This window comes from Stegodyphus dumicola, chromosome 3 (genome assembly GCF_044657685.1).
Source record: "Stegodyphus dumicola isolate Sdum_Otavi_A_Nest chromosome 3, ASM4465768v1".
Classification (NCBI taxonomy): Eukaryota; Metazoa; Arthropoda; class Arachnida; order Araneae; family Eresidae; genus Stegodyphus; species Stegodyphus dumicola.
The window spans coordinates 53,466,432-53,701,790 of record NC_140770.1 but is presented as its reverse complement, the minus strand read 5'-3'; the positions used below and the strand labels follow the sequence as shown (position 1 = coordinate 53,701,790).

Here is a 235,359-nt window from a genome sequence, read left to right as displayed (position 1 = left end):
ACTTTATTTCAACTAATTTTAACATTTTTAATTCAATCCTTAAATAAGTTATTTTAATACAAATTAAAAATAAACAATTCAGGAAAGCTTTCCAAGCGGGACAAAACTTCAAAATAAATAATTTCAACCTGGTTTCTTTGTCTTAGTTATTAAATTTTTCTTCCGCGTACGTTTATACGTAAATAAACTTCTTTATTTCTTACTACAGTTGGACACTTGATGGTGCTTCGATTCTGAGAAAGTTTGTGGTCTTAGAGAGAAATTACCAGAAATTATCTTCATCACGAACTGCAGAAGCTTCTTGGTCATACTTTTTTTTTCTTATTAATTTTCAACTGTGGAAAACAGCAGTCAGTATATAAAAGATTCCAAAACAAAGCAATTATTCTTAATTAATTATTTTTTGTGACTTATCTCACTTGTGTGATAATAACATCAGAACAAGCCCACGACGTTCATCGTGGCAAGGACAGCAAGTTTGGCCCCGTCGTTGTCTAGAGCCTTCAGGGCCCTACAGGTGATATTATGACTTAGCTTAGTTCCAGCCCCAAGATGAGATCAATAATTTGATACTCAGCATGCCTAGGCGTTGTACGGACTGTATTGCATCGTCTGGGAGGCATACAATGTATTAACAATCATACCAACCATGTAATAGTGGTTTTTTGTAAATAGGTTTTTTTTGTAATTTTCTCCAGGGAGAAAAAATCGCTAATTGTTTTTAATAATATCAAACATATAGCATCTTTTTTTGCTCTTTACCTTTTGTTTAATAAATAAGCTTTACCAGGGTTCGTACACATTTCCTTACATGAAAATGAAGGACTTTTAAGGACCATCAAAGAAAAAATTAAGGACCTATCAGCAAACGAAAAAATGAATAGAATAAAGCAATTATCCATACAACCGACTTCATGCTTGTAATTTCATTTTAAGACTTCACGCTTCACGCTTTCGTCACAATCTGCCTAAATTGATGGATAACACCTGTTTCGAAAATCTTTTTTTTTTTTTTTTTTTTTTTTTTTTTTATCGTTTGCAACGCAAATCCGCCAACAGATTGGTTAAGAGCCGTGTAATTTTAATTTCATATTCATGAGAAATCGTAATTCACACTTAGAATGACAATCATTAGAAATGATAAGAAATGTCAAATGAACAAAATTAAGGACCGTTTATTCATTTTGGCCAAAATTAAGGACTTTTAAGGACCAAAAATCATTTTTGAAAAAATTAAGGATTTTTAAGGACCAAAAATCATTTTTGAAAAAATTAAGGGTTTTTAAGGACCGTACGAACCCTGTTTACAAATAAGTCAAATTCGTTTTGCTTCTACTCTTCCTTTGCCTGATTTTGCATTATCCTTAATTTATGGACATGAGTGTATTTAGTTCTCCCCATACCGCAAAGACACTATACATTTAAAAACATCCATGCCTTCTGCGGGATTCGAACCCGAGCCCTTTGGTATCGCAGTAGGCTCCTCTAACCACTATACCGTATGGGCAGCTAAATAAGATTCATATATATAATATACGTATAATATTTTAAAATGAGATTTAAATCACACTGCAAAATAATTAACTTCTTTTATAGAATTTGTGGTGCATCATTTATGCTCGTGTTTAATGGTAATAAAAAATAAGAGGTACAAATAAATGGAAACTTTTTTTTTACAATAACAGCTTTTATTGTTATTGTAAAAAATAACAATAAAAGTTGTTATATCATATAAAAGTAGTTATCAACAATAACTGTTATTGTTGATGCTGATGCTCACTCGTCTGACATATAGGCAGCCCAAGCCCATGAATTTCTCGTGACAATGAGATTACGCCTGTAGTTGGCAACAGTCTTGAGCACCTTACAGGTGATAGTGTGATTTTAGCTCAGTTCCGCTCCCAATTTTGATAGACAGCCCCCCGTGCGGGGGGGTATCGAGGATCTCCTACCGCTGTCCCCTAAGAGGACATTCGGCTCCCCGCATTAGAGTGCCCCTATGCTGTACAGACACTATACATTTACAAACATCCGCGCCTTCTCCGAGATTCGAACCCGGGCCCTTCGGCATGGCAATCAGCGATGGTAACCACTATACCGGTTCGCTGGCTTGCAACAAACACGTAACTGAAATGTTTCAACCGAGCGCACAATATTACTTCCGAGCTACATGTGACCACGTGGGCCTGCAATTTGAGACCACCGACCTATTCCATCAAATTTAACAAAGCTACTTTAAATTGTAGAAGAATTATTTTAACTTAACAGTGGCAGCTTAAATCACATCACTAACACCTTAAATTTATTTCTTCGTTTCCGCATGAGGTCTAGCTGAATATTAAATGTTTTCAGTGTTCTTTAAGTAATTTTATGTCATGCTTTAACTGATTCGTGGTTTGATATATTCTTTTTTTTACAGGCACGTGGACTTAATTTAAAATAATTAATCAAATGCTTGTTTCGGCTTTAAAAAATATCTTGTGTGACTTCCACATGACTTCCTTGTGCGGCTTATTTAAGTAATTTTTTTAGGAAAAAAATAAACTTATACTAAATATTGTTAGAGATTTATTGTTACACGAACAGCATACATAAACTGTAACATATATAGTAGTAACAAAATACAGTATCACATTTTTTTAAACAAAATTATCCCAATATTATTTTCGAGCGATATGCTGTTGGAAAATGGATCAGTTACAGATAAAATGGTAAGAAATTTAGAACCGAAACCACACAGACATGAAAGCAATAAAATTTTTTAAAAATGAAATTTAAAATAATTTTTTTTGTTAATTTGACATTACAAAAACATGAATATTTTCGCCATTTAAAACATTTCTGTAACTGAAAGTATATAACTACGACCAACGATTGCGAAAGTAAAGGCCGGATACACTTTTTAAGTTTAGTAAGAGGTGGAGATATATATATATGAAATAATAAGAGCACAAGGAAAAGGGGGAGCAGTGTCGATGCGTGCTTAGATCCATATTGAAGAAGAATTTTGATTGCGTAGTATGCTAATAATGTTAACTTGGTAATATCTGAAGAACTTGGCAGTCGAGGCAGTTTCAATTCCATTTTTATTTGCAACTGATATCTGTGGCCACAATCACTTGGCACTCTGGTCGTGCCTTTCCACAGAAGATTTACATTTTTGATATTGTTGAGATAGAAAGCAAGCCAGCGAAATTACATCTTAGCACAGTAGACAGCAAAGCTGAAGTGCGTAGTTATGCAAGATGGAAGCACGCGAAGAGAAAAATTTTGGTTTGCAATTTGGTGATTGGTCAAGAGGCATCTGCATTAAGGGTTACCTAAGATCGCATGATTAATTTGAATGACGCAGTTTAGACTTAAGCGCTATTTTTAGGACAGATAGATGAAGTTCCCAAATTAAATAGAAAATAAGAGAGGTTATAGTGAATTAAATTTAGAAGTTTGCTTTCAGATTTTTTATCTTACATATATACGTATCTAATTAGCAATTCTAATTAGCAATCATCTCCCTTAAACTCAACTTACTTAAACACATTTTACTAAAAAGTTAACTGAATGTCATGATTCTTGAGAAAAAGACGAAACACTTTCGCATTTATTAATTATTGTTAACTGATTAGAAGTTAGTTTGTTCCCCTTGAAAAGTCAACTAATTTCCGATCAGTGACGATTATTGCTGGGTTTCTTGATAGCATTTTCACTTTTAATTATACCTTTTTAATGTTTCTATGTTAGTTAAATTTATTCAAGATTCGGTTTTTAAATATGCTAATGAGTTACTTAATTTCAATAGAATTCTAACTACTTTTGTCAAAGGATCCTAACTACTTTTGTATACTAAATAATCTATTAGAAAATAAATTATTATTTCATTACTTTGCAGCCTTAGCATAACTATTAGGCAATTTAAAAAAACTTTTTTTACTTCTAAAATATTTACTCTTTCTACTAAAAAAAACCTTACTTTTACTACTGAAAAACCTTACTATTAAAAAACTTTACTTTTTTATTACTAAAAATTGCTTTTATTTAATTAAATTACAAAGAAATTTTTTTACTACTACTCAATTTGCCAATAATATCTAAATATATATAAAAAAAATTCATAAGCTTAACGTAAAAAAAGAGTGCTTTACTCTGTCCATACATACAGACATCAAGCAAAAAAAAACCGTCCAAATTGATTCGGGAACATTCAAAATGTATATTTTCTTTGAAAAGCCATACCCGAAATTTTTCGCAAATACAGTACTTTATTTACTTTGTACAAGGAAGTAAAAAAAATAATGCGTGATTATAACTTTAAATGTAGAAATTGATACATTACATTATTTTCAAAATTTGACTTTTTATGTACATTCATGATAATATTCATATCATATTAACTTTTATTTTGAAACTTTAAAGTTACGCGGGAAACCTGTTAAAAAACTCTCGCTTAAAAGACGAGTGATTCTTATTAGTTTAATCAGAAACTGCAAAGAATAATAACAATTAACTGAGCATTTTATAATGTTTGCCTTGATAAACCATTTGAATCTTTCGCATGCAGTTAGTTGGAAGAGCATACACCCATTGAAAATTTGGCGATCGCTAAAAGCTCTTAAAATCGCCAAGCGCGAGAAAAAGTAATTTGTCCAGGAAACATCAACGTCGACTCTCATCTGTTCTTTGAAAGTTAGAAGAGAGCTAGCTCCCTCTCGCGAGCGTTGACAGCGCTGCCGCCCGTTCCCTTATATGGCGGCCAGACGATTTTAGCAACAACGACTCAACTGTGCTTCTTGGGATGTAAAATGACGACAACATCTCTTTCAACTTTTTTTAATTCTCCTCGACCTGAAATCATCTCCACCTGAAACATATCGTCTGCCTGGGTTGTTCGAGAACCTGTCGACATGTGATCTTTTCATAAACAGAACGTTGATCCCGGTGAAATGATATTCTGAACAATGATTAAATATCTTGGATAACTACTAATCTTCCTGTTAAGTCACGGTTAGTGTTCGAAAAAAGACTGCGTAGGTGATAACTGAAAATTTTGTGATTGCATCGAATATCACGCGAATATTTCAAACAGTAGCTAGCAGACGACAGTGATGAGGAACATGTGACAGCGGAAAAGAATTTATTTTGTGATAACCGGAAGTGCTGCAATTCTATTAGAGATGTGTTAAGTGGGATATTATTTTATGAGACTGCCTTGAGTAAGTTTTGTTTTTGAAACTTTAGTATACAGCAAATGTTTACGTTGAATTGTGCAAGGAAGATTTAACTGCAAAATCGTTTTGAGCAAAATATTTAAGGGTCAATATATTTAATTTTTTTTTTGTTTAGTTTGGTGAGATTAAGATAATTGTAAAGAATTTATCTGTTTCTGTTTCAATAGAAATCTGATAATCTATTTGCTATAGCTATAATAATTTAATATTGTTTTAGTTTGTTTTTAGTATTTTAAATATAGTTAATACTATTATTATTATTATATTTAGAATATTGTAATTATTTTTAGAGGAGTAAACTAAATATTTATCAGTTAATACCTCCTGTGTATTCACAGTAAATTTGAAGAGAATTAAGTTTAAGTTTTTAATTGTATTTCATCTGCCATTAATATTCCATATAGTGTGGTAAATTTTAATAATAATTTTCTCTCATCTAAAAACTTTCGAAAGTGACGGTTGAATTTATATGCAGTTTAATTAATCTGAATTAATATGCAATTTATTTAATTTCATGAATAAGGTTTTTTAATTTATTCATAATCGTAAAAGTACTGCTCAGAGTCTCAAGTCAAGAAAATTTAAGATAATTATTTTGTTAACATAAAGAAATTTAAGCAATTGCTAAAATTACAAATACATATCGGCTGACATATTTTCTTCAAAATGTAATGAAAGGTGTAGGAATTGTTATCACATATTTTTGTGCAAAATCCTGTTGATTCATTGAACAAACTAGGTGCATCAGTTTCTATTTAGTATGCTCACTAATCATGTGAGCTGCCATTATGTAGTGACCTCTGTGACTTTCTATCATAGTGCCTTAGTGGATTTAACTCGCAGCCGTTCCGTCCATGCCGTAGAGCACGATCCATGTTGTCCTGATCCAACTAAACTCTCAGCTTCGGAATGCAAAGCTGTCCATTATGGATTGTGCTCTCCACTTTTGAAACTGCCCTCTTTCTCCATTCCTCCAGCTGTAACGTCGACCCCATCATCTCCAGCCACTCCTAAGGGTAGCAGCTCTTCCCCTTTGGTATCTTCAACCCCAAGCTCTCCTGTTACGCCTAAAGGAACAGCACCCACTATCGCTGAACTCTTAGGTGCTGCTGCACTTTCAAATAGAAACACTCCAACAACGGTTTCTTCACCTATTTTACTTAGGTCAACCTCACCAGTGGTATCCAGCCCTGCTGTTTGTTCGCCAAATCCGGCAGGTACGCAGAGCAAGATGACATCGCCTACTGCTGTAGTGCCAACCACTAATGCTGTAGGATCTTCTCAGATGGAAATGTTAGATCCAGTGACTCTGTTAGCATCAGATCTTGAAGATCAGCTTGAAGCACTTGTAAACACATTTGTTGCCCAAGACAAAGTAAGACTAGCGGCTCGAAAGAAAGCAGAAACTTCACCTGGGGGAGGTAAAACTTCTCCTTCGACAAATAAAACGATATCACCTATTAAGAAATATGATAAGAAAATCAAGGAAGATAGGTCTTCCGATGACGAATCAGCATCTTCTCTTTCTAGCGAAACTTCTCAGTCTTCTAAATCTGATGGTCATTCGAAGAGAACAACAGGAAATAAAACTATAAAAAACTCTAAAGTTGCTTCAGATGCAGGAATAAATGATATTAAAAGATTTTCCTCAACTGATGTTCATTCTGATAGAAATTTTCATCCCTTCGAAGGCAGTGAGCTTAAGCAAGCTAATATGTTCGTTGCGCAATTTGAAGACATGTATGAAAGGGCATCCTCGCCGTCTCTCAAAACATCAGTTCTACCATCTTTGAAACCATCAGCTGAGTATCAACAAACAGGTGTTAAAGCACAGATTACAAAATTTGCATCGAAAGAAAAAGATACTTTTCAAAACTCTCCAACAAATTCTCTTGAACGACGCCAATCTCCAAAATTCAAATATGATGCTCAAGAACAGTTCACTCAACCTGGGGTCTCAAGAAGCGGTCCTCTTACATTAGATGCCTTACAAGAACTTTTGCTGACATCATCTGGTACTGATACTTCTGTGCAACCTATACAAACTACTATCTTTCAGAGTACAAGGGTTCCTACTACGCCTTATACTGGCCCAACTCCTGTGGTGCACAGTTCTGCTAAAATTTACAATGAGCGAAATGAAAATTATCCCTCATGCTATATTAACGAAGCTTGCAAAGAATTTGACCATGATGTGTCTCGGATTGCTAAAGCAAGTGCTAGTCAAAGTAATAATTATATTCCCCATGTTTCTGCTAAATCTGGGCAAGAACATGTTCAGTCTGCTGTGGATTATGCCAAAACAAGATTTCAGAATGTTCAGCAGGGACATAGCAAAGATGATACCAAGGCCAAAGTAATAAAGAATGGACATCTAGTCAGTGACGCCAAATTTAAGTGGGAGAATCACCCCCAGCAAAATTGGAATGATCATCAACTAGTCACAGAAGTGGATAGTTCCCTTCCAGAACCTTTGAGGGAGGCATTACAAAGAGGCAGTCATAAGAGGACCTTGTCCATGGAAGGTCTCTTGGATGTTCCAAGTCCTTCCATTCCCCATCCTAAACTTACGTCTGCTCAAAAGCAACATATTAAAGAGCGGTCCCTCTCACCAACTGACCGCCATTCCCATGTGCCTATTCGTCCATTTTTGACAAAAGGATCTGTAGCTGAAAGAGTTTTACTGTTTGAGTGCTGCCCAGATAGGGCTCTTGAGAGAACATCATCTGGAAATAAATCGAAACCCAATCTTATTAGCACCTGGAGACCGGGAAGTAGTGATGTTCAGAATAAAACACAGGTGAGTAACATTTACAATTATTTTTTGTTCCATGCCATTTAATGTCATGTTTATTTTTTGGATTTTATAATAGTTGATAAAATATTTCACTGATTTTTATTTACAAAAATAAAATTATAGCTTACTATATGATTTTTCGATACAAAAATTTATTTACTGCCCAATTAAGCTAGTATACTGAGAAAAAATTACTACGTGATTGGAACTACGATATTTGAAATACATCGCCAATATATCAATAATACCATATCAAGAAATCAATGTCATGTATTTTAAATATGCTATAAATCCTTTATAATAATTATTTATCAGTTATCTTTAGTAGATTTAGAGGCCTATTAACATTCAGCCTTTACAGAGGGATTTAAAATGTATAATATTTATTTTGTCTCATGTTATTGTTGAAATCTGAACGGTTTGCGGATAATTTACAATTAATTTCTAGCCTGTTGTTAGTCGGCTAAATTAAAATGAAATGTATGTTTGCTTGGCTAATTTCATATAATATCGTGTAATATTGTTTTATTAAGAAAACCAAAATCTCGATTGTTACTGAGACTTGTACCTAGAATCTTTTTCCTGCAGGTTGACGTTATCGTTAGCTGTTCGTAAGTTCTACTAAATATTGTAATTTGGACTTTAAGGACCTTTTCCCTTGACTTCAGATTAACCAGATGCGAAGTTCAGTCGTGTTTTAGGTATCCTTTTGAAATTATTTAGTGTTACGTTGGAAATCGTATCTGTAAGATATCGTTGAAGATCATATCTTCTCTCATATATATGTAAAGTTTTTGTTCTTAATTGTAGACGGAATGAGACGGAATAAACGCTGTGTAAGTAATTAAAGCAGAATTAAAGTTGGATTTTATAATAGTTGATAAAATATTCCTCTTATTTTTATTTACAAAAATAAAATTATACATAATTATATGACTTTTCGATACAAAAAATTATTTACTGATAAAAATATTTTTTACAGTGTTGCCATTTTTCGCTTTGTTTGGAGTATATTAATCAAAAATTTGTTAACGTTTTGCAAGATATGAGATAGATAATAAAACAAATCGCCAAATTTTAGCTTCCAGATTCGAGTGGAGGATTACGTTATTCAAAATCTGATGTTTCTAGGTACCGTTGTCTTTTCACAGTACGAGAAACATACATACATTCATGCAAATTCTTCATTATTTAATTTTTTTAGTATAATGCAGAAGTGTAATATTTGGTGGCAACAAGTTGAAGATTGAAACGCCGTTTTATATAACGGACGACTCAAAATGCCAGTTTGAAATTAATAGCCCTTCTGAGCAAATTGCCCCTTCGGGTTAATTATCAATTTTTTAATTTTTTTATAATTAATGGGAATTTAATTAGCTGATCGTTTTCCGGTGTATATTTGGCTATCGGAACCCCTCGATCATCATTGACCTCCTTGAAAATTTCATCGAAACCCAAATGGTAAATACCGACCCATTTGAGAGCACTTGGTTTAATCTTTAACTTGTGTAAGTTCTAAAATTTATTTAAATTTCCAATTTTATTTAGACCGCGGTAAGTGCAATCAGCTGAGCAAATCGTGCTGAAAGCGCTGCATATCCTTTAGCATTCCAAAAAAAAAAAAAAATTACGAATGTCATAAATAAGCATATGCAGTGGAATAATCTTGAGAAAATAAATAACGTACGAAAATACTTTTGTATATTCCGAGGGCAAATCAATTTTTAGTAAACTAAACTTCAATGTAAACCGTTTTATTTTATTTTTAGCCCATAGGGCGTTAGACCAGAAGGGCTATTAATTTCATTTTGGAATTTTGCGTTGGTTCACTATGAACGGCGTTTCATTTTTCAGATTGTTTGCACCAAATATTACAGCCATATTTAAAGAAATTAAATAATGAAGAATCTGCATGAAGTATGTATGTTTCTCGCACTGTGAAGAAAACAACGGAACCTAGTGACATCAAATTTTGAATAACGTAGTCTTCCACTCGAATATGGGCACCTGGAAGCCCAAATTTGTAATTTGTTTTATTATCTATTTCATATTTTGTAAATTTTAAAACAAATTTTTGATTAACAAACTGAACGATTTCAAAGCGAGCAATAGCAGAAATACACGTGAAAAAAAATAATTTTTATCTTCAGCGCATGAGACAGTGTATCGGAAATTCCAAAGATATGCTCTTTTAATATTATTTTTGGATATTGCTGTTGAATTGAATTTTATTATTTAAGTGCGATGAGCATGATATTTAATAAATAAAGTTAACACTCAAAACTTTAAAAAAAATCGCCCCTTCGGAGCATAATATAAAATCTAAATGTTTTCAGATTCTTTAGTTTTATAGTATTTATTTATTATTTTTTTACGTAAATCTCTGTCATTTTCATTAATTCAAAACGCTGTGGGTGATCTTGTTCTTCATTGTTGTGCGTCAGCCTTCCATGGCCCTGTAACAGGAAAGGAAATTATTTTGTAACACAGTAATTCAATACCGTAACACAGTAGTCGCAGAAGCGTAATTCATCGAGGTAGACTGGGAAGTTTCCTTTTATGCGGATGAAATGGAGTATTAGTTTCCAAGTTGAGAACGTGATTATATTGTAAAGTATGTTTTTCAGAGTATCACTGTGTGTTTGGAAGGAAGGGTATCAAATGTTTGATATGCCGCTTTAATATTTATGGGTACGTTGTCGTCACACCCAAAATGCTTCTTATTTGTCTTGCAATAGAAGATTTGTATATTTATTTTGATTTTTTTAATGGCCGGAGGCTTTATTATAAATGGCCGGAACTGGTGGCCAATTCATTATGAAAGCAGCTAGGCGGCCACCGTTTTCTCTCATGAAGGAACGGACATTTACAACGATGCCTTCTCCGGGATTCGAATCCGGGCCCATTGCTACGGCTGTCAGGGTCAATACCACTTTATCGGTTGGGCAGAAAATTTAATTAGATTTATTCTGCATAATATAAACAAACTATTAACCATTTCCTTTCATTTATATACAAAAATCTGGTAAATACATTTTCCATACTCTGTTGGAAATTTTCGTTCATTTATTATTCGCTAATTAATGTACGATAATTATTCAACCTTTATTCAGTTTATTTTTCACCTTCTGTAGTTTTGGTTTTTGGATCAAATGAAAAACACTGAAAAGGCACAATATTTAAAAATTGAAATTAAAAAGAAATTAATTAAACGTTGAAGAATATAACAAATAATTTGAATAAATAAAATTTTAAATCGCTAAAACATTTTAATTATTACACTAAAATTTCAGATAATAAAATTAGGTATTTTTGTTTTAATAATTTAATTAATATATTTAATAATTTTAACTTTTTAGCAATATAAATAAGTAAACAAAAACTTATAGTCACCTATTCTTTTGAATAATTTAATTACGCATACTCAGGAAAATGTGTGATGAAGATTTATGAATTGAACACGATGCTTTCATATTATGCATTTTAAAGGAAAACTAATAATCATTTAAAAACTGAAAAGTGATTTTAATATTATCTAAATGCTACTGCTTTTTTCAAAAAAAAAAAATCACTAAATTTTGTTGAATCATATTAAATCTTTTTTGAAAAATTTTGTATACATCCGTACAACGGTTTATTTTGCATTTTAGTGAATACGAACTAATGTATAGAAAACATGCGTGTTTAGTATATCATTATTTAATGTGTTGTATATTTCTTTACTATTTTGATTGTATTAAAAGTATGCTATTAGTCTCGAAACGCGATTTTACGTTGTTTCACTCTTTCATTCGACGCTGTTGCCATTTGCGCAAAATGTAATGTTACGAATTTAGTACCTATGTGAATAATTTTAGTGAAATTGTAGTATTTTTTTGCATAATGTAATACGAAAATCTAGCGAAGCGTTGCTTTGCCATAAAAGTAAAGGATACAGGAACAAATGCTGTCGGGCTAAATTTGCGAAATATCGCCAAGCTGGCAATTTTGTCGCCCTCGCCAAACTTGGCGACATTTTGGTCCGCCCTTTGTATAACTGTAATGGGTATTGTAAATGACTAACTGTAATTAATCTATACATGCAACTGTAACCGTATCCGGCCATTCTTAACTTTAACCATATATGGCTTCCAGTAATTTCGAGAAATGGAATGTACTAGAGATATCTAGGCGAACGGGTGAAAACTATATAAGACCGAAGACAGACTCTGGAGTATAGAGATATCCACGACAGCATCGCCTTTTAAGGTGCATCGCTATGCATTGCATTGTGTTTAAAGCTCTCAGTAGTCTGAAGTGTGACTACTGACTATACTATGTGATACCGTGAAGAGCTGTACGAGTAGTTCTGTGGGAAGCTCCAGAACTCTGAAATGCTTCTTTTGTTGAAATAAATTTTATCAAGCTATCATAGGTCCTGTGTGCATTCAATCTATTACGAACGTAACAATAGCTATCTTGCAGATTTAATCTGTATGCTGTTCATGAACTAAGTATGCTATTTAAAAGCAATACATGCAGTTCTTAAGATTAGCTTTTTACTTTTGAATCTGGTTAAATAAAAATGCATTAAATTCATGATATAGTTAATTAAAAATATTAAATATTTTCATACAATTGCATCAATATATTTTTACTTCTAAAATATACAGAAGGTATGTAGCATTCCTATGTTAGCCTTAATCTATATTCATCTAATATCCTACAAAATGCTTGGCTAAACCTGGGCCATTTGATAATCTCCAGTGATAAGCCATATTAAACTTTTGGACGAATGTTATCTAAATTTTTTAGGATATTTTTGTTGCATTTATTTTCACATTATTATTATTTTTTAACGATTCCTGATTTATATATGTCGCAATATGTTTGGAAACTTTAGAGATCGACAGTCCTTGAATTATTTTTCAAATCACAAGGAACATTTATAAAAAATTATTTTTAAACGAATGTACTTAACAGATAATTACAGATTAGTTTAGTCAATAAATTGTGCATATAATAGTCCAAAATGATTGGCAATGTTATTTTAAGGAGAGAGTTCTGTAGATATGTTGTCAACATATTTTAGTTTATGATTTTTATGCTTTTCTGCACTTTTGCGAAAGTTGTTGTATTTTTCATTTTCCATTTCGAAATCAGATGATACTTTGTGGTGCACGAGGATTTCTTTTTCTTTAAATAAAAAAAGAAAAAGAAATCAGATGAGTAAATATTCCCTTTAGAAGAAGGCAATGAAAGAATTAGAGGGTATAGTAGATAAACTTCGGGCATTTTTTTGACTCAGTAATAAATAACAGAAAATAATATATATAAATTAAGAGTAATGTAAAATAAATAAGGTGAGAAATAAGATGAAATGAAAAAATAAGCAAATAAATGAGATCTAAACCTTGCGACTGAGTATAAAGATAAGTTTCGAAAACTTGTTTCGTAAAAAATTTTGAATCGTCTGTTTATGTACTGTATAGTGTCTACTATTTAAATTACAATCAGGTATGATGTTTCGTTACGTTACATTACTGTCCCAGTTGCATAATTTTATGTTACACTATTGTACCAGTATGCATGATGTTTCGTTGTTACATTACTGTACCAGGTATGCGTGAGGGTATATTTACATTATTGTACCAGTATGCATGATGTTTCGTTATGTTACATTACTGTACCAGGTATGCATGATGTTACGTAACATTAATATACCGGTATTATAATGTATTTCTCCTGCCATCTTAGCATGCCTTCGTGGTATAGTGGTCAGCACACCCGGCACGTATTCGAGAGGTCCGTGGTTCTAGGGCATTGCTCATTTTTCATCTCTCCTGCTTTCAAAAAATATCTACTTGATGTCTCTACAGTGGCGCCCGAACTAAAAAAGGTGGCGGATAATGATTCTTCACCACCAGGATTTGGTGATTGGTCTCCTAATCTCCAGTCGCCCTTTAAAAGGAGGGAATATATGAGGTATTTCTCCCGCCTTCTTAGCATGCCTTCGTGGTGTAGGGGTCAGCACACTCGGCGCGTATTCGAGAGGTCTGTGGTTCGAGTTCCGCCGGCGTTGTTCATTTTTGATCTTTCCTGCTTTCAAAAAATACCTAATGTCTCTACAGTATGCGTAATGTTTACATTACAGTACCAGGTGTACATGATGTTATGTTACATTACTGCACCTATATGCATGACATTTCATTATATTACATTACTGTTCCAGGAATGCATGATGCTATGTTACATTACTGTACCAGTATGCATGATGTTACGTTATTTTTACGTAACTGCCCCAGGTACGCATGATGTTATCTTACATTACTGTATACAGGATGTTTGTTATGTAGAGACATTAGGAATTTTAAGGAAGAAGGCAAGATGAAAAATGAGCAAACGCCTTCGCCGGGAATCGAAACACGAACCTCTCGAATACCGTCCCAGCGTGCAGACCACTACACCACGAAGGTTCGCCAAGAAGGTGGGAGAAATACCTTATAACTGTACCAAAGCATCTAACAGCCATTCGGCTTACAAAGTGATGCCATTCCATGACACATATCTTGAACTTGCACGCTGCCTGGCCAGCAGCCAGCTCTTGAGTGTTACCGTTAGAGTACCATATGGCGTTTAATTTATCTCTCAATCTATAACTGTAATTGCTTAGAAAACTGAACGATTAAAAAATAATCAACATACAGAGGCTGTTCGCACATTTTTTAGACATTTTGGTAAGCGGTAATAAAAATTCATTTGCTGCAAAAGAAGTAATTGTAATTGTACTATGTTTTTAAAAGTCAAAATTATCGTCTGTGGCTTGAAAGTTTTGTTTTTATTCAAAATGGCAAATTTAACAAAGCAGTGTTTCGAAGGCTACATTTACGCTCTTTCCGAAGAGAAATATGCATACTCCGTTATCCAAAAACGATGTGAGAGTCATGGTTTTGTGATGTCTAAAGCGTCGATAGGTAATATCATCAACAAGAAAGGAAAAAAACGTCAAATTGGAGCCTCAAGTGGGACAAAAATTCCAAACAAGTATCCAAGGAAAAAACGGCTATTGCAAAGGTACGTTGTTTAATGCTAAAAGAAAATCCCCTTAGTCAAAGGACAGTTGCAGAATCATTAAAATGCTCGGTGTCCACTGTAAACAAAATGATAAACGTTGATTTAAATCTTAAGAAAGCGAAAAAACGCAATGTGCATCGTCTTCTTCCAAAGCATATCGCTCAACGCAGGATACGCTGCAGAATTCTATATGAGGAACACTTATCCAAAGAAAAATGGAAAACAGTCTCAATAGATGAAGCATGGATGTATTTAAATGATTGTAACAAAAAAGAACCATTTATTATCATAAAAGGGGAGAAAAAAAATTAAGTACATGGTTCAAAGAATCGAAAGAACGTTTTTCTAAGGGATTCATGATTGTTGCTGGTTTTTCTTATAATGACAACTTAAAAATAAAGAGAGTGCAAAAAAATGTCATGATTAACTCCAAATACTATCAGGAACATATTTTCTCGCCAATTTTTCTGAATGAAATACCATCGCTTTACCCGCGGTGTCATCAATCTCTGAGACTCCATCAGGACAAAGCTAGCAGTCACACATCAAAATCCACTGTAAATTTCTTAAAAGAAATGGAACAAAAACTGGTATCGAGGCCATACCCTTCACTAATATCCCTACTAAATCTTCCGATGTGTCACCTATGGATTTTTGTGCTTTCGGACTTTTAAAAACAGCATTATCCAAACGTTGACCCCAAACCCTAACAGGACTCTGGAAAGCTGTTCGGGAGGAATGGGAGAGAATACCTCTTCTGCCCCTTCAAAAGGAATTATTATCCTGGAAATTGCGGTGTCGAAAGATAGTTCAGAATAAGGGATGTCAAATAGAACATTTAAAACACAAGAATTTTATGTAATTTAGTTTTGTGAATACAATATACATCGTCTAAAAAATGTGTGAACAGCCTCTGTATTTAATAATTTAGACCTTAATTAACTTTTTAATAATAATTAAATTGATGCTATTTATAACGCATATGTAAACTATTTAGTTTGAATTACTTAATAGTAGTTTTGGTGAACTAGCTCTGATGAGTATGTGTAGTGTTATTTGAATTAATGAAAGAGTTATCAAATATACATAACTCATTGCGGCCGAGCAACAAAACAGCAGAACTGGTAATTCGACCTTGAACGTAATCCCCCGCGAGCGAACGAGCTATGTAGTAATTTCTGTGGTTTTTCTTATTTGTAACACGAATACGAGCTAATTGCTGTTAAAAAGTTCTCCATAAAGGCATCCTTCCCCTGAGGAAATCTGTGTAACGTGTATACGAGCCAGTTTCCCTTAGAAAGTCCTCCACGAAAGGCATCCCTCCCCTTAGGCAGATAGCCGTAGTGTGCTTTGCCGTATTCTCAATACACACATACACACCCCTCAGGAAATTTGCTTGCTTTACTGTAATCTAAATTATCCCATCCAATTGAGTATTTTACGGATCTCTACAGCAAAAAACATTCTGGCGACCCACCTAATAGCACATTTTATAATATTTAATAATCATAAAGTACTTAATTATTTTAGAACTTTTATGCATTTTGAGATCATTTTGATTAACTTAAAAAAAATTTTGAATTTTTTAATGAAATTTTGAATGAAAGTGATGTAAAGAATTTAACAAGAAGCAAAAATCTAAATGTTTTTTAAAAATACTCGTATTTGGAATTAACGAAAATGTTCCGTAATTCGTGAATGGCACTAATATGGTGATAACAACCGTAGTAAATTAAAGCTGTGAAGTGTTCTGTGCTATGCGAGAAAACATGCAATAATTTTTAAAAGATGATTTTTAGGGAACTTTAACATGCTTAAAATGCTGACTTTTGAAGATGCAATATCATGAAACGTTGATAAGCGATTGTCTTTGTTATTGTCTAGTTTTGAAGGAAGTGAACGAGAAAAGCTGGCTCGACACTTTACGACTTGTTCCTTTAAATTTCTTGCTTGCGTAACATTATTTGGCAGATGAAGAAAGAAATGTGGTGTTACCTTGCTTTTGCACTGGTATCTCTCTAATGATAAAATTCATTTTCACACCAACTTATTTAAAAGAAATTTCAGTACATTTATTATTAAATCTGAATTTTATTAATTGATTCGTTATCAGTTTTAAAACTGAAACTAGAATATATAAAGCATTTAAATTATTAACCCATACAAAGTGTGCTAAGAATATTTTTGTAATTGAAAGGAATGGAATGCCTTCGTGGAGGATTTTTCTGAGGGAAACTGGCTCGTAGTCACGTTACACACGGCCAAAGCAATGAAAATTACCATATAGCCAGCCAGCCATTTACCAAGGTTTGAATAAAGGAAAATTACCAAAGTTCAGAGGCCTAAACCTTCGCAACTGGTGTGCCAACTAAACCAAATTTTTTTTTAACGATTACAGTAATGCCTGTATAATAATAATAATAACATGAGAGCTTAAAATTCAAACAGATTTTCATCAGTGTTTCCTCCTAATAACGATATTAAAATAGCTTCTTCTGCAGTGCTTGTGCTAGTAAATAAGTAACATCAAATTCAGAGTACTGATATAAGTCCAATCAGAAAAAACCGTTTTCTGCGAAATGCACTGCCGTTTTGAACGTAATTACCAAAGGCGTTGTGTAAATACTTTAGTCGTTTTCACAAATAAGGCATTCATTTAAATATGTTCGTTACTGTTACTTACTAAATTTTTATTTTATATGATATGAAAAGAATTAAAGTACCTTGGATTTGAACTGATTTTAACCTTTTATTGCCAGATTTTTAACACTACAGTAGTACTAACCAATAAAATTATTGCCAGATTTATTGACATGCGAGGCTGTTTACCTAAGGTGATGTATGTGTCGATGTTATTGTTATTTTTCTCACTTGAACGGTAGCATCAGAACCGGTAGCATCAGAACAAGTGCACAAACTTCAAGGAGAGCAAGACTACGTCTGTCGTTTGGCAAGAGCCGTAAGTGCCATACAAGAGACAGTACGATTTCGCTCAGTGCTCCCCCCCAGTTTTGATGGAGAGCACCCCTGGGGGACGGATCTGATGGTTTCCCACCCTTCTTCCCCTACCAACAACCTCTCGAGAGGACTTTCGGCTCGCCGAAAATTTAGAGTGCCTCCATGCCGAAAAGACACTATACATTTAGAAAAATCAGTTCCTTTCTGGGATTCGAAACCAGGCGCTTCAATACCGTCATTTAGTCCGTAACCAGTATACCATCTGGGCGGCTGCATGGAGGATGTTCTAGGGAAAACTAGTTCTCATTTACGTTGCCTTTGGGAAAACCACGAAAACATCGGTATAACCAAGCATTTTGCCAGTATGTCGAAACAGAATCGGATTGCTGGTTCTTGATGGATTTAACTACTTGGCCTCTAATGGGCTTGAATAAGTTGCAGATGAAAATTTCTGACGTCTGAGACTTATAAATAAAAGCTGACAAAACCCAGCTGAACAACAAATCTCCCACATGCATTCCTGCTTACTTAGTAGACTTACCGTTATAAGAAGGTTACGTTAAGGCGTTTTTAGAGAAGCTAATTTAGGAAGATGAAAAATTATAGTTACCGAAAAAAAAAAAAGTCTTTAAATCTTTACTAAATTTATACTCAAAGAAAAGCATTTAAACTCCTGCACAGCCATCCCATTTTTCTTTCGAAAATCGGAACTCGGAACAAAATTACTTTCGTAATATTTATCACCTTAGGAAATTTTCGGAATAGGTTGAAGAGACATGATATCATGTGACGGAATGAAAGACGAAATATTTTATTTTTCTGTTTTGAATCTGAGCTGCTAAATTAGAAAGTATCTCATAAATATTTTTTGCAGACAAAGAATGAATCTTGAACTTCATAGATCCAAATCTGAATTCTAAAAGGTTATTGAATCTCACAGGTCTTTCACTTAAAAATAATGGGAAAAAGAAGAAAGAAAAAAAAGCTTTTACATTGGCATCGAAAGTTTTTAATTAACGCCAAATTTAAATTCTGCTTTAAATGAAAAAAAATTAAGCATTTAGTTTGAAAAATATCGAAGTGTAATCTGAACATTTCAGATCTTAAGTTTGGCATTAATTAAAAATTTTCGATACCAATGCAAAAGGTTTTTTTTTTCTTTCTTCTTTTTCCCATGATTTTTAAGTGAACGAACCCTTTTAGGATTCATATTGCAATTTAACATATCAAAGTGATTACGATTAAAATTTTAAAATGTGAAGAAAATGTTTCAAATATATGTTTAGTTTTGCTTGCGTGTTCTGCCTGCTGATAGTACTCACGTGACTATCAGCAGGCAGAACACGCTTTGACTAAAAGAATTTCAAACACTTATATAAATACACACGAGTTAATTTGCATTGTGGCAGGAAAACGGAAAGAGAGAAGTGACAGTATAGATTCGTAACATAAAATAACCGGTTAATTAAGATGGCATAAACAACGTAACGTAAATGAAAAAGAATTTATATAAAACAAGTTATCTACTAAAAAAAATACTATACTAACAGACTAATAGCAAAAAAAACGAATTTCTTGTAATATTACTTCGTCATAAAGTTGTAAAATTTAAAAATAAGAAACAAAAAAGTAATCAGCAAAAAATATTTAAAAATAAATTAAATAAATAAAAAAAATAATAAAAAACTGTCGGTTCAATAAATAAGAGCTAGAAATAATAGAGAAAGAATGTAAATAATGTAAACAATTACTATGCTTAATTAATTATGTAGCGTATTTTTAATTCATGTAATTAAAAGAGAATATAAAATAAAAGTAATAAATCGTTATTTAAAAAAAAAAAAAAAAGAAAAATAAAACTAAAAGAAATCTTTTTAGTATCAAAACGTTTTTCGTGTTAATTATGAAATGTTTTTGTGGTTTTCGTAGTTTTCCCCGTTTGTAACATAAAAATTAAAAGTCATTTTCCTTAGAAAGTTCTCCATGAAGGCTTTCCTCCACTTTGGGAAATAGCCCTTATGTGCTTTACCATATTTAAACAACCAGCTTATTTACCTGTTGGGCTATGAATATGATTATAGATAAGAGTAGGTGATTTTATTTTGATATTTTTATATATTCCTGGAAAACAACCCTCATTTTTCTTGAATCATTGTTTATTCCAATACTCTTTTTACAATTACAAGCAAGTGAGAATTTAAGAGTGGTTATTCTTTGCATAAAAGTACCATTGAGAAAAATTCCCTATTTCATTATTTGAACTAAGTAATGTAACGCTGTAAATGGAAATAATTATTTTTGCTGTAATTGTTAGAATTCTCCGTCTGGATTATGTATAGCCTCATGAATGATTATGAGTGTTTAACAGATCAGGGAATGTGCCCATCATTGGGCATAGACCTTAAGTAGCAGTGGTTCTCGAATCGTCTCAGTCTCTCGAAAAATCTTTCGTAACAACGAATTATATGTTCTCTCCTTCCGCGAAAATACTATTATCACTACCATTCATGTTTTATCCGAATATCAACAGAGAATTATTCCTTGACTATAAAAAACTCCAAGTTTTCTTTAATGTCTGAGGGCGAGCGAATTTTCTAAGACTTCTGCCAGTACGATTCGTAATTTATTGAAACTTAAAATATATATAAGGTAAGTATATAAAAAAATAGATTAGGTGTTTTCCTAATAATGTGTATTTCGCATACAAGTTAACATAGGTATGTGATAAATGGTATTTCGAATTTTATTGAATGAGGAATTTGTCGTCATTCCCGGCCTTCCTTTCGGTTGCCCTTCCGTGAAGAAAATAATCTCTAGCAAACCTTCTGACGCAGAGGCTAAAAGAAATTTAGTTAAATGGAAGAACAGAGATGAAACACCAGACATGCAACGGCACATGAACAGAAATAAAAAATAGGATTGAAGAAATAGAAAACAAATTACCTGTCATTAAATGCGAGATTTTGGTCATGTTCAACTAAAGGACGAGTTACAACATATTGCTGTGACTAATACGACATACGAAAACCGTTAGCGTTCAAAACAGTCTGAAGTCTTCTCCGGGTATGGATAAACAAAGGTCTTGTACGCTTTGCAAGGGAATCTTGTACCATTCTTCCTGTGAAACGTTGGCAAGTTCCGTTAATGATGATGGCGATGGATAGCGCTCACGCAGATTTCTGTAAAATATAACCCCACACCAAACAATAATATCTGGTGACTGTAAGTGGCCATAGTAGATGTGAAAGTTCACCTTTATGCTTAGACAACTAGTTCTGAATGATGTGAGCTGAGTGAACAGGACCTCTATCGTCTTGGAGTACGGTATCACCATATGTATGGAGAGTGGCATTGGGGCCATATGTCTTGGAGTATGGCATTGGGGTAAAAATTTGTACCATGAGAATGGTTACGGAAGCACCCACCATACGAGCCTCAACAATTTTCCCACGTTCGAATTCATTTAGCTCCGACTTGATGCACTCGCAACTGCGCAGAAAACTGTATCGGTAACGAGTAACACGTGCAACAAATTGAAGATGTTGTACAGGTGGCGTTAGTAAACAAGTACATCAGTGCCACCAACAGCTTATATGAAAAAAGAACTTCTAATATTAAAATACTAGATAAGACAAGCGATTGGAAACTTTCCATGACGGGTTCGAGTCCCGCTAGAATTGTCTAGTCACATATACTTGTACAAAATTGTTTCTTTATTTTTATGCTCTTCACTATGCGTAATATAATTTGTCTCAAGAAAGTATCTCAAGGAAAATCTAATTTTTCAAAGTTATGCCATGGATATGACATTGCTTTAATCTATGACATCAGATGGCGCCACATGAACGTCACTCCAAAGATATGCCATTACTATTGCTTTAATCTATGACATCAGATGGCGCCACATGAACGTCACTCCAAAGATATGCCATTACTGAAGATTCTACCCAAGTCAACAAATGGCGCCACAAAGGCGTCGTACTTCTTTCTCTTATGAGATTCGCACCCAGTGCTTTAAGACTTTCCGCTTGTTCGGATTTTTTTTTTTTCCTCATCTTTATGCTATTAGGAACTTAAGAATTATAGACTGGTAAAGGCATCAACAGGCCGCATGCCTTTTACACGATCTGTGACATGAAAATGCAATAGACACTAAAATCTTCCTTTCAGTTTATTTATTTCTCTTTTTTATCCTAAAAACAATAAAATTACTTATAATAGTTCTTTCTGAAGTGCGTCTTTTCAAACTTAAATTCTTGCCAGATGAATCATCAATAACGCAAAAGATGCATGTGGTACTTCCGAAGCGAAAGTAGAATCTTTTATCCAATTATAATTAAATTGGAACTTTAACGAAACCAATCGTAGCAGTGATTGAATGTCTTTCCACTGACAGTTAAAGAAACTCCGTTCTTAACCTGCCTGTTTTCTGCTAGCATATTAAATCCAACTCCTCTTTTTCTGACTCTTCATTTTATTGCTGTTAATGTATAAGAAATAACGCATATAATTTTTCATAAACGGGCGTGCATCAATTTAACTACGTATATGTTTTTACCAATAACTCTATGCAAATATAAAGAAAGATACGTCACAAACGGCTTTGTATTAGCATCTATCTTAATGCACCAGCGTCCTTCTTGATGTCACTACAGCTTCAGATGCAGATGATGATTTTGCTGCTGGAGCCGGTGACTCTTTCTTCAGTAAGTTCTCGTGTACTGCTTAAAGGAATGTTTTCATTTTTAGCGTAATATAACTTTTGGTCTGGCTGAGTTTTCATGCCCTTGTCTTAGTGGTCATTTCATACAGTTCTTTATCTTAGGGGTAATTCTCGTTAGCAGTAAAAAGGTCTCTGAAGCAAAGACTAGTACAAAAGGTATCCATATATAATATTTTTTCATTCTTTCTGCGTGCCTTCGTGGTGAAAACGGTAGCACACTCGGAGCGTATTCGAATATCCATGTTCGAGTCCCGGCGAGGGCATTTCTCACATTTCCTGTTTTAAAGAATAACCTAATGTCTCTACAACCGTGCCTGTTACGTCAGTTAATTCTTAATGCTGGCGAACTATAAGTTTACTAGGGAAAGGCAAAATTAGAAGAGGCTGTTTTAAGTTTGAGATTTTGCAAGCGAATATATCACTCTTATTCACCCTAGAGTGTGTTGGTAACGGATTATACTGTTGATTATTAATGACGTCAGCATTTATGGAATGGATGTAAATGTGGCGCCATCTGTACTATTACCCAGACTCTTCATGCATACTCATAAGTAAAAGGTCAAATATCAACGATAGTTGTACAACCGTGAGAAGCTTTTTTATTGGTGTTAGAGCAATGAGTAATTGCGTATTAAATTTTAGTGAAAATAAAACATGGTATGTTATGTGATAAACTTCGTCGCCAGTTAATAATTGCGTATTAAATTTCAGTGGCATAAAACATGGTACGTCGTATAACAAACTTAGATGTAAGAGGAATACTTTTCTTACTAATAATGAGATTAAGAGGTTTAGAGAAATACTTCTTCTGGCCCATAATAATAGTAGCACTAGATGAATTTTATTTATCCCATAATAACAGTAGCAAACGAAAATTTATAGAAAGAGGGTGCTACGTTTATTATCAAAAAGCTGGATTAAATTAAACAATAAATTAAAAATATTACATCTTATTTTTATTTTGAGCGTACATTTAGTTTCTGGATTTTTCACTAATTTAGTTATTGCATTTTAAATATATAGTATTTTAAATATATATTTTAAATATACGTATTATTCCTAGGCTTTGCTTTCCTCTGTATGCGTGAGCTTAAAATTGTTCATTTAGCCATCTTTCTTCATTGCTTTCAACATTAACTTGTTCAAGTGACAGAAACGTATTATACAGGATTTCGGGTTGGTTTGGTTTAGTTTATTATGGCAAAGCACACTACCTCAGCTATCTGCCTAAGGGTGGGGATGCCTTCGTGGAGGACTTTCTAAGGGAACTAGCTGGTATCTCCTGTTTGCAAAATAGCCTAATAACTCTACAAACTCAATGAGCATTTTCGTGTTTTTACGTAATTATCCATGTAAGATGAATACCGGACATTTTCTCTCAGAAAATCCTCCACGAAGACATCCATTCTCTTTAGGCAAGTAGCTGTAATCGAATAATCGCATGTCATGCCCTAATCGATTAATGGAATTAATAAACAATTGACTCTAAAATATGAATACATCATACTCAAATACATTATTTCTCTTTTAATCTGTGTTTTAATCTTTTGTTCTCGAATACATTAGTTCCCTTTCAATCTGTTTTTTAATCTTTTAACAGTATATCTGTGTTGGGTGTGTTGCGTTAACCATGAGGCTGATGTTTTCCGGCCAGGAGGGTTTCAGCACACTCGTATGCTACATCACATTATATTACATGAATAAGCAGATCTCTACCACTAATCACATGAGAGAACTTTCGGCTCGCCGTCTGTTTAGAGTGCCTCTATTTCGCAAAGATTTACAAACATTCATACCTTCTCCAGGATTCGGACCCGGACTCTTCGGTATGGTAGTCCAATGCTGTGACTGTTTTTCGTCGGAGCTTATTTATAGTAAAAATTTTTCAAAGCGTAAAAATAAATCTAAAAGTATTGCAGTAAAATTTTATCAAAAGTCTGTATAATGTATTAGGATTAGAATGATATACATGTACAATACGTAAAAAATTACTTGCGCACTTTTATAAAAAAAAAAAAAAAAAAAAAAAAAAAAAAAAAAAAAAAAAGGTAGCTTACAGATAACTTTTTTAACTGTTGCAGTGTTGCTAAAGAATACTGTTGCAAATAAAAGGGGGAAAAAAGTACATTAACTGTATTTCGGCTGTTATATTAAAAATTCATGAATGCATTAAAGTTTGTATTAAACTTGCAGATAAATTGCTATAGAGCTTCAGCATTCTAAAATGATGGATGTAGTTCAAGATCTTCTTAAACTTTCCAACTGAGCAACGTTCTCACCCATCACTCAAACAGATAAAATCTTTTTACGTGTGAATGAACGGAGAAGCTAAATCTTATTTTAACTACTTGAGATTAAAATCTAGATGAAGCGTTTAAATATTTCATATTCTGTGATTAAGAACTGGTTCTGGAAGCGCCTTATATAAAAAAAAAATCTGAAAAAGTTTGCATGTTGCAGAAATTGTCCATGGATCATAAAGTATGTAGTGGTCCATAAAAAAAAAAAGGAACGGAAGCATGTTTAATAGTACATTGTCAAAAATCCCTAGAAAAAGAAACATTTTTAGCCGAAAGGCCGTTAGTCCAGAAGAATTATTAATTATTAATTTGCCGTTTTGCGTTGGTTTACTATAAAAGTCTGAATCACATTTTAAATTGTTGCCACCAAATATTGGAGCCCTGTATTATATTTAAAGAAATTAAATAATGAAGAATCTGCATAAATGTATGTATGTTTTCCACATTGGTGTAAAACAATGGCACCTAGAGCCATCGAGGTTTGATTAACGTACGCCTCCACCCGAAAATGGGCATCTCGAAGCCCAAATTTGGAGTCTGGAATTTGTTTTATTATCGGTTTCATATTTTGTAAAACTTTAACGAATTTTTGATTGACAAACTCAACGATTTAAAAACGAGCAATGGCTACGGGAGGAGAAAACTTTTTTTATCTCCAGCGTGCGGAACTGTGTATAAGAAATTCTAAAGATATGCTCATTTTAAAATTATTTTGCTGTTAAACTGAATTTTAAGGTTTAAGTGCAAAGAGCATGATATTTAATAAATAAAGGTAACACATAAAACGTTAAATAGAACGCCCCTTTGGTCGTAATTTGAAATCTGAAACCATTTAGAATTTTTTTTCTATTTCATATTTTGTAAAGCATTTATGAGTTTTTAAATAAGAAACTCAACGATTTCAAAGCGAGCAATGGCAACACTATAGGAAAAAAATTATCTCTCCAGTGCGCGAGACTGTGTATCGGAAATTCTAAAGATATGCTCTTTTAAATATTTTGCCATGTAGCTGTTGAATTGAATTTTATGGCTTAAGTGCGAAGAACGTAATATTTAATAAATAAAGGTAACACACAAAACGTTGAAAACGCTCGTTTGGGGGTAATGTAAAATGTGAGAGCTTTCAGAATTTTTTTTACTTACTTTATTATAATCCCATTGCTCAAAAACCGAGTTAAAGGGGCAAAGATTCTACCATAAGCATACGGAAAATCGTCTTCAAGAGCTGTCAGAGAATGAATTGCAGGATTACTTCCAACAAGATCGTGAATATTGGGAAAATATTTAATTGTGGAGAGGAACTGGACTGATGTTAATCTTGCAGAAACTATTTTATTGTTGTGTGTTTATTTAAAATAAACAAACTTCATGGACTTCTTTGAAGCTGTATTGTGATGTGCAATAGAGAAAATTTGAATATTAAGTTTATAAGAAGGTTAAGCTTATACTTTTGTAATAAGTCTTCAGTGTTTCGCTTCATTTTCACTTATCATTCGACATTCTTTACAATCAAAATTACAGATTCATTAGAGAAGAACGCTTTAATGCAGCGGTTCTCAAGCTTTTGACTGACGCGTAACATCTAAACAAGAATTGAAAACTTTTAGTATCACCACTACAAAGTATTACTACTACCACCACCACTCTTGAACAAAACTCAGATCGCATAAATTTACGAATGTTAGAGAAAAAACTCAATTAAGATGTCGGGATTTTAATTTTTGAATTTAATAGTTAAAAATACTTTGCTTCTTTGCGTACCAACTATTTTTCTCTTGCTTACCACCAGTGGTACATGTACCACCGGTTGAGAACCCCTGCTTTAAGGACTTGGGATTATTCAGTTATGGCAAAGCACACAAGGGCTATCTGCCTAAAGGGAGAGAGAGATGCCTTCGTGGAGGACTTTCTCTAAGGGAAACTGGCTCGTATACACGTTACACATGGAGAAAACCACGAAAGCGCCCATGCAGCCAGCTCGTTCGCGGGATTCGAACCTCGGACCGAACTACCAGTGTTCAGCGTTTTTACCGCTCGGCCGCTGGAGGGCCCTGCTTTAAGAAAAATCTTTAGAAATATTCATACTTCGATTCAGACAGAAAAGTGTCATTTGTTGTTTGCAAACTGTGCATTATTTTGAATCTATTCATGAGATCTATTCAAAATTTACAGATACAGATATGCTAATTATAATCCTGACATATAATAAAAGAAAGAGTCTGCGTGTCTTTTCGTCTGTGCTGCGCGTAAGCTAATAGACCCAAAGCTACAAAATTTGGTACATAAGTGCATCTAGACAGGTGCCAGTGCATCTCGAAGCGATTTTTTCAAAATTCGAATGAGATTTTTTTAGTTTATGTTTTTTGTTGAAATCCCATCAAATCGATAATCTTTCATTACATCAGCAACAATGGCTGCGTGCCATTGCTGCTGTTGCCATTTTTGCTGATATCAGCACTGTTGCCACTCGGAAAAATAAGGGCGATAATTCTGCGCAGTTTTTAAACTTAATGTTACTTTTGGATACTGGATGTTTATCGAGAGGTACTCGGATACGACGTTTGGGAAGTTTGTCGAGAGGACTTTGTTTTCCTGTACATTTAAAAGCCAGACGAAGGCTGGCCACATAGCGGCTAGTTTTAAAATATTGCAGAATGCCACCCAGATGCTATAGTGGTTAGGGAAGCCTAATGCGGTACGGGTTCGAATCCCGGAGAAGGCATGGATGTTTGTAAATATGAGTGTCTTTGCGGCATGGGGACACTCTGGTGATCCAAAAGTCCTCTCGTGTGGTTTGGTGATAGGGAAGAGAGGTGGAAGACTCTTGGACAACCTCCCCCCCCCGGGTTGCTCTCCCTCAATGGGGTGGAAGTCGAACCTCTTTGAGGCTCTGGCAACCATTCTTCCATGACAATACAACAGCAACGAATATTACACAATTTCGTCAACGGTAGTAAAAGGGCTGTTTTTAAATCTTTTCTTAAAAGATTGAAATGAAAATGCAAGAAGAAATGGGGGCAAAAATTAGATGCATCCAAATTTATGCCTTTGATCCCAGCTATTCTTCATTCCTCTCATTCCGTTTTATGGAACGTGCGAGTAAAGAAATCTAATGGAACCCAGACCTGTTTTCATGATGAGAAATCAGATTTGTCGTGAGGTATCTGTAAGCTGGAAAGGTGTATGCAGTTAAAATTCGTTGGAGTTTTTTGATGTGTTATATGATGGAAAAGCTGAATAATTGCTAGGGCTGTGAGTATTTGCTATCGACGTTTTTTTCTCATTAACACATTGGCTCAATGGCCAATCGGTAGACTTCTATGGTAAAAGCATTCAAAAACTGGCGACTCGTTTTGACAAATTCTATAATCTGGAAAACAACTTTCATGGAGATATAACATTACTATGTATCCAAATTTCATTTATATTAAAATAATTTCCTTCATTTCTATTTTTATTTACAAGATCTTTGAATTTTAAATGGGAGAATAAGGAAGCACCTAAATTTTAGAATTTTAATGAAATCTTTTTATACATAAAACACGTTACATTAAAAAAAATTTAATTGAAAATTGAAAATATTTGAAACATACTTTGTATAGTAAATTTCGTCATGTGTCCTGAGATTTTGAAATTCTGCTAAGAACTATCATTCACAGGAGGAAAAAATCAAAAAAGAAAATTGATAGTAGTGTACTAGAATATTCGCAGGAAAGTTTGTTTTGTATTGGAATGTCTAGGAAAGTTTGTTTTTTATTACTGTAGGAAAATTTTAAAGGATTTAGTACATATTTATGTCACACCTGAAGGAATCTTAGCAAGTTTTTCTCACGGTTTATTCGTTCCGGTGTACGATCAAAGATAATATAAACTAGTTATGTTTGATACTTAAAATAACTGGCTGGCTTTCACGTACGAAAATTATGGATGTTGCGTGGAAAGTAGAAGAATTTTAAAAGGATTAATATTGATAAATCAGGAGTTCCAGTGAAATTCAGTATTTAATTTCCACAGCTTTCCTGATTTTCCATGAAAAATATAATGAACAAATATGAAATTAAGTATAATGCATGATTTTTCTCATTTACCGCATTATATCATGCAATAGCTGAGAACATTATAAAAAATTATCAAAATTATTGCTGTGAAGTAAATGAAAACAAAAGTATTTTTGAGATATTTATAAGATATATGTAAGCAAAATAATCATTGAATAAAGTTGGTAGAGTTTTAAAAGAAATCTGAAAGCTTTCAGATATTTCTTACGTGTACGCAAGGTTCGTTTTTTTAACGTTTTGTATTACCTTTATTTATTAAGTATCATGTTCATCGCACTTAAACCAAAACATTCTACAGCAGTATCACAAAATCTTTAAAAAGAGCATATCTTTAGAATTTCCGATACCCAGTCTCGCGCGGAGATAAAAAATTCTTTCCTTTCCGTACCATTCCAGCAAGCAGTGTTGCCATTGCTCGTTTTGATATCGTTGAGTTTGTTAATGAAGAATTTATTAAAGTTTTACAAAATATGAAATTGATAATAAAACAAATTCCAAGTTCCAGATGCCCATATTCGAGTGGAGACGTACGTTATTCAAAATTTGATGTGTATGGGTACCGTTGTGTTTTCACACTGCGAGAAACATACATGCATTCATGCAGGTTCTTCATTATTTAATTTCTTTAAATATAATGAATAGCTCCAATATTTGGTGGCAGCAATATGAAAAGAGAAACGCTGTTTTATAGTGGACGACGCAAAATGCCAAAACGAAATTAATAGACTTCTGTTCAGATTTCCCCTTTAGGCTATAAAAAATATCAAATTCTATGTTGGGGGAGGGAAGTTGCATTTCATAAAAGAAATTTGTAATAATATATAATTCATAGTAGGTATTCCTTCTGTGGTGTTCCAAAATAAAACTGAGGAGTTAAGAATTACAGTGACTTGAAAAAATATTTAAGTTATATAATTATGTATTACAATATGCAACCATACAGTGCTGCGACATTTTGACTGCAGTATTCATCTACAGCAAGGCTTCTTAAATTTTTTTTCAGTCGCGGCCCCAGGACCCCATAATATTTACGAAAATTTTGTGGGACCCCACAAGCATTGCGCAAATTCTACACACGCGTGAGTGAAAGTGTCGATTATTTTATATACTATTGCAGTTTTATGTCATTAACGTTAATTTCTAATTTTAAGGCATAGAACAATGTGAAAATTTTAAATAAGTAACAGACGAAATGACAGCGTCACGTGCAAAGCAAGGGAAATGAACGTTTATATTTTAAAAAGAATGGGTCAAAACGTTTTCGTATTTTCTTTGTCTGTATTGGCTTATCTTTATCTGTTTTCAGATTGTGTAAAAATATTTGGTAATTGTAAAATTATTGTAATAAGTTAAAGAAATAGCAAAACTGGTAAAATTTTTGGCGACCTTCTGCTGCAGGTTCCACGACCCCCAGTTTAAGAAACCCTGATCTACAGTATTCAACTGCCTGCCAATTTTCATTTACTGGTTACTATTTAAAAGATATATTTTTTTAACTTTGATTTAAAATATTTAGATATATTTTTTAACCTCCTGACTCTTTTAAAAGAGTTTATATTTTTCCCTGACCATTTTTCATTTCATCCACTTTCCTGACTTCTCAGGATTTTTCAGGTGAGATGGAAACTGTGAAAATATCCGAAATCGCCACTCAAAAATTATTTTTCATGTTTGTTGTGATTAAAGTAATGTTTTATACGATTAATTATTGTAAGGCAAATGTTTAGCTTGGTGTCCTTTAAAACTTCTGGCTATTTATGTTTATCAGGGTCATTCCTTTGATTGCACGGCCCGCTAGTGGCCGAGTAGAAAAGTCGCTGAACACTGGTAGTTCGGTGCGAAATTCGAATTCGGCAACGAGCTGGCTGCATGGACTTTTTCGTGGGGTTTTCCATGTGTAATGTGTATACTAGCTAGTTTTCCTTAGAAAGCCCTCCACGAAAGGATTCCTTCCTTTAGGCAGATAACCCACGATTGCTTTGCCATAATCAAATAAACCAAACCTCTGACTGCAAATTTTAAAGTTACATAAATAACGTTGAGCAATGTTTTTAATTTATGACTTTACTGCCTTCAAAATAATGTAATTTATTTGAAATTGGCATTGCATTTTAAATTGAGTTCAGCTTTTTAAAGAACATACTTACACGAGATTGACGAAATTTTGCACTAAAGGCCCCCGCCAGCCATATAAATGAAATTTTCGTACGTTTCGCAGATTCGTAGTTTTACAAAGATTTAAAAATGTGTTATTTTAAAAGTGGTGGCGAAACGATGTGGATGAACACACATCAAAAGCAGCAAAGCTTGTAACACATTCCCTGAGACCTGAAATTTATCACGAAATACGTGCATTCTAAATATAAAAACGAACTTTATTTAACTTTTTAGTATCTGTCTTTATAAGACATTTTTCTTCTCGATGTGATATGCCATACCAGCTTCTATTTCTTATATGGCTATAAAATCAATCAAAGCAAGTATGAAATCCAAGTACTACTCTTAAAGTTACAACGCATTATGGGCAAAATTATGTAAGCTTCAAATGCCCATTATCATGCGTCTAGTGTGAAGGAACTATGATAAATGTGCTTTTAAAAGCACTTGCAAATAATAGTGATCTTGAACACCCTCATGCGCACTGTCAACACGAGAAGCCGAAACAGTGATGATTTCTTCCTTAGTAGGCGTGCGCGACGGAGCGCGTAAACAGCACCATGAAAGGTGCAACGACTCGTTTTCAAGAGTCATAACCTAATGAACACGACGTTTATAGTAAAAACCAATGTACAGACGCAAAACGCCGCTTCGCAACAATGAAACTAGAGAGAGGTTGAAACCTGAACCTGCACGATACGTCGAACAGACCTTGGCGTGCGCCTTTCTTTTTCGTCAGTGCTCCTTTTCAAGAACAACAATGTGTCCGCCCACTAGAGCCGTTCCATTGACTTACATTTCAAACGAGCGTTTAAAGGGCGTTTCGAGTGAGAAAGAGAGGGTGCACGCGTGGGTGCCCCAGGTCACTGCCCCTTTTCGGACGCCTCTCACATCAGGTCACGTGACCTCACGCGACCCCCTTCTCTACAACGCGAGAATCATCACTTCTTCTTCCACAATGGTCGGCGCCTTGGTTGGTTGTGATCCTAAATTAGACGATGTCATCTCGCCAGACTTCATTAATGAGCTCTGAACACGGAAAGACTTCCATTCTGTCTGTTCTTCCCCTTCTTCTTTCTTAATAAAGAGCAGTTATTCATCAGAGGCTGCATTGGGGGTTGAACTCCACTCAGTAACCCTTTGCCTCTCCTCTTGACATTTAGACCGAATGAACTTGGCACGCTTCGTTAACGTGCGGGATGTTTAAAAATGGTTATGAGCCATGAAGCCCGGCGGGGATTTTGAGATCGAAAGAACTTCATAAATTTCGCTTGTCTTATTGAAAAAAATTCTAATTAAAAAAAACCTGAAAGGTTTCAGATTTTAAATCATGTCCAGAGGGGCGTTTTTTGAACATTTTGTGTGTTAACTTTATTAAATATCATGTTCTACGTACTCAAACCATCAAATTCAATTTAACAGCAATATCCCAAAATGATTTTAAAATGAGCATATCCTTAGAATTTCCGATACAGAATCTCGCGCGCTGGAGATAAAAATGTTCCCCCCCCCCCGTTCAGTGTTGCCATTGCTCGCTATGAAATCGTTCAGTTTGTTAATCAAAAATTCGCTGAAGTGTTACAAAATCTGAAATCGATAATAAAACAAATTTCAAATTCAGATTAGGGCTTCCACGTGCTCATATCCTATGGAAGTTTAAGTTATTCAAATTTTGATGGCTCTAGGTACCATTGTTTTATAACAATCAGGGCTTAAATTGCGCGGGAGTTAAGTTCCGGCACTTCTCAGTTTGTGAGATAAATCATATAATTCTAGCCGGAGCGAGGAGACTTAAATAAGAAAGCATTCTTCACTTCTTCAATCTTCTAACTAAGAAAGTACACTTCTTATGTATAATTACGGAACAACAATTTTAGCAGAAATTTGATCTCAAAAATTTTATTTTTAGCAACAATAAAATTACATTAAAAATTGCTTATTAAATTTTAATTTACCTCTTTACATTTTACTTCATTTTAATGTTAATTATTTAATTATTTTAATAAATAATAATTACTAATTAATTGATCAATGATTAGATAATAATTCATAAATATTAATTGTCAATATTAAATAATTATTTTTAAATTTGATAATAACTAACTGTTTAATTTTTAAATTATTAATGATTTTAATATTCATTTTATTTATATATTTACTTTTGTTCCTCTTTCCTGACGGTCTTCCATAGGATTCCGGCACTTCTAATTTTAGAAATGAAGCCCTGATCACAATCCGAGAAACATACATACATTCGTACAGATTCTCATTATTTAATTTTTTTAAATATAATACAGGTCGATAATAATTGGTGGCATCAATTTGAAACGTCGTTTATAGTTTTAAACGCAAAATGCCAAAACGAAATTAATAGTCCTTCACGGGAAATTGCCCCTTTGGATTAATAATAAGTTTCAATTTACTTATCCGTTTTCTAGTAGTTTATCTATTTAAGAATCTAAAATTAGATCAAATACTCGCGCAAAAATTTCAAAACAGTTCAAATACCCAAGCAAGAAATTCTTCTTCTCTCTCTTGTCTTTCTACCAAAGGAAAGGGCGATCCTCGCACAGGAAGTCGACCAAAGAAATTTTCCTATATGTTTAAAATTAGCTCAGATATGCATTGCATGTAATAATGTATCTGTGAAAGAATTTGAAATGAACTCAAGCAAGCGAGAATTTAAAATTAGTTCAAATACCCGTGTGAAGATTTTGAAATCAGTTCAGGAGCCCATGCAAAAATTTGAAATTTTCTCCAGAGGTAGCTCAATCACGATTCTTGTTATTAAGTTTGTAGAGTCATTAGGATTTTTATGAAAGCAGGAGACGTGAAAAATGAGCAGTACCCTCGCAGTGACTCGAACTGCGGACCTCACGACTACGGCCCGAGCGTGCTGACCACTACACTACGAAGGCATGCTAAGAAGGCGGGAGAAATACATTTACATTTTACATTATAAGATCAGATGAATTAATTATATTATTCTTACTTATGTTCTATAGTTGAAAAATTACAGAAATCTCAATCTGTAAATCGTTTTATAAATTAAATTTATTGGGGGAAAAAAGAAGATATTGTTAAATTTCTGAGTTTTCGATCATTATGTGAACTATAATTTATTTGACCTTGAAAGTTGAAAAATAATATTAAATCTAACCTTTCTCTTTGTATTTATATTATGAAAAAAAATTTCTATTTATATATGGCTTCTGTATTAGCTGTCATTTTTACTCATGAAAACATTACACCAGAACAATTTGGCTCAATAAGAACTTAAAAATCTAAAAATTAAACTTAAATTAAAATTAAAGGAATAAATTATCTCTACTCACCAGCAGATTATCTGCTGTCTTTTATTTTTCCGCACAATATTTTGGAAAAATGCTGAAATTCTTTAAACAATATTATTATTATTATTATTAAACTTCGTATTCCAAAACTGATTTTTTGTGAAGTATCTATCTTTACGTCCAAAATAAAAAATTCCAGGGAAAAAAAAAAACCATGTATTAATTTTTTTGTTAATAATTTTGCAAAATAACCATTAGTTCTACTTAAGTTTCATTTTAGTTGTCAAATTTGAGAACAACTAAAACAAGCATCAAAACTTTGTACGTTTAAATATAAGTGAAATTTTTACTTTACAAATATATTATATATTTGTAATGATAAAAATATATTTATTAAAAATATATTTATTCTAGATTTATAAAAATAAATATTACTAAAATATATTATATATTTGTCATTAGGTTATGTCTATGTAGGAACCTAAAAAATGAGCAGCGATCTCCCGATCTGCCCAATTCACGTCGCACGTGTTTTCAGTTATACCACAAAGGCAGCAGGAAAGGAGGGAGAAAGAAACCTTATATACTCCCCCTTTTAAAGGGCAAGTGGGATAGGGATAGGGAAACCCAATCGCCAAATTCTGGTGGTGACAAATTAATGTCCATTATCGTTTAGTTCTGGCATCCCTTGTAGACTCATTTCCAATTTTTTCGAAGTCAGGGAACTAAAGAAATCCACAATGCCTTCCCCGGGATTCGAACTACGGATGTCCCGAATTACGCGTGTTTTACCACTTACACTACGAAGGCATGCAGAAAAGAGGGAGAAAATTTGTTACGTAATATATATGTTTCTTTTTCTCGTTCTCTCTCATACGCGATAAAAATAAAATGAAATAAATAAAAGGAGAGGGATAAAAAGGGAAAAAAGTGCAATATGAGAACTTTAGACTATGGTCTGTCGTTTCGCAGCTGAAAAGTAAAAATAAATAAATTAATATATAAATAAAAAATATTTCCGCCTAAAGGGACGTTTACTTAACGTTTTGTGGGTTACTTTTATTTATTAAATATCATGTTCTTCACACTTAAACCATAAAATTCAATCTAACAGCAATTTTAAAATAATTTTAAAATAAGCATATCTTTAGAATTTCCGATATACAGTCTAGAGCAGGGATGTCAAACTCATAGGTACACTTGGGCCAAACAAACAAGGTTTAACTTTAGGCGGGCCGCAAAAAAAAAAAATCAATATTCATAGAAATGTAGATTTATTTCGAATAATACAATAATAAACATATATATATATATTTATATAGAAAAGAACAAGAAAAATTGAATGTTTACGTCCTGATACTTGACATCTCTTCTCTGCTATTATCTTTCCTATTTTGGGAGAAATTTTGTTTGCAGTGATAACTTTCAACGCTGACCCAAGGTGAGCATCATTAATACTGTTTCTAATAGGAGACTTATTACCTTTCATGACTGAAAATAACTGCTTGCACCGATAAGTGTTACCAAACATGGAAATAATTTCATATGCGAATTTTCGAGTATTTTCAAACCTGGCTGGTAAATATTTGTAAAATTCAGGTACAAGTGCATGCACCAATATATCGTACAAAACTATGATTGAAAAACTGAGACCATGAGTTCGGTTACATTCGGCTATCGGGGGATGCGTACAAGTTCTGAGTGCACGTGTCCCCCAAAAGCCGAAGGTAGCTGAACGCAAGCTACTCACACACATTTGTAATTTAAGTAGTGTGTGTGTGTCAACTCGCTGTGAGTAATCTAACAACACTGAATAAATTATCGTTAATTACTTAGCAGTAAACATTTCATTTTTTTCTTCGTCGATATGTTATTTTATTATCATATATTATTATTTGCCGATATATTGGCCGGGCCGCAACAAGTTTGACATCCTTGGTCTAGAGCTTTGGAGATGAAAATGTTTTTTTTTTTTTTTTTTTTTCGTACGGTGTTGCCATTGCTCGCTTTGAAATCGTTGAGTTAGGTAATCAAAAATTCGTTAAAGTGTTACAAAATATGAAACCGATAATAAACCAAATTCCAATTTCCAGTTTAGGCTTCAAATGCTCATATTTGTTAGAGGATTACGTTATTCAAAATTTGATGGCTCTATGTACCGTTGTTTTATCACAATACGAGAAACATACATGCATTCATGAAGATTCTTCATTATTTAATTTCTTTAAATATAATAGAGAACTCTAATATTTGGTAGCAAAGATTTGAAAAGTGAACCGACGCAAAATGCCAAAACAAAATTAATAGCCCATGAAAATATATCATGCGATATCATATATCATTCTGACCTTATGCCCACCAGCGGCCGAGCGGTAAAGTCGCTGAACACTGGTAGTTCGGTCCGAGGTTCGAATCCCGCGAACGGGCTGGCTGCATGGGTGTTTTCGTGGTTTTCCCCATGTGTAACGTGTATACGAGCCAGTTTCCCTTAGAAAGTCCTCCACGAAAGGCATCCCTCCCCTTTGGCAGATAGCCCTAGTGTGCTTTGCCGTAATTAAATACACCACACCACACCATTCTGACCTTACTGCACATATTTCAATTTTGCAATCGAAAAGTTAGTCCCCCAAAAATAAAAGGTATAAGAACGTAAAGCTTATATTGAAAATGAACTGTTCTAAATGCATATCACTCGAGAAGGTTATGATATATCACTCACTCAAAGCAATATCACTCGGGAAGAGGAGAAAAAAACCTGTGTGATTATTTCATTGTGGAACGTAAATTAATACTGGGTTACTTGAGCGCGAAGCTTGCAACTGTTATTTCCCCAAATGGTAATAATTTTTATTTCCTCCAAGAAATCAAATGCAGTTACTTAAAATAATAAACATCCCCTCAGGGTATCTAAAAAGAAATCTCGAAATATTAAAATATAATCAGTCATAATGTAAATAAATACATCTGAAGTATCTTGAAACAAGAGAAATAGAGATTGTAAAATTTATATAAAAAATATCGTATTAATAAAAGGGTGATCCAAATGGAGAAAAGCATCTTTGCGGATTTATTACATTTAAATGCTGCTCTTTATTAAAAGTAGTTTCTCAAAGTGTGATCAATTATTGTCAACTTATTATACTCGAAGGCAGTCTTTTATGGAAAGTTACAGTGCAAATGTTTGGTTTAATTTATCTGATTATGGCAAAGCACTGAAGGGTTCTGAGGGTATGGATGCCTTCGTAGAGGACTTTCGAAATAAAACTGGCTTATATACAGTTGCAGTTACACCGCCAGAGATAGCTATATTGCCATACTGTGTGTAGCCATCGCGGACAGTCAGGGTAGGTTAACAGATAAGATGGCATTTGTTCATTAACAACAGAATTTTTACAGTGGCAACAGTGCCTTCATGAACATTATATAAATGTTTTTTAATGTTAAATGAATTATTGTCTAACATTAAAATACATGATATATACAGTGAATAATTATATAATAAACGATATATAAGCATATATAATATGTATGCATCTAGTTCATAGTTCTTACAGTTCGTAGTTCATAGTAATGTTTCATAATAAATATCTCATTGGGTCATATCCACGTTACACATGGGAAAAGCCACGAAACGCCCATGCAGCCAACCCCTTCGTAGGATTCGAACCTCGGAACGAACTACCAGTGTTCAGCTATTTTACCGCTCGATCGCTGGTGGCCCACTCTGCAAAGGAAAAGAATTAATTATTTGCCATTTTATTGCCGTTTATGATATCCATTTATAAAAAAAAAATTAAGAAAAAATTGACTGAAAGAACTGAGAACTGAAAGAGAACTTGAAAACTGAGAGAAAATTATTTACTAGTTCATTGCTCTTGAGAGCAATCTATTGTTAAAAAAAAAAATCACTGAGCAAAAAGAAGAGAATTTTTTGCCAATCTGTAGCACTTGAGAAGAATTATTGGGCAAAGGGCATTGCTTGATAATTTTAACAAATTGTTGTGTGCAAACGCCAATCATCTGTTAAACCATAGTTAAATTTATACCATTTATCTATCATTCAATTTAATATGTTATGAAATTAATCTTAAAATTTAAAAGGGGTGAATATCCTTGGAAATTTTATTAGAGGAAAAATTGACCATGCAGTCGGAAATTAACTTTTAAAATGTTAACAGGATAATATGAATTTATATATTTGGTAATAATTTCACTTTCGTTTTTCTCCGTATACCAAATAATATATCGCTGATCTTTAACCATGTGAAAACTCCAATTTTTTTGCGTTTTAAATTCATTATTTAACAAATTAGTTCTTCAATTCTGACCGTCATTTTGTTGTTGATCTTTTTTACTTCCTTGTACGAAGTAAAAAGGAAGTATTGTAATCGCGAAAAGTTTCAGGCAGCATATTTCAACGAAAATATCCAATTTGACCTCTATCGAATGCAATTTAACGATGTTTTTGCGTGGTATATGTACGTAAGGACAGAATAAAATACTCTTTTCCTTCAAAAAAATTACAAAACTGCTTTAAAATTAATTCTGAAGATAATTTTTCGTGGCGTCTGTACGAACGTATGTACGTACGTATCTCGCATAACTCAAAAACGAGTAGCCTCAGAACGTTGAAATTTTGTATATAGGACTGCTATAACATGTAGATGTGCACCTCGTATTTTGGTTGCAATCGGCCGCACCAAACGTATACAGATATATTTATATATATATCTACTCTATTACCCGGCTCAGTGATCTCAGTTTCTTTACTCTTATATGTTTGTAAATTGTACATTTTTTTTCTTTAAAAATGATTGAATTATGTTGTTTTTATCTTCCGGTTAAGGATTTTATGCCTTTAGTAAATCTGTGTGCAATATTTTTAGAATTATCAGCAATTTTAAAGTTGTTTAATTGCCGCTAAGCCTGTTTTTAATGGCGGCCATTGATGTTTACATTTGAAATAGGAGACTGGTGGATTTGTTGCCAATCTAGAGAAACTGAGCTTCGCAACAACAAAGGTAACGCATTCATTTATTATTGCCAATTAAATCATGCTTAATTCTTTCTGGAATTTTTTCGAGGAAATAAGCGTTTGAAATTTACTTCGTAATTTTTAATATAGATATTTTGAGTTTTTATGTATTTTTGCCTTCTGGCGAAGTAAGAACTGAATTAATTGAATGAGAAATACTCAATCGTCTGTGAAAAACTGTTTCTTTTTTGTTTTATTTGCTTAATTTCTTTTATACATAGTTCTAGCTTTATTATAGTATTTGAACAGAACATGTGGCAACGATTAGATAATTCTTTAAATGATATACATTTTGTGCATTCTGAGTTATAATATGAATAAAATATAATACTGTTAAGTAAACCTAGCGCCAGAGTGTCGCTATGGTTATATAGCGAATGAATTTTAAAGAATGCATTTATTCTATTGTGGTTTATGCGCTTTCGGCGAAGTAGGTTTAATTCAATCTAATAAGTTTAAATAAAATGCAAGAAAAAATGCGTATAATTTAATATTCCGTATAAGGAAGTCATGTGGTGTACACATCAGATTTTTTATCATATAATTGTAAAACCTGGATAATATATTATATGAATTACGGAAAGGTGACTTTTCGGAGAGTAATTATATTTTTACTCAATTCTTAGAAATAAAGCCAGGGAACCGTTTTTTTATTTACGCTGCATTAAACTTTTAAGCTTTAGAAATTTGCATGCATTCTTTTGTTTCCTAAGTTTTCTCTTTAACGAAAATAATAAAAAGGTAAGAGTTAATTAAATTAAACTTTTTAAGTCAGAAAATGAAATTTGCTTCGGTAAATTATCATTTAATTACCCATTTAATTACTTTAGTTCCGGAAACAGTTTTTTATGTATTTTTCATTAAGTGATATATTTTTTATTTTATGAGATTTATTCCGAATTTTTGTAAATCTTTTATAGAAAGCTCCTTAAAAGAATTTTAATTTGAGGATATTTTTTGTACTCTGTCACCTATTAATTGAGAGAAAATAATTATATCCTTCTTAATATTTCGTAGTCTTTTGTAGTGCACAGAGTGTTTATTTTGAAACTGACACTACTCAGAGCCATGTGTAACTCGATCTATGAGCTGGAATGCCACCAAATTTTAGAAGGCTAATGTTGACATGGGAAAAACGATCCCATGAAAATAAAAATCTGATGTGTACACCACATGACTTCCTTGTATTGGAATATTAAATTATACGCATTTTTTCTTGCATTTTATTTAAACTTATTGGATTGAATTAAATCTACTTCACCGACAGCGCATAAACCACAATAGAATAAAGGCATTCTTTAAAATTCACTCTAATATTTGTTTACCATAGCGACACTCTGGCGCTAAATTCACTTAACAGTATTAATAATTATATAACAGTTAACTTATATAATAATTATATAACGGAAACTAACTGTTATATATTCCAATAATTATATAACAGTTAACTTATATATTTCGTTCATATTATAACTCATAATGCACAAAATTTATATCATTTAAAGAATAGAATTATCTAATCGTTGCCACATGTTCTATTCAAATACTATAATAAAGCTAGAACGATGTATAAAAGAAATTAAGCAAACAAAACAAAAAAGAAACAGTTTTTCACAGACGATTGAGTATTTCTCATTGAATTAATTCAGTTCTCACTTCGCGAGAAGGCAAAAACACATAAAAACTCAAAATATCTATATTAAAAATTACGAAGTAAATCTGAAACACTTATTTCCTCGAAAAAATTCCAGAAAGAATTAAGCATGATTTAATTGGCAACAATAAATGAATGCGTTATCTTTGTTCTTGCGAAGCTAAGTTTCTCTAGATTGGCAACAAATCCACTAGTCTCCTGTTTCAAAAGTAAACATCAACGGCCGCCATTAAAAAAAGGCTTAGCGATACGTAGACAACTTTAAAATTGTTGATAATTCTAAAAATATTGCACACAGATTTACTAAAGGCATAAAAACCTTAACCGGAAGATAAAAACAACGTAATACAATCATTTTTAAAGCAAAAAATGTACAATTTACAAACATATAAGAGTAAAGAAACTGAGCTCACTGAACCGAGTAACAGAGTGGATATATATATAAATATATTTATATACGTTTGGCGCTGCCGATTGCAACCAAAATACGAGGTTCACATCTACATGTTATAGCAGTCCTATAGACAAAATTTCAACGCTCTGAGGCTACTCGTTTTTGAGTTATGCTAGATACGTACGTACGTACGCACGTACGTACATACGTTCGTACAGACACCACGAAAAATTCTCTTAATTTAAAAATTAATTTTAAAGCAGTTTTATAATTTTTTTGAAGGAAAAGAGTATTTTATTCTGTCCTTACGTACAGATATCACGCAAAAACGTCGTTAAATTGCATTCGATAGCGGTCAGAATGGATATTTTCATTGAATTATGCTGCTTGAAACTTTTCGCGATTACAATACTTCCTTTTTACGTACAAGGAAGTAAAAATTAGTTCCAAAAGTTGTCGAGATCTTGTTATCGTTATATTACCGCGCACTGTTACTACGAGTGCGGCCACCTACAGGTGCCCGTTTTACGCAAAAATTCACGGATAAAAAATTCAAAACGTTGTGAAATATTTTCTGGGTTGTTAAGACTTAAATTTTAATATTTCTATCTGAATGTTATTAGTCACATATCTTACGGAAACATCATTTTATACATTGAATTTATAGCTGGTTTAAGATGTAGAATTTTGTAGCTCTTATGCAATATTTTCCATCGCCTTTTACTAAACAAAGACCAAAGACGGTACTGCAACGGAAGTTCGCTTCGATAGTGCAGTCATTTGCTTTTCCAAGAGATATTTGTAATCAGAAAATTGTTAGCGGGTAATGCATAAAGACATTTATTCTTTCAAAATTGCTATTTAATATTTGGTGCAAGTTACCAAAATGAGATGCAAAATTTCATAAAAGCGAATCAAAAGCCAGCATGATGTTTAATTATATTTTATTGACCGGTGCTTTAATGTATATAAGAAAAGTAATTTACAGTGGCCAGTTAAAAGAATCACTTAAAATTTGAACATGTGCAGAGCCAGGGCAGTGTCACAGCTTCCTTTAGCCACTGGTGCAGAACATACCAGTTATCTCAATTGGATATGCCTTATTGATAGAACTGTTTATTTAGAAGTTCTGCTAAACCTTCCAGTTTGGTAAAATAAAAAACTTCGAATGAGAGATAATAACAGTAAAATCATAATTTTTGCAATATTACTTCTGTATATATGATGTTAAAATATAATTTACGAATAGAGAAATCAGTGTCATAAATTTTTATATGTGTTATACTTACTTAGAATAAGTAATGATTATGTAAAAACTTTTGTTTGTGATACTAGGAGAGAACAAAAACCTGCCTTGAAGAATCATAATTATGTAGAGTCTAAAACAGAAAAACTTTGGGACTGAAACGCTGAAAAATTCAATAGATCTTTAAAACTAAATTTAAAAAAAATAATAATCTTATATCCAAAAATTATATTTTACAATTACTTTATAAGGTAATTCTCCCACTTTCCTAGCGTGCCTTCGTGGTGTAGTGGTTCTGCACGCTGGGCCGGTATTCCAGAGGTCCGCGGTTCGATTCCCGACGAAGGCGGTTGCTAATTTTTCATCTTACCTGCTTCCAAAAAATAATGTCTCTGCAGTGGCGCCCGAACTAAAAGGGTGGTGGATGATGATTTCTCCCCACCCAGGATTTGGCGATTGGGTCCCCTAAAAACTCCAGTCGCCCTTTAAAAAGGGGAGAACTAAAAGGGTATAGTGGTTCTGCACTCTGGGACGGTATTCCAGAGGTCTGTCGTTCCATTCCCGGCAAAGGCGAATACTCATTTTTCATCTCTCCGCCATTCAAAAAATACCTAATGTCTCTACAGTGGCGCCCGAACTAAAAGGGTGTTGGAAGATGATTCTCCTCACCCAGATTTAGCGATTAGGTCTCTTAAAAACCTCAGTCCCCCTTTAAAAGGGGGAGTATATAAAGTATTTCTGCCACTTTTCTAGCTTGTCTTCGTAGTGTAGTGGTTGTGCACGCTGGGCCGGTTTTCCTGAGGTCCACGGTTCGATTCCCGGCGAAGGCGGTTGCTAATTTTTCATCTTTCCTGCTTCGAAAAAATACTTAATGTCTCTACAACTTAATTAACTATGTTGGCCAAAATTGTATGATTTACATTTCTTTTCGTTTGCTTTAACGCTTCTCTAAAGTGTCTTCTTGGTCGCTAAGCCGTTTTCCACCTTGAAAGGGGGGAGGGAGAATATGCAAGAAAAATTTTTAAAAATATAATTTAAATTAACTAATGCTTTGTTTTAATTTGGTATTTCCCTCTTTATTCTAAAAACAGAAATCTTTTTCTGCACTGCGTCATTTCCAGACTAATGCATCTCCTCTGGCTCTTACATAACGCTGTTGATGTAAATGGAACTAAAACTGAAACAGCCGATAATAATTTTATAGCAGTATTATTTATCCAATGAAACGCATTGAGAACCGAAATTAACTCATTCTGAATTAATATTTCACCCTGGGCACAACTTTCTTGCTTTCCACTCTTTGGCCTAGCTGGACTGCTGCTTTCTGATACTATCTTTTTACTGAAAAGCTGTCAAAAATGCAAACGTTTTTAAATGTGTACCAAGATGTTTGTGGCCGCAACATGTTTTTACTTCCTTGTACGAAGTAAAAAGGAAGTATTGTAATCGCGGAAAGTTTCAGTTAGCATATTTCAACGAAAATATCCATTTTGACCGCTATCCAATGCAATTTAACGATGTTTTTGCGTGATTTCTGTACGTAAGGACAGAATAAAAGACTCGTTTCCTCCAAAAAAATTACAAAACTGCTTTAAAATGAATTCTGAAGAGAATTTTTCGTGGCGTACGTTCGTACGCACGTACGTATCTCGCATAACTCAAAAACGAGTAGCCTCAGAACATTGAAATTTTATATATAGGACTGCTATAACATGTAGATGTGCACCTCGTATTTTGGTTGCAATCGGCCGCGCCAAACGTTTATAAATGTATTTATATATATATCCACTCTGTTACCCGGCTCAGCGATCTCAGTTTTTTTACTCTTATATGTTTATAAATTGTACATTTTTTGCTTTAAAAATGATTGAATTATGTTGTTTTTATCTTACGGTTAAGGTTTTTATGCTTTTAGTAAATCTGTATGCAATATTTTTAGAATTATCAACAATTTTGTTAAACAAGTTGTTTAAGTGCCGCTAAGCCTTCTTTTTATGGCGGCCATTGATTGTTTACATTTGAAACAGCAGATTAGTGGATTTGATGCCAGTCTAGAGAAACTTAGCTTCGCAACAACAAAGATAATGCCTTCATTTATTATTGCCAATTAAATCATGCTTAATTCTTTCTGGAATTTTTTCGACAAAATAAGTGTTTAAGATTTACTTCGTAATTTTTAATACAGATATTTTGAGTTTTTATGTATTTTTGCCTTCTCGCGAAGTTAGAACTGAATTAATTGAATGAGAAATACTCAATCGTCTGTGAAAAACTGTTTCTTTTTTGTTTTCTTTGCTTAATTTCTTTTATACATCATTCTAGCTTTATTGTAGTATTTGAATAGAACATGTGGCAACGATTAGATAATTCTATTCTTTAAATGATATAAATTTTGTGCATTATGAGTTATAATATGAACGAAATATAATACTGTTAAGTGAATCTAGCGCCAGAGTGTCGCTATGGTAAAAAAATACTAGAGTGAATTTTAAAGAATGCATTTATTCTATTGTGGTTTATGCGCTGTCGGCGAAGTAGGTTTAATTCAATCTAATAAGTTTAAATGAAATGCAAGAAAAATGCGTATAATTTAATATTCCGTACAAGGAAGTCATGTGGTGTACACATCAGATTTTTTTTAAAATAAAGATGAATATTTAATCTGCCTCGGCTGCTCAGTTTGCTCTTCATTATGGATTAACATGCAGTGCAATCAGTATTTCAACAACAACATTACTTCTAAGTTTTTGCTTCATTCATACATATATTCATTTTTAAAAAATGTGACGTGTGTAAGATTTATTTGAGATGCACAGAACATATTTTTTTAAAATTAGCCTTTGTGTGTGACTAAATTTTACTTAATTTTATATACAACAATTCTTTCTCTTTCTTAAATTTAAATCATTTTGCGGTACTTTTGTGTTAGAAAAACATGTACCAAAATATTTTGAAACATATTTCTGGTAATTCAGGTTCGTAATGCGGTATAATAGCAAAAGATTAATTTTGTTGCAGTAATTTTAACTGTGCAGAGATATATTTAAACTGTGTACTTACAAGTATGCATTGCATATTCGATACTGTAAAAATAAAAAGTGTCAAAATTTTTTCTGTGCTGTATTTTTGCTATGATAATAAATAGGCGTCGGTTGAAATTTTGAATAGAAATTATCAATTTTTATATTTTAATGCGTTTCAGTGCTAGATACATTCTGTAGGAGTAAGCAATATAGAAAATATTAAAAAGGTAGAATAAATGTGCGGAGATTAATATTTCTGCTACAGTTTCAGGTTGTTATTTCGTTACATTTAACCTCTAGCGATAAGAATTTCATTTTCAAATTCCAAATTAGAAACAAATTTTAATCACTGCTGTAATATTTATCTTTCCGACGTTTCTTTTAAATTTCATATTATTTTAATTGGAAAACGAGAAATGATAAGTGTGCAAATTGTTTTTTTTTTTTTTAATTAACGTACTTGAACAGTTTATCACTTTCAAAATACTAAATTTAAAAAACAGTTGCTTTCCATAAAATATGATTAAAAGTAAAATTATTGTTCTTTTAAGGACTTTATTTGCATCTTTCTTATTATTTCTCCATTGCAGAAATGCAGATGTGACCTAGTTTTACTGCTAAGGAGGATTTGGGCGATAGTTTCGAAAACATTAATGCTTTTATCAACTTATTTTCTGTTTTTCAATGCTTAATTTAATATTTGACGTTAAATACTTAATATTTAATACTTTCGTAGAGATAAAATTTATTTGATTTGTTTTCCCCCAAAAAAAGCGCTGATGTATAAAAACTTGTACGTTTTATGATCACGAATTCACGATTCTATTTTATTCACGAGTTGAGAGAGCATCAAATTAGTCAAGAATATACTAGTATAATCAAGAGTCAATATACCATTTTCACATAAAGACTCAACATGAAAATAAGAACTTCCAGTTGAAACACAGAAATATTTAATGAAGAGCGTATGTACATTATTTACATTATTCAAAACACAAAATTTGCATATAATATAAATTTCCCCATCATAGGGCCAAGATTAGGTTAACAAGAACAATTATTATAATTGTTGATTACCGCTATGCGGCCAAGAACAGATCATTTCAAGCGTCGAACTCAAGCTTAACTAAAAGAGTTATTACATTCTTTCTCTGCCGCCAGTCACGTGACCTAGGTGGTTCTATCGGAGAGAAAAAGAAATAATTTCAACACTTATGCTTGTTTATTCAAGATTTACTTTTTTAGATTTTTTTAAAATTTTATATTTTATCTTTTTTATATCAGAGTAATTTGGATAAATATTTGAATTCCAGCTCGGAATACTTTTCCAAATCCTGTAAATAAACCTAGGACAGCAAAGACGAATAAACTGCAGTGTTAAAACGAAAAATAAGATCTGTTTTTACACTTCAGTTTTATCATCAGAATCATAAAGAATTAATTTTTTATTGTAATGTTTTGAAGATTTTGGAATAAATATAGTGTAGTGCTTTCGAGGTGGCTCAGAACTGCATTAAAGATTAATGATTTCAGTTTGAAAAAAAAAAATTAATGTGTGATATGCGATTTTGTAAGAAAATAATGATGTGGTATGGATTTGTAAAGTATTAACATAATCTAATAAGTTAGCTATTACGTGTTAATAATCATATTTCGAGAAACTTGAATTTCAATTTTACAAGATGGCAGCATGTGCATTTTCTCCAAAAATTCATCAATTTTATTTAAAAAAATCTTTTGCATTGCAGTTATAGAATATTTAAAATTTTACAAGATGGCAGCATGTGCATTTTCTCCAAAAATTCATAAATTTTATTAAAAAAATCTTTTGCATTGCAGTTATAGAATATTTAAAATATTAGCATCGCTTTCTACTTTAAGAATTCAGCGATTCTCCTTTAAGTTTATTCGGTGAAAATTTCATTTTATTTTATGGTATTGCGTCTATATATTTGCTAAATAATGCATGGAATTGATGTGAAAATATAACGTGCCATGTTTTCATCTTGATCACTAAAAGTCCGTATGAATGTTCAATTTTCTTAGTAAAATAGGTGTCTTTTTTCTTTCTTTTTTTAGCCCAAATATACGTTACCCCAGAAGGGATATTATTCTCGAAACGGCATTTTGCGTTGAATCATTACAAAGGACAGAATCACTTTTCAAATTGTTCTCGCCAAATATTGCCGCCCGGTATTTAAAGAAACTAAAGAATGAAGAATCTGCATGAATGTATGTATGTTTCTCGCACTGTGAAAAAACAATGGTACCTAAAGGCATTATGTTTTGAATAACATAGTCATCTACTCGAGCATGGCTTCTTGGAAGGCCAGATTTGGAATTTGGAAATTTTTTTATAATCTATTTCATTTTTTTGTAAAACTTTAACGAATTTTTTATTAAAAACTCAACCATTTCAGAGCGAGTGCTGGCAACACTGTAGCGAACAGATTTTTTATCTTTCGAACGCGAGTCTGTCTATCGGAAATTCTAAAGATATGCTGTTTTTAAATATTTTTAGTTCAAATGCTGTGTGGGGGGGAATTATTATTAAAGTTCTTTGTGTTAACTTTAAGTAAATAAAATTTTAATCTAATTAATATCACATTCTTCGCACTTACGTCACATAAAATTCAGTTCAGCGATAAAATCACAAAGTACTTAAAAACAACATGTCTTTAGATTGGAATGGATTATTTAATTATGGCAAAGCGCACGAGGGCTGTCTGCCTAAGGAGAAGGATGCCTTCGTGGAGGACTTTCTAAGGGAAACTGGCTCGTATACACGTTACACATGGGGAAAACCACGAAAACGCCCATGCAGCCAGCCCGTTCGCGTGATTCGAACCTCGGACCGCACTACCAGTGTTCAGCGTCTTTACCGCTCGGCCGCTGGTGGGCCCAACATGTCCTTAGAATTTCCCGGTGTACAGTCACGCACGCTAGAGATTAAAATGCTTTATTCCGTACAGTGTTTCTACTGCTCGCTTTGATACCTTGAGTTTGTTAATCAAAAAGTCATAAAAGTTTTACAAAATATGAAATATAAAATTTGAAATTCAAAATTCGGTATTCTAGGTACACATGATCGGGAGAGGACTACGTTATGCAAAATTTGATGGCTCTGTGTACCGTAATCTTTTCACAATGCGGGGTATATACATGGTTACATACAAATTCTTCATTTTTAATTTCATTGAATATAATGCAGGGCGATAATAGTTGGTCGCAACAATTTGAAAAATGATAGAGCCGTTTGTAGTGGACGATGCGAAATCCTCTTTCGAGATAAGCTCGTTCAGGCTGACGGCCTCTAGTGCTAATAATAAAATTATCTGTTTAATCTCTTAATTATCTCTTTATCAGTATAATAAATTTTAAAAAATGATTATTTTTAGCGAAATTCTAAAAGTCATTTAATATTTGTACTATGAAAAAGATAAAAGAAATAATTATATAGTGAGTTTAATCAGCTGTCTTATTTATCTGAATAAAAACGCATTTGTATTTAAAATTCTGAATAATCATCTGTCCCGTCATTATTCGGACTCCTAAATACGAAACAAGGAATCGTATTTTTATGGTTTTGCTGTAATTTATCTTGCATTTGTGACCTGGTTTTTTGGTTACATGTAGGACACGAAGGGAATCTCGAACACTTTCGTCGTTCATTTCTTGGATTACTGCCAAATCATGCATTTTGCAATCGAATCCTTCAATATTAGTTACAGTTATTTCGTAAAAAATATTTTTCTTGAGGATGATTCGCGCAAGTATGTTGAAAGTAATTAAGAAAATTTACTTTCGGGTTGTATTACCCTTTTCTGTAAAGAAGAGAAATGTTTGGCAGGTGTGATAATTCGAGATTTGTAGCGCGGAAAATATTTTTATTTCTATCTTTAATTCCGAAATGGTCATTAATGGTCATTATCATGATAACCATAATGTTATCATTAATGTTAACGGATCGCTTTGAAATCGTTCAGTTTCTTAATAAAAAGTTCGTTGAAGTTTTGCAAAATATGAAACAGATAATAAAACAAATTCCAAATTCCAAATTTGGACTTCCAGCTTCGAGTAAGGGACTACGTTATTCAAAATTGGATGGCTCTAGGTACCTTTGTTTTTACACAATGCGAGAAACATACATACATTCATGCAGTTTCTTCATTATTTAATTTCTTTAAATATAATGCAAAACTCTAATACAACAACAATTTGAAAAGTGGTTCGGACTTTTATAGTGAACCAACGCAATATGCCAAAACGAAATTAATATCCCTTTTGGGTTAACGTCACTTGGGTAATAAATCAAAAAAAGGGGGGAGTTGAAAACATAGTGCATGTTATATATTAACATATTTGACACTGTCGTGCTGTTTTGGCTTCTTTAAGAATTTCAAAATGAATTTCGTTATTTTCTGGATTATCGGTAATTACTCTTTAGAAACTAATTATAGCTGATAATGTTTTTTATTAAATTTTATTAAATGTACAGAATTCTCTGTATTTTTTTTCAAACAAAGTTAGAGTTCAAGGTAAGCAGACGATTCTTGTAAAACAAGGATGCGAATGTATCTATTATTTTGAGGATGAGCATAGAATTATCTGATTCTTAGATACTGAAGGCGAATCATATATTTTGATTAAAAACAACTTACTTTAAGTACGAATTATATGCTCATTAATATTTATTGAAGTTTTAATGTAAGCAAGATGGTAAATAAAAGGAGTAAGTAGAAGTGCAATGGAATTTCAGTGCATTGGAAATCCAGTAGACTGGAACGGTCGAAAATCCAATCGAATTTTTCTCATCGTCATGTTCTTATAATGAAAAATCATTTTATACTTACGAGCACAGAATGAACTGCTTGGAAGTCAAACATTCTTTTATTATTAATGTTAATTTTGCACCAGTGCGTTCCTTATTTCCAGAAGTGCTAGGAATCAAGCGGAAATGAGAGAATTCAACATTTCCTTGTTTAAAATCTACAAAAACGTATTAATCCTTTGTAATAGGCAAAGAAGTTGGACATGAAGCTACTTTTTCCCTTTGCGTACCGTTCGGAACAGGGCAATGATTTCTCCGTTACGTAACGATAAGGGGTATTTATAAAACTGGAAAAAAGGAAGTTCTGCGAAGTGAAGGATTAGCCAATATGTGTTCCTTTCTCTCAGTTCTAACTTTCCTTTAAGTGCGTTGCCATTATGTGTTTCAAATGTAGATTGGTTGGTTTGTTTCTTCTCGTCGGTTTACATGGTATATTTAGAGGACAAGGTAAGATTGCAATCATATATATATTTAAGATCAAACTACCTTTGTTTGAGAATGTATTGATGTAGTAAAAATATTTAATTTTAGCGAAGTTATTGAATATTAATTTTGCAAATGAACGTTTCTTGAACTGCAAGTACTAAACAATCCGTTCAGCCAAATCTGCATTAAGTTACAGAGACTGAAAAATTAATAAATAATGCTGTAATGAAAGCTGAAGAGTATGTTAACAAATTAGTTTTGTAGTATCGAAAATCTGGCCACATACATTTTTTCGGGGGGGGGGGCTTAGTGAAATATTTTTTTAGCTTTATTGTTTGATATAGGTAAATAAAATCATTCAATTAAAAAAATTACATTAAATCAGTGTTTTATTTATTTAAAGGTTAAATAAACTTCTGTAAGTCTTTCTCCATATTAAATCTCTTAAATCTCTAATGTCTTGTTGGTTTAAGATTTATTATATTTATGTTTTAAATGCTTATCATTTTTAACTTTAATAAATGTTATGATATTAACATAACATTTATTAATGTAATTATTAATTTGAAACGACAAAATATAAATAATTTTTAATAGTATAAGTTACAAGGTTCTTACATTAAATTAACCAGTTATTAAGATTTGGAGTTCTACTTTAACTTCTTCTTTCCGCATTTCTCATTAGATTACAAATTACTTGGTTATGTAGTTAAGCTTAGATTTTTGGATCTTATGACAAAGAGAGTTCATGGTACTTAGCATAGAGCGTGCTTAGATTCTACCAGCTCTAGGTAATATACATTAATCATTTGTTAGATAATTCTAACCATCTCGGCTTTGCGTTTACTCTCCTAAGATGCTTGAATCTGACGCGCCGGTAATTTATTGAGCCAGCTTATAGCTTAGTATTTAACTGTGTATCCTTAATTACTGAACAGTGTGTGGTGATGCAAATAAATCATTTATAGCCCAGCTACGCCGTTTTTAACCCAGAAGGGCTATTAGTCTCAAAACGTCATTTTGTGATATAATCACTCTGTATTATATTTAAATAAATTAAATAATGAAGAATATGCATGAATTTATGTATCTTTCTCGCACTGTGAGACACATCAAATTTTGAATAACGTAATCCTCCACCCAAACGTGGGCCTCTGGACGCCCGAATTTTTGAATTTCGAATTTGTTTTATTAACTATTTCATATTTTGTAATACTTGAGCGAATTTTTCATTAACAAATTCAACGATTTGAAAGCGAGAGTAGTGGCAACATTGTACGGAAAAAAACATTTTTATCTTTTTTTTATTTAGAAACTGCATGTCGGAAAGTCTAAAGATATGCTTTTTTAAATATTTCGTGGTATTGCTGTTAAATTGAATTTTCTGTGGTTTGAATGCGAAGAACATGATATTTAAAAAAATAAAAATAACACACAAAACGTTAAAAAAAAGAAAAACGCTTCTTTGGGCATAATATAAAATCTTTCAATTTTTAAACCAAAGGAGCAGTTTGCCCAGAAAGACAATTAATTTCGTTGTGGTATTTTGCGTTGAAATGTCGGTTCACTTTTCAAGTTGTTGCCAGCAAATATTACAGCCCTGTATTACATTAAAAAAAAATTAAATAATGAAGAATCTGCATAAATGCATGTATGTTTCTCGCATAGTTATAAAACAACGGTAACTAGAGCCATCCAATTTTCCACCCGAATATGGGTATCTGGAAGCCCAAATTTGGAATTTAGAATCTGTTTTATCTTCAGCGCGATAAACTGTCTGTCGGAAATTCTAAAGATATGCTGTTTTTAAATATTTCGTGATATTGCTATTGAATTGAATTTTTTGTTGCCTAAGTGTGAAGAACATGATATTTATAAATAAAGGTAAGACACAAAACGTTAAAAAAACGCTGCATTGGGCGTAATATAAAATATGGAAGCTTTGAGATTTCATTTTTGTTTGTTAAAAGTTCTGTTTAAATGAAAAGGTTGTTTTAAAACCTTATGAAGGCCTTAGTCGTGCAATCTGAAATACAGCGATATCTCGCTAGATGGGTTCTATGTTTATTTTTTAATGCTTTATTTCTTTATCATTATTTATTAATTATATCATTTTAATTGGTAGAAAATATTTTTATTTCATTTACATATCAAATGCAATTGTTCATCAAAGCATTTTCTCGTTCATTTCGAGGCAAATGGGTTAGGTGCCAGTTGAGGAAACAAGGTAGATTAGGCATTGAAATGCCTTTTGATTTGCAGTAAAAACCTATTATTATAAATGAATTAACGATATGACTCATAAAAATGCAAATCACTGTTTACTACAGAATAAATAACCATTCAAAGCCATTTACACGTTTACAAGATTTTAAAAATTTATTAAAGTGCTTTTATTGGAAATTTTAAATAACTGGCAGGCTAATAAATGTGCTGTAAAATAATACAACAAAAGACAAAATGGTGAAAAAAAAACAAAATTCTGATTGTTGTTAAAATATTAATGAGCCTCTTAAAGCATTTCCCGGGCAATTTAGCCTGAATACTTCTGTCGTTAAGAGAAAAGAAAACTTTTGCTTGGGTGAGTTATAATTATCACATTCCTTCGTGAGCATTTTGGTTATATAGCGTAATCACGTACTGGTTTTCTAAAAGCAAGTAATTTACAATTATTGGGCATCTGATTTCGTATAATACAAAAGGAACCATTATCACTAATGATAATTACTGTTTATAAAAGGATAATCGATTTGTATGCAAAGAAAGACCAAACATTTCCCTTTTAATGTCATGGAACATTCAGTGTTCATTGCCAAATACCTGTGCATCACAGAATGCATCACAGAAATTCTAATACTGGGTTTTATATCGAATAATAATATTCTGATGAAGCAAGTATGAAATCTAAATGGATTCAAGGATTTTTATTACTTTTCATGTAAAATATTCGATTAACTTTCGTAGCATTCAAAAATTTTTATTTATTATTTATTTATTTATTGAAAAGAGTATTGTTCCAAAATGATACTACCATTTCAGTAAAATATCAGCATTGGGACGTTTTACTGTTATTCATCACACTATATATTAGGAGTCGAGAAATGAAGGAAATGTGAGTTATTTTGGAAAAACTTGATTGCGCCATTTCCTTTTCTAAGTTAAATTTGAATTTGATTCAGAATGGTACATGGAAAATGAACAATGACGCAGTTCTGAAGAATTTATGATGAACATAGTCGAGAATTGTCGATTTGAGGCATTTGGTAGTTCATTAATCATTTGTATTTTATCGATTCTAGTCCTTTAAAATTGAAGAAAGAATGTGACAAGCAATTAATGTATGGGTATATTATCTCCGAGTGAGCAACTCGGAAAGAAAAATTAATAATTTTGTGAATATGATCCAGATATTGTAAAATTTCGTAGAACGTATTTTAATTTTATATTTCCTTTATTAGCCCAAAGGGCTTTAGCCCAGAAGGAATATTAATTTCGTTATGGCATTTTACATGGAAAACTTTAAAAGGCTGTATCACTTTCAAATTGTTGTCAACAAATGTTATCGCCCTGTATTATGTTTAAAGAAATTAAATGTTAAATAATGAATAATCTGCATGAATATATGCTTGTGTCTTGCATTGTGATAAAACAACGGTACCTAGAGCCATCAAGTTTTAAAAACGTGATCCTCCACCCGAATATGGGCATCTGGAAGGCCAAATTTGGCATTTATTTTATTATCTGTTTCATATTTCGTAAACCTTTAACGAATTTTTTGATTAACAAACACAACGATCTCAAAACAAGCAATGGCAGTACGGGGGGGGGGGGAACTTTTTTTTATCTACAGCGCGCGAGACTGTGTATCGGTAGCTCTAAAGATATGCTCTTTTTAAATTATTTTGTGATATTGCTGTTGGATTGAATTTTATGGTTTAAGTCCGAAGAATATGATATTTAATAAATAAAGGAAACGCACAAAACGTTAGAAAAAGCCCCTTTGGGCGTAATGTAAAATCTGAAAGATTTTAGATTTTTTTTAATTGATTTATTTTATTTTGATTAATTTATTATTATTATTATTATTAATTTTCAAATGTAAGCAGGTTTTGAGAAAGAAAAAGTCTCAGACTCTGATTGTATAGTAGCTCGCTTTTAATGAATGTGATGGCAGCGCTTTATGTATTATACAGCTTCTTTTAATGTTTGGTACAAATTGCTTAATTTAACTTTTAAATAACCTCGTTGAAAAATAATAGAAGTGTTTCTTGTTTCCCATTCTAGTTTTGCTTTCGTCGTAATTTTTTTTTTTTATTGTGGTTCGTGTTCTTTGTTTACTTTTTCATATTACACGTATAAAAAAAAATATAAAGAAGCTGCTCAGACGGTATAGCGCTTAGGGGAGCCTATTACGGTACCAAAGGGCCCGGGTTGAAATCCCGGAGAAGGCATGGATGTTTGTAAATGTATAGTGTCTGTGCGGCATGGGAAGACTGTAAATATATGGGCCAGCCGAACGTCCTCTCTTGTGGTTTGGTGGAAAAGGAGAGGAGTGGGAAACCCTCGGACCTTTCCCCGGGATGCTTTCCCTCATAAAAAGGGGTGGAAGTCCAACCTCTTTGAGGCTCTGACAACCATTCTTCCATGCAGTTCATGGGCAAGACAACAAAAACAATTTATAAAGAAATATAAATAATATTAAATGATTTTACTCATCTTCCCTTTATGTTAATTTTATATGATTTCTTCCTTACTAAATACTACGGCTTTATATCAATAAACCATAATTTATCAGTCTTACTAATAAATATTTTGTAATCAATTGGATCTTGATTATGCCGATCAACAGTTGGTGCATATTCGGCTGTCGACCCCTAGGCTACCCCTTGGTCATCACTGACCACCCTTTCAAATTTTATCTTCTTCAGGGGGTCAGTAGCGACCGCGTTGAGAATCTTTGAGAGCATGCACCATTAGTTCCGGCTTACCCAGGGTAAGACGTTGGGATTTTCCAATGCCACGTGATGTAGACGTGGCCAAATCTTTTTTCTTGGTGGACAGGCTAACCAGCGACCGAGCGATAAAGTCGCTGAACACTGGTAGTTCGGTCCGAGGTTCCAATCCCGCGAATGGGCTGGCTGCATGGGCGTTTTCGTAGTTTTCCCCATGTGTAACGTGTATACGAGCTAGTTTTCCTTAGAAAGTCCTCCACGAAGGCATCCCTCCCCTTATGCAGATAGATCTAGTGTGCTTTGTCATAATTAGATAAACCAAACCAAATTAATCGTGGTGGACAGACTATGCTGGCCAACTGAAACAAGGAGGTTAGAATAGAATTTTCTATTCTTTCCATTTGATCAAGGAGGTTAGAATTTTCTATTCTAACCTCCTTGATCTGAAAGGCCATTCGAGTGTTTTGTAGTAGGAGAAAGAGGTGCTGAAGACCCTCGGATTCGTTTCCTAATGAGATATCCATCAAAATTTACATGGAACTTCTTTTTTCTCACGCGTATAATTACTGTCTGTCTACGAGAAGAACAGCTCCCGACTCAGTGTCTGGCGGGTGGCGGTCACTATAGCAACAAGGCTAGTATATTTCAAATAGGGCCGATCCAAAAGTTGCTTTATTGTTGTTTTGTTTTTGGCCACTGTTGGCTGAGGGGAAAAGAGTTATCATTCAAGACACCCGTAAGGAAAATAGGTCAAGGCTCGTTTCTGTGGCAACAGACAGCTGCAGACTAACTGGTGAGAGCTTTTCTTATGATTGGTAGACTGTAGTTCATTCTCTGTGATGCACCATTGACAACATTCTTGCCGAGGTGACCCGAGGTATTGGCTATTTCCAACGAATGTATGAACTTGCAAGTTTTCTGCCACTTGAAACAACAGTAACATATAACGCACTTTTATTGTTTTCTCTCAAGAATGTGTGTACTGTTTGTTCATGGTACTGAATTAAATAGTTGTTATTTCCAGTATTTTACCTGCTAAACATTCATCTATTTTTCTGTTGTTTTATTACTAATGTATGAGTTTTAAAAAAACATTCATATTTCAAGTCACAAATTTACGTGGAGAATATTTTGCCATAACATAATAGTTTTTTTATCTACGAGGAGTACGTTCATAAGCAGAGGCAGCTGCTTTTATTTCTCTGAGGAAAGATAACCTTTCTTATATTAATAATCTTCTACGTCTAACATTTGATAGAAATTATTTCCTTTCCTGTTTCCCCAAGAAAGCAGGTGAATGCCCTGACTCATGTATTTTTATTTAAATGGTTGCGCCGGATAGCCTGGAATGTTTTCTATTATAATCTATAATGAATTTTTGCTTTTTTTTAAATATCAAACAATGGAGGCGATTTTAATAAATCCAAGTAAATGCGAGGGTATAATACTTTGGAAAATATCGTATTGCCGCATGAGTAAACATAACAATAAAGTACTTTTATCTTTAGAGGGTTTTCTTCCAGAATCACACATTTACGAAATGCGTGACGAAATAGCGCCGAGGTCCAAAATTTAGCTTCCCTAAAGCATTTCTTTTTTTTATATATATATATACCTTTGAAAGCTGTTATTTCTCTTATATTTTAGAAAAACTGCTATAATGCACAAACATTAAATGTTAATATTACTCTTAAGTTTACTTATTGCGTTACTTAGAAGAATGGGAAAAAACTATTATTTATTAAGCTAATAGATAAATATTTCCAAGTCTTAAAGAATTTTCCGAAACATGCCGAATAAATCGTCGGTAACAATGCCTTTTATTAGCATTTATGAACGAATATGCTGGAAGGTCCGACGATTCAGGGGAAAAAACTTTCGCCTCGTAATGAATTAAATTTACATGAAAAATTTACATGTCTTATGTTCTCTTATTAGTAATGTATGAGTCAGTCATTAAAAAATTATATTTAGGAACTAGATAGTTTCATTTTATGATATGTGGACCCATTTATATTTGATTCTTCCATATCGAACTTAACAAAACATTTTACTTTTGAAAATCAATTCTAAGTTAACATTTCTTCCTTAAAACTTAGTTATACCTGGATATTTTTGTTCAAACCGGGGCAATTTTAAAATAATACTTACAGTAAAGAATGAAACCGGCAAGGATAAGTACAAATGACTAAAAATTTTAATAAGAAGTAGTTAATAAAAAACAGAGTGGTATAAAAGAAATTTAAACTGATTGAACAAATTTTATTATTAGGAAGTTATTAGTACTTATCGCTAGTGGAAACTTTCTTTGAACAAATTTTATTGTTGAAAAATTATTAGTATTTATGACTAGTGTGAACTTTATAAAAATTCTTCGTTATTATTAACGGTATCGAAAAATTTACTGTTAATTTTACGATTTTGTAAAGCTTTTACATTTAATTCAGCTTTACAACATCTTTCTTCAGATCATATGACATATATTCATTATTAATAATACTCTCCCAATTGGTATCGATGTTCCTGGCATACTAAGAATGTATTCTGTGGCATCGAAAAATTCACTGCTATTTTAATTTGCTGTTAATTTTGCGATTTTTTTAAAGCTTTCACAGTTAATTCAGCATCACAGCCTCTTTTTTAGATCACATGGCATTTATTCATTATTGATAATACTCTTTAAGGTATCCGACCTCGTTCGGGTACCATGTTTTTAAAAATGGTTTTTATTTTAACTATAAACATATTAATTTGAAGATGAGCATATTAGTTGATGAAAACAGCTTAAAATGTAAGGCTGAGTAGTTTTAATTTTGAAAAATAATGGAAAAAAGGATAATTTTTCCTTAAATTTTGCCTTTACGGCAACAACCACGGTGAAAGATTTATGCATAAATATGCAGTTTTTTTTTAATTTGTATTTATATTTACACTTGTTTTTTATGCAATGAAGCAAAATAATTAAGAAATATTCATATATTCTTGAGATATGTCAAAATGTATAGTAGTATTTACTGTATATTTTCCTATTATTGCATTCAAAATCTAAAAATAAAAAGTAACAATTCAACTTCTAATTAATATTTCTAAAATCTTCCGCTTCAGAGCATGCATCAGGTTATATGAAATATGTATAGAAAGCATTATTTAATTTTATCGATAAAATTTTGAGTTATGGCTGTTACTATTGGCAATATTTACAGAAAAAACATTTTTCAGAAAACAAGTTTAAAGTTTTCATAAAACAATTTCTTAGTGAAAGAAGCATCTATGATAATTAAAATTCGCCTGCTTTGTAACTGACACCTTATTTTTTCTTCACACACTTTGCACTTTTTCTTTCGAACAAAGCGTAAATTTTTATTTGGGTTTTTGTAAAACTTGTAGAATGCCGCCAAGAGTCATGATTTTGCACTTTATCAAGTTCTCGAATTCCCTGCTTAGTGTAAAATTCAGGATACATACCTAACCTTGAAAATGCTTCACGAAAACCTATAAATCCATCATTAAATAGCATTAAATAACACAACACTTACATTTGCTCCAAACATTAATGTTCGCAAGTTTATGAATGTTTCTTTCGGAACAATTTGCAATAAAATGCCATTAAAACGTTCCCTGATATTTTGAGTTTTCCTATGTATGCACTTTTTAATAACTCTTGTTTATGTAATCAACTCCATATATACAGGTTTAATCAACCCGGTCAAAGCGGGACATTTGGTGAGCCTAGTTGTACAATATATTTCAACGTAATCATTGCGCTATAGATCTGTTTCTTCAGAAGATCGATCTAATATTGATAACACTAAATAATGCTATTATTTGGAACCTTGAGAGTCATTGCATTTCAATCTCCATCTTAATTCTGGTGATAGCACCAGCTGGTATCTGATTTCTCTTGAAAATAAAGCCTTGATTTTTAGAAGAATAGTAGCTGGAGAAGAATGCAAGGATCAATATGACGTCAGCATCAGAGGTGCTTAAAATATCTGAATAAATGAGAAAGGGCGAAATTCGTAAATGTTAGATGCATTATAGATTCATTGCCTGAGAGAAAACGTCGAACGTTTGGATGTGAATATTTTGGAAAAAGTGTATGGAATCTTTGAAGAATATAAGAAGCGAGTATTTTAAATATAAAAGAGTTGCTTGATTTTCATTTCATTTTTTACAGACTTTTACTGCCCCCCCTTTTTTTTAATTCTTTCATGAATTTGTTTTTGCAGCAGTATCTGGTATCTAAACAAAAGCAGTGCGAACTAGAAAACTGAACGAATTTTTACCCCAAAATAAATTCAAATTAGATAGCATTATACTTTTTTTTATGCATGTGTATAGGTCAGCATTATAAACACAGTATATGATGCATTTTACATGGATGGAGTTTAAATTGAGTTATTTATATCATACTTCTAAACGTTAGGCATAATCAAAATGCCTTCGAAAAATATGACTTCATGTGTGCTGTCGAAAGAAAAAAAAAATAGATACTGCTGCAGTTTAGAAATGATCAAGCTCCATATTTTCATGCTTAGCGTTTTGTTTCTTTTGTGCTTTAAGCTGTTTGTTATGTTATTAAAAAAACTGACAAAAAGTTCGTTATTTATGAAGATACTTCATAGAAAACGTTTAAGGGAAATTATCTGGCATTCGTGTTACAGATGAAGAATACCACAAAATTCTGGATAGGATCTGTTAGTATTAGCAAAGTTAAATGCCTATTTTCTTACTAATATATAATCCAAAGAATATGTGAATGCTGTCGATCCCTTATATATACCCTTTTCGGTATATAAGTAAAACGTACTGTGTATAATTCGTTTTGGTATATAATTCCTTAAACGCAGAAAGAGTTTAGATTTGCAAAAGATTTAATGAACGTTATAAATTGCAATGGAACAATATTGGGAAATATAATTTGATGTTTTTAACTGTATTTTTAACTGTATTTAATGAACGTTATAAATTGCAATGGAACAATATTGGGAAATATAATTTGATGTTTTTAACTGTATTTTTGTTTTAATATATGTGTTGGGTGTCCTGCATTAACCATGAGGCCGATTATTATCGGCCAGGAGGGTTGCAGCACACTTGTATATTACTATTACATTACATTATATACCCTTTTTATTATATACCGTATGGAAAAATACGGCTTACCTATGTGTCTCTTTATATATTTTAACGACCTCTTTTATGTTACCTTTAGTATGATATGTCCCCTCACAGTACTTTTGCCTGAAATGACATGCGTAGGTCTTCGGTCTACAAACTGGCGTGTTGGAATAATGGAGTGAACAAAGGTCATGTACTCATGTATGAACTGTATTTTCCGCGCAATAGTAGATATCATAACTAATGCCGTTGGAATTCGTAGCTTTTTAGAATCTTCAGTATTTGTTAAATACCCATTACCCACAGCATATCACATGCATTTGTTGTTAGTTATTTGTATAATTGCAGTTATTTGTATAATTAATTCTTGCCTTACTCCTAACAGTATTTGTTTGTATTAGAATTTAGTGTGTGGTATTTATCTTTAGAGTTGTTTTATTTGATACTTAGTTAATGTACACTGCGGGAAGAAAAAGGCGGGAAGGATAGTTCTATATCTCCCGTTCTAATCACCCGATTGAAGAAATTCAGCTTGTGTTTTTCATGTCTTGAAAGTGCGACTTAGGATATATAGGTTCTAATATAGGTATTGTGGCTCAAACTCGAAGTTTTTCTGAAATGGCATGCCAATTTTTATTTTCCATATTTCGATTCTACGACTCAAATGATGCCTAAATATTAAATTTTTTAAAATTTGGTAAGAAATTTACAGAGAAATTCAAAAACTTATCTTGGGGCATTTTTTTTTTTCACTTTGCGCCAAGAATAATTCGCTTGGCGAACTTATGGCAACCTATTTTCTTTCCCCTTTTTACATTGTGCATGAACGGGAAAAGTTACATCATTCCTACTTTCAAATAATCTTAACAAAGTGCCTAAGCCAAATTTGATGATATTATCGCTTTCAAAAAATATGCCAAATTTCAAAAAGTGCCAATATATAAATTCACATATATCTTCGGAAATTTTGAATACAAAACTCTAATTTTTGGCAGGTATGCTTAAAAATACATCTCTTTTAGGATGATGGTAAAACTTTTATAGGTTATAATCCAAAACGTTTTCGAAAAATTTATAAAAGTTATTTTAAAATAAAAATTTTGAAAATAAATCGTAAAAAAATGGGCCAGTTTTATTGAGAATGAACCTAAATTTCGAAACGTGAAAGGAAGAATTAAATAAGTTAAATAAAAAAAAGAGAGATTAATAAATATATACGAAATTCAATTAACATTGAGGAGCTGAAATTTTGAGAGCTAATTTTTTAAAAATTACTCGTGCGAGTTTTACAAAACCTGGCAGTTTGTTGTAATTTGAGTCGTAGAATCGAAATATGGAAAAAAATTTATATGAAAAGTCCGATTTTGTGTCAAAATACCTATATTAGAACAATGCAGCATATAAATCTAATACATATCCTAAGCCGTGCTTTCGAGACATGACGAACGCAAGTTGAATTTCGTCAATCGGCCCAGTAGAAAGGGAGATGTAGAACTGTCCTCCCACTTTTTTTTTTCCGCAGTGTACCACCTGTTAATGTACGTGTCTGTATTATACTTGTATGTGTTCATCCTACAATATCCATTCCTGAAACGTGTCATGTTTATGTACCATGTCATGTTTGTCTACAATCAACAAATACCATTCGTTTGTATTTCTTAGCATCTATCTCTTATTTGGCATTATATGGTTTTGAACATATCAAAATGAACTCTGGATGCGGTGCTCTTGGAGCAGCAGGAACTGTTTGTCCCATAGAGTTGTGGGCTCCAGGGCAATACCCGAATAGTCTATGTAAACCACCCGGGTTCCGGACCCGGGCGGATCTTAATCTTAGAATCATCTTAATCATCTTAATCTTAGAATGGGGCATCGTTTTTCCTGAATTGAAACCTGGGAACCTTTTTAACCACTAACAAAATTAAGCTGAGGTTATAAGGTATTTGTCCCGCCTTCTTAGCATGCCTTCGTGGTGTGGTGGTTTGCACACTGGGCGCGTATTCCAGAAGTCCGCGGTTCGATTCCCGGCAAAGGCTTTCCTCATTTTTCGGTGACCATATTTTTCTTGCTTCCAAAAAAAAAATAATAAATAAATGTCTCTACAGTGGCGCCCGAACTAAAAGGGTGGTGGGGGATGATTGTCCACACCCAGGATTTGGCGACTGGGTCCCCTAAAAACACCAATCGCCCTTTCAAAAGGGGAATATATAAGTTATTTCTCCCGCCTTCCTAGCATGCCTTCGTGGTGTGGTGGTCTGCTCGCTTGGTGCGTATTCCAGAGCTTCGCGGTTCGATTCCCGGCGAAGGAGTTGCTTATTTTTCAAATCTCCTGCTTCCAAAAAATACCTAATGTGTTTACAATACAAGGTTGCTGCCAAAGAATATTTCCTGATAAAATTAATGGCAATTTATAGGTCTTCCATTGCACCTCCAGCTCTAAGTTTTAAATATCACAAAGCGTAATTATAATTAAAATATTTTTTCAAGAATATCATTCGTTCCATATGTATGGCTTTTAGAAATAGAGCAAAAGTTAGCTGAATTTAATTGCGAGATGCGGCAATGGCTTTCATACATACGGAAAGCATGCGTAGGTTGGCTGGCTGCACGTAAAATGCGGTTCTGTTTCTGTACTAGGCTGCCGTGTCTTTCGTGGTTATCTGCTTGGATGGATTTCCCCTTTCTATTAAAACTGGTTTGTAGATTAGTGTGCCTTTGAATCACAGATTTATTTTTTCTACCCACTTGCTTGGGTTATCTAATTTAATTGCTTGTCGTTGGTACTGAAGCTTTTTAGTGAATTAATGTTTGATTTCAACGCTTTTTGAATTGCTAATGAAGTACTTTCTCTGAATTCGTTTAATTACGTTCAGGTAGCCGTGTGCGTTGTACAAATGAGAGATGCGTAACGAGGATCTGATATTTGTTAAATAGATAGATAATAAATCCGATATGTTCTTTTCATTCAAACAATGTAACAATAAATGCTGAAATTTGAATATATGAATGACGTAAAATTTACCTTCGGCACTGATATGAAAACTGAGAATTCATTCGGAAGAAAATCATATTATACTAAGTGTAACTAAAAAATTAAATTTGAGAGAAGAAGACGATGTAAATAATTCGGGAACGAAAACCATATCTCATTTTATACAACATTTACAAACATTTATATACAAACATACGACATTTATACAAACATTTCTATAACATTCAGAATCTCTCGTCTTATTCTCTAGGGTCTTCTGATTAGATAAGAAGGGGGTTTTCAATTAAATTTTGCGCAGTTCGTATCCTATCGAATTTAGTTCAAATCGATAAAATGGTTATGATATATATATATATCGATTTAATATGCTTCCTAGAACTTCTGGCAAGACAAAACGTTTTCAAGTTTCCTCATTCCATCTGGCATGTTCGTTCGGGCATAAATCTTAAGTTCAATGAAATTTCGAACTTCCCCATAATTCATTCTTAATAAGAGTCTTAAAATAAACTTCAGATATTTTTTATCTCCTTGTTTAAATGCAGTGTTAGTGCAGTGTTGGTTTAGTTTATTATGGCCAAGCACACTAAGGCTATTTGCCTAAGAGGAGGGGTGCATCCGTAGAGGACATTATAAAAGACACTGGCGCGTATACGCCAGTTTTTTCCCCCCTTCTTTTTGGACATTGCTAAAACATGAATATTTTCGTCATTTAGAACACTTCTGTGGTTAGAACTATATGACTACTTCTGTGGTTGGAAGTATATGAAGTATATGACGAACGGTTGCGAAAATAAAGGGAGGGTAAGGACGTTTAAGCTGGATAAAGGGTTTGGTGTCGCTTTTATTATTCGATTTTATTATTCGATTTTACTATTCGATTTTAATAATTCCATTTTAAATTTTTATAATTCCCTTTTAAACATGCTAATGAGTTAATTCAATTGATAGAATTCCAACTACTGTTATCAAAGGAGATAATATATCAACAATTTACTAGAAAATAAATTATTACATATTGTTAGGAAATGTACAACCGCGGTAAGATAGCTTCCCCGCAAAGCAGATTTAGGGTTGCCATAAAATGGCAAGGGATTGCAGTGTGCCATATTTGGCGAGAAATCGTCCATTTGGCGACAAAATTCGCGCTATACCATGGACGGTTGGAGAACTTTCTGGAACGAATTCTTACCGGTTTAGCCCAGAATGCTCTCGAACACAAGCCGAAAGCTATATAAACCCTGCTGGTCCGCAGTCAGTTAGTGAGTATCTCGTCAAACACTTGCGCTAAAGCTGCGAAGTAATAAAAAAATAATTATATATATATAAAGTAAACAATTTAATTAATCGTAGTAATATATATATGTCTGCTTTGCTAATTGTAATAGAAAAGGGAGGTGGCCAACTAGATGTTATAGCAGCCCCATATGCAGAATTTCAACGTTCTATGGCTAATTGTTTTTGAGTTACATACATACATACGTATATACGGACGGACGTCACGAAAAAATTCCTTTTGAATCCATTTTAAATCCTTCTCACAATCCGTTTTTAAAGAAAAGAGTCCTCTATTCTGTAGTACGCAAAAAGACGTCACGAAAAAAAAAAAAAAAAAAAAAGGCCAAATAGGTTCGAGAGCGGTCAGAATATTTCCGTTGAAATATGATACCCGAATTGTTTTGCGATTACAATATTTCCTTTACTTCGTATAAGGAAGTAAAAGTATGCGTATAACTACGAAAACTGAATGCTTACGAGAAACTGTGCTGAATTTTTAAAAACCTGCACAATATAGAACACATATTTATGTCTTTAAATGTATGAAAAATTGTAACTTCTTTGTTATTTGCAGATATTGTTTGTTGACCTCTTCGTGTATTAAATTTTATTTAACTACAATGTAACAACAAATGTGCATTTGTTTTAAAATGAAGTGCTTTTCTTATCATTAAGCTTGAATACTTTTTTATCTTTTCCTGTCAAATCCTAACGTGAGTTTAGCACATGATGGTGAGTTTCAGTGGCAGGACATAAATTTTCATACTCTCACCCTTGTCACATCCTCTCGCTAAAATGCCAAGTCAGTGAATTCTGATTCCACGCTTACTGAAGCGTTGCACTTTGCTGTGTCACTGTTAGCATGTGCGTTCTGGTTTTTATCACTTCTTTATGATTCGTTTTATTTTTGGCGTTAAGTATTTACTCTCGCTGACTGCGTAAGGAAATTTCTGTATTGCAAATAACAAAAGAGTTTTTATTGCGTATAGATGACCGTGAAAACATTAGATGTTATTGCAGATATTTCTCATATAAGCGTTGAAAATACTGATAATTTGTAACGTAATTTCTAATTAATTAAAAAAATAGTACGCAGTAAAAAAAAAGATGTCTCGTCCGTTTTTACGCATTTAAATTTATTTCCTTTATAAGCAGAAGATTCCATTTAATTTAGAAATTAACTTATTTCTATAACAAGTAGAATCTTAAGAGGTAATTTGCCAGAAGAGCTATTAAATTTCGTTTTGGTATTTTGCGTCGTCTCCTATAAAACGGCGTTCGCTTTTGAAATTACCAAATATTAGACCCTGCCTTATATTTAAAGAAATTAAATAAGGAATAATGTGCAGGAATGTATGTATGTTTCTCATATTGTTAAAAAAACAACGGTACCTTGAGACATCAAATTTTGAATAACGGAGTCCTCCACTCGATTATGGGTATCTAGAAGCCAAAATTTGGAATTTGTTTTATTATTTATTTCACATTTTGCAAAACTTAACGACTTTTTGATTAACAAACTGAACGATTTCAAAAAAAAAAAAAAAAAAAAAAAAAAAAAAAAAAAAAAAAACTCCTATCTCCAGCGCGCGAGACTGTGCTCAGAAATTCTAAAGGTATGCTCTTTTTAAATATTTTGTGATATTCTTGTTGAATTGAATTTTATGGTTTAAGTGCGAAGAACATGGTATTTAATAAATAAAGATAACGCACAAAACGTTAAAAAAAAAAGCCCTTTTGGGGTGTAATATAAAATCTGAAAGCTTTTAGATTTTTTTTAATTCTATTTAAATTCGAGTTGTTATAAAAATGAGTTAATTTAATTTGTTTATCCAGTTTTTCTTTAATGCAATAAAATAGATTTTTTCCAGTAAGTGAGAACTTATTTATTTCCCCCGATAAACAAGAACAAATTTTAAAACGTTTATAATCGCGTAGTATTTGTTTTAATTGGAGGAAAACTAAATTTGTTTTAATTCTCGTGATTTTTATTTCATTTACATTTGTTACCACTATATGTTTATTTCTTATGCGGTTTCCTTTGGAAAGTCCTGCACGGAAAGGTATCCGCCCGAAATCAAATAGCTTTTCTCCTAATTTACCATAATTAATTAACCAGTCTTTTCTTTAATGATTTTAATTGTAATATCTATAATTATAAATAATTGCGAAAATAGTAGTTAATTATTAAGAATAAAATCAAAAGATTCTGTACCGTCGTACAAAATATAGGGCATTAGGAACATTTTTTATTTGCTAATTGCAATAATACTGCAAGTGTACTAATTGGATTGATTATGAATGAGATATATTATAAATTGAGTATGTTTTAAATTATATTGATTTAATATTTTATTTAAATAAAAATAAAGATTTTAATTGTGAAGAAAATTGTTTGATATTGTTGCGTGCGTACGGGTTCGTTACGAAATGAATGCACAAGTCCGATGAAAAATGAAGAAAATTTATTATTATCACAATAAATATGATTAAATATCCTCAAATAATCGTGCAGTATCACAATATATCACAGTATTATCTTCTAACTACTCAAACGTTCAATAGAACTTAATTCAAAACAGCTAAAGAAAGCTAATCCGCGAATTCGCTACATTCAACAAGAGCAGTTTTCTAAACAACAACAAACTAAGTAACTACTACGAACTTATTTATTTATTTATTTCTGATTCACCTCAGGTATACAACTACTTTGAGTTTTGACCTGTACAATCTGTGCAGCCTATAAAGGCCATTCACGGATTTTAGTACATTAAGGTGCTACTGCACCTCGCCCGGGGGCGTGACATTAGAACAAGGTGCAATCATTCCGTGGCGAAGTCAAGCTGAATATACGAAAATTGGGAAATTAGTACTTGGAAAACAAAATCATCCAGCACTCAAGTCTTTGCATGATGCATTCGTTCAGGATAGTAGCGTAAGGTTACTGAAATATGGTGCGCAGTCCAGTAGGTAATTAGGAGTAGAACCACAGCAGTGGGCGTGGTGAGATCACAGAATACACAGTGCTTAACACATAGTAATTAATTCAGAGTCTCTAGCCTGCTTCCAGGCAAATAGCTAATTTTGGCAGTAACACAGTACTTGGTTAAATAAGGTTAGATAGAGCACAAAACACAACTTCATATGTACACTATTTACATATTTACATCACCACCGCGCATTATGGTGAATTGACCGAGATCTCTTCACCACGCTGTCCACCGTAGGGTCATAATTACCGAGTTCTCTTAGCGTGTGCACTGGAGAATTATCCATTTTTTCGAAGAAGTTGTGCGCCTCCATGAGGATTTGTTCAGGAATGGGCTTTATTTTCAAGTCTGCATGAATGATGCTATTTCGTACAAACCAGGGCGCGTTAGTGATGGCTCTCAAAATTTTGTTTGGAAGGACTTCTAGTTTTCTCCTATCCGTCTTATTGGCAATTGCCCACGCTGGGGCGGCGTGGAGCATAACTGGCCTAATCATAGTGAGATAGATCATGCGTTTAGCTTTTAAACTCAATTTCAATTTCCTACCTATAACAGTGTAAAGCGACATGAAAACTCCGTTTGCTTTATTTACTTGGTTGGTTACGTGCTCTTTGAAGGTGAGCCTATCATCTAGGGTGACTCCCAAGTACTTTGCGGACGAGCAAACTGGAATCACATCATTCTCTATCTTGATATCCGTGTTCCTACTGACATTTCTTCTGTAGCGACGGAATTGGACAATTTTACATTTCTCGGTGTTAATTTTAATTCTCCAAAGTTGACACCAAGCAGCTACTATGTTGATGTGAAACTGTAGGTTAGTAAGAGCAAGTTGGGGGCTTTTAGATTCCGATAAAATCACCGTGTCGTCTGCATATTTCAGGGTTTTAGCATTCAGTGGGTTGGGTAAATCATTAACGAAAATGTTGAATAATTTTGGGCCAATAACAGACCCTTGCGGGACGCCGCTGGCAATGATTTTCCTTCCGGAAAGGGAGTCTCCAACTCTCACCTGGAAGGTTCTTCTTTTTAGGTATGAGATGATTAACTTCACAAGGCTGACAGAAAAAAGAAAGTTATTTAGCTTGTAAATCAGTCCTTCGTGTCAGACCTTGTCGAAGGCCTTCTCAAGGTCTATGAAGCATGCTGCCACACCAGTCTTGTGGAAAAAAGCTCTCGTGATAATCTCAACGATATTTAGTACTTAATGGGTTGTACTGTGATGTTTCCGGAAACCAAATTGGGCCGGGTCTATCAGATCCAATCTTTCTAGGTGGTTTGTAATTCTGTTGTTTAAAGCTTTCTCAAATATTTTTCCGAATAGCCGGAAGAAGGCTAATAGGACAATAACTGTCTGCAAGTGAGGGGTTTTTCCCCGGCTTCAGTATAGTGATAATAATCGAGTGTTTCCACTGCGAAGGGTAATAACTCGTCCTGATGCAAGCATTAAAGATGTTTGTAAGTAGCACTATACACCTTGGAGTGAGTGCCTTCAGAGCACGATTGCTGATCCCGTCAAACCCGTGAGCTTTCTTGGTATTGTTATGTTTAATGATAGTATGGACTTCTTTCGGGGAGATGAATTTTATATAATCCGTATTATCCCTATTTTTGAGCATGTTAACGACATTTTGAACCTCCTCTTCGTGCTGAGGGTTGGTCGAGGGATTAGGCCTAAACGTCTCCTCAAGTTTCTCTGCGAACACATTGGCTATGTCTTCTTCAGAATAGTGGTTGGATCCTATGTCACTAATTGGAGCAATGTGATACGTCCTATCTTTTTTCATCGCATTCACAATTTTCCACATAGAGCTTGTATCAGTGCTAAAATGCTCTAAAAGATTATCCCAATTACTTGACCTGAATTCCATGATGCCGGCCTGAATTTTCCTGTTGAGGTAGTTTATAGTCCTTTTAAGTGAAGGGTCTTGCGTAACATTAAACCTTTTCCTAATTCTATTTCTTTCCTTTATGTCGTGAGATGTATTTTCAGGGAGTTTATTCCTTAAGGTATCTCTGCAAGCATACGAAGAACTCTTAATCGCATTTTGAATTTTGGAAGTCAGCGAATAAATTTCACTTTCAATTTCCCCGCTGTCTCTCAGATGGGGATTACAAGGCATGTTCCGTAGTTTATCTGTAAAGCTGGTCCAATTCACTTTAGTGCGTTTCCTTGGAGGGTCAGGGTAAAAGCCGTGAAAATCAAACACTACTGGATAGTGGTCTGACGACAGTTCTTTCTTGACTTCTAAGTAGGGAGTCTGACTAATATTTTTAAGTAATGCAATATCTAGTATGTCTTCGCCACTTCGACAGTAGAAAGTGTATTCACTTGGGGTGACTAGCTGTAAGTTATTTGCATAGATATAGTTTTTAAGCAGACTACCATTTCTGTTACCCATCCTGGCTCCCCAGGAGCGATCTTTTGCATTTAGATCACCCGCAAGTATGGTAGGGAAATTCGTCGACATTATGATGTCTAAGTCCTGTAAGTTGATATCCTGAGGGGGGTTGTACGCTGCTACTATAAGGTAATTCTCATTGGTCGTACTGCTAGCAAGAATTGCAGTGTATTCTAATCTCGTCGTCGTCGGGAGCTTGATAGTGTTGAATTTAATGTGATTCTTGATCATAACTGCAGTACCTCCGCGGGTAGTCCTGAGCCTATCGCTTCTAATAGCGCTATAACCGGGGATTTTGAACTTATCACAAGGCTTGAGATGAGTCTCACTTATCAACATAATGTCAATATCATGAGCCGATAAAAAGTCCATTAATTAAAGTTTCTTGTAGTAAACACCATTTGCATTGAAAAGGGATATCCTTAAGTAAGAATGCGTCGCATCGATCAGATTTGTCACGTGAGCATGATTATTAGAACTCATATTCAATATTTGAAATGTATTCGATGGCTTCCATGCCGACTTCAATTTTACCCATTAGGGACTTTGCTGACTTAAACTTCGTAAAAAGTTCCTTCACTTTGCAAAGCTGCTTTTTGAACCAATCAAATAGTTCTCTTCAGGTTTTTCGCCTTTCGCCCAACTGGGCCAAGTTTTGGCGTTTTCGTCAGTTTTTCCACCCGGCAAGGTGGGGAAGTCATCTTTATTCAAATTAAATCTAGCTTCCTGCTCTTTCGCTGAGAGTTGGGGTTCATTTCTTCGGATTTTAGGATACTTTTCACATCCCTTGTACGACGAGACATGACTTCCATGACAGAGCGCACAGCGCGCCGGTAGTTTCTCCTTGGGAGTTTTGCACGTGAACGTTTCATGCCAGCCTGCACATTTCATGCAGCGGGCTCTGTAATGGCAGTGCTCTCTTGAGTGTCCATAACGCTGGCACCTGTGACACTGCACAGGTCCAGGCTTCTTCTTGTACTGTCTGACTACGACATCAAATCCTCGAAGTTTTTCCAAATTCCAAATCTTCTTTCCATCATCATTTCGCTTGGTTTCAACTAGAAACAAGGGTAGCTTCACTATCTGACCTTCCCTATAGCTGGTCAGCTGCCTCATTTTTTCTAAGGGTATTTTTATCTCCTTCAGGTCGTTTTCAATAGCTCCTACTTTCATCGTTCTGAGTAGCTTTTTTATCATCGCTTTTAGCGGTCTATCTGAGTTAATTTTAAAAGAGTGGAAAGGGACTCCTTCACTTGCGAACATGCGTGTGATCGCTCTATAATCATCAGGGGGTTTTGCTCTAATGGTTAGGGTATCTCCTTTCATTCCAGCTTTGTAACTTTTAATTTTTAAATCTTCCTCTATTCTCTCTTTTATCTTATCCCAGTCGTCACTGAACTCGTCTAACAGGATTGGGGGAATATGGTATGCAGTTTTTCTGGGGGCAATAAATTCACCTTCGGTATCTGCACTATCCATTTTGTCGTCATTCTGTAAATCCGCAAATTTATTTTTCTGAGGTGGTTCATTTATCTCAGTCTCAGATCGCGTTCTTTTTAGGGTATTGCGAGGGGCAATAAATCCGTCCTCATCGACCACGTTTTTCTTTTTAAGCTTAGAATTTGTCCTCCTAATTTTAGGGGTTTCCTGCGCTTGCATATTTAGCTGGAGATCACTTAACTGCTCTGAAATATGCTGAATTCTCTCAGTAACCGGTCCTGATTTCAAACCTGATTTTTCTAATTGTATCTTTTCCATAATCAGATTATAAATCTCATTAAACTTTTCCTTCGGTAAGTTACGGATAACCCGTTTATCTAGATATTTCCGTAAATCATCTATCTCTATTTCTGACATGGCTAGCTCCAACCTAGCTGTTAGCTACTGGTAGCCGCAGCTTTGTATAAACTTTATACTCTGATGTAATTTAAAGCGTTTCGAAAGCGCGTCACAAGTCACAAATTTTCAGAAACGTTAACTTACTTACTTCAGTAACGAATTTCACACTTCATACAATTCACAATTCCAACTACTACTACGAACTGAGAGGTTTTCCCCCTTTTATAAGATTTTAAAATCACGCGCGAGAATTTTCTAGTACTTTCTCGAAATAAAAAGAAAGAGATATTTATTAAATGTTTAATGCACGCGCTCTTGTATTTTCAATTTTCCGGCTTAGCTTTCTTTTAATATTCGTCACGCGCTGCACTGCGCGGGAAATAAAACCATTTAATTTATAATTTAAGTAACATTAGCTTTTTAAATACCAAATTCGTAACAATATGTTTGAACCTCTCAACTTCTTTAAAGGTTATAATTTGAAAGATAAATTAAATATCTTATGTCATGTGTAATGGCAACATTTCGTAAACTGACTATTTGCCAGGCCGCGTGGAAGATAAAAATCTTCATGTTGCAATAGCATTCTTATTAGAATGTAGTAATGATAATTGTCATGATAGGGTAACGTATCGTAACGGCTAAAAAATATGAAAATACGCTTTTAAAGTAGTTTTTAATACGCTACGTTACAATCAGAAAATATATAAATGATCAGTTATAGTCTTCTGTAACATCAAAAATCAGTATAGCAGTGTTCAGTAGAATGGATTAAAATGTATTGCAAATCTGGCAGGGAAGGTGAAAATTGTGTTATTTTGATTCCCTGGATTCGTTCAAAATTGAAAATAAATAAATACATGCAGTGGTGTCAATTAAATGCGGAAAAGTGTATTTGTATTGAAACACATTCCTCTTTACCTGAGACTTAACTTAAATAGGAAAACTTGAAACGCAATTTAGAATTTCATTTTTAATATATTAATGCTTGGACAGTGAATTGATTGAACTTTAAACCTTGTGTGATTTCTTTCTGTTGTTCTCGGTAGTAACAAACGCACTTATTCCAGTCGATATATGAATATATTTCACATTTTAGTTCGGGACACATTTTGCCAGATTAATTCGATCCAATGCCGAATTCCGTGAGTTTTCTTCAGTGACTGCACAATTTACTCCGAAAGCGTAGGTTGTAAAGATGTTGGCTGCATGAATAATTTATTTCAAATTTCTCTTTAATGCGTATAATGGCTGTGTTCGTGTATATATATTATCAATTTTACATACATTACGCGCGAGTTGTAACTATTTTCTCTAAGCATGCTTTAAATGGTGTGAAAATTGCTTAGACACCGCATTTTTTATGTATTTATGTCTGAGAAAACTGGGCAGTTATTTATTTTTAACTGCGTGATAGCAGAAACACTTTTTCGAATGAATTTTCGTTTCTCTATTGGTGACTGGGAATTTCATTAACTTTGCTGATGGTTGAAGAGTAGTAGAAATTGTGGAATACTTGTTGTTTCCCCTACTGACTTCCTTATACGATATAAAGGAAGTATCCATTTTGACCATTCCCGAACCTGTCTGGACATCTGTACGTACAGACAGAATAAAGGACTCTGTACTCTAAAACGGCTTGTAAAATGTATTTAAAATGGATTTTAAAAAATCCAGTTTGTCTGTATGTATGTATGTATATTTGTGTCTCGTATAACTCAAAAACAATTAGCCATAGAACGCTGAAATTTTGTATAAGGGACTGCTATAACATCTAGTTGTGCACATCCCTTTCCTATTGCAATCGGCGGAACCAAAAGTGTATATATGTGTGTATGTAATTAAACCGAGTTTAGAAGTACTGATGTAGGAAAACTGAGACGTAGAAATACTCATGGCGACGTCAAGTTTTGAGTAACGTAGTCCTCCACTCGAATATGAGCATCTGGAAGCCCATATTTGGAATTTTTTTTATTATCTATTTCATGCTTTGTAAAACTTGAACGAATTTTTGATTAACAAATTCAACGATTTCAAATGGAGATGGCAAAACTATGCGGGGGGGGGGATTTTATTTGCAGCGCGCGAGACTGTGTATCGGAAATTCTAAAGATATGCCCTTTTTTAAATATTTTGTGATATTGCTGTTGAATTGAATTTAATGGTTTAAATGCGAAGAACATTAATTATATTTAATAAATAAAGGTAACACACAAAACGTTAGAAAAGCGCACCTTCGGACGTAATTTAAAATATGAAACGTCTCAGATTTTTTTTATGTTATTTTATTTTATTTTGCGGCAAAGCAAATGTGCAAATAGCCTCTCTAAAAGCTGGAAAAAGAGCTTTCGTGCGAAGCTAGTAAATATGGCAATAGCAAACCTCGAAATAAACGTATAGCAAACGCTATCAGACTGTAAACTATGCAAACCTGTCAACTATGACACTTTGCTTTTTCAGCACTTTTATTGTTTCTCACAAAATTAAAGACAAACAACGCCAAGACAAATGCTTTTGGAGGTAGCAGAAGACCTTGAAGTTTCAACGCCTACCAAGCACGTAGCGTCAAGGCCCCAACCACCAAAGATATGTCAAAAGCTAGGCACGCGATTCTTGAAGACGCCAAATAAACCCACGAACTTCACTGTTAATGAATGTCTTAAAACACTCGTAACGCAGGTAGGCGGTAGAGAAAGAATTGCAGGAAGAGGCTAAATTATGCTTAAGTATCTACTGTTTTTTTCTCGGTTTGGCGCATGCTTGAAATAGCATTTGCAAAATCTTAATTGTTCTTTCATGCTAAATATTTCACATATGGTGATTAAGATTTAGCAAAACTTTCTCGAATTATCACCGAGAAACCTGTTATCGATGGTGGCTGAATAACAATTATCGATGTTATCGATGGTGGCAAATAAGACCACGCTATTCCACAACTGGCACACGCTATTCAATGTACGTCAGTCCTAATCCTGAAATATTATCATTAAATACACTTAGATATTTGTGATGCCTATACGATAGCAATATATATAATTATGGGCATTCATTCGCTATGAAAAAATATTAGTTTGTTTATTTGACACAGTCCTTGAATGTACGTACCTACAATGAATGTACTACTACGTTTCTCTATATGAACTTTTTTAACTCAAAAATCTCTCGTCTGATTTATTAAATACCGTGTTCTTCGCACTTAAATCATAAAACTCTATTCAAAAGCAATAGCTCAAAATAATTTTAAAATGAGCATATCTTTAGATTCCGATACACAGTCTCGCGCGCTGGAGGTAAAAATTCTTTTTCTGTATAACGTTGCCATTTTCTCGCTTTGAAGTCCTCTTGAGTTTGTTAATCAAAAATTTGTTAAAGTTTTACAAAATATGGAAGATGTAATAAAATAAATTCCAAATTTAAAATTTAGACTTCCAGATGCCTATATTCACAGGAGGATTACGTTATTCAAAATTGGATGGCTCTGGGTATCGTTGTTTTCATCACAAAGCGAGAAACATACATACGTTTATAAGCAGATTCTTCGTTATTTAGCTTCTTTAACCCCTTCGCGCCGACTGTCACGTATACGTGCCAGCAACGAACACACTCACCTCCCGGTCGAAACGCAGGCGTGCCAGAGCATTTTCCCGTTTACTACCGACTGTCACGTATTTGTGCCAGTATCCTGGAACGTTTTAGAAACTATAATTTCTGCCACAAGATGGCACTGTATGTCCATATGGTTTCAGATACATGTACATTAGACCTTCTACTCGAAATGAGAGAAGCACGACTCACATACACGTGTTTTTGATTATATAAACAAACGGGGAACTAAATGTTTCCGAATGGCGTATGACGTCTCTTTAAATCGCACTTTATTCGCACGTGGTAGTTGTTTATTGTAAGTAGAAGATTTATATGCGCTAAAGCGTTGAGTATTTCGGTTTACAGTTCAGTTTTTAGAAAATAATTAGATCTTGTTAGACGTGAATTCTTTCTGTTTTTACCGTTGCAATGTCGAAGCGTCGAAAATGTTTAACAGAGCATGAAATAGCAGAAATGATGCAAAATATTTCAGATATTGATTCTGAAATTCTGATATTCTGATATTGATTCTGAAAGATTAACTTAAAGACGTTTTCCAAAACTTTGTTCAGAAGAGACTGATAAGAAAATGAGACGACGATGCTTCGTTTGTTCACATTCCTTGAAAAATCCTCCAAAATGGCAAATGAGTTATTACGAGTGCAAGGAATGTAACGTAGGACTGTGTGTAGATCCCTGTTTTAAAATTTTTCATACGAAAAGAGAATTTTAAGTAATATATTTAGTTTTCAGATGTATAATGTTAAAAGTCATAAAATGATGAGTAATTAAAATAAAATGTGTAAAATATGCATTTAAACAAGAAATAAGGTAATTAAAGTATATATATATATATATATATATAAATATCTATAAAGCATAAGCCGTTTAAATACTGTATAGAGCATTATTAAACAATGCGTTTATACTTCGGAAATTTCATGGATTTAGGCTTAGCAGCAAAAAAGCCCCCGGCCCTGGAGAGACGCTCGCGTAAGACACTGCCGGCCTCCGCGATAAGCGCACGTTTTCGCTACCCGGCTCGAAGGGGTTTTAACACAGGCCTCTAATATTCGGTGGCAACAATTTTAAAATTGAACCGACATTTATAGTGAACCAACGTAAAATGCCAAAACGAAATTAATACCCCTTCTGGGCTAAACGCCCTTTGGACTAAAAATTCTTCTGCTTGGAATTTTTTTTAACTGCAACCATATTTTGAAAGTATAAATTATCGCCTGCTACTTGATAGTTTTGTTTTCATATAAAATGTCGCTTTAAAAGAAGCAATAGGTGGAAGGTTATGTTTATGCTCTTCCCACAAAAAATTATTAAAAACTATCTAATTATTAAAAAACGCCATTTTTTTGGGATATTATAGCTACGATAGGTAATGATGTCAACAACAACAAAACAAAAACAAAACAAAAAAAAAAAAAAAAAGAGGGGGGCAGCTCTTTCAGAAATTAGAAGAAACCCTTAGAGACATTGACCCAATTTTCATTACAATGACTGACTTCCCATAACAGCATAACGAATATTCAATTCTTTTTTTAGTTTAATATACATTTAAGTTACATTTGTAGAGTCATTAGGTTTTTTTTCCTGAAGCAGGAAACATGAAAAATGAGCTGTACCTTCGCCGGGACTCGAACCCTACACCTTTTCTGTAATTAATAAAAGACCTTCTAAGGCCATATGTTATGTAACTGTTAATGAATCATTTATATTTAAATTATACGATTCTTTTTAATTTTTTAATATTTTAATACTTTTATAATTTTTTTAATGATAAACTTTTCATTGAGATGTTAACTAATTATTTGAATTATGTTGATTGCAGTTTTCTTGTTTTTATGCCGATTTCTATTTTAAGGATTTTAATGTAAGATATGGAACTACACAAATCATAACATCGCTTCATTTTCAAAGCATTTTTACAGCTTCTCTTGTATCACAATTTTTTTTCACATTACAGCGTTTTTTTAATAGTTTTCTTAACAAAGAAGCTTGTGAAATTAATTCCTGTGAGAAATATGACACCTGTTTAGTAAATTTCTTGCAATGTTTTGCGAAATATAAAGTATTTTCTCCCTTCTTCTAGCATGCCTTCGTTGTGTAATGGAAGCACACTCGACGCGTATTAGAGAGGCCTAAGTGCGAGTCCCAGCGAGGGCAAAGTAAAAAAAGTTCTTTTGATTTCAGTTTTAATTTTATTCAATTAAAAAAAATCTGAAAGGTTTCAGATTTTAAATTACGTCCAAAGGGTTTTTTTTTAACATTTTGTGTGTTACTTTTATTTATTAAATATCGTGTCCTTCGCACTGAAACCATAAAATTCAGTTCAGCAATATCGCAAAATAATTCTAAAATGAACACATCTTTAGAATTCCCGATACACGGTCTGGCGCGTTGGAGATAAAAATGTTTTTTCCCTCTCGTACTGTGTTGCAGTTGCTCGCTTTGAAATTGTTAAGTTTTTTAATCAAAAATTCGTTAAAAGTGTTACAAAATATGAAATCGATAATAAAGCAAATTTCAAATTCAAATTAGGGCTTCCAAATGCTTTGGAAGATTACGTCATTCAAAATTGGATGGCTCTAGGTACCACCACTGTTTTATCACAATGCGAGAAACATGCATATATTTATGCAAATTCTTCATTATTTAATTTTTTAAAATATAATACAGGGCGATAGTATTTGGTGGCAACAATTTGAAAAATGAAACAACGCTTGTAGTGAATCCACGCAAATTTCCTAGTCCTTCTGGGCAAATTGACCTTTGGACTAAAAAAAAAAAAAAAAAAAAAAAAAAAAAAAAAAAAAAAAAAAGAGAACATAATGACTCTACAGAATAAATCCATATTTCCATGCCCTTTTTATGAAGTAACAAAATTTAGTATTTGTCTAACCTTTTTACATTCTTAGCTCTCGAATTTTCCATTGTTTTTGGGTACAAAAAAAACGGGAGAGGGTGTGAGAGAGAGAGAGAGTAAATTTTAAATGTTTTCAAGAAATACGACTCTTCTGTACATAGAAACATTACTTGCTTCGAAGTTTAAAATACTCTAAAGTATGAGTTATTTCTTTGTTGACAAACACTTGAGTGATGATGCACTCTCCCTTGCTAACGTTTTTCAATCATCTTGTAAAAGAAATCGCGGCCAGTGTTGGACGCGTGCCATTTAGGGAGAGATAAAGATTGGTCTTATTTAGGACAAGCTTTCTCTTTTTGTCCCCGGCCTTAAGTATCATTGCACTTCCTATGTTCGTAATGATACTAAAGAATTTTTTCTCTGCAACATTTTTACAACTTTAGTTTTATCACGTGTATTAAATCGCTTTTGCTGTTAGATGGTAATGCGTAAAGATACTGTTAATATGTCTCTAAATGGAGAGAAAAATTAAACTAAAAACGTCATTTTTATAAATGTTTTGTCATTTTCAAATGCAGGTGATACTACATTTTGTTCTTCTTTTATTTTTGTGGTAATGCTAAATATTAGAGGAGATCACAGATCTTAGAATAAGAAGAATCAATACTTTAACTGAATTAAAAATAAAGAAATAAATAAATAAAAAAATCTGAAAGCTTTCAGATTTTATATTATGTCCAAAAGGGCGTTTTTAGTCCAAAGGGATTTGAGTCCCGAAGGTCTGTTACTTTCGTTTTGCATTTTGCGTCGGACTCCTATAAATGTCAGTTCACTTTTCAAATTGTTGCCACAAAATGTTAGAGTCCTGCATTATATTTGAAGAAATTAAATAATGAAAAATCTGCATGAATGTATGTATATTTCTCGCATTGTGATAAAACAACGAAACACAGAGTCATCCAATTTTGAATGACATAATCCTGCTGCGAATATGGGCATCTGAAATCCCAAACTTGAAATTTGGAATTTGTTTTATGATCGATTTCATATTTTGTAAAACTTTAAGAATTTTTGAGTAACAAACTCAACGATTTCAAAGCGAGCCATGGCAACACTCTACGGGGGGAAAAAAAACTTTTTCTCTTCAGCGGGTCGAACTGTGTACCGGAAATTCTAAAGATACGTTCATTTTAAATTTATTTTGCCACATTGCTATTGAACGAAATTTTATGGTTTAAGTGCAAAGAACATGATATTTAATAAAGGTAACACAGAAAACGTTAAAAAATCGCCACATTGCTATTGAACGAAATTTTATGGTTTAAGTGCAAAGAACATGATATTTAATAAAGGTAACACAGAAAACGTTAAAAAATCGCCCCTTTGGACGTAATTTAAAATCTGAAACATTTCAGATTTTTTTTAAATGTTATTTAATTTTTTTTCCTTTATTAAATATCACGTTCTCGCTATTTAAACCACAAAATTCAACTCAACAGCAATATCACAAAATATTTAAAAGAGCATATATTTAGAATTACCGATACACAAGTTCGCGCCCGGAAGATAAAAATCCTTTTTTTTTTTTTTTTTTCATACAATGTTGCCATTGCTCGCTTTGAAATCGCTGAGTTACTCATAAATGCTTTACAAAATATGAAATAGATAATAAAACAAATTCGAAATTCGGTCTTCCTCATGCCATGTTCGGGTGGAGACGTACGTTATTCAAAATTGGATTTCTCTAGGTACTGTTGTTTTATCACAATACAAGAAACATGCATACATTTATGCAGATTCTTCATTATTTAATTTCTTTAAATATAGTACAGAACCCGCACAATTCCACGAAACCCACGTAGCTAGGTTACCATTTTCACTTACTACAAAGACCTGAACGCCAAACACTAATCGATTATCACTCAGATTGGGATCACATGAGGCTTCAGAAGAAGAACTTTCGTCTGATTGGTTGTCTCTACCCGGGACTGAGGTCCAAACGAGATATTTCCGGTGAGGTTTTAAAAAATCCCGTGTAGCCGCAACATTGTTTCTGTAGCTAGGTAGGCGGGACTTCGCTTCAGGCGTGGCTCTTTTTTCTAGGAATTTTCCCGTTTAAACCAGTGCTACCAGAATCTCATTTCCCAGAAAAGTCCCGTCTAGCAGGGACTGTAGCCATGTGTGAGAACCTCTTTATATTTAAAGAAATTAAATAATGAAGAATCTGGATGAATGTATATAACTTTCTCGCATTGTCAAAAAAAAAAAAAAAAAACGACAGTTCGTAAAGCTATCAAATTTTGAATAATCCTGCATCCGAACATGGGCACCTGGACCCCCATATTTTGAATTTCGAATTTGTTTTATTGTCTACTTCATATTTTATAAAACTTTAACTAATTTTTGATTAACAAACTCAAGATTTAAAACCGACCGATGGCAACACTGTACGGGCAAAAACATTTTTTATCTCCAGTGCGCCAGACTGTCTATTGGAAATTCTAAAGATAGGCTGTTTTAAAATATTTTTAATTTTACGTGTTTACGTTAATTGATAACATATTTTTGGTTTAATCCTAGCGTACTGTACACAAAGGATTTGGAGACGCTATGATGAGCAGGAAACGAGTCATTTGGGTATTGGCGACGATTTTCAAACTCGTGCTAAGGCCGTACCCTATACTAGTATTTTACCTGTATTTTATATATTTGATTAATGAAATTTGAAAGAGTGATGGTTAGATATTGAAATTAGTAAAGCAGACAAAAATTATCTTCCTGAGGGTAGGAATGACTTCGTGGAGGACATTCTAAGGGGGCCTGGCTCAAGTTACACTCGGGAAAAACTACTAAAACCAACCATGCAGCCAGCCCATTTGCTTGGAATCGCACCCGAGTCGAGCTGTCTAGTGATCATAACCGTAGCCAGTGATCAAGAGTCATGAAAATATGGTTAGTTTCTTCTGACTTGAGCTTTTTACTTCCTTGTACGAAGTAAAAAGGAAGTATTGTAATCGCGAAAAGTTTCAGGCAGCATATTTCAACGAAAATATCCATTTTGACCGCTATCGAAAGCAATTTAACGATGTTTTTGCGTGATATCTGTACGTAAGGACAGAATAAAAGACTTGTTTCCTCCAAAAAAATTATAAAACTGCTTTAAAATGATTTCTGAAGAGAATTTTTCGTGGCGTCTGTACGAACGTATGTACGTACGTATCTCGCATAACTCAAAAACGAGTAGCCTCAGAACGTTGAAATTTTGTATATAGGACTGCTATAACATGTAGATGTGCACCTCGTATTTTGGTTGCAATCGGCCGCACCAAACGTATATAAACATATTTATATATATATCCACTCTGTTACCCGGCTCAGTGATCTGAGTTTCTTTACTCTTATATGTTTGTAAATTGTAAATTTTAGCTTTAAAAATGATTGAATTATGTTGTTCTTATCTTCCGGTTAAGGGTTTTCTGCCTTTAGTAAATCTGTGTGCAATATTTTTAGAATTATCAACAATTTTAAAGTTTAAAGTACCGCTAAGCCTTTTTTTTATGGCGGCCATTGATATTTACATTTGAAACAGGAGACTAATGGATTTGTTGCCAAAGAATTATCAACAATTTTAAAGTGCCGCTAAGCCTTTTTTTTATGGCGGCCATTGATGTTTACATTTGAAACAGGAGACTAGTGGATTTGTTGCCAATCTAGTGAAACATAGCTTCGTAACAACAAAGATAACGCATTCATTTATTATTGCCAATTAAATAATGCTTAATCCTTTCTGGAATATCTTTTTTTAAATTTATAAATATCTATATTAATTTTATAAAATTAATATTTATATAAATAATTTTTAATATAGATATTTTGAGTTTTTATATATTTTTGCCTTCTCGCGAAATGAGAACTGAATTAATTGAATGAGAAATACTCAATCGTCTGTGAAAACTATTTCTTTTTTGTTTTATTTGCTTAATTTCTTTTATACATCATTCTAGCTTTATTATAGTATTTGAATAGAACATGTGGCAACGATTAGATAATTCTATTCTTTAAATGATATAAATTTTGTGCATTATGAGTTATAATATGAAAGAAATATAATACTAAGTGAATCTAGCGCCAGAGTGTCGCTATGGTAAACAAATACTGGAGTGAATTTTAAAGAATGCATTTATTCTATTGTGGTTTATGCGCTGTCGGCGAAGTAGATTTAATTCAATCCAATAAGTTTAAATGAAATGCAAGAAAAAATGCGTATAATTTAATATTCCGTACAAGGAAGTCATGTGGTGTACACATCAGACTTTTTTTCGGAAATTTTAATTCCTAATACCACTTGTACTTTACTATATGTTTGTTGTAAACAGCTCCTTACCTGCTTTGTCATGGCGAGGGAAAGATAACTTGCTCCTGTTAGATAAAGTATTATCATCCGTAAAAACAACTGATCAAATGTTTTCTGCGTATTCTGTCCTTATAGGTAGTCCGTACGATTTACGGTGAGTCAAGCATAATTTATCTAAGAAATCAATATTGTGCTTCGAATTGTCTGTCATCAGTAGTTATTATTCATTGAATTTAGGTTTAATATAGAGATTTTGAGTATTAGAGTAATAAAAGAGTTTTTCACTTTTGCAGTTCCTCTTTGAATTATTTTTAGCTTATTTACTGTCTGGAAATGTTCACCAGCTAAAAATATATTGCTAAGGAAATATATTTGCTGATTGCGAAGATAAAGAAGTACTGATGCGAAGGATGCTAATATCTTCAGTGAGAACGTTTTTCCGCGACATCAAATACCAATTAGCGCAAGCTTCCTTCGTAATGATTACGAAATTGGTCTCCTCCTAGTTCATTAGTTAACCGCCTGGGGCAGTGCTTTCAATCGCAAGTAAAAAAAAATTCACTGAACATCATAAGTTTCATTTCTGGTTCTCGTGCCGCTCTTGCTATTCGGGTTAAGGATAAGGAGTTGGAGTAATACGCTAATTACTTTACGCAACTACTAAGCGTATTTGGATTAAAACTTGCGAAGGAATATAATTTAGGAATTTTTCCTTAGGCCTTTTTTGCAGTTTTCTGTCAAAATGGCAGTATTTTGATCCTAAAGCAAAACTGGTTGAAATTTTCTAATAGTAGCTTAAGTGTGACAGTTTTCTAGTTCTACTTTGAAATGTTGTGTTTTTATAACGGGAGTTGTTAGCTCATTCGTTAAGATTTCTGGATAAGAATTTTTATAATTTTATCAATTTTTTATAATTTATATATTGTATTTTTTAATTATATTTTATTTAATTTTTATAAGAATTTTTATCCGGTTTCAAATGATTAGACAGATATATCCTAAAAAGCAAAAATAATACCACCATTGTAATTTGCAGCCACGTTCAGCGTATTTGAGAAAATTCTAGAATATTCTCTAATTAACAAATTAAGGTTGATTTTTTTTTTTCTTTATAACTCACTTAACCGAAATTTGATGTCTCTCAGAAAGACAGAATTTTAAAATCGTCTCGTATCAACAACCAGCTATGTTATCAAGAAATTAAACATAAATATTTATAAAATAATTTAATTACCCACATTCGCTGTGTCGTAGGAATATAAATAAGGATCTTTATAAGACACAACTTTGAAATTTTCGGAATATTATTTCTAAAAAACCATTACTCATAGTTAATATGTAAATTTAGCTGCTAACTTCTGCCTTGAAAGCTTCTTAATCTGGGCTTATTGAAATAAATGCGTAGAGACGTTTTCGCTTTTGGGAGCAGGAAACGTGAAAAATAAGAAAATCAACTATACCATCGCGCCTCCCAGACGGTATGTAAGGATCTTAAGTTTTACTAACGTTTATTTTATTTTAAATCTTTACTATCACTTCTTATTTTCTACTTACGGCCAGAATTAAAAGCTTTAACTTATTTATGTAAATTTGTCTGGCGAACGCCAAGTACTTAAGTTGTGGCTTTTTGCCAAGCGAGAGAGAGGAAGGAGTTAGTAGAAGCAGGCCGCTTGCCTTAGCAGTTTTACTCGGTTGCTGGTTGCCTTCCAGGCCAGAGGTTTAATCCTCTTGATAATTTTAAACGTATTGTAGTGTTAACAGTTCTCTGTACTACATACGGCTTCCTGTTAATATACGGCCAATCTTCCACGTAGGCCCTTGTGTATTATTCAAAATTTAAGTTAGAGTTTAGTTAATATTTTTATATTCTTACGTTCAGACCACAAGTGGTTGGTCTCTGTATTCCGAAGTACGGAAATTATTGTAAAGAGTGAAAAATAAAGGGTTTCGTATACCCTTCCTGTGTATCTTGTCTACTTCCCACATTGATTGAACATAGCTTTAGTAAGCTCCCTGTTCCGAGTCAGGTTCTGGAATGTTCCCCAAACAAGTAAGGAGAAACACTGAACCTGATAGGTATAGTGGTTAGGGAAGCCTACTGCGGTACCGAAGGACCGGGGTTCGAATCACAGAGAAGGCCTGGATGTTTGTAAATGTAGACTTGCGGCGTGCGGGCAATCTAAATATGCGGTGAGCCGAACGTTTTCGCGAGAGGTTGGTGGTATAGGAAGAGGGGGGTAGAAGACCCTCGGACCCGTTTCTCTGGGGTCCTCTCCTTCAGAATCGGGGGCGGAACTGAGCGAAGTCTTACTGCCACCTTTATAATGGTGAAAACTCTTGCGAACGACAGGTGCAATCTTGCACTTCTTGCCAAGATGAATTTCGTGGGCTTGTTCTTGCGTTACTGTCAGACAAGTGAAATAAGTCGCAATACAACTATACCATCGCCCGGATTTGAACCAAGAATTTCCCATTTGTCAAATGAACGTGTTACCACTTACACCACAGCAACACGCTTGGGGAATGCAATAATTCCTTACAAACTGACTTAACATATTTCCATATCAATGTGAGAGATGAAATCAGCCATACATTTAATATACTTAGCATACATTTTTACTAAATTATTGCGTAGAATTTGTAAGTGATAGCTCATCAGTAATTTTATGAATTGTGATATTTATAGTAGGTGATCTACATAATACTTTCTTGGGAAATAGATGACGTACTTCTTTCTTAACTTTCACCCACGTTATTTTCTACCAATCTTAATTGCGTAACACCTGTTGACAGCACAGCAGTTCGCCTACGTATTAAAAAAACATGTCAGGTTTAAGAGCAGTATATGGAATGCTTGACTATTTGAGGAATTGTAAACAAAAATACCTTAAATTTTAATATTATTGCATATAATGGTTGCGTAATCTTTTTTCCAAGGCATGTAATACAGAACAATGTATCTGCTTAGTTATTTTTTGGTTTTAACCTGTGATGAGTTATAGTGATTAATCCCCATGTTTAGCGTCCCCTTGTTTCTTTGTGTTTACTTGCGTAATTAGGTAATTGTCTTGTGACTTATCTCACTTGTCTGATAGTAACATCATAACAAGCTCACGAAATTTATTGCGGCTGCGAAAGTCGTTGGCAAGAGCCTATACAGGTGAAAGTATGACTTCGCTCATTCCGCCCCCCAATTTTGATGGAGAGAACATCGGGAGGAGGAGTCCGAGGGTCTCTCGTCGCTTCTTCCCCTACCATCAACCTCTCTAGAGGACTTTCGGCTCGCCGTATATTGAAGAGTGCCCCCATGCCGCAAAGACATTTACAAACATTCATGCCTTTTCTGGGATTCGAACCAGGGCCCTTCAGTATCGAAGTAGGCTCCCCTAACCACTTTTTTTTTACTTTTACACTGCTAAGGAGGACTACTGAACAGGAACAAGCCCTTGCAGTATGATGTCCGCCCTGCAGACATTTATTAAGTCTAAATTAAAAAAAAAAAAAAAAAAAAAAAAAAAAGAGTACAGAGTCCCATCTAGATAGGGAATACAAAGGACTACCTTGAATACATATGACATTCCTGATAGTATAGGTTACAAAAAAAAATAATAAATAAAAAAAAAATACTTAGAAGTACAAAGCTGCATTGATACAAAACTGGTAAAGGTAAAACAAAAACAGTAAAATTTAAGACTAACATTGGAATTTCAAGCCTGCAGTTATACATCACACTGACTTACTATTATACACTTACTATAATTCCGCACATTACAACATATTATGCAATATATTACTATAATACTGAAAAACACACTAACATAGTAAAACTGAAACTACAAATAAAACACACTATATACACTGCTCGTATCAGAAAAGTACACACTGACATAGTAAAGCTGATACTACAAATAAAACGCAACATATACACTGCTCGTATCAGAAAAGTAGACAATTCTGTACTTGATGCTGTACTGTAACGCTAAAACTAAAGAACACTAGACAATAACCTTTGGAAACAGTCATAGTGAAATTAGGAATATAATATATTGTAGCAGAGTTAGAATACGAGTCATTTCAAAACATTAAATCCAGCAAAATATTTCAGTTCGTGGAACTTAAACATCTCGCCCGGTTTCGTTTTAACTTCGGTTAAACGCGTTGTGGATAATTTAAGATTTAAATAAATGCTGGAAGTCTTTTTTAATAATAAACGTTTTGTATGGTATTAAAATGTTTAGCATCGAGATTCTGTTTAATTTTCCATTAATTTAAATTTTTTCTTAAAGTCTTATTGTTTAGTTTTCCATTAATATTTAATTTTTTGGTTTCCCCAAAATGAGAAAGCATTTAATCCTAAACCTTATCTAAAAACGTTTTCGAAAAATTATCGCTCCACCTCTTGGAAAACTAGTTCTTAGAATTTGTTAGAAGATTAACTGTCATGAAAGAAAAAAAATAATATGTAGTAAGCTTCTTTCATAAATTATGCCCTATAATTTAATTTCCTCATTATTAGCCCTAAGGGATGGTAGTCCAGAAGGGCTATCAGTCTCGATACGGCATTTTGTGGCCTTTCGCTATAAACGGTGAATCATTTTTCAAATTGTTGCCAACAAATATTATCGCCCCATATTTATGTTTAAATAAATTAAATAATGAAGAATCTGCATGAATGTATGTATATTTCTAGCATTGTGAAAAAACGACGGTACCTAGCTAGAGCCGTCAAATTTTGAATATCTAGCACAATCAAATTTTGAATAACGTGATCCTCCATCCGAACATGGGCACTCGGAAGCCCGAATTTTGAATTTCGAAGATATTTCATTATCTATTTCATATTTTGTAAAATTTTAACCAATTTTTTAACAAACTCGGGAATTTCAAAGCAAGCAATTTAAACACTGTAAGGGGGGAAAACATTTTTATCTCCAGAAAGCGAGACTGTCTATCGGAAATTCTAAAGATAGCTTGTTTTTAAATATTTTGTAGCATTGCTCTTGAATTGAATTTTATGTCGTTTAACTGCGAAAACTGTGATAATTTATTTCTTAAAATAAATAAAGGTGACACACAAAACGTTAAAAAACGCTCATTTATGCGTAATATTAAATTTTAAAGGTTTCATATTTATATTAAGAGTAAATTTTTTAATATCATTTTTATAATATATCGTGAATTTAAATTTTAAAAAGTTTTAATGATCTTTACGTTATAAAATGTTTTATTTTGTACACAATAAAAAATAAATTATTTAACACAATTAAAAAATAAATTATTTAACCAGGATTTGATATTGCATTTTTATAAGATAATGTGCGAACCCTTTGTTAAATTTTCATAACTCACCATTGAACTGTCATGATAGCCAATTCGTATTATAAACCTACCTTTATGAAATTCAGTTTTATTTGAATTAATCTACACATTATAAAAAAGTTTTTATTTCGAAGAATTCATGTCAGTATAAGAAAGCTATTTTATATTTTTAACAACTTGTAATTTATTCTACGCTTTTTATTTATTTTTCGGCATTACTCAGTTTGAAGTATTTCTGGTTGAGTTGGTACCCATAAACCTTTCATTCTTTTCTAAATAAAAGTCAAAGTAATTGAATTGGCTGTTTACTGAAACGCTTTTAAACATTACTGCGAGAAAACTATGTATTTACTTATTTAAAGTATTTTTAAGATTGTAGAAGAGGTTTCACGTTCCAAGAAGTACTATTTTCAGAATTTTAAGAAAATAAATGTTGGTATGACTTGCCCATAAGGTGTCCTTTGTATTCTCTCGCAGAATTTGGCATGCATTTTTACTGTTCTGAGGGTGTGGCTTATATAGCAAATAAGCGTTCTTGTAGCAAATGTATTTTTAGCGAACAAAACTGACTATCGGAAATTCTAAAAATACGCTGTTTTTTAATCTAGTAACGATGCAAAACACTACGATTCATTATCATACATTTTCAGTCTGATGCGATATAGAACACACATAAAAAATTTCAATAGAAAAATAAGTTCATCCTCTCTCATAATATCAGCAACAATGGCTCGCAGTTTTTGATGATTCTCGTCTTTCTAATCAAATGGTCGTAAAAGTTCAAGTTCCATCCAATATTTCACCTATATTCAATTTCATTCGATTAAATGCGGCAAAAAAAAAAAATCGTAATTGATCAGAAATCAATAACGCTAACAAACATACACACAAACAGATATTCTTCCTTATATAGATAGATTTTGTAAAACTTACAAATTTGTGATTAACAAACTCTACCACTTGAAAGCGAGCAGTAGCAACACTTTTCGAAATAAAGCATTTTTATCTCCAATGCGTGAGACTGTTGCCACTCGGAAAAATGAATGCGAAAATTAATGTTGTTTTCGGAGTTTTTAATTAATATTTCGGCTGACTAAAGTCGTACGAAGATGGGAATAGTCCAAATGGCTTCCCATGAACTTTTGGAATCGGGAATAATGTGTTTGATGTTTGGCAATGCTATTTTTATTTCATCACAAAACTTAGAATTTTTTATTAACAAACTCTAGGATTTCAAAGCAATCAGTGGAAAGAACTTTCGAAAAAAGCAAATTTTCATCTCCAGCTTGCGAGACTGTTGCCACTCGAAAAAATGAGGGCGAAAATTATCGTTTTTCCGAGGTTTTAATTAATATCTGTGATTTTAACTATTTTTTGGGGGGTAAGGTAGACGTCGACCTTTTCCAGGACCCAGAAAAGAATTGTAGAAAGTTTGGTGAAGATAGTTATATAGTACTAACTGAGTTAGAGGACAAACAAACAAACATTCTTCTTTATATATATAGATAATCAGTGCAGGATTTCCGTATAAGTATGTGTGTGTGTATTTAATTATGGCAAAGCACACGAGGGCTATCTGCCTAAGGGGAGGGATGCCTTTCGTGGAGGTCTTTCTAAGGGAAACTGGCTCGTATACACGTTACACATGGGGAAAACCACGAAAACGCCCATGCAGCCAGCCCGTTCGCGGGATTCGAACCTCGGACCGAACTACCAGTGTTCAGCGACTTTACCGCTCGGCCGCTGGTGGGCTGATTTCCGTATAAGCTACACAATCTACAGATTAGGGCCCCCACTTTCTTGGGCCTTTCCCCAATAAATTAAAATATAGTATAGATATAGTATTAAAAATATAGTGTAACAGACTTATAAAGGGCCCCATATCTCAATTAGCTTATGCCTTATCACGTTCAAAATCTGGCTCTGCAAATAATAAACTGACTCGTTTTCTTCTATATATTTCATGGGAAAAAAATGTCATGTGTATCTAAACTACATAGGTTTCTCATATTTTCAAATAGTGATAGATAGTTTTCTGAAGAAGAGTACGTTCAATATGTTTGTTAAGCTATTCATGGATTGCAAATATCGATTAATCTTTATCGTTCGTTTAAGATTGTGCTCAATAAACCACTATATATATAAAGGCAAAATTCCAATATTTTCGCTTAAAGGATATTGGACGTTTTTGTCTTTTAGTACCATAATAAGATGGAAAACCGATGAGGAAGTGAAAAGCCACATAACGCTTTTTTATATTCTGTAATGAAATCACCTTCTTTATATTTTTTCCAAACAATCATCAGTTTTACTCATTGATTATCTCACGGTTTCTGCTTAAAAGTGTTCTGCGGAAGTATTTGATTTAATTCACATATTTTTTCGCTTCGTAGGGGCATCTAAAATAAATCAAAATAAATTTTGCTTCGAACTGCTAAAAATGCGTCATTTCACTTTTCATTTGAGCCTGTTGCCATTCGGCAAAATGTAAGATATTTAGGTTTCAGATGGAATCTGTCTGTTATAGATTAACAAACTAAGCTATTTGCAGTGCTTAAGAATTTCCTTTTCTAATATTATTTCTTTTTACTCTTGAATAAGATTGATTTAAATTATAAAAATGCACTCTATTCATAATCTATCTAATTAAAAATATTCTGTGTTTTCATAGAACTACTTTATATATTTTTATTGTTAAATTTGTATTTTGTAAAAGTTAAATGAATTTTTGATTACAAGCTCAACGATTCAATGCGAGCAATGGCAACACTGGACGAAATAGAACATTTTTATCTCCAGCGCGGGAAACTGTCGGGAATTCCTTAGAATGTTGTTTTTAAATACTTTTAGCCCAAATGCTGTCAAAACCTGTATGTGTGTGTAAATGAAAAAAAAATGCCCTTAAATATTTACCCGAGACGCATAATAGTTGGCAGTTTTAAGTTCACTTATAGTTAATACAGCTAGACAAAGTTCTTTGCCATTCTGACTGATGGTTTTGGAAAAAATCTTGCATAGAAGCAGAAAAGTTAGTTATTGAAATCTAATTTAAACATTATTCAGTTATTTTCGTTATTCTAAGAGTACCTTTTTTATGTAGGGTAAGAGATGTTTAATAAATAAAGGTAACACGAAAAGTCAATAATAAAAAGACAAAAAAAAATTGGGGGGGGAGTTCGACATTCTACTGAGAAAATTGAATTTTTATATGATAAACTGAGAAAAGACTGAAAAAGTAAGTAAAACAATAATATGCCAGCATTGAACAGTGAAAGAGGAATTCTAAACCTATGGGATTTTGCTGTTGAATTGCATAGAGCCAGACTTAGACTTGATAAGGCACTTAGCTATTTGAGATATGGGGCCTTTTATAAGTCTACTATATATTTTAATATACTATTTATACTGTATTTTATAGACTGGCTTAAACTGCTCAACTGTTACCTTTTTCTGATTGGTTTAACAATAATAGCAACTTTAAATTTTTCTGTCGCTGTAAATTGCTCAACAGTTATCTTTTTCTGATTGGGTTATATGGTATTTCTCCCGCCTTTCTAGCTTGTTTTCGGGGTGTGGTGGTCTGCCCGCTGGGCGCGTATTCCAGAGGTCCGTGGTTCGATGAAGAATGAGCAATGGTGTTGCTCATTTTTCATCACTCCTGCTTCCAAAAATTAACCTACACAGGCCTCTACAGGATTACCAATAACAGCAATTTAAAATCTTCTGTCACTCTAAACTGCTCAATTGTTTCCTTTTTCTGAATGGATTAGCAATAACAGTAGTTTTAAATTTTCTGTCGCTCTAAACTGTTCAACAGTTATCTTTTTCTGGTAAGTTACCGTGCCTTTGCTTTCTGTAACTTATTTTTGTTCTTTTCGAAGTATAAAAAATTAATTTAATGCTGTAATATGTTGTTTGAGAAGAATGTTATGTAACGTGCTCGAATTTCTAAGAATAATATAAATTTTAGAATAGTTCAAATGGATTGTTTCCAGAAGACTTTGCAGAGACATTAGGCATTTTTGAAGCATGAGTACTTGAAGAGGGAGCAGTGCCTTCACCGGGACTCGAATAGAATACGCGCTGAGTATGCTACCGTTGCACCACGAAGGCATGCAGAAAGGAGGAAGAAAATACTCCCTTTTAAAGGACAACTGGGGATTAAGGGACTCAATCGCCAAATTCTGGTGGTGAATAATCATCATCCACGACCTTTTAGTTCGGGCGTCACTGCAGAATAATTAGGATATTTTGAAGAAAGATATGTGAAAAATGTGCAATGCCCTCGATGGAACTGGAACCTTCTCAAATACGCGCTTAGTATGCTACCGTTACACCACGAAGGAATGCAGAAAGGAGGGTGAAAATACCTTATAAGTTTTAAAAAGCATTTAACTAATTCCTAATTCGCAAAGTTTTTTCCTAATTTTCCATGTGCTGTGCGTATCCATTATCCTGTCCTGATCGCCGCTGTTTAAAGAATAGCCTTCCGTCTTCCATAACTCTTGGTTCTTTGTTGTAACTGTGAGCTAAAACTCTCGTCTTCCTATTTAGAGGCCGTAACGGGGTGACAGATGCTGTTGTTCCCAGGCATATTCTACGCATACTGTGCTCACTAAACTATCGCTTATATTGCTTTTTACATCGCATTTATTCTACTTATCACCAGCGTAGCATAGGAACTCTCATAATATGAGAAATCTCATTTTTGTTCTTCCAGTTATTTTTTTCCCCTCTATTATGTCAGGCTTTTACTTTTGTTTGCAAAAAAAAGGAACTAAAAATAAAGCATTTTAAGTGAAAGTTTTCTCCCCGCGCCCACGTTTCGTTAATAACGAAGAAGAGGTGTGGTGGCATGGAGTATGATGCCACTTCCTGGGTATCTACCACGATGGGGGGGGGGGAGAAGAGAGAGAGAGAAAGCGATATTGCTTTTTTTGTTTTATTTATTTACTTTCCTCCCTGCGTGGTGCCCTCCTTACCTCTCCTCCGCAAATTCTATCATTTCCTTGCGCTTTCGCGCAAAGATTGCATAAAGTGGTGCAAGTCGAACGCCCAAAAATCATTGTCAAGAATAAGATGCAAATTGTATTATTACAACTCCCTAGTTTGATATTCGCTTGTATAAGTTGCTGGAATAGAAATACACCAATGTAAAATGTAAATTTCAGCGAAATAAACGATCTTAATAGACGTAGATTGTAAATAAAACTCATTTAAAAATCATTATTTAGTTAAGTTTATCATGAGCTAGCATCATTATCGTTATTATTATTTTAAGATTATTATCATGTTTATTATCAGAATTTTCTTTAAAAATCTACAACTATATAAAATTTATATGTGGGATGGCATCGTTCATTATAATCGGATGACGCGACAAGCTGTGAGAATAAATCTTTTACTTTTCCGATGATAGAAGTCAGACGATTCCGCCATTACGACGATGACGCGATTAAAAGATGTTTGAATGTAAAGGCGATTCCTTTTCTTCATCTGTAAATAATTTCATCTATTTCCTTCTACGTATGTAATTACTTTGTAGCAACTATTCATGTTTCATTAAATATTCAAGTTTTACATAAATCGGACTAGTTTATTAGCCCCTAGACAGCCACATAAGAAGTAAGTTTACAAACATCATATTCCTAGACAATAAGTACCGATTCTACATATATATATATATATATATATATACAGTGTCTCACAAAAGTGATGGGACACTTGTGCTTTACAAAAGGAAACTGTAGTAAAATAAATTTAAAAAGCATGTAAACATTTTTTGTGGGTGTGTTTCATACTTAAATTTAGTAACAATTATTACATAATATACATTTTCTCAAAATATTAAAATATTAATTTAATAAAAATACAATTGTTTAGAACGGAGCAAAAAATGGCTCACTTAAGTGATGGGACACCATTAGATACTACTACGTACTACAATAAAAATATTTTGGGGGGTTTTTATTTTTACTCAAAAGCAATTGGCAATAATTAATAAAATCGTCTGCAGTATTTCTCTCCAGTTTGTTTTGGAATTTTTGTGTTTTTTAGCTCTGTGCAGCCATAAATGCTAAACGAAAAGAAACTTTGCCTGAAATTCGAAAATTAGTTATTAATTTGCATATTGAACGTGGAAAATCTATTAGAGAAACTGCTGAAACAGTTAACTTCAGTCATTCAATAGTTTCCAATATCATTAAACGATATAAAAAGATTCATATGATTCAGGATAAAAGAAGACCTGGCCGACCATCAAAGCTATCCAATGGAATAAAGCGAATTATAGTTCGAAATATTAAAAAAAAATCCAAGAATGAGTGCTCCTAAGGTTGCTGTTGATTTACAAGCATTATATGGAGTAATTGTTAATCCTGAGACTATTAGAAGAGTAATTCGATTTGCTGGATATCACGGTAGAGCAACCAAGAAAAAATTCTTCGTAAGTGAAACGAATACTAGAAAACTCACACTGGCTTTCGCAAAATCCAACCTAAATAAGAATTCTGATTACTGGAATGAAGTTATATTTACTGATGAGAGTAAATTTAATATATTTGGTTCTGACGGTAGAATCTTGGTGTGGAGAAAACCCAGGGAAGAATTTCGCAAACAGAACTTGGTGCCAACAGTAAAACATGGTGGAGGAGGAGTTATGGTATGGGGGTGTATGTCGTCCGCTGGAGTTGGCAATCTTGTTTTTATTGACAGTATAATGGATCAGTACAAGTATAGTGACATTTTAAATCAAAATTTGAAATCTTCAGCATGAAAATTGAACCTTCATAACGATTTTAAATTCTACCAGGATAATGCCCCCAAGCACACTGCTTTGAAAGTTAGACTCTGACTGCTGTATAACTATCCTGAAATAATAAAAACAGCACCACAATCTCCAGACTTAAATCCCATAAAGTATATTTGTCAAGAATTGGAATCAAGAATTCGCAAACACACTTTCTTCAAAAGAACAATTAAAATCGGTGCTTCAAGAAGAATGGGGTAAAATCGCTTCAGAAATCACAAAAATATTAGTCGAATCCATCCCAAGAAGATTAAATCATGTTTTAAAAGTAAAAGGAAATCCTACAAAATGTTAAAACCTTTTAAAAAGTAAAATTTTTGGATAAATATTTGATGGAAAAGTAAGTGTCCCATCACTTATGTGAGTAATTTTTTGCTCCGTTCTAAACAATTGTATTTTTATTAAATTCATATTTTAATATTTTGAGAAAATGCATGTTATGTAATAATTGTTACTAAATTTAAGTGTGAAACACACCCACAAAAAATTTTTACATGTTTTTTTAACTTATATTACTTCACTTTCCTTTTGTAAAGCACCAGTGTCCCATCACTTTTGTGAGACACTGTATATATATATATATATATATATATATATATATATGCCTCATTTATACTAGCTGAATCAGTCTGGAATTGTAGTGTTCAAATTGTGTCGGGCCAGCGTAGTATTTTTCGTAATTGTAAGTTCAATTTATAACGCTTCTTAAATTTTAAAATGTTTTTTTATCCCAAAGGGAATAGTTGCTCAGAAGGGATATAAATTTGGTTTTGGCATTTTGCGTTGGTTAACTATAAATGGCGTTTCACTTTTAAAATTGTTGCCACCAAATATTAGAGCCCAGCATTATATTTAAAGAAATTAAATAATGAAGAATCTGCACGAATGTATGCATATTTCTCGCACTGTGAAAAAGCAACGGTACCTAGAGACATCAAATTTTGAATAATATAGTCTTCCACTCCAGTATAATCATCCGGAAGCCCAAATTTGCAATCTAGAATTTGTTTTATTATCTATTTCATATTTTATAAAGTTTGAACGAAATTTTCATTAACAAACTCACCGATTTCAAAGCGAGCAATGGCAACACTGTACCGGAAAAAAAGAATTTTTTTTTAGCGCGCGAGCCTGTCTATCAAAAATCTTAAAGATATGGTGTTTTAAAATTATTTTGTGCTATTGCTGTTGAATTAAATTTTATGGTTTAAGTGCTAAGACCATGATATTTAAAAAAACAGAGATTACACACACAATTTTAAAAAGAAAGCCCCCTTGGACGTAATATATAAAGTCTGGGAGATTTGGAGTTTTATTTTTTATATATATTATTTATATTGTTATTCGAAAATTTCGATAATTGTATTTTGAATTAATATAAAATATCTTAAAATTGAATGAACATAAATATGTATTTCGTCATTTTACTGTGGGGATAGCCGATTCTGTAATATTTTTAAAGGGCAAACTTAAGTCCATTGTTGCATTTTTATCGTTATTTTTTTTTCTGACGGTTGTTTTACATGTTAACGCCTAATGTTCTAATCTATTATACTGTCTGTTCATTGGTTTTAAATAAAAATGTGAATGAAATACTTAGAGGAAATGCACTTGCAAGTAAAATAACTATTTGATTAAAAATGAATGAATAAACTACAAGCCTCGTTTAAGTGAAGCCTCGTTTAAGTGAGCGATTAAAAAATAAGCAGTGCCAAATAGTAAAAGAAAAAAACTTGCTGTAATATTATTTTATCATAAATTGTCGCAAGGATAAATTATCCGAAGACGGAAATTAACATGCTTGTGTAATAAAGAAAAAACGTAATAATTTTTCAAGACGTAGCTGTGCATTTATTTCCCTGGATCGCTTGGGCACGAGATTTACAGTAAGTATTTCTCTCAAGTGTGCAGTATTACGGAGGGAGATCATCTTATTGAAAGTAATAAACACACGAGAAGAGGTTCTCTTTAAGGTATTTAATAACATTTATCGTTTGAGCGAAATAATTGTAGCGAATAAGAGGCAAGAATTTTCTGCGTTTTGTGCCTCAGATTATGCATCTAGTGGAATCTGTGCCCTCTTTATTTTTAAATCGTGGTTAGAGGTTTATAATCTGTTAAACATGGGGGATTATTGAGTCCTAAGTAACTGAACTGCATCGATTTTTAAATCTTAATCGATTAAAAGGCCCACTTTTTAATTTCAGTACCACAAACAAACTTGAATTCTAAGTAAATAAAATAAATGTAATTATTTCGGAAGCAATTTTTAGAAATTAATTATTACGGAATAATTAACAATTTGAAAAAATCTCCAGTTCTAAGACAGCATCGATTTTAAAGTGCTCCCTCTGATTTTAGTGATCTTTGCCTGGAGAAAAGGTGGCCGCTGGAATCGGAAGAAAAACGCCTTTTTTTTTTTTTTTTTTTTTTCTTTTTCTTTTTCCTTTGACTCTTTCTTTCTCTTTCTTATTTCAAGCTGATTTTGTGTAAAATTAATCGTAATTTCATTTCTGAGTTCTCAAAACTTATGTGAAGTATTGATAGTGTCTTGTCAATAACGACGAAGGATGAACAAATAAATTGCAACTGAAGTATAAATATAATTTCATTTCAATTTTTTTTGTAATTATTAGAAACAATGGCCATACCTGAACATTTGAAATTTTATATAATTAAAATGGTTTTGGAAATTTGCAATTTATAAAGTAAGATACCAACATTCCTGCGAAAATTATAGGGTCCCTCATGTCAGTGTTCATTATCTGCCTACTCCTCTTTTTTTTCTTTTAATTTTCTCTATCGCTATTTATGACAAGAGCCACTTTTTCTCGTACATAGTAAAAAGAGATAACAGAATGGCAACGCTCGTATCTCCATGTGGACATTTTTATCGCTTCAACCGAAAAAGAGCAAAAATGTTTTGGTTGAAAGGTGCCTCTTCCTAGTGCCGTAGAAAAAAGCCATTTTTTTCCTTTCCGAAGACTAAAATATGGAAGTGAATATTTTTTGCGAAAAATATATTTATGGTATCAGTTTTAAGAGAATATTCACAGATCTTGGATGTTTTGTTCTTTAATGCCGTTCATCTCTAAGGGGAAAAAGTTTGGTTGAATTTATAACAGGCTTTGATGTTTTATTGTTGTTTTCCGGACTTAAATGCTTAAGTATATATAATTTGACTTCTGTACGTAAAACTAGACTTTATATCCTTAATATTATTCTTAGATATGTACTTTCAATTATAACATCTCTCAAATGAAAGGAAAGATTTTGTGATATTAATTCATTATTGCATGAATAGGAAGATTCTGTGAGTATGAAATTGAAACTATTTTTTGAAAATTCTGTATGTATAAATTTTAATAAACACCCTATATAGGAAATATACGAATTAATAAAACATTCTGACTGTTTATTTCATTGTACGGAGTTAAACATAAAAATTTCATGTCTTATAAGGTATTTCTCCCGCCTTCTTAGCATGCCTTCGTGGTGTAGTGGTCAGCACACTCGGCGCGTATTCAAGAGGTCCGTGGTTCGAGTCCCGGCGAGGGCAATGCTCATTTTTCATCTCTCCTGTTGCAAAAATACCTCTTGTCTCTACAGTCTTTACTTTCAAAATTGACGAAAATATATTACATATTTAATATTTTTATGTTGTTTTGATTTTCGTTACCAATCTCGCTTGTGGGACAATTTGTCACCACAAACCCACGATATTCATCATGGATCATCACAATATTCATCATAGCAAGAAGTCAAATTTGTCAAGAGCCTTGAGCACCATATGATTGACAGTCGGACTTTAGGTCAACCCTCCCCCAATTTTGAAAGAGAGCCGCCCGGAGGGAACGTGTCCGAGGGTCTTCTACTTCTCTTTCCCCACCACCAACCTCTGGAGAGGACTATCGGTTCACCGCAGATGTAGAGTGCCCCATGCCGCACAGATACTATACATTTACAAACATTCATGCCTTCTCTGGGATTCGAACCCAATCCTTCGGTACGGCAGTAAGAGTCATTAACGACTGTCCCGATTAGGCGCAATATTTTCATGAAGTGAGAAAAATTTATTGTTTTACATAATATGGAACTAGAAATCGCGAAAACAAGCATCATTCATTTTGTTTTAATTTAGTCGGAAAATCATAAATCTCGATGTAATGTTCATTGAAAAATAGCATAAATCAGCAAGTTCTTTCCCATACGACTTCAGAAACTTTACACGTAAATGTACAGAACTTTTTTATATGCAATTTATTAAGGCATAATTATTTTGCTTGTTGGAAATTCTGTTTAATGATGATCGTATCCTGTTAAATTTTTCACCATATTTTGTGAAACTGCCTAATTAGAGATATATGTGTATATTATAGGCTTACCTGGTCACCTGGTCTCTCTTTGATCAGGACTGCCCTGCCTTGATGATGTGGAACCGGCCATTTTATCATTTTGTTCCTGATAAAATTTTAAATGTGCCGAATATACAAGAAGTAAAAATAGTGTAGCTTCGAGTATAATGGCGATTTGGCAATTAAAATAACTCTTTTGCACTCACTGTTCCCAATCTTAATTTTTAAAAAAATTTAATTTTTAAAATTTAAAAAATTAAAATTTAAAAATTAAATTAAAAAAATTTTTAAAATTTTAAATTTAAAAAAATTTAATTTTTAAAAATCTAAATTTAAAAAAAAGTCTAAATTAAAAAAAAATTATGCACTTTTAATTTTTTGTAAATGTTTTCATCCAAAATGATGACTTTCTTATACTATGGGAAAACAGTTTTGATGGAGCAGAATCTTTTGTATGGATAAACAACGGCGAATTAACATCCTCTGAAGCTGAAGCTTCAGGTGAAAAAAATAAATGAAATTGTCGCAAATAGTACAGTAGATCAACTTTTCGATGTAGTAGTGATTGCAAATTTTTTATGAGCTAATTATGAATTTGGAAAAGTAAAAGTTGCGAAGATAAAAGAATATATTTTTCCAGAAAGCGGAAAATTGCCCAATTTTGCTGAAATTTTAGAATGCATTTTCATCATGTCAGAAACATCAGCACTAGTCGGAAGAGTATTCTCAATAATGAATACATGTCATATAATCTTAAAGAAAGAGGTTGAAGAGCTCAGTCAACTGTAAAAGCTTTACGAAGTTGCAATCTTAACGTTGAACTAAACAGCAGCGAATTTTTCAATGCCATTAAAAATAACAAAGAATTTTTAAAGAAAGTTCACTCTAGTGATAAATAAGAATTACTTGTTAATAACAAGATACGTTCAGTTGATTTATTAAAAATTTCTTTTAAATCACTATTGTTTTTTGTTAACAACTTCTTTAGAATTTTTTTTAGTCGTAGGTTCTTATTCGTAGTAGATTTTATTCTCTGCCGTTAATATTTTCTCAGAATTATCCCGGTTTGAGCAAAATATAGTTTGGCAAGCCTGGGTACAATATTTCAGAAATAAAGCTTGTAATTTTGAACCCACCAATGTTGCAATGGCAAAGACCGATGAGCAAAAGCAGTTGAACTGCTTATGCTCATCAGTGCTCATCAGAATTACAGGAAACTCAATTCTGATTATGCTCATTACAGGAAACAAGATGGTTGCTTTAGTGTTTCCTTGGCCTTTCTTGTATGTAACACGGCTTTGATAAGTGTTATAACGTGGCCATTTTCTTTTCTTAAGTCCTTTATGAAGGTATCCTCCCCTTAGGCAAATAACCCTCTTGTGTTTGTCATACAATATAATAAGTATGTAGAAACATTAGGTTATTTCGAAGCTGAAAGATGGGAAAAATGAGCAACACCTTAGACGGGAATCGAACCACGGACCTCTGGAATACGCGCCCAGCATGCAGACCATCACACTACGAAGGCGTGCTAAGAAGAAGGCGGGAGAAAAACCTTACTTCTCGTTTTAAAGGGCGACTGGGGTTTTTAGGGGACTCAGTCGCCGATCCCTGGGTGTGGAGAATCATCATCCACTACCCTTTTAGTTCGGGCGCCACTGTAGAGGAATTAGGATTTTTGGAAGCAGGTGATGTGAAAGATGAGCAACGCCTTTGTCGGGAATCGAACCACGGAGCTCTGGAATATGCGCCCAACGTGCTGACCACCACACTACGAAGGCAGGCTAAGAAGGCGGGAGAAATACCTTATTAAGTAGACAAAAATTTTTTCTGAACATTATGCGGATGATTTCAGATTACTGAATAAACCAATCCCGCTGTTCGCGTGACTCAGATGGGAATGTAAACTGTCAATTTACTAGAATGATGTGGGTGAGGTGCTTCTAATCATGTATGGACCCATGGAGGTCCCTTGGAGACATCAAAGATTACTCATAATGTATCTGTAGTTTCTGAACGTCTTCCTTGAAGAAATAGTACAACAGAACTTAAAATATTTAGGATTCCACTTATCCGGAATTCCAGTTAACCAGACGCTAATTATCTGGAGCGTTTCCTCTGATGCTTATTGCTTATTGCCTTTAAGCCTCGAAAATCCTGTGAACAGAGCCATGTGGTAGAAATCTCCTCGCGAGTGTTTGAATTGGCCATCTGGCAATTCGCTGTACATTCCTGAAGAGGGAAATCATATTTTTTTTCGATCTGAAAGGAAAGAACTGTGTTTTCGCGTATAGAAAGCAAAGATTCTGAGGGAAACGAACGTCTCAAAAACTTAGATCTGATCTTTGTAGACATTACCGTGCAAACAATCCTCCGCAAAATATGTATGTAAATCATAAGCAAATTATTTAGATAGCTTAATGTAATGGTGTCATTTTTAATGAAGACATAGATGCATGACGAAGGAAGCTGTTTTATGAAGAAGTAGGCGTTTGGACATAAAATTTGTGCCCTAGGGTTGAACATTTTTTATGCACCCAATCTTTGATAAATGATTATCCGGATCGTTTGCTGTACTTTTTAAGTGAAATTAAATTGAGCTTGCTATTAATTTATTTCCCATGCTTTTAATTTTTTTCTGCCATTTAAGTAGAAATTAATTCAGGTTGGTGAGCGCGAGATTTAGGTTGGCTTGCAATTTTCGTTGAATGGTTATTCTACAACTATTAATCGCAAAGCAAATACGCCTGTTTTATAGACTTACGCTTCTTTGTTTACTTGTAAAACTTACTTTTCATTTTTTCATTGTCATTTTATTTTAGTTTAAATAGAAATGAGTTAGCTGTAATAATTTTATCAAAAAAGAGTGCATTGTTTAGTGGCAATGGAAAAGGTATCTTATTGTTATGACTTATCTCACTTGTCTGACAGTAACATCAGAGCAAGTTCATGAAATTCATCATGGCAAGGAGAGCACGATTGCTCCTGTTATTGGCAAGAGCCTTGAGCACCATACGGGTGACAGTACGACTTAGCTCAGTTCCGCCACCAATTTTGATGGAGAGCCCCCCGGGGGGGTACGCCCGTGGGTCTCCTCCTCTTCTCCTACCACCAACATCTCGAGAGGACTTCCATCTTGCTATATATTTAGAGTGCGGCCAGGCCGCAAAGACACTATACATTTATAAACACCCATTCCTTGTCCTGGATTCGAACCCCTGGCCCTTGGGTACCCCAGTAGGTTATACCGTCTGGACGGCTGAAAAAGTATTATTTTTTATTTTAAAACTGTAGTCTTAGTTTTTTTTTAAAAACTGTATAGGCGAAACAAAATATGATTAGTGGAAATATGGTATTCCCTCACTTATATAAAGCAAATATATTGTTGCGTGCGTACGGGTTCGTTATGAAAGGAATGCACAAGTCCGATGAAAAATGAACAAAAATTTATTATTATCACAACAGAAAGGCTTAAATTTTCTCAAATTATCATGCAGTATCACAATATCTCACAGTAGTTATCTTTTAACTACTCAAATGTACAATAGAACGTAATTCAAAACAGCTAAAGAACGCTAATCCGCGAATTCGCTATAATCAACAACGGCAGTTTTCTAAACAACATCAAACTAAGCAACTCCTACAAACTGAGATGTTTTCCTCCTTTTATAAGATTTTAAAATCACGCGCTAGAATTTTCCAGTACTTTCTCGAAATCAAAAAGAGATATTTATTTATTTAACGCACGCGCTCTTGTATTTTTAATTTTTCCGGCTTAGCTTTCTTTTAATATTCGTCACGCGCTGCACTGCGCGAGAAATAAAACCATTTAATTTATAATTGAACTAACATTAGCTTTTTTTAAATACCAAATTCGTAACACTGCCCCCTTCCCAAGGACTGCACGTCCCGGGCAGTACAATCCCTGGACAGGAAGCTAAACTTACAACTGTGGCATAAATGCAACTGAGGCATAAACATTACATTACAATATCAAACAATATAAACAATAAATGCAATAACTAACTTAAACAAATCAAATGCTATCAAATACTAAATACAAAACAAATACTAAATACAAATCAAATACTAAATGCAAATCAATTACTAAATACAAATCAAATACTAAATACACATTTATAAACAAAAAGGACCATGGTCTGATACTATTTACAATTATTTACATTACGTACTATGGCTATAGTAATGAGCTAACCTGTCGTAATGAACGACTTTAGGTTTAGAGTTCGAAGACTTACGAATCCGAACCACGACGTCATTCAGCCTTTTTAGGACTGTATACGGGCCATCCCAAGGTGACTGTAATTTCGGACAAAGTCCTTTCCGTCGAGTCGGATTCCACAACCACACCTTGTCTCCTTCGTGGAACTGATGTTCAGTAGCTCTTGTGTCGTAGCGGGTCTTCATCTTCTCCGTCGCCAAGTTGACTCGCTCTCGTGCAAAGTTGTGCATCACTTCAAACCGGGCCTGGAGATCTTGAATATATTCCTCAGACGATGAAGGAGCATTCGGAGGGCGGCCAAACAATAGATCACAAGGCAGACGAAGGTCACGACCGAAGAGCATCTGTGATGGAGAATAGCCGGTAGTCTCGTGGACAGCACTGCGGTAAGCCAGTAAAAAGAGTGGTAATTTCTTGTCCCAGTCCTGTTGGTTTCTGGAAACCACTAATGAGAGGTTATTAAGGATGGTTCGATTGAACCTCTCTACCATGCCGTCCGACTGGGGATGCAATGGCGTCGTTTGAGTTTTGTCAATGCCGAGTAGTTTGCATAGTTCTTTGATTGCTGCCGAGGCAAAATTCCTTCCCTGATCGGAATGTAACTGAAGAGGCACTCCGAACCTGGAAATCCAGTGCTGTATCATTACCTCAGTTACTGTGACAGCCTCTTGATCAGGAATAGGATAAGCTTCAGGCCACTTGGTGAAGTAATCAATGACAACGAGTATGTATTTGTTGCCATCAGCAGTTCGTGGCAGAGGTCCCAGGATGTCAAAGGCGATACGTTCAAAAGGCGCCCCTACGTTGTAACGTTGCAGCTTGCCTCGGCTGCGTCTCCTCGGTCCTTTCCGACCTGCACAGGCATCGCAAGATCGGCACCACTTTTGCACGTCATCCTTTGCATTATTCCAGTAAAAACGCTCACGAACTCTCTGCAAGGTCTTCATTATTCCAAAGTGACCTCCAGTAGGGGTGCTATGTAACTCTTTAAGGACATCAGGAATGCGGGATCTTGGAAGTATAAGTTGCCATCGGAACGTCTTCCCATCATCCGATTCGAATTTCCGGTATAAGACGCCGTTTCGAATGTGAAGTGAATCCCAGAGTGCCCAATATTGTTTGGTTGTAGGACTACAGATAGAAATGTCCTGCCAGGTAGGTTTTCTGTTTGATGACTCCATTAAATCAATTATGGGTTTAATGTCGCGGTCTTCCAGCTGGTCTTTCCTGACTTCATCATCACTCCACGGTTCTCGATCAGACGATGTTGATGTTGTAATTTGTCTTGCGACCGGAGTCAGCAGCTCGTATTTCGCTTCCACCCTGGAACAATATCGGCAGCTTTCTTGGCAAGGTCTTCTAGACAGGGCGTCGGCGTTTCCGTGTGATGATCCCTTACGATGACGGATAGTGATGTCATATTCTTGGAGTCTCTGTATCCACCTGGCTATTTGACCCTCAGGATTCTTGAAATTTAAAAGCCAGGTCAATGATGCATGATCGGTGCGGAGCAGGAATTTTCTGCCGTATAGATAGTGATGGAACTGTTCTACAGCTTTGACTATGGCGAGCAACTCTTTCCTGGTGACACAATAATTCCTCTCCGGTTTAGACAGGCACTTGCTCCAGTATGCCACTACACGTTCTTGGCCGTCTATTTCTTGGGACAAAACAGCACCAACACTTTCATTACTCGCGTCGGTGTCGAGAATAAATGGTCGGTCAAGCTGAGGATACGTCAGGATTGGAGCAGATGTTAAAGCCTCCTTTAAGTTGTTAAATGCATCGTCGCATTCTTTTGTCCACAAGAACTTTTGGTTGCTCTCTGTCAGCTTGTGAAGGGGTCTTGCGATGGAAGAAAAGTCCTTCACTAATCTCCTATAGTAGGTGCAAAGCCCTAGGAAGCTTCTCAGCTGATGGACATTTTCGGGACGTTTCCAGGATTTAACGGCTGATACCTTTTCAGGATCCGTGCGCACACCTTCTGCAGAGATGACATGTCCCAGGTAAGTCACTTCCTTTCGGAACAATTTGCATTTAGCGGGACTCAGCTTCAGATTGGCTTCTTTCAGTTTCTGAAGCACCTTCCTAAGATTTTCTAAATGTTCTTCAAAACTCTTTCCGACGATGATGATGTCGTCCAGGTATATGAGGCAGGCTTCGTAGGAAAGGCCTTTCAAAACAGTTTCCATAAGACGTTCGAATGTTGCCGGCGCATTACACAGTCCAAACGGCATCACCTTGAATTGCCAAAGCCCTTGTCCCGTAGTAAATGCCGTCTTTTCTCGGTCTTCAGGCTGTATTTCTACCTGCCAATACCCACTCTTTAAATCAAGTGTTGAGAACCACTTGCTGCCAGAAAGAGTGTCTAGAATGTCGTCAATTCTAGGAAGAGGGTAACTGTCTTTCTTCGTAACCTCATTCAACCGGCGATAGTCGACGCAAAATCTTGTTGAGCCGTCTTTCTTTCTGACTAGGACGATGGGAGATGCCCATGGACTTACTGAAGGCTCGATGACATCGCTTTCTTTCATATCTTTTAACAGTGTTCGCACCTCTTCCTGTTTAGCAAACGGTAGACGTCTTGGATGTTGCTTGATCGGGGGATGATCGCCGGTATCTATTCTATGTTGTGTCAAACTAGTTCGACCCACGTCAGAAGACGAGCGGGAGAAAACAACTTGAAGATCTTTAATGACGCGATCGGCAGCATTCCTCTCTTTATCGTTTAATTGCGCATTCTGCAATAACTCCGATGTAATTCTCTCTGAGGACACGGATTCTTGGATGTTACTCTTTCTTTCAACGGTGGTTACTGGAGTACATGCTGCAACCACTTCACCTTTCCTAATAATTCTCCCCTCCTCAGTTACATTGGCGACTTTCACCGGGATAACCGTTCTGGATAGGTCGACGAGTGTTGAGGCTACTAGTACTCCTTTTGGGCTATTACAGTTATTGGGATATTCTATGATGCCGTAGCGGAAATTTCTATTTTCGGCTATGGATCCAGGAAGTAAAATTTCTGTTCTTGCCGGTATTGTGATATTGTCTTGTGCTATGATTTTATGGACAGATTTAACTTCATCATTGACTCCAAATAACGCTATGTCCTCAGATGTAGAATGCAATTCGTTATTTTTAAAGTCCAAGGAAAAATTGTATTTCCTTAGAAAGTCCAATCCGAGTATGCAAGAATCAGTGATCTCTGCTACATATGCCGTGTGATGGTAAGCGGCACTTCCAAACGTGATGTTAACATTTACTTTTCCATCGATGTTGATCTTCTCACCGGACACAGTCTGTAGGGTAACGCAGGGCGGCGTCCAGATAAGTTTGCTTTCCAGTTGTTGAGCCAAATCTTTTCGGATGATGGTAACGTTGGCTCCTGTATCTATCGTCATATTGCAGGGAACTCCATTAATATGTCCTATTATGAAAAGTCCATTACTGCCGCCTCTCACTGCAGAAATCTGAAGCGCTTTGAACTGGGGCCTTTCATGATCTGGCAACTTCCGCCCCGCGAGATGGCCACTAATTAGTTTCCCTGCTGTTTGTTAGGAGCGGTCTTAGCATCCGTGCCCTGGGGTGTTCTGCAGTTTCATCGGATGTGTCCTTCAGCACCGCAGTTCCAGCACTTTACGGTAGGTTTCTTGTCACCAATATTCTGTCTCAAGGCGTTCAGTTGTCTAGTTAAATCGTCTAGACGAGCAGTGACTTGATCCCCTGGCTCCTGGACTTGAGCAGCTCTGACTGGATGGCGGTCTCGACGGGTGGCTTGCTGGGCTGCCTCAAATTTCATGGCATACACTAAAGCGCTTTTCAGATCTTTAACATCCGCCATTCGCAGTGCTTTCTGTATTTCAGGGTCCCGGATGCCATCGATGAAATATTGCAGGGACAGGATTTCCCTTGTTTCTGTCGGGCACTCCGAAAAGGCGTGATGTGACAGCCTTTCAACATCCGTGGCGAGCTCCTGAAGCGTTTCGGTGAGCTTCTGTTGACGAGATTTTAATTGGAGCCTGCTGTAGTCTTTTAAACATTTCTCGCCGAAGCGCAGCTCCAAAGCGCCGGATAGAGCTTCGAAATCTAGCCTTTGATTTTCGGGAAGCGTCTGCAGGATATCCGCTGCGTCTGCTCTCAGAGAAGCGGCGTGATGACAGGCCTTAGCTTGGGAATCCCATCCATTCGCATCCGCAACGATAGAAAATTTTGTCCTATACACCTGCCAGGAGGTCTTCCCATCATATGTAGATAGTTTCAGAACGGAACAAGCAGGCATCGATAAAAATTTGAAACCTTCAGAATTGTTTCCTACCGTCGCTATGCACTTCTTTAGGCTGTCAACTTCTTTGGCGATGGCAGCAGAAACCCTATCATCAATTTGTTGTTCGACGGCAGAAACTCTCTCTTCTATATGTTCTTTTACAGAAGAAATTCTTTCTTCTACTTGTTGTTTTACCGAAGAAACTCTTTCTTCTATTTCTCCAACTTTAGTTTCAACCGCGTCTATTCTGCCTTCCATAGCCTCAAATTTATTTTCTATTACGCAGGTAATTTCTCTTTTCATTTCGTCCTGACCTGCTTTCATCTCATTTTTAAGAGATTTCATCTCTTCCTTAACGGATTCCTGGCCCAATTTCATTTCTCCTTTAACGGATTCCTGGCCCAACTTCATTTGTTCCTGTGCCGCTTTCATTTCTTCCTTGAGGGATTCCTGGCCCAATTTCATTTCTTCTTTAAATGAGGCAAAGGCTGATATTAAATGCCTTAATTGCTCTTCCATCGCTCTTGTTATTGGCATTCAAACCCCACTCCTGACACCAAAAATTGTTGCGTGCGTACGGGTTCGTTATGAAAGGAATGCACAAGTCCGATGAAAAATGAACAAAAATTTATTATTATCACAACAGAAAGGCTTAAATTTTCTCAAATTATCATGCAGTATCACGATATCTCACAGTAGTTATCTTTTAACTACTCAAATGTACAATAGAACGTAATTCAAAACAGCTAAAGAACGCTAATCCGCGAATTCGCTATAATCAACAACGGCAGTTTTCTAAACAACATCAAACTAAGCAACTCCTACAAACTGAGATGTTTTCCTCCTTTTATAAGATTTTAAAATCACGCGCTAGAATTTTCCAGTACTTTCTCGAAATCAAAAAGAGATATTTATTTATTTAACGCACGCGCTCTTGTATTTTTAATTTTTCCGGCTTAGCTTTCTTTTAATATTCGTCACGCGCTGCACTGCGCGAGAAATAAAACCATTTAATTTATAATTGAACTAACATTAGCTTTTTTAAATACCAAATTCGTAACAATATATTTGGCTTATTTAAAAAAGAAAACTGAAGTATCAGTGTGTTCTAGGGCGTACCAGTGGCCAAACGGTAAAATCAATGGACACTGGTAGTTCGATCTGGGGTTCGATTGCAAGCGAACGGGCTGGCTGCGTGGGCACTTTCATTGTTTTCTCCGTGTGTAACGTGTATACGAGCCAGTTTCCCATAGAACGTCCTTCACGAAGGCATCCCTCCCTATATGCAGATCGCCGTCGTGTGCTTTGCCGTAATTAAGAAACCAAACCCTACCGAACCGATATGTTCTACTAGAGAGGTTTTGGCTTCCCTGTTCCGGGAACTTAAGCCCACTACAGGTCTACTCCCCCTTTGGGCACATCGTGGAGGTTCAACCTCCACTATTACCCTCCAGGAGAGCAGCGCACCACCTGGATAGAACACCAGGCAGCACCGGTCGTCTAATGCTCCTACCAGTCGCTTGGGCGAGCCCGTCGCAGCGGGACATTATCCAGCGACCCTGGGGAAGACCCCCGGGTTACTAGAACCACGCCGCGCTAGAACGTGCCAGACCCCGGGGCCGGCCAATAAGTGACCTTTCCCAGAGCCTTCAGAACCACGAAGTTCATAAATTTTATACCCCCGTGGCCGAGACTGCCTAGGTACAGATCCTAGCCAGAGTTCTCTACGTCCAGAGTTCTCTACGTCGACCCCCTGGGGGGATATGTTCTACTGTTCCGATGAGCCGTGGTCCCATTTAATTACGACTTCCAGACTGAAGGATGCGAAATGCAACAAGCAGTTTTCTTAGAAACGCGGGGACCACCAGCGGCCGAGCGGTAACGTCGCTGAACACTAGTAGTTCGGTCCGAGGTTCAAATCCCGCGAACGGGCAGGCTGCATGGGTGTTTTCGTGGTTTTCTCCGTGTGTAACGTGTATAAGAGCCAGTTTCCCTTAAAAAGTCCTCCACGAAGGCATCCTTCCCTTAAGGCAGATAGCCCTCGAGTTATTTGACGTAATCTAATAAACCTAAACTTAGAAACGCGCTGACTCAGAACCTTTTGGTTATGTAAGTATCTGATGCACAGTATTATATTCCGAGAGCCAAATTATTGCTTTTAACGAGTTTAGTCATAAGATCGACCGAGAAGGACTCGAAATACTTCTCGGCCAGTGTTAGCGATAAAGACTGGATGTCTTATTCGAATTTCCGACTGAAGACAGCAGCTAGTTACGTGACAAAAATTCTTGGAAGTGTCTCGTTTAACGCAGTGTTGCAGAAATGTGTCTTTTATTTTGATGTCAGCTGAAGATGTAGCCTATTACTCTAACCTAACCATTGGCTGCGTTTTCATTGGCTGACCTTAAAGCGTTATAGGTAATTTCGGCAGTCACAGGAATTAATTTAAAATACGAACTGAACATCATACCAAATGGATACCTAAAATATTTTTTGATTGCTTATAACATATGTTACAGCACTTTTGAATTGCTTAACAACTACCACGACTATAATAATCTGGTAGCCAATAAGGAGGGGGTGCGCTTTGACATTGCTGTTAGCGCAAAGGGTGGGGACTACGAATAAATATAAGTAATATTTTCTCGCCTTCCTTAGAATCTTCTTAGATGCCGGCTTGCTGCTCAGCATCTTGCTGGAACTCCACTTCTCTTTCCTTTAGATACTTTCTCTTCAGGTGTTTCACGAGTGAGAGCGTGTACATGTACACTACCTCGTCCTAGTTCAAAATTTTTCGTTGGAAGAGTGCGGTTTTTCACCTTACCACCCCGCTACTCTGTTATTATTAGTAGTACTTTTTACCGTCGCAGGCAGTGACTCGAGAAAATGAGTAAGTTGACAGTCAAGTGAAAACAAGAAAGAAAGAAAAAAACGTTGGCTTCGTTTCAGAGAAGTTGCGAAAGGTTGAGAGATGGTGGCTCTCAAGTTCTTTAGTTTGTATTTTATACCCAGTGTTGTGTCAATGCACCTATCTTCTGGCGCTGTGTAATAGTTATTGACTAGTCGGAGCTGTTATGCTTGGTTAAGGCAACTAACTATTAATGGTAATTATTTACAGTACCTGAACAACGTAGTATTTTATCTAGTTGTTTCTTTACATTAAAGTGTACGAATAACGTACGAAATAGTACATAAGACTTCATTCTTATGTACTATTTCGTACGTTTTTCATTAATTTCCTTTGCAATTCTCATTGCACTCCAAGTTAATTCTGCAAAGATAGTTAACCATGTCAGAAGGTTTTCTTTTTCTTTTTTTTTTTTTTTTAGTCCAAAGGGATTTGAATCCCGAAGGACTATTAGTTTCGTTTTGGCATTTTGCGTCGGACGGATAAATGTCGGTTCACTTTTCAAACTGTTGCCATAAAATGTTAGAGTCCTGCATTATATTTGAAGAAATTAAATAATGAAAAATCTGCGTAAATGTATGTATATTTCTCACATTGTCATAAAATAACGGTACATAGAGTCATCGAATTTTGAATAACGTAATCCTCCAACGAATATGAGCATGTGGAAGACCAAATTTGAAATTTGAAATTTGTTTTATGATCGATTTCCTATTTTTTTAAAACTTTGACGAATTTTTGATTAACAAACTCAAGGATTTCAAAGCGAGCAATGGCAACGTTGTGCAGAAAAAACATTTTTATCTCCAGCGCGTGAGTCTCTGTATCGGAAATTCTAAAGATATGTTCGTTTTAAAACTATTTTGCGATATTGCTGTTGCACTGGATCTTATGGTTTAAGTGCGAGGAACATGATATTTAATAAAGAAAGGTAACACACAAAATGTTAAAAAACGCCCCTTTGGACGTAATTTAAAATCTGAAACATTTCAGATTTTTTTTTTTTTTTTTTGTGATTCTTCAACATCGTTTGTGTGACATTACCTCTATATATAATAAACGAAAGATTCTGTCTGTGTGTGTGTCTTTCGTTCGTGCTGCGCGTAAGCTAATAGACCGAGAGCTACAAAATCTCACCTCGAAGCGATTATTTCAAAATTCGAATCAAATTTTTTTTTTAATTTTATCCTTTTTTTGATGAAATCGCATCATTATGAATAGCTTCATTCTTTTAGAAATGTGGTTTTTGCAACAGTTTTGCATTCAAAACTTCGTTATACTGGACTGCTGACTGTTGAAAATATCAGATAAAACATTATTAATTATACACGCAACACGCACATAGCAGTTTTCTTATTCCTGATGCGCATGTGTCTCGCGAGGCATAACAAAAGAATTTCTTCTTTTTTCTCTCTCTCTGTTTATTAGCTAATGGTAAAGAGGTTTGTATATTTTGAATTATGTCATCCACAAACGAAATCTTCATTCGTTATTGCTCTCTGATGATAGTTTCATTCTTTTAGAAATGTGGTTTTGGCAACAGTTTTTCATTTATTGCTTTGGACACTGGACTGCTGACTGTTTTCTCTTGAAAATATGATACTAATTGCTTATTTCATTGTAATTTTTTATGTTATGTCTCAATTATTAGTCCAAAGGGGTTTTGTCCCCTTTGGACTAATAATAATCTGTCTAAGAGAAGGGATGCCTTCGTGGATTACTTTCTACGGGAAACTGATACGTTACACATGGAGAAAAGCACGGAAGCACATATGCAGCTAGTCGTCCGTTTTCTAAGATTCGAACATCGGACTAACTACCAGTGTTCAGCGACTTTACCGCTCGGCAGCTGGTGAGCCTGTGAAAGGACTACATATGTTTTGAAAGAAAATTTGATTCTTCTTTTCTTAAACATATTACTAATGCATGCAGAGATGTGTTATACGTTGTTCATTATACATGATAAAACACGGCGTGTTAAATTAAATCTGTACATTACGTGGGTTTACTCATACAATAGTACATCGGTATACGTCATTAATCAGTTCCGTATCCTTGGATGTATAGCAGGCGAACGTTTCCTACAATAAATGAAAAGAAAATAATTAATCCGTTCTCATAAAAAATATCTTAATGTTTTTATTAAAACACTCTATCAATTTCACCCTCTTTACAAAGTTAGCCGATTTAATAGCGTTTTTGTTTTTTACAATCGTAGACACGATCGTACATCGTTTTCGGTATGCAGTATCTAAGTCTCAGATACGCACATACCTTCTTTATACTTTTCAACAATATCTTTTATCATCTTCATAGTGATCCTAACAATTTTCTTCGTTGCTTGACTCTTCTCATTAATGTTTTTAAAAGTCACTCTTAATGAATTTAAAAAACAATCATCTACACAAAATCATGAGGCATTCAGAGGACTATAAAGAGGCGAGCATTTTAGAGGACCAAAGCATGAAATTTTGCCAGTAATAGAAAATTAACTTCTTCCTTATTTTCGTGCATTACGAAATGATGGATGTGCGGTGTCCCAACGCTTTGGACTGAAGCGAAGATGACATTTTATGGAATAACGGAGGTTCTCCAGACACCAACTAGCATTACAACACCAATACTGATAACTTAAGTGAAACTTATTTGTTAGTGATTATGTATAATGTTATTACAATTTTTTGTCAAAATTTTCACAAAGATTATTTGAAGATTTTATGTCTGTAACAATATTACCATAAAACGAAAAATGTCTTTTTTTGTGTGCCACTGACGAAAAGACTATTTAATAAATAAAAAGGACATAATCTGGAAACATTTGATAAGTTTCTGATTTTATTATAATGTATTTTTATACCAGTAATTTATTTAGCATTAGAGTGTACAATATTGTGCAGTAGATTTCCTCGCATAATAATCGCACCAAGACCTTTCACAATGAACAATTGGCAAGAAAAGTGTGACTGTTACGCGAGCAAACACGATACATACTTTTGGTACTGTGAATTGCAATAGAAAAGGGATGTGTATAATTAGATGTTAAAGCAATTTTATAATACAAAATTTCAATGTTCTATGGCTAATCGTTTTTGAATTATGAGAGACACGTACACTGCGAAAAAAAAATGGGACAGTTCTACTGGGCCGATTGACGAAATTCAAATTGCGTTTTACATATCTCGAAAGCGCGGCTTAGGCTATCTATTAGCTTTATATATAGCTGTGTTGTAATATAGGTATTACGGCTCAGATGTTGCCTAAATATTGAATTTTGCAAAATTTGGAATGAAATTTACGGAGAAATTCAAAAATTTACCTTGGTGTATTTTTTTCAGTGCGCCAAGAATAATTCACTTGGTGAACTTCTTAATTTATGGCAACCCATTTTCCTTTCCCTTTTTACATCGTGCTTGAGAGGAAAAAAATAAAGTGCGTAAACCACGTTAGATATTACCGCATTCAACAAATATACCAAATTTCAAAACGCACCAATATATAAATTCACGTATAACTTCGGAAATTTTAAATAAAAAACTTTTAATTTTTTGCAGATATGCTTAGAAATAATGGTAAAAAAAGTTATAGATTTTAATTCAAAATGTTTCTCGAAAAATTTATAAATTTTTTTTAAAAATACAAATTTTAAAAATATATCATTGAAAATGGGTGAATTTTTTTGGAATGAACCCAAATTTCGAATTGTGAAAGAAGGAATCAGGTAAGTGTATTAAAAGAGGAGATATTAATATATACATAGCAAATCGAATTAACATTGAGGAGCTAAAGCTTTCAGAGCTAATTGTTTAAAAACTACTCGTGCTAGTTTTACAAAACGTGGCAGTTTGACATAATTCGAGTCGCAGAATCGAAATATAGAAAAAAATTGGCATGTCATTTCAGAGAAAGTCCGATTTTGTGTCAAAATACCTATATTAGAAAAATGCTATATATAAATTTAATATATATCCTAAGTCGCGCTTTGGAGACATGAAAAACGCAATTTGAATTTCGTCAATCGGCCCAGTACAACGGAAGATATAGAACTGTCTCCCCCCCCCATTGTACGTACTTATGTACGTACAGACGTCACGAAAAAAAATCTCTTTTATATCCATTTTACAATCCGTTTTGGAAAAGAGTCCTTTAGTCTGTCCGTACGGAACAGATATTACGCAAAAAAATCCGCAAAATGGATTCGGAAATGGCCAAAATAAATATTTCTGTTGAAATATAAAACCCGAAATGTTTCGCGATTGCAGTACTGTATTTTTAGGAAGTAAAAATCAATGATATCATTCCATTTAACTTTCATAATTTGTATGTATATTTAATTTACTTTATAAGCTCTCACTGGTCCAGGCAGCATCAATGCAAAAAGTGCAAAAGCATATTCATTTATTTGAATGGTGATAATTCTGCCGTGACTTTCCGTCTATGTTCTTGTTTTTTGAGTAGATTTCTAATGTATCAACAAACAAAATAATTCCCGTTAAGCCATCGCTTTTCTGGCTGGTGAGCAAACTCGTAATTCTCCTATCTTGACAATCGACTTTGTCCTCCATTTGTAAACACTGATCCACCCTCTGGGTGTGGTAAAGGAACGGACCTTGGAAGATTATTGTCTTTCTACCAGTACTTTATATAAACATAAAATGAAAACTGGAAATAGGAACGTTTATAAATTATGCTTATTTCAGGAGGTCGTTCATTTAATTGCATCCCATTAAATCTGACATTATTACTGCGAAATATGAGGAAATGGCACAAAATAAAACAGTAGGGCATGAAACATAATATTTGAGTATGAAGATAAGTATACTGCTCCCGTAAAGAAATTAAAAGCTTTGAGTAATTTTTACTTCCTTGTACGAAGTAAAGGAAGTATCGTAATCGCGAAAAATTTCGGGTACCGTATTTTAAAGAAAATACCCATTCTGACTGCTGTCGGTTCCATTTGAACGATGCTTTTGCGTTACATCAATAAAGGACTCTTTTCCCAAAATGGATTATGAAATGAATTTAAGATAGATTCAGAAGAGATTTTTTGTGACGTCTGTACGTACGTACGTACGTACGTATCTCGCATTACTCAAAAATAAGTGGCGTCAGAGCGTTGAACTTTTGCATATGGGTATGCTATAACATGTACATGTGACATTCCTGTTTTGGTTGCAATCGGCCGCACCAAAAGTATATAAATATATGTATATATACATACCCACTCTGTTATTCGGCTGGGTGAGCTGAGTTTTTACATTTACACGTTGGTAAATTGTGCATTTTTTGCTTTAAAAGTGATTTAATTATATTGTTTTTATGTTTGGGTTAAAGTTTTTATGACTTAGTTAATCTGCAAGCAGTAGTTGTAGAATTATCAACAGTTTAAAACTTGTTTAACTTCCACTAAGCCTAACCATGCCGGCGTTTATTTCCATTTGAAAGTAGTAGTTACATTTAGTAGCATAGTGAATTAAGTCAGTTTCTGCACCAACTTCAGTGTTTTTTTGCCGAGTGGGGCCAAAAGTTTCGTGCACCGAAAAATCTGTCTTTCTGCCTAATTTTAGTTGCAAAAATTGTTCTTTTAGCGGTTTTTAACTGTATTTTGTATTTCAGGTTTTTCTGTATTTTACAATTTTTAATGAAGATGTTTTGATTTTTCACGCATTTTTTTTTTTTTTTTCCTTTCCGCGAAGATAAAACTGTATTGACTGAATGAGAAATGTATCTCTAATGAAATTCAGGGAAATAAGTTTAAATGAAATGCAGCAAAAAATATGTGCATAATTTAACAGGGCGTATAAGGAAGTCATGGGCTGTGCCATTAGATTTTTCTTTTCAGCTGCATAGATATATGTTTTTGTAATATATCAAATTAACAGAAAAGCCACATCTTCACTATTTGCTGAATGTAAATATTTTTACCATTCTTTTTTTAAAAAGCTGCTATTTACATAAAAGTATGTAGAGATTATATTCCATTAAAGCAGTTCTAAAGAATTAGTTCATTGTAGCTATAAAAGACCCCTAATGTCCATTGCCATATTTTATGAACATTTTGAATAACACATTTTAAGTTATAAGAATTTGTGTCCGTTGGTTTTATTCTTAAATTCTTAGACCTGTTGCAATTGCTTAGCTTAAAAATAGTTCAGGTTTAAATGGAAATCCACATACCAAAAGTAGATTAAAGTTTCTTTTTAAACTTACGATTTTTATTTATTTATTTATTTATTTTTTGTTTTTTAAAATTATAATCCGAAAGTAGGTATTTTTTAATAGTTATATATTCAGATTAAAGTTTGATGCACGAAAAGATTAAAAAAACTTCCTTTAAAAACGCTGGCTGTGCTCGTCGCTCACAGCTTCGTAATTAATATGAAAGAACTTGCATCTTGAAGTTTTCCGAAATGCAAGGACATAATATAAAAACTCCATTCCTTGGTGAACTATAATTTGAGAAGTCATACTAGAAAGTTATGGAAAGCATTCACAAACAATTTATTTCATGTTAATTTGTAGATACATTAGGATTTTTAGGAAGCACGCAAGATGAAAAATGAGTAATCGCTTTCACCGGGAATCGAACCACGGACCTCTGAAATACCGGCTCAGTGTGCTGACCATTACACCACGAAGGCACGCTAGGAAGGCGGGAGAAATACCTTATAAATTTATTACATTAAGTGTGTTAAGGTCTCAGACTACTACTAAAGCAGGAAACATTCAAAAAATTAAAAGATAAAAATTAAAATTTTGGAAAGAGAAATTTATTTTGTATTACTCTTGAAGAATTAGATCTGACAAAACTAAAATTTCAATATAAAGGGCTATGGGGGTGGGATTTCGAAGTTACCCAAAATCTGGAGCGAGATGGCAAGGTTCTGTAAGCATATTATGCAGTCAAGGCCCAGAATCCCTGTGATTAAAGTATAGAGTTTGGTATTCTTTGATAGCATTAACTAACATCAAACATAGGTTGATCTTTACATTATGGTAACTTGGCGTTTTTTTGGCGAAAATTTGGCGACCAACTCTCCTACAGCAACCTTCTATTATTTTTTTTTTTTTTTTTTTTTTTCCCGCCGCCATTTTGTCTTCACGAAGTAAAGACATGTTTCTTTTCTTTTTATCTACTGAACACTTCTTCCAACAATCTACTAGCCGAATTACACTTATGCTAGAAATTTTATCTAACAAAACTGCTTAATCATGACAAATATTCACTGCAAAATTGGGAAAAAGTGCACAATACCATACTCCTTACGCGTTTTTCAAAATAACACATACACATAAACCATGTACACGCCGACTTATTTTTACTTAAAAAAACATCCCAGAATTGCACAAAAATGGCATCGCGCACACTCTTCACTATATCCATGTACACCGCTTTTTTCTCATAAATTAGAAAAATTTCACGAAAATACATGACAATTTTCTCAATCTTTAAACCCGGTAAAAAGAACATATATGAAATTACCTGATCGCGAAAAAGTATTTACCCTTTCCAAATATGAACATTTCCACATATAAAATAAATAAAATATCCAAAAACTTTTACCTCTAAATCATCTATTACATTATACACGTCACCAACGAATTCATACCGCAAGCATTACAAATACTTAGTATCAAATATTTAAATTATTTCCATGCACGTTTACTTCAACTGAAACGTATACCAAATTCCTACAAACATAAAATTCACAAAATAACTATCATTTAATTAAAATATAATTAAATTCAAAAACCCTACTTAAAATATAAATGAGCACATACATTAAATTAATAAAAATTACCTTACAATCCTAATTACTTTAAACTAAATCATTGCTAATAACAATTTTCCCAATAATACCAAATTCCTTTACTTCCACCTTACATTTAGAACAATGCATAAAAATAATATCCTCAAATGATTAAAAATACTAACTTACCTAATCTTCTTCAGAATCTTGATTACGTGTCCGATAAACTTTTCTTTAGTTACGGCCATGGGATCCAAAAATTCACGAACACTGTTTCACACAACACAGAATAAACCAAATACAAAATTTGCAGATTTTTTTCCCGATTTCCCCCCTTTTCCGATTCAAGAACCGTAATTCGTCCATTTATATCACATGACATATCCCATGATCTCTCATTTCCCTCACACAAAATAATGCGTAATCGGAACTGAGTACTGCTCACATTATTACCAAAGTCTCAGGTAGTAACCTTTATCGCCTCCAAAATGTCGCCAAATTACCAGTTACCATATTGTAAAGATCAACCCAAACATATATAGAGCGAATTATCGCTGCTATGTAGTCACAAGAGAGTCTTGAATATGTTTAAAACAACCTTTCTATTAAAGTCAGAGCTTGAACGTAAACAAACATATCTTGCTTACATAACCAAATCCCTAATTGTGGCGATGCAACTTATAATAGCAATCAAATTCAAATTTAAACTGGGTCTAAAAGTGAAACTTTACGCAACTGATTTAACACGAAGTTGGCTCAAAAACTAATTCGAAATTAAATCTAATTCGAATTTTGAAAAAATCGCTTCGAGGTGCACTAGATCTTGTCTAGATGCACCTATGTACCAAATTTCGTAGCCCTGGGTATGCGTAGCTTATGCCCTGCGTAGCTTATGCGCAGCACAAGCAAAAGGCACACACACACACACAGACAGACGGTCTCTCTCTTTTATTATATGTAGAGATTAGAAAATTATCATGTCATTGTAAGTTGTAGAAGTTGAGTAATTTTAAGCATGAATTTTTAATTTAGTCATTCATAAAATTAAAAGATATGTAGTAAAAAATTGTTTAATTAAATGGAGGCGTATATAGATAGGCATGATTATATTAGAAAGTTAGATTTAAGTTTTTAAAACTTAATAGAATTTTTTTTTTTTTTTTTTTTTTGAAAAGCAGAAGATAGGAAAAGTGAGCAATGCCCTCGCTGGAACTCGAACTTGTACCTAACGATACGCGTCGGATGTGCTACCCCGTTACACAACGAAGGGATGTTGTCGGAAGGGGAGGGGAGAAAATGCCTTATAAGTCTCTGCATGATAGATGCAAACTATAAATTTAATTTTTATTGTTTACTTAAAAAAAAATTATAAATTTATTATATTATAATGCGAAGCAAATGCTTGATCTTAAAATCAAAAAATGCATAAGTCCAGTTTACTGCAAAATCCAGTCCTGCAACAAACATATTGTTATATCCAGTCCTAAAACAAACATATTGTTTGAGCCATTGGAACTCATTTTAAAAAGCAGCATCAGTTCTAAATATGAGAAGTAATAAATATCTCGAAGTAAGTTCTGTAAGGAATAAAAAATATTTCACATATTTAGAAAAACAGCTGCACTTTAAAAAGCTTTGAAAAAAGACAATAACCCTTAAGAGATGCAGGAGGGTTTGATTCTAATTCAAATCGAGGCAGCTTTTCCATCTTCTACAGCCATTGTAATGTTTGCTTTGGGGTCTTAAAATAATATTTTTCTGTGGGAATCTTCTGTAAATCAGTTTAGCCATTCGCGGATTCTATAAAACATTGCTCTCTATGTGTATATGATCCTTTTTAACACAAGCGCTGCAAGAAAAGGTATTTGTAAAATTCCCAGAGTTAAATGTATCTTTCAACTGTTCTATAGTTTACAGTTTTCTTGCTATCTGAAAATCTGAGGAATACAAAGCGTTTAAACTCCACCTGCCCCTTGCATTTGACACCGTTCAAAATAAATGCCTCTTTGGAGGAACAAGCATCTCTTTGTTCATGTGTTATACAGGAAGAAGTAATTGTTCTATTTCTTCCATAACTATTTCCCGCGAAGGAATCTGGAGAAAAAAAAATTAAGTTCACTGCCTGGTAGGTTTTTGGCACTGTTGCCAAAGAAAGCATAATTCTGACAGGGTGTTCTGTTAAAGAAACAATTGAGCATTTTTTTTTTTAAATAATTCTTTGCTCAATGTCTCGTTATTATTTTATACTAGCGAGCAAGCCCAAACAGAATTTATAAGTTGTATGTACACCTGAAAAAAAATTCATAAAAACATTTCAATATGAATAAATTCATTCGTTCCAAACAATATCCCGTTCGTAAATAATTTTTTATTTCCGAACCAAAAAACAAAAGCTTTTGACACTTCAAGTTAATACGAATGACGTCATGATTTAAATTTAGTGTAATATATTTTTTTTTTCAATATCAATAAAAGAACTTTTTTTTCAATATATAAAAGAACTTTTTTTTTTCAATATCAATAAAAGAACTTTTTTTCAATATCAATAAAAGAACTATTTTTTCAATATCAATAAAAGAACATTTTTTTTTCATTATCAATAAAAAGAACTTTTTTCGATATCAATAAAAGAACTTTTTTTTTTTCAATAACAATAAAAGAACTAACGTGGCAGTAACATACCGTGCTAACTTGAAACAAAACAGTTGCCAACAGCAGCTGTTTATTTAAAGTGCTGACATTAGCGAAATATTTTCGACATACAATTACGTCACATGCAATCACGTGCTTCAACCTCAATATGACCTTATGTAATAATAATATATTTAATGTTTGAGAATGCTGTTTTTATTACATATTTTGTAAAACTTCAAAAAATTTTGTTAACAAACTCTACGATTTCAAAGCGAGCAGTGGCAATACTTTTCGAAATCTCGCGCGCTGGAGATTTTTATCTCCAGCGCGCGAGACTGCTGCCACTCGAAAAAATTAGTTTGAAAATTAGCATTCTTTTTTAAATTTCGTTTTTAATTAATATCTCGGCTGATTAAAGTCGTACGAAGATGAGAATGGTCGAAATGGCTTCCCACTAATTTTTGGAACCCGGGAGGGGGTACCTCTGTCGAAACTCAGCTCCCCTCTGTTCCAGAGGAGATAATGCCACAAACAAACAGACGCGCACAGCTTTTAATAGTGCAAATTTGCTTCAATGAAAAGTGTAATGATTATAATTTACGACTCTATTCGAATTTCCAGCACCTTGGAAGTACGTACCTTAAAGTGTTTCTTTAAATACCCTTTCCGTTACCTATTTGGGAAACTCTTTGCTGTGCACGTGGAATAATATCTCATAAAATCAGGCAAGATTTAATCACATGAAATCTCTTCATGAATTAGAAGTTGTTCAGAGTTGATTACCACTTCGGGTAGCTCATATTGTAAAAGCGTGTATTCGCAGAGAGGAGATTCTGAATTTGAACATCTGAAATCAGGTCGTTTACTGTGTGTTCTGGGTGAAAAAAAAAAGTTCTTAAAAAGCAGAGCTAATTTCAAATATGATAAAAATTGGGGGCCCATCCACTGACCGTAATTAGCCATAATGAACCCAAAAAAAAAAAAAAAAAACTGAAAAGTTTTAGATTTTAAATTACGTCCAAAGTGGCTTTTTTTTTTAAACATTTTGTACGTTACCTTTATTTATTAAATATCATGTTCTTTGCACTTAAACCATACAATTCAGTTCAAGAGAAATATCGCAAAATAATTTTAAAATGAGCGTATCTTTCCGATACACAGTCTCGCGCGCTGGAGGTAAAAATGTTTTTTCTGTACAACGTTGCCATTGCTCGCTTTGAAATCCTTGAGTTTGTTAATTAAAAATTCATTAAAATTTTACAAAATATGAAACCGATAATAAAACAAATTCCAAATTTCAAATTTGGGCTCCCAGATGCCCATATTTGATTACGGAGGAGGATTACGTCATTCAAAATTCGATGGCTCTACCATTGTTTTATCCCTATGCGAGAAGCATACATATATTTATGCAGATTATTCATTATTTAATTTTTTCAAATAATAATACAGTTCCATAATATTTGGTGGCAACAATTTGAAAAGTGAAACAACGCTTGTAGTGAATCAATGCAAAATGCCAAAACGAAATTAATAGTCCTCCTGGGCAAATTGTCCCTATCAGTAAAAGATTTAGTAAAATGAATAATGAACTCTTTTCATTTTTATTAATTAAAAGCTTATTATCATGTTGTTCAAACTATATGTAAATCCTAATTGTTATTTAAATAGTTCAAATAATAAATATAGTTTAGATTTATTAACTATTATAGTTGTAGAGACATTAGGATTTTTTTTTTTTTTTTTTTTTTTTTTTTTTTTTTTTTTTGAAGCAGGCAAGATGAAAAATGAGCAATCACCTTCGCCGGGAATCGAACCACGGACCTCTGGAATACCGGCCCAGCGTGCAGAACCACTACACCACGAAGGCACGCTGTGAAGGCGGGAGAAATACCTTATATACTCCCCCTTTTAAAGGGGTATTGAGGTTTTTAAAAGACCCAGTCGCTAAATCTGGGTGAGGAGAATCATCTTCCAACACCCTTTTAGTTCGGGCGCCACTGTAGAGACATTAGGTATTTTTTGAATGCCGGAGAGATGAAAAATGAGCATTCGCCTTCGCCGGGAATGGAACCACAGACCTCTGGAAAACGGGCCCAGCGTGCAGAACCACTACACCACGATGGCACGCTAGGGAGGCGAGTTAATAAATGTAAACTTAGCAAATAGGATGCTCCGCAAGTCAAATCTCTTAGCTAAAATATGAAAGAAAACCATAAACTCTTTTGTTTATGTCTAATTAAATTAAATAGTAAATGCCACACATGTTGAAAAAGATTCTCATTCTCTTTTACACATTTTCCACTTCTGGTACAAAAGCAAGGGCTTTGCACATATTTATAAGCCCTGTTGGGAGGGTGGGGCTTGTCTTTTGCTACTTTATCATATATTACCTGCATTATTCGAAGAGATTTTGGGTAAGTGATTGATTTAAGATCTGAAGATGCGTAATTTGAAGACACGAAGAGCCATTCTGTGGTTGACGTTATCCAATCTTTTTCTGCGGAGAATGTTCGCTCTGTTGGTAAGCCTTGCTAAATTTCATTATTCGAAAAGATGAAAATACGGCTTTCTTATTTAAAGGGAAAAGAAATAAAATAGATTTACTTTTTTTATTTAATAGAGTATTCAATATGATGTGTTTGATGGTATTTTTTTAATTCAGAAAATGGTTTTGAGATATATTTCATAGTGAAAAAAGTTTGATCGGATTTTTTTCTCTTTCTCCTCCCCCCATCGGTTTTTTTAATGTTTAAAAAAGACCATTTGCCAATTTTACGGTTGTCTTGAGTTTGTTCAACTGAAACATTTTTTCCCTTCTTTTTTGTCAAAGCGTTAGATTTATCTAAAGAAATACGTAATAACTTCTACAAACCAAAAAAAAAAAAAAAAAAAAAAAAAAAAAAAAAAAGCATGCTCTATTTCTGTTACACGTATATCTCTGTTTTATACTTCTTTGTGGATATTTTATGGCTGTTCTTAATAAAAAAATTACAATCTGGAGTCATTTTTTTTAAAATCAAAACTATAATTCGTACTTGAATTACATTAGTAAATAATAAAATAGTGTCCAAAGCAAAAAAGATTAATATCCTGTTTCTCTTACAGGCGTCTGCGTTTTATTTTTATTTGTGTGTCGCATTTACAATTATTTGTGACTGTTTCTGAAATTCATGTTTTGAAATTCATGTTTCTGAAATTCATAAAAGTCAACATGCTTTTAAATTACATTTTAAAAGGAAACTGTAAGGTGTATCCTAATTTTATAACAGCTGTTTTATGTTTACGCACCTTTCCTATCTCTTCTAGCTTCTTCTAGTGGAGGCTTTGTTGTACGCCCTGAGAAGGGGCCATCTGTGAATCTTTATTCCGAGCAATAAAGTTTAATTAACGCTGCTTGAGTGTACGTTTCTATTCTCGGAGTTAAGCAATTATTCGCTTAGGTTCCTCAACAGTTCCATAGTTTAGTAGGATAAAAGAAGGGAACACTACAAAACAAACTTAATTAAGCTATATTTGTGAAGAATATGAGATGTTTAAATGCAGATTGTATTTTACAGACTATTTAAGTCAGTTTTGACGGTTTAAAAGGGAATTTTATTTTTAAAGTATTCCTAAAACTAAATAATTTAGATGTGATCTAATTCATTGCTTTTTGAATTTCTGTAATAAAACGCCCCACCAGCAGCCAAGTGGTTAAGGCTTCTGAATACTGGTAGATCAACCTAGTTTGGGTTATAACCCTGGCAAATGGTCTAGCTACATGGCTGGTTTTTCCCATTGTGCAACGTGAATATGAGCCAGTTAACCTCACAAAGTCCTACACGAAGGCTCATCTCGTCTTGACTTTGCCATAGGTGACCTAAAATAATCTGCATTAAAAAAGTAATGAATAATAAGTAAACTTTTGATATCGTCTATAAGGTAAATCTAATTATAAGGTAAATATAATTAATTATATAAGGTAAATCTAATTAATTCTCCCGTTGTGCTGTAAATTAAATATTTATTGGCAATATTGCGCAACGGCAATATTGCATCTTTCAATTTATGTTGTAAACTAAAATATTTTGTTTTAATCAGTATAGCAAGCTTTTTCTTTTCACCTGAGAAAGACTCAAAAAGCATGAAAGACACGAAATTTAGATTTTCATCTCGATCTAAAGTATGGTTGCCACTCTTGCGCATTTGAAGCTTAGCAGAATGGTGAATTAAGTAAGTTTCTGCACCTTCAGTGTCTTTTTGCCGGATGGGACCAGAGGTCCAGTTTCGTGCACCGAGAAATCTGCCTTCTTGCCCGCTGGTCGAATTGCTTGTTTTTGCGTAGAAACTCTAATTTTAATTGTAAAAATTGTTTTTTTTAATTGTTTTATTGTGAAAAGCTTTTTAATGGTACTAAAATAATTTAAATCCCTTATTATTTTATACCAGTGTCATATTATATCTAGATGATGCGCTCCGTGTTAATTTTTTTTCCTTTAAAAGATTCGTTATTAAAGTGGTTTCTATAGGCCATGGATCCATTCTTTGTAACATTCGCAGAATTGAGTTTCCTCAGTTATCCAGATACCTTTTTTTTTTTCCCTTGAGGCTTTCTCCAATTACCGAAGCCTTGATTTTCAATCAAAGCCAAAAATAAGTTGGTGCCATATCAAAACAAAAGCACGGAACTTGCGCAAAACTGATTCCAAAATCTTAGAGGATGATCTTCGTCGTCATATCACGAGTAACGAATTCATCTTAAGAAGAAAAGCTTTGAGGTTGGAAGCAATTATAGGAAAATTCTGAGTAATTAAATTTGCAGAGAAAAATAGTAAATGGCTAAGTCCATTCTTCCAAAGTTGGATGCTTCTATATAAAATAGTAGGCTAAGTTATTTCTAGGTTAATAATACGTTATGTTCCTCTTCTTCATCATCAGCTTATGACGGACCAAGGCCGTCTCAGTGAGCTTCCTCCAACTATTTCGATTAATCGCTACGGTCTACCATCGATTAATTTTTAGTCTTAAGATCTGCCTCCACACAGTCTATCCAAATAGATTATGTTATTTCTTTGAAAGTAAATAGATTTTTGGATCTCTGTGTGTATGATGCTGTATGCTGTTGTATGTTGCCTGCATTTTATGACTTTAAATAGTCTAGAGGAGCTTTCTGCGGTACCGAAGAGCACCGGTTCGAATCCCGGAAAGGGTAAGAATCCCAGGAAAGTATATTTATAAATGTATAGTGTCTTTGCAGCATGGGGACACTCTAAATATGTGCATGTCATGGCTTTATGTAGTCCAAAGAGTAATCTGGCAGACGGTATAGTGGTTAGGGGAACCTACAGCGGTACCGAAAGACCCGGATTCGAATCCGAAAAGGGTAAGAATCCTGGAAAGGATATTTGTAAATGTATAGTGTCTTTGCGGCATGGGGGCACTCTACGTATGGTGCTCAAGCCTTTTGCCGACAACAGGCGCAGTCTTGCTGTCCTTGCCACGATTCATTTCGTGGGCTTGTTCTGATGCTACTATCAGACAAGTGAAATAAGTCACAACACAACAGCAAAACATCTTTTTGTGCTGACTTTCATATCCATTTTTTGGCCTATTTCGTTGTCTGTTATATTTTACATTATGTATTTTGTGCTGCCCTTCGATATATTACAACATTGTTTGTTCCATGCATTTTAACTGTCGAACTCTCTGTATTTTCCATTTTTTACTTCCATGTACGAAGTAAAAAGGAAGTATTGTAATCGCGAAAAGTTTCAGGCAGCATATTTCAACGAAAATATCCATTTTGACCGCTATCGAATGCAATTTAACGATGTTTTTGCGTGATATCTGTACGTAAGGACAGAATAAAATACTCTTTTCCTTCAAAAAAATTATAAAACTGCTTTAAAATGAATTCTGAAGAGAATTTTTCGTGGCGTCTGTACGAACGTATGTACGTACATGCGTACGTACGTACGTATCTCGCATAACTCAAAAACGAGTAGCCTCAGAACGTTGAAATTTATTTTGTATATAGGACTGCTATAACATGTAGGTGTGCACCTCGTATTTTGGTTGCAATCGGCCGCAAAAAACGTATATAAATATATTTATATATGTATCCACTCTGTTACCCGGCTCAGTGATCTCAGTTTCTTTACTCTTATATGTTCGTAAATTGTAAATTTTTTGCTTTAAAAATGATTGAATTATGTTGTTTTTATCTTCCGGTTAATGGTTTTATGCCTTTAGTAAATCTGTATGCAATATTTTTAGAATTATCAACAATTTTAAAATTGCTTAATTGCCGCTAACCCTCATTTGATGGCGGCCATTGTTCTTGTTTACATTTGAAACAGCTGAGTAGCGGATTTGTTGCCAATCTAGAGAAACTTAGCTTCGCAACAACAAAGATAACGCCTTCATTTATTATTTAAATCATGCTTCATCCTTTCTGGAATTTTTTCGAGGAAATAAGCGTTTAAGATTTACTTCCTAATTTTTAATACAGATATTTTGAGTTTTTACGTATTTTTGCCTTGTCGCGAAGTGAAAACGGAATTAATTGAATGAGAAATACTCAATAGTCTGTGAAAAACTGTTTCTTTTTTGTTTTGTTTGCTTAATTTCTTTTATACATCGTTCTAGCTTTATTAGTATTTGAATAGAACATGTGGCAACGATTAGATAATTCTTTAAATGATATAAATTTTGTGCATTTCGAGTTATAATATGAACGAAATATAATACCGTTAAGTGAATCTAGCCCGAGTGTCGCTATGGTAAACAAAGTGAATTTTAAAGAATGCATTTATTCTATTGTGGTTGATGCGCTGTCGGCGAAGTAGGTTTAATTCAATCTAATAAGTTTAAATGAAATGCAAGAAAAAATGCGTATAATTTAATATTCCGTACAAGGAAGTCATGTGGTGTACACATCAGATTTTTTTAACTAGTCATTATACCTGAAAAGACTGAAAGGAAATAATGGTGTAAGTCAGAGGAAATCTCTGCGTAGTTACGCAATTGATTTGAACTTTTCACCGTGAATCACTTCTGTCTTTTAATTTGCCGTTTACTCTCCCTTTTAGAGTTCGAATCTGGGGCTCTGCGGAGGTGGAATCTCCAAGAAAAGTTTCACTAAAACTGCGAGTGATGAGTTGTTGAAGTGCAAGGGTGGAAGGAAGTTGCGAAAGGGCAGTCGAAAGACGCGCTTTCTTAAATCACCGACCCTGCGTCATTAGCGATCGATGAAAACTTCATTTCGGTAAAAGATTCCAAAAGATTATTCTAGAATATCCTAGGGTTTTCTTGAGAATAAATAAATTCTAAATTACCTTGCATTTAATAAGAGGGAAGTTATCCTTATATTTTAAACTCCAAAGACCAAACTACATTATTGAACGATAGGAAAACCAACAACGATGACGAATTTCTTGTGTGAATTTTTAGCATTCTTAATTCACCTGTTCTTCTCATTTTTAATTTTACCTTCATGTAAATCTATTCATATATTAATTTAAAATAATTTTAAAGTCTCTCCTATCCATTTTTATTTATGAAAATTTTCCTTTTTTTCCCTCTCATTCTGAATCTGGCATATTTAATGTTTAAATAAATGAACATTTATTAGTTAAAAGCGGCAATTTGCTCAGAAGGGTTATTAATTTCGTTTTGGCATTTTGCGTTGGTTCAGTATAAACGACGTTTCACTTTTCGAATTGTTGCCACCAAATATTAGAGCCCTAGAAATTAAATATGAAGAATCTGCAGGAATGTATGCATGTTTCTCGCATTGTGAAAAAACAACGATACCTAGAGACATCAAATTTTTAATAACGTAGTCCTCCGCTCGAAAATTGGCATATGGAAAGCCAGATTTGGAAGTTGTTTATTATCTATTTCATATTTTGTAAAACGTTAACCAATTTTTGAATAACAAACTCAATTATTTCAAAGCGGGCAAGATCTGTAGGGGGAGGGACATTTTTATCTGTAGCGCACAAGACTGTGTGTCGGTAATTCTAAAGATATGCTCTTTTTAAATATTTTGTGATATTGCTGTAGAAATTGAATTTTATGATTTAAGTGCGAAGAATGTGATATTTAATAAATAAAGGTAAGACGTAAAACGTTAGAAAAACGCCCCTTTGGACGTAATATAAAAAGTTTTTTTTTTTAAATTACGAATTTTAGAACGATTCTAGATGACGCTCATAGCAAATGCACAAGAGAATATACAGAGAAATCGAAAAATCGCGCATATGAAACAAACTTCTTATTATACACAGAACTTCAGTTGTGATAACTATATCTCCATTTCTAAAGTGGCATTCTAGGGATATTAACAACGACTATACGTTATATGTGGTCTAAAAGTCGTAAGACGTCTGCAGAGGACTTTGTTTTTGTGTTGCTAAGCAAACATGTCATTTTACCCTAAAAGTGAAGAGTTTGTATTGCTGAATAGTATTTTATTGTTTTTTTTTTCATTGTTGAGCATACTTGAAACTGCAGTGAAAGGAATAATACACCAAAATATTATTACACAGTTTATTGTGCTTCTTCACTTTGGTGAATATGAATGTTGGGTTAGCCAAAGCGGCACCATTTGTCCTACATCCAATGAAACTGTGTGGTTCTTGGGCAGGTTTTTTTAATAGCTTTGTACAGACATTAGGTTATTTTTAAGAATACAGAAGAGATGAAAAATTAGCAATCGCCTTCGCCGGGAATCGAACCAAGGACCTCTGAATACCGGCTCAGTGCACTGACCACTACACCACGAAGGCACGCTAGGAAAGCGGGAGAAATATCTTATATACTCCAATTTTTAAAGGGCGAAAGGGGTTTTTAGGGTGGCCTATTGGTCTCGGTGGAGACTGATCCAATCGTCAAGTCTTAGGTGTGGAGAATCCTCATCCAACACCCTTAGTTCTGACGCTACTGAAGAGACATTAGGTAGTTTTGGAAGCAGGAGAAATGAAAAATATGCACTGCCTTCGCCGGGAATCGAACCACGGACCTCTGGAATACCAGCCCAGCGTGCAGAAGCACTACACCACGAACGCACGCTAGGAAAACGGGAGAAATACCTTATAGTTTATCATTTCAAAAAGATTAGGATACTCGCGTTCGCCCGATTTGTCGCTGCAGATTTTTCGTTTGGAGGGAGGTACAACTTGCACAAAATAAAATGGGACTGTTCGATATCTTCGGTTCTACTGGGCCGATTGACGAAATTTAACTTGCATTTTGCAACTTAGGATATATATTCGATTTATATATAGCATTCCTCTAACTTAGTATTCTGACATAAAATCAGGATTTTTCTGAAATGACTAACCTGACCTCGTATTTTTTTCCATTTCTGAAATAACAATAGTTTGGATTTCCGTCTTAAAGAAAAGTATATTAAAGTCGATTTCCGATTAGCTGGGAGGGTACCTAAGACGACGTCTACGGTTAAGCCAAAATCCCAGTTAATCCGACAGTAGTTAAAAAAACATAAGAAAGAAACGTAATCCAAACTGTAGTTAACAGAAAATACTGCTAGCAATTTATCTAATTTTTAAGCAAATGTTTATTTGGTAATGTAAATTAAATCAGCGTTCAAAGGAAGAACTTTAACGCAGGGGAATTTTATATATATATATATATTTTTGTTTCATGCAAGTTAAATCACTATTCCAGAAAGAACACACATCGAAGCAGAAAAAAAAATGCTTTTGCTTACATTACTATTGTTGGATTTTGACTGGAGTCAGTGAGGATCGGTTTGGTTTTGTTTTGTTTATGTGATTACGGCAAAGCCTCGAGGATTATCTGCCTTCAGGAAGAGATGCCTTCTTTGAGGACTTCCTAAGGAAAACTGGCTTGTATACACTAATATATAATATTCGAGAAACCCTCGAAAACGTCCATGCAGCCAGCCCGTTCAGGGGATTCGACCCTCGGACCGACCTGCCAGTGTTCAGCGACTTTACCTCTCAGCCGCTGAGTGAGTGAGGAATGAAGATTAATAGTTGTACATTTAATTTATTTTTGCTATTTAGCATCTTTTAATGGAAGATCTCAATACTTATATATTCCCGGTTATGTACAATTAAATTACTGCTGTTGAGGATAAAAACATTTCCTAAATACTTTGTGACACGGATCTATGATTGCTGTTATCTTGCGCATTCTCTTCTCTTTTTGCATTTCCTATGTAAATTTTGCTATATTTTGGTGGTTAGTGATAGTAATGTCTAATAATTCCATAAACAAATTTAAATGTCTTAATCCACTTTCAGTTAATTGCGAGCTGAGAATTTTAAAAACCCTTAAAACTTGAAGCTTACAAGGTGATTGCCTGATGTCTCTTTCTTTAATCGATTTTAAGATTAATTTTCCTTTTTAATTTGCATAGTTTGCCGAACTATTTCCATTTAAAATTCTTAGAAATGAAACATATTTTCAGCGCTACAGTCACCAAAAATAGTTTAGACATAGAATTTGCTGTCAAAATCTTAAAAGAGAATTTCGCAATTGCGTTGCAAATGTTGGATGATTTCCAAGAAGACGCTTCAGTGTTCCCAGCATTGTTCTGACGTCAAGACGACAAAGTCGGTCTTTTTAAAGTCGTAAATTAACAGAAAATTCCATTGAATTGCGGCCGTAAATTTGATCGGATTTCAGCCACTCTTTCTAGTCTGGCTGGACTGTTGTGTCTTGCGCCATTTTATTCCTCTCGGTCATTCAGACGTGTCTGTGAAGCAAAGAAATCCATTTATCGCACCAAATATAAACTGAATAGCACAGCGGTGGCCTGGGACTTTATTCTTTGCAGAATGTTAAATCTTTTAAATAACTGTCAGTTTCGCATTATCGAAATTAAAAAATACATTTACGAAACATTAATTAACTTTTAATTAGCATAGTTGGAATAATATAGTGTTTACCCCGTGATGCGGTTTTAGATACAGCTAACATTCAGTTACGTGCAGAATTAAATTTCTTATCAAATATTATCATCCTGATGGTTCGCTTACTTCTTAATTGTACTGTAAAATGCTGATAGGATTAAAATGTAGCGTGGGAATTAAAACATGAGCTTGTAAGGTATTTTTTCCCTTCTTCCAGCATGCCTGGGTGGTGTAACCGCAGCACACTCGGCTCGCATTCGAGGGGTCCAGGTTCGAGTCCCGGCGAGGACATTTTTCATTTTTCACTTCTCCAATGACTCTACAATGACGCCCGAACTGAAAGGGGGCGGACGATAATTCGTCACCACCAGGATTTGGAGAGTAGGTCTCCTACTCCCCAGTCGCTCTTTAAAAGGGGGAGCATATAAGGTATTTTCTCCCTCCTTCCAACATGCTTTCGTGATGTAACGGTAGCACACTTGGCGCATATTCAAGAGATCCAGTTCGAGTTCTAGCGAGGTTATTTCTCATTTTTCACGTCTCCAGCATAAAAAAAAAACCTAATGACTCAAGCTGACTACAAGCTGATAAATTGATTTGCTAATAATCGAGAAAATAGGATACTATTTGGTCTTTAGGACCACAGTAAATAATTAAAATAGTCATTTTAAATTATGTTTACTTGTCCATATTTATTAAGCTAGAAATTTTGGGGAAGTTCTAGAATTTTTGTTGAAATGTCCGTAATTAGTGTGATGTCATTTTTTAAATCTGTCGCTGACATATAAGAATAAATGTGTTTGTGGGAAGCAGCCCATCCATCTGAGCATTAGCTCTCTGGGTTACTTACTCTGTCGCAGTTATAGGTGCACTTACACAGTACACAGTAGAATAGCCATGTAATACTGAGTGAATTGGTCTTGTTAGTCGAAATATCCATTATCAAAGATGATATATTCTTCAAATCTGTTACTGATGTTATGGGGATAGGTATCCAGTATTGAGTGAGTTTATGGTCGAACTTAGATGGTTGAAATGTTCACTATTAACTTAGGTGCATTCTTTGAGTTTGCCATAAATTGCGCGTTACTATGTGACGCAGTTACATATACAGTTACATATACAGACCAGTTACATATGACGCAGTTACATATACAGACCCCGCTTAACGCGGGGGATACGTTCTATCAAAGTAGAGCGTAATGCGAAACAGCGCTAAACGAGGCTATCTTTACATGTAAATATTGGGGTTAGGGGAAGATGGCTAGGAAATTGGTTAGGTATTAAATTTAAAAAGTATGTTTTTTTAATAAAAATAAAACCAAACATTTATTTCTTAAAGCCCAAATTAATACCACATTATTATTTCTTGCAAAAATAAAAACAAAATATAAATAACAAAACGAATATTCTTAAAAAAAACAAATAAAATTCTCAGTCAGTCATATTTAGTTAGCCTTCCGCGTTTTCAGTGTTCTGCCATTTTGTGACAAAAGCATCTAATGTTGTTTGCCTTTCTCTTTTGCGTTGTTCTCTTAAAAGTTCTTCATAAACGGATAGAGCATCTCTAACACCACGCCTTACTTTTGAGCTCCTGTCAAAATTCGGATCATTTTCAATGAATTGATCCATTATTTCAGTTATGGTAGACAAACTCCTTTTTACAAACGCCATCGAAAGTTCTTTTTGCTCTTCTTCTGAATCACTGCTGTCAACATTTTTGTTTTCTTCTTGTTCAGTTAATTCCTTGAGCTCATCATTAGAAAGACTAGCCGCTGCTTCTTGAATTATTTCTTCGACATCTTCCACATTTACCCCTTCAAAATATGTCTGTACAATACCGCACCAAACAAGAAATACAAGTACACTCTTTCGGATATGTATTTGAAACCTATCGCTGCATAATATTTCGGGGAATCCCCGTATGCTGCGAGCGATTTCGTGGAATCCCCGGGTTGAAATTAAAAGAGCGCTAAACCGAAACAGCGCTAAACAAAACAGCGTTAAGCGGGGTCTTACTGTACTAGGGCACTAATTTCGATTACCAGTGTATGGAAGATATGCTGATAGTCAAGTTTTTTGCTAGATCTTCAGTTCTTTTGTGCGTTCTTTAAATTTGCCATTCTTTAAGTTGCCCGTTTCTGTGTGACATAGTTACATACAGTAGCGCGCAAATTTCAGTTACCAGTACATGGAAAATACGCTGATAATCAAAATGTTTGCGATTAGATCTTCAGTTTTTCTATAGGTGGAACATTCTGTAGAAGAACTAAAGACCGTTGAAAGAACTGGAGATTCGATTTACAGTGGGATTATCTGACCGAAATTTTGCAAATCATCATAAGCTGAAAAATATGGGTACAGCTTTTTAATTTAAGTTCCGAAGCACTTGTAAATAAGATTGATAATGAAGGAAAAATGTTTTCCTGCATACAAAAGTTAAGATCCATATTAAACTCTATGTATCCTAGGAGTTCTTCATTCACTTATTCTGTTCGCCATTTTCTTCATTATGACTTACTTACGGTAATGTATATGAAAACGTTGCTCCCGCCAAGTTTAACTTTGTCACAAATTTCTGGTAGTTGAATGTCAAAACGTAACTGAAGTCAATGTCAGTTGTGTGATGCCTATGATAAATACTGCATGAGTGTTAGTCTGTCGCGCAAATTTCCTTAAGATGTCAATATCTGTTGGGGGAAAAGAGTGTGGCAACTGATAATATGCTTCGAATTAATGCTTCTGTGACAAAGGCATGCAACATCTTGTCATGCATTTTGACAAAAGTTTTAATCGAGGAATATAATTGCATGGAAAGGTAGCTGTAATATGAATCTATTTGTGTGCGTATATATTTTTATATCTATCTTTTATATCTATATCTATCTATTTTATATCTGTATCTATATTTATGTCTACATCTATCTATCTATCTATATATATATATATATATATATATATTTCTTCGTTCTCATTTTAATATCCAAGCCTTTCCAAAAATAAATTAAAAATAAGTTTTAGTATCCAAAATGTATCGGATACATCTAACCTACCGAGTAGCATTAGCTTAGCATAATGTAAAGAATCTACTACGTAGGTAAGTTGAAAAATGAGTTTCCCCTGTCGACTGTGGTCAGAGTTGTGTATGAAATTCAAAAAATAGAATGAGACATTAAAGATATGACATACCTTAATTTTATTATTCTCGTACGAGTACGTTGAGACATTTGTCATATCGCTTGATAAGCTTCAAAAAGTCCTCCAAGACAAATTCACGCTTTGCATATAGAAGAAGCGTTGAACGGTTTGCATATGGAACGCTTTGCATATGGAAGAAGCGTTGAAAAAGCGGCCTGGCCTTCTCACATCTGGCGTTCTGCTGTTGGATGACAATGCAAAACCATATTGCAAATCTTGGTTGGGAGCGCCTACACCATCCGCCATACAGTCCTGATCTCGCACCAAGCGACTTCCATCTGTTTCCGGCTTTGAAGAAAAATCTCGGGGTAAGGCGCTTTGGAAGCAATACTGAAGTGAAACAAGCCGTTCAACGCTTCTTCAATATGCAAAGCCCTGATTTTTTCCTGGAGGGCTTTATGAAGCTTATCAAGCGATATGACAAATGTCTCAATGTACTTGGTACCTATGTGGAAAAATAAAGGTATGTCATATCTTTAATGTCTCATTCTATTTTTTGACTTTCATACACAACTCTGACCACAGTCGACAGGTGAAACTTATTTTTCAACTTACCCTCGTATAAAGGGCACTAAAATCATTGCTTAAATTGCGCCGCAGTCCACTGAGCTACGATACTTCTTTATTTTTTAAGATAAAAAGATTTATTTTTTAAGAACATAGGCACTTCTTTCTATGAAACTGAACTACAAATTCAGCAGCAAACTCTTTTGATTCTATAGTATTTCATTTCTATTTTATTTTCTATTTTCTTTCAAAAACTCGCCTATAGATGAAGATTGATATATTTAAGGACAGAAAATCCTCACTCACATGTCAAAATTTTAGCCTCCGAGAAATGCAATAAATTTACGAGAGCTTGGGGTAAATTTCTTATTGTGTGTGTGGGGGGGGCTCATCCTGCCATCTTGTCCTTTGGTTCTGTGTCGGTGGTTTTAGCGATACGTATTTTGTAATTGCAGTGAAAAGGGAATCGTTTGTGTTCCTAAATGTGCGCCAAGTGATAATGTTCCTAACGGAATGTCTCAGGGTTTAAAATGTCCCAAAGAGCTTCTGCGATATAGAATTCCGCGGGTAATTCATTTCTGGACATACCGTCGATACGTGAAACCGATAGTAACAGCGAAAGATGTGCAGAACAAGAAACCCATGTAAAGGATATAATATGGTGAAGCTGAATTGATGAATTTGGTCGAGAAGGACATTATCTTTATTATCAAATAATAATAAAATATTCTATATGCTGTATCACTTCATATGCTACATTATTAATACAATAATGTAAAATTTACTGTCTAAACATCTGGCTAATGTATAAGTCATCGCGTCTTCTTTTAAGTTTAGAAGCTCTGGTTGCTGCTGCTGTTACGCTTGGAAACCTTTGTAACATAAATAAACATTTCTGAGTACAAAGGTTCCAAATGAATGTTGCTAAGGAAATGAAAGCAGAGCTAAAATTTAACGTGAAAGTCTGTGTACGGGGAATGGGTGGAATCAGATATTTTGATCAGTGATAGCTGTGGACCGCTGAGGGCAATTTTACAGCCATCATAAAGGAAAAGAGCAGTTAAGAAAAGAGCAGTTCTAAGGAGCCATCTTCAACCTAAAAACATCCGTGGGGCTTCGAAGATGATCCATTTCACCCACCCTCCCGTTTAGTTGCATCCATTAGAAAAGAATATGCAGGTGCATATATAGTCGTGAATACTAGAGTAATATAATGCTTAGTTTCTTCCAGTGGCTGTGTTTCACATTCGATCGTAGGTTGTTTTTCGCTTGGCTTACATTTTGAAGCTTCAAAAAAAAAACGTTCTCCTGCGTTAAGGAGATACGACTGTAATCGTCTGTATACTATATGTAGTAAGAAAATGATCGCCTACCTGGCAGATAGCTTTCTGATTCGAAGTTATTGATAAGGCGTTCCTCTCAACACGCAGTGTACTTAGTAGGTAACTGAAAGACTGTCGTGGTCAGAGAGCGTTTAACTCTTCTCTTATTGTTTTCGTGCCCGCATTTCTTCGCTAAAATTTACTTTACATATTCTTGTACTATTTGTAACACTCTCTCTGTTCTGATTACTGACACTTCAACAGTTTTGCTGTTTTCTCGTTGGGATGTTGTAAAGAGAATGGTATGATATTCTACCATCCTTTGAAATAATGCATTGTCTCTATGTTCAGGAAAATCAGTGAGAACGCAGAAGATCCCACCTTGAGAAATACTCCTTAATTTTTGAGAGAAATTGTAATTATAGTCGGACCCCTGAATATGATGGAATCCGTTATTTTATTTTATTACTTAACTGTTTGTCATTAATTTACTTATTTTCATTTATGTATGTATGTTTTATTAAATTTTAATTATTAATTACTTATTATTAGTTCAAAGGGGCTTTGTCCCTGAAGTCGTTTTCGTTTTGCGATTTTGCGTTGGTTCACTATAAATGTCCGTTTTACTTTTCAAACTGTTACCACCAAATGTTAGAGTCCTACATTATATCTGAAGAAATTAAATTAAAAATAATTATATCTGCATAAATGTATGTATATTTCTCGCACTGTGATAAAACAACGGTACATAAAGCCATCGAATTTTGAATGACGTAATCCTACTTCGAATATGGGCATATGGAAGCCCAAATTTGAAATTTGGAATTTGTTTTATCATCTATTTCATATTTTTAACACTTCAACCAAGTTTTGATTATGAAACTCAACGATTTCAAAGCGAGCAATGGCAACGTTGTACAGAAAAAAACACTTTTATCTCCAGAGCGTGAGACTGTGTAACGGAAATTCTAAAGATATGCTCAATTTAAAATTATTTTGCGATACTGCTCTTGAACTGAATTTTTTGATTTAAAGGCGAAGATGATATTTAATAAATAAAGGTAACACACAGAATGTTAAAAAATACCCTTTTGGATGTAATTTAAAATCTGAAACCTTTAAGATTTTAAATTACGTCCAAAGGGGTATTTTTTAACATTTTGTGTCTTACCTTTATTTATTGAAACCTTTCAGATTTTCTTCATTTTTCATTTGTTTATTTTTTATTTTAATATCTATTTTTCTTATCTTTTCTGATGTATTGGAGTCTAGCATTTTAGATATTAAGCTCTGGATTTAATTTGGAGCGGGGCAAAATGAGTTCTTTAAATCTGAGGTATAACTATGGTAGAGATGTCAAGAGATAAAGTTTTAAAGGCGAATTTATTGGGAAAAATTGCCTCACTCATATCGACCTTAAATGCGTTTATAAGACTTGTATCAGCTTTTGTAGGCATGATCACTTAATGCCGAATCTGTTTTGCAGTAAAGCATCTCTCTTGTGAGTTGTAAACTTAAATATCTTTCGAAATTTATTAAATTCATGTTATATAAACGAGTACTTACAATAAATGGGCACGGAAGAAAATATGCTGACCCTAAAACATTTGAATTACTGTAATAAAATTAATTCAGTAAGGATGTTACTGTAAAAAGGTCATCAGCTTAACTTTCTTTTGAGGAGGCTAAAATTGATGACATAGTTTCCTGCTAAGGCAGAAGATGGCTAGTTGAATGCAACAACACTTATTGATAGTTAGTTTAGTTAATTATAGCAAAGTACAGAAAAGCTATTTGCCTAGATGTGGGAACTTCCTCAGAAAATTGACTCGTATTCATTTTATATATTGGGAGAACTTCTAAAATGCTTTTGTACACCAGTATTCGAACCCACTCGGAGATGGTTTTGAACGCACACCCTCCAAGAAGAGATACCTTGTACCTCCCTTCCTCAATGCCAAACCTAGCGCCTGACACTATCCCAAAGAATGGTAAAGTTTCAGAATATGAGTACGGTTTTATAATGAATAGGCGACGCCTCTTTGCATCATTCTAAATTCGGAAAATCGTCAAGTTGAATCATCTAAGTCAGGGATCATTGTACTATGTAAGGCGCTTTATCTCACAAACTCTTATCTTTATTTCGTTTAAAAGAAGAAATAAATTATCAGACAGGGCGAATGTAGTGATAATTGCCGCCAAGTCCCTCGATATAGCGCTGTGTGAAGATGTAATTAAGATAACTTCGCACTGTTCTAACAAAATGAAGATGAGACTCATCTTACTGAAAGAATAATTCAGCCAAGATGGCCAAGCTGCAAGCTATCTGTATTTTCACCTGTCCTAGCATAAAAACTAAAAATGATATCACAATTACAAGCACATTAAACATATATCCATTTAAAAAAATTCAAATTAGTTTTTGTAAAACTATTTGAATAGGTCATATGAATTTTCGTTTAATGATTCCGTGATCAATTGACGTTATCCTGATTGTACAATTGCGTTCTTTCAGTTTATTTGTAATATTGACGGGTGGGCAGTAATTTATTTCCGTGGGCAAAAATGTTCTGATTCGCTTCAAATTCTGATTCCTAATGTTGCGTACGTTAATGACCAATGATTCTCCATTAACCAAATAAAGATTGCTAAATTCAATTTCGTCCTTTCGTACATTAAGAAGTTTATGGAACTAATCTAATAAATGGATTTCATCTTAATTGAATTTATGTTCGACAGCAGAAAAATGCTGCTTCATTTATATCTCTTGTCAGCAAGCAATGTTCTTTGAGGAGGGGGAGAAAAAGAAAGAATTGTTTGATGTGTTACCTAATACTTTTGTTTGTGCTTGGTTAAAAAGCATTTGAGTTTATTAAAGGTGTTACTGAAGATCTTTTAGGAAAAAATATTTTCGAACCTAATATTTGGATTTAAGAACTATTTTTTGTGCCCAAACTTCTGTAACTATTTTCCCCCTTTCTCGTCCACGTTTCCGATACTAAAATGCAAAACTTGGTCTTTTTTTAAAAAAAAAACTTTTATTAAATCCATAACTGCACTAGCTAAATTCTTAACGAGTTTTCTTCGAAAAGGAGACTCCGAAATAAATTAGTAATGTGTATATAAATTTTTTTTTTAAAAATCTGAAAGCCGTTCATATTTCATATTATACCCAAAGGGATGTTTATTTCACGTTTTGTGTGTTATCTTTACTTATTAAATGTCATGTTTTTCGCACTTAAAACATAAAATTCAATTCAACAGCAATATCACAAAATAATTTAAAAAGAGCATGTCTTTAGAATTTCCGGTACACGATCCCGCGCGCTGGAAATAAAATTGCTTGCTTTTAAATCGTTGAATTTGCTAGTTAAAAATTCGTTATAGTTTTACAAACTATGAAACAGCTAATTAAATAAATTTCCAAATTCAGGATCCTAGATGCCCATATTCGAGTGGAGGACTACGTTATTCAAAATTTGATGTCTCTGGGTATCGTCGTCTTTTCACTGTCCGAGAAACATACGTACGTCCATGCAGATTCTTCATTATTTAATATCTTAAAATATCATGCGGGGCTCTAATATTTGGTAGCAACAATTTGAAAAGTGAAACGCCGTTTATAATGAACCGATGCAAAATGCCAAAACGAAATCCTTTGCTCTAAAAAGAAAAAAAAAAGTTGTTTTATGTGTTATATAGCAGTTTGCTTGTGCATGGTTAAAACGCATTTTAGCTCATTAAAGATGTTATTGAAGACCTCGGACCAAAATGCAAAAATTGGTCTTTCATTAAATTTACAACTACACTAGCTAAATTCTTGATGAGTTTTTCGAAAGGAAGCACTCTAGTGTTAACTAATATATATAAATAAATATAAAATTAATTAACAATAAATTTAACGCATAGATTTTTATACAGGTACACTCTGCTCTGAATATGAAAACTGTATCATCCATTTTTATACTGATCGAAATATAAATATTTTATTTTCGTTTCTCAGTTCTTCGTTAAATGGACTGTTATTTTACGTGTTCCGCAGTAAAACAGTGTACAGGAGTGAGAGATGCCTTCGCGGAGGACTTTCCTGGGGAACTGGCTCGTATTAATTCGTTAGACATGGGGAAAACCACGAAAGCGCCCATGCAGTCAGCCTGTTTGCAGATTTTGTACCTCGGACCGAACTACCAGTGTTCAGGGACTTTACCGCTTAGCTGTTGGTGGGCCTTGTTAAACGAATTGAACTGGGTTGTTTGAATAAAAGCAAAGCAACCGAGGGCTATCTGCGTAAAGGGAGAGGTAGTTTCACGGAGGTGTTTAAAGGCCTTCGTGAAACGCCTTAAGGGAAACTGTTCACTACTCATGTTAAAAGGAGGAGGAAAAGGACAGAAATTCCTATGCAGCTACCCGTTCTCCCGGACTTAAGCCGGATCGAAGTACTAGTATTCAGGGATTTTATATGCTGGTCCGCTGGTGGGCATTTCTTCAGTAAAATATTGTTTTATGATAGTTGTGCATAATTACATTGTTATATTACATCGCGTTCCAGAGTTGCTGCTATTTCATTTTTCTTGTTCTATCAAATAACTCATAAAATTCATTCATTCTTAAATAAATATGATATTTTTATTTTTCTCTTAAGATTAAAATGTTTTCATATTTGCCTCTTTTTTTCTTATTTATATATATTACTAGCGGAAGTACCCGATGCCAGTTAAATTAGATTGAGAGTAATGTATCTAGCAACAGAGAGAACGATACCGCTGTAATCATTCTCTAATAACGATGAAGAAGTACGATTCACATTCATACGTATTTCAGTCTGATGCGATAACATAAAAATTTCGATAGAAAAATAAACTAATTCTCTCTCATTATATCAGGAACATTGGCACGCAGCTTTTAATGATTTTCGTCATTCTAAATCAAATGGTCGTAAAAGCTCAAGTTCCGTCCAATATTTCACCTATATTCAATTTTACTCGATTAAAAAACTCGGCAAAAAATTTATCATAATTGATTAGAAATGAATAACACGAACAAAAACGCAGTCTTCTCTAACTATATAGATTTCGTAAAACTTGAAAATGTTTGATTAACAAACTCAACGATTTAAAAGCTAGCAGTAGCAACACTTTTCCAAATAAAGCATTTTTATCTCTAACGCGCGATACTGTTGCCACTCGGAAAAATGAGAGCGAAAATTAATGTTTTCGGAGCTTTTAATTAATATTTCGTCTGATTAAAGTCGTACGAAGATGGGGATGGTCGAAATAGCTTCCCACGAATTTTTGGAATCGGGAATAATGTATGTAATATTTGGCAATGCTATTTTTATTTCATTGTAAAACTTAGAAATTTTTTATTAAAAAACTCTTACGATTTGAAAGCGAGCAGTGGCAACACTTCTCGAAATAAAGCAGATTTTTATCTCCAGTCTGCGAGAGAACACTGGAGGACTTGTCTTTTTCCATCATTTTCTTTTCTTTCAATTTTTTTCTTAAATTTCAGTTTTCAAGCTGTGATGTCTCTAAGATACCTCGCTTTTCTATTTATCCTTTATTTATAAAAATGTACTGTCTTTATAAATCCAAATGGAAAGTGGTCTAGTATTAATTGGGTATTATAAATAATTACAGGAACTATTACAGGAATTATAATTACAGGAACTGTATACAGTGAAAATTTAGACAATTATTTCAATAAGAGTCTATTAAACAGAATTAGTTTAAAAATCTAAATGAGAGCATAATTCGTTAAAGAATTATTATTTTTCGACTATAATTTCCTCACCATAATCTGATATTAAAAGTAATTACTTGTAAAATTTTGGTTACAGCCGAAAACATCGCGGCAAAAACATCGTGGACGAAAACGTCGCGGAGAAAACAACACAAGGCGAAAACGTCGTGCTACAAAACATCGTGGGAGAAAACATCGCAAAGAGAAAACATCGCAGTTCTAAAACATCGTGGTACAAACTATCGTCGTCAAAAATAAAGCGGTTCAAAAACTTCGCAGTTTAAAAACATCGCCGTCGAAAATATCGTGGTAAAAAATAAAGTATCTACAAATCATCGCATGACGATAACATCGCAGACATGCTTTTTTCAGGCTTTAATAACTGTAAATGGATATTCCCATAATGATTTGTGATCGCAAGTGATGTAAGGAAGGATAATTTTTACTTTCACATTTTTTTATTAACTAATAAATTTTTGCTGAAAAAATAAGAAGGAAGCTTAAGCATAGAAAATTAAATGCAACTTAATAGATTATACTTTTTATGAAAAATTACCAGTAAAATCTTTATAAAAACTGATTTATTAATGGTCTTTGTTAGTTAACTATGTCGATTTAAAATTCTATTAAGTGCTATAAGTTGCATTAATTTTCTATGCTTAAGTTTTCTTCTTATTTTCTCAGCAAAAATTGAATATTTAATAAAAAATATGAAAGTAAAAATTATCCTTCTTTCCATCTTGCGCTCACAAATCATTATGGGAATATCCATTTACAGTTATTAAAGCCTGAAAAAAGCATGTCTGCGATGTTATCGTCATGCGATGATTTGTAGATACTTTAATTTTTACCACGATATTTTCGACGACGATGTTTTTAAACTGCGAAGTTTTTGGACCGCTTTATTTTCGACGACGATGTTTTGTACCACGATGTTTTAGAACTGCGATGTTTTCTCCTTGCAATGTTTTCTCCCACGATGTTTTGTAGCACGACGTTTTCGCCTTGCGTTGTTTTCTCTGCGACGTTCTCGTCCGCGATGTTATCGGCGGACACCAAAATTTTTAATGCTAAAATAATTTTAGCCTGTTTATATATATAGCAGATATTTTAATAGTTTTATCAAAAGCTTAGCAAGTAAATATTTGAAATTATTGCCTGTATCTTGTTTGTTTACTGTTCTCTAGAGTTGTAAATTTGCCATTTTTATACATGTTTCGAAACAAAGAAAAAGGGATCAAAAGCTATTTCTCTTGTCGATTATTTGATTGATTGGTAAGTGATTCATGTAAAAAATGCGAAAACTATCTGATTAAGGAGAGCTATCTTCGTGAAGTAATTTCTGAAGCAAACTCTTTTTACGTTACACGTCTATCCATCTAAAAAATTATAAATTTCATTTGACGATAGAGTTTCTAATATTACAATTTTCAGGAAGAATTCAGAAGTCTTGGTTCATAATTGTTTTGTAATTTTTTGTCTTCAATTTTTCTAAATGCCTTTTAATTTGCTCAGTTATTTAACGAAATTTGCCTTTTTAGCCAAAAGGGGCTTTAAACCTAAAGGGCTGTTTGTCTCAAAAAGACATTTTGCGTCGTTTCAATTTTCCGTGTTGATTCATTTTTCAAACTGTTGCCACCAAATATTATCGCCATGTATTATATTTAAAAAAACTGAATAATGAAGAATCTGCATGAATGTTTTTCGCGTTTCGAAAAAACACTGTATCTAGAGCCATCCAATTTTGAATGATGTAGTCTTCCAACCAAACATGGGCACTTGGAAGCCCGAATTTTGAATTTCGAATTTGTTTTATTATCTATTTCAGACTTTTTTAAACTTGACGAATTTTTGATTAACAAACTCAACGATTTCAAAGCTGGCAGTGGCAACACTGTACGGAAAAAAAAAAAAAAAAATGTTTATCTCCAGCGCGAGAGACTCTGTATCGGAAAATCTAAAGATATGCTTTTTAAAATATTTTTTGATATTGCTGTTGAATTAAATTTCATGTGGCTTAAGAATATTATATTTAATAAATAAAGGTAACACACAAAAGGTTAAAAAAAACCTTTTGGGCGTAATATAAAATCTAAAAGCTTTCAGATTTTCTTTTCCCTCTTTTTCGTTGTTCTTTTTTGTGTGTATTTCCGGCAATATGAATATGTAATATGATCGAAACACTGCGTCTTGGGGGGAAAAATCATCAGATCATCTATAAAAATGTATTGATGCTTTTATTTAAAAATTAAATTTATTCTAGGATCTACTTTTACTCGACTCTTGCATCGTAATAAGTGCAGTGAGAGCAGTATAGGTCTTGCAAAACAATAAAAAATCAATTAAACACACGCAACTGAATTTCTGCCAGAGATAAGAAAGCAAATGTTTCAAGTCTCAACACAATTAACTTATCAAGCACTCGTTAGGTTAATACTAACGTACGTAGTTTTAACTTGGATATCCGCCAGTAAACCTTGTCTCAGCATGTTAGAAAAAGCGCAACTCTTCGTAGCATAACTCACGGATTTAATTATTAATTAAATTAATTGAAAAATTATTTATTTTTCAAAACTTCTTAATAAAATATACTATTTAGACTTGCTCCATATGAATTCTCTAAACCAGGGCTGATAAATTAATCTTACTTCCGAATAAATGGGATTCTAGCCTTTTGCAAATGAAATAGAACCAACTGAGATACAACACGTTAATGCGAAATTATATTCTGCAAATCTGCGTTTGGCTAAGGTTTACGGTATTTATAAAAAATAGCTTATGTGCGGAAAGTATATTTACAATTTTTTAACATTTACTTTTGCTTTTTATTACTTGGTTGATTATATTTTATTATTTATAATTTTTAGCCCAAAGGAGCGTTAGCTGAGAAAGGCTAATAATTTCGTTTTGGCTTTCTGCGACGATTCACTTTCAAACTGTTGCCACCAAATATTATCGCCCTGTGTTATATTTAAAGAAACTAAATAATGAAGAATCTGCATAAATGTATATATGTTTCTCGCATTGTGGTAAAACAACGGTACCTAGAGCCAACAAATTTTGAATAACGTAATCTCCCACCGAATATGGGTATCTGGAAGCCCTAATTTGGAATTTGTTTTATTATCCGTTTCATATTTGGTAGCACTTTAACAAATTTTGATTAACAAACTTAACGATTTCAAGGCGAGCAATGATAATACTGTACGGGGGGGGGATTTTGTTATTATCTTCAGAGCGCGAGAGTGTGTATCGGAAATTCTAAAGATATGCTCATGCGATATTGCTGTTGAATTGAATTTCATAGTTTGAGTGGAAAGAGCATGATATTAATAAGGTAGCACACAAAACATTAAAAAAACGCCTTTGGGTGTAATGTAAAATCCGAGAGCTTTCAAATTTTATTTTTTATTTATTTTTATAATTTAATGTTTCGTTTGTTACCTTTATTTACTAAATATCATGTTCTTTGCACTTAAACCATAAAATCATGTTCAACAGCAATATTGCAAAATAACTTTAAAATGAGCATATCTTTAGAATTTCGGATGCACAGTCTTGTGCCCTGGAGATAATTTTTTTTTTCGTACAGTGTTGCCATTGCTCTCTTTTAAATCGTTGAGTTTGTTAATCAAAAATTCGTTAAAGTTTTACAAAATATGAAATAGATAATAAAGCAAATTCCAGATTCCGGATTTAGGCTTCCAGACGACGGTGAAACGCACGCTATCCAAAATTTGATGGCTCTAAGTAGCGTTGTTTTATCACAGTGCTATGAAACACATATACATTTATGCAGATTCTTCATTATTGAATTTCTTTGAATATAATACAGGGCTCTAATATTTGGTGTCAACAATTTCAAAAGTGAACCGACATTTCAAAGCAAAATGCCGAAACGGAATTAGTAGTTCCCCTAGACAAATTGCCCCTTTGGAACTAAAAATCCTCTCGTTTTTGAAACTTCATTTAATTCATCACTAGCTTAGCGAGCTCTTGTATTTAGCTTGCGAATCTATAAGTGATTTAATGTTCAGCCAAAAAACAAATCGTTTATTACTTATGTATGGTGCATCACAATTAATCCATCAACTTTTAATTTATGTAATAAATTTAATCCCGATAATAACAATAAAGAATTGAGAGATACAGCGAATGAAGACTTCAACCATTAAGAGCATTCATTTAAATTTAACCCATTCTGAACCAGATAACTGAACTGCATGGCCAACTGTAATGGACTTTTGATGAGGATGCGTTGCATTTTGCAGTGTGCCGCATGGACTGCTATTATTTTATTTATATGTTCTTACAGCCTGATGTGTTTTTGTGTGGCGTTCGCTTTAACTGACTGCTGCTGTGTTTTGCTTTTCTTTTATAGTTTTGGGAAGTGGTGGCGGATTCTGACAAGAACGTAAACGTGGTCAGTACCCCTTGCTCCTTTCTTTTTCTCTCTTTTCTTTGAGAATATATTCTTTTTCTTTCTTTTTTCTATTATTTCTTTCACTTTTAATGCATGGTTTGCAGTGTGATTTTTTTTTTTTTTTTTTCTGTTCTCTTTTGCCTGCTTTTTTCTCTCGCATGCTTAAATAGAGATCTTAGCAGTTTCTTATTTCACAAACGTTTAAGCATTTAAAGAGATTCGTAAAACAAACTGTAAATTGGATAATCCTTGAATTCCTTGAAATGTGCATAGAAGAATCACAATCAAAAGGTTTCGTTACATTTAGAAAACGATTGAGTGTCATATTACAGTGCTCACTATTTGCGTATTATAATTTTCGAACCACGTGGTAGTAATACGGCATTGAAATTATTTCACAGCTAAGTAATATACAAATAGAAGCATATATAAGTACTCTAATTTTAAAAACACTTAAATATTCTAATCTTTATTTTTGTATCTATCTATGACTTAAATATTTAGGTCTTTTGTGTACCTATGTACTATCGCCACCATTTTAAGTAGCCAAATTTTCATAAAGTGCCAAACTCTGGCAATCATGCGCATAACCTTTCTTCCGGCAACCACGCCCATAACAATCGTTTCAGTCAAGCAACGCCGCCATTTTTTAATGCGTTGTGTTTTTTTTTATTCCAAGTTCCAACGGGTTTTATACACAAAGCGTGATATTTTTTGCCTTAACCTTCCAGCACGCGCGTATGCGCAAAATTTACGACAAATTCATTTTTAATGCACATTTTTAGAATATAGAAGCTGAGACGCCTAAAGGTAATTTCTTTTCCTCCTTTCTAACCTTACCCACATCATGGATTGTGCCAACAGGAAGTCGTTTGACTTTTTTTTTAACTGGGCTTTTGTGCTACGTGGCAGCTTTTTCATAAAAGTTACGACACGCGTGTGGTCGTGTTTTAAAATTCGGAAAATATTTTTCTTCTCATTTATTTTGTAATTTTGTGTTATTTATTGCCGTGTATTATTTTAATTTGAATACATTTGGCTCTGTAAATTTTATATCGATTTTCATGGCAAAAAAAAATATTTGCAACCAGCTGATTTTGCTCGGATTCTTCAAGAATTATCTCATGAAGAAAAGGAAGACAAGGAAACCTTGGGATGGGAGAAGAATTGCGATTTCCATTCCTTATTTTCTTTCCATTATTTTCTTTTATTTCTATTTTTTAGAAATAAATAAAAACATTAAAGTTAGTGTTTTTTTATAACCTGTAAGAAGTAAATTTCCTTGCAGAAGTAAGTAATGCTAAACTTGCTTTTTTTCCTACCAAGGTGTTTTCCTTTTTTATTGTCTATACTTGTCTTTGATGAATATTAAAATTACTTCGATTTTAAAATATAATTATTAAACAATAAATTTTAAATTTTCTATAATGAAATACGTCATTGCATTTCCATCTCACTAACATAAGAACTTAAAAATAACTTACTTATATTTGAATGTGATATCATTTGAATTTTGCAATAATAAGATTAATATTTTATTTCTTAACAAATTTATTATCAATATTCAGTCATTTCTGTGGTTTTTCGTGCCAAAAAACGGTAAAATAACGGATGTTGTAAAAAATATGACGCGTGCGTGCTCATGTAAAATTGCCAAGCGCGTGTGCTGGAAGGGTGATTGAATTTGCGTGCAATGGAAGATACTACAGTAAAATTTTGGCACTAATACAGAATTTAGCAGAAAATTTTCTTAACCTTTTAATTTTCATGCCCGAGATTAAAAAAATTTGACAATTTGTGTACCCAAATCATCAAAATAACTTGACAGTTAAAGGGTTAAGGGAACAACGAGGAAATGCGTTTTCTAGATAGCCGCTGTTGCCGAAGGTTGCACGAAGCCGAATCTCCACAATTCTCTGGTGTTTTTTAAGTGAAAACAGATCGCTGTGTACTTCGGGAGAAGAAACAATTACAGAAAAATTCGAAGAAATGCAGGTGTTCTATTTTTAATGTATCAGATAATCCTTATTTAATAATTCAAATTTCTATTTTAAATTGCTAATAGGCAAACCTGAAAACAGTGTTTAAATGTTTAATCTTCAATCTGCTTATAGCATTCCAAATTTGCAAATAAGTACCACAGCTTACGGAGCATTAACTTTTAGGTGTCATTTGCTGATTATTTTTATGTTAACAACTTTTTGCTTTGAAATTTTGCTACAACTGACCTGCACTTGATCTAATGGCGCCCAGATCCATTAGCTGTATTTCGTTTATACAGGGTATCTCAGTACCACGCATTAAAACTTCTAGGAGAGGTAGGGTGCACCCCACGACTCGGAATCATATAGCAGCGCAGGGTTTGTACTTTTCGGGCGCGGTAGATGGCATTGCGGAACAGTTTCTTGCTGGGAATCTTCGTTTCGCACAAGGACGCAGATAGGATGAATAATTACACAAACGCAGAGTTAGCTGACATGCATTTGGTATATAGGCAAGCTGCACAGCGCTTATATGCGGAATGATATCCTATGAGGCGTACACCCAACCATAATTTATTTTCAAGGCTGCGCCGGAGGTTAGCTGTAATAGGTTCCTTTCAAAGAGCTGTCATGAATCGGGCATGATCAGCACGGACCTGGACATCGAAGAGATGGTACAGGAGACTTCAAGTTTGAGTACGCGAAGTGTAGCGCACGCATTCGGAGTTTCCCATTCCCGCATCGCTTCTCGAAGAAAACAAAATGCATGCATCCCTATCATGTGCAACGTATCCAGGCACTTCATCCAGCGATTATGCACCTCCCATATTGCTTTTGCACAACGGTATCTTGAAAAGTGTGCTACAGTTCACCTTTCGCCTGCTAATGTGTTGTTCATCGATGAGGCATCCTTCACAAGGGAAGGCATATTTAACGCACATAACGCCCATCTGTGGGCGGTAGAGAACCCTCATGCAACACGACGTCTTGCAGCGCAGAGTCGGTTTTCCGTTAATTTTGTTGGACGGCAGAGAAAAAAACCTCATCGGATTTTACCTATTGCCATTTCGTCTAATCGATTGTAACTACTTGAAGTTTCTGCAGCAAGTCATGCCACAACTTTTAGATGACGTACGCATTTCTGCTTGGATGCGACAGACAATGGGGTTTCAACATGATGGGGCTCCTGCCCATTTCAGCCATAACGTTCGTACCCACCTAGACGACGTAGATGGACAGACATCAGTAGATGGACGTGGTGGTCCAGTGCTTTGACTGTTCGATCACCGGACCTATCATGTCTTGGTTTCTTTTTATGGAGTCATATAAACACATTGGTTTATGGACACCCCCGTTGACAAGAAGTAGAAGCACGAATAGATAGTAGCACGGAGAAGATAGTAGCACGAATCGCAGTAACTGCAGTGGAAATTCGAGTTGTGTCTGGAATATTCCCAGAGTATTCGAAATTTCATGCACTGTAGATGTGAGGCGTGTATTGAAGTCGGTGGACGAAACTTCGAACACTATGTTTGACTTATGTTACTTTTGTTCATGTAAGTTTATTATTAAAACGAATATTAACTTAAACCTGGCGTCTTTTAATTTACGTTGTTTCTGTGTACACCAACGCGTCAGGAAAGCATTTCCGACGCTGCAATGATACCGAATGTCCGGGATGCGCCCTACTCGTGCTACAAATTCTAAACGTGATACTGAGACAGTCTGTATATATATGCTGGTAAAAGTCCCATTTACGGTCTTTTAATTTAAGGTCTTTCATATAATCAGGGCCAGCATAAACAGGGCTGTCGTCGAGGAAAAATAATATTTTGCTGTTTTTTTGGCCTCAGAAGTAAAAACATTAAGTAAACGGTAGAAACAGCAAAATTGCTACGTGCTTTAGTGCGATTTGGGAAAGTGTTTTATTGGGATTTGGGAAAGTGTTTTATTGGGATTTGGAAAAAGTGTTTTATTGGGATTTGGGAAAGTGTTTTATTGGGATTTGGGAAAGTGTTTTATTGCGATTTGGGAATTGCCACTAATATCCGAAAATAATCAAATTTATGAAAATTTTACTATTTGATACTAGTTTCGGTCAGTAACCATAAAAATAGATGTAAAATTAGTCAGGTTTGGGTAGTATGTTATGTCATGTACTGAAGAGAATAATTCTTAATTTCGGTACCTTACCACACTAACTTCCAAGAAATAATCTTCTGTTCGAGAATGTTTGGATTACATTAATTAATTTCTTTATTCTATACTGTCTTTTTTTATTCATTTACTTTTTCTGGAAACAGTAAACTTGCCTCAGAAGTAAAAGAATGGCAGGATTTAAAACTAAAATTTTTTTCTGATTCGTTTAAATTAAAATAAAATCCTACGATGGGTGCAAGAAAATGAAAATTTATTAAACTGCTATTATATCCTTCTGCTTTTTAAGCCATACTGCGTTAGCATAAAACTTCCAAATAAAAACAACTTAAGTCAGTTGTCTTATCATGATTGTTTTAACGATAGTGATAAGGAAACTTGTTATAACAGTTATCAACTTCAAGAGCACATCACCCAGTTAAACCTTGGAGTATGTTACCCAATTAGCGCGCGGCGTATATTAAACAACCTAATTGACCAATTGTCATATCGCTAAGAGCAGGACATCGCGTTTATGGATTGGTAATATTTTGCTAAATTACTTTGCAACTGAAAAACAACTATTAAATTTCTAGATTAAAATAGTTATGAAAGGCATGATAAAATATCTTTGTAAAAGCGTGATGCAATTTACCGAAGTTTGGAAGATTGGCAATTTATAAGTTATCTGCGCAAATGTGAAGGAAAAACCAAATGTTACAATACACTGTTGTAGCTGAAATACGGCTCCTGCCACTTCTTCCTTCTGAAGCTTGTATCATATAACGTATGCTTTTAAATACATGAACAACCCTTTATCTTTAAACCTATAAATCAAAGTGCAATAATATTTGGCATAGCTTTAAGATCCTGACCGCCACCCATCTGCCGTAAGAATGTTTACAGTCGAACAATCCTTAGAGTTATGAATCTTGTAAAGACTAAAATGGGCACACTATGTGGCAATGCTCTTTGGTTTGTAGAGCCGGGATTGCAACCACAGACCTTTCGAATACGCGCCGAGTGTGCTGACCACTACGATCCGAATTCATGCTAAGAAGGCGGGAGAAATACCCCCTTTTAAAGGGCAGCTGGTGATAAGGGGACCCAATCGCCAAATCCTGGTGGTGGAGAATCATCATCCACCACCTTTTTTTTAGTTCAGGCGTCACTGTAGAGACATTAGGTTAGTTTGAAGCAGGAGCTGTGCAAAATGAGCAGTGCCCTCGCCGAGACTAGAATCACGGACCTCTCGAATACGCGCCGAGCGTGCTGACCACTACACCACGAAGGCATGCTTCGTGAAAAAGAGAACTTCAGCGAAATCCAACTTTAATGAATGGAACAATTTTGATATTCTTTACCGAAACATGCGGGTGAAAAGCATTGATATTTATACAGATGTTTTAATTTACAGACACACCATGGAGGATCAGTTAAGGACAAAGAGAGTGTTGCCCCAACATCTCCTAGAATCAGTTCTTTGCGTAGGGCAGTGAAATCTGGTAAGCGGGACAATGCCAGCATACCACGTTTCTACTTCCCAGATGGTAAGCCCCTCACCCAGGCAGAGATTGAGGTTCACCTGAAGAAAGTGGCTGCTGTCTTCGCCGGACTAAACGATGGCAAAGCATCTCGCGAGGAATTTGGAATTATCACGAAGGTATGAGAAACCTTTTATATGTCATTAATGCCTGTAAAAGCTCCTTTAATGTGTTGTACTAGTTAAATCAAGAAAAATTTATTAAAAATGTTATCACTGAAGTTTTTAGTGATGTTTTGAAAGCCTGAAAAATGTTAATAGAGCTTTGCCTGCTTTAGAAAAAAATATGTAATTTAAAACACACATTATTGAAAAACACACAAACTGTTTATTATTTTCTAAATAGAGTTGCTAGAAAAATTTCTAATCAGCACAGCAGTGTGCTTAGTTTAGGAAAATGAGAGCAAGTATAAAAAATCTAATGCGTACACCACATGACTTCCTTGTACGCAATATTAAATTACACGTATTTTTGCCTGCATTTCATTTAAACTTATTTCCTGGAATTTCATTAGAGATATATTTCTCATTCAATTAATTCAGTTCTCACTTCGCGACAAAACAAAAGTACAAGAAACCTCAAAATATTTTTATTAAAAATTGCAAAATATAGAAAATATAAAGCATAAATATAGTTAAAACAATTTAAAGAACAACTTTTACAATTAAAATTAGAGGTTCTACTCAAACACAAGCAATTCAGACAGCGTCCAAACACAATAATACGCGCCGAGTGTGCTGACCACTACACCACAAAGGCACACTAAGAAGGCGGAAGAAATACCTTATATATTCCTCGTTTTAAAGGGCGACTGGGGATTAGGATAGCCAATCGACAAATTCTGGTGGTGGAGAATCATCACCCACCACCTTTTTTAGTTCGGATGCCACTGTAGAGACATCAGTTTTTTTTTTTTTTTTTTTTTTTTTTTTTTTTTAAGTAGGAGAGATGAAAAGTGAGCAGTGCTCTCGCCGGGATTGAAACCACGAACCTCCCGAACACGCGCCGAGTGTGCTGACCACTACACCACAAAGACATGCTAAGAAGGTGGGAGAAATACTTGATGACCTACAGTAATTGATATATCCGCACAGCCCATTAGAAATAATCAGTCACCGTAATGAGTTATTGACATGATTTAACTTAAGTACCGTCCATTCCTTCTCTGATACTGTCTGAGCACTGTCCATTCCTTCTCTAGGTTTCTGATAACTATAATCATATTAATTTAGGTTAAAATAACACGCCGAACGAATATTAATTTAGAAGTCAAACAACAAAAATCAGCGTTATATTCGCAAAATTTCACTGTCAAAATTTAAAAATATAACGCTGATTTTTGTTGTTTGACTTTTAAATTAATATAATCTTCTTTCTTATGGGCCTGATTTCTCCGAAACCTCTTTCTGGAATTTCAAAAAAATTTTGACCAAATGTATAAACCGTAAGTGAAAGTTCTACACCTGAAGTCTTAATTTCTAAAAAAGCAACTATTATGCCTCTCGCCTAAAAATTTCAGAAGTTATCTTTAATTATGTTAAAAAAAATAGTGGTTTTTGTAGCTACGAAAGTAAAATAAATAAGTAAATGAAACCTTATTTTTTTAAAGAAAATATAATTTTATGATTTTTAACGTGGGCCATTTTAAATTTAAATTATTTTTCCGATTTGAAAAAAAAAATTAGCAAAAAATACTGATTTGTTTATAATATTGCCGCGCGTCATATTACAGTATTATGTGGATGATTAGGAAAAAAAAAGTATCTTATGTAAACTATTTTAATATTTGGGATATAAAATAAAAGTTGCAAATGCGTTATGAATAAAGTAAAATAAGTGTACAAATATAACAAATAAGTATACAAAATAACTATACAAAATAAATATACAAAATAAGTATACAAAATAAATATACAAAATAAGTATACAAAATAAATATACAAAATAAGTATACAAAATAAATATACAAAATAAGTATACAAAATAAATATACGAAATAAGTATACAAAAAAAGTATACGAAATAAGTATATAAAATAAGCATACAGAATAAGTATACAAAATAAATATACAATATAAGTATACAAAATAAATATACAAAATAAGTATACAAAATAAATATACAAAATAAATATACGAAATAAATATACAAAAAAGTACACGAAATAAGCATACAAAATAAGTATACAAAATAAGTATACAAAATAAATATGCAAAAAAAGTATACAAAATAAAATATACAAAATAAGTATACAAAATAAATATACAAAATAAATATACAAAATAGGTATACAAAATAAGTATACAAAATAAATATACAGAAAAAGTAAACGAAATAAGTATATACAAAATTTCACGCTCATAAGCCAGTTGTAAAGATACTGAGCTTTAAAATGCATTATACATTTTGGGGATTTTTTAATATTTTAAAGATACCTCTCTCCTCAGCTATTTATCATTCTTTACACTTTAACAGATATATAATATAAATATTTTGTTAAATCTATATCTGTGCAGTCCAGTAGCTTAAAATTTTGTAAAGCAAATTATCTTTCATATACAAGTCTCTGTTCGAAAGATAATTAGGAAGACGTCTTCCAATCTATGTGTCTTTGGAGATCATACGAAGACGTGATTTTGTGCAAAAGTGTCACTGAACTATACAAACTACTATTACTAATCTGGCAATTAGTGTTTCTTGTGCGCAAGTGTCCTTGTACTTGTGCGCCAAGTGCCACTAAACTGTTGCGCAAGGCAGCAGAAACCTGAAAATTCTTTACCATCGAAAACTTACTTCTACAGATATAGTTTATCAAACTTGAATTTATTGTATTTATATGCTAGCTCAAGTTCTTTAATGATTCTCAGCATAAATTTCTTTCACTTCAACAACCAACGATCATTACTCATAAATGTGATACAAATATTTAATAGTCCAATATAATGTTATCGTGCAACCTCATATAGAAGCTATGAATCAGAACCTCGAATAGAAGCTATGAATATTTATCAGGATAGTATGAAGTATATTAAATGTACTTGCTGTTATCAGTTATACAGTAATTCTCATTCAGGGCATCATATTCTCTTACCTTGAGCCTCACCACCATAATGTGTGTTATAAATCTAGTTATACATTATACTTCGAGTAGTCTTCTTTTGATAATAAACATATAATGTGCATGAATTGTGGCACAGTTTTGATTAAGTTTATTTGATTATGGCAAAGCACTTGAGGGCTATCTGCCTAAGAGGACGGATGCTTCCATGGATGATTTTCTAAGGAAAACTAGCTCGTATACACGCTACACATAAAACAATCCACAAAAAACTAACCATGCAGTCAGCACATTTGCGTGGGATCAGACGTGAATCAAATTCCCAGTATGCAGCGGTCTTATCCACTCTGTCACTCAAGGGCTTGACGAGCAGTAGTGAAACCTTCAATATGCAAAGTAAGAAAATACCGAATTTTCAAGCAGTTTTTCGGAATCGAATGAACCAAGCTTAAGATAAATAAATAAACGGATAAATGATAGATATAGTTTTAGATTATAAAATTATTATTATGACTTATAAGCATAAGTATAATTTTTTTATTATGTTCAAAGGCCTGCAAAAGGCAATTTCTAGACGCAGATTTATAATCTTATAGTCTTAGATTATAATCTTACAGATTTATAATCTTAAAGTTACTTTTTACATTAGAAAAGCACAAAAAATTGGCAAAAATGTTTGGGTTTCAATTTTTTACACGTAAAAGGAGCTAAAACTGATTTCTTTTTCTTGTAAACGATCCCTAGCAATACAAGAAGTAGTATACGAATTGGAAGTTTCTTAAAAGAAAAATGCGTACAAATTCGAATTTTGGATACTTTTAACTAAAACTCTTCACTTAGTCAAGAGTGAAACCACGAAAACACCCATGCAACCAGCCCGTTCGCGGGATTCGAGCCCCGGATCGAACTACCAGTGTTCAGCGACTTTACCACACGGCCGCCACAGTTTTAAAAACATATTTTAAAGAATTAAGCCTTTAGCTTTATGCAAAAATCCTTTAACCTCATGTAAATATTTATTTTCGGTATTGATTAAACTCATTAAAAAAATGGCTCCAAAGAAAATAAGTAATATCTGTCTTTGAAGATCATTGAAAGAATTCAAAACCTTTTGCAAAACAGAATTTTAGTTTTAGAATTACGATAAAAAGTATGACACTTGAAAGAGGCGAGTGGATGCACCTAGTGTAAAACGTTTTAGCCAAGCTGTAGAATAGTGTTGTCCTTAGCATAAAAAAGTGTTTATAATTTTTTTTCCACGGAATAGCACCACAATGATATGGTTTTCAGCTTTCGATACTTCAGTTTTTAATATTCTGAACAATATATTCATGTATCTGAAATATTGCTGTATTCGTTTCAGGCCTGCGGACTTCCTTTATATTGGAAACTTCCATTGTTCCTCGCGGCCCGGGGAGACAAGAAGTCGTCTGTGGGCTGTGAGGCATTCCTCGAATACTGGAGGAGGTGAGTACCACTCTATTTTCGTTACACATCCCTCATCCGGCGATGCGTGCCAAAAGTTGTGGAGCACACGAAAACTCCCCTTGCCGGTGTCGATCGTTGAAGAGAGGTGTCCTCAAGCTATTTATACGAAGTGCCCCATATTACATTGTTTACGTCCACGTGTTTCGAAGCAAAGCTGGTGTTGCCAAGTTTTAACCACTTTTCTTTCTTCGTGTTATTTTCCAGTTTTTAAGTATCTGTAGGTAGGGTGTTGATTCTTCCCCCCCCCCAAAAAAAATCTGATATGAACACTACATGACTTCCCTATACGGCCTATTACATTATATACATTTTTGGCTGCATTTCATTTAAACTTATTTCCTCGAGTTGTTCTAAGTTAAGGGGACGGTGAACTTTAAAATAGCTAAAAATTAACCAAAATATTGAAATTGCTTTTTTTACTGCCATAATATTCCATATACAAAACTTTATCGTACGCAAAAAACCGAGTTCAAATATTCTAAGTTTTAAAGAAGTTACAAGCATTTCAAATGTATAAACAACGTAAACTTTGCCCTTTAAATTTTGGAGAAAATGTTTAAAAAATGTATTTCAACAGTTATTTATTGATGTAATAATTTATATATTTGCTCAAAAGAAGTGTTTATTTCTAAAAAAAAGGCTAGAAATGTCAGTATTGACAACTATTAATGAATTTAACTTTGGTTGTGTGAATGCTATATGCGTAGAACAGGAAGAAACAACTCGTTTTCCCTACTCGTTGCAAAAAAGCGTGATCAACGTCGCTCGAACCAAAGCAAAAGGAGGAGTTTACCTGCTTGGAAAAAACAGAAATTGTAAAAAATATTGTAAAGCATTAAAAGATAATGTAAATGTAACAAATGAAGGTAAAACATAGGATGCGAGTGAATTTTAAAAGTTTCATTTGATATAATGCATAAATTGTTTCTACCTCTAACTTCGAATCACATACCAATTTGCGATATGTTTATTTTTCTCATATTTAATATTATGTATTGAAAATAGTTAAATGATACGAAAATGTTATCTAGTGTCTACATATTCACATTTAAAGTTAATTTGCTCTTTCTCATGACCATGTATTAAAGAGTTTGAAGAAAATCTTTTAAATTCGGTTTTCTCAAAACAAAATTTTTCGCAATTCGTATCTCTTGAAAATGCTCCATGCGTCTCATTTTTAGTTAAAAATGAATGATATTTGGAAAAAACTATCTTGTTATATGTTACAGTAGATCTAAGTACGCATTTTTGGATATGAGGTTATTAAGAAGTTTAAACTTGTGATAATGTTAAACAAAGGGTGACATTTTTCCGAAAACTGGGCTTAAGTTCACAAACATCCTTTTTAAAAATTTCTAATCCGTAATATTCAATAATGGATTCACTAAAACTTTTGTCGAGTCTTTATAACTAACTTAAAGGAAAAATTAGGAAAAAATATTGAACATCGGTGCGCAAGGAGCATTTTAAATCTTTAATTAAAATAATTAATTATTTGTTTTAAAAATTTCAATTTAAAATAATTAAAATAATACGTAGGTGTATAAAATTTCTTGTTGAAAACATAAAAAACTAAATTTTAAATTCCACCGTCCCCTTAATAAACCGATCCATCAAGGCAAGTTGAAAATGATACCAAAAACTGCAAATTTTGAAACTAAATATGTCGGTCAATTTTTGTTATAGATGAGGCTATCTTCTTATAATTTTATTTTTTGATAAAGGGTATAAAACGTTCTCAAATATAAGCATTGGAATCGGGAGACCACATTAAAAGTTAGATTTCGTTATTTGTCCAAAATATTTTGTGTGATTTGAGATTGTCAAAACATCAATATTTTCATTATTTAAAACATTTCTGTAATTGATAGTATATTATTACGACAAAGGATTGCGAAAATAAAGGCCGGGTGAGGGGTGTGGGTATAAATCGTTTTTGAGTTATGCGAGGTACATAGATACGTACGTACAAACGTCACGAAAAAAATCCATTTTCTCTCTATTATACAATCCATTTTGGAATAAATTCTTTATCTGCCCATACTCGCAGACGTCACGCAAAAAATACTGAAATCAAAGTAGATTATATTATAGCACTGTTAGATGTTATAGCAATTCCATATACAAAATTTCAACGTTCTAATCGTTTTTCATTTATGCGAGATTCATTCATATATCCGTACGTACAGACGTCATGAAAAAATCTATTTTCTATCTATTTTACAATTCGTTTTGAAATAAGGAATCCTTTAGTCTTTCCGTACTTACAGACGTCACGCAAAAAAATAGTCAGAATAGATTCGAAAACGGTCAAATGGATATTTTCGTTGAACCTAATAACCGAAATTTTTTGAGATTACAATACTTCCTTTCCTTCGTACAAAGAAGTAAAAAAATGGCCTACTATGCGATAACGTCTGCATGTGATGAGTAAAATGAAAATGATGAAATTTCACTGAACATTGAGACTATTTTTTAATCCTGTATTTGACGGAAAGAAAAATTTTGTATCAGAATGATTTTTTCCCCTTAAATAAAATAATCATACGAATCCACTTGTTTGGTTCAACTAGTTCCACCAGAAATCATAATCTTTCAGGAGATTCCTAATTTAGTCATTCGTCATTTGACCGCCTCGGTAAAAATTAATAATTCTGTAAATATTTTGGAAATGAATGAGATGAAATCCCTCCCGTAAAGCCGTATATTAATCAGAAAGAGTTAGCTGAAAGGAAGAACGAAACGGTTACTAAATTTGCTTTATAACAGAATAGATTATAAAATCTAGAAAATCAGAATTTAAAATTACGATGAGAATGCTGTTGATTATGGCGGTCAAATGACGAAACGGTTACTAAATTTGCTTTATAACAGAATAGATTATAAAATCTAGAAAATCAGAATTTAAAATTACGATGAGAATGCTGTTGAGTATGAATGAGTATGAATAAGATATGATATTGTTACGTTATTTTCTTCCTTCACGTTCGTACTGGGTTCGTGTGGATTTGGGATGAATAACGACGACAGCACTTGATGGAATATCGAAACACACTTTATTTACCAATATTAATCAGGAGAGCTCCAAAGTCACGTTTTACAGTCGTCGAAGGTCTACTATACACTCGCTGGAACAATTAGCTACACAGCCCTTCAGGTTCTCCGGCTATAACGGTGGAGGCAGCTTCACTGCAAAGCAACAGAGCACAGCTCCTGACTCTTCGGTTCAGTGGTTGCCGGAGCTTAACACACTCGAACGACGATGCACTAACAGCGATGCACTAAGAGACTCTTCGATGCACTCGATGACCCACTCGGCACTCGCTGCCCGGCTGTCAATTCGATCGACTCCGCACGGACTAAATCGAGACTAACTATCTCGCCCTTACTCTCCGCGTACCAGCAGAGTTTATATAGCTTTCGGCTTGTGTTCGAGAACATTCTGGGCTAAACCGGTAAGAATTCGTTCCAGAAGGTTCTCCATCCGTCCATGGCATATCACCAATATCGTCGCCAAATAAGCGATTTTCGCCAAATGTGGCAACCCTGCCGTCCCTAGCGATTTTATGGCAACCCTAAAACTGCTTTGCGGGGAAGCTATCTTACCGCGCCTGGACATTTCGTAATAATATGAATAAAATATGATTTAGTAGTTTCTGATGAAAAAAAGGATTACAAATAGATGGATTTGAATTGCATCTGGATAATATCATTCCATAAATAACGTAAGACTTAAAAATTTATCTTAGCAACTTGAGTCGTGTATGAGTATTATTTTAGTACGAGTGTAGTAAAACTTCGACAGCCTGGCGCAGCTCTTCGCGGGGCATAATGATGTGTTTCAAACGAGTATATTTGTGGTATTCCTCCCTACTGTCTATTAACTAAGTGTTGAGGAATATAGTGAATTGCTAACCGAATTATCGCTTAAGTCCAGAAACAGAAACGTAAAACTCAAGAAGGGTTAATCACCCTTTATTGCTCAAATTAAAAGTGTATAGACGGTCCCTTTCTCACTACGTACAACAAAGCCTCCACTTGGGTTTAAACTCTAAAATACAAGAAATAAGAACTTAACTAAAGACTAGCTAAAGAGATTTAGCCGAAGCTAACATAGTACTAAGTAGATGGCCCCTAAATATCGAATTAGCTAGTGAAGCTATAAAGGGTCCTGTAGAACCAGTTTAGAAAGACGTGGCTAAAAGGCGCCCGCACGCTAGTCAGAAACTTTGATTTTCTCTCTCTCGAAGTCAGTGGAACTTTATTTAAATACTACTCCTTCTCATTTGCATTAAAAGCGATTCTAAAAACTCATTCTGGTAAGGATCTGTAAGCTGAAATTAGGAGAGATAGGAAAGAAGCTTTAACTTATGAATAACTGTTATAAACTTAGGAAAAACCTTACATATTAATTTTTCATGTAAATAAAAAGAAACCAATACTTCTAATCTTTTGAATTAATTTTCAACCGTTCATTTTAAATATTTATATTAAATAAGTTCGAGGTCAGTGGTTCTCAATTTGCCTTGTGCATCCCTTTCTCCATTGCCGGAAGATCATCCCCTCTTTCCAAAACTCGAAAAACATATTTGATAAGATTTAGATTATCTTTTTAACGTATTTTATAAATTAAACAATAAAAAATATAGTAAATGTTGATAAATATCAAAATTTGAATAAAACTAGTTTTTTTGCATTCGTAAACTAAAACTAAATACTTAACACCTAAAGAAAAGGCTGACCGCTTTCTTCCCCCCTGAAGTAATGAAAGTCTTCCCACCCTCCCGGTTGAGAATTCCTGCTGTATATGACATCAACAAAAAATGCTGTAAAATCTCGTTAATTTCATTTAAAAATATGAAGTTTTTTTTTTTTTTTTTTTTTTTTTTTCCCCAAATCAAAGAAAGAGTTCCTCGAAATACAGTTTAAGAAATTCTTTAACTTGACTAACTGAAAATTTCTCACCTTATTTGACTGATTCTCATTTTGCTATTTTTATTAAGCGTCGAAAACTCAACTATTAGATCGGCAAATTTTCAAAAGCGTTATCGGTATAAAACTGAAAACTGTCTGAAAGCAGCCTTTCTCTTCCTCAGTTAAAGTGTAATTGTTTCGTTCAAATAGTATAAAAAAAAAAAAAAAAAAAAAAAAAAAAAAAAGAGAGAGAGAGAGAGAAAGAGAGTTAAAAAGGCGTCTTGGATCGGAAATCGTAGGAGGATAAAGCGTTTAAAAGAACTTAACTTTGTGCAACGCCAACATTTCGCGACTCCACCAATATATTCTACCTCCGTCCACTTGAACTGTCCTATAACTAGTCGAATATTCAAAGTCTTGCGTGCGTATGGGTTCGTAATTGCACACAGAACCAATCACAGCTCGTTAAAGTTTATTTTCCCAAAAGAAATATTTTACAATTCTGAAACTTTCCACAGAAGCACTTGTGTAGCGCTTCTCAGTATCACGTAGCACAATCAGTAGTTGCCACTTCAAACTACTAAAGAACGTTGAACACAACGCAGTGCAAAGCGCATCTATAAGGTGAAGCACTCACGGAGATCTGAATACTCCGAAGTCAGCTCAGAACTAAAGCTGTCTCCGGTCTCATATAGTTTTTCCCCGGTCGCCGAGAAATCTCTAGTACCTTCAATTTCTCGACGTTGCTGAAATACATATACGGTTAAAGCTATGTGCAAGGTCCGGATATGGTTATAGTTACATATAGGGATTAAGTACAATATCTTTTTTTTTCTAATTTTGCCTATATTTATAGTAACGTTTATAATCTGCAAGTTATTATACATGCAATTTAAACATTTTTTATACAAAATATATGTTATTTAGGATTTTGCAAATATTCTAGAAAATGCTAATCCATTGTAAAACTCTTTCCCATACCTAAATAAATTTTTAAAAATGTCAGAAAAATAGCAGTTAAAATTTATAACGAAATAGCAAAAATAAATCATCAATCATATAGTAAAATGCATATGAAAATTAAATAATGTGCGTGTTTCAGATGTGCATTGTCAAAAAACTAGAACTAGTAAATTTGAGAACAAATACCCTCACAATGTTTGACAACCGAAGTCCTCCGGAAAATGCAGTATGAATATCCTTAGGATGTGAAATTGATGAAGTCCTTAGGATATCTGAGAATCAACATCTTCAGGACATCCTCTCATATTCCGGGACATAGCGACCTAAGACATCCTCAGGATGTTAAATTACGAGGTCCTCAGGACATCTGAGAATCAACATACTCAGGACATCCAAAGTATGTCCCGGGATATTGCGATTTAAATAGGACATCCTGAGGATGTTCTGTGCTATTGGGGGTGGGGGCTTGTTCAATTACAGTATCAGTTACAGTTATACTGAGGCCGGACCCAAGGGTCATCAGATTTTGCGACTCTTGGAGATTTCTCGCCAAATTTGGTGGTAAAAGTTAGTCGCCAAAACCATCGCCAGCTTAGCGATATCTCTCCAATTTAATGAGACTGCCATCAGAGCTTTGTCTTTTCAGATTATACATGTTAGGTTATACAAAAGGTGCTGCAATTTTACATATAATTTCACTAAAATTATTTATGTATATATACAAAATTCGTAAGAGTACAAATAGTCAAGGCCGGCATTTTTGCATTCTTACGAAACGTTATATGGTATAAGGGAAAATAAAAGCTTTGCAATTCTATTAGTAAAACTCTCAAATATATGATTCTAATACTGTCATAAATACCAAAAGTGCCATTCGCTTTTCATTTATATGAATTCCTAGTAATGGTAAAATATATAGCATGTATCTATGTGTCTTGTTCTTAAATATTTCGTACATTAACTGGAATATTTTGAATCTAAAATATTTAAATTACTGCCATGCATTTAAAAATTATTTTTAAAAAATTATCGTTTAATTTTAATTGAGGAAAGAACGAAACCTTTAAGAATTGTTGAAACTGTCTAATAATGTAATTATTTCTGTGGCAGTTGTTCATAATCGTGACAGTATATTTCTATTAAGGAAAACTAGAGTATCTTAAAATTTAATTTACATTAATGTTTATTGCATTAATACTGATTGAAATTTATTTTCATTAAAGTCTTTCGTCATGAATGAAAGATTAAGCTGACATGCACTAAATTGCTTGAGCTTTTGAAAGCAAAAATTATCTATTCTTTTTCTGTTTAATTTTTCACGTTTCTCAACCAGAAAAATTTTTCCTTCTTAACTTCTCAGTCAAACTTGCAATAAAATAATGCGTTCATTCAATCCAGATCATCGTAAGTAATAAATATTTGAATTCCATTTGAATAGTGTATATGTATGACCTAAATTAACCAGAAGGAAAAGAAAGAAAGGAAAAAAAAAAAAAAATACTGGAAAGAAAGGCTGTTCAATTAGTATTAAGTATTAAACCGACCGTAAAGAATTTTTTATTTTGGTCTAACCTCCCAGTTAATTTAGTTTAGTTTTAAACGACTAAAATAATCGAGTTCGTAGACTTAACAAACCATGAAATCGCTTTGGGCAACTTCAAATTCTTCGCATGGTGCTGAGACGTAATAAAAACTTGTTTACTCTTTTTAACACCAGAGGGCGGTTATAATTTCCACCAGAAAAGAAGAGGAAAACATTCAATTAAGAGATTTCCTGGAAAGAAATGAAAAAGAATTTTTTATATCTGTATTATGAAAGACAATTTTTTTGCGTTATATAAAGTTTTCCGTAAAAAGATATGCAACAGAAATTCTGCGTTCCACAATGTATTGTTAAGATTGCGTTTTATTTTTACAGCATCACACTATTTTCGGATAAAAGTGATTGTATCATGTTAATGGCATGTACAAAATCGAGTTTCATTACGTAGAAATTATTAAAATAATGTCCCCACCTTACCTACCCTCCAGTGGGCGAATGCTTTGCAAGTTAAGCGTTCTTCGGGAACCGACGGAAGGCATGTCGAACCGACGGAAGGCATGTCATCGCTGATGTTACCCATGGTTTGCTTAGAGGGCGACCGTATTAAAATGGCGAGAAAACAATAGCTGTGTTCCAGTTTTGAACGAGAACGTCTCGAGAGAATGAGACGAGAATCTCCTATCTTTTTTTCTGCCACCAACCTCTCAACAGGACTTTCGGCTCTGCGGTATTTTAAGTGCCACCATGCCTCACAAGACACTACACTTACGAACAGGTAATTACTCCAAATAGGCACTTACTTAACATTAAAATTACTCCAAGATTTGTTATATACTACTCCAAGACACTATGCACTAATATACATGCCCTCTCCGGGATTCGAAACCTGGGCCCAGACTATGGCGGCTGGCTTGCTGAATACTTTTCTACATAGTTGTCACTTCTGTCGATGCTTTTTTTTTTTTTTTTAAGAAAGAGGAAGTTTACAGATTGTTCGTAGGAATAGCGACCACGAAATCCAACTTTGGCTCCTCAAGAATCAATGCTTCGATCTCCAACATAATCTTCTGATTTATCACACGAGATTTTTTTCACGAAAAGCGAAGCTCCTGCACATAAAAATTATGTGACCAGAAATGACTTCGTAGGCTGTTCAAAAAAGGACTGTATATATATCAGGGATTCTCAAACATTTTTTTCATCGACCCATTCCGTGTGAATGGGTATTTTCCCTTACATTTTCCTCTGTAATATACAGTATGCAACATAATCATAATACAAATATCTGCATATAAATAACTCAAAGATAACAATTTGTTGGGAAATTTACATTCCCCTTTGCGTCTGCGCAGTGTTGAAGAGATGAAAAATTATATAATCCCGTAGAAGCGAAGAAACGTGTGAAAACTGTGTGCCATCCCGATGTGCCTATCCGGTATGTGTGTTGTCTTGGTTATTGGCTTAACCGTGATTCTGTCCAGCATGAAGCAGTGACGTATTGATACAGTATTTTTTGTATGGCATAAAACTGCTTAATTTAATTCTTAGAATCACGTTTGCTGAAAATATTCAACCTTTTTCTTGCTTTCTGTGTATTGACATTAGGTTATTTCAAAGCGGGAAACTTGAAAAATGTGCAGTACCCTCGCCGGGACTCGAACCTCGGTCCTCTCGAACACGCGCCGAGTGTGCTGGCTATTACACCACGAAGGTATGCTAAGAAGGCGGGAGAAATACCTTATATCCGTTGTAAATTATTGATTTGACTACAGCTTGCTTTTGCTAGGTAAGATAGGGAAAGCCAATCATTTTGGTTCGGTAACAATTTTCATTAAGATGTTTCTTTCAGAGAACTTGTTAGTTACAAAACTTAGCGTCTCCTTCTGTTTTCAATCTTGAACGCCCTCCTTCACTGCAGTCAATTCTTTTTACATTATAATATGTTTTTTTTAATATTATTGGTTTTTAAAATATATTAAATATTTTTAGTGTTTTCGCCTTATATTTATTTTACATAATTTCTTCCTTACTATATGTTATAACTTTATATCTAAATAATTGAGTATCAGTTTTTTTAATAAACATTTTATAATAAACGGAATTTTGAGCATGCCGAAACATTGACAGTGCATATGCTATCGTTGCCCTTCAATCGACCCCTTGATCGTCATCGACCTACTTGACAATTTAATTGACCCCCAATACTGACTCTTTGGAAGCTTAAATGATGAAGAACGATTTTGGCGAGTTTTACAAAGCATCAGTCATAAGAAATAGCGGGATGTCAGCTATGCTTATGTTATAAAATGTCGAATAACTAAGATTTAAAAAAAAAAAAAAAAAAGTTAACAAAGAAACTAAAGTATTTCCTTGGAATAAAACAGGCATTTTGACCTTCCCGAATAGGTCCTGATTGCTAACTTTTTCAATTTTTATTTAGCAACTGATTAGAAAATAAGGTATTATTAAGTAAGTAGTTTATTTCTTTCTATTTTCAGAGATTAAAACCATTCTATTAGCGTTTTCCTCAAGTGTAAGATAAATACGAGCCAGTTTCTCTTAGAAAGTTTCCCACAAAAATATACCATCCCTCAGATAGCATCGTATGCTTTGCTGTATCCAGTAACGTAATCTAAGATAGGGAAGAAAATGTGCAAGTAAATACCCTAAGTGTAGATTTCCTTATTATTAGGTTAATTGGAAGTTAACCTAATAATTCCTTATTATTAGGTTAATTGGAGTCGTTAGGTTAATTGGAAGCAGAAAAGATGAAAAATATGCAACCGCCTTCGCCGGGAATCGAACCACGGACCTCTGGAATACCGGCCCAGCGTGCTACCGTTACACCACGAAGGCACGCTAGGGAAGTGGGAGCAGTACCTTATAATAGGAATAGCGTAAGTGGGTTCATTTGAAAAAAGAGTTGTAATGCATCTCAGTTCCAAAATTTTGAATTTATAAATTAATGGTAATATGTTAATTAAGGAATAATATTTAACCTAGCTATTAAAAAGCCTCCAGATTCTTATCGACTCTAGATCAGTGGTTTTCAACCTTTTGACTAAAGCGTACCACTTAAACAAAAAATGAAAACCTCTAGTACCACCACTACAAAGTACTACTATAACCACCACCCTTAAAGAAAGCTTAGGTCACATAAATTTACCAGTGTGAAAGAAAAAACTCAATCACGATGTTGGGGTTTTAATTTTTGAATTTAATAGTTAAATTACGTCCAAATGGGCGTTTTTTTTTTTTAACATTTTGTGTGTTACCTTTATTTATTAAATATCATGTTTAACCATAAAATTCAGTTCAATAGCAACGTCACAAAATAATTTTAAAATGAGCCTATCTTTAGAATTTCCGATACACAGTTCCGCGCGCTGGAGATAAAAATGTTTTTGTTTTTCCCCGTAGAGAGTTGCCATTGCTCGCTTTGAAATCCTTGAGTTTGTTAATCAAAAATTCGTTAAAGTTTTATAAAATATGAAATCGATCAAAAAACAAATTCCAAATTTTTCAAATTTGATCTTCCACATGCCCATATTCGTAGGAGGAAAACGTCATTCAAAATTCGATGGCTCTATGCACTTTAGTTTTATCATAATGCGAAAAATATGCATACATTTATGTAGATTTTTCATTATTTAATTTCTTCAAATATAATGCAGGACTCTAACATTCGGTGGCAACAGTTTGAAAAGTGAAACGGGCATTTATAGTGATTCAACGCAAAAGCGCAAAACGAACACAATAGTGCTTCAGGGACAAAGCCCCTTTGGACTAATAATATATAAAACATAAATATGAAACGAGCACTTGAAGAATATATAAAAAAATAAACCGGAAATAAATAATAAAAAAAATGTGAGTTTTCAGATTGCACATTGCGCCCAAAGAAGTTTTTTTTAACGTTTTGTTTGTTTTCTTTATTTATTAAATATCATGTTCTTTGCACTTAAACCATAAAATTCAATTGAACAGCAATATCGCATTATAAATTTAGAACGATTATATCTTTAAAATTCCCCCGAATATCAGTCTCACGCGCTGGAGATATTTTTTTTTTTTTCGTACAGTATTGTCATTCCTCGCTTTGAATTCGTTGAGTTTCTTAATCAAAAATTCTTTAATTTCTGACAAAATATGAAATAGCTAATAAAACAAATTCCAAACTAGGGCTTCCAGATGCCCATATTCGGTGGAAGAATACGTTATTCAAAATTTTATGGCTCTAGGTACCCGTTGTTTTATTATTATGTGAGAAACATATATACATTTATGCATATTCTTCATTATTTAATTTCTTTGAATATAATACAGGGCTGTAATATTTGGTGGCAACAGTTTGAAAATGAATCAACGCAGAACGTGAATCGACGCAAAATGGCAAAACGGAATAGCCTTCGGAGCTAACGCTCCTTTGGGCTAACAATGACATTTTTCTTTGATAAAAAAGTTTCACTAGCGAACATGCATTCGTATTTAAAAAAAAATAAACATAATTTAACTTCTAAGAGAAATGGATAAGTTTGGCACCGCCGATCCATAATCCATGATTCCAGAAAATCGGCTTTGTCATTTTTTCAGCTTCTGGTTCAACTTATCAGTGCGAGGCAAATGTTTTCGCACGTGAAATTTATTTTAAGAACAAAAGCAGCTTAACTACCGAAAATTTAGATACGTCTTGATGACTAGCCATTAGCCAGATCCGACTATAAATTCACGTTAGAAGTTCAACATCAGAGGAGGAATTGGTATTGAGGAGTAAAATGAAGTTAATTCAGTTATGTTTATTTTTATAATAATTTTAATTTTTATGTTGAAGTTTAAAGCTTATTGTAATTATTTTCTCAATAAAATTTATCCTATTATTCACCAAGAAAAACTGTTCTGAAATGAAAATACCATTGACCCGAAACATCTCAAGACACTCATTTTGGATGATTTTGACCCTCAGCCAAAAAAAAAAGGGGGGGTTGCCAATGCCTGATGTACAAAAACTCTTCAGTATTACACAGACGTAGTGGCCTGACAAATTTCTAATACAGTCTTTATTATAATCAGCGAAGAAATTTCTTTGGTGAATTTAATAACCTGATTTCAAACTGGTATTATGTTTGGCTTTCAAGCATCTCTAATTTGGGAATTTACTTTACTTTAAATTATTAAATAATCGTCTTATACTGTCGTCATATAAATTAATAAACAATTTCATCGTACCTAGCATTAGAGTACTGTCCTGTAAATTTATGATTGTTAGCATTACAAACTGCTGTTATGTTAAGAAATTAAACTTAAAAAAAGAGCAATTATAGAAATGTAACTTTTTTTTTTTTTTTTTTTTTAATACATTCTGTTTTACAGTTCATAAAATTTTGAATAGCTACAGAGTGCAGCATAAAAGTAGAATCCGAAATTGAGTTTCGAAATTTAAAAAAAAAATTAACGGTAATGAAATGAATAATTAAATAAATGTCTAAAGATTTCTTTTCCTTTCAGAGTCGTGAGTACGTGCCATGACGAGGCTTCGAAATTTATTTACATATTGTCACGAGGGAAAAGAAATTACTTGTTAAGCGACGATTTTTTCCCAATGATGCAGGTAAGAATTAATATTTAAAATTATATCTTGTAATTGCTTTTAAAAGCTTTTATATTCATGTTTGTCTACACTTTTATATAATAACGAATTATTTTTAGGATGTAATTGATTCCCACCCTGGTTTAACGTTCCTGAAAGAAGCTACGGAATTCCATTCAAGATATATACACACGGTAAATTGTTTTATGTTCTTCCACTAGATGGCAGCACTATACATACTTTGAATAAAAATTTTTAGAAAGACCTTTTTACCTTTGCTATTGCTTTTTTTACTCTTGCTTTCAGTAAAATTTTTAAATCTGTGAAGTACTCAGCTCATTTCTTATTATGTTTGTAGGTTATTGCAAGGATATATTACTGTGTTAATAGGTCTTGGAGCGGGCGAATCACTGCTCCTGAGCTCAGAAAAAGTAATTTTTTACAGGTAAGCTTAACGAAAAATTCTGTCAGAAATGTTCTTTAATTATGTAATTAGAAAATTATAATTATCGAAGTTTTTTAAATAAGATAAATATGATTAGTTAGCTACAGCTTCTGATATCTGATTATTCAATGGAAAAGGGCCAGCTCCAAATATTTCGTACCGTGGGTAAAACAGCGAAAAAATAAAATAAAATTTGTCTAGCTTAAATAGGATTTTGAGATTGGTGCCACGTTCAGCGACATAAAATAATAATTACTAATTAAAATAAATATAATTACAGTGCAATAAAACGTAAAGCTATAAATAAAAATTTAATAAATTATTCAATTTATGATAATCGTTTAATAGTTTAAAAGAAATCTGATGTGTACACCACATGGTTTCCTTGTACGGAATATTAAATTATACGCATTTTTTCTTGCATTTCATCTAAACATATTGAATTAACAGTTAACGAATTTTGAATTAAATCTACATCATCGATAGCGCATAAACCACAATAGAATAAATGCGCTGTTTAAAGTTCAATATATTAATTTACCATAGCAACACTGTGGCGCTAGGTTCACTTAGCAGCGTTGCGTCTCAATCATTTTATAATTCAGAGTGCACAATTATATCATCTGAAGAATTGCCACAAGTTCTGTTCAAATAGTATAATAAATCTAAAACGATGTATAAAAGAAATTACACAAATATAAAAGAAACAGTTTTTCACAGATGATTCAACCTCGCTTACGCAATGGGCATGCGCTGCTAATTAATTCAATTCTCACTTCGCGGCAAGGCAGAAATACATAAAAATTCAAAATATTTTCTTTAAAAATTGAAAGATATAGAAAAGCATAAAACACCAAGTACTGTTAAAACAATTAAAAATTTTTAAAAGTCATTTCGTTTTTCTACAGTCCTGTCTTTTAATATAAGATATTTGAAGAGCTCTTTTACGAAAAAACCGAAAAGGAAAAGCATTATTAGTTCAAACGAGCAGTTTGCCCAGAAGGACTATTAATTTCGTTTTGGCATTTTGCGCTGATTCACTACAAACTTTGTTTCACTTTTCAAATTGTTGCCACCGAATATTATCTTCCTCTATTAGTTTTAAAGAAATTAAGTAATGAAGACTCTGCATAAATGTATGGTACGTAGAGCCATCGAATTTTGAATAACGTAATCCTGCTGCGAATATTGGCATCTGGAAGCCAAAATTGAAACTTGGAATTTGTTTTAGTATCGATTTCATATTTTGTAAAACTTTAACGGATTTTTTAATTAACGAACTCAAGGATTTCAAAGCGAATAATGGCAACGTTGTACAGAAAAAAGCATTTTTATCTCCAGCGCGCGAGAGTCTGTATCGAAAATTCTAAAGATATGCCCAATTTAAAATTATTTTGCGATATTGCTCTTAAACTAAATTTTATGGTTTAAGTTTGAAGAACGTAATATTTGTTAAATAAAGATAACACACAAAATGTTTAAAAAACACCCCTTTGGCCAAAATTTAAAATCTGAAACCTTTCAGATTTTTTTTAATGTTTGTTTTATGAAATGACTGTATGAAAGTATTACTTTATTAATGAAACAGCGTACAAATTTAAGATGGATTTATCAGTACGTCTTGACTGAGAAGGAGTTTGCAATAAAAGAAAATTAAGTCAGTATCTGCAGTAATTTCAAAAAAAAAAAAAAAAAAAAAAAAAAAAAAAAAAAAAAACTCATTTATGTCCATCCTCAATACGAAGCGGTGGATATATTACTGCATGCACTTATCTTTCGTCTGCGGTGATGAAATGCCGAGACATGCCTCTGGGAGCTAACATTCTACACATTCATTTTTCACTGATGCAGGATACCTGCTGTTTATTCTGATTTTTAAATACGTGAAAGGGTACAAAAAGTTACTTGATGATTTTCGTCAGTCAATAAAATCTTTTCAGAAAGTCTTTAGAATCTTTTGCGTTGTATTTTTCAAAATTTATTTTTGATATATTTTCAGATCGTGATTTATCATAATCCTAAAAATAAATCAACTCTTCCGCTTTCTGAATCACTTAAAAAAAAAAAAAAAAAAAGTTCTTAGTCACCGAAAAATGTTTATCTGCACTCGTAAGTGATTAAAAAAGCGCTTAAAGTTACTATTTTTATATTTCTTTCCATGTGTGCATGTATGTGTAATGCCTTAACGTAACACTGCTGATAAAAATTATGTGATAAAAATGTTTTAGTTTAAATTTGTATAAGCTAATACTGTGTAGGATCATATTAACTCAAATAAACTCTGAATATGAAATTTACACCTTAATTTTAAATATTATACTTGTGTTGAATTGTGCAAATATTTTAATGTACACTGCGCCGCCCCCGTCCCAAAATGGACAGTTCTAAATCTCCCGTTCTACTGGGCCAATGGACGAAATTCAACTTGCGTTTTTCATGTCTCGAAAGCGCGACTTTGGATATGTATTAGATTTATATATAGCACCATTCTAATATAAGTATTTTGAGACAAAATCGGACTTTTTCTGAAGTAACATACCAATTTTTTTCTATAGTTCCATTCTACGACTCAAATTACGCCAAACTACCAAGTTCTGTAAAAATCGCACGAGTAGTTTTTAAAAAATTAGCTCTGAAAATTTTAGCTCCTCAATGTTAATTGAGTTTGGTATATATTTATTAATCTGTGTTTTTTTTATGAAACTTATTTGATTCTTCCTTTCACATTTCGAAATTCAGGTTCATTCCAAATAAAATTTACCCGTTTACGTGAATTTATATATTGGCGCATTTTGAAATTTGGCATACTTGTTCAAAGCGATAAAACATCAAATGTGGTTTAGACACTTTTCTAAAACTATTTGAAAGTAAGAACAATTTGACTTTTTTCCGCTCATGCACAATGTAAAAAGGTAGGAACGAGGTACCTTTTTTTCCTCTCCGGCAAAATGGAAGGGGTTGCCATATATTAAGAAGTTCGCCAAGTGAATTATTTAGTTTGCGCCAAGGTAAAATTTTTGAATTTCTCCGTAAATTTCGCACCAAATTTTACAAAATTTACTATCTAGGCATAATTTGAGTCGTAGAATTGAAATATGAAAAAAAAATGGTATGTTATTTCAGAAAAAGTCCGATTTTGCGTCAAAATTAGAACAATGCTATATATAAATCTAATATATATCCTAAATCGCGCTTTCGGGACATGGAAAACGCAATTTGAATTCTTTTTTTTCCTCCAGCAGTGTACCTCAAAGTAAATAGTGGTTCATACATTTAATGTTAAAAGGTTGAATAAAGTAATTTTTAGAAATAGGTCGTCACTATCCTCAGTTTAGTATTTCTCCTAGATGTACAGTACAGAAGTATGATCTTGCTATGAAATATGATATTTGAATCTCTATAAATATTTTCTCTCTTAAAACTCAGCTTGGAAAGTGCTAACGCAGCCTTCTTTGCATTGTTTACTTTTATAAATATTGCATGTGGCTTTTTACATTGCATCCTCCATGCCGTTTGTGTTCAGACAAAATTTTTTATATCTCTGAGTGGCTAATAAAAGGCGAATGCAGTTTAATTACAATTTTAATCATTTATGTTGTTTACGTGGCAACGCAAAATAAAATAATTCTGCTGTGTAATTGCAGTCGTGTTATGACTGACAGAATATAATAGAGTGATAAAATAATAATAAATTATAGCCCAAAGGAGCGTTAGCCCAGAAGGGCTATTAGTTTCAAAACGGGATTTTGCTTTGAATCACTAGAAAAGTCTGAATCATTTTCCATATTGTTGCCACCAAATATGATCGCTCTGTATTATATTAAAAGAAATTAAATAATGAAAATTGGCGTGAATGTATGCATGTTTTTCATATTGTGAAAAACAACGTTACCTAAAGCCATCCAGTTATGAATAACGTAGTCCTCCACCCGAATATGGACATATGGAAGCCCGATTTTAAATTTTGAATTTGTTATATTATCGATTTCATATTTTGTAAAACTTTAACGAATTTTTCATTAAAAGGATTTCAAAGCGAACAATGGCAATGTTGTACAGAAAATACATTTTTATCTCTAGCGCGTGAGACTGTGTATCGAAAATTCTAAAGATATGCTCATTTTAAAATTGTTTTATGATATTGCTGTTGAATTGAATTTTATGGTTTAAGTCCAAAGAACATAATATTTAATAAATATAGATAACACACAAAACGTTAAGAAAAGTCCTTTTGGGCATAACGTAAAATTTGATTTTCTTAAAGTCTTCACATGCAACTGTTTAAACTGCCGTTCCACACCAAACCCCGCAAGCGCGCGAGACTGTTTATCGTAAATTCTAAATATAGGCTATTTTTAAATACTTTTAGTCCAAAGGAACATTATCCCAAATGCTCTCGAAACATGTATGTGTATATAAGTGAAAAAAACGCCCCTCTAAGCGTAATATAAAATATCTGTATATAATATCTGAATAATATATATAATGTCTGAAAAACCTTCAAATATATTTTTTAATTTTATATCCTTAATTTTTTTAATTTATTGTATATTTGTTCGGTATTTATTTTTTATGTCTGTTCACTTCTGTTATAAATTTGCAGGTATTAGCTACTCTTGAAGAGGAAGAAGATATCAATCAGATAACAGACTATTTCTCATATGAACATTTTTATGTAATCTATTGCAAGTTCTGGGAACTAGACAAGGATCATGATCTGTATATAGACCAAAACGATCTTAAGCTTCACAGCGGAGGAGGTAAGAATTTTTTTTAAAAGTATTGCAATTCAAATTTCCGTTTTTTTTTTTTTTTGGGGGGGGGACAACTATTTTTTGGAACTATTTAAAAATTTTTCATTCTAATTTCATACTTCTTTGTTGTTTTTAGCTTTGTCTGCAAGAATTATTCAGAGGATATTTTCTGGAGCTGTCACCAGGTAGAATATTGTGATTCTGTTTTTCATTTTTCCTGTTACTTTATAGTCTGATTTTTTTTAATTTTTTTTTTATTCCGTCAGAATGTGGTATCTAAGAATCTGCACTCATATTTTCCTAGAGCTAGCACTCATATTCAGTTTAGTCTTACACGAATCATCTCACATGTTTTAACTAAATACATTTTCTTGCTTTACACTACATAGAAATTTAATAAAACAGCTGCCGTAACGAACACTGTAATTTTTAAATTACTCTTTAAATTACTCTTCGAAGTTGTCAAAATCAAAAAAGGCTTAGTATTTTTATTTATTTATGTAAATAAAACACGTGATTGAATTATAAAGTACTTTCTAGAATAAAAATGTATTTAAAAAAATAATAATAACCTAAATGGTTCCAGATTTTAAGTAACGTCCAAAGGATCATTTTTTTAACATTTTGTCTGTTACTTTTATTTATTAAATATCACGTTGTTCGCACTTAAACCATAAAATTAATTTCAAGAGCAATATCGCAAAATAGTTTTTAATTGAGCATATCTTTAGAATTTCCGATACAGAGTCTCGCGCGTTGGAGATATTTTTTTTTTTTTTTTTTTCTGTACAACGTTGCCATTGCTCGCTTTGAAATCCTTAAGTTTGTTAATCAAAAATTCGCTAAAGTTTTATAAAATATGAAATCGATAAGATAATAAAACAAATTCCAAATTTCAAATTTGGGCTTCCGCATGCCCATATTCGTAGGAGGATTACGCCGTTCAAAATTCGATGGCTCTATGTACCGTTGTTTTAGAACAATGCGAGAAATATACATACATTTATGCAGATTTTTCATTATTTAATTTCTTCAAATAGAATGTAGGACTCTAACATTTGCTAGCAACAGTTTTATTCAACAGATAACATTTGCGAACATTTATAGTGAACCAACGCAAAATCGCAAAATGAAAACAATAGTCCTTCAAGAACAAAGCCCATTTGGACTAAAAATAGATCAATTTAATAGTGATCAGGTGCAATAGTTAAATCAAGTTAAGGAAGGTATGAATTTCAGTTATTAACTAATGCGTTATTAATGCGAGTATTTTATGATTTTTTTATGACAAATGCTGTATTCTGAGCAATATTGAAATTATAGTATTAAGATACATTTTTGAGATAAATAAATTTCTTCTGATTGTTTTTTGAGTTACTTTTTCTTTTCAGTTGTTTAATATATATACATGTGTGTGTGTAAAATATAAAATAGGAAAGACCAATTCGCATACAGCTATTTAAATTCTTAATTTTAATTAAGTACATCCCCTCTTCCAAGAACACGTCAAAATGTTCAACATTAACACAACCGATGAAAAGCTTATCCACTTTGGGTCCATACTCTAGCAAGAACGTGTAGTGTGTAGTGTAATGCTTGCAGTTGCTTTTGTGTTTCTCTTCTGGATGTGATGAAGATTATCAGTTCTTTCAATGTAAATCTCATTTTTTACAAAACTCCAAAGGAAGAGGGCTAGTGGGGTAAAACCAGGACCTCTTGCTAACCATAGGTCAAGTCATTTTCTGTTAATTTACCATTCTGGAAGTCGATAATTTTATCTTATTTTGCACATGAATCGTGAAGTGGAACAACGCGCCATCTTGTTGAAGGTCTTCTGTTCCATGTCTTACGTTTTCATTTGTTCGATATGTCTGAATGAAAAAGATGTATACCGATATGGCTGAAAGTAGGTAGAAAACACAATCGTCCAAATTCAAGTCTGACAGGTTATGATAAGTGCCGACAAGTGGTTACCACATTTTAGTTCTCACACTCCCTCAAAGATTTTCGGATCAATAAAACATGAAAAATCAGCCGCACCCTCACCAGAAATCAAAACATGAATCTTTCAGTTGCTAAATGGATGTTATAACAACGTGTATGGAGGAATGCCGTAATTTTTATACAAAGAAATCTAAAATAATTTCATAAAATATAAGTAATATAATCTCCAAAAAAAGTCATAGAAACTTTAGTAGTTGTAGTTCTGATACAAAAGAGATATTCTTGTGAAATTATACTGCTTGCGATTTAGTCACCAGCATTGTATGGAACCCGTTGCCATTCATGTAGAGGTTGTAGTATATATGTATTAGCAACACCTGTCTTGTCTTTTGTATGGTCTGAATGAAGCGATCTGTGGACTGAAGATCCTCAGAAGTAATTCAAATGCGAATTCTTCTTAGAAAACCAATCTTAATCACCGGAGCTCAAGTTTAAAGAATATGATGCACTTTCATCCTAGCAAAGAAATCAGATAAAAGTTGTATGATATACACTGGTGTGCAAAAATTAAGGACGAAGTCGAAAAATTAGCATATCAGCTGAACGAAGAGGCAGAGCGGACAGAAAGACCAATCAGGAGATTAAGTAAGGTGATGTACGGTAGCACATGCGCAGATATGCAGGTAGACATAATGGGGGAGTGTCTGAGTAGTGTAAAGCATGTTGTCGGTGTAAGATCAGTATTTCTGGCAAAGAGATCGCACGCCGTATAGCAGTTAAAATCACACCGAGTTGCTGCCTCAGCGAGAAATTAAGTAAGTGTTTTCACAGCACCTCGTAGCCATTTTCTGCATATCCAACATCTTCGCTGATGTTATTGTTGCTAATACTCACTCATCTACATATAGTCAGCCCAAGCCCACGAAATTCCTCGTGGCAAGCAGCGCAAGTTTACGCCTGCCGTTGGCAACAGCCTTGATGGACAGTGCGATTTAACTCCGTTCCGTTCCCAATTTTGGCGGAGAGCACCCTTGCGAGACTGTTTTCCCTACCACCAACCTCTCGAGAGGACATTCGGCTCACCGCATATTTAGAGTGCTCCAATGCTGCACGGACACTATAGATTTCCAAGCATTCATGCTTTCTCCGCTTAGGCACGGCAGTCGACGCGCTAACCACAGTACTGGCTGTGCGCGGCATAATTGCAAGCTATTGAACTAATACATGTGACCTAAGCGAGAAGCGCTTGTTTCGTTTCCATACCATACCGTATACGAAGCGATGTTGCAATTATGCACATGTCATCGCACAGTAGCTGCCGAAGTCATCGCACATGAAGCTGCCGAAGTCATCGCACATTATGCACCATGTCATCGCACAGTAGCTGCCGAAGAACTCTTAGAGAGTGAGGATATTGAACGTATGGATTGGCCGGCACGATCTTCGGATCTCATTCCGATCGAGCATGTATGGGATTTTCTAGGCAGACGCTTGGCAGCTCGTACCTTACCACCAGTAACGATTCCGGAGCTTCGATTGGCGCTGCAAGACGAATGGGCAGCAATGCCTCAACAACTCATTGACACCCTCATTCTCATGAATAATCAATCTGTTAGACGACATCTGGATGCTTTTACCCGAGGTCGAATCATTGGGAAGTTGGAGAAAGGCCGCAGTGTGACAAGTGTGGCTGCAGAGTTCGGAATTGCTCACAGCATCGTTTCACGACTTTGGAGACAATTTCAAACTACGGGAACAGCTATCCGGGGGTTTAGTAGTGGTCGTCCACGAGGAACCACACCCGCAGATGACCGGTATATTGCCTTACAGGCCAGAAGAGCAGGCGGCAGACAGCAGCAGAAATCGCTAGAGACACGACACAGGCGACTGGACGATCGATATCGCGTTTTACCGTGGCCAGAAGACTGCACGGTGGTGGTCTGTTTGCACGACGCCCTGTACGGTGTGTACCTCTAACGCCTGCCCATCGGAGAAGGCGTTCTCTGTGGTGCCAGGAACACCGGAATTGGAGAGACAATGAATGGGGACGAGTACTCTTTACAGATGAGAGCAGATTCAGTCTGAGTAGCGATTCTCATCGCATACTCATCTGGAGATAGCGGGGAAGCCGCAATCATCCCTCGAACATCATTCAAAGGGACAGGTATGGAGGTGGCGGTGTTCTCGTTTGGGGAGGCATCATGCTTGGTAGTCGTACAGACCTTCACATCTTCGACGCAGGTTCAGTCAACGGGACCCGTTATTGTAACGAGATTCTTCTTCCATATGTGCATCTTTTTAGAGGCGCTATGGGTCCGCAGTTCCTTTTCATGGACGACAATGCACCATGTCATCGCACAGTAGCTGCCGAAGAACTCTTAGAGAGTGAGGATATTGAACGTATGGATTGGCCGGCACGATCTTCGGATCTCATTCCGATCGAGCATGTATGGGATTTTCTAGGCAGACGCTTGGCAGCTCGTACCTTACCACCAGTAACGATTCCGGAGCTTCGATTGGCGCTGCAAGACGAATGGGCAGCAATGCCTCAACAACTCATTGACACCCTCATTCTCAGCATGGGCAGACGCTGTGAAACCTGCCTAGCAGTCAGGGGAGATCATATCCCCTATTAAAGACCGGATGTTTCTTGCTGGACACCCATCACAGGGATGTTTCGGCCTTCAGTCGCATTGCTCTCCGTGCTACTTTTTCAATAAAGCTTCTTTTTATTTCTCTGATTTCTCTTTTAGTAAGTGTTGCTTACATTACTCATGTCCTTACGTATTGGGGATCTTACGGTATTAAATGTGTTGATTTGGAAAGCTTTTGTACAAAGTTATATTGAAAAAACCGTCTCGTCCTTAATTTTTGCACACCAGTGTATACTAGAGCATTATCCTGAGAATGATGAATTCTCAAGATAATGCTCTGTAGTATTGTTCCATTAGCGTTTCACTCTTGTCTTGTGCAATTAAGTAAGTGTTTTCACAGCACCTCGTAGCCATTTTCTGCATATCCAACATCTTCGCTGATGTTATTGTTGCTAATACTCACTCATCTACATATAGTCAGCCCAAGCCCACGAAATTCCTCGTGGCAAGCAGCGCAAGTTTACGCCTGCCGTTGGCAACAGCCTTGATGGACAGTGCGATTTAACTCCGTTCCGTTCCCAATTTTGGCGGAGAGCACCCTTGCGAGACTGTTTTCCCTACCACCAACCTCTCGAGAGGACATTCGGCTCACCGCATATTTAGAGTGCTCCAATGCTGCACGGACACTATAGATTTCCAAGCATTCATGCTTTCTCCGCTTAGGCACGGCAGTCGACGCGCTAACCACAGTACTGGCTGTGCGCGGCATAATTGCAAGCTATTGAACTAATACATGTGACCTAAGCGAGAAGCGCTTGTTTCGTTTCCATACCATACCGTATACGAAGCGATGTTGCAATTATTAAAGTTGAATATTGATGTCCTAATATTTGTTCTAAAAAAATACAATCCTTTTCTTTCTTAACGTGAATTCAGACTGCACTGCCTAATTTGATCCAGATGGCACTGCACATTGTTTTTTTTTTTTTTTTCCCCTTAAAATGGCCAAAATAACGCTTAGATGCCGAGCTGCGAAATTTAAAACTCATTCAATTAGTTGCTTTCAACACCATGATACTTTTTAACTCGATTGACCCTCTTTTATTTAATGTTTATTTTATCTTGGTTTCTGAGCAGATAACATTATGCCGTGAGAAATTATTATTATGCTTCATGGGAAAAAATGCGGCATCGAGTTCGCATATTCCTTTAGCTCTTCTCTCAACACTTGCATGAGATACTGAAGATCAGCTTTAAAAATCCAGTTATTCATTAAATGCATTGTGTCTTTTATTTTCAATAATTGCCTTACCCAGGGGAAAAATGCAACACTCTAATTTTTATTTTGATGTGTGTGTGTGTAGGATTATGCAAGTTGTGTAATATATTTAGAAAAAAAAAAAGTTGTACAAATTTTATGGCTTTCGATCAGTGACAATATGAGGTATTTTCTCCCTCCTTTCTGCATGCTTTTGTGGTGTAGCCGGTAGCTCACTCGGCGGGTATTCGAGAGGTCCAGGTTCGAGTTCCGGCGAGGGCATTGGTGTTTTTCATGTACTCCAGTTGAAAATGTGATGAAAGGGAAAATATTATTGAGGCTGAGCTGACATTTGAGACTTTTTCAAAGATATTTTTTTCTTGCTATGTTCTGTGTTAAGATAAACATTTAGAATGAATGGCTTCAAATCACCCTCCATAAGTTATTTGTTAAACTTATGAATTTGCTGGAGTTTTAATCATAGGAGACCGTACATTAATCATATGAGCTACCACTTCGATACCTTAGTTTTGTTTTGCTATTGCAAAACATTCGATGTGGTGCAACAGTAGTAAATAGAAATTCAAGAAATGCAGATAATGTGATCGGTTTGAGACAGGAACACTAAAATACACATCATAATACGTAGTGCAATGCATCCAACATCTTGTACCAGCGACTGCACAATGCATAACTAGAAATAATCTGTAAAATATATATATTGATAAACTTCTGTATTTCATATAAATGAAGGAAATTTCTCATTAATTGGTTAAAGCAAATTTATGGATAGCCAGACTGTCTTTTGCGCTGAAGGCCACTAACATCGGACATCGTCTTGAACATTTGCAGAGATGTAACAAAGCTACGTGAGATAAAGGATGACGCAGTAAGATGTTTAGCACTCTTCTATATTGTGAGGACAATCATGATTGGTCACTGAATGAGTCTGAACGCGATGTGGCAGTCTTGCTATGGTACAGTAATTGCCCACCAGTATGTTGATCATAAGATGCACCATGATAGACTACTGTATCAACTAGCATTTTCAAAGTGTCCAGAAGATTTTTTGATAAATATGAAACAGATATTTCACCAATCAAAGAATCTGTGAGGCATGAAAAATCTTTGAGTGTATCCTTTGTGAAACCCTCGTTATAAAAAAAAGGCTTGAAATGTTTGGCATGTCACATGGTTTATAGCAAAGGCAGAGACTTCGAATACATCCTGAACCAGTGCCACAAGGTGTTTACGACTCCATTGTACCACTTAAAATGCTGAACGTCCTACTTATGACATATACTTAAACATTTTGTAGAGGATAGAATATCGCAAGAAGTGTATGTACATTTCACTTCCGAAAATTGCAGTAATATTTAGTATCGTTGCGTTTTTTCCTGACACCAGTTGTTACGTTACGTAAAGGTTTCGTGTGGATTTGGAGTGAATAATGACGACACTTGATGATGAAGTATCGAAATACACTTCATTTACCAATATGAATCAGGACAGCTACAAAATCACTTTTACAGTCGTCAAATTGTTATAAACACGCTGACACGTTCAGCGACACAGCCTTCACACACTATCAGGCAATAACGGTGGAGACAGCTTCACTGCAAAGCAACAGAGTACAGCTCCCGACTCTGCTCGGTCGTTTTTGGAACTTCACGTACTCTCAAGACTCTCCACGCTACAACTCGCGAATCATCCCTTCTGACACGCGAATCATCCCACACAGTTGTAGCGTTTTTTTCTGACACCAGTTGTTACGTTATTTTCTTCCTTCACGTTCTTACGGGGTTCGCAGATTTGGAGTGAATAACAACGAAACTTGATGAAGTATCAAACACACTTTATTTAGCCGATATTAATCAGGACAGCTTCAAAGTCACGTTTTACAGTCGTCGAAGATCTGCTATACACTCGCTGGAACAATCAGCGACACAACCTTCAGATTATCAGGCTATAACGGTGGAGACAGCTTCACTGCAAAGCACCAGAGTACAGCTCCCGACTCTGCTCGGTCGTTCTCGGAACTCCACGTACTCTCGAGACTCTTCACGCTACAACTCGCGATGCACTCGACGACACACAGAGCACGGCTCTCGAATCTTTGGTTCAGTCGTTCTCGGAGCTCAACACACTCTCTCGACGATGCACTAACCGCGATACACTAAGAGATTCTTTCGATGCACTCGACGAGCCACTCGGCACTCGCTGCCTGGCTGTCAACTCGATCGACTCCGCACGGACTGCTGTCTCGCACTCTAGATAAGGCCACACTCTGCGTGCGGACCAGCAAGGTTTATATAGCTTTCGGCTTGTGTTCGAGAACATTCTGGGCTAAACCGGTAAGAATTCGTTCCAGAAGATTCTCCATCCGTCCATGGCATATCGCCAATTTCGTCGCCAAATGTGGCAACCCTGGCTTCCCTGCTATTTTATGGTAACCCTAAAACTGCTTTGCGGGGAAGCCATCTTACCGCGTCTTTACATTTCGTAACAGTATTATTTCCGATTATTTTGTAATTGTTTCTAGGAAGAGGAAACACTTCTGTATTATCTTTGGAATACGAGTATTAGAGCTTTATGAATCATGAAAAATCTGCCGCACATTCGATCAGACCCAAAAGCAATATCGCAAATTAATTTTAAAATGAGCATATCTAGAATTTCCGATACAGAGTCTGGAGTGCTGGAGATTATTTTTTTTTTTTTTTTTTTTTTGTACGGTGTTGCTATTGCTCGCTTTGAAATCGTTTAGTTTTCTGATCAAAAATTCGTTGAAGTGTTACAAAATCTGAAATCGATAATAAAACAAATTTCAAATTCAAATTAGGGCTTCCACATGCCCATATTCTATGAAAGATTTACGTTATTCAAATTTTGTTGGCTCTGGGTACCGTTGTTTTCTCACAGTGCGAGAAACGTACATATATTCATGCAGATTCTTCATTATTTAATTTCTTTAAATATAATTCAAGGCGATAATATTTGGTGGCAACAATTTGAAAAGTGAAATAACACTTATCGTGAATCGACGCAAAATGCCTAAGCGAAATTAATAGTCCTTCTGGGCAAATTGCCTCTTTGGGGTAATAATTTAGAAATAGTGATTCCCCCCCCTTCTTTTTTTTTTTTTTTTTTTTTTTTCAAAAGGTTCTCGTGAATTAAATCATCAGTACTGTATCGGAATAACTGCGATTTATTACAACCCATTTTTCTACACTCCATTTAAAATTTTCGTCATTTTTTCTAATGTGAATTTGTTAATTCTTTTCCACATATTAGTAAAATCTTTGCTTTTTATATTCTATATAAATCTTGTTACTTAGGAACTTATGTCAGTATTTTGCATCATATAATTGATTGACGCTTTCATTGCCGGGACTCAACTGTAACGGACAAAAATCGCTAATTCACGCTCTACCATTATCATAGTAGCATTATCCTCTCGAACATTAATACCACCCTTGTTTTACTAGTTTCATTATAATTTGAACATGCGCAATTTAAAAAGAAAAAAAACAACCATTTATTATGGAACATTGAATATAACTTTTCGTAGATCTTTTCAAAATCTTTTCTTTCTTCCTTTAAAATGTTGCAATTTTACTTTCGTTTTAATTATGAATCTTCGACCAGTTATATTCTTCATATTTATATTTTGTTTGCACTTATTTTAATTCTTGATATTTACGTTTTTTTTTTAGAAAAAAAATATTTTTGGCAAATGTCTGTATTTAATTCGCAGTTCGCTTATTCTGATTTTAATTTTGATTGTCTCATATTCAATCTTTTGACTGTAGCGCTGGGGGGGGGAAGTGTGTCATTTTTAGATAATTTAATGCAAACCTTTTTTTTTAAAGAATCTGTTATTAAAAATTTATTTTAAGGAAGTGATTGAGAATAAACAATGAAAACATAACTATTATAAACTTTTAATATAATTCAATGTAATTAAGAAAATATATTCAGTTATATTCTTCAGAAAAATATATTCAGTTGTGGAGTCATTAGGTTATTTTAAAACAGGAGACATGAAATTGGACCTCTCGAATACGCCGAGTGGGCTACCGTTACGCTACGAAGGCATGCTAGAAGGAGGGAGAAAATACCTTATATATTCCCCCTTTTAATGGGTGACTGGGGATTAGGGAACCCAATCAGCAAATGCTGGTGGTGACGAATTATTGTCCACGAATTAGTTCGGGCCCCACTATGGAGTCATTAAGTTATTTTGAAGCAGGATCCATGAAACATAAGCAGTGCTGTCGCGGGGTCTCGAACCTGGTCCTCTCGAATATGCCGAGTGGGCTACCGTTACACTACGAAGGCGAGTGTGCTACCGTTACACAACGAAGGCATCCTGGAAGAAGGGCGAAAATACCTTATACAGTTCTGAAAACAGATGAGAAACACGCCAAGTGAAACATAAAATTAGTAACACAACAACCTTGAATCTCAAACGATTTCGAAGGCACACAGATCCCTCGTCATCAGGAGCAAAGAAGACTGCAAGACTGTCTATTCATTTACTGTCTATTCTGAATTTTATATTCAGTTATATCCTATATATTATCCTTCAGATTTTTTTGCTTTATAATCAGTTTTTATGAGTTGTTAAATATATATGTTTTCTTTCTTATTTTCTCAGAGGTCCTAAACAGAAAGAAGGGAAAATGAGCTATACTGAATTTGTATGGTTTCTTATATCTGAAGAAGATAAAAGGCATCCTAGGAGGTACGAATTACTTTTTAAAAGAAATTAATTAATTTTTTTCCGTTTTCCTGATTTATTTTTAATTAAATTTGATTTCAACATAAACTGTTTACGAAAAAAAAAAATTATATCAGTTAATTAATTGATGTTAACATGAAACCACGTCATGAGACTCATTCCTTCTTTTTTCGTGTTTTTGTAGTGTATAATTTATATAGTAATCATAATTTAAACACGTGCAATTTAAAACGAAAATGCTCTTATATACAGTTTTTTTAAAATAACGTTTGTTTATCTTGATTATTACTTTATTTACGTATTCCGCTCCAAGGCACTACACGATGGAGGTAGGAACGGAAGGAGGGGCCAATCCACACTAGAAGTGAAGCACTGCTTTGAAGCTTGGGTCACCAGATGGGGGCACTCCTTACTCACTTCCTTCCCCGTAAACCCTTAACGGTGTCCTTCATTCCCTTTAGCCAGTGCTTTTTCTTAATTACTTCAGTTTTCTTAACGAAGTTGTGGAGGTAATTGCATTAAGTTGCAAAGGTACTCCGGAAAATATCGCCTTGGGCCAGATGGGGTGTTCTTTGTTTACATTCAGAAGCTCGCTTGACAGGATTCTGATAGTATTTCGACACACGACAGTTCCATACAAACCGAAAATGAAATCGAAAATTTCGCATGAAAGAAACATTCATAGTGTAATGGATAATAGCAATTTGTATATTTTAGTGACATTTACGCAAAAATCACATCTTGGTTATTTTTCGATAACTAACAACAGCGATTTTGATTATGAATTTGTTTTATAAAATTCTAAGCTGTTGAACTACAAAAATATAGATTTTAAGAAAAATGTTATGCTTAAAGAATGAAAAATACCTTACGGTACATTTAAAATTGTATACGTCTTTCGATACCCTTGATTCGCTACTTTTCGCTAGAGTATTCGCTACTTTTATTTTATTTTCCAAACGCCAAAATGTTTTAAATAAAACAAATTTTTTTCACATCCATATATTATTGTTGCATATTATTGCAAAAACCATGTATCTGCCTTTGACAAAATACATAAATATTCATTAAATTATTTATAAATGTATTTGAAATGAAGAATTTATTCACTTATAAACAACTGTACTGTGAAGAAATGTATCTAAATGTATCTAATTTATAATAATTATAAATGTTATCTAAATATATAATAACCTTAACGCTTTAACTGTCAAGTTATTTTGATGATTTGGGTACACAAATTGTCAAATTTTTTTATTGGAAAAACCAAATGTAGCCGAAATAAACATCTCCCGATATATATTCGGGTATGACAATACGATGCACTCAAAAAAAAAAAAAAAAAAAAAAAAAAATTACCCCGAGAAATACTCGGGCGTGACATTTTCGAACACCAGTGCTGTCCCCGAGATAATCTCGGGCATGACAATTAAAAGGTTAATATTGAATTGTAAACATTGAAATCCTGTTGACAATTACGTTATAAAACTATTTAAGCAAGAATTGTTCGTATTGGAAAGCAATCTGTTAAAAGGTATTGTAAAGCAAATACTATGAGATGTGCACTTAAGAACGTAATAAAGAGTTTTGGATTATGTATTGTTGAAATTAAGGGTAAAAAAAATTCTGATAAATATAATTAAAAGGATTATTCCCCTTACATTTTATAATAACTCAGTTACAAGTTTTAAATAATACTTCAAAAAACTTATTTTATTTCCTTTCAGAAATGTTCAGAGAAAGTCAAGTACTATTTAAAGTATTTCGCTAATTCCTAATAATTCTCTAATTTAAAATGAACCGAATAGAGCATTAATTATAAATTGACTTTCATTTTTCGATTTAAAAGATGCCTCAGAAGCCAAAAAATCATGTCATATTTAAGAAAGTATTTTAGGAAGAAGCTCTATAAATAGAAAAGAAATAATGCTTAATTTTAATATTAATAATACAATAAACTTTGATCTTAATGTTTGTACCTTAACCGAATAAAATCGAATTACCTTAATTTTTTTTTCTAATGTAATTAACGAAAACTTGTGAAAATATTTCATTCATAATACTGAGAAAACTGTCCTGTGAAAAGTATAACATTTAATTCCGTTCAGAATGAAATGTTGTTTAAAAATATGTTGTTTTCACATACTTAGAACTCTGAAGTGTTGTAGAAAAAGAAAATATATACATTTATATGTATATTTACGACGTAATTACAAAATATTTATATCCGAACGCGTCAAATCCCATTGAACTCAATGGTAAATGACCCAATGTTTTGGTCACCACGTAGGGTGCTTCAGAGCAGGGTACTGGAGAAACTTGTTTAGGGCGACTCCATCTTACTTCCTACCTCCATGCACTACACAGAAGGGAGGGATGTCTTCGTGGAATATATTTATACTTAATGCCTTTAAAATAACGACCGAGTAAAGCTAATTATGTCTATTTGAAAGAATACATCAACTTTATTTGGTTTCCGACCGACTAACCGACCTGCCAAAATTGTAATATTCGCTGTGAACCTAAACTGTGTCGCAAAAACAGCGTATACTTATTAGATATCAGAGCAGGAGATAATGTCTAACTGGAGGAATAAATCTAGAATCTAGTTTACCAACCTTTCTTGGTTCACCGTTCCTTTTTTGAAGTTTCGTTTTCAAGGCCCTTCGAATAAGTTAAACGTTCAGTACCATTACAACAACGATATTATTAAATGTCTTCTGAATATAATCTGTAAATACCAAGGCAGGGTATATATAGCTTTAACCTACCTTCGAAAACATTCCCGAGGCAAACCGCTAAGAATGCGTTCTAGAATGTTCTCGCTCCGTCTATCGCATATCTCCAATATTGTCGCCAAATGGACGCTTTCGCATCAAATCTGGCAAACCTGCATTTTCTCACTTTCTGGTAACCCTGACCTCGCTTTGTAAAGCAGCTATCTTACCGCAGCTGGCCATTTCGTAACGGTATTTTGTAATAGAATGTGTGTGCCAAAATGGCGCTGTTCAGCGGAAGGTAAGAGTTCAGCAGGGATAAATTTCCTGTGTGAATGTCGAGCGGTATGCATCGCTACACGAACACGAAGCTCCCCGACATGCATCTTATCTATGCAGCTGGAATCAAGCAATTTCTGAATTAGATGTGCAATAAATGTACCTTCTTGAGCAGCTGCATCTGCAGCTTTACAGATTCATCGCGCTCTACTTTTCCGCATGGGGAATGATAATTCACGCCAGCAGAACGCTTTTATCTTCTACTCAATAACACCCAACACCACCTAAAGGCGCCGTTTGGGCTCACTCATTCCACCGTTTATTTGGGTCTCTTCATTCTGCGTCAACCTTTTTGCTAGATTTTCCCGATCATCTTGTAGAATTATAAATGACTTTTCTGCTTTTGCATTATTTTTCGTATCAATAAAAATTTATCTTCACAGAACCTGAATTCGTATCTAATTATGATTTTGATAACTTTCTAGCATTGAATATTGGTTCCGTTGCATGGACTTAGACGGGGATGGTTTCCTTTCTATGTACGAATTGGAATATTTTTATCAGGAACAACTACAAAGGTTGGAAGCCTTGGGAATCGAAACGCTACCTTTTAACGACTGTTTGTGTCAGGTAATAATTTAATTATTAATTAAAATACAAACTACTGTAATTCACACAAATAACAGCAATAATTTATGTGAATTATGCTGTGATTGATTGTATAAATATTAAAATTTCTTCAAGTAATTCACATTAAGTGCATTTTTTTGCCACAGATTAATAGACTTCTTATTGGTATAATTTCTTGTTTGTCATTAAATTAATGCTGTGAATAATAAAAATAATAGAAAGAATTCGTTAGTTTTTTTAATCTTTCTTCAGACTATTATAAACTTACAATTGTATTTTACGCAGATTTAATTCGACGAGTTTTGTACAAGTTTATAAAATTACTCGTATTTGACCTATCATTTTTCCAATTATTAATAAAATTCAGAGTTTGTCCTTTAGAATCCTATTCTAGACATGAATTTTCTGGGATAGCTATTGTTCAATGGCCGTTAATCAATCAAAAAGTTTATACAAATCAAACTGGAAACATATAATAATAAAACATTCACATGCAAAACATTTAATAATAATTCAGCAATACAGATAAACTTTAAAATAAGAACTACAATAGTTCTAAATCAGCTACGCTTTTAGCGACCGAATTCTTTCAACGACAAATCTCAAACGCGTGTTGCCAACGTAGGGCAACGAATAGGTTGAAATTAATTCGATAGGCGTGGAAGTGAACAGTTATAACGTCACTATGTCTTAATGTACTCTGTTTGTGTGTGTGTTTTTTTTTACCAATGAGCATAAACATGCATTGCTTAAATTAAGCAGACTTTAAAATTTCGCAGTTTTAGTTAAATTGCCGGTGGGTGTAAGTTACCCTGTTTATTGAATATAAAATTAGAAAAGAAGTAAGTGAATGTTCCTTTGAGATAAGGTTACTGATACACCAGTTTTTATCATTGTTTTTCTCTGACTCTTATAAACCAAAGTAGTCTTATCTCCTAAAAAAATTTATTTTTTCATCCTAATCCTACTCTTTGCTTAGTTAGCTTCTTTTTTGACAGATTATTTCTGATGAGGTTATGAATACTTGAAAATGAGAAAGGAAGTTTGTTACCAATGGCATTTTTAATAAAAATTTGTTGAAAAATTCACAATAAAACCCTTCCCAATAAATTAGAAAAATTGAGTATTTCCCTATGGCGTTCGTTCTGAAATTAAAATTTTTAATATGTGAATTGTATTGTTTAAATTAATATGTGTATTGTGAATGTGTATCTTTCATTCATCATTAACGACAAAACTTTTCTAAAAGACATTGTGTCTCTTAGTTTCAGTCTAATTTACGGTGCATAAAATATCTTTTCTTTTCCTATGTAATAAACTTCTAAATTCCCATCTTCATCATTATTTAAATTATCTCAGCATGTTATTCTTTCTCAGTTATTTTGTTGTATATGATCCTAATAATCATGTAGAAAGTACATGGTGCAAAAAAAAGGGGGCCACAGTTCTGTAGCTCCAGTTCTACTGGTCCGATTGATGAAATTCAAATTGCATTTTTCATGTCTCGACTTAGAATATATATTAGATTTATATATAGCATTATTCTAGCATAGGTATTTTGACACAAAATCGGACTTTTTCTGAAATAACATATACTTTTTTTTTCCATATTTCGATTCTACGACTCAAATTATGCCTAAATATTAATTTTTTTAATTTTTGGTGAGAAATTTATGATAAAATTTAAAAATTTATCGTGGCGAATTTTTTTCAGTTAGCGCCAAGAATACACTGGTGTGCAAAAATTAAGGACGAAGTCGAAAAATTAGCATATCAGCTGAACGAAGAGGCAGAGCGGACAGAAAGACCAATCAGGGGATTAAGTAAGGTGATGTACGGTAGCGCATGCGCAGATATGCAGGTAGACGTAATGGGGGAGTGTCTGAGTAGTATAGAGCATATTGTCGGTGTAAGATCAATATTTCTGGCAAAGAGATTGCACGCCGTATAGCAGTTAAAATCACACCGAGCTGCTACCTCAGCGAGAAATGGCGAATAATCAATCTGTTAGACGAGACATCTGGATGCTTTTAACCGAGGTCGAATCATTGGGAAGTTGGAGGAAGGCCGCAGTGTGACAAGTGTGGCTGCAGAGCTCGGAATTGCTCACAGCATCGTTTCACGATTTTGGAGACAATTTCAAACTACAGGAACAGCTATCCGGGGGTTTAGTAGTGGTCGTCCACGAGGAACCACACCCGCAGATGACCGGTATATTGCCTTACAGGCTAGAAGAAACAGGCGGCAGACAGCGGCAGAAATCGCTAGACACACTACACAGGCGACTGGACGACCGATATCGCGTTTTACCGTGGCCAGAAGACTGCACGGTGGTGGTCTGTTTCCACGACGCCCTGTACGATGTGTACTTCTAACGCCTGCCCATCGGAGAAGGCGTTCTCTGTGGTGCCAGGAACACCGGAATTGGAGAGACAATGAATGGGGACGAGTAGTCTTTACAGATGAGAGCAGATTCAGTCTGAGTAGCGATTCTCATCGCATATTCATCCGGAGAGAGCGGGGAAGCCGAAATCATCCCTCGAACATCATTCAAAGGGACAGGTATGGAGGTGGCGGTGTTCTCGTTTGGAGAGGCATCATGCTTGGTAGTCGTACAGACCTTCACATCTTCGACGCAGGTTCAGTCAACGGGACCCGTTATTGTAACGAGATTCTTCTTCCATATGTGCGTCTTTTTAGAGGCGCTATGCGTCCGCAGTTCCTTTTCATGGACGACAATGCACCATGTCATCGCACAGTAGCTGCCGAACAGCTCTTAGAGAGTGAGGATATTGAACGTATGGATTGGCCGGCACGATCTCCGGATCTCAATCCCATCGAGCATGTATGGGATTTTCTAGACAGACGCTTGGCAGCTCGTACCTTACCACCAGTAACGATTCCGGAGCTTCGATTGGCGCTGCAAGACGAATGGGCAGCAATGCCTCAACAACTCATTGACACCCTCATTCTCAGCATGGGCAGACGCTGTGAAACCTGCCTAGCATTCAGGGGGATCATATGCCCTATTAAACACCGGATGTTTCTTGCTGGACACCCATCACAGGGATGTTTCGGCCTTCAGTCGCATTGCGCTCCATGCTACTTTTTCAATAAAGCTTCTTTTTATCCCTCTGATTTCTCTTTTAGTAAGTGTTGCTTACATTACTCATGTCCTTACGTATTGGGGATCTTATGGTATTAAATGTGTTGATTTGGAAAGCTTTTGTACAAAGTTATATTGAAAAAACCCTCTCGTCCTTAATTTTTGCACACCAGTGTAATTCACTTGGCAGAATTCTTAATTTATAGTAACCTTTACTTGATTACCAAACCATCATCCTCAGCTGCCAAAGTGCAAAATCTTTGGCAGCTGAGGATGATGGTTTGGTAAAACCATCGAAACTAGTCCTATATAACGCTGCTTTTTTTTTTTTACTTCTAAACTAATACTTGTTTGGCTTGTTATTTATCTTAATTACGTAATACTGTTAACACATACACATTTTCTGCTTTAATGTAATCTTTATTTATTTATTTATTTATTTTTGGTTGTACGTAAAGACTTAAAATGAACCCAATTGTATTGTATTAGGTTAATTTTAAAAAGTTTAAAAAGGCATTGGAAAGCATTAAACTTATTTGAATATGAAAATAACCCAACACTTATAAAAGAAAGTTTTAAGAAATCGTAAATTTATTTATATTTGCAAAAATTTCTAAATATCTCCTGAAATTCATGAAAATAATCGAGGAAGTCCTCTCCTTGTCGTAATCAATTATTTAATTATATTTGCAAAAATCTCTAAATGTACCCTGAAATTCACTAAAATAATCGAAGAAATTCGTGTCGTAATCAATCATTTATTTATATTCGCAAAAATCTCTAAATATCTCCTGAAATTCATGAAAATAATCAAGGAAATTCGTGTCGTAATCAATTATTTATTTATATTTGTAAAAATGTCTAAATATACCTGAAATTCACGAAAATAATCCCCGAAATTCGTGTCGTCATTAATTATTTATTTATATTCGTAAAAATCTCGAAATATCCCTTGAAATTCATGAAAATCATAGAGGAAATACTTGTCATAATCAATTATTTATTTATATTTGCAAAAAAATCTCTAAATATTCCCTGAAATTCATGAAAATAATTGCGGAAATTCGTGTCGTAATGAATTATTTATTTATATTTGCAAAAATCTCTGAATATCCCGTGAAATTCATAAAAATAATCGCTGAATTTCGTGTCGTAATCAATTATTATCCTTAGTAAGATGAGTAAATTGTTATCTTTTTTTATCTGTAATTATTTTAATACTTTATACTGAAATATCTTTTAGATGCTGGACATCATAAAGCCTAAGATTCCTGGTAAAATTTCATTAGCAGATTTAAAGAAATGTAAAATGACTCCAATATTCTTTGATACCTTCTTCAATCTAGAAAAATATCTCGATCATGAACAAAGGGATCCATTTGTGTCTCAAAGGGTAAGACTGAAGCATTTTTTTTTTTTTTTTTTTTTTTTTTTTTTCCTGTATGTAGAAAAACTAACTAAAGCTGTCAGTTAGGAAATATAATATATTTTCATCAATATCGTAAACATTTCTAATACAAAAGTTCATTATAGCTAATTTAAAGAAATCTGTTTTCTTCTGTAAACATAGTGCATATGAAGTATTTGAAATATTAACATGTGCGAAAGTGCAAGGTTTTTATATGAAAGCAATTTAATATTTTTATACCTTAATTAAATAATACTTTTAATTAAGAAATTAAAAGAAATATTAATTTTATTCTATTTTTTTAAATAATAATTCTTTATTGAAACTTATCTTGAGCTTGATTTAGCTGTAAAGCAAACTTGGAATTTCAATACTGTTAACTAAAAAATAATAAATAAGTAATAGTTTTCGTTATATCACAAATAATTAAAGGCCTGAGTAGTTATTAGTTTTTAAGTTGCAATTCATATATAAATATCTTTTTTTTTTCCCTTGACATCATATATTTTTAAGCTTTCTTCTTTGTTATTTAATTCTTCTTTGTTATTTAAATCATCTAATTTTTTGTGCATTTTTTTATATATGATCTTGCTAATCAACTGTTACTGGTATTTTAATTCACGATGCAAGCAAGCTAGCAGGAATGAAGTGTTACATAGTATCCTCATTTAATTCTAAATCTACATATTACCAGTTTTGCTTTTTTCAAAATGTAAATAATAATAATAATAATCGTAAAAAAAATCTGATTTTATATACGCCCGAAGGATCTTTTTTTAACGTTTTGTCTGTTACCTTTATTTATTAAATATAATTTTCTTCACTTTTAAAATATAAAATTGAATTCAACAGCAATATCCCTAGATATTTAAAGAGAACATATCTTCGGAATTTGTGATACACAAACTCGCGTGCTAGAGATAATTTTTTTTTTTTTTTTTTTTTTGTACAGTGTTGCCATTACTCGCTTTGAAATCGTTAGTTTGTTAATCAAAAATTCGTTAAAATTTACAAACTATGAAATATATAAAAAAAAAAACAAATTCCAATTTAGGGCTTTTAGATATCCGTATTCGAGTTGAGGACTACGTTATTCAAAATTTTATGTATCTAGATACCGTTGGTTTTTCACAGTGCGAGAAACATTCACACATTCATGCAAATCCTTCAATATTTAATTTCTTTAAATATAATGCAAGGCTCTAATATTTGGTGGCAACAATTCGAAAAGTGAAATGCCGTTTATAGTGATCGAACGCAAAGTGCCAAAACGAAATTAATATCCCTTCTGGGCAAACTGCCCCTTTGGGCTAATGATAATATTTATGATTCCCTTTTTTTTTTTTTTTCCTAATATTTTTTATATATTTTTTTTTTTCTTTAAATAATTTTCTCATTTTAAATTTTTAAATTTTTCTATGTCTGCTATCTCTAGTATTCCTCTAAAATACTTTTGTACGTTCTAGGAGCATGATGGCGAAGGACCAGAGATAAGCGACTGGGATCGCTTTGCCGCCGAAGAATACGAATTGCTGGTCGCTGAAGAAGGTGCAAATGAGCAACAGGATGAATTGTACGTTATCGACTTTGTCTAAACACATCGAAATGTAAACGATGTACGTAAAGAATGTGAATACAATTGGGTTCATTTTATTGAATGAAACATTATTAGAGCCCCCTTGTGTTTAAATAACAGTCTTCGACACTAGATGGCAGCACTAGTTAAAATTTTAATTTTCCTTAGTAACTATTAATGCTAATTATTCATTTATTGGTATATGTTAAAAATCGCATGAGTAAAAAACTAAATGAAATGCATCTAGAAAGGTTAGACTTCTGGTCTCCCATATTATTAAAAAATTACACAGTATTTGAAAATTTGTGAAGGCAGAAACTTGTTATGTTCAGTTGAATAAAGTTAATGGTTTCAAATATCAGGTACATAACGAAGGAAAGCGAAAAATGTTTTAGATATTAAATATTAGCTATATTCTTATAAACTTGCATTTTTAAAAATAATAATAAAAAGATAATTTTAAAATTTTGGGGTTATTTTCCATCAGTAATCTGGTTATTACTGTATGATACATAAACTCCCTCTTATTAGGTAAAAATTATTATCAGGAAAACAAAGTTGCCTATGAAATATGTTTCCAATTAAACCTAAATTAAAACTCTGAGTGATATGTTCGAATTTTGGTTTCTGATAACAGTTATATTTCTTAAAACAAATTATTATGTCATTTAAAAATAAATAGAGTAACAAAGTGCATTAAATAAAAATATGGAACAGTTAGTTATCATAAAATCAATATCAGGAAATTCCTTTATCATGCATATTGTTTTGTAATAGTGGAACAACTGATCAATGAAAACATTAATGACTTAGAACAGGGGTTCTCAACCGGTGGTATGCGTTACCATTGGTGGTACGCAAAAGAAAAATAGGTGGTACGCAAAGAAGCAAAGTATTTTAAACAATTAAATTCAAAAATTAAAATCCCAACATCCTGATTGAGTTTTTTCTCTAACACTCGTAAATTTATCCGAGCTGAAGCTTTGATCCAAGAGTGGTGATGGTAGTAGTAGTACTTTTGTAGTGGTGGTACTAAATGTTTTCAATTTGTGTTTAGGTGGTACGCGTTTTCAAAAGATTGAGAACCGTTGACCTAGAAGATCCGAGGAAAACGAGAGAGGAAAAAGAAACATTTTCCCCTCTTCTTCTCGTGGATTTTTTTTTTTTTTTTAATGTGAATTCCGTTTAGATTCCTACAACTACCAATTTTTTTTTTTTTTTTTTTTTTTTTTTTTTTTTTTTTTAAAGATTTAATGCAAACTTTATTTTAAATTCTTACAGCTAAAAAATTTTAGACTGCGCTTGTAATGAAATAATCCATATGCATGCACGCTGTTTTACAAACAATCTTTAGAGTCATTTTTTATTCATATGTTAGTTTCCTTTTTTTCTTAAAACCAAAATTCTTTTTATACTTTTAAGGTATAATTGAGAGGGTAAAAGGGAGGGTTGGGGAAAGAAAAGATTGTTTAGACAATTGATCAGTAATATATATTTGCTAAACTATATTTTTATATATTTAAACATAAAAGTCGTTACAGGTTTATCAAGAGCTCCCACCTTGATTCAGACTTTAACAACTGGGAAAAAAATCAACCCTTTTTTAGGATGGATTTCTAATGAAAAAGGCTTAGAATATTTCAGGAAAACAATTGGCGCAGTTATTCTTCTTTAAAAATCAGCTAATCTACTAATAAAGGTTGAGTTTTTCCAGTTAGTGAATTCCATTTGCACATTCAACTGCTCATTCTTGATATAATTTAATCTGGTGAAACAAAGTGCAGCTGAAATTAATTCCAGCCTTTAAAGTTTGTATATTCACTCTTTGCTTTATGTAAAATGTTTTTAGTTTATTTACTTGTGGTTATGGCGAAGAACTCGAGGGCTATTTGCCCAAGGGCAGGGATGTCTTTGTGGGCACATGTAAAATGATCATGCCTGCGTATAAAATAGCATATTTCTAATTGCAAACACTATTTATGTTATAGTAACTTTTTAAAACTGTTTGTCTTAAAGGAACCCTTGAAGTTAAATATTCTGAATGGATGAGAACTTGCATTAACATAATACATCTGAAGTTATTAATGTGTTATTCTTTTCAATAAATTGTAAATATAAATTCAACTAATTGTATCATATATGTTAATCAGTTATAAAATTTCAAGCTAATAATAATTTAAATTTCGAGTAACATTTAAATTTTAAATTTAAGAGAAAAAGAATATACAAAAGTTCTTGATTCAATAAAAATTATTAATTGATTCGTCTTTTCTTTTGCATGGGTCATTAAGTAAAGAAGGATTAAATACTGACTTGCGACTCGAGAAAAAGTCAGCTTCTTGAGGTTATGCTGAAACAACTGATTTCAGTAAGATCTATCAAATCACTAGCAAATAGTTACATAGTAACTTGCAGACAAGTTGTATTTAAAGTCCATTTTTAATTAAAGGTTTATTAAAAGCTAACACTTTTGTTGGGCGCTGTTGCCATCTCGCACAATATAATAAAATTAAGTTTTTTTCATAATCAGAATTTTATTACTTAAGCAGCCCATGCATAGCATATAGAAATGTACATAGAAATAGACAATATTGTAAAGTGTAAATTTGTTAATACTTTTGACTTTTAATTCTACTAATTCATTGATTAATTGATTAAGAGTTATGTTTCTGAGTCTCAGTGAATTAGTCGGAACGAAATTTGTCTTGGCTATCTAATTAATCGACCTGGTATGGAGTTTCAAAACACTTTTGCCTTGACAAGTTCTGTTATGAAGCTCCAGACAAGGGAGATTAATCTTTACAGATGTACTTTCTTAATTTTTAATTTCTACATTAAGATAAATGTCTTAGATTCTTAGATTTTTACATTGCTTATCATGTATTACATTGCTTATTATGTATTACATTTTTTGTTATGTATTACATTGCTTAGTGGAATTCATGTCTTCTTACTGATGAATTTGATCTCTCCTTACATTTAAACTACATTTAAATTTAGCATTACTTTGAGCTAAATTATTTCCTTTTAGTACAAAAGTACTTGCTTCTTTTTAATTGACTGCTTCGTTTCTTTTTCATTATATATATATGTGTAACTAATTTTTCACAATGACCAAAAATTGAAATTCATAATTAATAAATTTCAAATAATCCTATAAAGCAACCAAAAAAATTTTAAAACCAAAACTTTTGAACAAGCAATACTCCAATTCAAATAATGTAAAGAAAAAAGAACAAAACAGAAGAGTAATTTACTCAACTTCAATGCCACTTCGTCAGGGGGGAGGAATATTGAAATCAATTGAAATCTTTCTTTGACAAAAATCCTTGCTTTTCTGGTATTTTGTTTTTTAAAAAATTATTTTGTAATAAATATATATATATAATTTATTTTCTAAAGCTGCAAATAAACATACGAAGAAAGAAACTCTCTTGCCAGTTCTAAATATTTTAAACTGAAATGTTGTAGTATGTCCGATTTGTCCGAAAGAAAAGAAAATCAGAAAGGTATGCATAATTTAGTAAAAGTTTCCTCAGCGTCGCCTTCCCCATAGAAGCTTTGTTCATTTCTCAAATAACTAATTATTACATCAGTGTCTCTTTTAATATAATCTTTTCCTCTGAATAATGATCTTTTTTTAAATATATGCATAAAAACTGTTGTCAGATAATTATAAATTTTCAAAGAATTTTTTATATTAAACAGAGATTAAGAATTCTACAGTTCGAACAATTTAGATGTAAAAAATATTTTCAAAGTAAAATGAAATAATCTATCCATATTTTGAAGTAAGAAGTGCTCCTATTTGCGATAAGATTCATATTTTGATGTAAGAAGGTCGAGCTTTTTCAATTTTTTTCCCTATGGTTACCATGTATTTATTACTCATGTGATGTTGCAAATATTGTCATTGCGCAAAATATAAGATTTTTAATTTATTTTTCAAATTTTAATACTGTTGTTTAACAAATTAAGCGAAATAAAAGCAAGTAAACGAAACTCTTAATTTTTATTATTTCTTTGATAATATAGGTAACTCTTGTAATTTAAAATGCATTTAATTATAATACCCAACTTATAATTTTTTGTACTTAATAGTACAATACTTGCAATTAATGAAATTTGTTACTAACATCATATATTATGCCTACAGAATTCCTTGTTCCCTCCCCCCTTTTTTTTCATAATTTCTGTTTCATTTCGTCATTTATGTAACACACTATAATTTGTTGCTTTAAAATAGGCACTTCAAGGTCGTAGCGATCCTCCTTTCATTTACAATCTGATGTGTGTCGTCATCGCCACCCAGAAACAAGACCTTTTTACCGCAGCAGTCATTGCCATAGTTATGATCGTGGTTTGAGGAGGAATAGCCTTGAAACGCGTATTCTGAAGTAACACAATAATATGTTCATGCTAGTAAAAGTTGTTTTATGAAAAAGTATACTGATATACTAATTTATATCCAGTTAAAATTTTACGCTTTCCCAATCAAAACAAAATTATGCTGATAATAATATCAAGCTAAGAATGAGTTGCTAGGAGGAATTTATGCAGAGGTACCAAAGTGAATCGATAAGCCATGTTTACGTTAGTGCTGCCATCTGGTGACTATAATGAAAAAACGAGGTTTTTTGTAGCAGTAACTGTCTTTTTTATATATATATATGTTTATAAAATTAATTATTAAGAAAATATAATAATCGTTAGTTGTTTAATCCGTTCAAGATTACTTATTTTTAAATTTTACTTATTCTGCAGGATGTACGAAGATTATGAAGACGAATTATCAGCAAATTTAGACAAATTCGTTGAGGGTAAAATTCCATCTCGACCGGCGGATACTGAAGATGAAGAATACGATTATGCAGACTCAGATGATTATCATTACTGAATATAATCGTAATTCTGTCCAATTACTCACATTTGTTAAGCAACTCGGAACCGCTTTGTGAGAAAGGTGATCTACATGAAACTCTTAGTTTGATTCAAAGCATAAGATGTTACTCACATAGATATCAGAATTTTCAGATGTTATTCTGAAGTTAAGCATCTCATAAAAGTATGGACAATCATGGCAATTTGATGACATTCAAAAACGAAAAATGTAGCATTTATAAGCAGTGAAAATATTTTGAATTTAGTTTTGTTTTATATGTAACTGCTATTAGGATGGAATTTATGAGTGTGTTTGTTGCATATGTATTCACAACGTTATTATTCCATCCCTTGCTTTTGATTAAAGCTACTTTTGTTTTTGACATATTTTGTTAGAATTTTATAATGTTTACTAGTGGAAGATGTCCATGTATGTTTGTCATTAGGAAGTCTGAGCCAAAGATCAAAACATAATATTTAAAGGTGATTTATAGAATTATTCTGTTTCACCAATAATAGAAAATTAGAGATTCTAGTTCAAGAAACGAGATTATATAGTTTTCTTTATGTATGAGAATTGTATTTAAATGAATGAAAATGAATGATAGATGGAACAATTAGAGAAGAAAAGAGACTCTGTCCACCAAAAGATCCTGCCTTATTCAGTGTACTAGATAAATATAAATTTAAAAAAGTAAAAAATTAAATATGAAGAATTTGAAGATAATCAATACTAGATAATCTCGGTAACATTTGATGAAAATTAAAAATTCTGTTTCTTCTATGGCTTATTTAAACAAATTTCTAAATGACTCTCCAGTGCTTGTAGAATTGTATAGAAGTAATAATATATAAAATGTTTTAAATTACTTCTTTCCTTCTGGGTAAAGTTTAAGATGTTGTTTATATAAAAATAACTCTTAGATAAATATTTACATGCTCTCTAAAAGTTAGAAAATTTAATTTAATATCGCCTTGCAAATATATTTTTAAAAGACAGTGAATTAAGTTTAATGTTGCTGATTTTATTTAAAAAAGAAAAGTGTAATTGAAAAATTTCATATAACATTTCATAGCCATTGTTTAAAGAAAGGAAGCTATTAAACTTCTATTACACTTTCGGAAATTTTGTGTGTATATTAAAAACAGTTATTAAATTCATTTAATAAAACTTAGAATTCATATCTTTGATTTTGGATATGCACTCTTGACTTATGTTAAACCCTTTATATAATATTTTATATTGTATTAAATTTCAGTTATGTGTAATGAGTTTCTTTAGGCTGTTTTTAAAAGAATTTTGTTCAGATCTTTCTGTTGTTTTCTATGGTGTTTTATTTAAAATATTTATCTAGTCAAATGTTGTAGTTAGTTTTAATATTGTGTACCATCTTTCTAACCAATACTTAAACATAAAAATAGTCATTGCATAAAGCTGTTGAAATTTAAAGTCAGCATTTCGCTCAAAAAGTACTCATTATACGCGTTAATAATCCTCTATCATAGCTTACTGTTACGAACTTTATAATTTATGTTTTTATAATTGAGTTCTCACATTTATCTGCAAAAAAGGAATGCTACGGAAATGTGTAGTGCTGCCATCTGTTGCTGAAATCATAAGTTAAAGAAATTTGCGCAGCGGGGCTGCGAAATAACCATTTGATTATCTCCGTGCGAGTTCATTGCAAAGCATTGTAAAATATTTCGAGTCGTTGCTTTGCTTTGTGGAGATTTAGAACTATGACACTGCTATAGATTTTTTTTCGTGTATATTATATGTGTTAATATTTTATAATTTAAATAACTTATTTTATAATTTAATTACTTAAATTACCTAATTTCTTTAACTTATTTTGCATGAACATTATCATTTTATCGAAAACTGCCTAACGATATCAGTGTGTCCTTTTATTTCAATACATGTGCTTTTTAGATTGAGTTAACGTGTATAATATTAGCCTGAAGTGAGTAACTTTATGTAAAATTTATTTAGAAAGAAACTGCGTAATGTGTAACCGAATTACACCTTTGTTACTTATATTCATTAATGTATTCTACATGTAAAACCATGTTTGAAGATATTAGTGTGTTGCAATTTTTTTTTTTTTTTTTTTTTTTTTTTTCAGTTGCAGTTGCGATGGAGAATGTTATTTGGAATTCTATAGTTACTGTACATATATATATATATATTAAAAAAAAACTTTATGAGTCGAATTAAAGTGCCATTAATCAGTATTTGTGTGGACATTGTTTTTCTTCATTTTCAAAAGTTTTCTTACACGGTTATCAGAAGTTGTTTTCTGCCATTTCAAAAATTAATTAAGCTTGTGATTTATTTTATATTTGAAGACTGGTTCTTTAAGTATTTAATGCTTAAATTATGACTTTAATCGTTATTAAGCTCTTTTGGGAAGTTAAGTTATTGAACAGTAGCTAATCAGAGCAATATTTATTAATTTCTTCCAAAAATAAATGCATTTTTTCGGACACTTACTTCCTGAATTTATATACTGTATTATGTTCGTTATTTATCAACACACAGCTGCTTAATGTTTACAAGAACCGGAGGCTAAATAAAATTCCCAGGAACGGTCAGATAGTTGCTCACACTAGCTTATGTACACACTTACCAGAAATTGTACATAGGCGATGTTGAGTTTTGACTACAGGAAATGAGCATAAAACTTATAATGTCAAATACTCGCACATCTCTAGCATTAAGATAACTGTCTTTGTGAGAGAAAAAATGAATAGGAAAAGAAGCGCTTCTTAACGGGCAAGTGAATCAGGCTAGACAGTTTTCTGCGATAAGTGCTAGAAAGGGAAGAAGGTGGAATAGCTGATATTTGATTAATTAACAGTGGTAAAACATGCGAGGTCTATCTACCTAGAAGGAGATATGTCTTCGTGAAGGACTCTCTAGGGCAAACTGACTTCTTTCACACTGAACAAATCCCGAAAATGAATATGCAGCTAGTCTGTGTTCTGGGGCAGAATAACCGACTTGCACACATTTTAAATTCTTCTGATATTTATCGTTAGATTAAGTTGCAATTCTGATAGTTAGGTAAGGTTTTCCTCTATCCTTACAGCTTGCCTTCGTGATGTAATTGGTAAGCACGTCCGGCTAGAATCGAAAAGTCCAAAGTTCGAGTCCCGGCGAGAGCACTGCACATTTTTCATGTCTGTTATTCAGAAATAAAATACCTAATGACTCTATAAAGTTAGGTTATCTGAATACAGCAGATTACGACTATCTACCTAAGTGGGGGGTACAACCTTTCGTGGTGGACTTTCTAAGGGAAATTGCCTCGTATTCATGTTACACGTAAGGAAACCCACAAAACCCAACCATGCAGCCACTACGTTTGCTTGGAATCAGACCGGAATCAAATTACCAGTATTCAGCGGTCTTAACCACACTGTCACTCATGGGGCTTAAGCACTAGTGAAAACTTCAGTATGCAAAAAAAGAGCGAATTTTCAAACAGTTTTTCGGAATCGAATTAAACAAGCTAAAAATAAAGGTATAAACAAATAAATGATAGATATAGTTTTAGAGGATAAAATTATTATTATAACTATTATATCATTAGTAGAGATTTCTTAGGATCTACAAAGGGAAATTTTTAAATCCATATTTCCGAAAGTTACTTTTTACAGTAGAAAACCGTAAAAAATGGGTAGAAATGTTTGGGATTCAATTTTTTACATGTAAAAGAGCTAAACCTGAATTTTTTTTGACATGTAATTAATTCACATGGCATAAAAAAAGGTGAAAGTGGCATAAATTGCATAATTTTGACAATTTTTAAGAATTTAATTTTATTTATTGCAGAATTGATATTTCTAAACGATCCCTCGCAAGATACGAAGCAATTTACGAATTGGAACGTTCTTAGAAGAACGTACGCGTAAAAATTTGAATTTCAGATATATATTTACTAAAACTCTTCACTCAATCGAAAGTGTCGTAATATGAAAATCTACTTTATTTGACTGAATTCTGCAACTCAGTAGTATTTAATTGAACAATCGTATTTATCTCTGTGTAAGATTGTTAAAATTTGTTACCTTCATAAAATTATGATAACTATAAAATTCCGGCTTCCTGTATTTTTATGGAAAAATTACTAAATATTCATTTTTACTTCCTTGTACGACGTAAACGAAGCATTGCAACAGCGAAAAATTTCAGGTATCATGTTTTAACAAAAATATTCATTTTGACCGCTCTCGAATTCATCTGAACGATGTTTTTGTGTGACATCTGTATTTACAGACGTCAAGCAGAACTATTGGCTATAAGAGAAGCAATAACATATGCAAAGCAATTCTCAATAACCAGTGTTATAATTTCTGACAGTGCATCAAGTATTCAAGCAATAGCTGGTCATAATCGCTCTTCTTTCGTTCAAGATATACAATATTTACTCGCATATTTTCCAACTGGACAAAAACCTAAACTACATTGGACACGCTTAGCAGATAGCTTGGCAAAAGAAGCAGCAAATGGTAAAAAAAATTTAACAGCAATAACCTATTTACCAAATCCAATATCACTTTTTAAATCTTTTAAAATCAAGACTTCAACAAGACTGGATTTTACAATGGAAACTTCTGTGGTCACAAGATAATATGGGCAGACGAACTTTTATGTTTCTACCAAAACCAACACGAAATTTAGTTACAACAAATAATGCAATAACATATCTTCTAACAGCACATGGACCCTTCATTTCATATCTTTTTCGTTTCGGCTTGTATCATACAGACAACTGTATATGTGGATCAACAGGAACAATAGATCATTACCTGTTTGAATGTGCAATCACTAAAGACCTCCACTTTCGTCTTTTCACAAGTGAAAATGCCCAAGGATGGTTCAAACAACTACTCAGAAGTAAATCTCTCCGCAAAAAACTTCATAATTTAATGGAATATCTCATAGAAAATTGTGATAATCTAAAGGCAGCATAAATTAAGGCATCACAATTCCACATCAGCACTTTTTCGGCATAATTAGCATCACTTCAAGACAGCCCAACTTCAATCAACAAATATGAAACTTACTTCACACTAACTATAAAATTTCTCAGAGCTTTATCAGAACTTACTTCAGACTAATTATTAACTTCCACAGATAAATAAACTTTAACAGACTTATGAACTGTGCACTATAATGAACAGTGAACTATTTATGAATTATTGTAATATAAAATATATTATTTTAATATTATTGTATTAAAATTTTAAATAAACATAGTCCCACTGAGTGAGCAATAAAGCTGAAAGTCTTCATGGTGGCACAGCTGCTCACCCAGTGGTCTCCTGTATTTACAGACGACTGAATAAAGGTATCTTTTCCCCAAAACGGATTTAAAAAAGGATGCAGAAGACATATTTTCGTACGTCTTTCAAATTCATACGTCTATTTCAAATACATACGTCTGTACGTACGTATGTATTTTGCATAACTCAAAAACGAGTAGCCTTAGAACATATGATTCTGCCTCTGTATTTCTTACTTTTCTGGCATAGCTTCTCGTTAGATTTTTCATGTTACAAAGGAAATACAGCAATTTTACTTATAATTCTATTAAAATTACCTGTCTAAGTACAAAATTCGTAAAAATATATTCCCGTTGGTATAAACGTCTCAAATACTAAATTTGAAAAGTTTTTCGTGATAGTTATGTAGAGACGTTAGGTATTTTTGAAGATGAAAAATTAGCAACGCCTTCGGGAATCAAACCGCGGACCTCTGGAATAACGACCCAGTGTGCTGACAACTGCACCACGAAGGCACGCTTAAGAAGACGGGAGATATGCCTTATATACTCCCCCTTTTAAAGGGCGACTGGGGTCTTTAGGGGACCTAATCGCCAAATCCTAGGTGAGGAGAATTATCATCCAACACCCTTTTAGTTCGTGCGCCACTGTAGAGACATTACGTATGTTTTAAGCAGGCAAGATGAAAGATGAGCAATCGTTTCGCCGGAAATTGAACCACGGATCTCTGGAATACCGGCCTAGCCTGCAGACCACCACACCACGAAGGCTCTCTAAGAAGGCGGGAGAAATACCTTATAGTTAAATAAAATTTTTCATTAAAACTTGCTATGAGCTTTAAGTAAAGTACCACTTCCGGTTGTCCAATTTTAGCCAAAATCTAATCAGTTCTTTATGTGAATGCAGTAAGCTTAAATATGGAAAACACAAATTTATCGATGTTTGATGTAAGAGTTATCGTGGACGAAAACGTCATCACATACAGACAGTTAGACAGCATTGTAAAAATAGTAAGAACGGCTTGTGCAGGCTCTAATTGGTGTTCAGTCATTGAAAAATCATTATGGAATTTTTGGGAAATATTACCTCCCTGACGTATGTACACAGCGGGGGAGGGGGACCGACAGTTCTATATCTCTTGTTCTACGAGGGAGATTTACGAAATTCAACTTGTGTTTTTCATGTCTCGAAAGCGCGACTTAAGATATGTATTAGATTTATATATAGTATCATTTTAATATAAGTATTTTGAAACAAAATCGGACTTTTTCAAATTAGCATACCAATTTTTTTTCATATTTCGATTCTAAGACTCAAATTACGCCAAAGTGCCAAGTTTTGTAAAAGCTAGCACGAGTAGTTTTTAAAAAATTAGCTTTCAAAATTTTAGCTCCTCAATGTTAGTTGAATTTGGTATATATATTTATTAATCTCTCTTTTTTTTTATTAAAATTATTTGATTCTTTCTTTCACATTTCGAAATTTAGGTTCATTCCAAATAAAATTAACCCATTTTTTGTGATTTATTTTTCATGATTTATTTTTTTAATTTATATTTTTTAATATATTTTATAAATTTTTTGAAAAAACAGTTTGAATTATAATCTATAAAATGTTTACCATCATCTTAAAGTACATGTATTTCTAAGCAAACCTGACAAAAAAAAAAAAAAAAAAAAAAAAAAAAAACTTTTTATTGAAAATTTTCGAAGAGGTACGTGAATTTACATATTGATGCGTTTCGAAATTTGGCATATTTTTTGAAAGCGAGAAAACACCAAATATGGTTTAGACACTTCGCAAAAATTATTTGGAAGTAGAAAATATGTGAATTTTTTTCCGCTCACGCATAATGTAAAAAGGTAGGAACGAGGTGCCTTTTTTTCGGCTACGGAATAATGGAAGGGAAAGGAAAATGGGTTGCTACATATTAAGAAGTTCACCGAATTAATCTTGGCGAAAACTGAAAAATTGTGCCAAGATAAATTTTTGAATTTCTCCATAAATTTTGCACAAAATTTTAGAAAATTTAATATCTAGTCATAATTTGAGTCGTAGAATCGAAATATGGGAAAAAAACTGGTATGTTATTTCAGAAAAAGTCCAATTTTGTGTCAAAATACCTATGTTAGAACAATGCTATATATAAATCTAATATATATCCTAAGTCGCGCTTTCGAGACATGAAAAACGCAATTTGAATTTTGCCAATCTGCCAGTAGAACGGGAGATATAGAACTGTTCCTTTTTTTTCGCAGTGTACATATGCTAGCGATGGTTTATGCCAGGTGAGCCACAAAAAGGAAAAGATGAGCAAGCTCGTAAAACACGTTCAAAAACAGTCTTCAGGAAGCTTGAAAATGAACTAACGCTGATGAAATAAAGTCGTATCTTACTAAAAACTGAGATCTTCGTTGCATTTTTGTAATATGACATTATAGCCAATGTTGTATCATGTCTAGATACCTGAATAGCTCATTTTGCAAATAAAAGTATTTGCAAAGAAACAGGATTCTGGTGCATTATACTGTGATTCTGTGGTACTCTAAAATTTGCAGTTCTAAGCATGAACCTTGAAGAACTAGGTTATAATCCTGCCCCGAGTATGAGCCGAATTACGGAAAAAAATAGCTAAGATGCTTTTCTTTATATGGTTTCTCAGGCTTTCTTGTGGTACCACCAGCGATACTTAGCATATAGCTGAGTAAATACTTTTCAGATAGAATAGGGATTGCTAATAATTTTGCATTTTAAAGCATGAAAGTTCCATTTTTCTCCATATAGTTAGTAATTTCCCAGTTTTTCTTTCTTCAATTCATAAACAGTGACAACCCTTAGGATTAAATGATAGCTTAGTATTTTTCATTGGAGTTATCTGAAGTTACCTTATTATTAAAGCGTAGACTTTAATAATGGAAGACTGAAGTAAAATCATCACTGCTTTAAGCTCGCTTTTTTGTTGTTGTTGGAAGAATGATTATCGGAATCTCAAGTAGGTTCGACTTCTACTTCCACCCCAGTTTTGAAGGAGAGCACCCCGGGGGTGAACCGAGGGTCTCTCACCTGTCTCCCCTTCCACCAAACCACACGAAAGATCTTTCGGCTCGCCATATATTTAGGGTGCCTCCATGCCGCAAAGACATTATACGTTTACAAACATCCATGCCTTTTCTGGCATTTGAACCTGGGCCCTTCGATACCGCAGGAGGCTCCCCAAACCCCTATACCGTCTGGGCGGCTTTAAGATCGATTTATCACCCTAGAATAAATATCATGTCGAGTACAAACGTGTCAGGTATTATGCACCTAGTGTTTGGTTGGAGCTATACCTATGAAAGGTCTTCAGGAGAAAATTACCTACTTTTAAATATTCAAACATAAATCCCCTCATTTATTTTATTAGTTTACTCTAATATCTGTAATATTTTCCATATTAATAAATGACGTCTTATTACAATAACTAATTATAGTATACCAGCCTTTCTGATCTTTATTGCTCGCTAATTAAAGCAGAGTTTAACAATCACTATCTTCTTTTCTTTTCTTTATATAGAGAGAGAGCCAAAGATTTCGAGCATTAAAACTGGTTTCGCAAGATGAACTGCACTCGGCAAATCTTTTTCTAAACCTCGTTTCGCAGTTCACAGATGTAAAATTTATCCTCCCCTTTTTTGCAGCGGGAGGTTTAACCGAGTGCTAAACAACATAACCTGACACCGAAGTAGGAATTATCGCGGCAAGGGTTAATTTGTTAACACGTAGAGATAATAACTTTTAAAGTTTCGCTATGTAGCAGTTAAAGAGTGATAAACTTCAAGGTATGTTTCAATATGACTAGGGAAAAAAAAAAAAAAAAAAAAAAAAAAAATTCTTTAAAAAAAAAACTGAAAGTTTTCAGATTTTGTACTATGCCCAAAGGGGCTTTTTTTTTTTTTAAACTTACCTTATTTGTGTTAGCTTTATTTGTTAAATATCCTGTTCTTCGCACTTAAACCATAAAATTCAATTCAACAGCAATGTCGCAAAATAATTTAAAAACAGTATATTTTTAGAATTTTCAATACACTGTCTCCCGCGCTGAAGAATTTTTTTTTTTTTTTTTTTTTTTTTTTTTTTTTTTTTTCCGTCTAGTGTTGCCATTGCTCGTTTTGAAATCGTTGAGTTTGTTACTTAAAAATTCGTTAAAGTTTTACAAAATATGAAATAGACAATAAAACAAATATTCCAAATTTGAGTTTCCAGATGCCCATATTCGGGTGGAGACGTACTTTATTCAAAATTTGATGGCTCTAGGTACCGTTGTTTCTTCACAGGGCGAGAAACATATTTACATACATTTATACAGATTCTTCATTATTTAATTTCTTTAAATAGAGTACAGGGCGATAATATTTGGTGACAACAATTTTAAAAGCGAAACGCAATTTATAGTGGAACGCCGCAAAATACCAAAAAGAAATTAATAGCCCTTTTGGGCTAACGCTCTGTGGGCTAAAAAAAGGGCTAAAAAATATCTCATAATGAGTGTGTATGCAGTCGTTAAAAATATATCCTCAGTATGAAGAAAACGAAATGATTAATTAGGGCTTTATATGGGAAGGGGGGGGAGTTTCACAGAAATGATATAAGTACTGGGCTTATATTTTTCCTCCGTAAGCTTAGTTATTCAATATTTTCGAATACGAATATAATAGCGGCCATTGCCAGTGCATTTCTTGTATATTCCTTAAGGTATATTTGAAAGACACGTGACCACAGACTTCCGGGCATGAATTTAATCAGATTCTATCCTCTTCTCTTGATGTGGCAGAATCTGATTTCGAGTACTTATTTGCAAAAAATAATTGTTCAATGGATGTAAAAAGTTTCATCGACCGAAGCAACACCCCCAGACTCTCTAAATTTTGGGTTCGATTTATCTGATTATGGCAAAGCAAAGGCAATCTACCTAAGAGGAGAGATGCCTTTGTGAATGTGTTTCTAAGGGAAAACGGCTAGTATCGACGTTACACATGGGAAAAAAAGGCCTGTGCAGTCAGCCTGTTTGCCTGGAATCGAATCCAGGTCGAACTACCAGTGTTCAACGATTTGAACGTTCGGACGTTGGTGGGGCAAGACAGTTAAAAAACAGCTCGAAAACCAAGCCATGGAATGTCTGCTGTGAACAACTGAATCATCGTCCGAAGAAATATATCAAGATTGCTGGTAATTATCTTGTAAATGCGAAAAGAGGTTATTTGATGTCTGAATAATTTATGAGGAATTAAATGGACTTTTGAATATTCTAAAATCATGTATAAAATAATTTCGGAGAAATCCAGCGAGTTACGTATAGCATATGTGTATGTGTGTAATAATTTTGATGTCAATGCTTCAGACAATAGCAATCATGGCCGACAATAACAATCATGATAATGATGATGCTGAGATGCATAAGTGCATAGTTGGGCAATTAAATATTACCCATCGTGCTGATTTAAATCATTTTATTGCTGGATAAAATAATTCTAGAGAAGTACATTTTGATATGGATCAGTCATCATAACTAGCGCAATATGCACCCGTTTTTCAACACATTTTGGCCTTTTTACTTCCTTGTACGAAGTAAAAAGGAAGTATTGTAACCGCGAAAAGTTTCAAGCATCACATTTCAACGATAATATCCATTTTGACAGCTATCGAATGCAATTTAACTATATTTTTGCGTGGCATCTGTACCTAAAGCCAGAATAAAAGACTCTTTTCCTCCAAAAAAATTATAAAACGTCTTTAAAATGAATTCTGAAGAGAATTTTTCGTATGTATCTCGTATAACTCAAAAACGAGTAGCCTCAGAACGCTGAAATTCTCTACAAAGGACTGCTATAACTTGTTAGATGTGCACCTCGTATTTTGGTTGCAGACGCTCGCGCCAAACGTATATAAATATATGTTATCCACTCTGTTACCCGGCTCAGTCATCTGAGTTTCTTTACTCCCATATGTTTGTAAATCGTGCGTTTTTTGCTTTAAAAATGATTGAATTATGTTGTTCTTATCTTCCGGTTAAAATTTTTATGCCTTTAGGAAATCTGCAAGCAATATTTGTAGAATTATCAACAATTTAAAAGCTGTTCAAGTGCGGTTAAGCCTAATTTTTAAGTAACAAGGCGGACATGTTTGTTAACATTTGAAACAGCAGAATAGTAGATTTGTTGCCAATCTAGAGAGACTAAGCTTCGCAACAGCAAAGATAATGCCTTTATTTATTATTGCGAATTAAATCATGCTGAATCCTTTCTGGAATCTTTTCGAGGAAATAAGTGTTTCAGATTTACTTCAAAATTTTTAATATAGATATTTTGAGTTTTTATGTATTTTTGCCTTGTCACGAGGTGACAACCAAATTAATTAAATGAGAAATATTGAATCGTCAGTTAAAAACTGTTTCTTTTCACATAAGATTTCTTACATTACGGGTTTTGAAACAAAAAGATGTAATGTGATGTTAGCTTGACTGGAAGCAAAAAAAGAGTGTAACGTATTCATAAAGAAAGCATGAAAGAGCAAAAGGACTACTGCAAAGTAAAATTAGTATTTTTACATTTTTTTATATTACAGATATATACAAAACCAAATTTTAAGATCCATGAAATATTATCAATGTTCTCAAAACTAGTGTTAGAATTTAATTAATTGAAAATGTTTCATTATTTTGATTGGTTTTATCCATTAAAAAAAGGAAAACTTACACGTTATTGTACTGTTAATTTGGATATCGTACTTACAGTTGAGAATGTAAATTTTTGTTGTTTGTGTGCTGTTCCTGAAAGTAATTGCAAGATTTTTTATTTATTTATTTTACGTTTGAAGTACTTTCTTTTCTCGGTAAAATATCCAGAAAAATTAAACCCATCAACGAGTTAGGCAAATCAAAATATTTAAGCATGTTTTAATTTCGGTACTGCGATAGCGAAGATTTGTCATGCAATTAACGAAAAGAAATTTCTTTTGAAGATAATACTTAAAAAGCAGTAAAGTATCAAGGAAAAAAAAAAAAAAAAAAAAAAAGATTGCTTTAAAACATTCATGGAATTAAAAAAAAAAAAAACTTTTGATTTGGTACTTTTTTCTTTTTTTGATAACTATCGGTTTATCAAACACGGAAGCTAGTAATAAGAAATTAAGAGCTTCTGAAAACTTAAAACAAGCTAAATAAAAATGAAATATCGAAGATGCCTAAAAGATGTTTCAAATATTTTTTTAAATGTCGGATAGTTTGCACAAAAAATAAATAGCCTCTTTTTAAACCAATATTAAAATTTTATCTTTTCATCTATGTATATATAATATAGTAAACAAAAAAATTTTAAACGCTTTAAAATTACCATTTTTGTCTACATATTTGTATGAATAATCCCCATTAACCTATATTCGCATTCCTTACACGATGTGTCCCAAATCCCAGCAGTTTTGACAAGTTTTGAAATGTCATTATCTAATGAAGGTGAAGTGTTTCTCAGTCAGCCATGTAAGATAGGAATTTCCAAACAAATAATTAAAATAAGCTTAAATCGTCATTCTGCCATTTGGATAAACGTCTTACGGTCTAATCAGCCGCGTATTTTGACAGATAAATTGAGAAAGTTTGTATAAATTATTTTTCTATATTTCAGTTGCTTTTCTGTAATGAATACAGAGGCAAATATCTGCAGAAGAATGATGTATTCCTAGAACAATGCCTTTGTAGGTTAGGTTATTTGAATATAGCCCAAAGCTACGAGGGCTATCTGCCTGAGAGGAATGATGCCTTCGTGTTATACTTTCTGAGAGAAATTGGCTCATATTCAAATTACCCAAGAGAAGAACCACGAAAACCAACCCTAGAGTCACCCTGTTCGCTTTCCTCGAACCCGAAACAGGTCGAGCTACCAGTATTCAGCGCTGTTAGCCACTGGGCCACTGGGGAGCAAGATATAAACGAAGGCTTGTTGGCAAATAGATCGTAGATATTTTCTATTTGCGATTCTTCGTTGTGTAAATTCTCCAGTGTGAATGCGTTCGCAATTATATGGCAAAATCTGCTGCCTGAATCTGCTTCTGTCTTTTCCTTACGCTACACAGAACTAGAAACTGATAACAAAATTTGTGGGGAGGAAAAAAAAGATTGGAGTGTATGTTTACCATAATCGAAAAATATTATAAATTAATTTACTAAATTTCAATTGAAAACTGAAAGGTCAACTGTGCTAAAGTGTCATCTGAAGATATCATCCGTATTGCCTCCATTGGATTAAAATCTAGATGCGAACGAGTGAAATGCTAAGTAAGTGCAAAGAAGAAGGCCAAGTTATATAAATCTCGAGAATGAATATCAATGTTGACTGAATGCAGAAAGTAAATATCCTTAAAGAGTATAACGAAAGTATTGAAAAATACATATGGTTTTTTCAATCTCAAGCATCGTAAAAATTATTTCAGTCTTAAACATCGTTAGGAGTACTCAATCCTAAGCATCGTAAAGATTATTTCAATCTTAGACATAATAAAGGTTATTTCAGTCTTAAACATTGTAAAAATAATTTCAATCCTAAGCATCTTAAAGATTATTCAGTCTTAAGCATCATAAAGATTATTTCGATCTTAAAAATTGTAAAGATTATGTCAATCCTAAGCATCGTAAAGATAATTTCAATCTTAAACATCATAAAGGATATTTCAATCTTAAACACTTTAAAAAATTATTTCAGTCCTAAGCATCGTAAAGATTATTCAGTCCTAAGCATCGTAAAAATTATTTCAGTCTTAAAAATCGTATAGATTATTTTAATATTATTTTAATTTTAAGTATCGTAAAGGTTATTTCAGTCTTAAACACCATAAATATTATTTCAGACTTAAACATACTAAAGAATTTTGAATCCTAAGCATCGTACAGATTATTCAATCTCAAGCATCGTAAAGTTTATTTCTATCTTAAGCATTCTAAAAAAAAAAAAAAAAAAAAAAATCTGTTGTGTACACCACATGACTTCCTTGTACGAAATATTAAATTATACGCATTTTTCCTGCATTTCATTTAAACTCATTGGATTGAATTAAATCTACTTCCTCGATAGCGCATTAATCACAACAGAATAAATGCACGCTTTAAAAATTCACTATATTTGTTTACCATAGCGACACTCTGGCGCTAGGTTAACTTAACAGCGTTACATTCGTTTATATTATAACTCAGAATGCACAAAGTTTATATCATTTGAAGAATTATCTAATCGTTGCCAGATGTTCTATTCTACTATAATAAATTTAGAACGATGTATAAAAGAAATTAAGCAAACAAAACAAAAAAGAAACAGTTTTTAACTGACGATTCAGTATTTCTCATTCAATTAATTCAGTTCTCACTTCGCGGCAAAGCAAAAATACATAAAAACTCAAACTATCTATATTAAAAATTTTGAAGTAAATCTTAAATACTTATTTACTCGAAAAGATTCCAGAAAGGATTAAGAATGATTTAACTCGCAATAACAAATGACGGCGTTATCTTTTGTTGTTGCGAAGCTTAGTTTCTCTAGATTGGCAACAACTCTACTGTTCTGCTGTTTCAAATGAAAACAAATATGTCCGCCATGTTATTTAAAAATTAGGCTTAACGCACTTGAGTAGTTTTTAAATTGCTGATAATTCTATAAATATTGCTTGCAGATTTTCTAAAGGCATAAAAACCTTAACCGGAAGATAAGAACAACATAATTCAATCATTTTTAAAGCAAAAAATGCACAATTTACAAACATATAAGAATAAAGGAACTGAGATCACTGAGCCGAATAACAGAGTGGATATATATATATATATACATATATTTATATACTTTTGGTGCGGCCTATTGCAACCAAAATACGAGGTGCACATCTTCATGTTATAGCAGTACAAAATTTTAACGTTCTGAGGCTACTCGTTTTTGAGTTATGCGAGATACATACGTACCTACGTACGTACGCACAGACGCCACGAAAAATTCTCTTGAGAATTCATTTTAAATTAATTTTACAATTTTTTTTGGGAGGAAAAGAGTCCTTTATCCTGTCCTTACGTACAGATGTCACGCAAAAGCATCGTTAAATTGCATTCGATAGCAGTGAAAATGGATATTTGCGTTGAAATATGATGCCTGAAACTTTTTGTGATTACAATACTTCCTTTTTACTTTGTACAAGTAAGTAAAAATGCGATTATTATTTAATTCTTAAAAATTCAGCTGTTGCATTTGGATTCTGTCATTATTTAGAGCGAGAATAAAACAGTTATATTTTATCACTCGATTAGTATGAAGTTTCATAAGGAAATTTCAAGCCGTTTCAAGTGAACGAGGTTCTCAATGCAACATCCTAGTCATTTTAATTCAAAAAATAGCTTGAAGATAAATTAACCCAGATCTCTTTCATTTTGGAAGCACATCATTCCAGAATACATGGAAATGCCCTCTAAAACATCCTAGTAAACAAGTGAAAATCCTCTTAAATGGAGTGACGCACGATTAATTTAAAGATGCTACCTAATTCGCTTAAAAAAGGAATCCAATTTAGCTGGATTTTTTATGCTTTGTCAAAGATATATGAAAACTACAAAGTATTTAACTTGGAGCTTGTAGACAACATTTGAGTTCTAATTTGAGACTAAAACAAGGAAGTTTTAGTTTTAAAATTTTGGATTAACGTCAAAATAGCTTATTATACAGCTATTTACACTTTAGTGGTGAAATGTTCAGGACCTTGAGTGAACTTCAAAACCAAATAGCAGAGAACAAAGTTGATGAAATTAAGGATAATATGTAAGCAATTAAAAATTAAGTCTGAATTTCTCAAAATTCTGGAAAACGGGCTTCTTTAGCCTCTTAAACAACCAAAACGTTTGTAGTTTCACATAACTAAGACTACACATACTTTAGTGCACTTTAGTTTCATGATGTACCATACCGTGTAAATGGAAAGCATCGCCTGACATTCTGTTTTACAATATTTCACAATCTCCACAGGAGTTAATTACATCATATCACCAGCTCTGCAACAAATCAGTATTTGTCTGGCAACTAGCACGCTCCACAAAAGAATGTCGGGAGGGGTGATCTAGGATTTTCCTTCCCAGTTTCTTCGTTCCATCACTCTTTCTTCTGTTTATGGAAAAGAGGAACTGGACATAAATCCAAACTCGAGGGGGGAAGTGCTATATTTTTTTGCAGGTGGCCGGCCAGCCAGCTCTTTACGATGTTTATGCTCGAAGCGGGGACAGACATCCATTCATAAACCTGTCCACGGCGAAAGCTAGTTTTTAGCTTTCAAGACCCCTTTTCTAGAGCTGTCTAGGAAGGCCTTTGTTTTCGAAGCAAAAACTGCACAAAGCGCGCTTTTGTGTGCTTAAAGGTTATAAGGAATGGTAAGGTTAAATTTCGCAATTCTTGAGAATATACTCCACACAAGTTTACACATATTACCTAATCGAGCGTCATTGAGGTAAATTAATTCTTCTTGCAAAAGAGATGGAATTGTTTAGACTACTTACTTTTCCCTTAATTGTTGAGCTTTTAGTTTATTTAAACTTGTTTTAAGGGGACTCATACACCTTAAAACCCATAAGATATTCGAATATGTGACTGTTGCAAGAACTGGGATAACTTATTTATTTTAAAAGCAATTACATCCAACCTTTTACAGCTGACTACATAATATAGCTGCTCTCTGAAATAGTAATTAAAAAGTTTGTGTTGCCACAAATATTTTTATAATTTCATCCGCTCTGTGATAAAATTGTTCGTCGTCGCAAAACCTTGCGCGCACAGTTTAAAACATTCTGTTGCATAATTTAATTCCATATTTAATACATAGCTTTTATAACATTTGGAAACTACTGTGAACCAAAAATTCTAAGAATTTCATGTTAAATTTTTATTTTATTCGGAGTTGAATTTATCAAATGTATTTTATTAAAAATACCTGTAATGTTTTCTAGCATAAATTTTTTTAATGTTAAAATATTCATCAGATTTTTGGTTCAGTTAGAAAATAGTACCTGTATAAAGAAATCTGTCAAATTTCAAGCATGTACCGTTAGCCATTTTCAAAATACCATGCGCGCAACGTGGAAACAGGACGAAACATTTTGTTGCAAAGCGGATTAAATTACAAAAATATTTGTGGCAACATAAACTTTCTGGTTACTAGTTTCCAAAGCAGCTATATTATGCAGTCAGCTGTAAAAAGTTGGAAGTATGTGCTTTTAAAATAAATAAAATATCCCAATTCTTGCAACAGTCACATATTCGAAGATCATAAGGGGTTTAAGGTGCACGAGCCCCTTAAAGTCCCTCACTGAACTGGATTTTTTACGCTAGATTAAAGCTGACAGTTATTGGCCAGCGGAAATTTGGTTTGTGATGATTACGTTTGTGTTTGTGATGATCAGAAATTAGTAAATAGTATCTTCCTTACGCATTGTAGATACTCATAGGTCTATCGAGTTCTTTTCTTATTAATTTTCAACTGTGAGGAAAAGCTGTTCACATATATTCGCAAACAAAAAGCAAGTATTCTTAGCGCAAAAATTCCTAACTAATTAAAAATGACAAATACGAAGGAAAATTAATACGATTTGTATTTTTGGATAAGATTTATGTCACATTCTAAATTAATTAGCTTCATTTATAAATTTTCTGGAAAGTTACTCAAGCTCGTTTTTAATGGAAATTAAAATAATTTATACTCTGAATTCAAATAACTAAAATCTTGAAATTTCCGCAATAAATATCTAATTGAAATGTGATTGCAGGCCGCATAAAATTATTTAGTGGGCTTATACCACAGGATTATTCTATTTATATTAGAACGTATTTAAGAAAGCAGCCCAGAGGGGAAAGTAGTCAGTGGCTCTGACTGCTGTACCAAAAGGCAGGGATTCGAATCCCGGAGAAAGCGTGGATGTTAATTATCTGTCCCTTCATAGGAGGTAATGGTGGACGCCTAATAGGTGCCTCCATAATAAAATGACTACCGCTTCCGGCCTTTGTAGTAGTCAAAGCCTAAAATGGGCTAGTGCCCGCCATAAAATAAAAATTAAACCATAAAATTCAATTCAACAGCAATATCTCAAAATATTTAAAAGAGCATATCTTTAGAATTTCCGATACACTGTCTCGCGCGCTGGAGATAATTCCCCCCCCCTGTACAGTGTTGCCATTCCTCGCTTTGAAATCGTTGAGTTTGTTAATCATAAATGCGTTAAAGTTTTACAGAATATGGAATAGATAATAAAACAAATTCGAAATTCCAAATTTGGACGACCAGATGCCCATAATCGAATGGAGGACTATGTTATTCAAAATTTGATGTCCCTAGGTACCCTTGTTTTTTCATAATGCTGGAAACATACATACATTCATGCAGATTCTTCATTATTTAATTTCTTTAAATATAATACAGGGCGATAATATTTGTGGCAACAATTTGAAAAGTGAACCGATATTTATAGTGAACCCGACTAAAAATGCCAAAACGAAATTAATAGCCCTTCTGGGCAAATTGCCTGTTTGGGCTAAAAATGAATAATAAGCCATATTTAAGAAAATTAAAATGTTTCTTATTTTCCAGTACCTATTATGAAACCTTTTCCTCCCTTCCCCTTTCTTTTTAAGTTTTTCATTTATTTATTTTTATCCGGTTTTCCATTTTAAAGTTGTAATCGGGTAATCGGCTTAAATTCGGACATGGCTATTTTTTATTCTCCCCCCCCCATTCTATACTTTTAAAATTTTACTGAGTCTTAAATTGAAGTAATACTGTGTACAATATTCTTAAATTCGAAGTATAACTGTGTACAGTTTAAAAATATTAAAGTATTGCCCAGACTTAGTAATTAAAGTATTGCATATATTACAAGTAGCGGCAGTACTTTAATACTTTATTTTTGATTTTTATGGAAAGAATGTGTTATCATTATCATTGTCGTTCAAGACTTTTATGGAAAGAATGTAATTACTGTTTTATTATCACTTCACCTCAATAGTATTATTATTGATTTTTATAATAAGAATAATTATTAATTACTAGCCGCTACGCGGTCAGCCTTAGTCTGGCTTTACAAGGTACCGGGAAAATGCCTAAAGGGAACAATTAAATTTAAAAACTGCCCAGAATTTTACTTTATTAAAAAAAATCAATAAAAATGCATTACGTATAAAAAAATTACAATGAAATAAGAAATATCTCTTAATACAACTATTAGTTATCCTAATAAATAAATTAGCTAACTTCTCGTAGCCTTCTCTCGAAAAACGTCCAGTATCCAAGAGAAACATTAAATTAAAAAACTGTACAGAATTATTGTCCTCATTTTTCCGAGTGGCAACAGTGCTGATATCACCAACAATGCCTGCGTGCCATTGTTGCCCATATAATGACAGAGAATTATCGATTTGATACAATTGCATCAAAAAACATAAAATAAAAGAAAAATTTTCGGATTTTGAAAAAAATCGCTTCGAGGTGCACTGGCTCCTGTCTAGATGCAACTATGTACCAAATTTCGTAGCTCAGGGTCTATTAGCTTACGCGCAAGCACGTACGAAAGACAGACTTTTCCTTTTATTTTATGTAGAGATTATTATTTTTAATAGCGGAAGCTAAATTTTGAAGCCTAAGTTTTTGTATAATTTACATTAACAAGGCATAAATAGTGCTACTAGGACAGAATGTACTTTTTACTTCCTTGTACGAAGTAAAAAGGAAGTATTGTAATCACGAAAAGTTTCGGCCATCATATTTCAATGATAATATCCATTTTGACCGCTATCGAATGGCAAATTAACGATGTTTTTGCTTGACATCTGTACGTAAGGACAGAATAAAAGACTCTTTTCTCCAAAAAAATTGTTAAACTGATTTAAAATGAATTCTGATGAGAATTTTCCGTGGTCTCTGTACGTACGTACATATATATGTATATATCTCGCATAACTCAAAAACGAGTAGCCTCAGACCGTTAAAATTTTGTATACAGGACAGCTATAACATGTAGATGTGCACCTCGTATTTTGGTTGCAATCGGCTGCACCAAACGTATATGAATTATATGTATATATATATCCACTCTATTACCCTGCTCAGATCTCAGTTTCTTTACTCTTATATGTTTGTAAGTTGTGCATTTTTTGCTTTAAAAATGAGTGAATTATGTTGTTCTTATCTTCCGGTTAAGGTTTTTATGCCTTTAGTAAATCTGCATGCAATATTTCTGGAGTTATCAGGAATTTAAAAGATGTTCAAGTGCCGGTAAGCCTAATTTTTAAATAACATGGCGGACATATTTGTTTACATTTGAAACAGCAGAATAGTAGATTTGTTGCCAATCTAGAGAGACTAAGCTTCGCAACAACAAACATAACGCCTTCATTTGCTATTGCGATTTAAATCATGCTTAATCCGTTTTGGAATGTTTCCAGAACATAAGTGTTTAAGATTTACTTCTTAATTTTTAATATAGATATTTGGAGTTTTTATGTATTTTTGCCTTGTCGCGAAGTGAAAACTGAATTAATTGAAAGAGAAATACTGAATCGTCTGTGAAAAACTGTTTCTCTTTTGTTTTGTTTGCTAAATTTCTTTTATGCATCGTTTTAGATTTATTATAGTATTTGAATAGAACATGTGGCAATGATTAGATAATTCTTCAAATGATATAAATTTAAATGCATTCTGAGTTGTAATATGAACGAAATGTAAGGCTGTTAAGTGAATTTAACGCCAGAGTGTCGCTTTGGTAAATAAATATAGTGAATTTTAAAGAGCGCATTTAATGAATGAATATAGTTTAATATTCTGTACAAGGAAGTCATGTAGTGTATATATACATCAGATTTTTTAAAAAAATTTCATTAGATATTGTTTTCGAGAATATATCTACAATTGATGTAAGAAAGGCATAAGTAATAAAAGAAGAAGATGAAATTTTAAGAAATTTTGGGACCAGAATTGAAGCATTCTAAATTATGCTTAAGTTGAAACATTAATATTCTCATAAAAAAAAAAGTTCTCTTTAGTTAATCTATCTTCATCAGGCTTGTGGGAAAAATTTCACTGAAGACACAAAGTGGCGCCTAAAGATTATTTACAAAACTTGGAGTCTACGAGAGACAAACAAAACAAAATTAATATTTTCTCTGAAAAGAAAACACTTTAACGATTCCAAGTCTAGCTGTCAAACTGGCAGGTTTATTTAAGAGAAAGATGGGACGAAGGAGCCATTAAAAAAATGGGTCCGACTGCCCCCTTGTCCACTCACTTTCTAGCAAATATGAAATGGCTGCCTAGTCTACAATGATGCAAAGCCAGAAAATTGTCGAAAATTTAAAATTTACTGCTAATATTTTTGTTACAAAATTTTACATTCGAAAAGGCTAAAAAAAGAAGTGTGTGTTTGTGTGTGTCGTGGACACCTGATTCAATGTTCGCTTTTACAGAGCGCTATATGTTGCCATACTTTTTTTATATTCGCTATAGCATTTATATATGGGATGTAAACTAATGGAGGTATCCGGATTTGCCCGGATATCTTAAACTAAAAATTATTACTGCTTTGGAGTTGTAAGAAGGGATAACATAGCTCTTCCGATACTAAAAAATGCTTGAAAATTACATTGGATAGATATAAAGATAGGGAAGAATAAGGGTTATCAAACAGGACATTTGTAAGTACAATGAAAATAGTCTAAAAAATGTGCGTAAATTAATTGTCACTTCCCATGCTCTTCTAGACGTTAATAATAAAGGTGCTGATGTTATCTTTTCTCATGTACGTGGCCACAGTGGCAATCTAGGAAATGAAAGGGCTGATTGGTTTGAAAAGCAAGCTACACATGTTCAAGTAATTACTCCAATGATACTTCCCAAGTCATTTTACAAGAACAAAAGTAGGACTGGTACAATACTCAAGTGGAATGAACTATACAGGAGTTCTACTACTGCCTCTTTGACTAAACTCTTTGACTATTCCTCACAGACTGAATAATAAAACACTTTTTCTGCAATTTTGAAGTTACTCAATTTCTAACTGGACATGCTAAATTCAATTCATATGTGAAGAGATTTAGATTATCTAGTACAGACTTGTGTTCAAGCAGTTTCGGGGGAGTGCAAAATGTCGAACATTTGTTGTTCTATTGTTCAAAGCTCAAGGAAGGACGAAAGGAAATGTTAATATGACATTTCCTCCTCCTCTTCACGTATTTGTCCAACATAAAATGGCTTTCTATTTCTTCTGTAAATTTATCTCTTACGTGTCATCTGTGAATTTGTAAGTTTATTTTATTTTGTGTTGTGTTGTTGTATTTTTTTTTTTTTTTTTACTTACCTCTGTAAGTCTTGTATAATACTATGTGGTGCACAAGGATTTAAAATTTTCAATTAAAAAAAAAAAAAAAAAAAAAAAAAAAAAAACCCTTAGTTATGACTTAAATTATTATGACTTAAAACGTATTTTAAGTCATAATAATTAGTTAATTAATATAAAATGCTCTATTAAGTACACATTTGAGTAGTAAAACTGTCAACGCTTGTAATTTGGTGGCATTATGATAGATCTATAAATATTTCGTTTATAAACAAGTAACTTTTCATGCCATTGCACCTGGGATATTCTGCAGATATGTCCTGGGAAGCAGTCAAATTTTACACAATTTCAGGAATGCCACTTAATAAAAATTAGCATTGACCAATCAATGTCGTAAAATTTAAACAATTTATCCAAACGTATTTCTCTCTACCAATCAGCTATACTGGCAGTCACCTGAATACGAATGACTCGATTTAGAATGCTTTGTGCTTATGGCTGTTTATGATAATAAAGTAATTAAATGAGGTAATAATATTGGACCTGAGAACAACAGGAAAGTCGGAGTGACCGATTTAGTAATTTTCATGCGTTTCATGTGTCTTTTCACATTAAAACGAGCATAACATAAGTTGCACATGCACTGGTATTTTCCTTACATCAGCGTTAAGCCTAATGTTCTCGGTTCATCTGTATCTATTGCGAAGAGCTCTCAGTTGAAAGACTATCAATTAAATAACTAAATTAAAAGTCCGAACAGATTCAAAATTCTAGATGCAAATATTTTTTTTCAGGAATTTAAAGGTAAGTTCCTCTTCCCCCCCCCCCCCCCCCCGTCTTTAAGCAGACAGGTCGCTCATCAGTTTGTTAGGGAGGCAAAAATAGAAGGAAAGAAGGCTGGGTACCTTTTGGCTGGAGGAGGGAGGGTATAATGGATCGTGTCCCCATGCCACAATGGCTTTACGAGGTACTCACTAAATTTTAACCTTTCCGTAATAACTGGCTACTCTATTGCCATTTTAGAAAAAGGGGATGTGTTCCAAACTTCAAAACCAAACTCCTTTTTCGTGAAGACGTCTGTTACTTGAAATATCCAATCTCTTGCATGTTCTTTTACGAAAGTTTTACAAATTAATTCTCAAGCATATGTTTTTAAAATACTTTTACATCGGCATTCAGAAATTTACTCTACTGATACTGCAAGACGTCTATTGCGAAGAGTGGGAACTTTTTAATGGGAAAAGGAAAGCAAATGTGACTTAAATATACAGTTCACGTAATCAATCAGACGGCAAGAAGCAGCGAAATACCAAGAGCCCTGAGTTTTGATCATGCAGAACTCAGTTTTTGATAAATGCCTGATGAATATATAATAATTTGAATGACCCAAAACACATTTGTGTCTTCATACTTTCATATCAGTATATTTGTAGTACAAAATCCAGATGAAATTTTGTTCCAAGCTTTATTAGCTCAAAGAGCGTTAGCCCAGAAGAGCTATTAATTTCGCTTTAGCATTTTGCATCGATTCACTTTCTGCGTTGATTCACTTTTCAAACTGTTGCCACCAAATATTACAGCCCAGTATTATATTTAAAGAAATTGAATAATAAAGAATCTGCATAAATGTATAAAAATAATTGATATACCAAATATTTATTATTTTTATATTTTTATACATTACATAAATATATACCAAAATATAAAATATGTTTCTATCACTGTGATAAAACGACGGTACATAGAGCCATCAAATTTTAAATAACGTTTTCCTCCTGCGAATATGGGCATCTGGATGCCCTAATTTGAAATTTGAAATTTGTTTTATTATTTATTTCGTATTTTTTCAGACATTAAAGAATTTTTTATTAACAAACTCAACGATTTTAAAGTGAGGAATGGCAACACATTTTTATCTAAAGTGCGCGAGACTGCTTATCGGAAGTTCTAAAGATATGCTCATTTTAAAATTATTTTTCGATATTGCCGTTGAATTAAATTTTCTGGTTTAAGTGCGAAGAACATGATATTTAATAAATAAAGGTAACACACAAAAAACTCCCCTTTGGGCGTAATATAAAATCTGAAAGCTTTCAGTTTTTTATTTATTTATTTATTTATTTTTTAAATAATTTTTTACTAGTATAAAGCTTGCCCATTACCTTTGCTATGAGTCATTTTTTACAAGTCCATCTGTGATGGAGGTATAAAAACCATTGATGAATGGTATTTCGTTCCAAATACGATACTTGCCATTACTATGAGATTGGTTATGTAAGTACTTCCGCCATTTTATCTTTGAATGCCTCAAAAATCCGCGTTTTCTCCTGATAAAGCTTGATTACCTGCGATAAATTTTTGTTGTGAGAAAAATAATACATTTAGTATCAAAAGAGATGTATCTAGTATGCCAATTAACAAATACACATCTATATGTGTGTAAAATAAACCTAAACCATCTATACGGCTGTATATGCTTTGGTTTATTTATCTAAAATCCGTATTAAGCTGTCAATCAAAAATTACAAGTTCACTATAAATGTCCATTACAATTGCAGATTGTTGCCACCAAATATTATCGCCTGTATTATATTTATAGAATTTAAATAATAAAGAATCTGCATGAATGTATGTATGTTTCTCGTATAGGGATAAAACAACGGTACCTAGAGTCATCAAAATTTGAATAACGCAATCTTCCAGAGAATATGGGCATGTGGAAGCCCTAGTTTGGAATTTGAATTTTGTTTTATTATCGATTTCATATTTTGTAACACCTCAACGAATTTTTTATTAACAAACTAAACAATTTCAAAGCGAGCAGTGGTAAGAGTGCTGGGAATAAAACATTTTTATCTCCAGCGCGCGAGACTGTCGATCGGATATTCTAAAGATGCGTTGTTTTTAAATAGTTTTAGCCCAAAGGGATATTATCGGAAATGCTTTCGAAACGTGTATGTGAGTGTAAGTGAAGAATGCTTCTTTGGGCATAATATAAAATCTGAAACTTTCAGATTTTTTTTTAAACATTATAACAGTTATTTCCTTACCATTTTAATATTTTGTCTCTTTGTCAGCTTTGATATTTTTATAGCTTATACTTTACTTTATTACACTTGTTATAGCAACACATTCCATTTAAACGTATTCATTTTTTCTCTTAAGTCCTAAGAAAGTTTTCAAGGTTTTCTCGCAATTGGTGACCTGATGCCGGTGAATTTTAAAACTGACCACGGTACATTCATCGGAATGTTTTAAAAACTGATATGTTACAAACATACTCTCTCGATTGTAATCATTCCATTCTGACCAAAAGGAAATGAATTTAGGCACATCTCGATTAAAGTAATGCTGTTCCACAGTTTTAGATATTTTCATTTTATTGCGGGAAAAAAATCATCTGAAAGATACACGCCAATAAGGCTCCAGTTTTTCCCAGAAAACCGTTTGCAAAGTTTTCTTCTTTGATCGAAGCTCCAGCGTTAAAAGCAATTTTGGTTAAACTAATTAGCGTAAAAAAAAGTTAAAATTAATTATCCAGCAAAACTCGTTTAAATAACATAGTACCATAAGCAAAAGTAAAACCGTTTCATTAATTCTTAAAACGATTTTTTTTAAATGATTTCCACCGCAAATCGAAGTACCAATAAGACTGATATTTGCCATAAAACCGAACAGCATAATTGCTTCGATCGTTCCTTTTGCTTACGATGCGCAACTGGAGCAAGTTCCCCGAATTTAACCAGTTTGACCCCCCTAGCCATGGGTCACTGAAAGGGGACGGACCGCAAGAAAAACCATTTCTCTTTTTTGGGGTCCGAATCTTTTAGAAAAAGCGAAGCAAGGAGGGAGGGAAGGCGAACGAGGGTTTTATGGTATGGAAGAGGTGAGGAGGAAAGTTCGAAATTGCTCTGACTGACAGCTAACGTTCTATCATGTCTGGATATCTTGTCGACGCGTGCGAGTATACTCATGTACATTTCTCGTTTGGGGTTGTTGTAATCTGATGCACTGTACCTTTCCGATAACACTCCTACTTGGAGATCTGGTACTTGCCAGGTGGTCGACATAGTTCGGATAACTGGAAGTAAAAACGTTTAAACAAATAATCACCATATGGGGCGTTTTGAAAGATATGCGAAGAGAAAATCTTCGTCCGCTGTCAAAACAGTAGAAGACGATGCGAAAACATTTTGGATCAAATGCTTACACAAAAATGCACTTTAAGGCTGATAATGCAAAAATGCACTTTATGCACTATTATGCAAAAATGAACTTTATGACTTAAATCCAACCAAATTCTGACCGAATTGGACCAAGGATCAATAATGTGTTTATGTAGCATCTACGCAGAATTTCCTGTTCCTCGTCATCTTAAGAAGTTTGCGCTGGGGTAAAACTGAAGATCAAATTCAGTCATAAAATACATTATTGTTATTCAAAGTTTATGCAAACATTACTTTTAAGTCTGAAATCGGAAGAAGGGATTAATGGTATTTGAAAATGAAACAAATAATTCTGGAAATTAGAAGGTGGGGTTAGTGAAAACAATTACAAAAAAAACGGCTGTAGTTAAGGATACGAAAGCTTGATTTACATGCAGCGTGTTTCAGCAATTCGGTTACAATCTTTCAGGAGAGACAGATTACACCTAGACGATGGAAAATCACGTAGCAATGCATTATTGGAAAGCCTTTCCTGGCGCGGTAGGAAACACAAGAAACACAAGAAAGGATGGACACGAACAGGGTAAGAGAACATGTTTATTTTGCTCAGTCCAGCTAAAATTTTGGGAAATGTTAAATTTATGCATACATGAACAGCCTTTATGTACGTCTCCACCTAAATGCACCGTATCCTTAATTTTGGACCGGCAGGGGTGGTCCGGTGCATCGACCAGCAAGATCGCTACACTTCGCTTGCATTGACTGCTTTCTCTGAGGATACATCAAGACACTAGTGGATGAAACCCCTGTTAACAGTGCCGAGGAACTTGTTGCACGCATCGTGACAGCTGCTGGCGAAGTCCGGGACACGGCAAGTATTTTCCAGAACATCAGATCTTCTATAAGTAGGAAATGTGAGGCCTGCATCATTTCGTAATTTCCGATGTCGTAAATTTTAATTCTTTTTTTGATGATACTTGTTGTTGGTTTTTGCTTTCATTTCTTGGTTTCTGCTGTACTAAGCATAATAAGCATGTTTTCTCACCCTATTCATGACCTTCGTTTCTTGTGTTTTGTGTCGTCACTGTCGCGCCAGGAAAGTGCTTCAGACCATGCACTGCTGTGTGATTTTCCAGTTTCCTGGTGTATTCTATCTCTCCTGACAGCTTGAAATGCTGATGCGAAATATGTAGAGAGGTATTGCTGGAATGGAAAATACGTGGTAGTCAAAAAAGCAGGAATATGAATACATAAACGAAATAAAAGTTAAAAAAAAAAAAAAAAAAAAAGTCATAGCTTCAAACAATATTTCTGAGTGCGTGTATTGACGCGCTTCGTAAATGTGTGCAAGTGATTTTACTTCTTGTTGTCAGTTGCAGAAAACTGAAAATTATCCGTATATTTGTAATTATGATCAGTGGCACAGCTAGAGCTTTTACCGCCTCTCTCAATGCATACCCAAAAATCAAATCTATAAATTGTCAAACGGAATGTACGAAATTAAATAAAAACATTGCTGTTAATTTTTGAAATAAATCTTCAATTCGAACATTTTAAAGTGCTGGTTTGTTTGCTTTTCAGTTAGCAGAATCGTCTATGATATTTTGGTATCTAGAAGCTTGTTTAATGACTCCAGTTGCTCTCCTCTACACAGTGAATTATTTATTAAATAAAAAAAAAAATGGTCTTTTTAGATCTTAACGAAAACTCCTCTGGTAACAAGTAACACTTACAGCAATGCTGAGGAAAATTCGTAGGTGATAGTAGAGTTATAATGTTTTGAATTTCGTTCTGAAGAAAGTATTTTAAAATAGATTATAAAATTTCAAATAGACTATCTTTCTATTTCTCAGCTTCGTCTTCGCAAGTGGTAACAGAAACAAAACTCAGAAATATTTCTCTCTCAGTGAGGAGTTCTTCCTTATTTATGTCATTAAGATCATCATTTAATTGTCATTTATATTTTGCATACAAAATTGTCGATGGAATAAGAAAGCTATAGCAAGGAAGTCTTTTTATCATTTCTTTGAATATTCAGTTCAGTTTTATACCACAAATCGACATCTCTTAATTCTTCATCTCATCGATGATCGAATGGCTGAATAATAAATAGTAACTAAAGTTGGACTACCAGTATTTTATTAACTACCCGTTAGTTGGATGTCTGATCCCAAACAACGGGCTGTCTGCCTTATGTGGTTTACTTCATATGCAATGCTGTGTTCAAGGATGCGTGATGTTAATACGATACAGTGGTCCTTTCGTAATGCGATTGTGAGCCAATTTTTATTTTTAAACCCTCAATGAAGAATTTTAGTCCTCCATAATAATATCCCGCCCTTCGACTGATAACCGTTGTTATAAGTAAAACAAAATTCATTTAATCTTTTTAGAACTGTAGAGTCATTAGGATTTTTCTTTAAGCTCGAAGACGAGAAAAATTAGCAATTCCCTCGACGGGACTCAAACCACGGACCTCTCGAATACGCGCCAAGCGTGCTGACCACTACACCACGAAGGCATGCTGCAAAGGCGGGAGAAATACCTTATAGAGCCAACAACCGAAGGGCCCGGGTTATGATCCAGGAGAAGGCATATTCCTTTTACTTATCTAACTAAATATTGGTTAAAAGCCATTTAATAAAATTATAGAATAAAATGTTTCCATTTTAAGAACACAAAACTTTTAGTATATTCGATAATGTAACTGTATATGAACTATATTCGATGATTTTAGAATTATATTCGATGATTTTAGAATTATATTCGATGATTTTAGTACTATATTCGATTCTTGAGTATAACTCACCGGTGTTTCGATCTGTAAATAACAGAAACTTATAAACTTGTTCTAAAAAGAAATTCTTCGTTTTTTTTTTTTTTTTTTTTTCCTGAGGTACCTGGTTCTTCTACTAAATATAATTATATTTAGCTACATCTTTTAAATCCAGCACTGAAAAAAAAAAAAAATTTCTTTGACGCGTCGGATATTATTGCAATTTAAAAGACATTTTTATATTACTGATCTCAGCTGCACTTGAAAGAGACCATTGTGTTAACTAAAGATTTTGGACCATTCTGCAAAGTAACTCTAAAGGTAAATTATGCCAAATAAAAATCACACTAATCATGTACTATTATTTTGAAATTATTTTCTTTCTTGTTTCCTGTACTTATAAGGATTGTACTACAATTTAATCCGTAATAGTCTCATTGTCCTTTATATAATTTATCTCTGTGCCCTTTTTTAATCATTCATTATATAAGAAGATAACTACTTTATTTCGATATAATTGGTGACCAAAAGTTCAGAATAAGGTTTTTTGCTTAAAAGGAAATATGACCGAACAATTAGAAATAATATGAAAATTATTCTAAAAACAAAGAAATCCATTAAACAATTTCCAAAACGATCTAAAATAGTTCGTAATACAAATACCATTACAGAATTTTTTAAAGTTTATAAGGCTCTTAGGCATTTGGAGTAAAGAAGTCTGTGTCGTATCTCAAACACCAAAATTATAAGTCTCATAAAAAACAGTCAATTACTTCCTCTCTGAAGAGTTAGAAGTAAGTTGCAATTTCCCTACTTCTTGAAGCAATCTTTAGCTTTCAAAATTCATCCTCATCTATCCCATCAATTTCCTTCAAAGATACCATTAATAATTCTCGATCACTTCCGATCACTCCATCGACAAGACTGAGGCCTAGTCCAAGATGTCAATTCATTTTTTTCGGGGGGGGGGGCAGGATCAAGATTTCTTGCAGAGGCGGAAGGAATAATTGAGCTTGACGACCCACTGCGGGGAAAATGAGAGCCTGACAAACCTCTCTGGTGTTAAACTACCCGGGTAAGGAAAAAAAAAATCACCTTGCAATAGCATTCTCTGTGAAAGAAGAGGTGTGTGGTCGACACATCTCTCTTTCCACCTCTGGTACCTTCGCTTCATAGCAATTCGAAACATGCACTGTGTTCTTGCGGGTGACAAGATATTCATTAGGCGTTAAAAATGAATTTTTCAGCCAAAGATTTTTAGTAAGATTTCAAATATCGGCAGCTTAATAATAATGTTAGCGCCCTTCGCTTGCAGACAGGTTACAGATCCAGAGTACAAACATTGCTCTTATGACCCAGTTGCCTGATCACTTGCACATGATCACTTACAGTATCATGATCACTTACAGTATCATGATCACTTACAGTTTCATTATCACTTACAGTATCATGATCACTTACAGTTTCATTATCACTTACATGATCACTTGCACATGACCACTTACAGTTTCATGATCACTTACACAGTGTCATGATCACTTTTCATTTCACTTACATGATCAGGAAGTTGCGGAAACCTTTGTATAGCACGGAAGCATGGTTTCATCCTAGCAAGTTAATGAATATGAGTAAAACCTCTTGTAACATTTTAGGTATGCAAATATTTCGATTTTTGTTTCAAACATTTATAAAATTAAGTTATGTACAATGCTGTTTTGTATAATAACAATAATTAATTACTATTTCATTATATTACTAATTTTAATTAATTATTATTATTACTATTATAATTAATTACTAGTAGTAGTAATAACTATTTGGTTACGCACACAGGAATAAAATAATTTCCGCGGATATCAGCATTCTTTCACATTTAATTCGTGTTCGTTTACGCACTACGCATCGTGTGCTTTAAAGGTTCAGCTGATAGACGGCGTAAAGTACGTAATTGTGATTTTGGAAGAAACTTAAAAAAAAAAAAAAAAAAAAATCTGGGTATGTGTTATTAATTAACTTTGAAAACTGTGTTTGAAATTAAGAAAACAAAAAAAGGCAGCTGCCGCTGCAAAATGTCTAAATTAAACGAGGAAAGAGTGAGAACCATTAAAAAAATATTTTATTTTTAAATGCTTTTGGTCCGCATCACTTTGTTTTGCATTGGCTGTTAGTTTCGTATAACACGGTTTCACACAACACGGTATTTTTCTACGTATCTACCTTGTTATAGGAGGGATACTTGTAATGTCAAAAATACAGAGTCGTCAAAATGAGAACCCAATCTTTAAAAAATTGCAAACAGCCGGAAAACATAAATGATACGTAAATAAAACGTTAATGAAACGTTACAGTTTAGAGTTTGAAATAGTAACATATAATTTCCAAATCCGTGCAAGAATTAAGTGACCATTTTACATATAAAAAATGCAATGTTGTAAATGTTATTGCATTTGCAGCTTGCGTTATTTAACATACTTTTCTATATTTTGCTCATGTGAATTTTAAAAGTGACTTTTAAATGATTAAATCCTACTTTGTTTATTTACTTTGAATTTGATAACAATGCAGATTATTAAGAATTCCTGAAACCTGGGTTGAAGTTTAGTACAGGTAAGAGTTTACCAATTTAGACAGTTTCCTATCTTAAATTTTAAGTCTTATATTTTGCTTCCCCCTCCCAATTCCCCCACATCGATTCTTCGATTCTGATATTTGCTAGTTCTTGCTTTCGTTTAGGAATCTCACGGAAAATCATTGAAATAATATTTTTTAAAAGAATTTTCTTTCAGCTTGCGAAAAATTCCACTAAATATATCAACTTTCAAAAAATAGCTATTACTATTATTAGTTCAGTTTCAGATTATCAGCATTCAAAACTAGTTATCACTTTTCTTACTTTAAATTTTTAATTATTAACTCAGTTTCAGTTTATTTGACGCAATATGAATTCAAACAAATGTATTTAGGATGTTACTGACAGAGTTTGTGAGACAAAATTCTACGATTGAAAGACAGTGAATAAAATGAATAAAAATTTATGATGGTAAAGCAATTATGTTGAAAAATTAGTACATGTGTCAGTTAAAGCAAATAATGTTTTATTAATCTATTCTAAATCCAGTTTGCTAAAATTATAAATGTTCTAAAATAGTTCATATAAGAAGCAAAAATTATTGTTTTTACACCTCGAAGAAGGTATATTCTTTTCTATTAACGTATAAATTCTTGTTCTGGAAAATTAAAATCTTCAGACACAATCATAACTCGGAAATTGGTGAATCTATTAAGAATGGAACGTAGAAGCATCCCTTGGCAAATATTGGCATTGGACAACACTGCGAAATGTTGCCACCCTAAAAGACATAATTGATACCAAAGTGGAAATTTTATGAAATCTCTAAATCTTTGGGTCTCAAAGTCTTTCTGTTCTCGGAAAATTCAAGAATATATTCTCACTTAAGGGACTCATACACCTTAAAACCCGTAAGATGTTCGAATAGGTGACTGTTGCAAGAATTGGCATAACTTATTTATTTTAAAAGCAATTACTACCAACTTTTTACAGCTGACTACATAATATAGCTGCTTTCTGAAATAGTAATCAGAAAGTTTGTGTTGCCACAAATATTTTTATAATTTAATCCCCTTTGTGACAATATTTTTCGTCATGTTTCCAACTTGCGCACACAGTTTAAAACATTCTGTTTCTTAATTTAATTCCATATTTAATATATAGCTTTTATAACATTTGGAAACTACTGTGAACCTAAAATTCTAAAAATTTCATGTTAAATTTTTATTTTATTTTGAGTTAAGTTTATAAAATGTATTTTATTAAAAAATGTTTTAATGTTTTCGTCCATAAAATTTTTCAATATTAAAATATTCATCAGATTGTTGGTTCAGTTAGAAAGTAGTGCCCGTATAAAGAATTCCATCCGATTTTAAGTATGTACCATTAGCCATTTTTAAAATATCATGCGCGCAAGGTGGAAACATGGCGAAATATTTTGTCACAAAGAGGATTAAATTATAAAAATATTTGTGGCAACACAAACTTTCTGGTTACTATTTCCCAAAGCAGCTATATTATGTAGTCAGATGTAAAAAGTTGGAAGTATTTGCTTTTAAAATAAATAAAATATCCCAATTCTTGCAACAGTCACATATTCAAAGATCATAAGGGGTTTAAGGTGTATGAGTCCCCTTAAGAAAAGAATGCCTTTAATTAAATGGAATACCTCTTTAATATGTATAATAATATATATTAATATGTACTTGTTGACATTGATTT

The 235,359-nt window shown here is 33.5% G+C and overlaps 1 protein-coding gene and 1 long non-coding RNA gene across 4 annotated transcripts; both read left to right on the top strand.

Moving 5' to 3' along the window:
* The first annotated feature begins 4,661 nt into the window (after nucleotides 1-4,661).
* On the top strand, nucleotides 4,662-203,707 carry LOC146997986 (uncharacterized). The gene is made up of 2 exons (XR_015040199.1): nucleotides 4,662-5,207; nucleotides 203,599-203,707. It is a non-coding gene; the product is annotated as an uncharacterized LOC146997986 (long non-coding RNA).
* LOC118191505 (uncharacterized) lies at nucleotides 5,741-203,707 on the top strand. 3 transcript variants are annotated; one of them, XM_085812892.1, is made up of 14 exons: nucleotides 5,741-8,022; nucleotides 147,880-147,921; nucleotides 153,457-153,702; nucleotides 158,005-158,108; nucleotides 171,055-171,157; nucleotides 171,256-171,330; nucleotides 171,495-171,581; nucleotides 176,185-176,341; nucleotides 176,472-176,520; nucleotides 186,792-186,878; nucleotides 190,357-190,501; nucleotides 194,851-195,000; nucleotides 196,482-196,631; nucleotides 201,356-201,495. In XM_085812892.1, exons 1-13 carry the CDS (start codon nucleotides 5,983-5,985, stop codon nucleotides 196,608-196,610), a joined length of 3,414 nt encoding a protein of 1,137 aa, XP_085669018.1. In that variant the 5' UTR covers nucleotides 5,741-5,982; the 3' UTR covers nucleotides 196,611-196,631; nucleotides 201,356-201,495. The 3 variants fall into 3 exon arrangements, with proteins under 3 accessions (XP_085669018.1, XP_085669016.1, XP_085669017.1); XM_085812890.1 differs by having other exon boundaries at nucleotides 5,742-8,022; nucleotides 196,482-196,588; nucleotides 201,356-203,707; XM_085812891.1 differs by lacking the exon at nucleotides 147,880-147,921 and having other exon boundaries at nucleotides 5,746-8,022; nucleotides 196,482-196,588; nucleotides 201,356-203,707.
* Nucleotides 203,708-235,359: the final 31,652 nt, after the last annotated feature.

Excerpts from the sequence above, each read along its gene's own strand:
- LOC118191505 (XM_085812890.1), top strand. The coding sequence starts at position 5,983 with ATGCTCACTAATCATGTGAGCTGCCATTATGTAGTGACCTCTGTGACT. Across the intron at positions 147,922-153,456 it reads CTGACAAGAACGTAAACGTG|ACACACCATGGAGGATCAGT; the intron begins GTCAGTACCCCT and ends TTTAATTTACAG. Across the intron at positions 196,589-201,355 it reads AATGAGCAACAGGATGAATT|GATGTACGAAGATTATGAAG; the intron begins GTACGTTATCGA and ends CTTATTCTGCAG.